We start from the raw sequence: 288,358 nt of genomic DNA, 5'->3' as shown, positions 1-288,358 counted from the left end.
AAGCTGGAACAGAACCGGAACAGGAAGAAGACTGGAACACCATCCGATAAAGGGTCTGTAACACAAAGGAATCGAACTCCAATGCATGACGAGGATCTTGAGGAAATGGCTGCTTATAAGCAGTTCCAAGCTGCAGAATGCCCCAGGTGGACTCACATGACTGGGCTGCACAGGAGAGGTCTCAGGTGTGTGTAGTTTCAGATACTCGCAAGTCCTGTAGGAGAGGATCCGGTGAAAAGGAGCAACTGGACTTCTCCCATAGAAAAGAATGGGAAACAGAATCCAGGCTTTCCTGACTACCAGGCTCTGCATTATGGGATTTGCAGTCCCAGGAAGCAAATGTAATACTAGAAAAGCATACCATGACAAAAAGAGAAACAAAGGGGAGTCAGCAAGGGACTGTCGATAAGTTTTCAAGGTGATTCCCAGGCTTCCGACAGTCCCCTTACAGCACCCCCTAGAAATGGGACGACAGAGTCCTAACAATACAGCCAAGATAATTACAAAGGGGGGCTTTTCTGCAGAAGGCATGAGGGCTGACAGAACTAAGCAACACCAATTTAGATCTTCAGGGGCTGTTCCACCCACAACTTGTCCGTATCCCTTCCATAGATATGCTTCAGCCCTGCACCATGCATCAAGGGTTAAATAAATACATTTCACACATCACAACAGTGAAATGCATTGACATGCAAACAGAGCTCCTCTCGGCCTTTCATACTGCTAGAGGTGCTTAGCATAGTTGTGTGTATTTATTGCCAACACAAATTGTTAATCTGCTGCTGCAGAACACCCAGGTACAGACAATGGTCAAGGAAAGGTGACGTGGCTGTGGTTTGACCAGTGTCTTGTTGAAATCATATGGATGACCCTGAGTGTTAGAAATTGGGTCTGTAGTTGGCAGAGGTATACACTCTGTCCAAGGAGGGACCACAATTCTAGTCAGGATAAGTCAAATACACTCCCTAACTTAACCTGTGTTCACCCTCTGATAGCTTGGCACAAAGCAATCAGGCATAATTTAAAAGGCAATGTGTAAAGTTTTTGTGCAACACTTAATAACAGTAACACAGTGAAAGGCCCACAAACATACTCCACGCCAGTTTAGAAAAATAGGTATGGGTTATCTAATAAAAGTAAGACCAAAACAACAAAAATCCAATTGGTTTTTCACAAGTTATTCACTTTTTGATGTTTCCCAAAAACAGTGCTTTTGAGCGTTGCTCCTTTCAGAGCCTTTACGGTAACTTACAAGTTCTCTACTGTGGCCAGCTCAGCCTCAGAAGTCCGAAATGTAGCAGAGGAATCTCCTGTGACGTTATGGGTGTCAGGAACAGGCCGCACAGAGTCTGGCAGACACCATACCTGGACTTGCAAACAGCCGCTCCGGATCTCTGCGGCCTCACACATGGGGTTTGAGTTACAGCAAGGTACGGCGCACCATGAAATAAGAATCCTGCCTGCTCCAAGAAAAAATTACACATCCCAGTGTGTCATGTTGTAAACAAGTCCAGCGCATCTGCTGCACCAAGGACCAGCTTAAGAGGGTGAAAAATTAGGATGCATCACCACCTCCTCCTAATACAGAAGACGCACAGAGATAACCCAACAATACCAAACTGCAGAAATTCAGATAGTCACTGACCTAATTTGGCCCCCTCTTAAGCTGGTCCTCGGTTCTTCTATCCTCCATGCATATCAGTATTTAGCACATAGTCGCACATATTGTTGGTGTTGAAGCCACATGAGATAGCTGATAGACCTGTGGGACATCACTGTGTGGCAGTAAGTATTGTCCAGTACCCAAAATGATTAATTGTAGAGATGACATGTATGTGCCCAAGTGAATAGAATGCAGTTGAAGGGTGTGTGACCCTATGCAGAATCTCTAATGTACCAATTATTAACTTGGATGACTGTCAGTGCTACTAAATGTAAAAGTGTGATATCCACCATAGTCTAATATTTTGCACATAGTGCCTATTGTTAACAATGATGGTGCCAAAGATGACTGCAAGTCACATACATTTTGTGACAAAAATAGGTACAACAAGTGATGTACATACTCACACTCATTTCTGCAGTATAACACTTAACTAATGTGTGTAGGCTTGTTCAAGATAAGTGTAAGAATTGCAAACCATGTACACATGAATACTTGATGTGCATGGGAGCCAGCACAACAAGGGGGTGTCTCATACTGTACAGTGTAAAACTCAAATTGGTGTAACCTAACAACATCATGCTCAGAGCCACATAAAAGGCACAGGAGCAGTGGGATGAATACTGTCACAAGGAATGTAGCCAACCTGGGGAATAGGTGGAATAAGAAAAGTAATGGGGCTACCATGTCAAAACAAAAACACTATAGGCATCACATAAACCAAAGCAAATCACTGTGATGGATGTGGACAAGCAGACGTAATATATGTCCAGGAATGGTAGGCCTAGTGACCTGTGTAACAAATATGCAAAGTGTTACATGAGCATAAAAGTCTGTCTGGTCATACACTGGTTGTAGTGAGAATTCAGACGTAGGGCATGATTCACAAAGGTAAGTTTAGAGCAAAAGTGTAAACTTAGACCAAAAGTCGAACTTTACTTGTAGTAAAGATAGACTTTAGGTCTCAACTTACACGTTTTATTCTAAACTTAGACTTTTGGTCTAAGTTTACCTTTGTGAATGGGGCCCAATCTGTCATGATAAACCCAATAACAGTGTAACTTGCACTCAAAAACTCTGTGTAATGTACATCCTGGAAAAAAAATGTTCTATATGAAGTCAAATAATACCAAGGCAGACAATGAAACAGTTTAGCCATGCTGACATCTCACAAAAGATACCCTTAACATTGCTCTCTCTCATTGCAGAGGATGTACCCACACCTCCTAAACAGCTGCCTGTCCGGGATGATGAGCTGGCTGAGAAAGACAACTTGCCCACCCTTGATCAGGACATACTTCAGGAAATACTGAGAAACCTTGGCACACCTCCTCAGTCACAGGAAGAGCCAACAGCATTCCTGAGTCTCTAGAATATCCACACAGCACACGACAACCACAATATACTACAGCAGTCCCAGCCCTGGACTCTGAGGGCTCCCAAGTAGTGTTTCAATGTAGGGCAGTAGGAGTTCCACAGGAGATGCTAAATGTGGTGCAGGCGGCTATGGAGACCATGGTAGGCACCCTAGAGGCAGCCCACAAGTGCCTCAGTCCAAATAAGCACACCTCAGATGCAATATGAGGCCCCCATACTCCACTCTGTGGACTACAGCAGTCCCTGGCTGATATCGCTGGTGTCATGAGGCATGAAAAACTGCCCAGCCAAAGTGGCACCAGTGAGGTAGCCAGAGAGCTGGGGGCTATTTGTAACATCCTGCAGTCCATGGAGCAGAACCAGGACAAATACATCGTCACTATGGGTGCCTACTACTGTGACATTGGAACTCTGTTGGCAAAACAGCAGGATATTTTCATTGCATTGCTACCTCAACGCTTGGCAGAGAGAAATGCTGCTGCAGGCTGTGGAGCCTCATGTGTCTGTGCCTCCCTTGCCGTCACTTCTGGCACCTACAACACCACGCTTCCGGGAAGCAACACACAGATCAAAGGATGAAGATATGGGCTTCACCACTTTTAAACGTAAAAGTTCCTGATAGCAGTTTCCTATGTCAAAACGCAACTTTTTCTGTTGCCCTATGCTTAGAACTATGCCAGGAAACACCACAATTGGTGAACATCCTTAGTTTCTGTCCCATCTGTGGACTTCAACCATGTCAGGACTGTCATTTTGGTCTTCCCTGATGGCAATTTGTGAATTCTTCTCATCACTGAGACACTCCTCTACTCCCCATGCCACATGCAGAGGTTAAGGCATGGACCCTATCTGGACATTCAAATGCAAAAGAATAGCTTGGGTGAGTCTTTGCAGCAACTGTCCCCGTCAGTGAAACAATGCTGCACATGTAAATAAATGAACAGAATCAAATCTGTGTGTTGTATGTCTGTTGGAGTATGTATTCAAGAGAACACAGGGTATTGTCTGAGTAAATTTCCAAATAACTGTCCAAAGGGATAGAGGTGAAATGGTGCCATGGATAAAGCACCACCATCTAAGGGAATTAGGTAATGTGATCCCTTTTTGCTGTAGATTAATTTGGTTTGTAGGCTCCCAAGCAGTAACTGAAACATATAACATCACATCAAGGTAGAGGGTGAAATAAGTCAAAATCCTGCTAAGGACCCTCTCCACGGGCACTAGGCTACAAACTACACTGCTGTGACGATCAAATAAGGGAAGCATCAGGGAGTAATGTCCTGTCTAAAGGTGTGCGAGCATGGAGTGCCCAGGTTTTTGAAAATGGTGCACAATCAAGTTACCCACAATGTATGGGGCCTGAGACAAAAACATATAGAGAAATGTAGTAACAAATCCTGATTTGGCCTATCTCCCCTTTCACATTAAGACTGTCACTGACATAGCACAAAGTCATCTGCAATCACAAGGTAATTCCATGACAACCCTGACATATTCATCACCACATGCATCTTACCAAGTCATACATGTCTAAAAAACAATGGGAACAAATCCTAAAGGCATGTAGTAACATTTACATAGGCACATGCAATGACACCTACACAGGAAACATGAGCTATACTCGTAGCTATACTTGTATGTTTTAGAGACATTTTCTGTTAATTCAAACATATCCTATAAAAAAACCTACGTACCCCACCCTAACTTACTTAAAACACATCATACCTATCCTAAACCAAGCTATCTAACCTACACTAACTTATCCTAAAAACATCTAAAGTTTACTTATCTTAGCTTACCTAATACATATAACACAACAGGCTAAACATCAACCCTCATTCACCTTACAACACATCTACATACCGAAACAACATTCACTACACCTATACAAACACTACCTACACATACAAGCCTAAACAATTATATATTTTTTTGTTTTTTGATACATTTTTTTTTCTTATTATAAAAACATTTAAAACACATCTGCCCCAACGCACCCATACCCATTAAATGTGTGCCCACCCAAAATAATTAACTATAAACTACTAACACCTACACTACATCTACTCTAACTAACCCTACACTAAGCTCTAAACACTTACAAGGTAAAACAAACTATGTAGATGGGGAAGGGCACAATAGTTCATTGTGGCCATTCACAGTGGTTAAGGTTTAGTCTAGACTTCTTTATGTCCTGTAGGAGTTGGATCACAGTGCCCATCTTAAATTCCAACCCCTCCACCCTGTATTTCAGGTTGGATCCATCCCTGCGCATCATTGTCTCAAAAGGGGTCAGTTGACCCTGACTTACAGCTGCCAGCACTGCTGAACCACTTAGCTGGCTCTGTGGCTGGCCATGGGTTCCATGGATCCACCCTGGTCTGCACTGTTCTTCTTCCCTTTTGCATTTGTATCCATTTTAGAGGGAGCATCAGGTGTGATCTTACATTTCTCTGAGGGAACCTCCTTTGCATGACGCTTCTTCAAAGCTTGAAGTCTTTGCCTACCAGCTGGATGTGGCTGAAGCATTCAACCCCGATATAGTCTTGGTGTTTCTGCTCTGAGGTCATGTTGTGTGTGGAAGTCAAAGGAGAAACGGTCAGTCCAAGGGTCAGTAGGCACTAGGTTGATGTATATCTGAACAATTGTGTGACACAAACAATACATGCAGCATTACAGATTACCAAAAATCACCCCAAAATGTATACTGAGCAGACATCCACATAATTGTTCCCTCTGAACGATCACATAGGTTCAGATCGTGTTGCCATAATAAAGTGTGTAAAATGTCAGTGCATCATCCTAGCATATCTAGTTATGAGGGCATGAGTACAGAGTAGGCCTTAAAGCAACGCTGTAGTGTAACCATGGCATGGAATGCACATCCTAATCACTGATCACCAGTCTCCCTTCTGCATCTTGCAATGGCATGTATTCCATTGGCAGCAGCCAATGTGAGCTGAGCAATGTCTGCAAACTGCATATATAGTGTGACAACATCAGGTACCTGACATTGCAGATACACATGTCTGGATCCATGGCTACTTTGCACTAACATGTGTTAGGTATGAGTCCTCAGAATGTAGGGAGGAGATATAACTCTCTGTAAACAGAACAATCAGATACCTACACAATATCAAGTAGTCATATCACATAGTGAGTATGTCATGGCTCATTACATTAAGGCAGTGTACCTCTGAGTCTCCCACTATACAGCCCAGTGTCTTTCCCTACATGTCAGATGCACAGGTCATTTTGCTGCACATCAGCAGTCAGCACATCCATGTGATGGATGTGAAAATACATGCTATGCATCTCATCTCCCCAGGTATCCCATGGGTACATTAGCTGTTGATCACCAAAGTGTGACACTGATTGATGTAAATGCTGAGGATTATCCTGGGCACAACATTCTGAGCGTTCACTGGACCATTGTATGGGGGATTACTATGCTGTGCATACATGGCTTAGATCACATTCACTTTATCACTGGAATCAGAAGACGGGTAAAGTCTGTCCAGGTGCCCACCAAGGAGCATGCTACATCACACAACATGATGGTGAGCCTCCTAATGGTTTACTATGTGTGGACTGTTCACACCTGGGTTTGATACACCTAGGGACTGAATGTCAAGTCCCTCTGCCACCCCAGTACCTAAAATGTGTTGAGGGCCTGTGGCACACACAGCAGTGCCAATTTTGAGAGCACACATTAAGCCACCCTTCCTCCATATCTATGTTCTGCTACAGTTAGGCCATGTAATTCCAGTCCTCAATGTTGTGTCAGTCGTCCCTCCAGGTGCGGACTTCCTACACAAGCTGGCCAGAGAATGCAATGTCATCAACTATGTTATTACCAGGATATTCTCTATGACAATTGTTAGATGCAACTGCACAAACAAAAAGCATTTGTAGCATCCAGATTTGACCTTCATATGATACATGCCTATGGTGGCCCATATGTCTGAAGATGTTGTGCTGGACCTTACTGCTATCCATCATGCAGTGCTGCCCTGTGGCACTACTAAAGGGCAGGAATGGGGGGCGTGACCACACAAGTTAAGATGGCGGACATGTAGTCCGAGAGCTCCAGGGGGGCCTTCTAGTTATACGGTGAATAGAGCCCCACCCCGGGGCCATCGGCGAAGGAGACCCATGCAGACCCAGTCGGGGGAGATGGTGACGCGCGCTCGCTGTCTGCTGGGCCCCGGCGCAAGTGAGACCAGTGTAGCGGGGTGGTGCCGCTGTGCCTGAGGCCCTGGTTACGAACCGGGGACTCAAGTGACCGAGGCATCCCGAACACGACCCCGGGGACGTGGCGGTGAAAGGACCCGGTCTTCGCTTTTGGAAACCCCCGGGTCTGGGAAGAAGGACCGCGATCGCTGGGCGCCGGGAGGCGAGGGACCCGGAACCGTCCCGGCGGAGCGGCAGAGGAGGCAGGCGGAAGCTCACCCTGCGAAGGGAGTCAGGTAAGCGGAGTTCCTGGCTGGGGCCCTATGGGAGTGGGCAACCCCGGACTCCCTTCGGCATAAAGAGCAGTGCCGGCTGGGGAATAAGAGGGCATTAAGGAACCCCCTTAACCATACAACACTGAAGAAAGCCTTGAGATCGCCGGGCCGTCGGCCGGCCTGGGCCCATTGAGAACCGACGGTGGGCCCCTGGCAAAACCTCATTGGGGTGCTGGAAGTGACGAAGTAACCCCTGGGGGGCCGGAACTGCCAACGGGTGCTCCGGGGGGGCCCCGGGAGATGAGGGAGGCCTAACGAGTCCTGGGATACTAGATGGACTCCACCGGGGTGCGGGGGAGGGGACTGCACCGGCCCCTGGTGGAGTGATTGAGTGAGAGGGCCTTGGTGGTCCTGGTGGAGGCCCATTTGGGGCGAACGGGGGGAGCAGCCACCCCAGTGAAGAGAGCAACTGCTGACCAGGACACTGGTGAGTCATCGTAAAATTATAAGGCGGGCCCACGTTGTCGGGACCAGGGGGCCCAAGCGACATCTGGGTACAGGTAGCCGGCCACAATAGGAGGCCGGATACCCGGTCCCTCAGAGCTGATGACCACAAGAAAACGACGCGGAGGGAAGAAAATGGACCGCCCAACACCTAACGAACGCAAAGGGGAGGACATGCGAGACCTTATGCAGTCCAAAGTGCAGGACACTATAGACAAAATTCTGGGCGCAATTGAGGACACAAAAGCTCCCCTACAGCACAACATCAATCAGGTCGCAGTGGAGGTGGGCCTCCTCCGGGCAGACCACCCAAAATTGTCAGACAGGGTCCAGGAAACGGAGGTCACGCTAACAGATATTGTGCCGAGACAAAAGGACCTGGAGACCACAGTGCTGCATCTAACGGAGAGAATAACACGACTGGAGCAAAGGGCGGAGGATGATGAGGGGAGAAACCGAAGGAACAATGTACGAGTGGTGGGCCTTCCGGAGGGGTCGGAAGGCACAAACATGGTGGAATTTCTGGAGGAATGGATGCGTACGACTGTGGCCCCAGGGCAACTGACACCGTTCTTTACTCTGGAGAGAGCGCACCGGGTTCCCGCAAGGCCCCCAGAAGACCACCCCAAGTGGTGATTGGACGACTGCTACACTACAAAGACAGAGACATCCTGCTTCAGAGGGCCAGGGTAGCAAGACCTTATAGAGTGGCAAATGGAGAAGTGACCCTCTTTCTGGATTTTACTATCGAGGTTCAAATAAGGAGATCTTCCTTTCTTGCGGTGAAGAGAGTGATGAGGGAAGAAGGAATCCAATACTCGCTCCTCTTCCCAGCCAGATTGAAGGTGATGGAAGAGGGCAAGACCACTTTCTTTCAAAATCCCGAGGAAGCATGGGAATGGTTAGAGGCCCGTGGAGGACAGAGAAAGCGACGCGGGGGACCGGGTGGGACCACTCCCCGGACCCCCGGGGGCCTTGGGAGGGTGGTGGCGCTGGGCCCGCCCCTGGACGAACCGTCGCAATCCCAAAAAGAACTGAACAAGAAGGAGGCCCTGAGGGCAGCGGCATCAGGGAGAGAGACTCAGACGGCACTACAGCTTCGTCAGTAGAGGGCTCTGGCTGCACGGGGCGGCCGCCGAGGGTGACCCCGCAGACGGCAGATGAATTGGGATGACTACAGGTGCGGACAGGCTCTGGGGTGGGGCACACTGAATGGATGGTCGGCCCCAATGGAAATTGAACCACCCCGACCGGTTTCTCGTCCAATCAGTTAGAATGGCGAGAACTATGTTTATTTGTTGGACTACGTTGCTTGGTTGCACGGTTCACTTGGGCAGCCTACAGTTAGGGAGGTGCCCTGTGGTGGGGGAGTTGGGGTTTTTCAAGTTTGAATTTCGATGGTGCCTAGAGAGAGTAGGTTAAACACAGGAGGTTCATGGGAACACACAAAGGGGCTGGGGTGGCAACGAGAGGTGGTGGGGCCCGCATATTTCCTTGATGCAAACGGATGGCAGACTATAATCTCTTAACATGGAACATACGTGGGATGGGTTCACCAGCAAAAAGACACAGAATATTGTCCCATCTGAAGAGGAGTGGCATACATGTAGCGATGCTCCAGGCAACCAACTTGACAACGAGCGAGGTGGAGAAACTATGTTATAGATGGAGAGGGCAGGTGTTCGCTACTAAGTACTCTGCCTACTCTAGGGGAGCGCTAATCTGGATTCGTGCTGGAGTACCCTTTGAAGCGATATCCATAGACCTAGATCAGGGGGGCAGGTTTGTGGTGGTAGAGGGGAAACTCCATGGGGTTCCAATAATATTAGGAAGCATTTATGCCCCCAACCAGGACCAGGCCCCCTCCTTGCAGCGCCTCTCGAGCCACCTCACCTGCCAGCAACATGGGGAACTATTAGGAGTAGACTTTAATAGCATTCTGGACGTCGACCTAGACCGCTCCTCACCACCGCTGTTGGGCGCAGTGACGCATAAAATAGCCAAGAAATTAAGCGAGTGGGTACAGGCCTGGGGGCTGGTAGACATCTGGCACGAACAGCACCCACATGATAAAGACTATTCTTATTACTCAGCCCTACATCAGATACATACTAGGATAGATAGGGTGGTGTGAACACCCGGACTAGCGAGAGGTGTGACTCACACTGAGTACCTGGGGCAAACCATATTGGATCATAACACATTACTATTAACATGGAGAGCAGCTGAGGATAGGCCCTCCATACCACTGTGGAAGATGTCGCCGACAGCATTGGAGGACCAGGCATTCAGAGGGGCACTCCGCTCTTACTTAAATGACCATATTAACATAAACAAGGGGTCAGCCTCCTCCAGCCATATGGAATGGGAAGCACTTAAGGTGGGGACGAGAGGTTGTAGTATAGGCCATACAGCCGGGATAAGGCGCACATTAGAGCGAGAACTGATTATGCTAGAGGTCTATACATGAGTGGGAAAAAAATGGACTTAGAGGAACACAGGGGCAGGAGGAGTACGAACAGGCGAGTAAATCCCACTCACAGGTGGAAGAACAACTCCGCTGCCATTGCTACCAGAGACATTTAGCCTCAGTACAGGCTGAGGAGGGTAGATCGGGTAGGATGCTGGCATGGCTGGTGAGACCAGGAGGGGGGGGCGCCCATAGTGGGCGTACGTGATATGAAAGGTGGCCACAGATTTAAACCAGGGCCCATAAATGATGCCTTAAAAGAATATTATACCTTCCTGTACAGGGAACCAGACGATCTTGAAAAGGATCGCCTGGAGGGTTTCTTACGGCTGCTTCCGCTGCCGACCCTAACCAGTGAAGATGGCGAGGGGCTAGGAGGACCGGTGACAACGGAGGAAATACTGGAGGCCATCTCGCAGCTGGCCTCAGGGAAAACACCTGGCACTGACGGTCTGCCAATGAACCTTTATAAGAAGTACTCCAAGTTACTGGCCCCACAGCTGGTGGACCTTTACGCGGAAACATTACACCGTGGCCTGCTCCCAGACACGCTCAGAGAAGCACTAGTGATCCCCCTACCCAAGTTGAAATGGGTGATGCGTCTGTCACCAATTTCCGACCACTCTCAATGCTGAACAGCGACTTTAAAATTCTTAGGAAAATACTGGCCAACCGCCTGCTTCAGCATGTACCCACACTAGTGCACGCGGATCAAAATTGGTTTGTCCCGAACCGTAGCACATCGCTAAATCTTAGACGCCTCTTCGCTATTCTACAAATGCCAAGTGCAGAGAGACCCCAGACATACAGGCTGACACTTACCAGTAACAGTTGGGGCCTTGAAGCTTTCAATCTCTCCCACTGTATATGGTTCGGGTCCACCTAGGAAACAAAACATGAAACATGGCATTGTGATTATTGAACAGAAACACTGTGGGCAAGTTGAGCACAGCACATATGAAAATCAATTTACAGTGTAAGTGCCTCATCACCGAGGACCCAGCGTCACACTATGCCACTGGAGAGCTATGTAATATGCTGCTCCAGTGGTGCAGTGTGCCAGTCCACATGTGCAAGGCCAGGCAAAGACACCTTGTGCGGCTTGTCATAGCCCTCTATACATAAACCACTTTCACACATGACGCTGTGTGCATAGTGTGTCACATGGGTGTTGCTTGGGGTGTACACATGCAACACCTATGGATTTTGACGCATTTCCAGATTTACAAGATTTTGTAAACCTTGGAATGTGGCAAAACCCTATGCCACCCCATGGGTGATATAGACGTGATGCAACAGGGAGAAATAGCTGTATTATTCCCCATTTTCCTCTCTCTGTGTGTGCTGCATTTGGCATCACACATAGAAAGAGGAAAACTCCTCTTTGGATTGTGTTTGTGCTGGAATGTGTCCCTTACTGCACAAAAACAATCATCCCTGCAACGCAGGCACCCTTGCACCATGGGGCAAGGGTACCTATGTTTGCACATGGCAGAAATTTGTGTGCCATCACAGGGGAAAAGGACAGGAATGCACCATATCTTGTAGATTCCTGCCCTTTAATTTTGGCGCAGCAAGAGGCTTGTGTCACTGTCCTGCATCAATAATTTGTGATTATGTCCTTTTACGTATGTACCCAATACATTTATTTGGAAAACACACACAGAAAAGTCAGCACCAAATATGTGTACTTACCAAGTTCTCCACCAACTTCAGTTGTGAGTTAGAGTAGCAGGTCATGTACATGGCTCACACCATCAGCTCAGCAATGATTCAGTTGGTGTAACAACCGCCCACAATGGAACACCCACTGCATGTGTTATATGGACCTTGATCCACCATGCCTTTTGTCCAGTGTGGGGTATCCCTGAATGACCCTACCACCACTTGCTAACATATTTGGGAGGTAATGGGTGAGTAGCCATAAGAAACCTTTAAACTCCTGCACATTCATATTCCTGGCCTTCCTTTGCCAGACATTGCCCTCCCTGACACTATTCTGAAATCTAAAATAACTACCTACTCCAACAAACTCCCCAACCACCCCTAATTACAACTAAACCCCAGTTGACAGACACCCAACATTACAAAATGCAGCACACGATGCAAGAGGAGCAAATGTTGAACAAATAAAGACTTTTCTTCCTGTTGTGTCACTCCTACACCACCCGTGAGGTGGCATAGGAATGTGACACATTCCTGACTTATGAATCTGGGAATGCATCAGATCCCTTCGGGTTCCATGGGTGTTGCGTGAGTACGCCCAAGGCAACACCCACAGAACACACCTTTCACGCAGTGTTATGCAGGCAAGGGCTCCATATTTCCAAGGCTATGAAAGCCACACAAGGTGGCTTAAATATGGACTGCCACACTGCATGACACTCTGGTGGCACAGTGTGCCTCTATTTCACCATCCATGATATCCTTATTCCTAGATGTGTGTGCCAAGACAATGCTGATGCCCCATGTGTGTTGCACGTGAACACCCCCCAGTGTACATGGTACACCTCCCTTGCACACAGGGATGTTGGGTATACTTCCTGGCTGCCATGCATGGCTGTGTGCCTTTACAGCATGCAACATGTGCATAACTGATTTGTGATGTCTTCACCTGTATGTCAGGGTGATTTGCTTTGCATATGTGAAGTGAAGCATGGTGCATGTACGTGTAACAAACCTCATCCTGTAGTCCCTATCTGTGCCGCAGACGTTTATCTGTATATTGTGTCCCCATAGCTGTTTGTTATTGTGTTTGTTAAGTACTTGCTGTTAGCTTACCTACAAGTAGGCCATTTCCATATTGTCTGTCATGGAATAGCTGGTTGATGATGTACTGCTGCAACATTAAGGCTTTATGTACAGTGGCAGGGTATTTGACCTTTACATTTGGGATTCAACCCATGATGGTCAACGTTGGCCTGTATGTTCATGGCGTGCATAGGTTTCCTGTTCTGACATCAGAGAACTGTTGCAGCAGGAGGAACGAGTTGCAGGAGTGCAGTCCATGGCACCCAACACATGCATAAAGGCAGCAATGCTGTAGAAGCCCTGTCTGATATACTGCTGCAGTTGGTGGGTGTTAGTGAAGAGGATGTGATGGGGTGTGAGGCAGATGATGGCATCCCGGACAGAGGGGAGGAGTGCTAAGAAGGATGGCTGCAACACTGCTGCCACTGTGCTCCATTGGTTTGGAAGGACACCAAAGTCAGCATGTATAGCACGGCCAGGAGCTTGGCCAGTGGTGTTATATTGGTAACCCTGTCAACCGTTGCCTGTAATCTGGCCTCAGTGAGGGGGAGCAGCTGGACAATGGACTCCCTGCGCAGACAGTAATAGGTGATGACCTCTTCATCCGAGGGAAATCTTTGAGTTCAGCTGCCAATATATGGGTTTCCTTCCCCTGCTCTGCCTCTGTGGTTTGGAGGGTGGGGATTGTAGTGGTGATAGTGGAGGTGGTAGTGATATTGGGGTTGTAGTGGTCTTCTTGCTGGTATTACATGATTTAGGGGTAGATCCATGTTGTCATAGAAATTGTTGGAGTGTTTTTGGTCTGTTCTCCTGATGTACATGTGCCAGTCCATGAGGTTCACAGCTGGTCTGACTAGGCAATACTTTTTGAGGCATTGCAGACCTTGTGCAACTAATCCTAAGGATGCATCCATCAATTTTAAAATAGTTTGGAAATATGGTTGCATGGATCCTGCCTCAATTTGAAAGGGGGCATGCCTACCTTGCATATCATTGTCGGTTTCTGACACAGATTCGAGGCTGAGCATAATTGACGTAATCATTGTACAAGTTATGCTAGAGGCCTCTAGCGTCACATTATACATATGGGGTTATTGTTGCGCAATTGCTGTGTTAGGAAAAAGATCCATTGGTGACACATTCTCCTCCGTAAATTAGGCTCTTTGTGTTGTTCATTATCACACACAACATGTTGTCAGGGGAGATGGCCAATTTATTAAATCTGTGTGCAACACAGTAACATTGTATGTGACAGCCATGCTTGGTCCATCTACATTATCGAATGGTTGGGCTGATATTGCACCATTGGCAGTATATAGTGGTTCTTGTCCTGCCATGTTTTTCTGTTTATAAGTCATTTGTATATTGTGATATTTCAGATGTCTTACATATTTCCCTACACACATTGTTAAAGCATATGTGGACTGCATTGCTTCAACTGTGTTACCATGCACACTGTGATGCCCATATTTCCAAGTGCCTTAGTGCATCAGAAACATCACTCTTTGTGATAGTCTGGTGCCATACATTGGTGGCCCATAGATACAGGGCCAAGTACTCTCACCGTGCATGCCTTTACTTGCCCTTGTAGAAATGTACTGCATCAATGCAGCATTAGTCCCTGCTCTGGCTCACTCTGCAATGGGGGGCATACTATAGATTTCATGGTTGGTGTTCCTACCAGGCTCATGGCATATGGCACTTTTCCATATGTCAGTGTTATTGTTTACCAAAAAATATGTTTACATCTTTTGCCTCCCCTGGTGAGGTGTTAGACAGGCGCAAATATACTCCGAGGCATACATTTACTTCTCCATGTTTGGTCATATTTCTATGTCTGTTGCATTCTGCAGCACACATGGGAATTGGAATATGACTCTCATGAATGTATACATGCAGGAAGGTGTCCCTCCTGCCCATACACAGGTATCCCCACAAAACTAGCACCTTTGCAGCCCATTGAGCACCACAACAGGGGACAAGGCAAATAATGCATTGTTCCTGATAGATGGAGGGAGTGTGGTCATGCCCTGCATAAGCAGTCTGTGGTTATGGTCCTAAGTGACTCAACTGACACCCATCAGACTATGAGTTCACTCTACTATCTGTACCAAGTATGTGGCAGTAACAGTGGGTGGTTGAACACCATACACATTGTATTGGGAGATTGATTACATTTATTCCACTGTTTGATCGGAATGTGTTGTCTGGCATTATTTGCAATGCCACACAACGCAATCTGTAGGGCAGTTCTGACTTGGACACATACAAGAGCATTTTTACGTCATGTATTTTTATTTGGTACATCTCTACAGTTTGTTCTCACATGATGTAATCCAGCCCCGTTTGTTACACACTGCTATATACCTTTGTGGCGTGCCAATAAGTCTGACATCAGATTGTCAATTTCTAAGCATTGCAGTAACTTTACTTTAGGAATGCTTGCAGTTTGCAAATTGTGAGTTTGTAACTTTCATTGACCTATACTATGCTTCACAAAATATTTATTTTAGGCTTGATATTTCTCAGGCCTCTGTGAAGAAATTATTAACAATATGCTCTCTTCGGCGTGAACCAGCACTTGAGGCCACATTTGTATGATGGTCTGCTTCTTGCCTTTCTTCATCATCTGAGTCTTCCTGCTCCACAATTTCATCCTCCTAGAGCACATTGGTCTCCACACATATGTTGTGCAGAATGCTACAGACCATGATGATTTTGCAGACTATTGGGGGAGAGTATAGCAATCTTCCTCCCGACAAATAGAGACACTGCAAACGAGGTTTTGGGATGCCAAATGTGCTCTCAACAATGGATCGGGTCCTGCTGAGGGCATTGTTGTAGTTGAGCTGTGCTAGATTTAGGGGATGTGCATGAGGGGTCATGATCCATGTCTGCAGCCCGTTTCCTTGGTCAACTATGAAGATAGGAGGGGTACAATTAGTTGATGTCCATAAAGTGTGCTACGCCCACAATCATTCACATACTTCTTTAGTTCATGATGGACTCGTCAACTTTTCATCCAGTAATGGAGGTGTTGTTACATTGTCATGCAAGCACTTTTACACTTCATAGGACTGACACTGTATGACACATGCCTTTGTTGTGGTATGAGTGTTACATTTACAAATTTTTTCAATTGTGTGTGCCATTGGCAACTCTACATTCTCATGTATGTCAATTTGGCAATGGAGCATACACTTCTCTCGCACTTCAAGTTGATTCTTCCTATTAAAGCACTTCCTATTGAAACTTGGGGATCCAAACTTTTAAAAAAAGATAAAGTTGAAGGTGCTACAAGATCTGGCTAAGGTCTGGTATAAGTTAAGACAAGCAATGAAGGCAGACTACTATAGTCAATGTGCCCCATTTGGGAATCCCCAGGTATCCCTGAGTGTCTAGATGATGTTCTAGCCATGCCGATCAGGATGGCAGGCATAAAGTATTGGGGAGATATCTTTAGAGGTGGATCCCTGCTTCCCTGGGAAGAACTATCAGGAGGGAATCTTGCTAGACTGAAGTATATTCAGTTGAAAGGTTGGTCGCACGGGATCCATGTGAACCTGGGATCAACAGACCATCTGGAGGATAAACTAATTAGAAATCCCCCAAAGACCAAGGAAGTATCGGTCTGGTATTGGAAGATCTTAGATATACTGGATGTAGAATTTAAACTGCTAGAGTTCCTTTGGGGAGAAAGCATGCTTTGAGAGCACCTACAAGAATGGTGGCAGGCCTCGATGCAACCTCTGTTTGACATAGTGAAATCTGCTCATTAAGGAGGAATCATCTTTTTTCTTTACATAGAGCCTATCTGTCTCCTCACAGGCTCTCAAAAATGAGGAAAGTGGGAATGGTTAAATGTGCTAAATGTAGTATGCAGAATGCAACTGACGTATACATGTTTATGGAATGCCCAGAAGTCTAACAGTTCTGGGAGCAGGTTTGGAGCATGCTGAGGCAAGACACTGTGGTAAGTCTCCCCTTAATTATTTTTGGGTTATCTCAGGAGTCTGGTGAGAAGAGCAGGATGGTGAAGAACTTCCTCTTGTACTCTATTTTATTGGACAGAAGGGAAATCTGCCAAAAATGGGTGGTACTTCCCAAAAAATAAAAAGATTCTGGTCACCGTTGATGGAGTGGATGGCAAGTCAGTGACAAGCTGTGATTAGGTTAGGTTCTCCATTCTGTTCAATGGTTACACATCAGTTCTACTCTCCAGCCTGATGGTCATTCAGTTTACCTTAGAGGGCTAAGTGAGAGAGACTCTCCCTTCCTGGTATTGGCCACCTTCATATAAGAAAGGGATTGATAGGTTCAATCTCAGAAATGGCCTGAGTCTGAGGTGAATGAGGACATAAAAAAATACAGCCATTAGCTCAGACTGCAGAGGGATGTTGGTACACCTCTGAGATGTTCTCTGCACTCTTGGTGCTATCTGAGGCAGGAGCCAAACAATAAACTCCTACTTGAGCCTGTAGTATTTTATGACCTCATCCTCCCTCAGGTCAATTAGCGTAGTCCTTTGCCAGTAAATATGCTCCATTCGCAAGCGTTGCCTCTGTGGTGGTGGAGGTGGTGCTGTCCGTCTTTGACTTAGTGCTCCCAGCTGTATTAGTAGTTTTGGCTCCATGGTGTGATTGAGCTTGCAGGAGTGATTTTGTGCATGTTCTACTTATATACTGGCACCAATGCATAGTTTTTACGCCTGCGTTTCCGATATGCAGGAATTTTGATACACTTTAGAGTCTATGCATCATTTCCTTACAATGCATCACTTTCCCAAAATCTTGTAAATATGGATGCATCAGTTCTGTGATGGTTTTTGAGGGGGAATGCCTAGATTGCATCTTATTAGCTTAACCTAATGCAACCAGTTGTTGTGCAAGATCAAAATGACGCATGAGGTAGAAAAGTAACGCATTCAAGGGAATGCATCACTTTATAAATATAAAGCCATGACTGCACCGTCGCTGCGTCTTACAAATGATGCAGCGACTGCACAAGCTCCTTGTAATTATGGGCCTTGCAATTTAAAATACGACCTCACCATGAGTTGTGATTTGTTTAAATTGTGAGTCCAGAGAGACCAAACTCCAGATTTCCATCTGCTCCCAACTGGGAACTACACTTAGAAGATGTTTTAAGGCAATTCCAGTGTTAACCTATGGGAGAGATAGGCCTTGTAATAGTGGAAAAGGATTTTAAGAGTTTTCCACTACCTGGACATGATAAACTAAAAAGTACATGTCCTACATGTTTAAATGCACTGCACTCTGCCATCGGGGCCAACCAGGGCCTACCTTATAGGCGATTTATATGTAATAAAACGGAAGGTTTGGGCCTGGCAAGTATGTGCACTTGCTAGCTCAAAATGGCAGTTTACAACTGCATACACACGCTAGGCAGTGCAAGGCTTGAAATGTGTTTGAAGACTAGTGTAGTGGATGGCACAATCAGTTCTGCAGGTCCACTATTAGTATTTATTTTACAGGCATTGGGCACACCTAGTGCACCTTATTATGGACTTACAGATAAATTAAATATGCCAATTGTGGAAAACCAAATGTTGCCATGTTTTAGTGCACCGAAAACCTGCACTTTAGCACTGGTCAGTAGTGGTAAAGAGCACAGAAACCTAAGAGCTAGCAAAAATGAGTCATAAAAACAGGTGGTCAGAGGGCAAAAAGTTAGAGGAAACCACAACAAAGATGCTAGACCTATCACTGGGTAACTCAGTACAATTATTCATACCCCAGTTATACAATATTTTTAGCTAGTGCCATGCATTTTTTGTTTTAATAGTCAATATACGTGAAGCATACTGAACTTGATGTTTGTGTCCAAAACTTGTTTTTTGAAGGATGACATTCCTAAGCCAAACAAGTTCAAACTAGCAATTGTTGGCCCACATATGTGATAATAATAGATGTAATGGTGGTACTGCACATAAATGTTCTGCATGGATGAGACACTGGCCAAAATAAATTTACTGTAGTTCTGTTAAGAGTCAGAGCAAGGAAGGCAAATGCAATGAGGGCAGAACTAGAGAAAGGACAATAGTGAGAAAGGAGTGCGGAAAAGAGATGATGGGATGGGGAGAAACAGTTACAAGGGGAGCAAAGTTATAGGGCAGTGGGGAGAGAAAGATGAGGGAGTGGGTGAGTGGTCCAAAGGAAGGGGAGAAGGGAAGGAAGGGTGAAAAGGGTACAGATGAAATTTGAAGAGGGAGTGAAAAGGGGAGTATGAGTGGAGAGATGGAGACATAGAGGGAGGAAGAAGAGACAAAAGGAGGAATGAGACAGGCAAGGGAGAACAGACAAAAACACAGCATGACAGATTGATGCAATGGAACAACAAGCAAACATAGAAGAGAGTAAAGAGAGAAAACAGTGACAGGACAGATGGGGAGTCTATAGGATGAAGAGTACAGACGAAAGTGGCAAAAAGGAGAGCTAGCACATGAAGGATATGGAAGAACAGAGACAGATGAAGAGGGAGAGAGGAAACATATGATGAGAAAAAGATGCAGAAAGGATGGTGAAGAAAGGAAACAGAGAATGAGAGAAAAGGTGAATAAAAAATCGGTGCGAGAGTGAAGGGAGGAAGGAGGGGACAACAGAAATGAGAGGCATGAATGGTAAAATGAAAGATGGTGAGAGGGAAGAGAATGTTAAGAGTTTTCTGGTGTGTAACAAGGAAAGGATGGACAGAGCCTCACATTAATTATTTTACTAATTATTTACATAGGGTTCATAATGCACTGAGACATCACCTTGGTGACTTCAGAGTGTATTCTTCAGAGTGTAATCTTAGTCGTTTTGTGGTCCACAACTCTAGGACAAGGTATAGAACTGGGTGATCATGGAGAATCCTGTAATTCCTGAAGGAAGTCCTAACTCTATAGAAGAATCCACATGTGTAATTTCGCTCACCACAGAGACAGTTTGGTAGTGGAAATACCACTTACGAATGCTATGTCAGGCCAGAGACAAGGAATATGCATCTTCCATCTTCACCTTTTTCACACAGCAGTTGTTGCCAAATTTTCTCGAACAATAAAAATACTACACTTTCTAAAATCTAAGGGAAATCTATAACAAGGGGGCATGGCTTACGCAGCTAACATGGGGACAGCGTTTTCATAATGCTCCACATCGTCTGCCCGGATATCCGTCTTTTATCATGTTCTCCAGCGCAATGCGACTGCTATAAGGCACTGATGCAAGTGCATTGACGGCGGCGACCTGGATGGGAGGTTTACAATCTACAACTAGTGGGTCTGTGGCCGAATCAAGGAATTTGAGCTTGAGATGCAGTACGGTAGCGCTGTGTGATCAAAGAGCTGCTGCGGGGTCTGCCTTTCCCTGGACGCTGTATGAACCGCCTGGTACGCCACTTTATGCGAGATGAGAGGCCGCCTGCTGATTTCTCTACGTGGTAGACCGGTGGCCTTTGCTGGCCCAGAGGGGGCCAAAGTAGCCCGTCTTGACTGCCTCCCAGATTGGCCTGTGCCTGGCATCCAGTTGTGCAGGCCTCTGTTGGCAGCATACTCTTGCCACTCTCCCCTTGCTTTCCTGCCTGGGGTGCAGCCAACGGGATCACACTGGCACAGGATGCGTGACCTCCTACGGGGCTGCTGCTCTCTGCTGTGGAGTGCTATGCAGCCTTCTCTCTTTGGCGGCTCCTGGCGAGTGGTGACACTTCTGCAATGCTATGAATCAGATGCCCTGGGACCATGTCACACCATTGCGGCCTTCCACATGCGTGGCCCATGAGCACTGTGGTTGGGGCACACCGCATGAATGGGCACACACTATGCGTAATCTCCTCACTCTCATCCACGCGAGGGGCTGCATACTTTGCTTCCTTACTGACTCGCCTGGCCCTGGCACCCACCATACCTACTAGCGCTGTCCCTTGCCGTAATCATGCTACGCCTTTAGGAACTGGGTACTCAACCTGCCTGTTAACCTGAGCTGTGGCCCTTAGCACCTCTGCGGCGTCTGCTGACTATCACGTCCCTGTTAAAACTGACGGTGCTGGGGGATTAATGATATGGGTAAAGATTGATTTGAAATGTAAAATTTGTCAACTTAACATCAATTTACCAGATATTGGCCCTCATTATGACATTGGCGGTAAGTACTGCTTACCACCATGCCAACTGCCGCCAACATACTGTTGCTGTGGCGGATAACCGCCAACCATATTATAACACACACATAGCAATCCATCACTATACAGCCACACACACAGGTCTGCCAGCCCAAGGTGGGTGATAAACTGGTGGTATCCAAACCCACACCGTTACGCCAACAGAACTACGCCCACAACATTATGACCCACGAATCACTGCAGGGGACATTTAGGGGCACTAAACCATTGGCTGCACATACCGCCACGCTCAAAATACACACACACATAAAAAACACCACCACATTGGACAATTCAAACTACACACATACACCCACGACACCCACACACCCACACCACTATAAAACACACACACACACACACGTTATCCCACAACTCTTTACAACTAAAAACAATTGCCACAAGAGAGATAGCAAGACCACAGACAAGACCACAGCCACGCACCACCATCACCTATACACCATCCACGCACCTTACATCACGCACCCCAACACATCACCCCACTCACCCACACCACTCATACTACACCCATGGCACCACAACAACACTCCAGGTTTTCAGAGGAGGAACTAAGGGTCATGGTGGAGGAAACCATTCGGGTAGAGCCACAGCTATTCCGATCACAGGTGCAGCAGACATCCATTGCTAAGAAGATGGAGCTATTGCAGAGAATCATGGACAGGGTCAACGCTGTGGGACAGCACCCCAGAACAAGGAATGACATAGGGGAAGGTGCGTTCCGTGGCAGCAAGACACCAAATAGCTGTACAGAGGACTGGAGGTGGTCTTCCACCTCCTCCCCCACAACTTAACAACATGGGAGGTGCAAGACTTGGCAATCATGCATCCTGAGGGCCTGGCAGGAGTAGGAGGAGGACTGGACTCTGATAAGTCAACTCTTTACTACTTTCAGCCCCCCTACCTACATGCCAGCACAAACCCCCACCCTTACCCTCACTCCCATCACTCCACCAACTCCGACACACCCCACCATCACAACCTACCCATCCCAATTCCAAGCCCTGCATGCAACACCAATGCATGGACACCTATCACAGACCTGCATGGACAACTATCACAACTGCATGCACACTAGAGAGAATCACCTAGCCCACCAAATAACTCGCATAAAGGCCAATCTGCCAGGGCAACAAAAACCATAGAGGGCAACACACCCATCCACAATATGTCACATGGAGAAACAATAACATTACATTTATATCCCCACAGGTCCCCCAGCCAACGTCACCATAGAGGAGGTGCCAGCAACATCCAGCCCTCCCCCCCAGAAGAAGCCCACAGTGATGACAGCAGCTCTGGATGCCTGGATCTGGATGACCAACCTGGCCCATCAGGGATCTCCGGACAGTCGGTTACCCAGGCACAGTTATGCACCACCACAGAGCCTCCCCCTCAGGAAACACCACCACAGCACCCACCCATAGGGCCCATATCTCTGTCCCCAGGACACGTCAATCAGCAGTGTTTCCACCACTGCAGGGACCCCAGGGTACCCCACAAACACAGGACGATCAGGGACCTAGGGTCAGTGGCAGTGGGCACACGGTTCAGGGGACAGAGGCACAGGACAACAGGGAAGCTGGGAGGACTGCTGTGCGACAGGGGGAGGACAGGCCCAGGGAACCGACCCTCCAGGAGGCACTCGCCGTGATCCTGGGAGCATACCAACATTCCCAGGATATGCTGGGCCAGATACTGGACAAGATGCAGGAGAAGAGGCGGCTGCAGGAGGGACAGTACATGGGGATCAGGGAGGAATTGAAGGATATCAACACCATCATTGTCACCGTTGCAGGGGTACTGGCAGATATGGCCAACACTATGAGGGAGGCAGTGGCACACCACCGGGTCCCTACTAGTAGCCAAACCGATGAACAGCCCTCCACCTCCACTGCCGCTAGTGGGCCGGAGGCCCCGCCACAGGACCAACAGGCCACCAGCACCCCTCCCCTGCGGAAGGAGAACCACTCCACAAATGTTCCCTGTGATCCAGGCAGAAGCCAGAGACTATTACCAAGACCCCCACCAGGAAATAAGACTCTCCTGAATGTCACCCTTGTGTCCCACCCTGTCACCCTGTCCACCTTGAACTGCCATTGCTCCCATTCCTATGCCCCCTTGGACAATGCACCTGTGATACAAATAGACTGGACTCTAACCTGGACTTTCCTCCATCAGCACCCCAGCTCATTGCACATCCCCTTCTACTTCTTAGCACTTAAATAAACACCCTTTGAAAAAATACAAGTATGGTGTATGTCAAATGAGTTAAGCATGTATTCATCTAACAAGGTTTAAAAATTGCAATTCAACTGTACAGTAATGTATACATAGGAATGACCTGTAGTTGGCTGCAGTCAACACACCAGGAGCGATAGTGGGCACAAATATCCGCAAATAGAGATGCCAAAGGATACAGTGAGTGGCCATAGAAGTGGGAAAATCAGTCTGCAAGTGACAATGTAAAATACAAAACTGTCAATTAAATGTGAATTTACACTGTCTTACCTATGTGTCATTGGAAGTATTGACAAATTATTGCACTTCTGTTGTCCTCATCCTCATCCTCTGCCTCCTCATCTTCACTGTCCACAGGGTCTGCTGCTGCCACACGGCCATCTCCAGCCTCATCCTCCTGCAGAAAAGGCACCTGGCGATGTAAGGCAAGGTTGTGTAACATACAGCATGCCACAATGATCTGGCAGACCTTCTTGGGTGAGTAGCACAGGGAACCACCTATTAGATGGAGGCAACGAAACCTGGCCTTCAGGAGGCCGAATGTCCTCTCTATAATTCTTCTTGTTCACCCATGTGCCTCATTGTAACGTTCCTCTGCCCTTGTGCTGGGATTCCTCACAGGTGTCAGTAGCCATGATAGGTTGGGGTAACCAGAGTCACCTGCAAATATCGAGCGACAACTGTTAGCCACACACTAACCCTTAGGGTCCACACCATACCCATACACCAACATCCACTGGGTGGGAACCAGGGCTCACCTATTAGCCACACCCTGTGCCTCTGGAGTTGAGCCATCACATATGGGATGCTTCTATTCCTCAGGATAAAGGCATTGTGCACAGACACAGGATACTTTGCATTGACATGGTGTAGGAAAGTACCATCTTCCTTGGCATGTTACCCCCATTTTTACCTGTATGTCAGTATGTTTTTGCCTGTCTCACTGGGATCCTGGCGTTCAGGACCCCAGTGCTCATAGTTTATGGCCTAATGTGTGTGTCTGTATAGTGCTTGACTGTGTCACTGAGGCTCTGCTAATCAGAATCTCAGTGCTTATGCTCTCGCTGCTTTTGAATTTGTCACTGTAGGCTAGTGACTTCATTTACCAATTTCAATTGGCACACTGGACCCCCCCTTATACATCCCTAGTATATGGTACCTAGGGCATTGGGGTTCCAGGAGACCCATATGGGCTGCAGCATTTCTTTTGCCACCCATAGGTAGCTCATAAAAACCCTTGCACAGACCTGCCATTGCAGCCTGCGTGAAATAACGCACACGTTATTTCACAGCCATTTTCACTGCACTTAAGTAACTTATAAGTCACCTATATGTCTAATCTTCACTTGCTGAAGGTTAGGTACAAAGTTACTAAGTATGAGGGCACCCTTGCACTAGCAAAGGTGCCCCCACATAGTTCAGGGCCATTTAACAGGACTTTGTGAGCCATTACACGTGTGCACTATATATAGGTCAATACCTATATGTAGCTTTACAATGGTAACTCCGAATATGGCCATGTTACATGTCTAAGATCATGGAATTGTCCCCCCATTCCAAATATGGTATTGGGGAGCCAATTCCATGCATCCTGGGGGCTCCACTATGGACCCCCAGTACTGCCAAACCAGCTCTCTGAGGCTTGCACTGCAGCTACAGCTGCTGCCACCTCACAGACAAGGTGGTTCTCAGTCCCAGGAAGGCACAACAAAGCATTTCCTTTGAGAGCAGGGTGTTACACCCTCTCCCTTTGGAAATAGGTGTTACAGGCTGGGGAGGGGTAGCCTCCCTCAGCCTCTGAAAATTCTTTGAAGGGCACAGATGGTGCCCTCCTTGCATAAGCCAGTCTACACCGGTTCAGGGACCCCTTGTCCCCGGCTCTGGCGTGAAACTGGACAAAGGAAAGGGGACTGACCACTCCCCTGTCCATCACCATCCTAGGGGTGGTGCCCAGAGCTCCTCCAGTGCGTCCCAGACTTCTACCATCTTGCTTTGCAAGGTGTGAGGGCACTCTAGAGGGCTCTGAGTGGCCAATGCCAGCAGGTGATGTCAGAGACCCCTCATGATAGGTCTCTACCTGATAAGGTAACCAATCCTCCTCTCAGGGCTATTTAGGGTCTCTCCTATGGGTTCCGTGGGTGGACGGAGTCACTCCACTGCTCACGCGGGCACCTTCCAAGACGACAACCAGTACCCTTGGACTCCTCTCACAGTGACAAGCATGCTCCTAAGGACACAGAGGGTGGACTCCATCGACATAGACTGTCCTGAGGTCCTGCTGATGCAGTTTGGAGGAGGTAAGACCTTGCCTTCCCAGAGAGCGACAGTACCCCTGTATACTGCGTCTTCTTCACCTCCTGAGGCCTCTGTGCACTATTTGTGAAATTCCTTTGTGCACAGCCTGGCCCAGGTCCCCAGCACTCCATCCTGTGACACTCAACTCGCTGAGTTGTTCTTCGGTGGTGTGGGACCTTCCTTTAGTGTGCTGCACCAACCGCGTTTTGCACCTCCTTTGTTCCCTTGTCCTGGGATTCTCGTGGGTGCTGTCTGGTATCCTGAGGGCTCTCTAAAGTGCTGAGAGCCCCTTCTTCCTCTTTGAGACCCCCAGGTCCCTCCTGTGTCCAGCCAGCCCCATTTTGATGCAAAACGTACTTTTGTCGTAACCAAGGCTTGTTAGCGACTTCCAACACAAAATCACATCTCACATAGTGGGACATCCTTTGCATCACGCAGGAACCCACTGGCATCTTCCTAGGGTACATTCCTGCAGTCTTCGTTTAACTGGGGACTCTTTTGCACCCTCTTCTGGGTTGGCAGGGGCTCCTGCCCTTCCTGGAACTTCTTTCGACTTCTGGACTTTGTCCCCTTCTTTTGCAGGTCTTCAGGTCCAGGAATCCAGCAGTTGTTGTTTGCAGACTTAGTTGGTTACTGTAAAATCCCAATCACGAGGTGTAGTGTCTCCTAAGGAAACTTACAATAATTTACTCCTGCTTTTCTGGGCTCTGGGGTGGGGTAATGTACTTACATTTACTGTATTCTTACTCTCCCAGCGATTCTGCACACACACTTGTCTAGGAGGGAATTTATGATTCGCATTCCACTTTCTTAGTATATGGTTTGTGTTGCCCCAGACCTATTTTCTCCCATGGCATTCTATAGCATTTTCTAATGTTTGCACTATCCTATGTCTAATTACTTACCTTATTATGGTGTCCAGTGTATATATTGTGTACTATACTTACCTCCAGAAGGAGTATTGCCTCTAAGATATTTTTGGTACTATGTCACCCAAATAAACTACCTTTATTTTTGGTAACACTGAGTATTGTCTTTACTTGTGTATAAGTACTGTGTAACTATAAGTGATATTGCGTGAGCTTTGCATGTCTCCTAGCTCAGCCTAAGCTGCTCTGCTATAGCTACCTCTATGAGCCTAAGCTGCTAGAACACTACTACTTCACTAATAAGGGATAACTGGACCTGGTATAAGGTGTAAGTACCCAAGGTACCCACTACAAACCAGGTCAGCCTCCTACACATGGGAGATGTACTGGTCCTCAAGGCACAATATCTGCACATTCATGGAGTGAAAGCTCTTTAAATTTCTTAACACCTGTTCATTTTGCCGGGGGGTGGGGGGGGGGGACAAATGCAATATGTGTACCATCAATTTCCCCAATAATGTTGGGGATATGTCCCATTGCATAAAAATCAACTTTCACTGTGGCCAAATCCTCCACCTAGGGGAAAACGAGGTAGCTGCGCATGTGTTTTATCAGGGCAGACAACACTCTGATCAGCACTATTGAGAACATTGGCTGAGACATTCCTGCTGCCAAGCCCACTGTCACTTGGAAAGAACCAGTTGCCAGGAAATGGAGCACAGATAGGACTTGCACAAGAGGGGGGATCCTGGTGGGGTGACGGATATCAGAGATTAGGTCAGGCTCCAATTGGGCACACAGCTCTGCGATTGTGGCTCTGTCCAGTCTATAGGTGAAGATAATGTGCCTGTCCTCCATTGTTGCCAAGTCCACGAGGGGTCTGTACATGGGGGGATGCCTCCATCTCCTACTCATCCACAGCGGTTGCAATCTATGGGGCAAAAGAGTGGGTAGTTGGTCATTATGTGTACATTCTAACCACTACAGTGCAATGCATTTTGTGATTGTAACAGTATATTGTTGGACAGGTCCAAATGGTGCATATGTGTACTGTGACGCAGTTGAGTGCCATGGCCTGCTTCCCCCCCTGACATGGCACCCGCCTGTCCTGTATGGAGGGACATGTGGAAATGAGGTAATTCCGCTGATGTTGTGCGCCGTTGTGGGAGGTGGTCGAGAACCGCCGTGCACCTCCTTATTGGTTTTCATTGGGCCCTATGGAGTACAGTGGTCAATGGTGATGTACGCCGACAGTATGCACCGCCGCAGACGTGACCGCCATTTTCTATCTGTTCATTCACTTGCTACCTGACCTTCAACAGGAGAGGACCTACACTGCATGTGCTGCTGTGATCTGTGTCTGGAACTGACCATGGCTCGTGTGACTGGGAAAAGGGTCCCTGCCTTCACCTCGGTGGGGTTGGAGCGCTTGGTGGATGGGGTCCTACCCCAGTACCGACTGCTGTATGGGCCTCCAGACCAACAGGTGAGTACACTGTGAGCACGACGCATGGGGCATGAGGGTCGGCATCTCCTTCTCCCCAGGCACCTCAGGCCCTGGCCCAGGAAGCCCTGCTGCCCTGAGTAAGGGGCTATTGACCTCCTGCGATCCATCTCTGTTGAGCAGTCAACCATTGTGAATGCCATCCAGGGGCTAGCAGTCCAAATGCAACAGACAAATGCATTCCTGGAGGGCATTCACACTGGCTTGGTGGCCCAAGAGAGATCAATCCCGGCTCTGGCCTCCTCTCTTATGGCAGCCATTGTCCCTGTTTCTAGCCTCTCCCCTCCAACTTCCACTACCCAATCCCATTCACCTCAACCCTAACCTATCCCAAGCACACATTCAGAAGAGCATGCACCCAGGACAACCACAAGAGTGGACATGGTAAACACAAGCACCACACATCATCCCACAGACACTCACACAAACACCATCCAGAATCAGACATACCAACATCCACTGCCTCCACTGTCCCCCCTCCTCCTCGTCCTCCACCTACCTTCCAGTTTCGTCTCGACTCACATACTTGCATGCGCTACATCCTCATCCACTATCACCATCACCAGCACGCCTATCACTAGACACCTCTCACTGGCAGTCACCACCCCCACATCTATGTACACGTCCCCTGTGTCCTCTCCCACTGTGTCTGTGCCCCCTCTCCCAAAGTACACAAATGCAAGCACTCAGACACCCAACAGCCATCCACCTCACAACAGCATCTAGCCCATGCACCTGCACCCAAACACAGCAGACAGACACCTCCTACAACCACTTCCTCTGCCTCCACTCCCATACCTTCTCCCTCTTCCTGCCCCAATGTCCCAAAGAAGCTTTTCATCTCCACCGTTGACCTCTTCCCTATCCCTCCCCCCAGTCCTTAACGTCAGGCCAGGGTGGTCAGAACCCAGGCAAGCACCTCAGCAATCCAGTCCACGGGCACAGTAGTGTCCACAGCTACTCCAGGTGGGAGAGGACACCGGGCACCAGGCAGCCACACTGAAAGGGTGCCTGCACCAGGTGCTAAAAGGAGGCACCCCCAGCTGCTGCAGGGAAGGGCAAGGAGGCACCCCCAGCTGCTACAAGGAAGGGCAAGGAGGCACCCCCAGTTGCTACAAGGAAGGGCAAGGAGGCACCCCCAGCTGCTACAGGGAAGGGCAAGGAGCAATCCTTGGCTGCTGACAGGAAGGGCAAGGGGCCTGCACCAGCAGGCAGGAAGGACAAGAGGCCTGGTGCTGGGACACAATCAGAGCCCCCACCACCAACCATGGTGGTTCAGCCGTCCGAGGCTGCAAGGGAAGGGCTGGAGCCTCCCCCCACCACTGCCAGAACAGCCACCAGCACCATTGCCAGCAGCAGCCCAGGGGGCAGCTGTCCGAGGCTGCAAGGGATGTGCTGGAGCCTCACCCACCACTGCCAGCTCCACCACTGCCACCACTGAGCAGCTGTCACCGCTGGCGGACAGTGTATAGTCCTGCATCCAGGGGCTGTTGTGTGGCCTGGCACCACATATCCTGTGGGTGTGTCACCCAGGTGAGAAACTGTGACCTTGCACTCCCCAAGATCTGGATCACTGGGTACAATGCCCCCTCCAGAACCAGTGGAAGAAGCCATCCACTCACCCCATCCTTCCCAGGATGAAGCTCACTGGGCACAATGCTCCCTCCAGAACCAGTGGAGAAGCCATCCACTCACCCCATCCTTCCCATGATGAAGCTCACTGGGCACAATGCCCCCTACAGAACCAGTGGAAGAAGACATCCACTCACCCCATCCTTCTGAGGATGAAGCTCACTGGGCACAATGCCCCCTCCAGAAGCCTCCTTATCAGGATGAAGCTCACTGGGCACAAACAATGCCCCCTCCAGAACCAGTGGAGAAGCCATCCAATTGAGAGACTGTGGCTTTGCACTCCCCAGGACCAAGCAGTGGGCAAACCACCAACTTGAGAGACTGTGGCCTTGCACTCCCCAGGACAGCGCACAGGGCATGTAGACCCCTCCAGGACCAGTGGCGTTGTATCATCTTCCGGCTGAGGTGCCCCCCCATTCCCAGTCCCCCTGAGGTGCCTAGCTATTTTCGACCTGATGCCCCTGCAGTGTTCTCTCCATGTTGTTACAGGAATGAGGTGGGGCCTTGGCCTATGTGTTGTGGCCCTGTGGCCCACTGACATTGAGACTGGGCAGTGTCCCTACATTTGTAAATATGTATATATGTTTGAATTTGGATGCACTCATTTATACTATTTTATGTTATTACACTCACTTTCTTCAAATCATTTTGTCCTTACATTATTCCTGAGGGGTACGGGGTAAATATGTTATGTTGCTGCATCTGCTTGTGTGTATGGTGTTGGGGGTGCGAGGTATTACGTGTTGCGCGTGTGTGTCACTCTCTTTTTCCTCCCCCCCTCACTTGTGTGCTAGGTGGAAGTACTCACCGTGGTCGTCTTCGCCGGCGTTGGTGTTCGTAATGGAGCAGAAGGTAGATGAGCATGGGGAAGACATGCAGTTCGGGCCCCATGGCGTCATGGTTGTTCCCTGAGTCTCCAGAGGTGAGTCGTTTCCCTTCTGTGCAGTGCTTCCATCAGGCTTTTGATGTTGTTGGTACCGCCCCGGAAAAGGTGGTGGATTGGCCGGTCAAAATACAGTGGGGGGAACACTGTCTTCCGCCTGGCTGTTCGCAGTTACCGGCATGGTGCTTGTTGATTCCGCCCTGGCGGTCGGGTTGTTAAAGTGTCTGTCTGTCTGAGCGGTTTCAGCTGTGGTCATATTTCCATTTTTGTTACCACCTGCCTGTTGGCGGTATTACCACTGCTTTATTACCGACCGCCAGGGTTGTAATGAGGGCCATAGTGGGTATTAGTATTTCATCTGAAAAGACACCCATGGTAGATGTTTTTAACATTTACACTAGAGTTACTAACGGAGGTCAGTCTTCAAAAACTATTACAACTTTAAAAGAGTATTCAGTTAAAAGTCCAGAACAAGCCTGTCTCATTCTTGCTGGAGACTTTAATACAGCTTTTGAGCCTCTAGTTTAAAAAAGACTTTCGGATAACGGAAGAGGAGGATGAAAGGTGGGCTATTACTCAGTTGACTTAACTCGTATTAAGTGGTGGACTCAAGCGGCCGCGCAATTGAGGGCTCTTTCCATAGAATTGGGAGCTAGGGCAGCTAATGGACGGACTCAATCAGATGTCAGAGGAGTCCACACTTTTAACAGACCCAACCGCACAAGTGGCATAGATTATATTTTAGTGGATCATAGATGATGGTCATTCATGAAGGATATGGTTATTGAGGGACGTCTAGAGAGTGAACATAATCCTCTTTGTTGTACTATGATAGCATTTTGTAGTACCATATTGATGATATGTATATGCCTTCCTCTACTAGGGATGTTGTTGCTACTAACAACGTACGTCATCTTAAGTGGGACCAGGTAGTTGATAAACCAGAATTATTAGCAGCAATAAATGTTGATCTTCAGCCCACATTAATAGAGATGAATCATCATCCCCAATCACATACCGTCTTCAGATTGGTCTCTTTATTTTTCATCCTTGTATTTGTGTGACAACTTAGTGTCCCCAGTAACATCTCCCTTGTTCAAGCGTCTTTTCTATCAGAGTCCTCTCTTTGATCTTCATTATGCGCTAGCTGCGCTGGATGCTACCACTAGAGGCAGAGCCCAAGGCCTGATGCCATACCTGCCAATTTATTTCTTACCGATAAATCAAGTTGGTCCAATTATGTTGTAACTCTTGCTAATACCATTGTCAGGGGAACGCCAACCCCTGATTCTTGGAAAGGTGCAACCATCACCCTGATCTTTAAACAAGGTGATCATGGCTATCCATCAAACTATAGAACAATCAGTCTGTTAGATTGTATTAAAAAATATTTTCAAGAATGCTGTTAAATAAAATTGAGCTCTGGATCGAGAATGAGGACATTTTTGCTTCTTACCAAGTGGGGTTTCTTAATAAATTGCCATGATAGACCAGGTGTTTCAATTAATGGCCATATACTGGAAAACAGTATTGATCAGCAAAGGCAGCTTGTATATTGCCTTTGTCGATCTTAAATCAGCCTTCGATCTTTTTCCACATAATAAGCTCTGGTAAGTTTTTGGTGAAGTGGGGATGCCTTCTGTTCTTTTAACATTGCTTATTCGATTGCACAAGGCCAACTATGAAAGAGTCAGAATGGGAGCACAAAACCAGCTCACTGACGGAATCCCAGTAGTTAATGGAGTCCGGCAGGGCTGTATCCTTGCCCTGACCCTTGAATATATGTATATTAATGGGCATGAATCTTACAAGAGAAGGCTGTTACTATGTGGTATGCACCTAGAGACAGTAGGGGCCAGATGTATCAAAGGGTTTTACCCATTCTGTGTCAATGGGAAAATGCTTTGGTACATATGGCCCTAGATTCTTTCGACTATGTGGGAGTGCGGGTGTCTTCTTTTATGTCATGGAAGTATCATCTTGAAAAAATGACCATCAAGCACAAGCAGCTTACTGGTGTTATTCAGAAGGAGCATAGGGCCTCTTATACCAAACCTGTTGCACCAGTTTTGGAGATCGATGAGACCGCCTTGTACGGTGCAGAATTATGGGGTTTCTTTAATTGTTTAAGCTTAGGGAGGAATGAAAATATACTTTTAAAGAGGATTGTTAATTAACCATCATCCACACCATCGCTTCCGCTACCCTTTGATATGGGTAGAAAACCTATTGAAAGGAAAGCTAGATAGCGTCCTCTGTTATACTGGAGAAGACTGTGGCCGACTTCAGAGCTTTCCCAGTATGTTTTAGCCTTGCAGGATGTCATTAAATCTGACAACACTAATAAAGTTTTATGGCTTGTTAATATTTAAAAAAATTGCTAATTGTTTTGGGCTGGTTGGATCTGTGGACATCCCATTTTACTGCTTTGTTTCCCACAAAGAAACACTACTGGGCTTGGTCCTTCCAGAATATTTTCTGTGAAACTCAGAGCGCTACACTATCTGGTGAGTTTTTATTTTAAATGTGAAAGTGCTATTGAATCTTTTTGGGATACTATTACAGTACCATTGGACAGGAAACTGTATTTCCATTTTAGAATTGGTACCCTTCCTCTACATGCATTTACAGGCAAATGGAAGAATACTGATTCATTGTTATGCCCAGCCTGTAAATTCATGAATGAGACGGTACTGCATGTGTTGTTTGCCTGTTGAACATATGTGAAATTAAGACAGCGTGTCAACAATTGGCAATACAAAATTATCTAGCTGCTTTCAGAATTCTAAGAACCGATACACAGCCTTTTATTGCTGATTTGTTGGACAATTTTCGGGTATATGTGGATAAGGAGGAGTAGACCAACCATGTACATATTGTAAATTTGATTGTTTACCAGGTTTGAAGACATGATGTATCCCTAAATTAATTGTTTATACCAATGTGTCAGTTTGGTTTTCCTTATGTTTTGAATAGGTATTTGTACAATCGTACAATTGTATATTTTATATTATTTGTTTTAATACTTAGTGAATTGTATTATTTACACTTTTGTGGCATTTGCCAAAATAAAGGTATTTGAACTGAATTGACTGACGGTACGGCCTCAGTGGGTCCTCTTTGCTTTTTTCCCAATGACTAATAACTCCCTGTTCTGTTGTACACGCCTACTGCGCCACCAAGATGTTAACCTACTGAGCTCCCTGGGAGATTCTGCAAAGCCCTTGGACGGGACCTGCGGGGCTGCTCGTGCTGCACCTCCGCCCCAGACACTGGAGGTGCATGCAGGCCGTGACCTTAATCGATGCCTCCTCATCACCGTATGGGAGACGTCCACACTGAAGCCTACTCTGCACTGTACGACTTATAGTGCACGTTCCGCTGCTGTGCACTGGAGCTGCAGACTGGTCTGCTTGTGCTACGTTGTCCTCCTTTGTCTGCCTGACTTACATAAGCAGGCCCCGCATTTTGGAAGAGTCTGGATTTCCATCATTACTTGCACAGCTCGCTATTTGTCATGGGTCGTCTTCGTTCTGGCACCCAAAATACCCCTGCCCCTCCAGAGGGCCCCCTTGCTGATCAATGTGTGCTCTGCCCTGCAAAACCGAATCTGCATCCATAGACAGCAAACTAGGGGCCATATTTATACTCTGTTTGCGCCGGATTTGCGTCGTTTTTTTTGACGCAAATTCGACACAAAACAAACTCCATATTTATACTTTGGCGTTAGACGTGTCTAGCGCCAAAGTTCATGGAGTTTGCGTAGTTTTTTAGCGTGGACACCTACCTTGCGTTAATGATATGCAAGGCAGGCGTTCCCGTCTAAAAAATGACTCCCATGCCTGTGCGCCTTATTTACACTCCCGTGCAAAAATGAAGCACGGGAGTGGGCGGGTCAAAAAAAATGACGTCTAGCCGCGTTAGCGTCATTTTTTAACGCCTGCTCAGGGCAGGGGTTAAGGGACCTGTGGGCTCGGAAGGAGCCCAGAGGTGCCCTCCCATGCCCCCAGGGACACCCCCTGCCACCCTTGCCCACCCCAGGAGGACACCCAAGGATGGAGGGACCCACCCCTGGGACATTAAGGTAAGTGCTGGTAAGTATATATATATTTTTTTTGTGTGGCATAGGGGGGCCTGATTTGTGCCCCCCTACATGCCACTATGCCCAATGACCATGCCCAGGGGAGAAAAGTGCCCTGGGCATGGCCATTGGGCAAGGGGGCATGACTCCTGTCTTTGCTAAGACAGGAGTCATGTTAATGGCGTCAAAAAAAAATGGCGCAAATCGGGTTGAGGCGATAATTTTGCCTCAGCCTGACTTGCCCCATTTTTTGACGCCCAAGCTCCATTTTCCCCTACGCCGGCGCTGCCTGGTGTGTGTCATTTTTTTTGATGCTCACCACTCCGCAGCGCCGACTAACGCCGGCTAACATCATTGAATAAATATGGCGCCCGCATGGCACTTCCGAATGGCGTTAGCCGGCGTTAAATGTTTTGACGCACAACTGCGTTGGCGCAGTTGTGCGTCGAAAAGTATAAATATGGCCCTAGATGCGGTCTTGGCAGCTACTGAAAACTCTCACACTTCTGGAACAAAGGATAGAACGGTAGCAGCAGACCTAACCTTGCTACGTGCAGACAACCATAATGTAGCTAACAGAGTCCGAAATGCTGAGGTCACCATGTTCACAACACATCCTCAGGTGCGAGGATTGAGAAAGGATTACATGCTCTGCGTGAACAAGTCCGCATGCTAGAAGAAAGAATTGAAGATGCGACACGGCGTTCCTATAGGAATAACATTCGCATTTTTGGCATACCCAAAAAAGAAGGGGCCTGAACCTAGTCTCCTATGTGGAGGACTGGTTCACAATACTCTTTTCACAGCTGCTCCTTGATCCCCCTTTTTTCTCCATGGAATGGGCCCATATGGTCCGTACACATTGACCGCCCCCTGGAGGGAACCCCTTGCCCATGGTGACCCATCTGCTTCTCTATTGCAACCACACCACAATCATGCAGGAAGCCCGCAAACTACCAGACCTGACAGTGGAGAATTCACAGATCATGATATTCCTGATTACACCCTGACAGTGCAGCAGCAACAATCCTCCTTCCTTTTAGTTAAGAGGCGCCTTCATGCACTGTGGAGTGAAATATTCCCTTCTATTCCTGGTGAGACTCCGGGTGATAAACGATGACCAGGCATCCTTCTTCACGGACCTTAAGGATTCATGGGACTGGATTGAAAGGTCCAGACATGCCCCCTCAGCTCATTGTGGAACTGCACCCATGCCTGCCCCTGCTGAGGGGGGTCACAGATGCCGGTGCTGCCGACAGGACCACTCCCCAAGGCCACATAACACCTCAGACCTGAAGCAGATGATCCATGAACGACGTATGGTCCTCCATGCCACTGCCATGATCTGGGACCCAACGTCCTTATCAGACCTAGATGAAGAACTGCCCAATTCCTCTAACGAAGACAGCTCTTTGCGACATGGCCTCCCAAGATGGGCTCTGTCATGTCTCCCCAGGTGATGCCTCAAACTGCTGAATATCTTGGTTAAACATTGTTGTGCACTGAATAGTATCCTTTCCATTTTGCTATGATGCATAGCCAATAACCATAGTGTAATTGAAACTGATGGAGTTGAACAATCCCGCTCTTTTTTTTTCCTCCCACTCTTCACCTCCTCTCCCCCTTTCACCCTCCCCTCCCACCAACCCTCACCTTCCATGCACTGCCCTCGTCCCTCAATGGCAACCTGGAATGGGGTGCACACATGAGCTGTGACTGTGGAATATTATCATGAGTACATTGTCTTGCATTACAGTTTATATTACTTCATGTAGAGTGCAGTGGTTGATTGCACTGTGATTAACCTGTACGAGGGGTTTCTTCACCTTTCATTTGTTGCTTGGGAAGCACACCTCCCATGGGACACTTGTCCACCACTAACACCTGAGTTCACAGGTTTGGGCGGAAATATGTTGTCCCTCTGATCTTATGGTATTATCTGTTTGCTGTTTCCCTGTTGCATTGGTTTTGATTCTCGTTACCTCCACTGTCTACGCCTCTTCCTATCTCCCACCTTCGAGTGGCTAATATGTCCCTGTTGGACTTTTTTGGCTTATGCAGGGTCATCCCCAATCTTTTTCCCTTCTGCCTCCTATTTTTTCTGACCTGTTGCTGTTGGCTTTTGAACTCTGAGCACTTTACCACTGCTAACCCGTTCTAAAGTGCATATGCTCTCTGTGTAAATTGTATGTAATTGGTTTATCCATGATTGGCATATTTGATTTACTGGTAAGTCCCTAGTAAAGTGCACTAGAGGTGCCAGGGCCTGTAAATCAAATGCTACTAGTGGGCCTGCAGCACTGGTTTTGCCACCCACATAAGTAGCTCTGTAATCATGTCTCAGACCTGCCATTGCAGTGTCTGTGTGTGCAGTTTTAACTGTAAATTCGACTTGGCAAGTGTACCTACTTGCCAGGCCTTAACCTTCCCTTTTCTAACATGTAAGGCACCCCTAAGGTAGGCCCTAGGGTGCAGTGTATGGTTAAGGTAGGACATATAGTAATGTGTTTTATATGTCCTGACAGTAAAATATTGCTAAATTAGTTTTTCACTGTTGCAAGGCCTGTCCCTCTCATAGGTTAACATGGGGGCTACCTTTAAATATGATTAAAGTGTAGATTCCCTTTGGGAGCGGATGGACATGTGGAGTTTGGGGTCTCTGATCTCACAATTTAAAAATACATCTTTTAGTAAAGTTGATTTTAAGATTGTGTGTTTCAAAATGCCACTTTTAGAAAGTGAGCATTTTCTTGCTTATACCATTTCTGTGACTCTGCCTGTTTGTGGATTCCCTGTCTGGGTCAGTTTGACAGTTGGGCTGGTTGCACCTCACACTAGACAGTGACACAAAGGGAGCTGGGGTGTAGTCTCTGCCAGCACCTGGAGTACTCTGGAGAGACTCCTGCTCTGACAAGTGGTGCCCTATCCAGTCCCTGGGCCCTTGAAAGGGAAGCTGGTGGAAATCCAAGGAAATCGACTTCGGACGACTTCGGACTGACGCCGCTGCTGAATCCGGTGACACCGCCTGGACTCGACTACGTGATCTTCGCTGGAACGCGATGACCTTCGCAGGCCCGACGCCACTGCAGCCCCGCTGAAGTCCGCGACTCCGTGGAAGTCGCCGCACCACGTCGAGACCGACGCCGCTCGAAGTGCGCAGATTCAACATTTCGCACAGACGCCGCGATCCCCGACTTCGCGCATCGACTTGTTTTCACTCTTCACCAAAGGTACTGTACTTGGGGGTCTACGTGACTTTTTTTAAAGCAGAGTCACTGGATGGTTGGGTGAAGGGTACTTTGGTTAATTCATGCGAGGGGCTGAGTGATGTAATTACTGAAGAGCAAATGTCTAGTCCTTATTTTCCAGAGGTATGCCAAAACTAGGTGGAGTGTGAGTTCTCTGACCCCAGGGAGCTTACAATGGAGGCAGACTTCTGGGTGAGTACCAGAAAGTCTGAAGAGGCATTTGGGGGTGCTCCTGAGAGGAGTGGTCTAGGTACTTCCGAGCCAGGTGAGGTAGGGAAGGATTGTAGTGTCCCAGGTAGGTCCCAGTGTGGTGGGATGGGTGAGGGACCCCATGTCTAGTCTGAGAGGAGAGGGAATGGGGATGGGTTGAGGCCCAAGGTGCTGGAGATCTGGTCCCATGTCCTGGAGGGTTCCATGAGGGAACGCCAGGAGGGAAGCCTAGCCTGTACCGTAGTGCCATCTGTTGAGGGAGACCCCACAGTGTAAGGAGAACTTGGGGGAGTGGCTGTAGCCAGCGTCCCAACAGTTCTGGTGTCTGGCAGTACCACTCCTAGTGAGGGGGTGCAGAAGTCCAGACAGAGGGTTGAGAGGGGGTTGCGGACCCTAGTGGAGAACCTGGAGGATCATGGGTTAGCTCTGAGAGCAGAGCCCCCCAGGAATGTCATTGGTGAGACCATTTCTGGGTTGGGGGAATCCAGACTCTGTCAGATGGGCAGAGGTCAGGAGACCTGCACCAGCCAGACTCTTGTGTGGCCCTTGGGGACAGTGTGTCCCTTAAGGGGGGGTAAGTGTGCCCCCCTAGAGAAGTCCGCGACTCCGTGGAAGTCGCCGCACCACGTCGAGACCGACTCCGCTCGAAGTGCGCAGATTCAACGTTTCGCACAGACGCCGCGATCCCCGACTTCGCGCATCGACTTGTTTTCACTCTTCACCAAGGTACTGTACACTTAGGGGTGTACGTGACTCTGTGTCCGGCCCCACTGGTGTCGGCTTGTTGGGAACGACGATTCGTCACGACACCGTGTTAACACCTCATTGAAGCATTTTGTGTTTCTAAGCGTTATTTTTTAGTTTAATCTTTAAAAATTAATAACTTGACTTGTGTATGTCAGATTTTTGTCGTTTTGGTCTTGTTTTGTTTAGATAAATATTTCCTATTTTTCTAAACTGATGTTGTTTCATTTTGTAGTGTTTTCATTAAGTTACTGTGTGTGTTGGTACAAATACATTACACCTAGCACTCTGAAGTTAAGCCTACTGCCCTGCCAAGCTACCAAGGGGTAAGCAGGGGTTGGCTGAGGGTGATTCTCATAATTTTGCGATGACTCACCAGTGTCCTGGTCAGCAGTTGCTCTCTTCACTGGGGTGGCTGCTCCCCCCGTTCGCCCCGAATGGGCCTCCACCAGGACCACCAAGGCCCTCTCACTCAATCACTCCACCAGGAGCCGGTGCAGTCCACTCCCCCGCGCCCCGGTGGAGTCCATCTAGTATCCCAGGACTCGTTAGGCCTTCCTCATCTCCCGGGGCCCCCCCGGAGCACCCGTTGGCAGTTCCGGCCCCCCAGGGGTTACTTACTCTGGGGTGGGGCACACTGAATGGATGGTCGGCCCCAATGGAAATTGAACCACCCCGACCGGTTTCTCGTCCAATCAGTTAGAATGGCGAGAACTATGTTTATTTGTTGGACTACGTTGCTTGGTTGCACGGTTCACTTGGGCAGCCTACAGTTAGGGAGGTGCCTGTGGTGGGGGAGTTGGGGTTTTTCAAGTTTGAATTTCGATGGTGCCTAGAGAGAGTAGGTTATACACAGGAGGTTCATGGGAACACACAAAGGGGCTGGGGTGGCAACGAGAGGTGGTGGGGCCCGCATATTTCCTTGATGCAACCGGATGGCAGACTATAATCTCTTAACATGGAACATACGTGGGATGGGTTCACCAGCAAAAAGACACAGAATATTGTCCCATCTGAAGAGGAGGGGCATACATGTAGCGATGCTCCAGGAAACCCACTTGACAACGAGCGAGGTGGAGAAACTATGTCATAGATGGAGAGGGCAGGTGTTCGCTACTAAGTACTCTGCCTACTCTAGGGGAGCGCTAATCTGGATTCGTGCTGGAGTACCCTTTGAAGCGATATCCATAGACATAGATCAGGGGGCAGGTTTGTGGTGGTAGAGGGGAAACTCCATGGGGTTCCAATAATATTAGGAAGCATTTATGCCCCCAACCAGGACCAGGCCCCCTCCTTGCAGCGCCTCTCGAGCTACCTCACCTGCCAGCAACATGGGGAACTATTAGGAGGAGACTTTAATAGCATTCTGGATGTCGACCTAGACCACTCCTCACCACCGCTGTTGGGCGCAGTGACGCATAAAATAGCCAAGAAATTAAGCGAGTGGGTACAGGCCTGGGGGCTGGTAGACATCTGGCACGGACAGCACCCACATGATAAAGACTATTCTTATTACTCAGCCCTACATCAGATACATACTAGGATAGATAGGGTGGTGTGCACACCCGGACTAGCGAGAGGTGTGACTCACACTGAGTACCTGGGGCAAACCATATTGGATCATAACACATTACTATTAACATGGAGAGCAGCTGAGGATAGGCCCTCCATACCACTGTGGAAGATGTCGCCGACAGCATTGGAGGACCAGGCATTCAGAGGGGCACTCCGCTCTTACTTAATGACCATATTAACATAAACAAGGGGTCAGCCTCCTCCAGACATATGGAATGGGAAGCACTTAAGGTGGGGACGAGAGGTTGTAGTATAGGCCATACAGCCGGGATAAGGCGCACATTAGAGCGAGAAATGATTATGCTAGAGGTCTATACATGAGTGGGAAAAAAATGGACTTAGAGGAACACAGGGGCAGGAGGAGTACGAACAGGCGAGTAAATCCCACTCACAGGTGGAAGAACAACTCCGCTGCCATTGCTACCAGAGACATTTAGCCTCAGTACAGGCTGAGGAGGGTAGATCGGGTAGGATGCTGGCATGGCTGGTGAGACCAGGAAGGGGGGGCGCCCATAGTGGGCGTCCGTGATATGAAAGGTGGCCACAGATTTAAACCAGGGCCCATAAATGATGCCTTTAAAGAATATTATACCTTCCTGTACAGGGAACCAGACGATCTTGAGAAGGATCGCCTGGAGGGTTTCTTACGGCCGCTTCCGCTGCCGACCCTAACCAGTGAAGATGGCGAGGGGCTAGGAGGACCGGTGACAACAGAGGAAATACTGGAGGCCATCTCGCAGCTGGCCTCATGGAAAACACCCGGCACTGACGGTCTGCCAATGAACCTTTATAAGAAGTACTCCAAGTTACTGGCCCCACAGCTGGTGGACTTTTACGCGGAAGCATTACACCGTGGCCTGCTCCCAGACACGCTCAGAGAAGCACTAGTGATCCCCCTACCCAAGTTGAAATAGGGTGATGCGTCTGTCACCAATTTCCGACCACTCTCAATGCTGAACAGCGACTTTAAAATTCTTAGTAAAATACTGGCCAACCGCCTGCTTCAGCATGTACCCACACTAGTACACGCGGATCAAAATGGGTTTGTCACGAACCGTAGCACATCGCTAAATCTTAGACGCCTCTTCGCTATTCTACAAATGCCAAGTGCAGAGAGACCCCCAGAGGGGATGCTATTATCAATAGACTTCGAGAAAGCCTTTGATTTGATCCGTTGGGACTACCTGAGGACGGTGATGTTAAGGGTGGGCCTGGGTGCCCGGTGGGTTAAGTGGGTGGATCTTCTCTACGCATCCCCGCAAGCGAGAGTGAAGACGGGAAAAACAATCTCAAACCCCTACCCCATACACAGGGGCAGTAGATAGGGATGTCCTCTGTTGCCGCTATTATTTGCCCTAGCCATTGAGCCATTGGCGGCACACCTGCGGATGGAGGGTATGGGCAGGGGAGTGATGTGGGGGTGGACCGAACACATCATCTCACTCTATGCTGACGATATCCTAATCTACCTCAGAAATGGGGAATCAAGGCGAACTTGGGCCTTACCGGCTCTAGATCACTTTGGAGGTCTCTCGGGCTTACAACTCAATAGAGGCAAGACCTTCGTCTTCCTAATGACAGCGGGCTGCGACCAACCTCCTGTGTTCCCGGAGGCCGTGGTATGGGCACCTAATACATTTAAGTACCTGGGTATACAGGTATTTCACGAACTGAGGGACTTACGAGATGGGAACATCGTAGAGCGCTCGGCTCTCTTAGAGCCTCCGTTGGGTTCTGGAGGTCACTGAAACTATCAATAATGGCCAGGATATCACTGTCCAAAATGATCATGTTACCTCGTCTCCTTTATTATTTCACTAATTTACCGGTACAGATCCCCACAACATGGTTCAGAGAGCTGAACTCCTTACTCTGAGATCTGGTATGGGACGGAGGCCGACGCCGTACAGCACTCTCGATTTTATGTAGACCGCCCACTGAGGGAGGACTCAGCGTCCCAGACTTCGAAATCTATTATTTAGCATGCCAATTACAGTGGACCTCTAGATGGTTCACAGGCGGGGGCCGCATAGATAGGTGTACCGCGAAAAGAGAAACAAGAGCGGAGGAGATTATATCAGACATGGTGGCCCGGGAGGTGAAGCCTCAGGAAAAGAGCACGTTGACGAGGGTGGCCTTAGCCTGCTGGAAGAAGTGCTCACAGCGAGTGGGGGTGGGGAAGGCCTACTCCCTTGCATTACCACTATCCATGCTCAGGATGGAGACGATAGCGGGGAACCGGGTGGACACTGGACTGGAGGCTTGGACGAAGACTGGGGTGAAGACGATCGGAGACCTGTTCTGTGGGGGGGTGTTGAGATCCTTCACTGAACTAGTGGACAATAGTGGGGTCCCCAAGGGACAGTTCCTCGTGTACCAGAGGCTAACTTATATCTTAAGAGACCACTGGGAAACAATTAATGCAGAGCCTGCCACACACCGGGTACTGCACCTTCTACTGACGTCGGGCGAAGATACCCACCTAATCACTAAACTGTACAGAACTCAAATCGAAGACACATTAGATCAGCTACGACCTCTGAGAGGTAAATGGGAAGGGACTCTGGCTCGGGAGCTGTCAGACACAGAGTGGAGGAAGATGTTGCCATATCCGAAGGTAGTCTCAAGGAGCACGCGTTTGAGATATATTCAGTTCAACTACACACACAGAACATATCTCACCCCACTTCGCTTAACCCGCATATATGGAGGTGCTCGTAAGGTATGCCCCAAATGTGACAACGCGGACGCAAACCTTGATCATATGATCTGGCACTGCCCAGAGGTTCTGACGGGATGGGAGACGGTGACGAGAGACCTGAAGAGGCTGTTGGGAGTGACAATACCTCAAACCCCGGCAGTGTGCCTAGTAGGCCTGAAAACAGGATTAATAATTGGGAAGGTACAGGAGTGCTTCTTGGATATTGCACTAGTATTATTTAGGAGACTAATTGCCATGGGCTGAAAGTCATCCAGGGGCCCTATCATGACTGAGTGGAGGCGAGACGTACTGAGATGGGCTGGGGCCAAGCTACAGGTTCTGAAGGGGGAAGAGGCGAGAGGCCTACGCCAGACACCAACTGCCCCGGTCTGGGAGGAGGTGCTGACGGAGTGGAGAAATGTAGTGATGGGGGAAGGTAGTGACACAGGGGAAATGAATTGACAGATTAGTCAGACAGTTGAGACAGAGGGAGAACGGACCTACTGCCATATTACATAAAACTGAGGAAGAACAGCTGAAACATGAGGTCACTAAGATGCAGACGGGAAGCGCAGATCAAAGGAAGGACATATAGGGCCTCATTGTGACCCTGGCGGGCGACGGAGGCCGCCCGCCAGGATGCCGCCCTCCAAAATACCGCGCCGCGGTCAAAAGACCGCGGCGGGTATTACAAGTTTTCCCCTGGGCTGGCGGGCGGTTGCTGAAAAACCGCCCGCCAGCCCAGGGGAAAACGACCTTCCCACGAGGATGCCGGCTCGTAATCGAGCCGGCGGAGTGGGAAGGTGCGACGGGTGCAGTGGCACCCGTCGCGTATTTCAGTGTCTGTAACGCAGACACTGAAATACTTTGCGGGGCCCTCTTACGGGGGCCCCTGCCGTGCCCATGCCCTTGGCATGGGCACGGCAGGGGCCCCCAGGGGCCCCGCGACCGCCCCTACCGCCATCCTGTTCATGGTGGCTTTCCCGCCATGAACAGGATGGCGGTAGGGGGGGTCGGAATCCTCATGGCTGCGGAGCGCGCTCCGCAGCCATGGAGGATTCACACGAGCAGCAGAAAGTCAGCGGGAGACCGCTGACATTCCGCTTCTGACCGCGGCTGAACCGCCGCGGTCAGAATGCTCGTTGGAGCACCGCCAGCCTGTTGGCGGTGCTCCCGTGGTCGGTTAGCCGCCAGGGTCAGAATGACCCTCATAGTGGGGAGCTGGAGAATAGCAGGATGATAATTAGGTGACCCAACATACATGGAAGGATTGTCGGGGACCGGGTAATGGCCAGACCACCACAGCGGCACTGTTGCATCACGTCACTCCTCAACAGATAGATTTGTAAGGAACTGTGGCACCATCATGTTCATGTTCATGTTAATGTTAATGCTGCTTGATATCAGTTTAAGACCGTTATGTAGGGAAATGACAGTAAAGGTATGTGTCAGACGCCATCATGTTAGATCATACTTATGTTTGAGGCAGATGGAGACAGCAAAGTGCTCTAATGTTATCAAGACACAGTAAATTAAATATCAGCCTTAAGAATATGTAAAAGGGGAACGATTACTAACACCCATGAATACAGTAAAAGCTTGTCAATGCCTTAAATAACCTAATTTGTACAACAGCAAAATGTTAATAATTTTTTTTTTTTAAATACCAAAGGGCAGGGATGTACCATATCTACAAAATAATGTGCATTCCAGTCCTTGTTCCTTGCGCTTACGCACAATTTGCTGCCATGCTCCAACGCCATGGTGCAAGGGTGCCTGCGTTGCGTTGCAGAGATCATTGTTTTTGTAAAGGAAGGGGCACCCTCCTTCACAAAAACAATTCCAAGAGGAGTTTTCCTCTTCCTATGTGTACTGCAAAATGCAGCACATATAAGAAGAGGAAAAAAGCAGAGATGAAATAAATAATATTTATCCCTGTTGAGTCACCCTTACGCCACCACTGGGGTGGTGTGGGGTTTTGATGCATTCCCAGGTTTACAAAACCTTGTAAGTCTAGGAATGCTTCAATATCCATTAGTGTTCTATGGGAACACCCACACAAAATCCATGGAAATGCTTCCCAGATGCAAAATGATGCAAAACACACTGATGCGCGCAGCGTTGCCTCACTCCATATCTACCACCCTACGTGACACCAAACAAACTGACAGTGCATGGTCTTGTAGTTATGCCTTAGAAGCCTTCACCACCAGTGCATCACAAACAGATATGCACCAGTGGCGAAGGCCACTCGTCAAGTAGGCCCTTTGAGGAGGGTACACATTGAACCTGGCATTGCACACAGCATCAGACATCACACACAATTCTTGCACTACAAAATTAACATACAGGCTGACACTTACCAGTAACAGTTGGGGCCTTGAAGCTTTCAATCTCTCCCACTGTATATGGTTCGGGTCCACCTAGGAAACAAAACATGAAACATGGCATTGTGATTATTGAACAGAAACACTGTGGGCAAGTTGAGCACAGCACATATGAAAATCAATTTACAGTGTAAGTGCCTCATCACCGAGGACCCAGCGTCACACTATGCCACTGGAGAGCTATGTAATATGCTGCTCCAGTGGTGCAGTGTGCCAGTCCACATGTGCAAGGCCAGGCAAAGACACCTTGTGCGGCTTGTCATAGCCCTCTATACATAAACCACTTTCACACATGACGCTGTGTGCATAGTGTGTCACATGGGTGTTGCTTGGGGTGTACACATGCAACACCTATGGATTTTGACGCATTTCCAGATTTACAAGATTTTGTAAACCTTGGAATGTGGCAAAACCCTATGCCACCCCATGGGTGATATAGACGTGATGCAACAGGGAGAAATAGCTGTATTATTCCCCATTTTCCTCTCTCTATGTGTGCTGCATTTGGCATCACACATAGAAAGAGGAAAACTCCTCTTTGGATTGTGTTTGTGCTGGAATGTGTCCCTTACTGCACAAAAACAATCATCCCTGCAACGCAGGCACCCTTGCACCATGGGGCAAGGGTACCTATGTTTGCACATGGCAGAAATTTGTGTGCCATCACAGGGGAAAAGGACAGGAATGCACCATATCTTGTAGATTCCTGCCCTTTAAGTTTGGCGCAGCAAGAGGCTTGTGTCACTGTCCTGCATCAATAATTTGTGATTATGTCCTTTTACGTATGTACCCAATACATTTATTTGGAAAACACACACAGAAAAGTCAGCACCAAATATGTGTACTTACCAAGTTCTCCACCAACTTCAGTTGTGAGTTAGAGTAGCAGGTCATGTACATGGCTCACACCATCAGCTCAGCAATGATTCAGTTGGTGTAACAACCGCCCACAATGGAACACCCACTGCATGTGTTATATGGACCTTGATCCACCATGCCTTTTGTCCAGTGTGGGGTATCCCTGAATGACCCTACCACCACTTGCTAACATATTTGGGAGGTAATGGGTGAGTAGCCATAAGAAACCTTTAAACTCCTGCACATTCATATTCCTGGCCTTCCCTTGCCAGACATTGCCCTCCCTGACACTATTCTGAAATCTAAAATAACTACCTACTCCAACAAACTCCCCAACCACCCCTAATTACAACTAAACCCCAGTTGACAGACACCCAACATTACAAAATGCAGCACACGATGCAAGAGGAGCAAATGTTGAACAAATAAAGACTTTTCTTCCTGTTGTGTCACTCCTACACCACCCCTGAGGTGGCATAGGAATGTGACACATTCCTGACTTATGAATCTGGGAATGCATCAGATCCCTTCGGGTTCCATGGGTGTTGCGTGAGTACACCCAAGGCAACACCCACAGAACACACCTTTCACGCAGTGTTATGCAGGCAAGAGTTCCATATTTCCAAGGCTATGAAAGCCACACAAGGTGGCTTAAATATGGACTGCCACACTGCATGACACTCTGGTGGCACAGTGTGCCGCTATTTCATCATCCATGAGATCCTTATTCCTAGATGTGTGTGCCAAGACAATGCTGATGCCCCATATGTGTGGCACGTGAACACCCCCCAGTGTACATGGTACACCTCCCTTGCACACAGGGATGTTGGGTATACTTCCTGGCTGCCATGCATGGCTGTGTGCCTTTACAGCATGCAACATGTGCATAACTGATTTGTGATGTCTTCACCTGTATGTCAGGGTGATTTGCTTTGCATATGTGAAGTGAAGCATGGTGCATGTACGTGTAACAAACCTCATCCTGTAGTCCCTATCTGTGCCGCAGACGTTTATCTGTATATTGTGTCCCCATAGCTGTTTGTTATTGTGTTTGTTAAGTACTTGCTGTTAGCTTACCTACAAGTAGGCCATTTCCATATTGTCTGTCATGGAATAGCTGGTTGATGATGTACTGCTGCAACATTAAGGCTTCATGTACAGTGGCAGGGTATTTGACCTTTACATTTGGGATTCAACCCATGATGGTCAACGTTGGCCTGTATGTTCATGGCGTGCATAGGTTTCATGTTCTGACATCAGAGAACTGTTGCAGCAGGAGGAACGAGTTGCAGGAGTGCAGTCCATGGCACCCAACACATGCATAAAGGCAGCAATGCTGTAGAAGCCCTGTCTGATATACTGCTGCAGTTGCTGGGTGTTAGTGAAGAGGATGTGATGGGGTGTGAGGCAGATGATGGCATCCCGGACAGAGGGGAGGAGTGCTAAGAAGGATGGCTGCAACACTGCTGCCACTGTGCTCCATTGGTCTGGAAGGACCCCAAAGTCAGCATGTATAGCACGGCCAGGAGCTTGGCCAGTGGTGTTATATTGGTAACCCTGTCAACCGTTGCCTGTAATCTGGCCTCAGTGAGGGGGAGCAGCTGGACAATGGACTCCCTGCGCAGACAGTAATAGGTGATGACCTCTTCATCCCTGAGGGAAATCTTTGAGTTCAGCTGCCAATATATGGGTTTCCTTCCCCTGCTCTGCCACTGTGGTTTGGAGGGTGGGGATTGTAGTGGTGATAGTGGAGGTGGTAGTGATATTGGGGTTGTAGTGGTCTTCTTGCTGGTATTACATGATTTAGGTGTAGATCCATGTTGTCATAGAAATTGTTGGAGTGTTTTTGGTCTGTTTTCCTGATGTACATGTGCCAGTCCATGAGGTTCACAGCTGGTCTGACTAGGCAATACTTTTTGAGGCATTGCAGACCTTGTGCAACTAATCCTAAGGATGCATCCATCAATTTTAAAATAGTTTGGAAATATGGTTGCATGGATCCTGCCTCAATTTGAAAGGGGGAATGCCTACCTTGCATATCATTGTCGGTTTCTGACACAGATTCGAGGCTGAGCATAATTGACGTAGTCATTGTACAAGTTATGCTAGAGCCCTCTAGCGTCACATTATACATATGGGGTTATTGTTGCGCAATTGCTGTGTTAGGAAAAAGATCCATTGGTGACACATTCTCCTCCGTAAATTAGGCTCTTTGTGTTGTTCATTATCACACACAACATGTTGTCAGGGGAGATGGCCAATTTATTAAATCTGTGTGCAACACAGTAACATTGTATGTGACAGCCATGCTTGGTCCATCTACATTATCGAATGGTTGGGCTGATATTGCACCATTGGCAGTATATAGTGGTTCTTGTCCTGCCATGTTTTTCTGTTTATAAGTCATTTGTATATTGTGATATTTCAGATGTCTTACATATTTCCCTACACACATTGTTGAAGCATATGTGGACTGCATTGCTTCAACTGTGTTACCATGCACACTGTGATGCCCATATTTCCAAGTGCCTTAGTGCATCAGAAACATCACTCTTTGTGATAGTCTGGTGCCATACATTGGTGGCCCATAGATACAGGGCCAAGTACTCTCACTGTGCATGCCTTTACTTGCCCTTGTAGAAATGTACTGCATCAATGCAGCATTAGTCCCTGCTCTGGCTCACTCTGCAATGGGGGGCATACTATAGATTTCATGGTTGGTGTTCCTACCAGGCTCATGGCATATGGCACTTTTCCATATGTCAGTGTTATTGTTTACCCAAAAATATGTTTACATCTTTTGCCTCCCCTGGTGAGGTGTTAGACAGGCGCAAATATACTCCGAGGCATACATTTACTTCTCCATGTTTGGTCATATTTCTATGTCTGTTGCATTCTGCAGCACACATGGGAATTGGAATATGACTCTCAGGAATGTATACATGCAGGAAGGTGTCCCTCCTGCCCATGCACAGGTATCCCCACACAACTAGCACCATTGCAGCCCATTGAGCACCACAACAGGGGACAAGGCAAATAATGCATTGTTCCTGATAGATGGAGGGAGTGTGGTCATGCCCTGCATAAGCAGTCTGTGGTTATGGTCCTAAGTGACTCAACTGACACCCATCAGACTATGAGTTCACTCTACTATCTGTACCAAGTATGTGGCAGTAACAGTGGGTGGTTGAACACCATACACATTGTATTGGGAGATTGATTACATTTATTCCACTGTTTGATCGGAATGTGTTGTCTGGCATTATTTGCAATGCCACACAACGCAATCTGTAGGGCAGTTCTGACTTGGACACATACAAGAGCATTTTTACGTCCTGTATTTTTATTTGGTACATCTATACAGTTTGTTCTCACATGATGTAATCCAGCCCCGTTTGTTACACATTGCTATATACCTTTGTGGCGTGCCAATAAGTCTGACATCAGATTGTCAATTTCTAAGCATTGCAGTAACTTTACTTTAGGAATGCTTGCAGTTTGCAAATTGTGAGTTTGTAACTTTCATTGACCTATACTATGCTTCACAAAATAATTATTTTAGGCTTGATATTTCTCAGGCCTCTGTGAAGAAATTATTAACAATATGCTCTCTTCGGCGTGAACCAGCACTTGAGGCCACATTTGTATGATGGTCTGCTTCTTGCCTTTCTTCATCATCTGAGTCTTCCTGCTCCACAATTTCATCCTCCTAGAGCACATTGGTCTGCACACATATGTTGTGCAGAATGCTACAGACCATGATGATTTTGCAGACTGTTGGGGGAGAGTATAGCAATCTTCCTCCCGACAAATAGAGACACTGCAAACGAGGTTTTGGGATGCCAAATGTGCTCTCAACAATAGATCGGGTCCTGCTGAGGGCATTGCTGTAGTTGAGCTGTGCTAGATTTAGGGGATGTGCATGAGGGGTCATGATCCATGTCTGCAGCCCGTTTCCTTGGTCAACTATGAAGATAGGAGGGGTACAATTAGTTGATGTCCATAAAGTGTGCTACGCCCACAATCATTCACATACTTCTTTAGTTCATGATGGACTCGTCAACTTTTCATCCAGTAATGGAGGTGTTGTTACATTGTCATGCAAGCACTTTTACACTTCATAGGACTGACACTGTATGACACATGCGTTTGTTGTGGTATGGGTGTTACATTTACACATTTTTTCAATTGTGTGTGCCATTGGCAACTCTACATTCTCATGTATGTCAATTTGGCAATGGAGCATACACTTCTCTCGCACTTCAAGTTGATTCTTCCTATTAAAGCACTTCCTATTGAAACTTGGGGATCCAAACTTTTTAAAAAAGATAAAATTGAAGGTGCTACAAGATCTGGCTAAGGTCTGGTATAAGTTAAGACAAGCAATGAAGGCAGACTACTATAGTCAATGTGCCCCATTTGGGAATCCCCAGGTACCCCTGAGTGTCTAGATGATGTTCTAGCCATGCCGATCAGGATGGCAGGCATAAAGTATTGGGGATATATCTTTAGAGGTGGATCCCTGCTTCCCTGGGAAGCACTATCAGGAGGGAATCTTGCTAGACTGAAGTATATTCAGTTGAAAGGTTGGTCGCACAGGATCCATGTGAACCTGGGATCAACAGACCATCTGGAGGATAAACTAATTAGAAATCCCCCAAAGACCAAGGAAGTATCGTTCTGGTATTGGAAGATCTTAGATATACTGGATGGAGAATTTAAACTGCTAGAGTTCCTTTGGGGAGAAAGCATGCTTTGAGAGCACCTACAAGAATGGTGGCAGGCCTCGATGCAACCTCTGTTTGACATAGTGAAATCTGCTCATTAAGGAGGAATCATCTTTTTTCTTTACATAGAGCCTATCTGTCTCCTCACAGGCTCTCAAAAATGAGGAAAGTGGGAGTGGTTAAATGTGCTAAATGTAGTATGCAGAATGCAACTGACGTATACATGTTTATGGAATGCCAGAAGTCTATCAGTTCCGGGAGCAGGTTTGGAGCATGCTGAGGCAAGACACTGTGGTAAGTCTCCCCTTAATTATTTTCGGGTTATCTCAGGAGTCTGGTGAGAAGAGCAGGATGGTGAAGAACTTCCTCTTGTACTCTATTTTATTGGACAGAAGGGAAATCTGCCAAAAATGGGTGGGAGTGCCACCCCCCATGCACAACGACTGGCTTAACGCCCTCCTTCACATCTCGAAAATAGATATGGCAGTGGGGACTTCCCAAAAAATAAAAAGATTCTGGTCACCGTTGATGGAGTGGATGGCAAGTCAGTGACAAGCTGTGATTAGGTTAGGTTCTCTATTCTGTTCAATGGTTACACATCAGTTCTACTCTCCAGCCTGATGGTCATTCAGTTTACCTTAGAGGGCTAAGTGAGAGAGACTCTTCCTTCCTGGTATTGGCCACCTTCATATAAGAAAGGGATTGAAAGGATCAATCTCAGAAATGGCCTGAGTCTGAGGTGAATGAGGACATAAAAAAATACAGCCATTAGCTCAGACTGCAGAGGGATGTTGGTACACCTCTGAGATGTTCTCTGCACTCTTGGTGCTATCTGAGGCAGGAGCCAAACAATAAACTCCTTCTTGAGCCTGTAGTATTTTATGACCTCATCCTCCCTCAGGTCAATTAGCGTAGTCCTTTGCCAGTAAATATGCTCCATTCGCAAGCGTTGCCTCTGTGGTGGTGGAGGTGGTGCTGTCCGTCTTTGACTTAGTGCTCCCAGCTGTATTAGTAGTTTTGGCTCCATGGTGTGATTGAGCTTGCAAGAGTGATTTTGTGCATGTTCTACTTATATACTGGCACCAATGCATAGTTTTTACGCCTGCGTTTCCGATATGCAGGAAATTTGATACACTTTAGAGTCTATGCATCATTTCCTTACAATGCATCACTTTCCCAAAATCTTGTAAATATGGATGCATCAGTGCTGTGATGGTTTTTGAGGGGGAATGCCTAGATTGCATCTTATTAGCTTAACCTGATGCAACCAGTTGTTGTGCAAGATCAAAATGACGCATGAGGTAGAAAAGTAACGCATTCAAGGGAATGCATCACTTTATAAATATAAAGCCATGACTGCACCGTCGCTGCGTCTTACAAATGATGCAGCGACTGCACAAGCTCCTTGTAATTATGGGCCTTGCAATTTAAAATACGACCTCACCATGAGTTGTGATTTGTTTAAATTGTGAGTCCAGAGAGACCAAACTCCAGATTCCTATCTGCTCCCAACTGGGAACTACACTTAGAAGATGTTTTAAGGCAATTCCAGTGTTAACCTATGGGAGAGATAGGCCTTGTAGTAGTGGAAAAGGATTTTAAGAGTTTTCCACTACCTGGATATGATAAACTAAAAAGTACATGTCCTACATGTTTAAATGCACTGCACTCTGCCATCGGGGCCAACCAGGGCCTACCTTATAGGCGATTTATATGTAATAAAACGGAAGGTTTGGGCCTGGCAAGTATGTGCACTTGCTAGCTCAAAATGGCAGTTTACAACTGCATACACACGCTAGGCAGTGCAAGGCTTGAAATGTGTTTGAAGACTAGTGTAGTGGATGGCACAATCAGTTCTGCAGGTCCACTATTAGTATTTAATTTACAGGCATTGGGCACACCTAGTGCACCTTATTATGGACTTACAGATAAATTAAATATGCCAATTGTGGAAAACCAAATGTTGCCATGTTTTAGTGCACCGAAAACCTGCACTTTAGCACTGGTCAGCAGTGGTAAAGAGCACAGAAACCTAAGAGCTAGCAAAAATGAGTCATAAAAACAGGTGGTCAGAGGGCAAAAAGTTAGAGGAAACCACAACAAAGATGCTAGACCTATCACTGGGTAACTCAGTACAATTATTCATATCCCAGTTATACAATATTTTTAGCTAGTGCCATGCATTTTTTGATTTAATAGTCAATATACGTGAAGCATACTGAACTTGATGTTTGTGTCCAAAACTTGTTTTTTGAAGGATGACATTCCTAAGCCAAACAAGTTCAAACTGGCAATTGTTGGCCCACATATGTGATAATAATAGATGTAATGGTGGTACTGCACATAAATGTTCTGCATGGATGAGACACTGGCCAAAATAAATTTACTGTAGTTCTGTTAAGAGTCAGAGCAAGGAAGGCAAATGCAATGAGGGCAGAACTAGAGAAAGGACAATAGTGAGAAAGGAGTGCGGAAAAGAGATGATGGGATGGGGAGAAACAGTTACAAGGGGAGCAAAGTTATAGGGGAGTGGGGAGAGAAAGATGAGGGAGTGGGTGAGTGGTCGAAAGGAACGGGAGAAGGGAAGGAAGGGTGAAAAGGGTACAGATGAAATTTGAAGAGGGAGTGAAAAGGGGAGTATGAGTGGATACTCTTGCCACTCTCCCCTTGCTTTCCTGCCTGGGGTGCAGCCAACGGGATCACACTGGCACAGGATGCGTGACCTCCTACGGGGCTGCTGCTCTCTGCTGTGGAGTGCTATGCAGCCTTCTCTCTTTGGCGGCTCCTGGCGAGTGGTGACACTTCTGCAATGCTATGAATCAGATGCCCTGGGACCATGTCACACCATTGCGGCCTTCCACATGCGTGGCCAATGAGCACTGTGGTTGGGGCACACCGCATGAATGGGCACACACTATGCGTAAGCTCCTCACTCTCATCCACGCGAGGGGCTGCATACTTTGCTTCCTTACTGACTCGCCTGGCCCTGGCACCCACCATACCTACTAGCGCTGTCCCTTGCCGTAATCATGCTACGCCTTTAGGAACTGGGTACTCAACCTGCCTGTTAACCTGAGCTGTGGCCCTTAGCACCTCTGCGGCGTCTGCTGACTATCACGTCCCTGATAAGACTGACGGTGCTGGGGGATTAATGATATGGGTAAAGATTGATTTGAAATGTAAAATTTGTCAACTTAACATCAATTTACCAGATATTGGCCCTCATTATGACATTGACGGTAAGTACTGCTTACCACCATGCCAACTGCCGCCAACATACTGCTGCTGTGGCGGATAACCGCCAACCATATTATAACACACACATAGCAATCCATCACTATACAGCCACACACACAGGTCTGCCAGCCCAAGGTGGGTGATAAACTGGTGGTATCCAAACCCACACCGTTACGCCAACAGAACTACGCCCACAACATTATGACCCACGAATCACTGCAGGGGACATTTAGGGGCACTAAACCATTGGCTGCACATACCGCCACGCTCAAAATACACACACACATAAAAAACGACACCACATTGGACAATTCAAACTACACACATACACCCACGACACCCACACACCCACACCACTATAAAACACACACACACACACACATTACCCACAACTCTTTACAACTAAAAACAATTGCCACAAGAGAAATAGCAAGACCACAGACAAGACCACAGCCACACACCACCATCACCTATACACCATCCACGCACCTTACATCACGCACCCCAACACATCACCCCACTCACCCACACCACTCACACTACACCCATGGCACCACAAATACACTCCAGGTTCTCAGAGGAGGAACTAAGGGTCATGGTGGAGGAAACCATCCGGGTAGAGCCACAGCTATTCCGATCACAGGTGCAGCAGACATCCATTGCTAAGAAGATGGAGCTATTGCAGAGAATCATGGACAGGGTCAACGCTGTGGGACAGCACCCCAGAACAAGGGATGACATAGGGGAAGGTGCGTTCCGTGGCAGCAAGACACCAAATAGCTGTACAGAGGACTGGAGGTGGTCCTCCACCTCCTCCCCCACAACTTAACAACATGGGAGGTGCAAGACTTGGCAATCATGCATCCTGAGGGCCTGGCAGGAGTAGGAGGAGGACTGGACTCTGATAAGTCAATTCTTTACTACTTTCAGCCCCCCTACCTACATGCCAGCACAAACCCCCACCCTTACCCTCACTCCCATCACTCCACCAACTCCGACACACCCCACTATCACAACCTACCCATCCCAATTCCAAGCCCTGCATGCAACACCAATGCATGGACACCTATCACAGACCTGCATGGACAACTATCACAACTGCATGCACACTAGAGAGAATCACCTACTCCACCAAATAACAACTCGCACAAAGGCCAATCTGCCAGGGCAACAAAAACCATAGAGGGCAACACACCCATCCACAATATGTCACATGGAGAAACAATAACATTACATTTATATCCCCACAGGTCCCCCAGCCAACGTCACCATAGAGGAGGTGCCAGCAACATCCAGCCCTACCCCCGAGAAGAAGCCCACAGTGAAGACAGCAGCTCTGGATGCCTGGATCTGGATGACCAACCTGGCCCATCAGGGATCTCCGGACAGTCGGTTACCCAGGCACAGTTATGCACCACCACAGAGCCTCCCCCTCAGGAAACACCACCACAGCACCCACCCATAGGGCCCATATCTCTGTCCCCAGGACACGTCAATCAGCAGTGTTTCCACCACTGCAGGGACCCCAGGGTACCCCACAAACACAGGACGATCAGGGACCTAGGGTCAGTGGCAGTGGGCACACGGTTCAGGGGACAGAGGCACAGGACAACAGGGAAGCTGGGAGGACTGCTGTGCGACAGGGGGAGGACAGGCCCAGGGAACCGACCCTCCAGGAGGCACTCGCAGTGATCCTGGGAGCATACCAACATTCCCAGGATATGCTGGGCCAGATACAGGACAAGATGCAGGAGAAGAGGCGGCTGCAGGAGGGACAGTACATGGGGATCAGGGAGGAATTGAAGGATATCAACACCACCCTTGTCACAGTTGCAGGGGTACTGGCAGATATGGCCAACACTATGAGGGAGGCAGTGGCACACCACCGGGTCCCTACTAGTAGCCAAACCGATGAACAGCCCTCCACCTCCACTGCCGCTAGTGCGCCGGAGGCCCCGCCACAGGACCAACAGGCCACCAGCACCCCTCCCCTGCGGAAGGAGAACCACTCCACAAATGTTCCCTGTGATCCAGGCAGAAGCCAGAGACTATTACCAAGACCCCCACCAGGAAATAAGACTCTCCTGAATGTCACCCTTGTGTCCCACCCTGTCACCCTGTCCACCTTGAACTGCCATTGCTCCCATTCCTATGCCCCCTTGGACAATGCACCTGTGATACAAATAGACTGGACTCTAACCTGGACTTTCCTCCATCAGCACCCCAGCTCATTGCACATCCCCTTCTACTTCTTAGCACTTAAATAAACACCCTTTGAAAAAATACAAGTATGGTGTATGTCAAATAAGTTAAGTATGTATTCATCTAACAAGGTTTAAAAATTGCAATTCAACTGTACAGTAATGTATACATAGGAATGACCTGTAGTTGGCTGCAGTCAACACACCAGGAGCGATAGTGGGCACAAATATCTGCAAATAGAGATGCCAAAGGATACAGTGAGTGGCCATAGAAGTGGGAAAATCAGTCTGCAAGTGACAATGTAAAATACAAAACTGTCAATTAAATGTGAATTTACACTGTCTTACCTATGTGTCATTGGAAGTATTGACAAATTATTGCACTTCTGTTGTACTCATCCTCATCCTCTGCCTCCTCATCTTCACTGTCCACAGGGTCCGCTGCTGCCACACGGCCATCTCCAGCCTCATCCTCCTGCAGAAAAGGCACCTGGCGATGTAAGGCAAGGTTGTGTAACATACAGCATGCCACGATGATCTGGCAGACCTTCTTGGGTGAGTAGCACAGGGAACCACCTATTAGATGGAGGCAACGAAACCTGGCCTTCAGGAGGCCGCATGTCCTCTCTATAATTCTTCTTGTTCACCCATGTGCCTCATTGTAACGTTCCTCTGCCCTTGTGCTGGGATTCCTCACAGGTGTCAGTAGCCATGATAGGTTGGGGTAACCAGAGTCACCTGCAAATATCGAGCGACAACTGTTAGCCACACACTAACCCTTAGGGTCCACACCATACCCATACACCAACATCCACTGGGTGGGAACCAGGGCTCACCTATTAGCCACACCCTGTGCCTCTGGAGTTGAGCCATCACATATGGGATGCTTCTATTCCTCAGGATAAAGGCATTGTGTACAGACACAGGATACTTTGCATTGACATGGTGTAGGAAAGTACCATCTTCCTTGGCATGTTACCCCCATGTTTACCTGTATGTCAGTATGTTTTTGCCTGTCTCACTGGGATCCTGGCGGTCAGGACCCCAGTGCTCATAGTTTATGGCCTAATGTGTGTGTCTGTATAGTGCTTGACTGTGTCACTGAGGCTCTGCTAATCAGAATCTCAGTGCTTATGCTCTCGCTGCTTTTGAATTTGTCACTGTAGGCTAGTGACTTCATTTACCAATTTCAATTGGCACACTGGACCCCCCCTTATACATCCCTAGTATATGGTACCTAGGGCATAGGGGTTCCAGGAGACCCATATGGGCTGCAGCATTTCTTTTGCCACCCATAGGTAGCTCATAAAAACCCTTGCACAGACCTGCCATTGCAGCCTGCGTGAAATAACGCACACGTTATTTCACAGCCATTTTCACTGCACTTAAGTAACTTATAAGTCACCTATATGTCTAATCTTCACTTGCTGAAGGTTAGGTACAAAGTTACTAAGTGTGAGGGCACCCTTGCACTAGCAAAGGTGCCCCCACATAGTTCAGGGCCATTTAACAGGACTTTGTGAGCCATTACACGCGTGCACTATATATAGGTCAATACCTATATGTAGCTTTACAATGGTAACTCCGAATATGGCCATGTTACATGTCTAAGATCATGGAATTGTCCCCCCATTCCAAATATGGTATTGGGGAGCCAATTCCATGCATCCTGGGGGCTCCACTATGGACCCCCAGTACTGCCAAACCAGCTCTCTGAGGCTTGCACTGCAGCTACAGCTGCTGCCACCTCACAGACAAGGTGGTTCTCAGTCCCAGGAAGGCACAACAAAGCATTTCCTTTGAGAGCAGGGTGTTACACCCTCTCCCTTTGGAAATAGGTGTTACAGGCTGGGGAGGGGTAGCCTCCCTCAGCCTCTGGAAATTCTTTGAAGGGCACAGATCGTGCCCTCCTTGCATAAGCCAGTCTATACCGGTTCAGGGACCCCTTGTCCCCGGCTCTGGCGTGAAACTGGACAAAGGAAAGGGGACTGACCACTCCCCTGTCCATCACCATCCTAGGGGTGGTGCCCAGAGCTCCTCCAGTGCATCCCAGACTTCTGCCATCTTGCTTTGCAAGGTGTGAGGGCACTCTAGAGGGCTCTGAGTGGCCAATGCCAGCAGGTGATGTCAGAGACCCCTCATGATAGGTCTCTACCTGATAAGGTAACCAATCCTCCTCTCAGGGCTATTTAGGGTCTCTCCTATGGGTTCCGTGGGTGGACGGAATCACTCCCCTGCTCACGCTGGCACCTTCCAAGACGACAACCAGTACCCTTGGACTCCTCTCACAGTGACAAGCATGCTCCTAAGGACACAGAGGGTGGACTCCATCGACATAGACTGTCCTGAGGTCCTGCTGATGCAGTTTGGAGGAGGTAAGACCTTGCCTTCCCAGAGAGCGACAGTACCCCTGTATACTGCGTCTTCTTCACCTCCTGAGGCCTCTGTGCACTATTTGTGAAATTCCTTGGTGCACAGCCTGGCCCAGGTCCCCAGCACTCCATCCTGTGACGCTCAACTCGCTGAGTTGTTCTTCAGTGGTGTGGGACCTTCCTTTGTTGTGCTGCACCAACCACGTTTTGCACCTCCTTTGTTCCCTTGTCCTGGGATCCTCGTGGGTGCTGTCTGGTATCCTGAGGGCTCTCTAAAGTGCTGAGAGCCCCTTCTTCCTCTTTGAGACCCCCAGGTCCCTCCTGTGTCCAGCCAGCCCCATTTTGATGCAAAACGCACTTTTGTCGTAACCAAGGCTTGTTAGCGACTTCCAACACAAAATCACATCTCACATAGTGGGACATCCTTTGCATCACGCAGGAACCCACTGGCATCTTCCTAGGGTACATTCCTGCAGTCTTCGTCTAACTGGGGACTCTTTTGCACCCTCTTCTGGGTTGGCAGGGGCTCCTGCCCTTCCTGGAACTTCTTTCGACTTCTGGACTTTGTCCCCTTCTTTTGCAGGTCTTCAGGTCCAGGAATCCAGCAGTTGTTGTTTGCAGACTTAGTTGGTTACTGTAAAATCCCAATCACGAGGTGTAGTGTCTCCTAAGGAAACTTGCAATAATTTACTCCTGCTTTTCTGGGCTCTGGGGTGGGGTAATGTACTTACATTTACTGTATTCTTACTCTCCCAGCGATTCTGCACACACACTTGTCTAGGAGGGAATTTATGATTCGCATTCCACTTTCTTAGTATATGGTTTGTGTTGCCCCAGACCTATTTTCCCCCATGGCATTCTATAGCATTTTCTATTGTTTGCACTATCCTATGTCTAATTACTTACCTTATTATGGTGTCCAGTGTATATATTGTGTACTATACTTACCTCCAGAAGGAGTATTGCCTCTAAGATATTTTTGGTACTATGTCACCCAAATAAACTACCTTTATTTTTGGTAACACTGAGTATTGTCTTTACTTGTGTATAAGTACTGTGTAACTATAAGTGATATTGCATGAGCTTTGCATGTCTCCTAGCTCAGCCTAAGCTGCTCTGCTATAGCTACCTCTATGAGCCTAAGCTGCTAGAACACTACTACGTCACTAATAAGGGATAACTGGACCTGGTATAAGGTGTAAGTACCCAAGGTACCCACTACAAACCAGGTCAGCCTCCTACGCATGGGAGATGTACTGGTCCTCAAGGCACAATATCTGCACATTCATGGAGTGAAAGCTCTTTAAATTTCTTAACACCTGTTCATTTTGCCAGGGGGGGGGCAGACAAATGCAATATGTGTACCATCAATTTCCCCAATAATGTTGGGGATATGTCCCATTGCATAAAAATCAGCTTTCACTGTGGCCAAATCCTCCACCTAGGGGAAAACGAGGTAGCTGCGCATGTGTTTTATCAGGGCAGACAACACTCTGATCAGCACTATTGAGAACATTGGCTGAGACATTCCTGCTGCCAAGCCCACTGTCACTTGGAAAGAACCAGTTGCCAGGAAATGGAGCACAGATAGGACTTGCACAAGAGGGGGGATCCTGGTGGGGTGACGGATAGCAGAGATTAGGTCAGGCTCCAATTGGGCACACAGCTCTGAAATTGTGGCTCTGTCCAGTCTATAGGTGAAGATAATGTGCCTGTCATCCATTGTTGCCAAGTCCACGTGGGGTCTGTACATGGGGGGATGTCTCCATCTCCTACTCATCCGCAGCGGTTGCAATCTATGGGGCAAAAGAGTGGGTAGTTGGTCATTATGTGTACATTCTAACCACTACAGTGCAATGCATTTTGTGATTGTAACAGTATATTGTTGGAGAGGTCCAAATGGTGCATATGTGTACTGTGACGCAGTTGTGTGCCATGGCCTGCATCCCCCCCTGACATGGCACCCGCCTGTCCTGTATGGAGGGACATGTGGAAATGAGGTAATTCCGCTGATGTTGTGCGCCGTTGTGGGAGGTGGTCGAGAACCGCCGTGCACCTCCTTATTGGTTTTCATTGGGCCCTATGGAGTACAGTGGTCAATGGTGATGTACGCCGACAGTATGCACCGCCGCGGACGTGACCGCCATTTTCTATCTGTTCATTCACTTGCTACCTGACCTTCAACAGGAGAGGACCTACACTGCATGTGCTGCTCTGATCTGTGTCTGGAACTGACCATGGCTCGTGTGACTGGGAAAAGGGTCCCTGCCTATACCTCGGTGGAGTTGGAGCGCCTGGTGGATGGGGTCCTACCCCAGTACCGACTGCTGTATGGGCCTCCAGACCAACAGGTGAGTACACTGTGAGCACGACGCATGGGGCATGATTGCATGGAGTGGTGTGTGTGAAGGCCTTGTGTAGGGGGAGGTTGGATGGATGTTCCCCGGGCAGTGTGCATCATGTATGCTGGGCCATGTCGGTGCGTAAGGGGATGGGAAGGGCTATAGTGGGCCATGAGTGTAACAGGCAGGACGGTCGGACTAATTCCTTTCCCCGTTTCCATTTCCCTGCAGGTCACGCCCATCAGAAAAGGGGTATATGGCGTGCCATCGCAAGGACGTACGGACCCTGGGGGTCTACGGCAGGTGAAGCACCCACTGTCGAAAACAGTGGGAGGACCTGAGACGCTGGGCATGGAAGACGGCAGAGGCCCACCTGGGTATGGCCTGCCAACGAGAAACGGGTTCCCGTCGAACCCTGACTCCCATGATGGCCTGCATACTGGCGGTGGCCTGTACGGAGCTGGATGGGCGCTTGGGGGCATCCCAGCAGCCACTAGTGCCCCAATATACAACTTGTGTATGGTGGGTTGGTATCCGGGTGGGAGATGTGGGCCTGTGGGTGACCCTAGACGAGGCCTGACATTGCAGGGTGGGTCCCATGTTGGGCAGGGTTCTGATGTAAAATTCCTGCAAACCAAGCTAGTAGGCATCCACTACTGGCCAGGGGTCTGGGGGTCTCAGACATGCTGCAATTGGCGTTAGGTGTCCCTGTCCATGGGCTGGTAACTAGCATTGTGACGGGTAGTGCATTGTTTAGTGCGTAGGACTGTTCCCTGTGTGTTGTGTACGCCAACGGTGGTGTTGTTGCCACCACTAACCAAGTGTAACCTTTGTCTCTTCCCCCCCATTTTGTTTTGTCACCCTGTCCTTCTGTGCATTAGCATCATCTGGCGGAGGAGCAGAGGCACTGTTGATGGAGGGAGCTGCATCCCACAGGACCCAGGATGCCGAATTCACCGATGGTGAGGGCACCAGTGGGACGGAGGGCGAGGGGAGCACCACGGCGGAGTCTGGAGGGGACAGTTCTGACAGTGATACCTCCTCCGATGGAAGCTTCCTGGTGGTTGCAGACACCTCTGTGCCCACCCCAACTAAAGGTACATCCACCACCCCCGTACCAGCACCACCCTCCCAGCAGCCTCTCAGCGTGTTTCCCGTGCCCGCTCACGCAGGAAGGTGGGCATCTCCTTCTCCCCAGGCACCTCAGGCCCTGGCCCAGGAAGCCCTGCTGCCCTGAGTGAGGGGCTATTGACCTCCTGCGATCCATCTCTGTTGAGCAGTCAACCATTGTGAATGCCATCCAGGGGCTAGCAGTCCAAATGCAACAGACAAATGCATTCCTGGAGGGCATTCACACTGGCTTGGTGGCCCAAGAGAGATCAATCCCGGCTCTGGCCTCCTCTCTTATGGCAGCCATTGTCCCTGTTTCTAGCCTCTCCCCTCCAACTTCCACTACCCAATCCCATTCACCTCAACCCTAACATATCCCAAGCACACATTCAGAAGAGCATGCACCCAGGACAACACTCAAGAGTGGACGTGGCAAACACAAGCACCACACATCATCCCACAGACACTCACACAAACACCATCCAGAATCAGACATACCAACATCCACTGCCTCCACTGTCCCCCCCTCCTCCTCGTCCTCCACCTACCTTCCAGTTTCGTCTCGACTCACATACTTGCATGCGCTACATCCTCATCCACTATCACCATCACCAGCACGCCTATCACTACACACCCCTCACTGGCAGTCACCACCCCCACATCTATGTACACGTCCCCTGTGTCCTCTCCCACTGTGTCTGTGCCCCCTCTCCCAAAGTACACAAATGCAAGCACTCAGACACCCAACAGCCATCCACCTCACAACAGCATCTAGCCCATGCACCTGCACCCAAACACAGCAGACAGACACCTCCTACAACCACTTCCTCTGCCTCCACTCCCATACCTTCTCCCTCTTCCTGCCCCAATGTCCCTAAGAAGCTTTTCCTCTCCACCGTTGACCTCTTCCCTATCCCTCCCCCCAGTCCTTAACGTCAGGCCAGGGTGGTCAGAACCCAGGCAAGCACCTCAGCAATCCAGTCCACGGGCACAGTAGTGTCCACAGCTACTCCAGGTGGGAGAGGACACCGGGCACCAGGCAGCCACACTGAAAGGGTGCCTGCACCAGGTGCTAAAAGGAGGCACCCCCAGCTGCTGCTGGGAAGGGCAAGGAGGCACCCCCAGCTGCTATAAGGAAGGGCAAGGAGGCACCCCCAGTTGCTACAAGGAAGGGCAAGGAGGCACCCCCAGCTGCTACAGGGAAGGGCAAGGAGCAATCCTTGGCTGCTGACAGGAAGGGCAAGGGGCCTGCACCAGCAGGCAGGAAGGACAAGAGGCCTGGTGCTGGGACTCAATCAGAGCCCCCACCACCAACCATGGTGGTTCAGCCGTCCGAGGCTGCAAGGGAAGGGCTGGAGCCTCCCCCCACCACTGCCAGCACAGCCACCAGCACCACTGCCAGCAGCAGCCCTAGTGGGCAGCCGTCCGAGGCTGCAAGGGATGTGCTGGAGCCTCCCCCACCACTGCCAGCTCCACCACTGCCACCACTGAGCAGCTGTCACCGCTGGCGGACAGTGTATAGTCCTGCATCCAGGGGCTGTTGTGTGGCCTGGCACCAGCATATCCTGTGGGTGTGTCACCCAGGTGAGAAACTGTGACCTTGCACTCCCCAAGATCTGGATCACTGGGTACAATGCCCCCTCCAGAACCAGTGGAAGAAGCCATCCACTCACCCCATCCTTCCCAGGATGAAGCTCACTGGGCACAATGCTCCCTCCAGAACCAGTGGAGAAGACATCCACTCACCCCATCCTTCCCATGATGAAGCTCACTGGGCACAATGCCCCCTACAGAACCAGTGGAAGAAGACATCCACTCACCCCATCCTTCCCAGGATGAAGCTCACTGGGCACAATGCCCCCTCCAGAAGCCTCCTTCTCAGGATGAAGCTCACTGGGCACAAACAATGCCCCCTCCAGAACCAGTGGAGAAGCCATCAACTTGAGAGACTGTGGCTTTGCACTCCCCAGGACCAAGCAGTGGGCAAACCACCAACTTGAGAGACTGTGGCCTTGCACTCCCCAGGACAGCGCACAGGGCATGTAGACCCCTCCAGGACCAGTGGCGTTGTATCATCTTCCGGCTGAGGTGCCCCCCCATTCCCAGTCCCCCTGAGGTGCCTAGCTATTTTCGACCTAATGCCCCTGCAGTGTTCTCTCCATGTTGTTGCAGGAATGAGGTGGGGCCTTGGCCTATGTGTTGTGGCCCTGTGGCCCACTGACATTGAGACTGGGCAGTGTCCCTACATTTGTAAATATGTATATATGTTTGAATTTGGATGCACTCATTTATACTATTTTATGTTATTACACTCACTTTCTTCAAATCATTTTGTCCTTGCATTATTCCTGAGGGGTACGGGGTAAATATGTTATGTTGCTGCATCTGCTTGTGTGTATGGTGTTGGGGGTGCGAGGTATTACGTGTTGCGCGTGTGTGTCACTCTCTTTTTCCTCCCCCCCCTCACTTGTGTGCTAGGTGGAAGTACTCAACGTGGTCGTCTTCGCCGGCGTTGGTGTTCGTAATGGAGCAGAAGGTAGATGAGCATGGGGAAGACATGCAGTTCGGGCCCCATGGCGTCATGGTTGTTCCCTGAGTCTCCAGAGGTGAGTCGTTTCCCTTCTGTGCAGTGCTTCCATCAGGCTTTTGATGTTGTTGGTACCGCCCCGGAAAAGGTGGTGGATTGGCCGGTCAAAATACAGTGGGGGGAACACTGTCTTCCGCCTGGCTGTTGGCAGTTACCGGCATGGTGCTTGTTGATTCCGCCCTTGCGGTCGGGTTGTTAAAGTGGCTGTCTGTCTGAGCGGTTTCCGCTGTGGTCATATTTCCATTTTTGTTACCACCTGCCTGTTGGCGGTATTACCACTGCTTTATTACCGACCGCCAGGGTTGTAATGAGGGCCATAGTGGGTATTAGTATTTCATCTGAAAAGACACCCATGGTAGATGTTTTTAACATTTACACTAGAGTTACTAACGGAGGTCAGTCTTCAAAAACTATTACAACTTTAAAAGAGTATTCAGTTAAAAGTCCAGAACAAGCCTGTCTCATTCTTGCTGGAGACTTTAATACAGCTTTTGAGCCTCTAGTTTATAAAGACTTTCGGATAACGGAAGAGGAGGATGAAAGGTGGGCTATTACTCAGTTGACTTAACTCGTATTAAGTGGTGGACTCAAGCGGCCGCGCAATTGAGGGCTCTTTCCATAGAATTGGGAGCTAGGGCAGCTAATGGACGGACTCAATCAGATGTCAGAGGAGTCCACACTTTTAACAGACCCAACCGCACAAGTGGCATAGATTATATTTTAGTGGATCATAGATGATGGTCATTCATGAAGGATATGGTTATTGAGGGACGTCTAGAGAGTGAACATAATCCTCTTTGTTGTACTATGATAGCATTTTGTAGTACCATATTGATGATATGTATATGCCTTCCTCTACTAGGGATGTTGTTGCTACTAACAACGTACGTCATCTTAAGTGGGACCAGGTAGTTGATAAACCAGAATTATTAGCAGCAATAAATGTTGATCTTCAGCCCACATTAATAGAGATGAATCATCATCCCCAATCACATACCGTCTTCAGATTGGTCTCTTTATTTTTCATCCTTGTATTTGTGTGACAACTTAGTGTCCCCAGTAACATCTCCCTTGTTCAAGCGTCTTTTCTATCAGAGTCCTCTCTTTGATCTTCATTATGCGCTAGCTGCGCTGGATGCTACCACTAGAGGCAGAGCCCAAGGCCTGATGCCATACCTGCCAATTTATTTCTTACCGATAAATCAAGTTGGTCCAATTATGTTGTAACTCTTGCTAATACCATTGTCAGGGGAACGCCAACCCCTGATTCTTGGAAAGGTGCAACCATCACCCTGATCTTTAAACAAGGTGATCATGGCTATCCATCAAACTATAGAACAATCAGTCTGTTAGATTGTATTAAAAAATATTTTCAAGAATGCTGTTAAATAAAATTGAGCTCTGGATCGAGAATGAGGACATTTTTGCTTCTTACCAAGTGGGGTTTCTTAATAAATTGCCATGATAGACCAGGTGTTTCAATTAATGGCCATATACTGGAAAACAGTATTGATCAGCAAAGGCAGCTTGTATATTGCCTTTGTCGATCTTAAATCAGCCTTCGATCTTTTTCCACATAATAAGCTCTGGTAAATTTTTGGTGAAGTGGGGATGCCTTCTGTTCTTTTAACATTGCTTATTCGATTGCACAAGGCCAACTATGAAAGAGTCAGAATGGGAGCACAAAACCAGCTCACTGACGGAATCCCAGTAGTTAATGGAGTCCGGCAGGGCTGTATCCTTGCCCTGACCCTTGAATATATGTATATTAATGGGCATGAATCTTACAAGAGAAGGCTGTTACTATGTGGTATGCACCTAGAGACAGTAGGGGCCAGATGTATCAAAGGGTTTTACCCATTCTGTGTCAATGGGAAAATGCTTTGGTACATATGGCCCTAGATTCTTTCGACTATGTGGGAGTGCGGGTGTCTTCTTTTATGTCATGGAAGTATCATCTTGAAAAAATGACCATCAAGCACAAGCAGCTTACTGGTGTTATTCAGAAGGAGCATAGGGCCTCTTATACCAAACCTGTTGCACCAGTTTTGGAGATCGATGAGACCGCCTTGTACGGTGCAGAATTATGGGGTTTCTTTAATTGTTTAAGCTTAGGGAGGAATGAAAATATACTTTTAAAGAGGATTGTTAATTAACCATCATCCACACCATCGCTTCCGCTACCCTTTGATATGGGTAGAAAACCTATTGAAAGGAAAGCTAGATAGCGTCCTCTGTTATACTGGAGAAGACTGTGGCCGACTTCAGAGCTTTCCCAGTATGTTTTAGCCTTGCAGGATGTCATTAAATCTGACAACACTAATAAAGTTTTATGGCTTGTTAATATTTAAAAAAAACTGCTAATTGTTTTGGGCTGGTTGGATCTGTGGACATCCCATTTTACTGCTTTGTTTCCCACAAAGAAACACTACTGGGCTTGGTCCTTCCAGAATATTTTCTGTGAAACTCAGAGCGCTACACTATCTGGTGAGTTTTTATTTTAAATGTGAAAGTGCTATTGAATCTTTTTGGGATACTATTACAGTACCATTGGATAGGAAACTGTATTTCCATTTTAGAATTGGTACCCTTCCTCTACATGCATTTACAGGCAAATGGAAGAATACTGATTCATTGTTATGCCCAGCCTGTAAATGCATGAATGAGACGGTACTGCATGTGTTGTTTGCCTGTTGAACATATGTGAAATTAAGACAGCGTGTCAACAATTGGCAATACAAAATTATCTAGCTGCTTTCAGAATTCTAAGAACCGATACACAGCCTTTTATTGCTGATTTGTTGGACAATTTTCGGGTATATGTGGATAAGAAGGAGTAGACCAACCATGTACATATTGTAAATTTGATTGTTTACCAGGTTTGAAGACATGATGTATCCCTAAATTAATTGTTTATACCAATGTGTCAGTTTGGTTTTCCTTATGTTTTGAATAGGTATTTGTACAATCGTACAATTGTATATTTTATATTATTTGTTTTAATACTTAGTGAATTGTATTATTTACACTTTTGTGGCATTTGCCAAAATAAAGGTATTTGAACTGAATTGACTGACGGTACGGCCTCAGTGGGTCCTCTTTGCTTTTTTCCCAATGACTAATAACTCCCTGTTCTGTTGTACACGCCTACTGCGCCACCAAGATGTTAACCTACTGAGCTCCCTGGGAGATTCTGCAAAGCCCTTGGACGGGACCTGCGGGGCTGCTCGTGCTGCACCTCCGCCCCAGACACTGGAGGTGCATGCAGGCCGTGACCTTTATCGATGCCTCCTCATCACCGTATGGCGGACGTCCACACTGAAGCCTACTCTGCACTGTACGACTTATAGTGCACGTTCCGCTGCTGTGCACTGGAGCTGCAGACTGGTCTGCTTGTGCTACGTTGTCCTCCTTTGTCTGCCTGACTTACATAAGCAGGCCCCGCATTTTGGAAGAGTCTGGATTCCATCATTACTTGCACAGCTCGCTATTTGTCGTGGGTCGTCTGCGTTCTGGCACCCAAAATACCCCTGCCCCTCCAGAGGGCCCCCTTGCTGATCAATGTGTGCTCTGCCCTGCAAAACCGAATCTGCATCCATAGACAGCAAACTAGGGGCCATATTTATACTCTGTTTGCGCCGGATTTGCGTCGTTTTTTTTAACGCAAATTCTACGCAAAACAAACTCTATATTTATACTTTGGCGTTAGACGCGTCTAGCGCCAAAGTTCATGGAGTTTGCATCTTTTTTTGGCGTGGACACCTACCTTGCGTTAATGATATGCAAGGTAGGCGTTTCCGTCTAAAAAATGACTCCCAGGCCTGTGCGCCTTATTTACACTCCCGTGCAAAAATGAAGCACGGGAGTGGGCGGGTCAAAAAAAATGACGTCTAGCCGCGTTAGCGTAATTTTTTAACACCTGCTCAGGGCAGGGGTTAAGGGACCTGTGGGCTCGGAAGGAGCCCAGAGGTGCCCTCCCATGCCCCCAGGGACACCCCCTGCCACCCTTGCCCACCCCAGGAGGACGCCCAAGGATGGAGGGACCCACCCCTGGGACATTAAGGAAAGTGCTGGTAAGTATATATATTTTTTTTTTTGTGGCATAGGGGGGCCTGATTTGTGCCCCCCTACATGCCACTATGCCCAATGACCATGCCCAGGGGAGAAAAGTGCCCTGGGCATGGCCATTGGGCAAGGGGGCATGACTCCTGTCTTTGCTAAGACAGGAGTCATGTTAATGGCGTAAAAAAAAAATGGCGCAAATCGGGTTGAGGCGATAATTTTGCCTCAGCCTGACTTGCCCCATTTTTTGACGCCCAAGCTCCATTTTAGCCGGCTAACGTCATTGAATAAATATGGCGCCCGCATGGCACTTCCGAATGGCGTTAGCCGGCGTTAAATGTTTTGACGCACAACTGCGTTGGCGCAGTTGTGCGTCGAAAAGTATAAATATGGCCCTAGATGCGGTCTTGGCAGCTACTGAAAACTCTCACACTTCTGGAACAAAGGATAGAACGGTAGCAGCAGACCTAACCTTGCTACGTGCAGACAACCATAATCTAGCTAACAGAGTCCGAAATGCTGAGGTCACCATGTTCACAACACATCCTCAGGTGCGAGGATTCAGAAAGGATTACATGCTTTGCGTGAACAAGTCCGCATGCTAGAAGAAAGAATTGAAGATGCGACACGGCGTTCCTATAGGAATAACATTTGCATTTTTGGCATACCCAAAAAAGAAGGGGCCTGAACCTAGTCTCCTATGTGGAGGACTGGTTCACAATACTCTTTTCACAGCTGCTCCTTGATCCCCCTTTTTTCTCCATGGAATGGGCCCATATGGTCCGTACACATTGACCGCCCCCTGGAGGGAACCCCTTGCCCATGGTGACCCATCTGCTTCTCTATTGCAACCACACCACAATCATGCAGGAAGCCCGCAAACTACCAGACCTGACAGTGGAGAATTCACAGATCATGATATTCCTGATTACACCCTGACAGTGCAGCAGCAACAATCCTCCTTCCTTTTAGTTAAGAGGCGCCTTCATGCACTGTGGAGTGAAATATTCCCTTCTATTCCTGGTGAGACTCCGGGTGATAAACGATGACCAGGCATCCTTCTTCACGGACCTTAAGGATTCATGGGACTGGATTGAAAGGTCCAGACATGCCCCCTCAGCTCATTGTGGAACTGCACCCATGCCTGCCCCTGCTGAGGGGGGTCACAGATGCCGGTGCTGCCGACAGGACCACTCCCCAAGGCCACATAACACCTCAGACCTGAAGCAGATGATCCATGAACGACGTATGGTCCTCCATGCCACTGCCATGATCTGGGACCCAACGTCCTTATCAGACCTAGATGAAGAACTGCCCAATTCCTCTAACGAAGACAGCTCTTTGCGACATGGCCTCCCAAGATGGGCTCTGTCATGTCTCCCCAGGTGATGCCTCAAACTGCTGAATATCTTGGTTAAACATTGTTGTGCACTGAATAGTATCCTTTCCATTTTGCTATGATGCATAGCCAATAACCATAGTGTAATTGAAACTGATGGAGTTGAACAATCCCGCTCTTTTTTTTTTCCTCCCACTCTTCACCTCCTCTCCCCCTTTCACCCTCCCCTCCCACCAACCCTCACCTTCCATGCACTGCCCTCGTCCCTCAATGGCAACCTGGAATGGGGTGCACACATGAGCTGTGACTGTGGAATATTATCATGAGTACATTGTCTTGCATTACAGTTTATATTACTTCATGTAGAGTGCAGTGGTTGATTGCACTGTGATTAACCTGTACGAGGGGTTTCTTCACCTTTCATTTGTTGCTTGGGAAGCACACCTCCCATGGGACACTTGTCCACCACTAACACCTGAGTTCACAGGTTTGGGCGGAAATATGTTGTCCCTCTGATCTTATGGTATTATATGTTTGCTGTTTCCCTGTTGCATTGGTTTTGATTCTTGTTACCTTCACTGTCTACGCCTCTTCCTATCTCCCACCTTCGAGTGGCTAATATGTTCCTGTTGGACTTTTTTGCTTATGCAGGGTCATCCCCAATCTTTTTCCCTTCTGCCTCCTATTTTTTCTGACCTGTTGCTGTTGGCTTTTGAACTCTGAGCACTTTACCACTGCTAACCCGTTCTAAAGTGCATATGCTCTCTGTGTAAATTGTATGTAATTGGTTTATCCATGATTGGCATATTTGATTTACTGGTAAGTCCCTAGTAAAGTGCACTAGAGGTGCCAGGGCCTGTAAATCAAATGCTACTAGTGGGCCTGCAGCACTGGTTTTGCCACCCACATAAGTAGCTCTGTAATCATGTCTCAGACCTGCCATTGCAGTGTCTGTGTGTGCAGTTTTAACTGTAAATTCGACTTGGCAAGTGTACCCACTTGCCAGGCCTTAACCTTCCCTTTTCTTACATGTAAGGCACCCCTAAGGTAGGCCCTAGGGTGCAGTGTATGGTTAAGGTAGGACATATAGTAATGTGTTTTATATGTCCTGACAGTAAAATATTGCTAAATTCGTTTTTCACTGTTGCAAGGCCTGTCCCTCTCATAGGTTAACATGGGGGCTACCTTTAAATATGATTAAAGTGTAGATTCCCTTTGGGAGCGGATGGACATGTGGAGTTTGGGGTCTCTGATCTCACAATTTAAAAATACATCTTTTAGTAAAGTTGATTTTAAGATTGTGTGTTTCAAAATGCCACTTTTAGAAAGTGAGCATTTTCTTGCTTATACCATTTCTGTGACTCTGCCTGTTTGTGGATTCCCTGTCTGGGTCAGTTTGACAGTTGGGCTGGTTGCACCTCACACTAGACAGTGACACAAAGGGAGCTGGGGTGTAGTCTCTGCCAGCACCTGGAGTCCTCTGGAGAGACTCCTGCTCTGACAAGTGGTGCCCTATCCAGTCCCTGGGCCCTTGAAAGGGAAGCTGGTGGAAATCCAAGGAAATCGACTTCGGACGACTTCGGACTGACGCCGCTGCTGAATCCGGTGACACCGCCTGCACTCGACTACGTGATCTTCGCTGGAACGCGATGACCTTCGCAGGCCCGACGCCACTGCAGCCCCGCTGAAGTCCGCGACTCCGTGGAAGTCGCTGCACCACGTCGAGACCGACGCCGCTCGAAGTGCGCAGATTCAACATTTCGCACAGACGCCGCGATACCCGACTTCGCGCATCGACTTGTTTTCACTCTTCACCAAAGGTACTGTACTTGGGGGTCTACGTGACTTTTTTTAAAGCAGAGTCACTGGATGGTTGGGTGAAGGGTACTTTGGTTAATTCATGCGAGGGGCTGAGTGATGTAATTACTGAAGAGCAAATGTCTAGTCCTTATTTTCCAGAGGTATGCCAAAAATAGGTGGAGTGTGAGTTCTCTGACCCCATGGAGCTTACAATGGAGGCAGACTTCTGGGTGAGTACCAGAAAGTCTGAAGAGGCATTTGGGGGTGCTCCTAAGAGGAGTGGTCTAGGTACTTCCCAGCCAGGTGAGGTAGGGAAGGATTGTAGTGTCCCAGGTATGTCCCAGTGTGGTGGGATGGGTGAGGGACCCCATGTCTAGTCTGAGAGGAGAGGGAATGGGGATGGGTTGAGGCCCAAGGTGCTGGAGATCTGGTCCCATGTCCTGGAGGGTTCCATGAGGGAACTCCAGGAGGGAAGCCTAGCCTGTACCGTAGTGCCATCTGTTGAGGGAGACCCCACAGTGTAAGGAGAACTTGGGGGAGTGGCTGTAGCCAGCGTCCCAACAGTTCTGGTGTCTGGCAGTACCACTCCTAGTGAGGGGGTGCAGAAGTCCAGACAGAGGGTTGAGAGGGGGTTGCGGACCTGTCAAAGCCCAGCTCACCTGAGTCCTTGTTCAGTTCTGATGGAGGTTGAAGACAATCCGACCCCACCCTGAAACTGCTTGTTCCAGCACACTAGTTTTTAAAACAGTGCACTAAGAACAGAAGCTCAAGGGAAGGGGGGAAGTGGATAAAATAAAATAAAGAGACAACAGCATTCTTGCGTTTCCATTGTTGAAGTGCTGCACAAATCTGCGGCCCTCTCTGACTTCGGTAGAAACTGGTGCCTAATGAAACATAAACAAAGAACAGATAAGTACATCCTATTCCTAACTGGGTTCCTGACTATCCCTTTATTTATTAGAAATTGTCTTCTAAAAGTACCTCTTGGATCCTGGTCTCTAGTTTCCAGGTTTGGAATGTGTTACTGCTCTGGGATGTGCTTTCTATTACTCTAAAGCTTCTAAAACATTAAACAAATACCGTTATCAGAATTATCAATATCAAACATTCATCTTAACATAACTAAAGCCTAAATTGCCAATAGCAGACTCACTTTTCCCATATTTCCAGAATCTTTTATAAAACAAATACTGTACTTTTACGTCAAAATACAGCATGTAATTTGTGCAAGTCCTTGATTTACTGTTTGCCTTGCTGTTAATGGTTTCCACGGTTCGATTCTTAAAAGTTCCATAAAAAATGTTTGCTTCACAAAGTTCCGCAAAGTATTGTTGTAACAAAGAGTTTGAATCACAATGTTCGTGGAAGGTATCTTGTTTCAAATTGTCTATACACGAATCCAGAAATTGTTGTCAAAGTTCTTTCAGGTAATAAAAGTTTTGCACTTACTTGTTGCTGGCAAGAGATACTGATCAGTCTAACCTTGTCTTCTTTCTCTTTTGCAGGTTGCTTGTAGGAGAGAGGCTGAGGCAAGGAGGAACCAGAAACCGGAAGAAGGAAGAGCCAGCAGCTGCGCCCATTGAAGCCAATGAAAGTCTGTAGAGAGCAGGAGTGCCAGCGCCGAGGGATCTGTCCTCAGGTAAGCGGGAGGTAGACGAGCACAAGCACTGGGCGAGGCTCGAGGGCTGCCTTTTATAGACAGGGCTGGGTGTGGTCCTCACATGCTGCACATGTTCTTGAAATGTGTGCAGAGCTGGGTGTGGTTTGAAGAGCTGGGTGTGGTCCTCACATGCTGCACATGTTCTTGAAAGGTGTGCAGAGTTTCAGTTATTATGCAAATGAGTTAAATTAACACATGGCCTAGAGAGGAGTGTTTTAAAGAAGCCTTGGTAAAAGCAAGGCCCAATGTGTAAACAAAACAGCACATTAAACAACATACACAGAAGCCTAGGGGGGGAGGGGGGGAAGGTGAGATAACAAGAAAGGCTTTCAATAGTAATTTTAAAAGGGAGCTATTACAGAACCCACTAGTGCAGTGAGAGGGGACATGCTCTTTGCTGTGCACAAACCCTAACAGTTGCCCCCCTCAAAGGCCCTCCTACAGGACGGGGTTTTCCTGGATTTTTTAAATAAAACCGTCTAATCAGCTGTGGGGCATGTACATATGATGCTGGCTCCCATGAATTCTCAGATTCATCATATCCTTTCCATTCTACTAAATAAAACAGACGTCCCCTAATTCTTTTTGAGTCTTTTATGCTTTTCACTTCATATTCTAGATTTCCCTTAATTGGTATGGGTGGAGGTGGTGGTTCAGGTCGGGTTTTTGGATTGTACGGCTTAAGCAAGGACACATGGAATGTAGTATGTACTGGATATTCTTTTGGTAAATCAAATTTTACTGTTACCGGGTTTACTATGGCAGTTATACTAAAGGGTCCAATGAAACGTGGTTGCAGCTTTCGGGATCCCTCTATGTTTAGGTTCTTTGTGGAGAGCCATACCTTGTCACCGATTTTATACATTGGGGCCTCAGATCTGTGTTTGTCTGCTTGTCTTTTCATGCTTTCCTTGTACTTTAATAAATGTTTCCTGGCTTTGTCTTGTATGTCACCTAACCTTGTTAGTCTATCCGTTACTGTAGGTAACAGAGAATCTTCTAACAAAATGGGTATAGCTCTTGGATGATACCCCTGCAAGAAATAGAATGGTGAGCAAAGTAGAGCTGAATGCTCAGTATTATTATAAACAAACTCCGCTACAGGGAGAGCTTCCAACCATTCACTAGAATAATCAGCCAATAAACAACGTAGCGTTTGAAGTAAGGTTTGGTTCAGTCGTTCAGTCTGTCCATCTGTCTCTGGGTGGAAAGCAGTGGATAATGCCACATCTATTTTCAGTTTTTTACATAATTTTTTCCAAAATTTAGAGTTGAACTGGCTCCCTCGGTCTGACACCACTTTGCTTGGCAAACCATGTAAACGCACAATTTCCCTTATAAAAATATCGGCAAATTCTGCTGCCGTGGGTAATTTCCGTAATGGTACAAAATGTGCCATTTTAGATAAAAAATCCACTATAACCAACACTGTTGTGAAAGATTTTACAGGTGGTAAACCTACAATAAAGTCCACGCTCACAGTGTGCCAAGGTTGCTTGGGTGTTGGCATTGGTATTAACAAACCGTCAGGGGCCTTATGAGAAGATTTATGTCTTGCACAAATTGGACAGGTAGTGACAAATTGCTTAATGTCCTTTCTTATAGTGTCCCACCAAAAGTGTTTTTGCACATTTTCCAGGGTTTTTACCCAACCAGGATGACCTGCCAACGGTGAGGCGTGATGCCAAATTATCACCTGTGTTTGTAATTCAGAGGTGGGCACTAACAGCATGTTGTCATGATACAATAAACCTCGTTGTATTGTGTTATGGGAATCTTTTAACCAATCCTGAGGTGCTATTTGCATGTGTGCATTATATAGATCTGTGATGAAATCCTTCTGTTGTACTGGTGCCAAAAACTTTTGGGGAGGAATAATGGGTTCTCCTATTTTATCTTGTTTCATGTCTGAAGTATGTCCGTATCTAGATAACACATCAGATTGAATTTGTTGTGCACCTGGTCTATAGGTTATTACAAAGTCAAATGTGCTAAAAAAAAAATAACCAGCGCATCTGACGTGGTGTTAGTGCTTTAAGGGATCCAAAAAACTGTAGGTTCCTATGGTCAGAAAAGATTGTAACTGGGTACTTGGCTCCCATTAAATGGTGCCTCCATTCTGAAAAGGCTATTTTGATAGCTAGTAGTTCCCTTTCAGCCACAGTGTAATTTTGTTCAGCTGGTAATAACTTTTTGGAATAGAAGGCTATAGGATGTAACTGGCCATCTACTGCATCTCGTTGAGAGAGAACTCCTCCTAAAGCTACTTGTGAAGCATCCGCTTCAACAAAAAAAGGCAAGTCAGGATCAGGATGTTTCAGAATTGGGGCTGAAGTGAACTTTTGTTTTAGGAGTTGAAAGGCGTGTGCCGCCTCATCAGTCCAAAGAAATCGTTGCCCTTTCCGCAACAAGGTAGTTATTGGGGCCGCAATGTCTGCAAAATGTGCAATAAACCTCCTATAAAAATTGGCGAAACCCAGAAATTTCTGAATATCTTTTACAGAGGATGGTTCTGGCCAATCAGCAATAGCACTGATTTTCTTTACATCCATAGTTATTCCTTGAGGTGACAGGCAGTATCCTAAAAAGTCCACCTTGCTGACATTAAAAGTACACTTTTCTAACTTAGCAAAGAGATGATTTTCTTTTAACTTTGATAATACTGCACGAACATGTTGGGTATGTTCTTCTGAGTTCTTAGAGTAAATGAGGATGTCGTCTATGTATACTATGACACAAACGTCCAGGAATTCGTGTAGGACCTCATTTATAAAGAACTGAAAGGCCGCAGGGGCATTACATAACCCAAAGGGCATTACTGTGTACTCAAATAAACCAAACTTTGTCTTGAAAGCTGTCTTCCACTCATCCCCCTCTTTTACTCGGACCAGGTGGTAAGCTCCCCGCAGATCTAGTTTAGTGTATACAGTAGAATGTCTTAACTGATCCAACAACACAGGTATTAGAGGAAGAGGATATTTATTCTTTATTGTAGCCTTATTTAGTCCTCTATAATCGATACACTCGTGCAGGGATTTATCCGGCTTCGGGATAAAAAAGAGTGGAGATGACACCGGAGATGTGGAATGACGGATGAACCCAGACTGTAGTAGGTCATCTAGGTAGGTTCTTAAGTATTTGGTTTCTTCGTCAGTCAAAGCATTTACTATGTTATTAGGTAAAGGGGCCCCTGGGATAAGATCTATACGACAGTCATAAGACCTATGTGGGGGCAGCACACTAGCCTTTACTGGATCAAAGACGTCTTTAAAGTCAGAATATTCAGGAGGGAGACTTGGTTCATCTTGTATAACACTAGCACAGTGTAATACTGTGCTCTGTTCTGTACCTGCTTCTTGATAGCAATTGGTTCTACAGAAAGAGGAATCCAAAGTAACATTTCTATTCACCCAATCAATTTTTGGGTTATGAGTTGTTAACCAGGGTACCCCGAGAATCAAACCAAAATTAGGAGTATCTATCAGATCAAAGCTAATCACCTCTGTGTGCCCGTTCTGACAGACCATAACAAGTGGACTTGTTTGTTTTGTGATTAATCCAGAGGTCAATTCTGACCCATCCACTGCACATACTGCTTCTGGACAAGGCTTTAGGCACATAGGAAGTCTTAAGTTTTCAGCTAACTTATTATCCACAAAATTTCCTGTCGCGCCTGAGTCCAGTAGGACAGGGAGAGAATGCCTCACTTGGGTAGTAACAATTAAAACGACCTGAATTATGAAATGTCTAGGTATGTGCGGTACCATGAAGGCTGCAACATTAGAGGTTTGATTAAGATGTTTTCTCGAACAAGTAACCTCTCCCCTTGTCGAGCTTAATCGTTTCCCGATTCAGTTGAGGAGGTGGAGGAAACAGCACCCTTTTGTGGATTTTTAGGCTTTACTGGACATTCTCTGGCAAAGTAACCTGCCCTTCCACAATATAAACATAATTGAAGTTTTCTCCTTCTTTCTTTTTCCTCTGATGTGAGTGAACCTCTGAGTGTCCCTATTTGCATAGGCTCAGGTTCAGGGAGTTTATTATCTGGGTCTTTCTTCTCGTGTCTAATACAAGTTAACCGTGATTCCAGTTTGTATTTATCTCCCTTTCTTTCTCCTAGTCTATGTTCTAATTTCACAACTAAATCTACAAAGTCCGAATAGTCTTCTGGCAAATCAACGATATGAGCCAGCGCGTCTTTTAACTCGTCTCTCAAACCTTTATAGAAAAGGGAGACACGCTTTTCTTCTGGCCAGTGTGTCTCGGTGAGTAAACGATTAAAACTAGTGAGATAGGTCAATAAATACTTGTTACCTTGTTTACGATTTAAAAGCTCATTATCACTTGCCTGCATGAAAGTGTGTTTTGCAAAAAGGCTGGTCATGGTACGTTTAAATTGATTCCAATTATGGAGGATGGGATCATCTCTCTCCACGAAAGGAATTGACCAATTGGCTGCTGTGCCACCCAAATAAGACAAGACGAATGCCACTTTCGTAGCATCAGTAGGGAACTGTTGTGGCTTACAAACGAAGTGTAATTGACATTGATTGATAAAAACATGGAATTTGTTACTATCTCCATGAAAACGTTCAGGTGCTGCTAAGGGCACGGCATTAGGAACATTAACAGTGACCTCAACTGGGGGAGGCAAAGTTGTATGTTTTGATGGCGCCCCTGTCTCTGAGGAGGTTTTAAACAAAGGCGTAAAAGCTGTGTTCCACTGAGATACCCTAAATTTATACCTGCTTAAATCCTGTTTTAAAGAGGTATTCTCCATCTTTAATCTCTCTATTTCCTCTTGCATATGTTGCAAGATGCCAGACACTGATTCATTATGAGCCAAGTCCTCATTTAGGGCCTGCGCCATTTCCGTGACGTCAATGCCCTCTATTTCTTCCCCGATATTCATCGTCCACCAGAACTAAAAAAAAAAAATTTTTTTAAGGCTTGTGCTTCTGTCAAAGCCCAGCTCACCTGAGTCCTTGTTCAGTTCTGATGGAGGTTGAAGACAATCCGACCCCACCCTGAAACTGCTTGTTCCAGCACACTAGTTTTTAAAACAGTGCACTAAGAACAGAAGCTCAAGGGAAGGGGGGAAGTGGATAAAATAAAATAAAGAGACAACAGCGTTCTTGCGTTTCCACTGTTGAAGTGCTGCACAAATCTGCGGCCCTCTCTGACTTCGGTAGAAACTGGTGCCTAATGAAACATAAACAAAGAACAGATAAGTACATCCTATTCCTAACTGGGTTCCTGACTATCCCTTTATTTATTAGAAATTTTCTTCTAAAAGTACCTCTTGGATCCTGGTCTCTAGTTTCCAGGTTTGGAATGTGTTACTGCTCTGGGATGTGCTTTCTATTACTCTAAAGCTTCTAAAACATTAAACAAATACCGTTATCAGAATTATCAATATCAAACATTCATCTTAACATAACTAAAGCCTAAATTTCCAATAGCAGACTCACTTTTCCCATATTTCCAGAATCTTTTATAAAACAAATACTGTACTTTTACGTCAAAATACAGCATGTAATTTGTGCAAGTCCTTGATTTACTGTTTGCCTTGCTGTTAATGGTTTCCACGGTTCGATTCTTAAAAGTTCCATAAAAAAATGTTTGCTTCACAAAGTTCCGCAAAGTATTGTTGTAACAAAGAGTTTGAATCACAATGTTCGTGGAAGGTATCTTGTTTCAAATTGTCTATACACGAATCCAGAAATTGTTGTCAAAGTTCTTTCAGGTAATAAAAGTTTTGCACTTACTTGTTGCTGGCAAGAGATACTGATCAGTCTAACCTTGTCTTCTTTCTCTTTTGCAGGTTGTTTGTAGGAGAGAGGCTGAGGCAAGGAGGAACCGGAAACCGGAAGAAGGAAGAGCCAGCAGCTGCGCCCATTGAAGCCAATGAAAGTCTGTAGAGAGCAGGAGTGCCAGCGCCGAGGGATCTGTCCTCAGGTAAGCGGGAGGTAGACGAGCACAAGCACTGGGCGAGGCTCGAGGGCTGCCTTTTATAAACAGGGCTGGGTGTGGTCCTCACATGCTGCACATGTTCTTGAAAGGTGTGCAGAGCTGGGTGTGGTTTGAAGAGCTGGGTGTGGTCCTCACATGCTGCACATGTTCTTGAAAGGTGTGCAGAGTTTCAGTTATTATGCAAATGAGTTAAATTAACACATGGCCTAGAGAGGAGTGTTTTAAAGAAGCCTTGGTAAAAGCAAGGCCCAATGTGTAAACAAAACAGCACATTAAACAACATACACAGAAGCCTGGGGGGGGGTGGGGGGGGGAAGGTGAGATAACAAGAAAGGCTTTCAATAGTAATTTTAAAAGGGAGCTATTACAGAACCCACTAGTGCAGTGAGAGGGGACATGCTCTTTGCTGTGCACAAACCCTAACAGGACCCTAGTGGAGAACCTGGAGGATCATGGGTTAGCTCTGAGAGCAGAGCCCCCCAGGAATGTCATTGGTGAGACCATTTCTGGGTTGGGGAAATCCAGACTCTGTCAGATGGGCAGAGGTCAGGAGACCTGCACCAGCCAGACTCTTGTGTGGCCCTTGGGCACAGTGTGTCCCTTAAGGGGGGGTAAGTGTGCCCCCCTAGAAGTCCTGGTGTGCCAGGCAATGGTTCAACCGCAGGGTGGTGACTCTGGGTTGAATGATCAGGTTCAGGGGGTAAACTCTGACCTGATGGGGGGGGTAGGTGTGCTCCCAAGGAAGTCCTGGTGTGCCAGGCAATGGTTCAACCGCAGGGTGGTGACTCTGGGTTGGAGGACCAGGTTCAGAGGGTAAACTCTGACCTGGTGGGGGGTAGGTATGCCCCCCAGAAAGCCCTGGGTGGCCAGGCGGTGGTCCAGTCTGTGGGTACAGACCCTGGATTGGAGGATCAGGTCCAGGGTGTCCCCCCTGACCTGGAGGAAGGGGCTACTGCTAACGGTGCCCCTACCATGTTGTCTTCTGGGGGGGCCACTCCTTGTTGGGGACATGCATGACCCCAGAAGGGAGGGCACGGGGAGGGAAGCCTCACCCCTGGTCCTACCTAAAGGTACAGACCCCAGGTTGGAGGACCAGTTGCAGGTTTACATCCCTGTACTGGTGGAAGAATTGTGCAGGACTGTTTTTACAAGCACCCTGACAATTTTGGACTCTGGGGGTGCCGCTCCTGCAGGGAGGGTACAGAGCCCCAGAGGGGAGGACCTGCGTCAAGTTGTCATCCCTGACCTGGTGGAAGAGAGAGTGGACAAAGGGAGCCAGGCACCTGGGGCTACCGCCCCCCACTCTCCGCAGTCACATTGGTTGGAGAGGCCTGAGGTCGGACTCTCATCCCTGCCAGTTGTCCGGGGCCACTGTGGCTTGCTGTCCTGGTGGACAGAGTTGCCCATGGGGGGGGGGGAAATGAGAGTCACACCCCGGGGTGGAGTGGGCAACACCACTGTGTTGGCCCTGGTGGTGCTATCTGCCTATTGGGATACATCTGTGAGCAAAGTAAAGTTAGGTGCTGCACAGATGGTAACTGCAGATGTGGAGAAGGGTTCCCCGTGGGTTAGCTTAGTGGGTCCTGAGAGTATGGACAGAGGGATCCGACTACAGTCAGGATGGCGTAGAACTGGAACATGCCCCTACTGTTGTGGGCCTGGGTCCTTGTTCTATCGCCCCAATCAGGGAAGTACATCAAGGTATTGATTGTTCTTCCCTGGCTTTAGGCTGGTAGGGGGTTGTGTTGGACTTTTTTGCTTATGCAGGGTCATCCCCAATCTTTTTGCCTCCTGTCTCCTATTTTTTCTGACCTGTTGCTGTTGGCTTTTGAACTCTGAGCATATGCTCTCTGTGTAAATTGTATGTAATTTGTTTATCCATGATTGGCATATTTGATTTACTAGTAAGTCCCTAGTAAAGTGCACTAGAGGTGCCAGGGCCTGTAAATCAAATGCTACTAGTCGGCCTGCAGCACTGGTTGTGCCACCCACATAAGTAGCTCTGTAATCATGTCTCTGACCTGCCATCGCAGTGTCTGTGTGTGCAGTTCTAACTGTAAATTCAACTTGGCAAGTGTACCCACTTGCCAGGCCTAAACCTTCGCTTTTCTTACATGTAAGGCACCCCTAAGGTAGGCCCTAGGGTGCAGTGTATGGTTAAGGTAGGCCATATAGTAATGTGTTTTATATGTCCTGACAGTGAAATCTTGCTAAATTTGTTTTTCACTGTTGCAAGGCCTGTCCCTCTCATAGGTTAACATGGAGGGTACCTTTAAATATGATTAAAGGTGTAGATTCCCTTTGGGAGCGGATGGACATGTGGAGATTGGGGTCTCTGGGTTCACAATTTAAAAATACATCTTTTAGTAAAGTTGATTTTAAGATTGTGCGTTTGAAAATGCCACTTTTAGAAAGTGAGCATTTTCTTGCTTATACCGTTTCTGTGACTCTGCCTGTTTATGGATTCCCTGTCTGGGTCAGTTTGACAGTTGGGCTGGTTGCACCTCACACTAGACAGTGACACAAAGGGAGCTGGGAGTGTAGTGGTCACTTACACCTGAAAGGGCTGTGCCTTTCCTCACACAATGCCATCTCCGACCCTCTGGTAATTGTCTGGGGCCTGGCCTGGCCTGGGCAAGGCAGTATTCCACATTCAAAAAGACTTTACTTTGAAGTAGGCCTACTTCAAAGGAGAAATTGGGTATAAGAAGGGCACCCAAAACCACAAACTTTAGATCACTTCTGGACATCAAGAGGAGCCTCTGCCTGGAGAAGAGCTAAAAAGGTGAAGAGAAGTGCTGCCCTGCCTGTGACTGTGCTTTGTGGAGCTATCCTGCAGTTGCTGCTTCTGCCAGAGTAAGAGGGCAAAGACTGGACTTTGTGTACCTTCCATCTTGTGAAGAAATCTCCAAGGGCTTGATTTAGAGCTTGCCTCCTGTTGTTTGAAGACTCAGGAACAGCAAAGACTTCTCTCTGCCAGCACCTGGAGTCTCTGGAGAGACTCCTGCTCTGACAAGTGGTGCCCTATTGTTAGGGTTTGTACACAGCAAAGAGCATGTCCCCTCTCACTGCACTAGTGGGTTCTGTAATAGCTCCCTTTTAAACTCACTATTGAAAGCCTTTCTTGTTATCTCACCTCCCCCCCCCCTAGGCTTCTGTGTATGTTGTTTAATGTGCTGTTTTGTTTACACATTGGGCCTTGCTTTTACCAAGGCTTCTTTAAAATACTCCTCCCTAGGCCATGTGTTAATCCAATTCATTTGTATAATAACTGAAACTCTGCACACCTTTCAAGAACATGTGCAGCATGTGAGGACCACACCCAGCTCTTCAAACCACACCCAGCTCTGCACACCTTCCAAGAACATGTGCAGCATGTGAGGACCACACCCAGCTCTTCAAACCACACCCAGCCCTGTCTATAAAAGGCATCCCCGAGCCTCACCCAGTGCTTGTGCTCGTCTACCTCCCGCTTACCTGAGAACAGATCCCTCGGCGCTGGCACTCCTGCTCTTTACAGACTTTCATTGACTTCAATGGGCGCAGCTTCTGGCTGTTCCTTCTTCCGGTTTCCGGTTCCTCCTTGCTTCAGCCTCTCTCCTATGAGTAACCTGCAAAAGAGAAAGAAGACAAGGTTAGACTGATCAGTATCTCTTGCCAGCAACAAGTAAGTGCAAAACCTTTTATTACCTGAAAGAACTTTGACAACAATTTCTGGATTCGTGTATAGACAATTTGAAACGAAACACCTTCCACGAACATTGTGATTCAAACTCTTTGTTACAAGAATATTTTGCAGAACTTTGTGAAGCAAACATTGTTTTTTCTCATGGAACTTTTAAGAATCGAACAGTGGAAACCATTAACAGCAAGGCAAACAGTAAATCAAGGACTTGCACAAATTACATGCTGTATTTTGATGTAAAAGTATTTGTTTTATAAAAGATTCTGGAAATATGGGAAAAGTGAGTCTGCTATTGGGAATTTAGGCTTTAGTTATATTATGATGAATGTTTGATATTGGTAATTCTGATAACGGTATTTGTTTAATGTTTTAGAAGCTTTACAGTAATAGAAAACACATCCCAGAGCAGTAACACATTCCAAACCTGGAAACTAGAGACCAGGATCCAAGAGGTACTTTTAGAAGATCATTTCTAATAAATAAAGGGATAGTCAGGAACCCATTTAGGAATAGGTTGCACTTATCTGTTCTTTGTTTATGTTTCATTAGGTACCAGTTTCTACAGAAGTCAGAAAGGGCCGCAGATTTGTGCAGCACTTCAACAGTGGAAACGCAAGAACGGTGTTGTCTCTCTTTTTTATTTTATCCACTTCCCCCCTTCCCTTGAGCTTCTGTTCTTAGTGCACTGTTTTAAAAACTAGTGTGCTGGAACAAGCAGTTTCAGGGTGGGGTCGGATTGTCTTCAACCTCCATCAGAACTGAACAAGAACTCAGGTGAGCTGGGCTTTGACAGAAGCACAAGCCTTAAAAAATTTCAGTTCTGGTGGACGATGAATACCGGGGAAGAAATAGAGGGCATTGACGTCACGGATATGGCGCAGGCCCTAAATGAGGACTTGGCTCATAATGAATCAGTGTCTGGCATCTTGCAACATATGCAAGAGGAAATAGAGAGATTAAAGATGGAGAATACCTCTTTAAAACAGGGTTTAAGCAGGTATAAATTTAGGGGATCTCAGTGGAACACAGCTTCTACGCCTTTGTTTAAAACCTCCTCAGAGACAGGGGTGCCATCAAAACATACAACTTTGCCTTCCCCAGTTGAGGTTACTGTTAATGTTCCTAATGTTGTGCCCTTAGCAGCACCTGAACGTTTTCATGGAGATAGTAACAAATTCCATGTTTTTATCAATCAATGTCAATTACACTTCATTTGTAAGCCACAACAGTTCCCTACTGATGATACGAAAGTGGCATTCGTCTTGTCTTATTTGGGTGGCACAGCAGCCAATTGGTCAATTCCTTTCGTGGATAGAGATGATCCCATCCTCCATAATTGGAATCAATTTAAACGTACCATGACCAGCCTTTTTGCAAAACACACTTTCATGCAGGCAAGTGATAATGAGCTTTTAAATCTTAAACAAGGTAACAAGGATTTATTGACCTATCTCACTAGTTTTAATCGTTTACTCACCGAGACACAGTGGCCAGAAGAAAAGCGTGTCTCCCTTTTTTATAAAGGTTTGAGAGACGAGTTAAAAGACGCGCTGGCTCATATCGTTGATTTGCCAAAAGACTATTCGGACTTTGTAGATTTAGTTGTGAAATTAGAACATAGACTAGGAGAAAGAAAGGGAGATAAATACAAACTGGAATCACGGTTAACTTTTATTAGACACGAGAAGAAAGACACAGATAATAAACTCCCTGAACCAGAGCCTATGCAAATAGGGACACTCAGAGGTCCACTCACATCAGAGGAAAAAGAAAGAAGGAGAACATTTCAATTATGTGTATATTGTGGCAGGGCAGGTCACTTTGCCAGAGAATGTCCAGTAAAGCCTAAAACTCCACGAAAGGGTGCTGTTTCCTCCACCTCCTCAACTGAATCGGGAAACGATTAAGCTCGACAAGGGGAGAGGTTACTTGTTCGAGAAAACATCTTAATCAAACCTCTAATGCTGCAGCCTTCAGGGTTCCGCACATACCTAGACATTTCATAATTCAGGTTGTTTTAATTGTTACTGCCCAAGTGAGGCATTCTCTCCCTGTCCTACTGGACTCAGGCGCGACAGGAAATTTTGTGGATAATAAGTTAGCTGAAATCTTAGGACTTCCTATGTGCCTAAAGCCTTGTCCAGAAGCAGTATGTGCAGTGGATGGGTCAGAATTGACCTCTGGATTAATCACAAAACAAACAAGTCCACTTGTTATGGTCTGTCAGAACGGGCACACAGAGGTGATTAGCTTTGATCTGATAGATACTCCTAATTTTGGTTTGATTCTCGGGGTACCCTGGTTAACAACTCATAACCCAAAAATTGATTGGGTGAATAGAACTGTTACTTTGGATTCCTCTTTCTGTAGAACCAATTGCTATCAAGAAGCAGGTACAGAACAGAGCACAGTATTACACTGTGCTAAAGTTACACAAGATGAACCAAGTCTCCCTCCTGAATATTCTGACTTTAAAGACGTCTTTGATCCAGTAAAGGCTAGTGTGCTGCCCCCACATCGGTCTTATGACTGCCGTATAGATCTTATCCCAGGGGCCCCTTTACCTAATAACAGAGTATATGCTTTGACTGACGAAGAAACCAAATACTTAAGAACCTACCTAGATGACCTACTACAGTCTGGGTTCATCCGTCATTCCACATCTCCGGTGTCATCTCCACTCTTTTTTATCCCGAAGCCGGATAAATCCCTGCGCGCGTGTATCGATTATAGAGGACTAAATAAGGCTACAATAAAGAATAAATATCCTCTTCCTCTAATACCTGTGTTGTTGGATCAATTAAGACATTCTACTGTATACACTAAACTAGATCTGCGGGGAGCTTACCACCTGGTCCGAGTAAAAGAGGGGGATGAGTGGAAGACAGCTTTCAAGACAAAGTTTGGTTTATTTGAGTACACAGTAATGCCCTTTGGGTTATGTAATGCCCCTACGGCCTTTCAGTTCTTTATAAATGAGGTCCTACACGAATTCCTGGACGTTTGTGTCATAGTATACATAGACGACATCCTCATTTACTCTAAGAACTCAGAAGAACATACCCAACATGTTCGTGCAGTATTATCAAAGTTAAAAGAAAATCATCTTTTTGCTAAGTTAGAAAAGTGTACTTTTAATGTCAACAAGGTGGACTTTTTAGGATACTGCCTGTCACCTCAAGGAATAACTATGGATGTAAAGCAAATCAGTGCTATTGCTGATTGGCCAGAACCATCCTCTGTAAAAGATATTCAGAAATTTCTGGGTTTCGCCAATTTTTATAGGAGGTTTATTGCACATTTTGCAGACATTGTGGCCCCAATAACTACCTTGTTGCGGAAAGGGCAACGATTTCTTTGGACTGATGAGGCGGCACACGCCTTTCAACTCCTAAAACAAAAGTTCACTTCAGCCCCAATTCTGAAACATCCTGATCCTGACTTGCCTTTTTTTGTTGAAGCGGATGCTTCACAAGTAGCTTTAGGAGGAGTTCTCTCTCAACGAGATGCAGTAGATGGCCAGTTACATCCTATAGCCTTCTATTCTAAAAAGTTATTACCAGCTGAACAAAATTACACTGTGGCTGAAAGGGAACTACTAGCTATCAAAGTAGCCTTTTCAGAATGGAGGCACCATTTAATGGGAGCCAAGTACCCAGTTACAATCTTTTCTGACCATAAGAACCTACAGTTTTTTGGATCACTTAAAGCACTAACACCACGTCAGATGCGCTGGTTAAATGTTTTTAGCACATTTGACTTTGTTATAACCTATAGACCAGGTGCACAACAAATTCAATCTGATGTGTTATCTAGATACGGACATACCTCAGACATGAAACAAGATAAAATAGGAGAACCCATTATTCCTCCCCAAAAGTTGTTGGCACCAGTACAACAGAAGGATTTCATCACAGATCTATATAATGCACACATGCAAATAGCACCTCGGGATTGGTTAAAGGATTCCCATAACACAATACAACGAGGTTTATTGTATCACGACAACATGCTGTTAGTGCCCACCTCTGAATTACAAACACAGGTGATAATTTGGCATCACGCCTCACCGTTGGCAGGTCATCCTGGTTGGGTAAAAACCCTGGAAAATGTGCAAAAACACTTTTGGTGGGACACTATAAGAAAGGACATTAAGCAATTTGTCACTACCTGTCCAATTTGTGCAAGACATAAATCTTCTCATAAGGCTCCTGACGGCTTGTTAATACCAATGCCAACACCCAAACAACCTTGGCACACTGTGAGCGTAGACTTTATTGTAGGTTTACCACCTGTAAAATCCTTCACAACAGTGTTGGTTATAGTGGATTTTTTATCTAAAATGGCACATTTTGTACCATTACGGAAATTACCCACGGCGGCAGAATTTGCCGATATTTTTATAAGGGAAATTGTGCGTTTACATGGTTTGCCAAGCAAAGTGGTGTCAGACCGAGGGAGCCAGTTCAACTCCAGATTTTGGAAAAAATTATGTGAAAAACTGAAAATAGATGTGGCCTTATCCACTGCTTTCCACCCAGAGACAGATGGACAGACTGAACGACTGAACCAAACCTTACTTCAAACGCTACGTTGTTTATTGGCTGATTATTCTAGTGAATGGTTGGAAGCTCTCCCTGTAGCAGAGTTTGTTTATAATAATACTGAGCATTCAGCTCTACTTTGCTCACCATTCTATTTCTTGCAGGGGTATCATCCAAGAGCTATACCCATTTTGTTAGAAGATTCCCTGTTGCCTACAGTAACGGATAGACTAACGAGGTTAGGTGACATACAAGACAAAGCCACTAAACATTTATTAAAGTACAAGGAAAGCATGAAAAGACCAGCAGACAAACACAGGTCTGAGGCCCCAATGTATAAAATTGGTGACAAAGTATGGCTCTCCACAAAGAACCTAAACATAGAGGGATCCCGAAAGCTGCAACCACGTTTCATTGGACCCTTTAGTATAACTGCCATAGTAAACCCGGTAACAGTAAAATTAGATTTACCAAAAGAATATCCCGTACATACTACATTCCATGTGTCCTTGCTTAAGCCTTACAACTCAAAAACCCGACCTGAACCACCACCTCCACCCATACCAATTAAGGGAAATCTGGAATATGAAGTGAAAAGCATAAAAGACTCAAAAAGAATTAGTGGACGTCTGTTTTATTTAGTAGAATGGAAAGGATATGATGAATCTGAGAATTCATGGGAACCAGCATCATATGTACATGCCCCACAGCTGATTAGACGGTTTTATTTAAAAAATCCAGGAAAACCCCGTCCTGTAGGAGGGCCTTTGAGGGGGGCAACTGTTAGGGTTTGTACACAGCAAAGAGCATGTCCCCTCTCACTGCACTAGTGGGTTCTGTAATAGCTCCCTTTTAAACTCACTATTGAAAGCCTTTCTTGTTATCTCACCTTCCCCCCCCCTAGGCTTCTGTGTATGTTGTTTAATGTGCTGTTTTGTTTACACATTGGGCCTTGCTTTTACCAAGGCTTCTTTAAAATACTCCTCCCTAGGCCATGTGTTAATCCAATTCATTTGTATAATAACTGAAACTCTGCACACCTTTCAAGAACATGTGCAGCATGTGAGGACCACACCCAGCTCTTCAAACCACACCCAGCTCTGCACACCTTCCAAGAACATGTGCAGCATGTGAGGACCACACCCAGCTCTTCAAACCACACCCAGCCCTGTCTATAAAAGGCATCCCCGAGCCTCACCCAGTGCTTGTGCTCGTCTACCTCCCGCTTACCTGAGAACAGATCCCTCGGCGCTGGCACTCCTGCTCTTTACAGACTTTCATTGACTTCAATGGGCGCAGCTTCTGGCTGTTCCTTCTTCCGGTTTCCGGTTCCTCCTTGCTTCAGCCTCTCTCCTATGAGTAACCTGCAAAAGAGAAAGAAGACAAGGTTAGACTGATCAGTATCTCTTGCCAGCAACAAGTAAGTGCAAAACCTTTTATTACCTGAAAGAACTTTGACAACAATTTCTGGATTCGTGTATAGACAATTTGAAACGAAACACCTTCCACGAACATTGTGATTCAAACTCTTTGTTACAAGAATATTTTGCAGAACTTTGTGAAGCAAACATTGTTTTTTCTCATGGAACTTTTAAGAATCGAACAGTGGAAACCATTAACAGCAAGGCAAACAGTAAATCAAGGACTTGCACAAATTACATCCTGTATTTTGATGTAAAAGTACAGTATTTGTTTTATAAAAGATTCTGGAAATATGGGAAAAGTGAGTCTGCTATTGGGAATTTAGGCTTTAGTTATATTATGATGAATGTTTGATATTGGTAATTCTGATAACGGTATTTGTTTAATGTTTTAGAAGCTTTACAGTAATAGAAAACACATCCCAGAGCAGTAATACATTCCAAACCTGGAAACTAGAGACCAGGATCCAAGAGGTACTTTTAGAAGATAATTTCTAATAAATAAAGGGATAGTCAGGAACCCATTTAGGAATAGGTTGCACTTATCTGTTCTTTGTTTATGTTTCATTAGGTACCAGTTTCTACAGAAGTCAGAAAGGGCCGCAGATTTGTGCAGCACTTCAACAGTGGAAACGCAAGAACGGTGTTGTCTCTCTTTTTTATTTTATCCACTTCCCCCCTTCCCTTTAGCTTCTGTTCTTAGTGCACTGTTTTAAAAACTAGTGTGCTGGAACAAGCAGTTTCAGGGTGGGGTCGGATTGTCTTCAACCTCCATCAGAACTGAACAAGAACTCAGGTGAGCTGGGCTTTGACACCTATCCAGTCCCTGGGCCCTTGAAAGGAAATCTGGTGGAAATTCAAGGAAATCGACTTCGGACTGATGCCGCTGCTGAATCTGGTGACACCGCCTGCACCCGACTCCATGATCTTCGCTGGAACGCGACAACCTTCGCAGGCCCGACGCCGCTGCTGCGCCGCTGAAGTCCGGGACTCCGTGGAACTCGCCGCACCACGTCGAGACCGACTCCGCTCGAAGTGCGCAGATTCAACGTTTCGCACAGACGCCGCAATCCCCGACTTCGCGCATCGACTTGTTTTCACTCTTCACCAAAGGTACTGTACACTTAGGGGTGTACGCGACTCTGTGTCCGGCACCACTGGTGTCGGCTTGTTGGGAACGACGATTCGTCACGACACCGTGTTAACACCTCATTGAAGCATTTTGTGTTTCTAAGCGCTATTTTTTAGTGTAATCTTTAAAAATTCATAACTTGACTTGTGTATGTCATATTTTTGTCGTTTTGGTCTTGTTTTGTTTAGATAAATATTTCCTATTTTTCTAAACTGATGTTGTTTCATTTTGTAGTGTTTTCATTAAGTTACTGTGTGTGTTGGTACAAATACATTACACCTAGCACTCTGAAGTTAAGCCTACTGCCCTGCCAAGCTACCAAGGGGTAAGCAGGGGTTGGCTGAGGGTGATTCTCATAATTTTGCGATGACTCACCAGTGTCCTGGTCAGCAGTTGCTCTCTTCACTGGGGTGGCTGCTCCCCCCGTTCGCCCCGAATGGGCCTCCACCAGGACCACCAAGGCCCTCTCACTCAATCACTCCACCAGGGGCCGGTGCAGTCCCCTCCCCCGCGCCCCGGTGGAGTCCATCTAGTATCCCAGGACTCGTTAGGCCTTCCTCATCTCCCGGGGCCCCCCCGGAGCACCCGTTGGCAGTTCCGGCCCCCCAGGGGTTACTTACTCTGGGGTGGGGCACACTGAATGGATGGTCGGCCCCAATGGAAATTGAACCACCCCGACCGGTTTCTCGTCCAATCAGTTAGAATGGCGAGAACTATGTTTATTTGTTGGACTACGTTGCTTGGTTGCACGGTTCACTTGGGCAGCCTACAGTTAGGGAGGTGCCCTGTGGTGGGGGAGTTGGGGTTTTTCAAGTTTGAATTTCGATGGTGCCTAGAGAGAGTAGGTTATACACAGGAGGTTCATGGGAACACACAAAGGGGCTGGGGTGGCAACGAGAGGTGGTGGGGCCCGCATATTTCCTTGATGCAACCGGATGGCAGACTATAATCTCTTAACATGGAACATACGTGGGATGGGTTCACCAGCAAAAAGACACAGAATATTGTCCCATCTGAAGAGGAGGGGCATACATGTAGCGATGCTCCAGGAAACCCACTTGACAACGAGCGAGGTGGAGAAACTATGTCATAGATGGAGAGGGCAGGTGTTCGCTACTAAGTACTCTGCCTACTCTAGGGGAGCGCTAATCTGGATTCGTGCTGGAGTACCCTTTGAAGCGATATCCATAGACATAGATCAGGGGGGCAGGTTTGTGGTGGAAGAGGGGAAACTCCATGGGGTTCCAATAATATTAGGAAGCATTTATGCCCCCAACCAGGACCAGGCCCCCTCCTTGCAGCGCCTCTCGAGCTACCTCACCTGCCAGCAACATGGGGAACTATTAGGAGGAGACTTTAATAGCATTCTGGACGTCGACCTAGACCGCTCCTCACCACCGCTGTTGGGCGCAGTGACGCATAAAATAGCCAAGAAATTAAGCGAGTGGGTACAGGCCTGGGGGCTGGTAGACATCTGGCACGAACAGCACCCACATGATAAAGACTATTCTTATTACTCAGCCCTACATCAGATACATACTAGGATAGATAGGGTGGTGTGCACACCCGGACTAGGGAGAGGTGTGACTCACACTGAGTACCTGGGGCAAACCATATTGGATCATAACACATTACTATTAACATGGAGAGCAGCTGAGGATAGGCCCTCCATACCACTGTGGAAGATGTCGCCGACAGCATTGGAGGACCAGGCATTCAGAGGGGCACTCCGCTCTTACTTAAATGACCATATTAACATAAACAAGGGGTCAGCCTCCTCCAGACATATGGAATGGGAAGCACTTAAGGTGGGGACGAGAGGTTGTAGTATAGGCCATACAGCCGGGATAAGGCGCACATTAGAGCGAGAACTGATTATGCTAGAGGTCTATACATGAGTGGGAAAAAAATGGACTTAGAGGAACACAGGGGCAGGAGGAGTACGAACAGGCGAGTAAATCCCACTCACATGTTGAAGAACAACTCCGCTGCCATTGCTACCAGAGACATTTAGCCTCAGTACAGGCTGAGGAGGGTAGATCGGGTAGGATGCTGGCATGGCTGGTGAGACCAGGAAGGGGGGGGCGCCCATAGTGGGCGTCCGTGATATGAAAGGTGGCCACAGATTTAAACCAGGGCCCATAAATGATGCCTTTAAAGAATATTATACCTTCCTGTACAGGGAACCAGACGATCTTGAGAAGGATCGCCTGGAGGGTTTCTTACGGCCGCTTCCGCTGCCGACCCTAACCAGTGAAGATGGCGAGGGGCTAGGAGGACCGGTGACAACAGAGGAAATACTGGAGGCCATCTCGCAGCTGGCCTCAGGGAAAACACCCGGCACTGACGGTCTGCCAATGAACCTTTATAAGAAGTACTCCAAGTTACTGGCCCCACAGCTGGTGGACCTTTATGCGGAAGCATTACACCGTGGCCTGCTCCCAGACACGCTCAGAGAAGCACTAGTGATCCCCCTACCCAAGTTGAAATGGGTGATGCGTCTGTCACCAATTTCCAACCACTCTCAATGCTGAACAGCGACTTTAAAATTCTTAGTAAAATACTGGCCAACCGCCTGCTTCAGCATGTACCCACACTAGTACACGCGGATCAAAATGGGTTTGTCCCGAACCGAAGCACATCGCTAAATCTTAGACGCCTCTTCGCTATTCTACAAATGCCTAGTGCAGAGAGACCCCCAGAGGGGATGCTATTATCAATAGACTTCGAGAAAGCCTTTGATTCGATCCGTTGGGACTACCTGAGGACGGTGATGTTAAGGGTGGGCCTGGGTGCCCGGTGGGTTAAGTGGGTGGATCTTCTCTACGCATCCCCGCAAGCGAGAGTGAAGACGGGAAAAACAATCTCAAACCCCTACCCCATACACAGGGGCAGTAGATAGGGATGTCCTCTGTTGCCGCTATTATTTGCCCTAGCCATTGAGCCATTGGCGGCACACCTGCGGATGGAGGGTATGGGCAGGGGAGTGATGTGGGGGTGGACCGAACACATCATCTCACTCTATGCTGACGATATCCTAATCTACCTCAGAAATGGGGAATCAGGGCGAACTTGGGCCTTACAGGCTCTATATCACTTTGGAGGTCTCTCGGGCTTACAACTCAATAGAGGCAAGACCTTCGTCTTCCTAATGACAGCGGGCTGCGACCAACCTCCTGTGTTCCCGGAGGCCGTGGTATGGGCACCTAATACATTTAAGTACCTGGGTATACAGGTATTTCACGAACTGAGGGACTTACGAGATGGGAACATCGTAGAGCGCTCGGCTCTCTTAGAGCCTCCATTGGGTTCTGGAGGTCACTGAAACTATCAATAATGGCCAGGATATCACTGTCCAAAATGATCATGTTACCTCGTCTCCTTTATTATTTCACTAATTTACCGGTACAGATCCCCACGACATGGTTCAGAGAGCTGAACTCCTTACTCTGAGATCTAGTATGGGACGGAGGCCGACGCCGTACAGCACTCTCGATTTTATGTAGACCGCCCACTGAGGGAGGACTCGGCGTCCCAGACTTCGAAATCTATTATTTAGCATGCCAATTACAGTGGACCTCTAGATGGTTCACAGGCGGGGGCCGCATAGATAGGTGTACCGCGAAAAGAGAAACAAGAGCGGAGGAAGAGTATATCAGACATGGTGGGCCGGGAGGTGAAGCCTCAGGAAAAGAGCACGTTGACGAGGGTGGCCTTAGCCTGCTGGAAGAAGTGCTCACAGCGAGTGGGGGTGGGGAAGGCCTACTCCCTTGCATTACCACTATCCATGCTCAGGATGGAGACGATAGCGGGGAACCGGGTGGACACTGGACTGGAGGCTGGGGTGAAGACGATCGGAGACCTGTTCTGTGGGGGGGTGTTGAGATCCTTCACTGAACTAGTGGACAATAGTGGGGTCCCCAAGGGACAGTTCCTCGTGTACCAGAGGCTAACTTATATCTTAAGAGACCACTGGGAAACAATTAATGCAGAGCCTGCCACACACCGGGTACTGCACCTTCTACTGACGTCGGGCGAAGATACCCACCTAATCACTAAACTGTACAGAACTCAAATCGAAGACACATTAGATCAGCTACGACCTCTGAGAGGTAAATGGGAAGGGACTCTGGCTCGGGAGCTGTCAGACACAGAGTGGAGGAAGATGTTGCCATATCCGAAGGTAGTCTCAAGGAGCACGCGTTTGAGATATATTCAGTTCAACTACACACACAGAACATATCTCACCCCACTTCGCTTAACCCGCATATATGGAGGTGCTCCTAAGGTATGCCCCAAATGTGACAACGCGGACGCAAACCTTGATCATATGATCTGGCACTGCCCAGAGGTTCTGACGGGATGGGAGACGGTGACGAGAGACCTGAAGAGGCTGTTGGGAGTGACAATACCTCAAACCCCGGCAGTGTGCCTAGTAGGCCTGAAAACAGGATTAATAATTGGGAAGGTACAGGAGTGCTTCTTGGATATTGCACTAGTATTATTTAGGAGACTAATTGCCATGGGCTGAAAGTCATCCAGGGGCCCTATCATGACTGAGTGGAGGCGAGACGTACTGAGATGGGCTGGGGCCGAGCTACAGGTTCTGAAGGGGGAAGAGGCGAGAGGCCTACGCCAGACACCAACTGCCCCGGTCTGGGAGGAGGTGCTGACGGAGTGGAGAAATGTAGTGATGGGGGAAGGTAGTGACACAGGTGAAATGAATTGACAGATTAGTCAGACAGTTGAGACAGTGGGAGAAGGGACCTACTGCCATATTACATAACACGGAGGAAGAACAGCGGAAACATGAGGTCACTAAGATGCAGACGGGAAGCGCAGATCAAAGGAAGGACATATAGTGGGGAGCTGGAGAATAGCAGGATGATAATTAGGTGACCCAACATACATGGAAGGATTGTCGGGGACCGGGTAAGGGCCAGACCACCACAGCGGCACTGTTGCATCACGTCACTCCTCAACAGATAGATTTGTAAGGAACTGTGGCACCATCATGTTCATGTTAATGTTAATGCTGCTTGATATCAGTTTAAGACCGTTATGTAGGGAAATGACAGTAAAGGTATGTGTCAGACGCCATCATGTTAGATCATACTTATGTTTGAGGCAGATGGAGACAGCAAAGTGCTCTAATGTTATCAAGACACAGTAAATTAAATATCAGCCTTAAGAATATGTAAAAGGGGAACGATTACTAACACCCATGAATACAGTAAAAGCTTGTCAATGCCTTAAATAACCTAATTTGTACAACAGCAAAATGTTAATAATTTTTTTTTTTTAAATACCAAAGGGCAGGGATGTACCATATCTACAAAATAATGTGCATTCCAGTCCTTGTTCCTTGCGCTTACGCACAATTTGCTGCCATGCTCCAACGCCATGGTGCAAGGGTGCCTGCATTGCGTTGCAGAGATCATTGTTTTTGTAAAGGAAGGGGCACCCTCCTTCACAAAAACAATTCCTAGAGGAGTTTTCCTCTTCCTATGTGTACTGCAAAATGCAGCACATATAAGAAGAGGAAAAAAGCAGAGATGAAATAAAAAATATTTATCCCTGTTGAGTCACCCTTACGCCACCACTGGGGTGGTGTGGGGTTTTGATGCATTCCCAGGTTTACAAAACCTTGTAAGTCTAGGAATGCTTCAATATCCATTAGTGTTCTATGGGAACACCCACACAAAATCCATGGAAATGCTTCCCAGATGCAAAATGATGCAAAACACACTGATGCGCGCAGCGTTGCCTCACTCCATATCTACCACCCTACGTGACACCAAACAAACTGACAGTGCATGGTCTTGTAGTTATGCCTTAGAAGCCTTCACCACCAGTGCATCACAAACAGATATACACCAGTGGCGAAGGCCACTCGTCAAGTAGGCCCTTTGAGTAGGGTACACATTGAACCTGGCATTGCACACAGCATCAGACATCACACACAATTCTTGCACTACAAAATTAACATACAGGCTGACACTTACCAGTAACAGTTGGGGCCTTGAAGCTTTCAATCTCTCCCACTGTATATGGTTCGGGTCCACCTAGGAAACAAAACATGAAACATGGCATTGTGATTATTGAACAGAAACACTGTGGGCAAGTTGAGCACAGCACATATGAAAATCAATTTACAGTGTAAGTGCCTCATCACCGAGGACCCAGCATCACACTATGCCACTGGAGAGCTATGTAATATGCTGCTCCAGTGGTGCAGTGTGCCAGTCCACATGTGCAAGGCCAGGCAAAGACACCTTGTGCGGCTTGTCATAGCCCTCTATACATAAACCACTTTCACACATGAAGCTGTGTGCATAGTGTGTCACATGGGTGTTGCTTGGGGTGTACATATGCAACACCTATGGATTTTGACGCATTTCCAGATTTACAAGATTTTGTAAACCTTGGAATGTGGCAAAACCCTATGCCACCCCATGGGTGATATAGACGTGATGCAACAGGGAGAAATAGCTGTATTATTCCCCATTTTCCTCTCTCTATGTGTGCTGCATTTGGCATCACACATAGAAAGAGGAAAACTCCTCTTTGGATTGTGTTTGTGCTGGAATGTGTCCCTTACTGCACAAAAACAATCATCCCTGCAACGCAGGCACCCTTGCACCATGGGGCAAGGGTACCTATGTTTGCACATGGCAGAAATTTGTGTGCCATCACAGGGGAAAAGGACAGGAATGCACCATATCTTGTAGATTCCTGCCCTTTAATTTTGGCGCAGCAAGAGGCTTGTGTCACTGTCCTGCATCAATAATTTGTGATTATGTCCTTTTACGTATGTACCCAATACATTTATTTGGAAAACACACACAGAAAAGTCAGCACCAAATATGTGTACTTACCAAGTTCTCCACCAACTTCAGTTGTGAGTTAGAGTAGCAGGTCATGTACATGGCTCACACCATCAGCTCAGCAATGATTCAGTTGGTGTAACAACCGCCCACAATGGAACACCCACTGCATGTGTTATATGGACCTTGATCCACCATGCCTTTTGTCCAGTGTGGGGTATCCCTGAATGACCCTACCACCACTTGCTAACATATTTGGGAGGTAATGGGTGAGTAGCCATAAGAAACCTTTAAACTCCTGCACATTCATATTCCTGGCCTTCCCTTGCCAGACATTGCCCTCCCTGACACTATTCTGAAATCTAAAATAACTACCTACTCCAACAAACTCCCCAACCACCCCTAATTACAACTAAACCCCAGTTGACAGACACCCAACATTACAAAATGCAGCACACGATGCAAGAGGAGCAAATGTTGAACAAATAAAGACTTTTCTTCCTGTTGTGTCACTCCTACACCACCCCTGAGGTGGCATAGGAATGTGACACATTCCTGACTTATGAATCTGGGAATGCATCAGATCCCTTCGGGTTCCATGGGTGTTGCGTGAGTACACCCAAGGCAACACCCACAGAACACACCTTTCACGCAGTGTTATGCAGGCAAGAGTTCCATATTTCCAAGGCTATGAAAGCCACACAAGGCGGCTTAAATATGGACTGCCACACTGCATGACACTCTGGTGGCACAGTGCGCCACTATTTCATCATCCATGAGATCCTTATTCCTAGATGTGTGTGCCAAGACAATGCTGATGCCCCATGTGTGTTGCACGTGAACACCCCCCAGTGTACATGGTACACCTCCCTTGCACACAGGGATGTTGGGTATACTTCCTGGCTGCCATGCATGGCTGTGTGCCTTTACAGCATGCAACATGTGCATAACTGATTTGTGATGTCTTCACCTGTATGTCAGGGTGATTTGCTTTGCATATGTGAAGTGAAGCATGGTGCATGTACGTGTAACAAACCTCATCCTGTAGTCCCTATCTGTGCCGTAGACGTTTATCTGTATATTGTGTCCCCATAGCTGTTTGTTATTGTGTTTGTTAAGTACTTGCTGTTAGCTTACCTACAAGTAGGCCATTTCCATATTGTCTGTCATGGAATAGCTGGTTGATGATGTACTGCTGCAACATTAAGGCTTCATGTACAGTGGCAGGGTATTTGACCTTTACATTTGGGATTCAACCCATGATGGTCAACGTTAGCCTGTATGTTCATGGCGTGCATAGGTTTCCTGTTCTGACATCAGAGAACTGTTGCAGCAGGAGGAACGAGTTGCAGGAGTGCAGTCCATGGCACCCAACACATGCATAAAGGCAGCAATGCTGTAGAAGCCCTGTCTGACATACTGCTGCAGTTGCTGGGTGTTAGTGAAGAGGATGTGATGGGGTGTGAGGCAGATGATGGCATCCCGGACAGAGGGGAGGAGTGCTAAGAAGGATGGCTGCAACACTGCTGCCACTGTGCTCCATTGGTCTGGAAGGACCCCAAAGTCAGCATGTATAGCACGGCAAGGAGCTTGGCCAGTGGTGTTATATTGGTAACCCTGTCAACCGTTGCCTGTAATCTGGCCTCAGTGAGGGGGAGCAGCTGGACAATGGACTCCCTGCGCAGACAGTAATAGGTGATGACCTCTTCATCCCTGAGGGAAATCTTTGAGTTCAGCTGCCAATATATGGGTTTCCTTCCCCTGCTCTGCCACTGTGGTTTGGAGGGTGGGGATTGTAGTGGTGATAGTGGAGGTGGTAGTGATATTGGGGTTGTAGTGGTCTTCTTGCTGGTATTACATGATTTAGGTGTAGATCCATGTTGTCATAGAAATTGTTGGAGTGTTTTTGGTCTGTTTTCCTGATGTACATGTGCCAGTCCATGAGGTTCACAGCTGGTCTGACTAGGCAATACTTTTTGAGGCATTGCAGACCTTGTGCAACTAATCCTAAGGATGCATCCATCAATTTTAAAATAGTTTGGAAATATGGTTGCATGGATCCTGCCTCAATTTGAAAGGGGGAATGCCTACCTTGCATATCATTGTCGGTTTCTGACACAGATTCGAGGCTGAGCATAATTGACGTAGTCATTGTACAAGTTATGCTAGAGGCCTCTAGCGTCACATTATACATATGGGGTTATTGTTGCGCAATTGCTGTGTTAGGAAAAAGATCCATTGGTGACACATTCTCCTCCGTAAATTAGGCTCTTTGTGTTGTTCATTATCACACACAACATGTTGTCAGGGGAGATGGCCAATTTATTAAATCTGTGTGCAACACAGTAACATTGTATGTGACAGCCATGCTTGGTCCATCTACATTATCGAATGGTTGGGCTGATATTGCACCATTGGCAGTATATAGTGGTTCTTGTCCTGCCATGTTTTTCTGTTTATAAGTCATTTGTATATTGTGATATTTCAGATGTCTTACATATTTCCCTACACACATTGTTGAAGCATATGTGGACTGCATTGCTTCAACTGTGTTACCATGCACACTGTGATGCCCATATTTCCAAGTGCCTTAGTGCATCAGAAACATCACTCTTTGTGATAGTCTGGTGCCATACATTGGTGGCCCATAGATACAGGGCCAAGTACTCTCACCGTGCATGCCTTTACTTGCCCTTGTAGAAATGTACTGCATCAATGCAGCATTAGTCCCTGCTCTGGCTCACTCTGCAATGGGGGGCATACTATAGATTTCATGGTTGGTGTTCCTACCAGGCTCATGGCATATGGCACTTTTCCATATGTCAGTGTTATTGTTTACCCAAAAATATGTTTACATCTTTTGCCTCCCCTGGTGAGGTGTTAGACAGGCACAAATATACTCCGAGGCATACATTTACTTCTCCATGTTTGGTCATATTTCTATGTCTGTTGCATTCTGCAGCACACATGGGAATTGGAATATGACTCTCAGGAATGTATACATGCTGGAAGGTGTCCCTCCTGCCCATACACAGGTATCCCCACAAAACTAGCACCATTGCAGCCCATTGAGCACCACAACAGGGGACAAGGCAAATAATGCATTGTTCCTGATAGATGGAGGGAGTGTGGTCATGCCCTGCATAAGCAGTCTGTGGTTATGGTCCTAAGTGACTCAACTGACACCCATCAGACTATGAGTTCACTCTACTATCTGTACCAAGTATGTGGCAGTAACAGTGGGTGGTTGAACACCATACACATTGTATTGGGAGATTGATTACATTTATTCCACTGTTTGATCGGAATGTGTTGTCTGGCATTATTTGCAATGCCACACAACGCAATCTGTAGGGCAGTTCTGACTTGGACACATACAAGAGCATTTTTACGTCCTGTATTTTTATTTGGTACATCTCTACAGTTTGTTCTCACATGATGTAATCCAGCCCCGTTTGTTACACCTTGCTATATACCTTTGTGGCGTGCCAATAAGTCTGACATCAGATTGTCAATTTCTAAGCATTGCAGTAACTTTACTTTAGGAATGCTTGCAGTTTGCAAATTGTGAGTTTGTAACTTTCATTGACCTATACTATGCTTCACAAAATAATTATTTTAGGCTTGATATTTCTCAGGCCTCTGTCAAGAAATTATTAACAATATGCTCTCTTCGGCGTGAACCACCACTTGAGGCCACATTTGTATGATGGTCTGCTTCTTGCCATTCTTCATCATCTGAGTCTTCCTGCTCCACAATTTCATCCTCCTAGAGCACATTGGTCTGCACACATATGTTGTGCAGAATGCTACAGACCATGATGATTTTGCAGACTACTGGGGGAGAGTATAGCAATCTTCCTCCCGACAAATAGAGACACTGCAAACTAGGTTTTGGGATGCCAAATGTGCTCTCAACAATGGATCGGGTCCTGCTGAGGGCATTGTAGTTGAGCTGTGCTAGATTTAGGGGATGTGCATGAGGGGTCATGATCCATGTCTGCAGCCCGTTTCCTTGGTCAACTATGAAGATAGGAGGGGCACAATTAGTTGATGTCCATAAAGTGTGCTACGCCCACAATCATTCACATACTTCTTTAGTTCATGATGGACTCGTCAACTTTTCATCCAGTAATGGAGGTGTTGTTACATTGTCATGCAAGCACTTTTACACTTCATAGGACTGACACTGTATGACACATGCGTTTGTTGTGGTATGGGTGTTACATTTACAAATTTTTTCAATTGTGTGTGCCATTGGCAACTCTACATTCTCATGTATGTCAATTTGGCAATGGAGCATACACTTCTCTCGCACTTCAAGTTGATTCTTCCTATTAAAGCACTTCCTATTGAAACTTGGGGATCCAAACTTTTAAAAAAAGATAAAATTGAAGGTGCTACAAGATCTGGCTAAGGTCTGGTATAAGTTAAGACAAGCAATGAAGGCAGACTACTATAGTCAATGTGCCCCATTTGGGAATCCCCAGGTACCCCTGAGTGTCTAGATGATGTTCTAGCCATGCCGATCAGGATGGCAGGCATAAAGTATTGGGGAGATATCTTTAGAGGTGGATCCCTGCTTCCCTGGGAAGCACTATCAGGAGGGAATCTTGCTAGACTGAAGTATATTCAGTTGAAAGGTTGGTCGCACGGGATCCATGTGAACCTGGGATCAACAGACCATCTGGAGGATAAACTAATTAGAAATCCCCCAAAGACCAAGGAAGTATCGGTCTGGTATTGGAAGATCTTAGATATACTGGATGGAGAATTTAAACTGCTAGAGTTCCTTTGGGGAGAAAGCATGCTTTGAGAGCACCTACAAGAATGGTGGCAGGCCTCGATGCAACCTCTGTTTGACATAGTGAAATCTGCTCATTAAGGAGGAATCATCTTTTTTCTTTACATAGAGCCTATCTGTCTCCTCACAGGCTCTCAAAAATGAGGAAAGTGGGAGTGGTTAAATGTGCTAAATGTAGTATGCAGAATGCAACTGACGTATACATGTTTATGGAATGCCCAGAAGTCTATCAGTTCCGGGAGCAGGTTTGGAGCATGCTGAGGCAAGACACTGTGGTAAGTCTCCCCTTAATTATTTTCGGGTTATCTCAGGAGTCTGGTGAGAAGAGCAGGATGGTGAAGAACTTCCTCTTGTACTCTATTTTATTGGACAGAAGGGAAATCTGCCAAAAATGGGTGGGAGTGCCACCCCCCATGCACAACGACTGGCTTAACGCCCTCCTTCACACCTCGAAAATAGATATGGCAGTGGGGACTTCCCAAAAAATAAAAAGATTCTGGTCACCGTTGATGGAGTGGATGGCAAGTCAGTGACAAGCTGTGATTAGGTTAGGTTCTCCATTCTGTTCAATGGTTACACATCAGTTCTACTCTCCAGCCTGATGGTCATTCAGTTTACCTTAGAGGGCTAAGTGAGAGAGACTCTTCCTTCCTGGTATTGGCCACCTTCATATAAGAAAGGGATTGAAAGGATCAATCTCAGAAATGGCCTGAGTCTGAGGTGAATGAGGACATAAAAAAATACAGCCATTAGCTCAGACTGCAGAGGGATGTTGGTACACCTCTGAGATGTTCTCTGCACTCTTGGTGCTATCTGAGGCAGGAGCCAAACAATAAACTCCTTCTTGAGCCTGTAGTATTTTATGACCTCATCCTCCCTCAGGTCAATTAGCGTAGTCCTTTGCCAGTAAATATGCTCCATTCGCAAGCGTTGCCTCTGTGGTGGTGGAGGTGGTGCTGTCCGTCTTTGACTTAGTGCTCCCAGCTGTATTAGTAGTTTTGGCTCCATGGTGTGATTGAGCTTGCAAGAGTGATTTTGTGCATGTTCTACTTATATACTGGCACCAATGCATAGTTTTTACGCCTGCGTTTCCGATATGCAGGAAATTTGATACACTTTAGAGTCTATGCATCATTTCCTTACAATGCATCACTTTCCCAAAATCTTGTAAATATGGATGCATCAGTGCTGTGATGGTTTTTGAGGGGGAATGCCTAGATTGCATCTTATTAGCTTAACCTGATGCAACCAGTTGTTGTGCAAGATCAAAATGACGCATGAGGTAGAAAAGTAACGCATTCAAGGGAATGCATCACTTTATAAATATAAAGCCATGACTGCCCCGTCGCTGCGTCTTACAAATGATGCAGCGACTGCACAAGCTCCTTGTAATTATGGGCCTTTCAATTTAAAATACGACCTCACCATGAGTTGTGATTTGTTTAAATTGTGAGTCCAGAGAGACCAAACTCCAGATTTCTATCTGCTCCCAACTGGGAACTACACTTAGAAGATGTTTTAAGGCAATTCCAGTGTTAACCTATGGGAGAGATAGGCCTTGTAGTAGTGGAAAAGGATTTTAAGAGTTTTCCACTACCTGGATATGATAAACTAAAAAGTACATGTCCTACATGTTTAAATGCACTGCACTCTGCCATCGGGCCAACCAGGGCCTACCTTATAGGCGATTTATATGTAATAAAACGGAAGGTTTGGGCCTGGCAAGTATGTGCACTTGCTAGCTCAAAATGGCAGTTTACAACTGCATACACACGCTAGGCAGTGCAAGGCTTGAAATGTGTTTGAAGACTAGTGTAGTGGATGGCACAATCAGTTCTGCAGGTCCACTATTAGTATTTAATTTACAGGCATTGGGCACACCTAGTGCACCTTATTATGGACTTACAGATACATTAAATATGCCAATTGTGGAAAACCAAATGTTGCCATGTTTTAGTGCACCGAAAACCTGCACTTTAGCACTGGTCAGCAGTGGTAAAGAGCACAGAAACCTAAGAGCTAGCAAAAATGAGTCATAAAAACAGGTGGTCAGAGGGCAAAAAGTTAGAGGAAACCACAACAAAGATGCTAGACTGATCACTGGGTAACTCAGTACAATTATTCATATCCCAGTTATACAATATTTTTAGCTAGTGCCATGCATTTTTTGTTTTAATAGTCAATATACGTGAAGCATACTGAACTTGATGTTTGTGTCCAAAACTTGTTTTTTGAAGGATGACATTCCTAAGCCAAACAAGTTCAAACTGGCAATTGTTGGCCCACATATGTGATAATAATAGATGTAATGGTGGTACTGCACATAAATGTTCTGCATGGATGAGACACTGGCCAAAATAAATTTACTGTAGTTCTGTTAAGAGTCAGAGCAAGGAAGGCAAATGCAATGAGGGCAGAACTAGAGAAAGGACAATAGTGAGAAAGGAGTGCGGAAAAGAGATGATGGGATGGGGAGAAACAGTTACAAGGGAAGCAAAGTTATAGGGGAGTGGGGAGAGAAAGATGAGGGAGTGGGTGAGTGGTCCAAAGGAAGGGGAGAAGGGAAGGAAGGGTGAAAAGGGTACAGATGAAATTTGAAGAGGGAGTGAAAAGGGGAGTATGAGTGGATACTCTTGCCACTCTCCCCTTGCTTTCCTGCCTGTGGTGCAGCCAACTGGATCACACTGGCACAGGATGCGTGACCTCCTACGGGGCTGCTGCTCTCTGCTGTGGAGTGCTATGCAGCCTTCTCTCTTTGGCGGCTCCTGGCGAGTGGTGACACTTCTGCAATGCTATGAATCAGATGCCCTGGGACCATGTCACACCATTGCGGCCTTCCACATGCGTGGCCCATGAGCACTGTGGTTGGGGCACACCGCATGAATGGGCACACACTATGCGTAAGCTCCTCACTCTCATCCACGCGAGGGGCTGCATACTTTGCTTCCTTACTGACTCGCCTGGCCCTGGCACCCACCATACCTACTAGCACTGTCCCTTGCCGTAATCATGCTACGCCTTTAGGAACTGGGTACTCAACCTGCCTGTTAACCTGAGCTGTGGCCCTTAGCACCTCTGCGGCGTCTGCTGACTATCACGTCCCTGTTAAGACTGACGGTGCTGGGGGATTAATGATATGGGTAAAGATTGATTTGAAATGTAAAATTTGTCAACTTAACATCAATTTACCAGATATTGGCCCTCATTATGACATTGGCAGTAAGTACTGCTTACCACCATGCCAACTGCCGCCAACATACTGCTGCTGTGGCAGATAACCGCCAACCATATTATAACACACACATAGCAATCCATCACTATACAGCCACACACACAGGTCTGCCAGCCCAAGGTGGGTGATAAACTGGTGGTATCCAAACCCACACCGTTACGCCAACAGAACTACGCCCACAACATTATGACCCACGAATCACTGCAGGGGACATTTAGGGGCACTAAACCATTGGCTGCACATACCGCCACGCTCAAAATACACACACACATAAAAAACGACACCACATTGGACAATTCAAACTACACACATACACCCACGACACCCACACACCCACACCACTATAAAACACACACACACACACACACACATTACCCACAACTCTTTACAACTAAAAACAATTGCCACAAGAGAGATAGCAAGACCACAGACAAGACCACAGCCACACACCACCATCACCTATACACCATCCACGCACCTTACATCACTCACCCCAACACATCACCCCACTCACCCACACCACTCACACTACACCCATGGCACCACAACAACACTCCAGGTTTTCAGAGGAGGAACTAAGGGTCATGGTGGAGGAAACCATCCGGGTAGAGCCACAGCTATTCCGATCACAGGTGCAGCAGACATCCATTGCTAAGAAGATGGAGCTATTGCGGAGAATCATGGACAGGGTCAACGCTGTGGGACAGCACCCCAGAACAAGGGATGACATAGGGGAAGGTGCGTTCCGTGGCAGCAATACACCAAATAGCTGTACAGAGGACTGGAGGTGGTCCTCCACCTCCTCCCCCACAACTTAACAACATGGGAGGTGCAAGACTTGGCAATCATGCATCCTGAGGGCCTGGCAGGAGTAGGAGGAGGACTGGACTCTGATAAGTCAATTCTTTACTACTTTCAGCCCCCCTACCTACATGCCAGCACAAACCCCCACCCTTACCCTCACTCCCATCACTCCACCAACTCCGACACACCCCACTATCACAACCTACCCATCCCAATTCCAAGCCCTGCATGCAACACCAATGCATGGACACCTATCACAGACCTGCATGGACAACTATCACAACTGCATGCACACTAGAGAGAATCACCTAGCCCACCAAATAACAACTCGCACAAAGGCCAATCTGCCAGGGCAACAAAAACCATAGAGGGCAACACACCCATCCACAATATGTCACATGGAGAAACAATAACATTACATTTATATCCCCACAGGTCCCCCAGCCAACGTCACCATAGAGGAGGTGCCAGCAACATACAGCCCTCCCCCCGAGAAGAAGCCCACAGTGAAGACAGCAGCTCTGGATGCCTGGATCTGGATGACCAACCTGGCCCATCAGGGATCTCCGGACAGTCGGTTACCCAGGCACAGTTATGCAACACCACAGAGCCTCCCCCTCAGGAAACACCACCACAGCACCCACCCATAGGGCCCATATCTCTGTCCCCAGGACACGTCAATCAGCAGTGTTTCCACCACTGCAGGGACCCCAGGGTACCCCACAAACACAGGACATCAGGGACCTAGGGTCAGTGGCAGTGGGCACACGGTTCAGGGGACAGAGGCACAGGACAACAGGGAAGCTGGGAGGACTGCTGTGCGACAGGGGGAGGACAGGCCCAGGGAACCGACCCTCCAGGAGGCACTCGCAGTGATCCTGGGAGCATACCAACATTCCCAGGATATGCTGGGCCAGATACTGGACAAGATGCAGGAGATGAGGCGGCTGCAGGAGGGACAGTACATGGGGATCAGGGAGGAATTGAAGGATATCAACACCACCCTTGTCACCGTTGCAGGGGTACTGGCAGATATGGCCAACACTATGAGGGAGGCAGTGGCACACCACATGGTCCCTACTAGTAGCCAAACCGATGAACAGCCCTCCACCTCCACTGCCGCTAGTGCGCCGGAGGCCCCGCCACAGGACCAACAGGCCACCAGCACCCCTCCCCTGCGGAAGGAGAACCACTCCACAAATGTTCCCTGTGATCCAGGCAGAAGCCTGAAACTATTACCAAGACCCCCACCAGGAAATAAGACTCTCCTGAATGTCACCCTTGTGTCCCACCCTGTCACCCTGTCCACCTTGAACTGCCATTGCTCCCATTCCTATGCCCCCTTGGACAATGCACCTGTGATACAAATAGACTGGACTCTAACCTGGACTTTCCTTAGCACTTAAATAAACACCCTTTGAAAAAATACAAGTATGGTGTATGTCAAATAAGTTAAGTATGTATTCATCTAACAAGGTTTAAAAATTGCAATTCAACTGTACAGTAATGTATACATAGGAATGACCTGTAGTTGGCTGCAGTCAACACACCAGGAGCGATAGTGGGCACAAATATCTGCAAATAGAGATGCCAAAGGATACAGTGAGTGGCCATAGAAGTGGGAAAATCAGTCTGCAAGTGACAATGTAAAATACAAAACTGTCAATTAAATGTGAATTTACACTGTCTTACCTATGTGTCATTGGAAGTATTGACAAATTATTGCACTTCTGTTGTACTCATCCTCATCCTCTGCCTCCTCATCTTCACTGTCCACAGGGTCCGCTGCTGCCACACGGCCATCTCCAGCCTCATCCTCCTGCAGAAAAGGCACCTGGCGATGTAAGGCAAGGTTGTGTAACATACAGCATGCCACGATGATCTGGCAGACCTTCTTGGGTGAGTAGCACACGGAACCACCTGTAACACCCTCTCTCAGAGGAAGTCCTTTGTTCTGCCATTCTGGGACAAGCCTGGCTTGACCCCAGGGGGGCAGAAACCTGTCTGAGGGGTTGGCAGCAGCAGCAGCTGCAGTGAAACCCCAGGAAAGGCAGTTTGGCAGTACCAGGGTCTGTGCTACAGACCACTGGGATCATGGGAGTGTGCCAACTATGCCAGGATGGCATAGAGGGGGCAATTCCATGATCATAGACATGTTACATGGCCATATTCGGAGTTACCATTGTGAAGCTACATATAGGTAGTGACCTATATGTAGTGCACGCGTGTAATGGTGTCCCCGCACTCACAAAGTCCGGGTAATTTGCCCTGAACAATGTGGGGGCACCTTGGCTAGTGCCAGGGTGCCCTTACACTAAGTAACTTTGCACCTAACCTTTACCAGGTAAAGGTTAGACATATAGGTGACTTATAAGTTACTTAAGTGCAGTGTAAAATGGCTGTGAAATAACGTGGACGTTATTTCACTCAGGCTGCAGTGGCAGGCCTGTGTAAGAATTGTCAGAGCTCCCTATGGGTGGCAAAAGAAATGCTGCAGCCCATAGGGATCTCCTGGAACCCCAATACCCTGGGTACCTCAGTACCATATACTAGGGAATTATAAGGGTGTTCCAGTAAGCCAATGTAAATTGGTAAAATTGGTCACTAGCCTGTTAGTGACAATTTGAAAGAAATGAGAGAGCATAACCACTGAGGTTCTGGTTAGCAGAGCCTCAGTGAGACAGTTAGGCACCACACAGGGAACACATATATAGGCCACAAACTTATGAGCACTGGGGTCCTGGCTAGCAGGGTCCCAGTGACACATAACAAACATACTGAAAACATAGGGTTTTCACTATGAGCACTGGGCCCTGGCTGGCAGGATCCCAGTGAGACAGTGAAAACACCCTGACATACACTCACAAACAGGCCAAAAGTGGGGGTAATAAGGCTAGAAAGAGGCTACTTTCTCACAGGGGGTGGCACGCACCCCCTCCATTTTCATGCAGGGGGCCCCTCCTGGGGAAACTGCAGTCTTCTGCCTGCCCCGGGGCCACAACCGGCCCTCCTGGGGAGAAGCTCAGCAACAAAGTAAGGGGCCAAGAGGCACGGGGACCTCTGATGAGGTTTCCTCCCTACCCACAACCTCCAAAAGCAGATAAGGGGCCCGGTGTGGCCGGGAGCCTCAGTTGAGGCTTACTTCCCCACCTGTCCTCAGGAAATAACAGAAGGGCCCTATGGGGCATGGAGCCTCCGATGAGGCCTCCTCCCTGCCCATCTTGCCCCCACTAGCTGTCTCGCCCATACCCGACCTGGTACACGAGTCCAACGCAGCCCACAGCGGTGATCCGGCAACAGTTGGGGCCGGTTGGTAACCATTGGGCACTCCTCGGAGCATGCTTCTCCCCGGGTGCACTACTAGTACCGCGCTCACTCCAGTCTTCACTCGGTGATGCCCTGAGGGCATGGGACAAAGTGCGCTTTTGACGAGCTCGTGTTTTGTGAACGCCCGGGTTGCGACGGTGATTCTTTCACCCCAGCATGCGGCAAGCACTTACAAAGCACGAAACGAATAAAAAGAAAGCACTCCCCAGGCGCTTTAACAGTTAAAGTGAGCAACTCTCCAGGTGCCCATACAGCAGGCTGAGCACTTCTCCAGCGATACATGCCTAGAAGAAAGTGCTTCTTAAGGTGCTATGCACTAAACATAGAGTGCTCCTCATGTGCTATGGTAGGTGCTGGGAGGGGTCAGGGGCCACAGCACCCAGCCCCTGGGGACACAAAATATGGAGTACAGGGTGGTAGGGACCAGTAACAGGCCAGCACAAAGGGTTGCAGTCAGTGGCAGTTCCTCCAAGTGACCCAGCTAGTCACAGGTCAGCACAGCAGCAGCAGTCCAAGGCAGTTCCTTGTGAGTCCCTCCAGCAGCATTCTGCGTCCATCTACAAGTATGTTTCTTATGTCAAAAGTGTCTCCAAAGTGTGGGGAAAACTCCCCTGTACTTATACTCAGTTTTGCAAAGGTTTAACAAAGAGGGGAAGATGAGGTTCTAACCATTTACAACAGTTTCCAGGAGTGTCCCCTCTCTCCTCCAGCACAGGCTCCAGACATCAGTTGGGGGTAAATGAGCCCTTTGTGTGAGGTTAGGGCACAGCCTTTACAACTGTGGGTGTGCCCCTCCTCCCCTTCTCTCAGCCCAGGCAGACCATTCAATATGCAGATGCACCTCTGTGACACCTCCATCCTCCCCTGTGTACAGGCTGTCTGAAAAGTATGCCCAAAGATCAACTGTCACTATGCCCAGACCTGGATTGGAGCCAAGCTGCAAAACACCAGAGTCATAAGCACAGAGAAATGCTCACTTTCTAGAAGTGGCATTTCTGTAATGATAATAAAAATCCACCTACTCCAGTAAGCAGAATTTCTAACTACCATTACAACCATGCAAAATATGCCTACGCTACCCCTAATAAATCAGACAATACCCCCTAGACATAAGCCAGGGCATTTCCAATGCAATCCTTTGAGAAGGCAGCACTCACAACAGTGAGAAACCAAACAAGCTGTCACTACCAGGACAGGCCACACAACCAGGCACATTTCCTGCCTTCTACATACATAGCACCCTGTCTGTAGGGCTAGATAGGGCCTACTTTAGGGCTGACTTACATGTAGTAAAAGGGGAGTTCTGGGCCTGGCAAGTAAATTTAGATGCCAGGTCCCTGTGGCAGTAAACTGCGCATGCAGGACCTGTGCTAGCAGGCCTGAGACAGGTTTGAAAGGCTACTTCAGTGGGTGGTGCAAGCAGTAGCATGTAATTTACAGGCCCTAGGTTTAGGGATACCACTGTACAAGGAACTTACAGGTAAATTAAATGTGCCAATTAGGTGTAAGCCAATCATACCAACTATAGAAGGGATAGCACTTCAGTACTGATCAGCAGTGATAAAGTGCTCAGAGTCCTAGAGCCAACAGCAAGAGGTCAGAAGAAATAGGAAGACGGAGGCAAAAAGTCTGGGGATGAAGCTGCAAAAAGGGCCAGGTCAAACATGCTGCATTCTGCAGCACACACAGAAGAAGCAACATGCCATGGACAGATATTTACATGCAGGAAGGTGTCCTTTCCTGCACATAAACAATCATTCAAAATGACGCTTTGGTACTTCTATCTGTGCTGCATTTTGCGGCACACATAGAAGTACCAAATCATCATTGTAGATTGTTTATGTATAGGAATGGACGCCTTCTCGCACATAAACAATCTATTCCCTCAACGCAGACACCATTGCACTATGGTGCATGGATGCCTGCGTTAGGCAGCTTAATTCAGCACCAGCCCAGGGAGAAGCGCATAGCGCTATAGTCCTCTAAATACGGCGCACCCCTGTGTTTCAAAAGTGGTGCAGAACCATGCTGCGCCACTTTAGCATAAATCTGGCCCAATGTTTGAAAAGCATTGCTGTAAAATCAGCATAACATTTAAACATTGTGCATCTGGAAAAATACTAAAATGTAGGCCTTTTCACTAATACCAATACTTGAAGAATAAAACATTTCTAATATTTTCAAACCATTAGTTCTTATTACAATAATATTATTTATGTTTTGTCAGTACATGTATTTATAATAAATCAAAATACATTTTCACAGTTATATGTTATTTCAGATTGAACTCGAGGTTTCTGACACCATGTCAACCACGTTTAAAGTTGCACGTTTATTTTTCTAACACATGTTGTCAGTTAGGCCTTTTAATACACATGAAACATTTCATTTTAGTTACACATTTTTATTAATAATATTTGCTCTCTAATAACGGTGCAGGGTAGTGAATCAAGATGGCCACGGAGGAGAACTTCATGCTGGAGGAATGCTTTATTTATAAACTATCCATTTTTGATGACGTAAATTGGCATCAGAAGCTTCAGGGAGAAGTGTGGTTAGTTTATAGACATATTTATAGTCTGTACATAGCTTTTTTCAGTTCTCAACCTACTGCTCCCATCACAGCTCCGTCACAGCCACCATTTTAGGTGCTCTTGACACACATATTGTTTCCTTACCATTGCCTATTGTGTCTACTACCGAGACATTTATAACCAATTGCTGAGAATGTAATCTTCTATATCTCCAGTGCTGTTTTCCTCCCCATTATGGAAAAGCCTATATTTATGTTCCTCATGGGTCTCAGTAGGTGGCGTCTCTCTGATGATGCCTCATATGCTTAGGTCACTTTTCCTCACTTCCCCCACTATTCTTACATAGCACTTTTATGCTTGGACTAAACACCACTAATCTCTTCTATTTTCACATTTTAATTCTTCACCATTTTATTCAGTATTAACCTTGAACACAGGAAGCTTCTTTAAGTCTTCTGATATTTGTTGGATATTTTCATGGACTTTTTATTCAAGTCCTTGTTGGGGCTAATCCAGACACTTGGTAATCATAATGGATGTTTCACAATTTTCAATCGCCCTAACTTCATCTGCTTCCAACATCAATGGCTGCATAGAAGTGGGCGAAAACAACAAGAGTCAAGAAAGGCCCAATTTCCCCCACTAAATCACCTCTACCTTTAATGTTAGATGACATAATGGACAAACATAAGCTAATGAAACCATTTGTGGTAGAGACAAATGCGGTTCTGCAAAGAATTGAAGACAGGTGGTCTCATCTTGATTCTAGAATCACTGAGTTTAACAATGTGTCAGCGATGCTCAGAAAAGTTAAAACTTTGACTAGAGAAGTCAGTCTGCTACAAAAAACAAACTGAAGATTTAGAAAACCGTAACAGGCAAAACAACCTTCACATTTATGGCATTCATGAAGGATCTGAAAGGCAAGTTATGATTAAGTTCCTTAAAATCTATATTCCCAAAATTGTTGGCTTAGATGACTTGACTGACTTCAACATTCAAGGGGGACACTGTGTCGGTTCATCACAAGCTTTTACATCTGCCAGACCAAGAGAGATTATTTCTCTTTTCCTACAGTATTCTGACCTAATGAAAATCCTGTCAGCAGCTCAACAATCTAAACAAATGCTATGGTCTGGCCACTAGATCTTCTTTAGTCAAGATGTCTCCAGGGGGACAGCAACTCAAAGGAAATAATTTTTGGACCCGCAACTAGCCTAACGATCTATGAGTGTTCAATATGGTCTTATTACCCATGTTTCTGTAAGGGCACATATAAAGACAAAACAACTACATCTGTTAACCAAACTGATTTGAAGCAGTTCAGATATATCCACAAAGGAGAATCCATGGAACGTAGTAGAACTTGACTTGATTTGGATTCTTTGAGTCCCTTAACATTCACCTTGTTTTATTTTTTTTGCAGGTCCCAAGCTCTCCCTGAGGTTCTGGATCCTGATGTTGTGTCTTCCAGTGTCTTCCTGTTCTCATGTTCATGTTCTATTAAAGTTTCACTGTTTATTTTCTTGTTGGTAAGTCCAAATAAGAAATGTTAGTTTTTGGTTATTTATATTCATTTTCCAATGTGTTTCCTCCCTCAAGTTTAGTATTACCTTTTCATCCTTGGGTTTTTTGTTCCTGGTTGACCACTACTTCTCACTCCACCCCCTCCCTTATCAAAAATTACCTATTTCTTCATTGACGTCCATGACTAAAGTTGTTTGGCTTTAGTCATCCTATTCTTCCTCCTATCATTGGGGAGCCTTTTTTTCTCTACTCCATTTTTATCTTTCTTTCTCTTTTCTATATGTAGTTCATTTTCCAATATGCAAACTTGTCTTATTATAGATCAGTCTTCATCCCATTAATTCCCTTAAATTTTACTTTGTTTACAGCATAGGTTTTATTTGCTTCCTGTTGTCTATTTGTTCAGAAAATCTCTTGAATGAATAGTTTATGTATAGTCTACTTGAATGTGAAAGGACGACGCAATCCGGTTACAAAACAGAAAGTACTTACTCATCTCCCAGAATTGAATTGCAAAATTGCTCTTTTGCAGGAAACTCACCTTAAAAAATAAGACATTGATTGTTTATTCATCATTGGGTGGGACAAGTGTTGTGTTCTCCTCCGGTTAATAACAAAAATGGTGTATTAATTTTGTTTTATAAAGCCTTACATATTTAGATTATAGGTGAAGTTAAAGATGAAGCAGGCAGATGAATTACACTGGCCATGAAGAGTAATGATACCCAACTCTCTATTGGTGATGTTTACAGTCCTAGAGGAGTAGGCCCACATTTTCGGAAATGTTTCTCCTCTACACTCTCACTATGGGGGTCATTCCTACCCTGGCGGTCATAGACCGCCAGGGTAGGTGACGGAGGAAGCACCGCCAACAGGCTGGCGGTGCTTCCGGGGGCATTCTGACCGCGGCGGTAAAGCAGCGGTCAGAAACGGGAAATCCCCAGGGAATCCCGGCAAGCAGCGCCGCCATGGGGATTCTGACCCCCTCACCGCCAGGAACAGGATGGCGGTAACGGGTGTCATGGGGCCCCTGGGGGCCCCTGCAGTGCCCATGCCACTGGCATGGGCACTGCAGGGGCCCCCTAACAGGGCCCCACATTGATTTTCAGTGTCTGCTTGGCAGGTTCTGAAAATTGCGACGGGTTCAACTGCACCCGTCGCACCCCTTCCACTCCGCCGGCTCCATTCGGAGCCGGCATCCTCGTGGAAGGGGGTTTCCCGCTGGGCGGGCGGGCGGCCTTCTGGCGGTCGCCCGCCAGCCCAGCGGTAAACTCAGAATGACCGCCGCGGTCTTTTGACCGCGGTACGGTCTTCTGGCAGTTCCCGCTTGGCGGGCGGCTCCCGCCGCCCGCCAAACTTGGAATCAGCCCCTATATCTGTTAGGCAACCTCATAGTAGGAGGCAATTGTAATTAATAAATGAAATCTTTTTGGGATTGTCGTTCTCAGACCAGATACATTCCCAACAGAATGAAGAAAGCATTTAAAAAATTGATAAATTCCAGTGGTTTACTAGAGCCTGGAGATTTTCACATCGTGATGTTTTGGAATTAACTTTTTATTTCACTGTTCACCACTCATATTACCAGACCAGATTACTTATTCCTCACCCAGAATGTCCTCCATCTTATGTTGCATGCAAAGATAGTATCTATCCTTACATCTGACCATGCACCTGCTATAGTGGATTTAGACATTCCAAATGGCACACCTCCCTCAAGGAGATGGAGATTCAATAATGCCCTGTGAAATGATCAATTATTTATTGAACGATGTACAGTTTTTGTTAATTAATTTTTTTCCATTATTTTACCCTCAGCTACATGGATGTCTTTTATATGGGACACCTTTAAAGCTGAAGCTTGGGGCTTCATCATAGACTCTGTCACAATCAAAATGAAAAGAGCCCTGAAAGACTCTTCACAATTGCTCAAACAGATCAAAATTCTTGAACATGAATACTTTTCACCCACTAAAATGAACACCCTATCCATATTAATTCAGGCTAAATTACAATATAATAAACAATCCTGGGACAGTGCATGCTTTACTCATCTCAAGTTGAATGCAAAATGTTATGGAGGCAGAAATAAAGTCGGCAAACTATTGGCAAAATACCTGAAATTAAAAAAAAAAAACATCTGCAATTACTGTCATTACTGATAGAGATGGGTCAGACACACAAGTGATTCAGAAATGTTGGAGTGCTTTATAGATTAGTGTCCTAAATTATTTACCCCGGAGACTTCTCCTACTGCAGGAGATATAGATTTATTTTTACTCTATTCCTAAATCAGCTGATCAAAATGTAGATCTTTCTCTTTTGGATTCCACAATATCCGAGACAGAGATCAAAATGGCCAACTCCAAACTTCCCAAAGACAGGGCTCTTGGTCCTAATGGGTTTTCAGTTGAGTTTCATTCAAAATTTGCACATTTTTTAATTCCAAAATTATTAATTTTAATTCTATTTTTTCTAGCTTAATGCCAAGTGTTAGGTACATTTCTGAAGCTATGTCATGCTTACTTCCAAAGAAAGGCAAGGATTTATTCATATATGGTCACTATAGACAAAATTTCCCTCATAAATACAGACTGCAAGATTTTTGCAAAAGTACTTGCTTTACCTCTTAACCAAGTTATACCTGACCTAATCTGTAATCAACAGTCGGGCTTTGTGAGGGGAAGGTATGTCCTGGATAATTCTATAACTTTCCTTAATATCCTACACATGGCTTCGAAGTCCACTATCCTTATAGCAGCTGTAACTTTGGATGCAGAAAAAGCCTTCAACAGTGTTAATAGTGATTTCATGATCGGAGCATTGAAATGGCATGGATGTAGTCCCCATATTCTCAACTACATTCATTTATTATACTTTGCTCCTTCTGCCTCTCTTTTAGTTAATGGCAAGCAGTCTCAGCACTTTCCCTTGGAAAGAGCTACTGGGCATGGTTGCCCATTACCCGCCCTTTTATTTTTATTATCCATAGAAACCTTTTTGGAAAAAAATTGTAGGTCTCCTTTGTTTTCCAGCTTTACACATAAAGACATAGAGATTAAATTCAAAGCATATGCAGATGACATTTTTTCTTTTGTTTCAGACCATCAGAACACAACACCTGGATTCTTTCATTGATTAAATGAATATTCAATGGTATCAGGATATAAACGCAATATAGACAAATCAGAAGTTGTGCCCTTGAACAAATATTGTTTTCATGAGTTATTTAAAGATACTGGCTTCACTTGGAATTCCAAAGCTTTAAAAGTCTAGGTATTTTTTACTCCAACTCCATGAAGGATACAATTAAAACAAATCTTAATGAGGTAAAAACTAAACTCTATATTATGTCCGATAGTTGGGCTCCTCTTCATCTGTCATGGTGGGAAAGAGTAGCCACCATCAAAATGATGATGTTGACCATTATAAATTTCAATTTGTCTGTGCTCCATTTTACACTCCCTCTTGCTTTTTTTTAGAATCTATTAACAGGTTGCTTATGTGATTTATATGGAGAAAACAAAAATTGTGTATCTCTGTAGCCAAACTTCAACAATGCAGAGACAATGGAGGGATCAGTTTCCCAAATTTTAGGAAATATCATAGCACATTTAGTTTCAAACAAATTTGGACTTTTTTCCCTCCCACCAATTGAGATCAACCTACCCTATGGGGCCAACTGGAACATTCACAAATTTCACCTTTTCCAAATCCATGACATAGTTTACATCTCACAACCTCCAAAATCCTTCCTTTCACCAATACTTACTCATTCTATTTTCTGTCTCTCCACTTTTCCTCACCCAATTTACATCTTCCATAGACATTGTTGAGCATACTCCTATTTGGTACAATAAAAACAAAAAATGGAATAACAGAGTTCTCTTGTGGAAAGAATGGATACACAAACAGATAATAACCATCAGCCATATACCTTTTGATGGAGCTATTTTTGAATTTCAATATATTCAACAAAAGTTTGGTATCTCGCGTAAACACCTTAAAATCATACTCCTTCATCTTTGCTCCCAACTCTCATGCTTACACTCAGTACACAATCCTCTTCTCCCTCTTATGATTTTTTCTCACAGGTAAAAGCATCCTCTATCTACAAGGTTCCTCTAATGACAGAGTTAAATGTCAGGTGGAACTACAATGGGAAATGGACTTACATAAGGCTTTCTCTTTATAAACTTGGGGATACAATCTGGTCTAAGGTACATACTACATCTCGCTCAGCTAGCAAATCTCAAACACTATGTTATTTTACAACAGGCTTTTTTTTACCCCCAAATATCTCTACTGGCTTAAATTGACAAAAGGTACCAAATACTAGTTTTGCCCTCATGAAAATAGTGATCTCAAACACGTGTCCCTTGAATGTCCGTGTGTTAAAACTTTTTTGTGACAAATCTGGAAAAAAATAAACAATATTTTGTCTACCGCTTCTCTTCTCTGTGGCAGTCTCTAGTTATGGTTGCCAAATTTGTTGACTTACTTATCACAGTTGCATTACAAATTATCACCTTGAATTAGAAAGCTACCATTAAAATTCGATTCATAGGTTGATGGAATTTACTTTGAAATAATCACAGATTAGATAGTACTAATGCCAACACGACTCCAATGATGATCAGAAGAGATCTTTTATGGTTGCCTCTCGAATCTTTCTTACATAGACGAAATGCTACCCTTTTAAGTACCAGTACCACTTTTGAACCCCAATGATTCTCATTACCAATTATGTGGTTGCTATAAGTATTACTTTCTGATTGTATAGTTCTGCATTTTGGAGTACTAAATCGATTTTTCTTTTCTTTTTCTTCTCGTCTTTTTCCTTCTTTTTCTCTTTCTCTCTACTATCAAACGTGGTTTAAAAATGCTATCAAATTTATAGTACATTGCCTCAGCTTTCTATAGTATACATTGTATTATGCATTTATGTGTTTAATATGACCATATTTCTACTTGTTTACCTCATGCAACTAAAGTACTTTGAACATGTATTTTACAATGTACCTCTATTTGTTATTTAATTTTGTTTTTCAATAAAGCATTCTAAGCTTACAAGGTATAACTGAGACATCTTTTTATCCTGAATACAAGGCCAGAGATTGAAATTATATTTTGAAAAGGGGTAACAGTTTAAGGCTGTTAGCTGCCCACAGTGATTCTTATGATTTAACACCAATTGACATTGAAGCAGTTGAATTGAAACACCTCCATAAGCTGCGGAGCTGAATGAAACAACAGTCATCACCTGGGCCTCCACTGAAACAGCCCATTTAATTTTATGAAAGCAGCGGTTGCTCTCACTACTGTTACCTGTCAGCCTGGTGCCAGATACCCAATGGTGTTATTACCTGAATTAAGTATTTGCATGAGATGACTCACACAACCAAGTATGGGTACAATCTTAACAGCAAGAGCAAGAATCAGTAAGTCTTTAGGGATTATATCAATCATCTGGAAAGAGATCAGAAGTTTACAAATGGAAACACTGTTGATCAAGCGTCATGGGCAGCTTACATGAATGAACTATTTAAAGGGTGTAGCATTAGACTGGCCTTGTGGGGACCGCTCACTAAGCTAAGTAACCTATTCCCGACAAGACATTTTAGGAGGAATTACTAAATGTCATGGTGATGCAGTCTCTGGCCCGAAAAGTCCGACCCTGCTTAGTGCTTTCGAGATTGGGCACATTCAGGCCAGGGCAGGCGGCACTCTGCCGCATGTGGAACTCCGTGGAATTCCACTGAGTTGTTTACCAGCTCTGCAGAATTCCGCTAAATAGAGCTTTGCGAGCTCCATCCACACCCCCTAGTCCTCATAGGCTTTTAAATGTTTTTAATGAATATTAGAAAACTATGGGCCTGATTTAGGTCTGGGCAGATGGAAAACTCAGGCATTAACATGACAGCTATACAGTCCGCTGTATTACGTTCACTATAGGATATAACAGGATATTAATACGGGAGACTAGATCTCCATGATCTTTGTGACGGAGTATTCCCCTCTACCAAGATCTCATCAGGCCCTATATATCAGTCTATTTTGACAAGAAAAAATGGTATAAAGGTGAACCAGAAAGGAGCCAGGCATGTGGGCTAGATACTGATTAAAAGGAGCCATAGTTACAAATACTGGGAGTGTGGTTGCAGGATCCCGGTTTTCATCTTTTACAGCTGAATGTATGAGGAGCAGAAAGCGCCAATCTATGTTTTCCAGGTTATTTTCCTTAAATTATCGAGCCCCTTGCTAATTCTGCTCTTAGGAGTTATCAAGGCAAAGTTAACCCTAGCGTCATTCTCTTTAGTATTCCCCAAAAATAAGGCACTTTTGAAATCTTTCCCAAAGTAAAGTGTATTGTCTTCTATTTTATCTCCCAACAATGCATCACAACCGTTGGTGAGGCTTGAATTTGGCCTTATGGAACAACAGACAGACCCGAAGGCCTGATTGATTAAGTACTCATTTCATGTGAGTACGTTAAATGCCTACATTTTGAAGGGCAACAGATAGGTGCGTCACAAAATGCAGGGAGGTCAAAGTTGAATTGCCCTCAAAGATCTTCAGGCTGAAAGCCTATGGAATAAACCTGCCATACCGTAGCTTTAAATTAGCATTGAATAAGCAATTAAATTGGCTTTCTTTTATGAGAGATGAGAAAAAAAGTAGGCAAAGAAAACACAGCTGGATGTTAATTAATTCCAATAAGCGACTGCAGACCCAAAGCTATCTAGCTGAAAACTATAGATGCTATTTTATATTAACCACGCTTTGGGTCATTTTCCTCCTTAGTTCTTCTTCCAAAATTGGTGTTTTCAACACCTCATAACACATGTAGACTGTGTTTACTTCATCAATACATTTTTCTGCACTACCTTTGTATTTGCCCCAGTCTGTTATCTGAACGGAGATATCAGTCACAACTGTTATTTCTACAATTCTGCATCAGATCTTGCCGACAAACAATAATTTTCTGCTTGAATGGTGACTTTCCTATGGTGACAGTTGGTTTTATTACATTTATGGACAAAACGAAGCGTCTTTTAGCTGATAACAGTTCACCTCCAGCAGTACAGGAGATTTAGCTGGGTAAGCTCAGCAAACCCTTGAAATCCAATACAGAGCTGGCTAGGCTACTTTGCACCCTCGTTGTTATGTCCATATGTTATAGCACATTTTAGTCTGTTACATGCATGAAAGTTAGTGTTGAACTTAGGGCCTGATTTAAGAGGCCCTAACGCCACCTTAGCGCCGCCATAACGTCATTTTTACATGCGCCATATTTACAACGTGACTCAATGCATGCATTGCGCCACTTTGTAAGCCCTTGCGCCACAGTATGCCTGCGCCAGGCACAACGTATGGAATGGTGGCGTTCCCCATTAGGGGTGCCGAAAAAATGGTGCAAGGAAATCTAAGAGATTTCCTCGCACCATTTTTTTGGGAACTTTTAATGCCTGCTCAGAGTAGGCGTTAAAAGAAGGCATGCCATTGAATAAAACTTTGGCGCTACTCCTGCAGAGTACATCAATAGCATCAGGAATTCTGATGCGATTCTCCCCTACCCTGCGCCACAGAGCACCGTATTTTAAATAAGGAGCACACATAGTGGCGGTAGGGGGATGCTAAGAGGCGCAAGGAAAGTGGCGCTGCTCTGGGTGCATTGCCACTTTTCTTAAATCAGCTCCCTAGAATTTTAGCAATTTGTCTCTGTAAGGAAATGGCTCCCGTTGCCATTATTTACCAATATTTACCATTAACACAAGCTTTATTCGATCAATGGATCATCAAAGCAAATACACAATAAATAATAAAATCAAAGATATAAAATATAGTTCCAATTTAAAACCATATTAACAATAAAAGGAAAAGAACAGCACCCCCACTGCACTATTTAAAAGAATCTCATCCAATCATGGTTAAAACACATTGCTGATAAAAGAGTTACGTATACGCCATGCTGCCAGTAAATACTTGCTAACAGCATATATTAGAACTTTAGAACAATGGCTTCTCAGGGCAAAGGCACATTCCCTTATTCCCATTTCCCGGCAAATGTTACGGATCCACTTGAACCTGGGAGAAGAGTATGCGGGACAGAAAAATATGAAATGTTCAACTGTTTCAGAAGTTATACCACACGCTGCACATATATCAGTTGTTGTATTTGCACCCCATCTACACATCAAAGTCTTTAGCTGCAGGGTCCCAAAGTGGAGTCTAGCATATAAGCTTTTGCCTAAAATATCAGGTATAATGTCTAGATATAATTCAAACTGGGGGTACCATTTGAAGTCGATAAAAAGATTTGTTAGGCAACCATGAGATCTGCGACTAATGTAGTCTTTCCATACATGGGACCAGTATACACGTTTCAACACTTTGGTGTGGGTTTTCTCAAGATTGTGGGGTTTCTCCCAAAAGTCTCCTAGGCCCAAGTTGCTAAACCAACTAGATACGTGTTTCCCCAGTGGATAGAGGCTGAATTGGGACACTTTAACAGATCTAAAAGTGAGGTCTTGTAAACATCCAGTTCGGGGACAGCCCATAGCCTTACCCAATATAGAAGTGGTCTTAAAAAAATTAGGTTGGCTATCCGTCTCAGGCCCAGATCTAAAAACAATGGAATCACCAGAGTGCTGGGAGGGCAAGCACATAGAGCCCTCGTAAAGCTATTCTCTCCAATAGTTAGCCTGTTGCTGTCGGAAAAGCCCCAGACCTCCGCACCATAGACAGCAGCTCCCTAGCAACATAGATCTTAATTGCTGGGTGTAGGAGGCTGGACTGGCTTGTAGTGGGTACCAAGGGGTACTTACACCTTGCACCAGGCCCAGGTATCCCTTATTAGTGTAGAGGAGTGTCTAGCAGCTTAGGCTGATAGAAAAGGTAGCTTAGCAGAGCAGCTTAGGCTGAACTAGGAGACGAGTGAAACTCCTACAGTACCACTGGTGTCGTATGCACAATATCATAAGAAAACACAATACACAGATATACTAAAAATAAAGGTACTTTATTTTTATGACAATATGCCAAAAGTATCTCAGTGAGTACCCTCAGTATGAGCATAGCAAAAATACACAAGATATATGTACACAATACCAAAATATGCAGTAATAGCAATAGAAAACAGTGCAAACAATGTATAGTCACAATAGAATGCAATGGGGGCACATAGGGATAGGGGCAACACAAACCATATACTCTAGAAGTGGAATGCGAACCACAAATGGACCCCAAACCTATGTGACCTTGTAGAGGGTCGCTGGGACTGTAAGAAAACAGTGAGGGTTAGAAAAATAGCCCACCCCAAGACCCTGAAAAGTGGGTGCAAAGTGCACCTAAGTTCCCCAGAGAGCACAGAAGTAGTGATAGGGGAATTCTGCAAGGAAGACCAACACCAGCAATGCAACAACAATGGATTTCCTAATGAGGGTACCTGTGGAACAAGGGGACCAAGTCCAAGAGTCACGATCAAGTCGGGAGTGGGCAGATGCCCAGAAAATGACAACTGTTGGTGCAAAGAAGCTGCCACTGGATGGTAGAAGCTGTGGATTCTGCAAGAACGACAAAGGCTAGAAACTTCCCCTTTGGAGGATGGATGTCCCACGTCGTATAGAAGCTTGTAGAGGTGTTTCCGTACAGAAAGACCACAAACAAGCCTTGCTAGCTGCAAGGGTTGTGGGTAGGGTTTTTGGATGCTGCTGTGGCCCAGGAGGGACCAGGATGTCGCCAATTGCCTGAGGAGACAGAGGGGGAATCCAGCAAGACAAAGAGCCCACTCAGAACAAGCAGCACCTGCAGAAGTGCCAGAACAGGCACTACGAAGTGGAGTGAAATGGGGCTCACCCGAAGTCACAAAGGAAGGTCCCACGACGCCGGAGGACAACTCAGGAGGTCGTGCACTGCAGGTTAGAGTGCTGGGGACCCAGGCTTGGCTGTGCACAAAGGAAATCCTGGAAGAGTGCACAGGAGCCAGAACAGCTGCAAATCACGCAGTACCCAGCAATGCAGTCTAGAGTGGGGAGGCAAGGACTTACCTCCACCAAACTTGGACTGAAGAGTCACTGGACTGTGGGAGTCACTTGGACAGAGTTGCTGAGTTCAAGGGACCTCGCTCGTTGTGCTGAGAGGAGACCCAGAGGACCAGTGATGCAGTTCTTTGGTGCCTGCGGTTGCAGGGGGAAGATTCCGTCGATCCACGGGAGATTTCTTCGGAGCTTCTAGTGCAGAGAGGAGGCAGACTACCCCCACAGCATACACCACCAGGAAAACAGTCGAGAAGGCGGCCGGATCAGCGTTACTAGGTCGCAGTAGTCGTCTTTGCTACTTTGTTGCAGTTTTGCAGGCTTCCAGAGCAGTCAGCGGTCAATTCCTTGGCAGAAGGTGAAGAGAGAGATGCAGAGGAACTCTGAGGAGCTCTTGCATTCGTTATCTAAAGAATTCCCCAAAGCAGAGACCCTAAATAGACAGAAAAGGAGGTTTGGCTACGTAGGAGAGAGGATAGGCTAGCAACACCTGGAGGAGCCTATCAGAAGGAGTCTCTGACGTCACCTGCTGGCACTGGCCACTCAGAGCAGTCCAGTGTGCCAGCAGCACCTCTGTTTCCAAGATGGCAGAGGTCTGGAGCACACTGGAGGAGCTCTGGACACCTCCCAGGGGAGGTGCAGGTCAGGGGAGTGGTCACTCCCCTTTCCTTTGTCCAGTTTCGCGCCAGAGCAGGGCTGGTGGATCCCTGAACTGGTGTAGACTGGCTTATGTAGAAATGGGCACCATCTGTTCCCATGAAAGCATTTCCAGAGGCATTTCCAGAGGCTGGGGGAGCCCAAGCCCTAACACCTTTTTCCAAAGGGAGAGGGTGTAACACCCTCTCTCTGAGGAAGTCCTTTGTTCTGCCTTCCTGGGCCAAGCCTGGCTGGACCCCAGGAGGGCAGAAACCTGTCTGAGGGGTTGGCAGCAACAGCAGCTGCAGTGAAACCTCGGGAAAGGCAGTTTGGCAATACCCGGGTCTGTGCTAGAGACTCGGGGGATGATGGAATTGTCTCCCCAATGCCAGAATGGCATTGGGGTGACAATTCCATGATCTTAGACATGTTACATGGCCATGTTCGGAGTTACCATTGTGACGCTATACATATGTCGTGACATATGTATAGTGCACACGTGTAATGGTGTCCCCGCACTCTCAAAGTCTGGGGAATTTGCCATGAACGATGTGGAAGCACTTTGGCTAGTGCCAGGGTGCCCACACACTAAGTAACTTAGCACCCAATCTTTACCAGGTAAAGGTTACACATATAGGTGACTTATAAGTTACTTAAGTGCAGTGGTAAATGGCTGTGAAATAACGTGGACGTTATTTCACTCAGGCTGCAGTGGCAGGCCTGTGTAAGAATTATCAGAGCTCCCTATGGGTGGCAAAAGAAATGCTGCAGCCCATAGGGATCTCCTGGAACCCCAATACCCTGGGTACCTCTGGCATACTGGAACACCCTTATAATTCCCTAGGATATTGTACTGAGGTACATTGGTGAAATTGGTCACTAGCCTGTTAGTGACAATTGGAAAGAAATGAGAGAGCATAACCACTGAGGTTCTGGATAGCAGAGCCTCAGTGAGACAGTTAGTCATAACACAGTAACACATACAGGGCACACTTATGAGCACTGGGGCCCTGGCTGGCAGGGTCCCAGTGACACATATAACTAAAACAACATATATACAGTGAAATATGGGGGTAACATGCCAGGCAAGATGGTACTTTCCTACACAACCCCCCCCCCCCCAAACGAAGGACAATAAGACTAACCATGACCTGATGAGTCTTCATTGTCTAAGTGGAAATATCTGGAGAGTCCATCTGCATTGGAGTGGGTACTCCCAGGTCTATGTTCCACTGTATAGTCCATTCCCTGTAGGGATGTGGACCACCTCAACAATTCAGGATTTTCACCTTTCATTTTTTTTAGCCAAAGTAGAGGTTTGTGGTCTGTCTGAACAATGAAGTGAGTGCCAAACTGGTATGGCCTCAACGTCTTCAGTGCCCAGACCACAGCAAAGGCCTCCCTCTCTATGGCAGACCAATGCTTTTCTCTAGGGGTCAACCTCCTGCTGATAAAAGCAACAGGTTAATCCTGGCCCTCAGAATTAAGTTGTGATAAGACTGCCCCTACCCCTAATTCAGATGCATCAGTTTGGACAATGAAGTTTTTGGAGTAACAGGGGCTTTTCAGGACAGGTGCAGAGCACATGGCCTGCTTCAGCTCCTCAAAAGCTTTCTGACAGTTTGCTGTCCATAATACCTTTTTTGGCATTTTCCTAGATGTGAGGTCATTAAGAGGGGCTGCAATGGAGCCATAGTTCTTTATGAAACTCCTGTAGTACCCAGTGAGGCCTAAAAAGGCTCTCACCTGAGTCTGAGTTGTAGGGGGAACCCAATCTATAATAGTTTGGATTTTCCCCTGAAGTGGTGCAATCTGTTCTCCACCTACCAGGTGTCCCAGGTAAACCACTTTCCACTGCCCTATCTGGCACTTTGAAGCCTTGATAGTGAGGCCTGCCTTTTGCAGGGCCTCCAAAACTTTCCACAGGTGGACCAGGTGATCATCCCAGGTGGAGCTAAAGACAGCTATATCATCTAGATATGCTGCACTAAAAGCCTCCAACCCTTGCAGGACTGTATTCACCAACCTCTGAAAAGTGGAAGGTGCATTTTTCAACCCAAAAGGCATTACTGTGAATTGGTAGTGCCCTCCAATGGCTGAAAATGCAGTTTTTGCTTTAGCATCCTCTGATAACTTGATCTGCCAATACCCTGCAGTCAAATCAAAGGTGCTCAGATACTTGGCAGATGCCAGTGTATCTATTAGCTCATCTGCCCTGGGTATAGGGTGAGCATCAGTTTTAGTTACTTGGTTGAGACCTCTGTAATCTACACAAAATCTCATTTCCTTCTTTCCATCTTTGGAATGAGGTTTTGGTACAAGTACCACAGGAGAGGCCCACGGACTTTCAGAGTGCTCAACCACTCCCAGTTCAAGCATTTTCTGAACCTCTTGTTTTATGCAGTCTCTGACATGGTCAGGCTGCCTATAGATCTTACTTTTGACAGGCAAGCTGTCTCCAGTATCTATAGTGTGCTCACACCAAGAAGTGGTGCCTGGCACAGTAGAAAAGAGTTCAGAAAACTGGCCCAGGAGATTTATGCAGTGGTCTTTCCGCTCAGCAGTAAGACAATCTGCCAAAACTACACCTTCCACTAGAGCATCTTGTTCTGTGGAAGAGAAGAGATCAGGGAGAGGGTCACTCTCTTCTTCCTGTCCTTCATCTGTTGCCATGAGCAGGGTGAGATCAGCCCTGTCATAGTAGGGTTTCAGGCGATTGACATGAAGCACCCTAAGGGGACTCCTGGCAGTGCCTAAGTTAACTAAGTAGGTGACTTCACCCTTTTTCTCAACAATAATGTGGGGTCCACTCCATTTGTCTTGGAGTGCTCCTGGGGCCACAGGCTCCAAGGCCCACACTTTCTGCCCTGGTTGGTACTGAATCAGAACAGCCTTCTGGTTATGCCATTGCTTTTGGAGCTCTTGGCTGGCCTGAAGGTTTTTACTGGCCTTTTTCATGTACTCAGCCATCCTAGATCTTAGGCCAAGTACATAGTCCACTATGTCTTGCTTTGGAGCTCTTAAAGGTTGTTCCCAACCCTCCTTCACAAGTGTTAGAGGACCTCTTACAGGGTGTCCAAATAGGAATTCAAAGGGGCTGAAGCCCACTCCTTCCTGGGGAACCTCCCTGTAAGCAAAAAGGAGGCAAGGTAACAGGACATCCCATCTCCTGCAGAGTTTTTTAGGGAGTCCCATTATCATTCCTTTGAGAGTTTTATTAAACCTCTCAACCAGTCCATTTGTTTGTGGATGATAGGGTGTGGTGAACTTGTATGTCACACCACATTCCTTCCACATGGCCTTTAAGTAAGCAGACATGAAATTGCTTCCCCTGTCTGATACCACCTCTTTTGGGAAGCCCACCCTGGAAAAGATTCCCAGGAGGGCCTTTGCCACTGTAGGAGCTGTAGTGGTCCTTAGAGGAATTGCTTCAGGATATCTGGTGGCATGGTCCACTACCACCAAGATAAACCTATTGCCTGAAGCAGTAGGAGGGTCAAGGGGGCCAACTATGTCAACCCCTACCCTTTCAAAGGGAACCCCAACCACAGGTAGTGGAATAAGGGGTGCCTTTGGGGTGCCACCTGTTTTGCCACTGGCTTGACAGGTTTCACAGGACTTACAAAATTCCTTTGTGTCCTCTGACATTCTAGGCCAATGAAACAAGGGAACAAGCCTGTCCCAAGTTTTCATTTGTCCCAAATGTCCAGCTAAGGGAATGTCGTGGGCTAGAATTAGGAGGAACTCTCTGTATTGCTGAGGAATCACCAATCTCCTGGCAGCTCCAGGTTTTGGGTCCCTTGCTTCAGTATACAAGAGATTGTCCTCCCAGTAAACTCTGTGAGAGTCACTGACATCCCCATTTGCTTGTTTGACAGCTTGCTGTCTTAGACTCTCTAGTGTGGGACAGGTCTGCTGTGCCACACTCAGCTCCTCCCTGGCAGGCCCCCCTCCACCCAAAAGCTCAGCAGTGTCTGCCTCCAGCTCCTCTGGTGTAGGTTCTGCACAGGGTGGAAATTCTTCTTCCTCAGAAGTAGAATCCACTATAGAGGGAGGGATAGTAGGTAGTGTTTTACCTTTACTAACCCTAGCTTTAGGGAGCACTTGGTCCATTCTTCCAGGATCCAAGTCACCCTGTCCTTTTTGCTTTTTGGCCTGAGCCCTTGTCAAAGCAAAAATATGCCCTGGAATGCCCAGCATTGCTGCATGAGCCTCCAACTCCACTTCTGCCCAAGCTGATGTCTCTAAATCGTTCCCTAGTAGACAGTCTACAGGTAAATCTGAGGCAACCACAACTTTCTTTGGACCAGTAACCCCTGCCACCCCCACCCCCCGTTGAGATTCACAAGAGCCATGGGGTGGCTAAGAGTGTTGTTATGAGCATCAGTCATTTGGTACTGGTGACCAAGTAGGTGTTGTTCAGGGTGGACCAGTTTCTCTATTACCATTGTAACACTGGCACCTGTGTCCCTGTAGGCCTGAACCTCAACACCATTTATTAGGGGAAGTTGCTTGTACTTATCCATATTAAGGGGACAAGCAACCAAGGTGGCCAAATCAATGCCCCCCTCTGAGACTAACACAGCCTCTGTGGTCTCCCTAACAAGACCAACCCCAACTAAATTCCCAAAAGTGATCCCAGCTACTCCCTTGGATTGGCTATTAGTAGGTTTGCTCCCACCACTACTGCTATTACTAGGGGCACTAGGTGTAGCACCAGGGGTTGTAGTGGTAGGAGGCTTGGTGCTTTTCTTTGGGCAACTGGGAATCAGTTGTCCAATGGCCTTTTATTTTACATAAATAGCACCATGGTTTATTTTCTTTATTTTGATTTGAAGAGGATTTGGGCCCACCACCCCCACTAGAGTGTTTTTGTGGGCCTGATGAAGACTTATTTTTAGATTTGTCTCCACCCTTGTCAGAAGACTTACCATCCTTCTTCTTGCCATCCTTGTCACCCCCGTATGAACTTTTCTGTTCACCCTTGTTCTGACCCATTTGTCTGCCTTCTTTCCTAATTCTTGGGGAGAGGTCAGATCAGAGTCTACCAGGTACTGGTGTAACAAATCAGACACACAATTATTAAGAATATGCTCTCTCAGGATTAAGTTATACAGGCTTTCATAGTCAGAAACTTTACTGCCATGTAACCACCCCTCCAAGGCCTTCACTGAATGGTCAACAAAGTCTACCCAGTCTTGTGAAGACTCCTTTTTGGTTTCTCTAAACTTGATCCTGTACTGTTCAGTGGTTAAGCCATAACCATCAAGGAGTGCATTCTTAAGAACTTTAAAATCATTGGCATCACTTTCCTTCACAGTAAGGAGCCTATTCCCACCCTTTCCACTGAAAGATAGCCATAGGATAGCAGCCCACAGCCTTTGAGGGACCCCCTGTACATTACAGGCCCTTTCAAGTGCAGCAAACCACTTGTTAATGTCATCCCCCTCCTTGTAAGGGGGAACTATCTTATGCAGATTCCTAGAATCATGCTCTTTTACAGGATTACTATCTGTAATACTGCTGCTGCCACCATGGGGTCCAAACCCCAACCTCTGTCTTTCTTTTTCTAAGTCAAATGCTTGCCTATCTAAATCCAGCTGTTGCTTCTTGAGCTTCAGCCTGGATTATTCCACTCTCCATCTATTGAGCTCCCTTTCTAACACTCTGTCATCAGGGTGGGTGGGTTGGGCATGCCTTGACACAGAAGAATGGTGAGAATGAAAAGAGGGAGACCTGTCCCTAACAGCTGGCACTCTAACAACCTGGCCTAAAGGAGCTATCTCTATACTACGATGAGAACTCACCTCAGTACCAGCCCTGCTAGGTGGTCTGCTAATGGGCAGGTTGGGAAGGTTCCCTTCTAACTCTTTTACTAGGGGTGCCCCAGAATCAGAGTGGGAACCATCAGCTAATCTCTCACCAGAAGTGCCAACTAAGGTCTTATCTTGTCAAATGAGCATATTAACTAACAGTTCTCTTGAGGGATTCTTCCCTACCCCTAAACCTCTTTCAATGCAGAGACTCCTTGCTCCTTTCCAGCTAAGGTGATCATAAGCAAGTTTGGTCAGATCAACAGTTTGACCTGTACCAGACATTATAGAAAAGGTTTAAGGGACAGAAAAAGAAAGAAAAAGTTTCAGAACTTTTTAAAGAACAGAAAAAAAACTTTTAAAACTTTTTAAGAACTTTTTGAAAGTTTTAGAGGTACTTTTCAGCACTTAGAAAAAGAGTAAGAGAAGCTTTTTGGTTAGGTGTACATACACTGAACTTGTTTTGTATATTTTTCTCTTATGAAAAGTACAAAATGACAAAGTGGTAAGTAGTTGCAAGTACTTATCCCATCGCTGCACAACCAATGTAGGAGGCTGGACTGGCTTGTAGTGGGTACCAAGGGGTACTTACACCTTGCACCGGGCCCAGGTACCCCTTATTAGTGTAGAGGGGTGTCTAGCACCTTAGTCTGATAGAAAAGATAGCTTAGCAGAGCAGCTTAGGCTGAACTAGGAGACGAGTGAAACTCCTACAGTACCACTGGTGTCATATGCACAATATCATAAGAAAACACAGTACACAGATATACTAAAAATAAAGGTACTTTATTTTTATGACAATATGCCAAAAGTATCTCAGTGAGTACCCTCAGTATGAGGATAGCAAATATACACAAGATATATGCACACAATACCAAAATATGCAGTAATAGCAATAGAAAACAGTGCAAACAATGTATAGTCACAATAGAATGCAATGGGGGCACATAGGGATAGGGGCAACACAAACCATATACTCTAGAAGTGGAATGCGAACCACAAATGGACCCCAAACCTATGTGAACTTGTAGAGGGTCGCTGGGACTGTAAGACAACAGTGAGGGTTAGAAAAATAGCCCACCCCAAGACCCTGAAAAGTGGGTGCAAAGTGCACCTTAGTTCCCCAGAGAGCACAGAAGTAGTGATAGGGGAATTCTGCAAGGAAGACCGACACCAGCAATGCAACAACAATGGACTTCCTGACGAGGGTACCTGTGGAACAAGGGGACCAAGTCCAAGAGTCACGATCAAGTCGGGAGTGGGCAGATGCCCAGAAAATGCCAACTGTTGGTGCAAAGACGCTGTCCCCGGATGGTAGAAGCTGTGGATTCTGCAAGAACGACAAGGGCTAAAAACTTCCCCTTTGGAGGATGGGTGTACCACGTCATGTAGAAGCTTGCAGAGGTGTTTCCGTACAGAAAGACCACAAACAAGCCTTGCTAACTGCAAGGGTTGCGGTTAGGGTTTTTGGATGCTGCTGTGGCCCAGGAGGGACCAGGATGTTGCCAATTGCGTGAGGAGACAGAGGGGGCGTCCAGCAAGACAAAGAGCCCACTCAGAAGCAAGCAGCACCCGCAGAAGTGCCGGAACAGGCCCTACGAAGTGGAGTGAACCGGAGCTCACCCGAAGTCACAAAGGAAGGTCCCACGACGCTGGAGGACAATTCAGGAGGTCGTGCAATGCAAGTTAGAGTGCCGGGGACCTAGGCTTGGGTGTGCACAAAGGAAATCCTGGAAGAGTGCACAGGAGCCGGAGCTGCTGAAAATCATGCGGTACCCAGCAATGCAGTCTAGCGTGGGGAGGCAAGGACTTACCTCCACCAAACTTGGACTGAAGAGTCACTGGACTGTGGGAGTCACTTGGACAGAGTTGCTGATTTCAAGGGACCTCGCTCGTCGTGCTGAGAGGAGACCCAGAGGACTGGTGATGCAGTTCTTTGGTGCCTGCAGTTGCAGGGGGAAGATTCCGTCGACCCACGGGAGATTTCTTAGGAGCTTCTACTGCAGAGAGGAGGCAGACTACCCCCACAGCATGCACCAACTGTCGAGAAGGCAGCCGGATCAGCGTTACAAGGTCGCAGTAGTCATCTTTGCTACTTTGTTGCAGTTTTGCATGCTTCCAGAGCAGTCAGCTGTCGATTCCTTGGCAGAAGGTGAAGAGAGAGATGCAGAGGAACTCTGATGAGCTCTTGCATTCGTTATCTAAAGAATTCCCCTAAGCAGAGACCCTAAATAGCCAGAAAAGGAGGTTTGGCTACTTAGGAGAGAGGATAGGCTAGCAACACCTGGAGGAGCCTATCAGAAGGAGTCTCTGACGGCATCTGTTTCCAAGATGGCAGAGGTCTGGAGCACACTGGAGGAGCTCTGGGTACCTCCCAGGGGAGGTGCAGGTCAGGGGAGTGGTCACTCCCCTTTCCTTTGTCCAGTTTCGTGCCAGAGCAGGGCTGGGGGGGATCCCTGAACCGGTGTAGACTGGCTTATGCAGAAATGGGCACCATCTGTGCCCATGAAAGCATTTCCAGAGGCTGGGGGAGGCTACTCCTCCCCAGCCCTAACACCTTTTTCCAAAGGGAGAGGGTGTAACACCCTCTCTCTGAGGAAGTCCTTTGTTCTGCCTTCCTGGGCCAAGCCTGGCTGGACCCCAGGAGGGCAGAAACCTGTCTGAGGGGTTGGCAGCAGCAGCATCTGCAGTGAAACCCCGGGAAAGGTAGTTTGGTAGTACCCGGGTCTGAGCTAGAGACTCGGGGGACCATGGAATTGTCTCCCCAATGCCAGAATGGCATTGGGGTGACAATTCCATGATCTTAGACATGTTACATGGCCATGTTCGGAGTTACCATTGTGACGCTATACATATGTCGTGACATATGTATAGTGCACGCGTGTAATGGTGTCCCCGCACTCACAAAGTCCGGGGAATTTGCCCTGAACAATGTGGGGGCACCTTGGCTAGTGCCAGGGTGCCCACACACTAAGTAACTTAGCACCCAACCTTTACCAGGTAAAGGTTAGACATATAGGTGACTTATAAGTTACTTAAGTGCAGTGGTAAATGGCTGTGAAATAACGTGGACGTTATTTCACTCAGGCTGCAAGGGCAGGCCTGTGTAAGAATTATCAGAGCTCCCTATGGGTGGCAAAAGAAATGCTGCAGCCCATAGGGATCTCCTGGAACCCCAATAGCCTGGGTACCTCAGTACCATATACTAGGGAATTATAAGCGTGTTCCAGTATGCCTATGTAAATTGGTGAAAGTGGTCACTAGCCTGTTAGTGACAATTTGGAAAGAAATGAGAGAGCATAACCACTGAGGTTCTGGATAGCAGAGCCTCAGTGAGACAGTTAGTCATAACACAGGTAACACATACAGGGCACACTTATGAGCACTGGGGCCCTGGCTGGCAGGGTCCCAGTGACACATATAACTGAAACAACATATATACAGTGAAATATGGGGGTAACATGCCAGGCAAGATGGTACTTTCCTACACTGGGGAGACAGTTTTTGCTGCCGTACCCCTATAAAAGTGCAGGGTAGATGCTGCACTATGCTGCAAAAGACCAGCACTTTTGTTAACCTGCTCTACCCAGTGCAAATTATCAGTGAGCCTTACACCCAAATAGTCAATGGAGCTGACCTTATCCAAGGGATCACCATCTAAGCGGATGGTGCATTTCTTCCGCACTCCAAAGCGAAGTGCCATTAGCTTAGTTTTCTTGTGATTCAACTGCTGGCTATAATCCCGGCAAAATAGATTGAATCTGTCTATGAGAATTTGTAGGGCCATAGGGAATTTGGAGATTGTAGGAAGATGGCTCTGTATGCACTATTTCAAAGTAAGGAATAGTATGCCCAGGGTCCAAGGGTTCCCCTTAGAGGTAAGATAGTGGCAAAAAGAGATAATTCTAATGCTCTATTTTGTGGTAGTGTGGTCGAACAGTAGGCTTATCAGAGGAGTAGTGTGAAGCATTTGTTGTACACACACAGGCAATAAATGAGGAACACACACTCAGAGACAATTCCAGGCCAATAGGTTTTTGTATAGAAAAATATATTTTCTTAGTTTATTTTAAGAACCACGGGTTCAAGATTTACCAGTAATACTTCAAATGAAAGGTATTTCACTTAGCAACTTTAGGAACTTTGAATTAGCAAAATAGCATATACAGCATATAATGACATATAGCTATTTTAAAAGTAGACAGTGCAATTTTCAACAGTTCCTGGGGGAGGTAAGTGTTTGTTAGTTTTTGCAGGTAAGTAAACCACCTACGGGGTTCATGTTTGGGTCCAAGGTAGCCCACCGTTGGGGATTCAGAGTAACCCCAAAGTTACCACACCAGCAGATCAGGGCCGGTCAGGTGCAGAGGTCAAAGTGGTGCCCAAAACACATAGGCTTCAATGGAGAAGGGGGTGCCCCGGTTCCAGTCTGCCAGCAGGTAAGTACCCGCGTATTCGGAGGGCAGGCCAGGGGGGTTTTGTAGGGCACCGGGGGGGACGCAAGTCCACACAAAAACTACACCCACAGCGGCACGGGGGCGGCCGGGTGCAGTGTGCAAACAAGCGTCAGGTTCGCAATAGATTTCAATGGGAGACCAAGGGGTCTCTTCAGCGATGCAGGCAGGCAAGGGGGAGGGCTCCTCGGGGTAGCCACTACCTGGGCAAGGGAGAGGGCCGCCTGGGGGTCGCTCCTGCACTGGAGGTCGGATCCTTCAGGTCCTGGGGGCTGCGGGTGCAGAGTCTTTACCATGCGTCGGGTCTTTGAAGCAGGCAGTCGCAGTCAGGGGGAGCCTCGAGATTCCCTCTGCAGGCGTTGCTGTGGGGGCTCAGGGGGGTCAACTCTGGCTACTCACGGTCTCGTAGTCACCGGGGAATCCTCCCTGTGGTGTTTGTTCTCCACAAGTCGAGCTGGGGGCGTCGGGTGCAGAGTGCAAAGTCTCACGCTTCCGGCGGGAAACGTGTGTTCTTTCAAAGTTGCAGTCTTTGGGGAACAGAGCCACTGTCCTCGGAGTTCTTGGTCCTTCTAGATGCAGGGTAGTCCTCTGAGGCTTCAGAGGTTGCTGGACCCTGTGGAACGTGTCGCTGGAGCAGTGTCTTTAGAAGTGGGGAGACAGGCCGGTAGAGCTGGGGCCAAAGCAGTTGGTGTCTCCGTCTTCTCTGCAGGTTTTTCAGCTCAGCAGTCCTTCTTCGTCTTAGGTTGCAGGAATCTGAGTTCCTAGGTTCTGGGGAGCCTCTAAATACTGAATTTAGGGGGGTGTTTAGGTCTGGGGGGTTGGTAGGCTACACCCTCTTTGCGCCTCCTCCCTGAGGGGAGGGGGGCACATTCCTATCCCTATTGGGGGAATCCTCCATCTGCAAGATGGAGGATTTCTAAAAGTCAGATTCACCTCAGCTCAGGACACCTTAGGGGCTGTCCTGCTGGCCAGTGACTCCTCCTTGTTTTTCTCATTATCTCCTCCGGCCTTGCTGCCAAAAGTGGGGCTGTGGCCGGAGGGGGCAGGCAACTCCACTAGCTGGAGTGCCCTGGGGTGCTGTAACAAAGGGGATGAGCCTTTGAGGCTCACCACCAGGTGTTACAGTTCCTGCAGAGGGAGGTGAGAAGTACCTCCACCCAGTACAGGTGTTACAATAAAATGTACACTGGCATCAGTGTGCATTTATTGTGCTGAGAAGTTTGATACCAAACTTCACAGTTTTCAGTGTAGCCAATATGGTGCTGTGGAGTTCGTGCATGACAAACTCCTAGACCATATACTCTTATGGCTACCCTGCACTTACAATGTCTAAGGTTTTGCTTAGACACTGTAGGGGCATAGTGCTCATGCACTTATGCCCTCACGTATGGTATAGTGCACCCTGCCTTAGGGCTGTAAGGCCTGCTAGAGGGGTGACTTATCTACACCTATAGGCAGTGTGAAGTTGGCATGGCACCCTGAGGGGAGTGCCTTGTCGACTTAGTCGTTTTATCCCCACTAACACACACAAGCTGGCAAGCAGTGTGTCTGTGCTGAGTGAGGGTTCCCCAGGGTGGCATAAGACATGCTGCAGCCCTTAGAGACCTTCCCTGGCATCAGGGCCCTTGGTACCAGGGGTACCAGTTACAAGGATGCCAGGGTGTGCCAATTGTTGAAACAAAGGTACAGGTTAGGGAAAGAACACTAGTGCTGGGGCCTGGTTAGCAGTCCTCAGCACACTTTCAAATCATAACTTGGCATCAGCAAAGGCAAAAAGTCAGGGGATAACCATGCCAAGGAGGCATTTGCTTACTACACCCCCCACCCCCAAACGAAAGAGGATGAGACTAACCTTTCCCAAGAGAGTCTTCATTTTCTAAGTGGGAGAACCTGGAAAGGCCATCTGCATTGGCATGGGCAGTCCCAGGTCTGTGTTCCACTATAAAGTCCATTCCCTGTAGGGAGATGGACCACCTCAACAGTTTTGGATTTTCACCTTTCATTTGCATTAGCCATCTAAGAGGTCTGTGGTCAGTCTGAACTACAAAGTGAGTACCAAAGAGGTATGGTCTCCGCTTCTTCAGGGACCAAACCACAGCAAAGGCCTCCCTCTCAATGGCACTCCAACGCTGCTCCCTGGGGAGTAACCTCCTGCTAATGAAAGCAACAGGCTGGTCAAGGCCATCATCATTTCTTTGGGACAAAACTGCCCCTATCCCATGTTCAGAGGTATCAGTCTGCACAATGAACTGCTTGGAGTAATCTGGAGCTTTGAGAACTGGTGCTGTGCACATTGCTTGCTTCAGGGTGTCAAAGGCCTGTTGGCATTCTACAGTCCAGTTTACCTTCTTGGGCATTTTCTTGGAGGTAAGTTTTGTGAGGGCTGTCACTATAGATCCATATCCCTTCACAAACCTCCTGTAGTAACCAGTCAAACCAAGGAATGCCCTGACTTGAGTCTGGGGTTTTGGAGCTGCCCAGTCCAGAATAGTCTGGATCTTAGGCTGGAGTGGCTGAACTTGGCCTCCACCTACAAGGTGACCCAAATATACCACAGTTACCTGCCCTATATGGCATTTGGATGCCTTGATTGAAAGGCCTGCTGCTTGCAGAGCCTTCAAAACCTTCTTCAGGTGGACCAGGTGATCCTGCCAGCTGGAGCTAAAGACAGCAATATCGTCAAGATAGGCTGCACTAAAGGACTCCAAGCCAGCAAGGACTTGATTCACCAACCTTTGGAAGGTGGCAGGGGCATTCTTTAAACCAAAGGGCATAACAGTAAACTGATAATGCCCATCAGGTGTGGAGAATGCTGTCTTTTCTTTTGCTCCTGGTGCCATTTTGATTTGCCAGTACCCTGCTGTCAAGTCAAAGGTACTTAAGTGTTTGGCAGCACCTAATTTATCAATTAATTCATCTGCCCTTGGAATGGGATGGGCATCTGTCTTGGTGACAGAATTAAGTCCTCTGTAGTCCACACAAAACCTCATCTCTCTCTTTCCATCTTTGGTGTGAGGTGTGGGGACTAAGACCACTGGGCTAGCCCAGGGGCTGTCAGAGTTCTCAATGACTCCCAATTCCAGCATCTTGTGGACTTCCACTTTGATGATTTCCTTAACTTGGTCAGACTGTCTGAATATTTTGTTTTTGACAGGCATGCTGTCTCCTGTGTCCACATCATGGGTACACAGGTGGGTATGACCAGGGGTTAGGGAAAAGAGCTCAGCAAACTGTTGCAGGACCTTCCTGCAGTCAGATTGCTGTTGACCAGAGAGGGTGTCTGAATAGATCGCTCCATCAACTGAACCATCTTTAGGGTCTGTGGAGAGGAGATTAGGGAGAGGTTCACTCTCAGCTTCCTGGTCCTCATCTGTTACCATCAACAGATTCACATCTGCCCTGTCATGGAAGAGTTTGAGGCGGTTCACATGGATCATCCTTTTGGGGGTCCTGCTAGTGCCTAGGTGTACCAGGTAGGTGACCTGACTCTTCTTTTCTAGCACTGGGTAAGGGCCACTCCATCTGTCCTGAAGTGCCCTGGGAGCCACAGGCTCCAGAACCCAGACTTTCTGCCCTGGCTGAAATTCAACCATAGCAGCCTTTTGGTCATACCAAAACTTCTGGAGCTGTTGGCTGGCCTCAAGGTTTTTACTTGCCTTTTCCATATACTCTGCCATCCTTGAACGTAGGCCCAGTACATAGTCCACTATATCTTGCTTAGGCTCATGAAGAGGTCTCTCCCAGCCTTCTTTCACAAGATCTAGTGGTCCCCTTACAGGATGGCCAAACAGAAGTTCAAAGGGGGAAAACCCTACTCCCTTCTGAGGCACCTCTCTATAGGCGAAAAGCAGACATGGCAAGAGGACATCCCATCTCCTTTTGAGTTTTTCAGGGAGCCCCATGATCATGCCTTTCAATGTCTTGTTAAATCTTTCAACAAGACCATTGGTTTGTGGATGGTATGGTGTGGTGAATTTGTAAGTCACCCCACACTCATTACACATGTGTTTCAGGTATGCTGACATAAAGTTGGTACCTCTGTCAGACACCACCTCCTTAGGAAAACCCACTCCAGTAAAAATACCAATGAGTCCTTTGGCTACTGCAGGGGCAGTAGTCGACCTAAGGGGAATTGCTTCAGGGTATCTAGTAGCATGATCCACTACTACTAGTATGTATTGGTTCCCTGAGGCTGTGGGAGGTTCAAGTGGACCCACAATGTCCACACCCACTCTTTCAAAGGGGACCCCCACCACTGGAAGTGGAATGAGTGGGGCCTTTGGGTGTACACCTGTCTTACCACTGGCTTGACAGGTGACACAGGAGACACAAAACTCCTTGACCTTCTGGGACATGTTGGGCCAATAGAAGTGGTTGACTAGTCTCTCCCACGTCTTGGTCTGTCCCAAATGCCCAGCAAGAGGAATATCATGAGCTAAGGTCAGAATGAACTCCCTAAACTCCTGAGATACTACCACTCTCCTAGTGGCACCAGGTTTGGGATCTCTTGCCTCAGTGTAAAGGAGTCCATCTTCCCAGTAGACTCTATGGTGGTCATTGCAACCCTGGCGGACGGTCTTAAAGATGCGGTAATACCGCAAACAGTCAGACGGACAAAAAAAGGGAATTATGACCCTGGCGGAAACCGCCAACAAAGACAGCCACTTTAACACACCGCCCGCCACGGCGGTACAGACAAGCAGCGCGGCGGTCACCGCCAACAAAGAGGCGGGAGACAATGTACCGCCCACAGTATCACAACAGGCCAATCCGCCACCTTTTCCGGGGCGGATTCACGTGGATAAAAACACGGTGGAAACAGCTTTTGCTATGGGAAAACGCTCACCTTCTACACATCCCACGAGGAACGACGACTCCATGGAGCCGGAACTCCAAATACTACCTGCCCTTGTCTTTCTGCTCCTTCATGACCAACAGCGACGTAGGCGCAGAAGATACCGGTGAGTACTGCACCTACGACACGGGGAGGGGGGAGGCAAAAGTTAGGGGGACACCCACCAAACACCCCCACCCTCGCATAGTACAACATACACACCAATGCAGTCACAAAAAGAACAGTAAGAACCCACAATCCCCCCGGAAGAATGAAAAGACAATGCGAATTTCGGGCAAACATTATAATGTGCCAATATACATGTCATACAAAAATATGCAAATATATGTATTCCAAAATCACTCATATTTACATAAATAATTCGATAAGTATTGCAGATATGTACACAACAATGTCCTTGCACAAACAGTCCAAAAATGCATGGGCGAGGCCCACAATAGATACCTGACCAAAATCCGAGAGAACACTGCCGGGGCATCAGATAGAAACACTACAGGCACCTCAGGGGAAAGGGAAGTGGGGGCACCTTAGCCAGATGAATGCAAAGCCAGATCCACGACGGGGCTCCATGCCCATTGATGTATCCTGGGGAGTGCAAAGCCACAGTCTCTCAAGTCTCTACAGTGGGTGGCTTGCCCACTGTTCAATCCTGGGGAGTGCAAAGCCACAGTCTCTCAAGTCTCTACAGTGGGTGGCTTGCCCACTGTTCAATCCTGGGGAGTGCAAAGCCAGTCTCTCAAGTCTCTACAGTGGGTGACTTGCCCACTGTTCAATCCTGGGGAGTGCAAAGCCACAGTCTCTCAAGTCTCTACAGTGGGTGGCTTGCCCACTCTACCATCCTGGGGAGTGCAAAGCCACAGTCTCTCAAGTCTCTACAGTGGGTGGCTTGCCCCCTGTTCAATCCTGGGGAGTGCAAAGCCACAGTCTCTCAAGTCTCTACAGTGGGTGGGTTGCCCACTGTGCCATCCTGGGGAGTGCAAAGCCACAGTCTCTCAAGTCTCTACAGTGGGTGGCTTGCCCACTGTTCAATCCTGGGGAGTGCAAAGCCACAGTCTCTCAAGTCTCTACAGTGGGTGGGTTGCCCACTGTGCCATCCTGGGGAGTGCAAAGCCACAGTCTCTCAAGTCTCTACTGTGGGTGGGTTGCCCACTGTTACATCCTGGGGAGTGCAAAGCCACAGTCTCTCAAGTCGATGCAGGTCCATACTGGTACTGGGGGTGACTGGTGCCTAGACTGGATGAGTCTCCCCGTGAAAGGTAGTGTCCTGTCACTGTCCCAGCTGCACATGGGATAAGGATGTCTGATGTGGTGGGCCATTCATTCCTACCCGGTGCATTGCCCTGTTCAGCGGTGCTTTGACATGGCAGTCTTTGCCCTGTTCAGCGGTGCTTTGACATGGCGGTCTCTGGACTGTTCAGCTGTGCTTTGCCATGGCGGTCTTTGCCCTGTTCAGCTGTGCTTTGACATGGCGATCTCTGGACTGTTCAGCGGTGCTTTGCCATGGCGGTTCTGGACTGTTCAGCGGTGCTTTGCCATGGCGGTTCAGGACTGTTCAGCGGTGCTTTGCCATGGCGGTCTCTGGACTGTTCAGCGGTGCTTTGCCATAGCGGTCTTTGCCCTGTTCAGCGGTGCTTTGACATGGCGGTCTCTGGACTGTTCAGCGGTGCTTTGCCATGGCGGTCTCTGGACTGTTCAGCGGTGCTTTGCCATGGCGGTTCTGGACTGTTCAGCGGTGCTTTGCCATGGCGGTTCTGGACTGTTCAGCGGTGCTTTGCCATGGTGGTCTCTGGACTGTTCAGCGGTTCTTTGCCATGGCGGTCTTTGCCCTGTTCAGCGGTGCTTTGACATGGCGGTCTTTGCCCTGTTCAGTGGTGCTTTGACATGGCGGTCTCTGGACTGTTCAGCGGTGCTTTGCCATGGCGGTCTTTGCCCTGTTCAGCGGTGCTTTGACATGGCGGTCTCTGGACTGTTCAGCGGTGCTTTGCCATGGCGGTTCTGGACTGTTCAGCGGTGCTTTGCCATGGTGGTTCTGGACTGTTCAGCGGTGCTTTGCCATGGCAGTCTCTGGACTGTTCAGCGGTGCTTTGCCTTGGCGGTCTTTGCCCTGTTCAGCGGTGCTTTGACATGGCGGTCTTTGCCCTGTTCAGCGGTGCTTTGACATGGCGGTCTCTGGACTGTTCAGCAGTGCTTTGCCATGGCAGTTCTGGACTGTTCAGCGGTGCTTTGCCATGGCGGTCTCTGGACTGTTCAGCTGTGCTTTGACATGGCGGTTCTGATGCGGACATTGGTGTGTGGCATGACGATCTCCACGCTGGACATTGGTGTGTGGCATGACGATCTCCATACTGGACATTGGTGTGTGGCATGACGATCTCAACACTGGACATTGTGTGGCATGACGATCTCCATACTGGACATTGGTGTGTGGTATGACGAACTCCACACTGGACATTGGTGTGTGGTATGACGATCTCCATACTGGACATTGGTGTGTGGCATGACGATCTCCACACTGGACATTGGTGTGTGGCATGACGAACTCCACACTGGACATTGGTATGTGTGGCATGACGAACTCCACACTGGACATTGGTGTGTGGCATGACGAACTCCACACTGGACATTGGTGTGTGGCATGACGATCTCCACACTGGACATTGGTGTGTGGCATGACGTTCCATCATTGCCCAGCGGGGCTGTGGCATCCTGGCCCCGCCTGGGCTGTGTCTTGTGCGGTGGTCTCAGGACCAGTGACAATACTTGGGCCCTCCTGGGCTGTGTCTTGTGCGGTGGTCTCAGGACCAGTGACGATACTTGGGCCCTCCTGGGCTGTGTCTTGTGCGGTGGTCTCTGGACCAGTGACGATACTTGGGCCCTCCTGGGCTGTTTCTTGTGCGGTGGTCTCTGGACCAGTGACGATACTTGGGCCCTCCTGGGCACTGACTCTGGCGGTGGGCTCTGGACCCGTTACGATACTTGGGCCCTCCTGGGCACTGACTCTGGCGGTGGGCTCTGGACCCGTAACGATACTTGGGCCCTCCTGGGCACTGACTCTAGCACTGACTCTGGCACTGACTCTGGCAGTGGGCTCTGGACCAGTGACGACGGTGCTGGCGGTTGTGTCTGGACCACCGGAAATAATGGCGCACTTCTCCGCCGTGACACTCACAACAGGCTGGGAAGACTTCCTCTGGACCTTCCCCACTTTTTTTGGAGTTACAGCTGACTCACCAATCGCCTTCGATCCCATTTCACTTGTTGTCCCACCAGGACTCTTGACATGGTCCCGTCGTCCACTCTCCAATTTCGGAGCCTTTACAGGGGATGGGCTGCCAGTGCCTTGGCTCCGGGTCCTACTGCCTGCCCTGGTGGACGGTGCACTCCAAAAACCTGGAACACGCACCACTGGTGGCTTTTTGGCTGAGGTGCTACGACTGGACTGATGAATTGGAGGGGGGGGGCAAAAAGGTCAATTTGACAGAGGGACAGTTTCTGACGAACACTGGGATGGGTAGCTGGAGGGGGTCTGGGAGTGGAGGAAGAGGAGGTGGTTGTAGGAGGTGTCACTTTAGCTGTTTTGGGTGCAGGTGCAGGTACTGGAGGCTGTCGTGAGGTGGATGGATGTTGGGTGAGCGATTGCCGGCGTTTGGGTACTTTGGGAGGGGGCGTCACAGACACACTGGGAGAGGACACAGGGGACGTGTAAATGGCAGTGGAGGTGATGAGTGCAGGTGAGCGACGTGTGGTGCTGGGTGTCATGGTGCGAGTCCTAGTGCCTGTAGATGTGGTGCATGCAGGTGTGTGTGTAGACGAGACGGGGAGGGAGGAGGGAGAAGAGGAGGAGGGGGACACAGTGGAGACAGTGGGTGTTGCTGTGTCTGTATGGGTGTGATACTTGTGTGATTCCCTTTGGGATGTGTGGTGCCTATGTTTGCCGGAGCTACTTTTGTGTGTTGACTTGTGTGCATGCTGGTCTGTAGGTGTGCTTGGGATGGGCTGGGGTACAGGGGATTGGGTCTGGGTGGAGGAAGTTGGAGGGGGGAGGCTGGACACACGGACAATTGCTGCCATCAGTGCTAAGGCCAGAGACTGCAGGGTTCGCTGAAGGACAGCCTGACCAGAATGAATGCCCTCCAGGAATGCATTACCGTGTTGAAACGCCCTTTCTACACCCTGGATGGCATTCACAATGGTAGACTGCCCAACAGTGAGTGACCGGAGGAGGTCAATGGCCTCCTCACTGAGGGCAGCAGGGGTGACTGGGGCAGGGCCTGAGGTGCCTGGGGCGAAGGTGATGCCCACCCTCCTGGGTAAGCGGGCACGGGGCGAACGCTGAGGGGCTGCTGGGAGGGCGGTGCTGGTAGGGGGGGTGGCGGCTGTACCTGTAGAAGTGGGGCGCACAGATGGTGCCGCCACCACAGGGGTGCTCACATCAGCGGAAGAGTCTGTGTCGCTGGTTGGTGATCCGGTGGCCGACGTGAAGCTACCCTCACCCTCCGTCCCACTGGTGTATTCAGAGTCTGTGGTGTGGCCCTCCATGGCCATGTGGGATGCAGCTCCCTCGTGCTCTGGTGCCACTGTACCTCCGCCTGTTGATGCTGATGTACAAAAGGACAGGGAGAGCAGGAAAAGGGGGGATAGACAGAACAAATAGAGTTTTAGTGCGTGGCATACCGCTATCGTTGGCGGACAAGACAGACGCAGCAGCCCCATGCACAACGCCGCGCTCCTGCCCTCTGCACATGCAATTTCTGGGATATGGCCTACATGGCATTGGTGGAAATCTGCGCACATGGATGCCACAGGGGCAACTATACCTCAAGTTGATAATTTACTGAGGTGGGGTAGCGTACCACATGGCCTACATTACGGAGGGGCGCTGCCTACCTAACTCGCCCTGGCCTAGGGACACCCAGAGCCCACCTCCCCCACCCAGACACCTCCACTGCATGCAAAGTCCGCAGAATGAGGTTGTACTCACCCCCTTGTGTCTGCTGTGATGTCCTTAAGCACCCATCCAACTCCGGGTAGGCTACCGCCAGGATCCGGAACATCAGGGGGGTCATGGTACGACAGGCACCCCTCCCATGTTGGGAGGCCATCCCCAGCTGAGCCTCCGCCGTCTTCTTGCTGCAGCGGCGAATGTCCTCCCATCTCTTCCGGCAGTGGGTGCCCCGTCTCTGGTGGGCCCCCAGGGTCCGGACCTCCTTGGCGATGGCACGCCAAATGTCCCTCTTCTGGTGGGCGCTGACCTACATGACATGCACAAGGAAAGAGGAACAGTCATTACCAACTGCACCATCAATGTGAGTGGCCCCCTCCCTACTCTGACCATGTGGCCCATTTATTCCCATGCTTTACCTTAGTATGACTTCTGCCCCCTTCCCTCTTCCACCCAGCAATGTCCACCCAGGCCTAGCCCCTACAACCTGCTCCCTGTGTACTAACCTGTTGGTCTGGAGGACCGTAGAGTAGCATGTACTTGGGGAGGACCCCATCCACAAGTTTCTCCAACTCTTGTGCAGTGAAGGCAGGGGCCCTTTCCCCAGATGCAGCAGCCATCGTCGCTTCCAGAGCGAGGTCACAGAAGCACTAGCAGTGTAGGTCCTCTCCTGTCGAAGGTCAGGTATCTAGTGATTGAACAGATAGAAAATGGTGGTGACGTCTGCGACGGTGACGTCCACGGCGGGGCACATCATCACCGCCGGCGCACCTGTTCATTGGCTCCTGGGACCCATAGGGTCCAATGTTAACCAATGCAGCATTGCGCCGCGGTCTACGACCGCCTACCGCGACGGTGTGCAACGCCAGCGCTGTTACCCCACAATCCCATTGTCACAGTTTAGAGGTCAGGCAGCCGCCATTTTAGGGGCCCAAATGGATTAATTTTCAACTGCGTCACACATACTGAGGCCTACACTCAACACACATACAGGAAGGGTTTTGTGTCTGCTGTAGTCTTGTGTGTAACTGTGGGTACATACCTGGAGGAATAGTGACTGGTTCTTCGCTGTTGTCCTTCTTAGGCACCGTCAGCTGGGACATATGAGAAGATGTCGGAATCCTCCGGTGTACCGACCGCTGGTGGACCTGTTGACAATGGAAGAGAGACATTTAATCGTGACCTACCGGTTTGACCGTGCTACAATCCAGGAAATATGTACCCAGTTGGAGCCAGACCTGATGTCACCAATCAGCCATCCGACTGGAATCCCCCCTGACGTGCAGGTGCTGTCAGTGCTCCATTTCCTTGCAAGTGGGTCATTTCAAACAACAGTGGCCATGGCATCAGGGATGTCCCAGCCTATGTTTTCCAACGTGTTGTCCAGAGTCTTGTCTGCCCTGCTGAAACACGTAAGGAGATACATCATATTCCCTGAGGTGGAGGATTTGCCTACAGTGAAAGGTGACTTCTATGCCCTTGGACATATCCCCAACGTCATAGGTGCCATTGATGGGACCCATGTAGCTCTGGTCCCCCCCGCAGGACTGAACAGGTGTACAGGAAGAGTTATCATTCAATGAATGTCCAGATGGTCTGTTTGTCAGACCAGTACATCTCGCAGGTAAATGCTATGTACCCTGGCTCAGTGCATGACGCCTACATCCTACGGAATAGCAGCATCCCTGATATGATGGGTGAACACCAGAGGCACAGTGTATGGCTATTGGGGGACTCTGGTTACCCCAACCTTTCCTGGCTATTGACCCCAGTGAGGAATCCCAGGATCAGGGCAGAGGAACAGTACAATGAGGCCCATGGGCAGACTAGGAGGGTTATCGAACGCACCTTCGGCCTCCTTAAGGCCAGGTTCCGGTGCCTCCATATGACAGGTGGGTCCCTATTCTACTCACCGAAGAAGGTGTGCAACATCATCATCGCCTGCTCCATGCTCCATAACTTGGCATTGCGACGCCAGGTGCCTTTTCTGTAGGAGGATGATCCAGATGACGGTGTTGTGGCAGCTGTGGAGCCTGTGGACAGTGATGAGGATGAAGCTGAGGAAGACGAAAACGACAACAGGGAGTCAGTGATACAGCAATAATTCCAGTGAGACACAGGTGAGAACATTTTCATTTTTACCATTACATTAACTTTCACACATCTGCCTCTATCCTGTACCGACATTTCACTCACTATTTGTTAACTGAGTTGTCCCCTTCCATTTCAGTTTCACAAATGTGGTAACCTATGTGTCAACTGTTTGCATCCTTGAAGGGCTTGTGATGTGTGACATAGGTATGTTAGCCTTCCAATGGGTAACCCATTATGAAACTGTAATTGATAATACAGATTTACAAATCATAGACTGACTCCATTTGTTTTTAGTGTTTCAAGGGTGTTTATTTAAGTGCTCAAAAAATGATGGGGGGGTTGTAAACTGGTGATGGGTGATGGTGGAGGAATGTCAATGGCAGAGTCCAGTCTATTAGTCTCACAGGTACATTGCACATCTGGGCATTGGAAGTGGAGCTAGGTCAGTTCCGATTTGGACAGGGTAACAAAGTGGGACAGTGGGGGGACAATCAGGGTGGTCTTATTTCCTGGCGGGGGTCTTGCCATCTTGCTCTGTCCTGTTCCTGGATCTCAGGGCTCGCTTGCGTGGTGGTTGTCCATCTGCAGGGGATGGGGTGCTGGTGTGTTGGTCCTGTGGCGGGGCGTCCTGTCCACTAGCGCCGGCGGAGGTGGTGGGCATTTCATCCTCCTGGCTAGTGTCAGGGGCCCCTTGGAGTGCCACAGTGTCCCTCAAGGTCTTTTGAATGTCCGTCAGCACCCCTACGATGGTGCCAAGGGCGGAGCCAATGGTCCTGAGCTCCTCCCTGAACCCCAAATATTGTTCCTCCTGCAGACGCAGGGTCTCCTGCAACTTGTCCAGGACCGTGGCCATCGTCTCCTGGGAGTGATGGTATGCTCCCATGATGGAGGAGAGGGCCTCGTTGAGAGTTGGTTCCCTTGGCCTGTCCTCCCTCTGTCACACAGCAGTTGTTGGGGTGGTGGGTTCGCCTGGGTGCCCTGTAGTGGTGGACACACCGCTGATTGACCTGTCCTGGGTAGGGAGGTTTGGGCCCGCTGGGTGGGCGCTGTGCTGGTGTTACCAGAGGGTGTAAGCTCGGTGTTGGGCTGTGGCTGGGCAAGGGGAACCGACTGTCCTGAGGCCCACGATGGTCCGGCCTGGTCATCAAGATCCAGTGGGGCAGAGCTGCTGTCGTCACTGTGGGCCTCTTCTGGGGGTGGAGTGGTGTTGTCTGGACCCTCTGGTGTGGTGACATTCCTTCGGGTTCCTGCGGGGGTATAAGTACATGATTATTGCATGTGTGTGTTTCATGGAGTGCAATGGTTGGGTGTTCATGAACCCCAGTGCAGGCATTCCTGTGTGGGGGCTTGTGTGCTGATGGTTGGCGGGTGTTGTGCGTCTGTGCAGTGGGCATGCTTTGGTGATGGGTGTCCATGCTTAGTTATGTCATGCAGGTCTTGGGGTTGGGATGGGTGGTTGGTGTCATGGGTAGATAGGTGAGGATTTGGGGTGATAGGGGAGGGTGTGATGGTGGGGGTGTGATATCATGCAGGTAGGGTGGGGGGTATGATGGTTAAGATTAGACTTACCAGTGTCCGTTCCTCCAACGACTCCTCCGAGGCCCTCAGGATGCAAGATGGACAAGACTTGCTCCTCCCATGTTGTTAGTTGTGGGGGAGGAGGTGGGGGTCCGCTGCCAGTCTGCTGTACCGCGATGTGGTGCCTGGATACCGTGGAACGCACCTTCCCCCGTAGGTCGTTCCACCTCTTCCTGATGTCCTCCCTATTTCTTGGATGCTGTCCCACAGCGTTGACGCTGTCCACTATTCTTTGCCATAGCTCCATCTTCCTGGCTATGGATGTGTGCTGTACCTGTGAGCCAAATAGCTGTGGCTCTACCTGGATGATTTCCTCCACCATGACCCTGAGCTCCTCCTCGGAGAAGCGGGGGTGTCTTTGGCGTGACATGGGGTGGTTTAGGTGATGTGTGGGGTGGTGTATGTGTTGATGAGTGTGGTGAGTGTAGTGGTATGTGGTGTTTTGTGCTTGGATGTTGCGTGGATGATGGTGTTGTGTGCCTCTGTGTGATGGGGTTGTCTGTTCTGTGCTGTCTCTCTGGCCTTCTCTCTGAATTTCTGGTAGTAGGGGTTTGTGGGTGTGTGTTTTATATAGTATTGGGTGTGTGGGAGTGGTGTGTGTGTGTGTCAGGTGTGTGTATTTCAAATTGTCCAATGTGGCGGTGTTTTGGAGATGTGTGTGTATTTTGAGCGCGGCGGTGTGTACCGCCAATGGAATACAGCGGTTGAAAGACCGCCCAGTGGATTCGTGGGTCGTAATGGCATGGGCGTGTTTCTGTTGGCGTGGAGGTGGAGGATGTGTTTCCGCCAGTTTCTCGCTGACCTTTGGTGTGGCGGTATTGTGTGGGTGTCTGAATTTCGGCAGATTCCATGATGTGTGTCATAATAGCTGTGGCGGTCTGCCGCGGCGGTGTATTGGCGGTCTTCTGCACATCGGTAAGCGCATTATACCACCAATGCTGTAATGACCCCCTATGTGTTCCTGTTATTTTTCCATTGGACTCTTCAGCAGATTGCTGCCTAAGGCTTTCAAGAGAGGGGCAGGTTTCTTGCCCCTTACACAACTGTTCCCTTGAGGGTCCCCCTGGGCCTAGGAGCTCAACCTGATAAGGTTCTAACTCCAGGGGCTCAGTTCCCTCAGAGGGCAGAACTTCTTCCTGGGAAGAGAGGTTCTCTTTTTCTTGTTGTGTGGAAGCTTGTTACCCAGTCTTCTTTCCTTTTCTCCTGGTGGGTTGGGCCCTTTTTCCAGGCTCCAACACCACTTTTTCACCCTGAGCCTTGCACTGTGCCCTTGTCTTGACACACACCAGTTCAGGGATACCCAGTATGGCTGCATGGGTTTTGAGTTCTACCTCAGCCCATGCTGAGGACTCCAGGTAATTTCCAAGTAAACAGTCTACAGGGATATTTGAGGAGACCACCACCTGTTTCAGGCCATTGACCCCTCCCCACTCTAAAGTTACCATTGCCATGGGATGTACTTTAGTCTGATTGTCAGCGTTGGTGACTGGATAAGTTTGTCCAGACACCTATTGACCAGGGGAAACCAGTTTCTCTGTCACCATGGTGACACTGGCACCTGTATTCCTCAGGCCTTTTACACTTGTCCCATTAATTAAGAGCTGCTGCCAGTATTTCTGCATATTAGGGGGCCATGCAGTCAGTGACTAATGTAGCTTCAGTGTGACCCCTGATTTGCTCTGGGCACACTGTTGATCCCACTTGGAGACTGGCCATTCCAGTGTTAGCTGGAGTAGAGTTAGAAGTGGAACCTTTCTTGGGACAGGCCTTGTCTCCAGTTTGGTGTCCTGGCTGATTACAGCTACGACACCAGGCCTTTTTGGGATCAAAGTTTTTACCCTTGTACCCAAAATTGGATTGTGAAGAGGCTCTGGGCCCACCCTCCTGAGCAGGTTTTTGGGGCCCTGTAGAAGACTCTTTACTATTTTTCCCTTTGGATGTCTCAACACTCTTCCCCTGGGGAGTCTTTGTGACCCCTTTCTTTTGGTCACCCCCTGTGGAAGTCTTGGTCACCCTAGTCTTGACCCAATGGTCCACCTTCTTTCCCAATTCTTGGGGAGAAATTGGTCCTAGGTCTACCAGATGCTGATGCAGTTTATCATTGAAAGAATTACTTAACAGGTGTTCTTTCACAAATAAATTGTACAGCCCATCATAATCATTTACACAACTGCCTTGAATCCAACCATCCAGTGTTTTCACTGAGTAGTCAACAAAATCAACCCAGGTCTGGCTCGAGGATTTTTGAGCCCCCTGAACCTAATTCTATACTCCTCAGTGGCGAATCCAAAGCCCTCAATCAGGGTAGCCTTCATGAGGTCATAGGATTCTGCATCTTTTCCAGAGAGTGTGAGGAGTCTATCCCTACACTTTCCAGTGAACATTTCCCAAAGGAGAGCACCCCAGTGAGATCTGTTTACTTTTCTGGTTGCACAAGCCCTCTCAAAAGCTGTGAACCATTTGGTGATGTCATCACCCTCTTCATATTTAGTTACAATCCCTTTTGGGATTTTCAACATGTCAGGAGAATCTCTGACCCTATTTATGTTGCTGCCACCATGGATGGGACCAAAACCCATCTCTTGTCTGTCCCTTTCTATGGCTAGGAGCTGTCTCTCTAAAGCCAATCTTTTGACCATCCTGGCTAACAGTAGGTCATCTTCACTGAAACTGGACTCTCCTGTGAGTGAAGCAGCATCTCTGACTATCACATTTGGAGTCAGGGTTTGAGGAGACCTGACTTCCCTAACTAGGACTGGAGGTGGGATTTCCTCCACATCACTAGTTTGCTCCTCTGTGAGGTCATCCTCAGAGGGGTTGTTCTTGGCAAACTCTGCCAAAAGCTCTTGGAGCTGTATTTTGGTTGGGTTTGAACCAGTTCTAATCTTTTTTTATTTCGCAGAGAGACCTTAACTCTTTCATCCTAAGATTCAGATAAGGGGTGATGTCGAGTTCCAGCACATTCTGTTCTGCATTAGACATTATGGGGGTTATTACCACTTTGGAGGCGGTGTTAATCCGTCCCAAAAGTGACGGATATACCACCAGCCGTATTACGAGTTCCATAGGATATAATGGACTCGTAATACGGCTGGTGGTATATCCGTCACTTTACCGTCACTTTTGGGACGGATTAACACCTCCTCCAAAGTTGTAATAACCCCCTATGTTTCTAAAAGTTGGAATACTTTTTAAGAATCTAAAAGTATCTCTAGAACGTAATTCAAACTTTTACAAAACTTTTAAACTCTAAAAGAAATGCTAACAGGGACTAACACAAGGCCATAGCAGGACTTTTAAACATTTAGAAAAATAGCTCAAATTTCAAAAATCAGTTTCCAAATGACAATTTGTGGAATTTAGTCGTGTGATCAGGTATTGGCTGAGTAGTCCAGCAAATGCAAAGTCTTGTACCCCACCGCAGATCCACCAATGTAGGAAGATGGCTCTGTATGCACTATTTCAAAGTAAGGAATAGTATGCACAGGGTCCAAGGGTTCCCCTTAGAGATAAGATAGTGGCAAAAAGAGATCATTCTAATGCTCTATTTTGTGGTAGTGTGGTCGAGCAGTAGGCTTATCAGAGGAGTAGTGTTAAGCAATTGTTGTACACACACAGGCAATAAATGAGGAACACACACTCAGAGACAATTCCAGGCCTATAGGTTTTTGTATAGAAAAATATATTTTTTTAGTTTATTTTAAGAACCACAGGTTCAAGATTTACAAGTAATACTTCAAATGAAAGGTATTTCACTTAGCAACTTTAGGAACTTTGAATTAACAAAATAGCATATACAGTTTTCACATAAATGACATATAGCTATTTTAAAACTAGACAGTGCAATTTTCAACAGTTCCTGGGGGAGGTAGGAGTTTGTTAGTTTTTGCAGGTAAGTAAACCACCTACGGGGTTCAAGTTTGGGTCCAAGGTAGCCCACCGTTGGGGGTTCAGAGCAACCCCAAAGTTACCACACCAGCAGCTCAGGGCCGGTCAGGTGCAGAGGTCAAAGTGGTGCCCAAAACGTATAGGCTTCAATGGAGAAGGGGGTGCCCCGGTTCCAGTCTGCCAGCAGGTAAGTACCCGCGTCTTCGGAGGGCAGGCCAGGGGAGTTTTGTAGGGCACCGGGGGGACACAAGTCCACACAAAAAGTACACCCTCAGCGGCACGGGGGCGGCCGGGTGCAGTGTGCAAACAAGCATCGGGTTCGCAATAGATTTCAATGGGTGACCAAGGGGTCTCTTCAGCGATGCACTCAGGCAAGGAGGGGGGGGGCTCCTCGGGGTAGCCACCACCTGGGCAAGGGAATGTGCCACCTGGGGGTCGCTCCTGCACTGGAGGTCGGATCCTTCAGGTCCTGGGGCTGTGGGTGCAGAGTCTTTAACATGCATCGGGTCTTTGAAGCAGGTAGTCACATTCAGGGGGAGCCTCAGGATTCCATCTGCAGGCTTCGCTGTGGGGGCTCAAGGGGGTCAACTTTGGCTACTCACTGTCTCGTAGTCGCCGGGGAGTCCTCCCTGTGGTGTTTGTTCTCCACAAGTCGAGCCGAGGGTATCGGGTGCAGAGTGCAAAGTCTCACGCTTCCTGCGGGAAACGTGTGTTGTTTCAAAGTTGCTTCTTTGTTGCAAAGTTGCAGTCTTTGGGGAGCAGAGCCGCTATCCTCTGGAGTTCTTGGTCATTCTAGATGCAGGGTAGTCCTCTGAGGCTTCAGAGGTTGCTGGACCCTGTGGAACGAGTCGCTGGAGCAGTGTCTTTAGAAGTGGGGAGACAGGCCGGTAGAGCTGGGGCCAAAGCAGTTGGTGTCTCCGTCTTCTCTGCAGGTTTTTCAGCTCAGCAGTCCTTCTTCGTCTTAGGTTGCAGGAATCTGAGTTCCTAGGTTCTGGGGAGCCCCTAAATACTGAATTTAGGGGTGTGTTTAGGTCTGGGGGGTTAGTAGCCAATGGCTACTAGCCCTGAGGGTGGGTACACCCTCTTTGTGCCTCCTCCCTGAGGGGAGTGGGGCACATTCCTATCCCTATTGGGGGAATCCTCCATCTGCAAGATGGAGGATTTCTAAAAGTCAGAGTCACCTCAGCTCAGGACACCTTAGGGGCTGTCTTGACTGGCCAGTGACTCGTCCTTGTTTTTCTCATTATCTCCTCCGGCCTTGCCGCCAAACGTGGGGCCGTGGCCGGAGGGGGCGGGCAACTCCACTAGCTGGAGTGCCCTGGGGTGGTGTAACAAAGGGGGTGAGCCTTTGAGGCTCACCGCCAGGTGTTACAGTGCCTGCAGGGGGAGGTGAGAAGCACCTCCACCCAGTACAGGCTTTGTTACTAGCCACAGAGTGACAAAGGCACTCTCCCCATGTGGCCAGCAACATGTCTGGTGTGTGGCAGGCTGCTAAAACTAGTCAGCCCACACTGGTAGTCGGTTAAGGTTTCAGGGGGCACCTCTAAGGTGCCCTCTGGGGTGTATGTTACAATAAAATGTACACTGGCATCAGTGTGCATTTATTGTGCTGAGAAGTTTGATACCAAACTTCACTGTTTTCAGTGTAGCCATTATGGTGCTGCGGAGTTCGTGCATGACAGACTCCCAGACCATATACTCTTATGGCTACCCTGCACTTACAATGTCTAAGGTTTTGCTTAGACACTGTCGGGGCATAGTGCTCATGCACTTATGCCCTCACCTATGGTATAGTGCATCCTGCCTTAGGGCTGTAAGGCCTGCTAGAGGCATGACTTATCTACACCTATAGGCAGTGTGAAGTTGGCATGGCACCCTAGGGGAGTGCCTTGTCGACTTAGTCGTTTTATCCCCACTAACACACACAAGCTGGCAAGCAGTGTGTCTGTGCTGAGTGAGGGGTCCCCAGGGTGGCATAAGACATGCTGCAACCCTTAGAGACCTTCCCTGGCATCAGGGCCCTTGGTACCAGGGGTACCGGTTACAAGAGACTTACCTGGATGCCAGGGTGTGCCAATTGTGGAAACAAAGGTACAGGTTAGGGAAAGAACACTGGTGCTGGGGCCTGATTAGCAGGCCTCAGCACACTTTCAAATCATAACTTGGCATCAGCAAAGGCGCAAAGTCAGGGGGTAACCATGCCAAGGAGGCATTTCCTTACAGAGATAAGAAGGGAATCGTCTGCAAAAAGAAGGATTGGGATTTTCTGAGTGCACAGGGTGGGAGCATCGTTCTGGCATGCCATCAGAACCTGCACCACCTGATTGATAAAGATAGAAAATAAAAACGGTACCAGCACACATCCCTGGCGAACACCCCTATTTATGGGGATTTTGTCTGTTAGTTTGCCTTGTTTGCCCCATCTCACTTGCGCGTATGTATCTTCATGCAGTCGCTTCAGGAGTTGAATTATGTCAGCTGGAGTCCCTAGTCTATGTAGCACCTAGCTTTTCTCTTGGAACCAGGTCAAAGGCTGATCTCAAATCAACAAAAGTAACATATAAAGGTTGTTTTGCAAGAGCTGTATATTTCCAGTACAGCACGGCCAGCCTAAAGACCTGATCCACTGTACTGATTCTAGATCGAAACCCTGCCTGGAGGGGAGAAAGGATCTGCTGCTCCGTGGCCCAGCTCATTAATCTGCCTAGGAGTTGCTTTGCATAAATTGTTTGCATATTATCTATAAGACTGACCGGCCTATAATTTGCTGGGAGGTTTACATTACCCTTTTTATAGATAGGAATAATTTCAGCACCCTTCAATGTCATGGGGACCTGCCCCCCTTCAGAAATTTGATTAGAGAGTGTATTAATGTACCAGGTCCATATTTCTGGCTCGGATCTATAAAGATCCCCTGGTATCTTGTCTGGACCTGGTGCTTTCCGGGTTTTAACGAGCGGATTGCCTCAGCAGTTTCTTCAATAGAGAAACAGATATGGCCCTCGGGATCCTGTGGGCCCCCTCCTATAGAAACAAGGGCAGAAACTGCATCTGGGAAAGGGGGAGGGTCTTGCCCCACATCCTGATTGACGGGGGTCACAGGGATGTCAATTTTATCATAAAGACATGAAAAGTGTTCCACCCATCTTTCAGGTTGTATGTGGTTCCTTAGGCTGGTCCTACCCTCTTTCTCTCGCTTGTACAACAATTCCCAGAACAACTTCTGTTCCGTAGCATCCAACAGCTCCAGCAAATTGTTTCTTTCCGAGATCTTTTTGCTTGTGTAATGGACTCCTTATATGTGCGTCTGGCTTGTTGTATTTCCCTGGGGATCCCTTTCATAATGGCGTTTTTTAGCCCTGTCTTGGCCCTATTACGTGATTCGTCAAACCATGAGTTGTTTGCCGAAGTCCCTCCTTGCTCTCTTGCTCCAACCTTCCTGTAAAAGATACTTTGCAATTTGACAACCATGTTTTCGTGTATATGAAGAAATTGAATATCCTTGAAATCATGGTCTTGGTATGGAGCCAAGTTATCTATAAAAAAATAGGTAAATCTTGCGTAACAGGTAGGGGTTCGACACCAACTTCGGCCACCTAACCTTCATGGATAGATTAGTCAAAATGGGGGTGGGAACCATAGTAAATTGGTTATTGTAGGTTCTACCAAAAACATCCCCAGAGATGGAGAGTAACAAGGCATAATGATCCCTTTCACATCTAACATCCACCTTCATATCTCTCAGCAGGGGCCACAGTCTTACGTCAACTAAAAAGTAGTTGATTATGCTTGTAATTGTGCCTCGTTTGAATGTAGGTGCAGTGTCCAAGTTAGAGGACATACGACCATTGCAGGCCCTAAGGCCATGCTTCAAGCAAAGGGAAGCCAACTGGGCCGCTGCACGGGAACAAGGACAAAAACAATCACAATTCAGCTGTGCAATCCCCCATATTTGATCTTCTTCCTCTGTTAGACCACTAAGTAACACAGAAGGTTCAAAGGTGCTTTTTATGTCACCAGCTATTATCAGATAGGATGTTGGTTGTAGGGTATCTAAAAAATCAAGTAGCTGGGTTAAAATCTGAGATTCTTCTCCATGTGGTACAGATCGGGCATAGACATTGATTAAAAATTACATGAAAACTCTGTTGAAACGAAATTTGTAACCCCATCAAATCAGCACGGTCAAATTTTTAAATCTTATATTCACATTGCACTCTTTTGTTTAGTACCATCAGCAGCCCCCCTTTTGCATGACCTGTCGCCTTTTCAGGTGGTTGGGCAGCTATATTAAAAGAAAGAAACCCATGTATGTTAATCCTCTCCTCAGCCCATGTTTCTTGAAAGAGACATATGTCTTGAGTATTTATATATGAACACCAGTCAATATCATCTAATTTCCTCCCAAGGCCAGCTAGATTCCACGTCATTATTGATAGACCATTTCTGTCAGACGCAGCACTATGTGTCTGGAAACTACTGTTCTCTGGAATTAACTTATTAGTAGTAGGGCCGTCAAGATTGATCAAAAGTGGTTCCTCTAAGCTACCCCCAGAAATAGCTTCCTGAACTGTGGACAGTCATACAGAATTAATCTGAATAGGCTCACTACACCCTAATTGATCCCATACAGTATTGCGGCACGAATGACTATTAGCTGAAGCCTGGCCTACTTCGTCTATTTCTGTCTCTAGGGTAATACCTCCCTTGATTTGCCCCCTGAGAAGGCGAGTACGTTCATCAAATGCAATAAGGCACTCAACCAAGGTTTTCTCATAGAACTCAATTGAGATTACATCATAGTTCAACCCGAGGGGCTCCACCGTTTGGCTTTGGAAATGTCTGTACGTATGACCGATAAGCAATTCCTTTGATGTCGTAGCCAGTGGGTGACCTTGTTGACCCTGGACTCATGGTCCTCAGTGAGCCCCAGGAGCAACTTCGGGACGTTGTTCAAGAAGAGAGTGTTGGACCCAGGCTTAGTGCCTTGATCTTTTGTCAGCATAACTGGAGCACTGGGGGCTCTCTGGGGGGAACATCACAAATAGGATCATAGGTAGGGAGAGGTGCAAGTGGCCTACTGGCATTAAAAAAAAAGCGGTCCCCCATGCATGAGGAATTGTTAATCACTTTACACCTCCTAGTTGACAAACAATTTGAGAGGTCAGGAGGGCGACCAATAGGGGCAACATGATTTGTCGTAGCGGCCCCCTCAGTAGAGGTATATTTGTTGCCTAGCTGCTCATATATTAAATTATCTGCAGGGCATGTAAATTCACATCTGAGCCGTCCCTGTATGCCTTTTTCCTTTGATGGTGAATAGCTTGACCCCCATGTACAGTCGAGGTAGATGTAATCGAGTCGGTCGTTATAAATCCACCCTTCACCTCTTGAATGGCATTTGCATCCACACGGATGTACTGTCCTTTCCTGCAGAATTTTGGCTGGGTGGACAAATGGTATCCTCTTTATTGAGCTCGACTGCAAGGTATTCGTAAGCCCTAAGTGGATCACCCTCCTCAGCTAGGGCCTTGAACCGATTTCTGCAGGGTATGTTTGGGATCAGCTTTATCACGGGTCTTAGTGGAACAGCTGGAATAGATATACTTCCTTCCTCTTCTGTTTGGGGTGGCCCTCGTCTAAATAAAAGATCAGTAGCAGCAATGGTTGATCCTTGGGGTGAGGGGGGGTAGTATTAAATGTGTTAGATACAGCCCCTCCTCTATTAGACAAAATAACAGGATCTGAGACTTGATCCTTCATCTTTATTTTGTTAAAAAACTCTTGGATCCTCCTAGGATGAGCTAAAGCCTTCTTTGGAGACAGGGCTCCGTTATTACCCGCTGTGCAATTTAAAATGGCCTCCACTTCTTCAAATAACTGATCTATCTCTTCAAATGGTTTATGGGCACTTCCTTTGGTCTTAATAACTGGTTTTCTAGAACGCTTTTTTCTGCTTTTTGAAGTCAATCAGGGGATCCATCGGATGTACAGCTTTCCTCTTCCCCATATGGCCGGTAAAAAGTGACAACAACACAGTAAAAAGTTAAAGTACTTTAGGTCTTACGTGTTAGATGAATCAGCAATAAAAGAGATTTGGCCCGGCCCGGCCTTAGTCGGTCGAAGATGGGTGTAGACGGGCCTGTCTTGGCCCGGTCTTCGCCCGGGCACGTCACGCGCACGTCCCGCATCCAGTGAGGGGCGCGCCTTATTTGTAGAGCTGAGGGCGGGCCGGGGGAAGAGTCCGTAACATGGCAACCAGGAGAAGCAGCAACTGCGTCCCGCGAGGGGCGCGCCTTATTTGTAGAGCTGAGGGCGGGCCGGGGGAAGAGTCTGTAACCCGGCAACCAGGAGAAGCAGCAACTGCATCCCGCGAGGGGCGCGCCTTATTTGTAGAGCTGAGGGCGGGCCGGGGGAAGAGTCCGTAACCTGGCAACCAGGAGAAGCAGCTCCTTGTTGCAATGACCCCCCACTTTTTGCCTGATACTGATGCTGACTTGACTGAGAAGTGTGCTGGGACCCTGCTAACCAGGCCCCAGCACCAGTGTTCTTTCACCTGAAATGTAAAAAAAATTCCACAATTCGCACACCCCTGGCACACAGATAAGTCCCTTGTAAAAGGTACCAGTGGTAGCAAGGGCCCTGTGGCCAGGGAAGGTCCCCAAGGGCAGCAGCATATGTTGTGCCACCCTAAGGGACCCCTCACCTAACACATGCACACTGCCATTGCAGATTGTCTTTTTCTCTCCACCAACACACACAAAGTCAACATGGCATCCCCCTCAGGATGCCATGCATACAAAATGCTGCCTGTGGCATCGGTAAATCACCCCTCTAGCAGGCCTTACAGCCCTAAGGCAGGGTGCACTATACCACAGGTGAGGGCATTGACACTGTAGGGGCATATGCCCCTACAGTGTCTAAGTCCATTCTTATACATTGTAAGTACAGTTGTGGCCATATTAAGTATATGGTCTGGGAGTTTGTCAAAAACAAAATCCACAGCTCCATAATGGCTACACTGAATACTGGGAAGTTTGGTATCAAACTTCTCAGAATAATAAATCCACACTGATGCCAGTGTTCGATTTATTAAAAAATGCACACAGAGGGCATCTTAGAGATTCCCCCTGTATTTTACCCAATTGTTCAGTGCCGGACTGACTGGTCTGTGCCAGCCCGCTGCAGAGAGATGGTTTTCTGGCCCCATGTGGTGAGGGCCTTTGTGCTCTCTGAGGACAGAAACAAAAGCCTGCTCTGGGTGGAGGTGCTTCACACTTCCCACCTGCAGGAAATGTAACACATAGCAGTGAGCCTGAAAGGCTCAGGCTTTGTGTTACAATGCCCCAGGGCACTCCAGCTAGTGGAGATGCCTGCCCCCTGGACACAGCCCCCACTTTTGGTGGAAAGTCCAGGGGAGATAATGAGAAAAACAAGGAAGAGTCACCCACCAGTCAGGACAAGTCCCTAAGGTGTCCTGAGCTGAGGTGACCCCTGCCTTTAGAAATCCTCCATCTTGGTTTTGAAGGATTCCCCCAATAGGATTAGGGATGTGCCCCCCTCCCCACAGGGCGGAGGCACAAAGAGGGTGTAGCCACCCTCAAGGACAGTAGCCATTGGCTACTGCCCTACTAGACCTAAACACACCCCTAAAATTCAGTATTTAGGGTCTCCTCAGAACCTAGGAAACTAGATTCCTGCAACCTGAAGACTAAGAAGGACTGCTGACCTGAAGCCCTGCAGAGAAGACGGAGACACCAACTGATTTGGCCCCAGCCCTAACGGCCTGTCTCCCCACTTCAAGAAAAACTGCAACAGCGACTCGTCCCCCAGGGTCTAGCGACCTCTGAACCCTCAGAGGACTACCCTGCATCTAAAAGGTCCAAGAAGCTCCCAAGGACAGCGGCCCTGTTCAACAAAACTGCAACTGTGCAACAAAGAAGCAACTTTTAGAGACCACATGTTTCCCGCCGGAAGCGTGAGACTTTCCACTCTGCACCCGATGCCCCCGGCTCGACCTGCAGAAAACTAACACCACAGGGAGGATTCCCTGGCGACTGCAAGCCCGTGAGTAACCAGAGTTGACCTCCCTGATCCCCCACAGCGACGCCTGCAGAAGGAATCCAGAGGCTCCCCCTGACCGCGACTGCCTGCTTCAAGGAACCTGTTGCCTGGAAAAGACACTGCACCAGCAGCCCCCAGGACGTGAAGGAACTGAACTCCAGTGCAGGAACGACCCCAAGGCAGCCCTCTTCCTAGCCCAGGTGGTGGCTACCCCGAGGACCCCACACCCCCTTTCCTGCCTGCATCGTTGGAGAGGCCCCCGGGTCTCCCCATTGAATCCTATTGCAAACCTGACACCTGTTTGCACTCTGCACTCGGCCGCCCCTGTGCTGCTGAGGGTGTACTTTCTGTGCTGCTTGTGTCCTCCCCGGTGCCCTACAAAACCCCCCTGGTCTGCCCTCCGAAGTCACGGGTACTTACCTGCTGGCAGACTGGAACCGGGGCACCCCTATTTCCATTGAAGCCTATGTGTTTTGGGCACCACTTTGACCTCTGCACCTGACCTGCCCTGAGCTGCTGGTGTGGTAACTTTGGGGTTGCCTTGAACCCCCAATGGTGGGCTACCTTGGACCCAACTTTGAACCCTGTAAGTGTTTTACTTACCTGTGAACTTAACATTTACTTACCTCCCCCAGGAACTGTTGATTTTTGCAGTGTCCACTTTTACAATAGCTTATTGCCATTTGTGCCAAAACTGTACATATTATTGTGATTATTCACAGTTCCTAAGATACCTGAGTGAAATACCTTTCATTTAAAGTATTGTTTGTAAATCTTGAACCTGTGGTTCTTAAAATAAAGTAAGAAAATATATTTTTCTATATAAAAACCTATTATCCTGGAATTGTCTTTGAGTGTGTGTTCCTCATTTATTGCCTGTGTGTGTACAACAAATGCTTAACACTACCCTCTGATAAGCCTACTGCTCGACCACACTACCACAAAATAGAGCATTAGAATTATCTCTTTATGCCACTATCTTACATCTAAGGGGAACCCTTGGACTCTGTGCATGCAATTTCTTACTTTGCAATAGTACAAACAGAGCCAACTTCCTACAGTCTCTAAACTGCTTTATCATCTGCAAATGTTGCTGACAAAATAGGTTTTATAGGAAAAACATCCTAGATATGAGAGTACTATATTGTGGCTGGGGTACTAACCAATTGCCTATCTGTACCATGTTTCATTTATGTTTTAGTTCCTATTATAACAAGTGTGGCTGATTTGCAGTATTTTAGCTTTGTGGATCAACTTAACAAGGTGGTTTTAAGGGTTGTATTGATACTAAGAACTTTAGTATTATATGCTGAAAATGACTTTTGCCGTTTGGCACTGTAGTGATGTTGGTTTAAACTGTTGCACTTTGGCACTGGTACTTTAAGATTTAAGAGTTTTGAAAAATGCATGTTTGTGGGCACGTCCTACCTTAGATTTGTTTTGATAATTTATTTTATGAGGGGACACGCAAGGGTCATCAATCATCTATCCTCATGAGGTTGAATGAACCTTTGGACTCAGATAGGTGTGAGTGGCTCTGAACAAAACAAAGTCAACAATAAACAAAATCAAAGAATATCATCATTAAGCAACATTAGAGTCAGTAATTTATATGCACCAAGACCTATTTGACCATGAATCACCACATCAGTTTAATAAAGTTCAAACATTTATTGCCCTATAGATTAACAATGCTCAGGTCACGTAAACCAAGCACAAATCCAAATTATAAAGATACATGAATAACACAGGTTGACCAAACCTTCTAAAGATGCACAGTTGAGATGGAATACATTGAGTTAACACAGATGTATTATTCATAATCAGTTATTTGCACAACCAAATTCAGAATGTGACATTCTAACTATTACCCTAATTGGATTAAGCATGTTGCACTTCATGCAAAAAGAAAAGAAGACAAAACCTAATTTGGAAAACATCTATCTATGGCGCTACCAAAAACAGCGGTTGGGTTTCCAAAAGAGAAAGAATTGAAAACCTACAAGAAAGACAAATGTGCACACTATGTTATACCTCTCCTTAATGGGTTCAGCAGGCAGTGAAGTCTTCTTCAGTGGAGCATCTTCATGGTCAGCTTCAGTGGACAGTGACATATGGGGAAACAGTTCAGTAAAGTTTGGCCTTAATGCATCTGAATTGTCAGTGGCGCAAAGCACATTATTTCACTAGCAGAAATAAAAGCACATCTGAACACAGCACAGAGAGTAACTGCAGCAAGAGAGAATCTTGAATCAGTCTGAGCTTGAGCAAGAAAGAATAAGGCTGAACTGACATCACCTAAACTTTGCTATGTTAAAGTCCCAGACAATAAGTAGCTACTCTACCATTGGTCAGACCTTGGTCAGACTATGGAGTGGTTAGGAAAGAACCAATTAAAACTAAAGCACATTTCTTCATGTTGCATTTATTGTGTTCTTTTTCTCTCATTGGTTCAGCTTCTTTCAGTGCCATCACCAGATTCCGTTTGCAGAAAACTACTGAAAGCCATTGTTTTTTGTGGAACTAATAAATGTATCAAAACATACAGCACAAGAACATTTCTCTCCGACATTAGATCATCACACAGGATGTTTCAGAAAGAACAGAAAACTTTCCACTGCCATCAGCATTTTCTAAGCATCACATTTATTTCATTCTGAATTAGCTTGACATAGGCCTGCTTAAGAACACAGTAAAATGTGCAGCGTACAACATCTCATAAAACTCAAACTATTTATTTCCTGAACATGTAATTATTATTTTTCCATTACTCTCAGTTAGTAAAACATAAAATACATTTAATTACACATTAATTTATTTTCATTTTCGAAAGATCTGTCTCAATTATCAGTGTAGGCCTCATTTTTATTTCAGCCTTGCACTTTTAAACGCATGTTATTCTTTCAGTTAATCGCGCAATTTTATTAGTAATTTTCACACTCTAACAATCACTCCTTTAATGACCATATATATATGTCATCACAATACTAAATTAATTAATTTATTAATTCATTTATGTTAGCCCAAATCTTAGGGCCTCATTATGATAATGGTGGTAAATTCCGCCTACCGCCATGGCCAAGGCCACAAAAAGACCGTCACCATGGCTAGCTACCATCCACCATATTATGACCGTGGCCGAATTTCCGCCAGAAGGATGGTGGAATTCCAGCTGCAGTCACGGCGGTGGACGGCGGCAAGGTAGAGCTGCTGACAGCAGCAGCGCCACGCCAAAAGAACGCTGCCGACCATGATACGGCTTGGGGGTGTTCCGCTGGCGGACGCTGCTGCTGGCAGCAGTGCTGCGTCCCGTGTCCTGCCAGAGGACCCCCCTGCAATCAGTGCTCCGACAGGAGAAAGGGGGTGTTGTGTGAGTTTGTGGGGGTGTGTGTGTTTGTGTCTCTGTGCGTGATTGCGGGTGTGGGGCGGGTGTGCGTGTATGTTGTGATGTGTGAATGCATGTGTGCTTGTATGGATGTCAGTGTGTGTGGGTGTGTGTGTGTGTGTGCGTGCATGGATGTATGCATGGATGTATGCATGTGTAGGTGAATGTGGGTATGCGTGTGTTTTGCCATGTGTGTATGTATTTTTATGTTGAGGGGCGGAATGGGGAGGGAGGGGGAGGACTCTGGGAAGGGGGCAGGGGAGACCCCTATCAGTCCCTGGGAAGGAATTCCCTGGCACTGATATTGCCTACAACCATGGTTTTAATGGTGGTACAAAAGCCACGGAAACTATGGTCGGTGGGTGGGGTCATACAGCCGTGGGGGGCCTAGTGATGGCCCCCGGGCTGGAGACTGTAGTCTCCAGCCTGGCGGTCGTTACTGCCATGGCTGTCGGTGTGTTAGATTGGCAGTTTGGCTTTTGCCAAACCGCCAATGTCATAATATGCAGTATGTACCGCCAGCCTGTTGCCGGTACTACCGCCACTATTGCACCGACCGTCAAGGTCCTAATGAGGGCCTTAGTCTCTCTAATGCATCTATTCTTTTTTGTATTTCTCCAATTTTCAGTTTGTCCTAATTCATAACATTGTTTGCTTCTCAGTTTCTCAAGGCTCAATTCTTCCCTTCTATGATAATTTTTTATTCGATTTCTCTTAATCAGTTTATACAGTTTGTAAAATCCGATAGTACAAATGACACGAGTAATTACGCTCAACAATGGTCTTAGAATTTTTCCCACAATTCCCAAACCAAGATTACGCAGCCAATTTCTCACACTTGTCACACTTTTGCCAGCATTTTCCCTTAACCAAGATCTTTTAAGTCTGAATTTGAATCTGTCAGGTTCTTAATAAAAGTTCTAATTCCTTTACTATTTTCGGAAATGTACGCACAACAATGTTTTGATTTCAGTATCCGCCAGACTCAGCCTTCTTTTGCTAAAATGATTTCTAATGCAAGATGGTTCTGAAGAACCATTGAACGGACCGCAGCCATTTCAGTATTGATTAAAATTACACCTCCAGAAAAATCAGTTAGCATGTTATCCACAATAGTAGACAACTTTCTAATTTTCAGAGCATTCAGAGCAATTCCTGTAGAAGGAATAATTGCTCCAAATATATCTCATGTTAGAAATGGTGTCTTTGGTTGGCAGTCAGGTTACACTCTGTCCAAGCAAGGACCCTCACTCTAGTCAGGGTAAAGGAGAATCAAAGTCAGTTAACTGCTGCTCACCCCCTTGGTAGCTTGGAACGAGCAGGCAGGCTTAACTTCAGAGACAATGTGTTAAGTATTTGTACAAACACACACAGTAAGACAGTGAACCACTACAAAATGACACAACACAGGTTTAGAAAAAAATAGTTATTATTTTTCTTAATAAACAAGACCAAATACGATAAAAATCCACAACATACGGTTAAAAGTATGAATTTAGCAGTAAAAAGCATGAAAACAGTGCCTTGAGGCACAAATACTGAAAGTTGGTAACAAGCGGCGTTGTGATGGAGTTGTTCCTACAATGCGATGCCGATGGCGTTGTTTACGGAGTCTTTTGACCCCCAGGTACAGTACCTTTGTAAACAAGTAGAAAACAGGCCGGGGCACGGAGTCGGGGAGAGCGGTGTCACTGGGTTCGATGCGGCGTCGGTTCCGGTGACACAGGGCAGAAGAGCAGAGGCGTCGCACAGCGGCATCAGGTCCTTATTGCAGGGCGGTGGAGATGAAGCGGCTTCAGATGCGAAGTCGGTCCCCTGGTTCCGGCAGATGCGAGGTCCAGCAGAGTCACGATGCTGTGGATCAACCTCACGGGGCTGCGATGATGTCACAGGGCCACAGGTGCTGCAATGGTGTTGGCTCGTCACGGACGTCGGTCTTACGACACTCCGATGTCAGCGAAGTCGGGCGGGATTAGCGGCTGCAGCGATAAGAGACCTCCAGGGTCGTCGGACTTCTTTGAGGTCCACGGCCTTGGGCAGGCAGTGTTCTGGTTCCGGAGTAGTGGCGTCGGCCTGCAGGGTCATCGGATTTGTCGCACTCAGACAGGTTCACGGCCTCGGGGCAGGAGGTGGCGCGGTTCTGGGCAGCGGCGTCCTTTGCGAAGTTGCACAGTGTCGTTAGGCTGTTTTTTCTCCAGGAATTCACTTCCAGGGGTCGCAAAACTGGAATGTCACCCTCTGGCAAGCTAGAGTTCACAGCAAGTAGACTTGGGTCTGGATGGTGAAGCCTTTGCTGTCCCTGAGGCTTCAAAATAGGCGGCAAGCTCTACTCCCAGCCCTTGGAGTTACTTCTCAAGCAGGAATGTAACAAAGTCCAGTCTCTGTCCCCTTGCACAGGCAGAAGCAGCAACTGCAGGATAGCCCAACACAGCACAAGCCAGGGCAGCACTTCTCCTCAGCTGTTCAGCTCTTCTCCAGGCAGAGGTTGCTCTTGAATCCTTGAAGTAATCTGATTTTCAGTGGGTTTGGGCCCAATACTTATACCCCTTTCTGCCTTTGAAGTTGGCAAACTTCAAAGGAAAGTCTCTGTTGTTCACAAGATCCTGCCTTGCCCAGGCCAGGCTCCAGACTCAGACGAGGGGGTTGGAGACTGCATTATGTGAGGGTAGGGAGAGCCCATTTAGGTGTAATTGCCCACTCCTCCCTCCTCTCTAGCTCAGATGGCCCATCAGGATATGCAGGCTACTTCCCATCTCCCTTTGTCTCACTTTCTAGAGGGAATTCACACCAAAACATGGGAAGCAGCGGCAAAAAAGACAGGAAAGACCACACCAAGGATGCCACGTTTAACACCCCAAATATTTCAGAATAGGTTTCCCTTTTTTGTCTTAGGCCCATATTTATATTTTTTGTGTGCCGCATTTGTATCACTTTTTGACCCAGAAGCGGTTCAAACTTACAAAATACAAGGTGTACCTAGATCTTCACCAGTTTGCATAGTCTCTGTTTCTGTTTCCACAGTCTCTCTTCTTGCTTCTTGAGACAGTTCATTTTCATCTTCTAGTGGATAGGGCAATTTCCTTGTGTGGCTGACCACTACCCAGTCGCCAGCCCACAGACTGTGACCCTGGTCCTGGGATGGTTGCACACTTATCGCTTCCACCTGATGAGAGAAAAAACCGACCCACATCACCGAACAGCCTGCATCTTCATTGGATTTCATGGGGTGACAGTCCTGTCTTCCTATCAGATGTGTTTCATGCTCATCAAACCAAAGGCAATGCATCTGGACATTTAAGATTCGTAGATGCACACATCTTTGCAAGTCGTACTTTCAGTATACCATTCATTTGCTCTAACAATCCAGATGCTTCAGGTCGATAACTACAGTGCAACTTCTGCTCACTGTTTAAGGCTCAACATAGTAACTTTATCACTTCGTTATTGAAGTGGCTTCCGCTATCTGATTCTAAAGAGGCTGGAAATCTGAGCCTTGGTATCAATTCTCCAAGCAAAAGCTTTGCTACTGTGAGACTACCATTTCTACGTGTAGTGTAAGCTTCAATCCAGCGACTGAAAATACAATCACCAACATGTATCTCAAACCACCACACACAGGCATTTCAATGAAATCCATTTGCATTCTGTTAAATAGCCCTCCTACTCTTCCAATGTGACTCAGATTGACAACTGTTCTTTTTCCCACTATTGTTCTGCTGGCAGGTGATGCATCTGTGACAAATTGCTTCTGCAACCAGTCTAAACTTTAGATTAAACCTGAACTTTTTCAAATACTGGGTTTTAGTCCTTGTAAGAAGGACTTCAACATAGTGAGGGACCAAAACAATGAAAGGATGTCCCATCACAATAGCTTCACATTGTCATATAGAAGTACCAACCGCTGCCACAGGTCGTAAACAGCCAGGTAAAGCTGTGGCTACTGGATCAAAAATAGCAGAAAAATATGCTACAGGTCGTGTGCAAATCGCCCTGTATACCTGTATAAGGGCAGAAAAAGCACAGAAATTTCTTTCATGACAAAACAATATAAATGTTTTTTTTTTGTCAGGTGTTCCCAAAGCTGGTGCTCTGCACAAACTCTCTTTCAACTCAGTAAAATCTTTCATATGAGGTTCATCAAAAGGAACGAACATCCCAACATCTCTTTGTGTCACTGAAGGATTCATTTGCAAATTACGGTTACATGGACTGTTCTGCACTTCTTTTAGAACTCCTTGCTTCACAAAATCTTCAATAACAGGAATTACTCTTTTGGTCACATCTGGTGCCATGTGATATTGCGGTATCTGTGGAAAAACTACATTAGGTTTGACTGTGACTTTAACTGGTTCAACTCGTTTGATCACACCAATATCTTTTCCAGATAAATCTCAAACTTTTAAATTAACTGTATCCTGTATATCAGTTGGCAGGTCTTTTACTCTGAAAGCAAAATAGAAACTAATCAGTGGAAACCCTTCATTCACTGAATCACATTCAGCTTGCATAGATGAATCACCATCATCATCACTATTTGCCTGAATAGCAGCCCATCATTTGAACAGGTAATAAAACATTTTGTTTTGAACAATAGATCTCTTCCTAACAAGGAAACTGGACTTGAGTCGCAAACTACAAATTTGTGTAGTCCTTCAAAGTTTCCAGTAATCGGGTTTATCAGAAACTGATTTCAACTTCTACAATCTGGATTGTTTTCCCAGAAGGTGGCACATTAGACACTTCTGCTGTTCTCACTGTAGAATGTGTAGCCCCTGAATCAACTAGGAATGATACACCATGACTCATAACCTTTCCATTTACATAAGGACCCTTTTGATCCACTTCTAACAAAGCTGGTAACACACATTCTTCTTCAAATGAACTGTCACTCTCCCTATCATTCCATCACTCATCAATTCATAATTCGATTCATCCTCACTGTGAAGTGTGAACTGTTGAACTGAATGATTACTGTATATAACTTTTGACCTGTGTTCTGTTGAGGAAGCATCATCTGCTGCTGCACCAGTGGAGCTTGAGGTATTTGAATTTGTTGCTTTGGTAGCATTTGTGCACGAGGCTGAATGAACTGTGACTGTGCAACCTGAAAATGTGGCATTTGTATTTCTGCATTGGTTGAGAACTTTGCATTTGATGAGGAATCTGCATTTGAATATTTTGAACATTTAAATTGGGACCCCTCATTCTCGGACCTCTCAAATTTGGAAACTGATTGTTTTCATTCATCTGCGTAACCATGCCTTCTTGTACCAACATTGGACACTCGCGATTCCAATGCCCCAAAAACACAACTATGACAAGGTAACATCTTTTTCATTGCCTGCATATCACCTGAATTGACCATCACTTTTGAATCAACATGATTACCAATTCCATTTTCACCACAACCTCTACCTCTTGCTTGATTCAGAAACAACATGTTTCCGTGTTGCTGAGGAGAGATTCCCTGCTCCTGTGGATAATTTCCCTGCATCCCTGATTGTGCTGCTTTAATCTGCATCATCATTGTTTTTTCCTTCAGTTTCTTCTGCTTTATTCCAGTCTCTTCACTACAGTATTTCGCAAACTGTAACACTTCATCTATCAGTTTTGCTTGTCAACAATTCACATGACTCTTAAGCATCTGTCCAAATTCAGGTCTCAAACCTTCAACAAATCTAAAAGAAAAATGAATCATGTCCTTCGGCTCAATTGTTTCTTTACCACTGTAATTTTTAAACGCTTGCAGCAGTCTCGTAGTATGTATGTATTGACTCTGTGGCTTCCTATACTGCCCTATCAATACTCTGCCAATCAATACTTTTAGGTGAAATTCTCATTTTCCAAAATTCGAACACTTTGTAATAGTACTACATTACATCAGGTGATGGTGCACCTGTAACTGGATCTCATGGAGGCTCTCTTGTTGGCTACTCCATACTCCTCTTGCATTCAACCCATAAATCAGCTGGAACCACTATTTCTAATAGGCAATTCAAGTCATCCCACAGGCATTTTGTAAGCTTCACAAAGCGATCTGTTTGCTGGTACCATTCCATTCTCAATCTCAGGTAGTCATTTGTAAATGACAAAATATCACTTCTTCTCCAAGGGACATGTACAAAATTCCCTCCTGGAATTTCTCACATTGGAAATACTTTTACAGTATTATCAGTCTGCTGTGCATTAGTATTAAAATGTGAAGACTCCTTTTTCTTCTGATCTTCTTTCTTCACCCATCTGCCTTTCCATTTATCTAATGTTCCCCATTATTGGATATTCTTAATTATTTCTTTAATATGAATCTTCATTCCTGAAAGGACTGCTAATTTCTGGTGTACCAGTCCTACTCTGTGTGTAACAATTTTACTTGTGAAGCGTAACTCATCCTCATTATACGAATCTATTTTATTTACATTAATTGTTCCCTCCATCATTTCATTTATTTCTAATTTAAGGGTTGCCGGGTTCAAAGAATTTTCCCTCTCAGTATTTGCTTTTGTCTTCGTTCCACTCATCTTCTCTAGCCAGTCTGTTGACTGCTGAGCTGTCAAACCTTGTAATGAAACATTATCATTACTTACATTAGGTACTTTATTATTTACATTTGCCATGCCCTGAGGAGTGATATATCGAGTCTCTGGAATCCGTGAAGTTCTGGAATAACTCAAATCAATTAGTGGACCTGTCTTGTCAAAAGTCTGGTTCACTGGAGACATGACTCCCGTATGAACATTTAATCTCTCCATTTCTGCATTTGAATTGAAAACATTCTGTCCATTATTCTCATTATTTCCCTGGATAAACAATGGTACAACAGGCCCAAAAGTAACAGGTATTGTCAATGCTTCTGGACCTGTCGGAACATTCTGATTTCTTGAATATATTACTCCTGAATTCTGACCAGTTAAAATTGAGGAACACGTCTGTGAACTTACAAACAGGTGTGTACCCCTTAATATTCTGAACCCGTATTGGAGTCACTAAACTAGGTGTAGACTCCATCTGGACCATCACTGGTTTCTTGTACGCCTGTGATATCTGTGATGACTGTTCAATAGGCCCTGTTATAATTGGTGCAGAACTCACAACAGGAACAGTAGGGTAGGCTACAGGTGGGACAGTCGTAATCATAGGTGTCTGAGTAACAGTAATAGCAGGAACATTAGTTGAGACCTGTATTAACTCTGTGTTACTACAACTGAAACTGGAGGACTTGGATCAGTACTAGTACTTGGACTTATCTCTTGTGCCGCAAATGGTGTAACTGCATTATAAATTCCTCATCATCTGATTCATCCTCATAAGTCAATGATTTTCTAGCCTCAACTGACTTCGACACATCTTCTTTGGAAGAGTCCTTATTTTTCCTTTTAGTCTTTTGTTTGACACATCCATCTTTCTCGTGTATAATTGCAGGAAACATTTTAATTCCCTGTAAAGTCTCAGTTCTCCAAACTTTGAACTCATTGTTCCATCTAACTTCTGCTAATGTCTTCTCCGCTTTTCTCATTCTTCTCTCAAATTTTAATTTCTCTTGTTGTCTGGCCACTAATTCCCAAGTAGCTAAAGCTTCAAATTGTGCTGATCTAGGAGGAGGTTTTAAATCATACAACACTTTTCTAAAATTTTGTAAAATTCTCATATTAACAGTTCCATGGACAGGAAATGCTAAATTACTGTCCTTCTCTGTAATTTTTCACCAATGTTTTAACCAAAGACATGTTCCTGTACCTTTTTCCTCAATTACTATATATGCTGGCATAGCTTCAGGATGGCAAATCTCTCCTACTCTAGCTTGAATATATTAATCTTCCCTTAGTGCACTCTTTAACACTTTGAAAAATGTCATTATTACTCAAATTTGACACAAAACTACAATTTAAATTCAAAACAGGAAGTAATTAAATCCCAAAATCCTTTGCGCTTGCCTCTCTCGACCAATAGCCCGTCACGGTTGTCCACCAATCCCTTCACAAGCTCCCTTTCACCAGTCGACCTATCCCACAGCGGACCTACGCGACGTCACTGTTGGAAAATGGGATGTTGGTAAGGGCAGGTAGGTACCTACACTTAGCAACAGGCCACTAACCTCCACTTAGGTCTCAGTAAATTAAACCCAGCTCAACCCTTTGTAGCTTGGCAACGAGCGACAAGGCTTAACTTAGGAGACAGAGTGTAAAGCATTCAAATATCACAAAACAGTAATTAAATAAAACACAGGAAACAGTTTGAAAATCCAAAACCAATTTATAAAAATTTATTATATTTTTATCTTTAAAATGTCACAAAAACAAATAAAATCCGATAAGGGGAACCGGAGATATGAATTTCTAAAGAATTATTGTTTTTTTTAGCACCTAGAAACAAAAAGCACCAATCGGGTCATCTAGTTGCACCTCGACCGAGGCAAAGTCAAAGTTTAAGGCCGACCGCGATGGAGCCCGGCTCGGCTACAGCCCGCGTGAGGCCTCGGTCAAAAGTTTACCTTCGCACTTAGTCATTTTTCTGAAGATTTCCTTCAGCGGGACGAACCTGCCAGTCCAATCCGACCTCCTGGAACTCTTCTCCGGAAATGCGTCACGGGAGCCCTCGGTGGAGATTTTTACCTTCGGACTTAGTCTGGTTTTTTTTAGGTGAAAATCCTAACCATCAGGGCAAACTTGGATCTTGATCTGACGTCCTCGGAGCCCTCCTCGGATACGCTGGCTGGGAGGTCCCAGTCAACTTTTTACCTTCGGACTTACCTTGAACCAATTGAAGCCAGGCAAAGTCCTTCTTGTGGTGAAGCCCTAGTGTGCAGCTGTTGCAGTCCTTCTGAGTGCAGGTTCCAGGTGCAGGCCAGGGGTCCAGCTGGGTAGTCCTTCTTCTCCTTTGGTTCTTCCTTGTTAGAATCTGATGGGGATCTGAGGTGTGGGTGCAGGTCTGCCAGTTTTATCCTTGCTCCTGGGTGATAAACAGGGGGAGTCCTGATTCTCAAATCAGGTGCAGGGTCCTTTCCCCTGTGATGACCACTTCCTGAGAAGTGTGGCAAAAATCAATCCCAGGAGGCAACATTCTTCAAAAATCCATCATGGCTAAAAACTATTTTTGGAGGATACATCTGCTGAGCCCACCCACTGGTGTGGCTAAAAATCATAAACACACCCCTTTCCTGCCCTCTCCTAATCTAATCAAGGGGGCACCTAGTTGTCTGGGGTTGCAGGATGTGGGGGTGTTGCTGGGTTGCTCCAAATGTCATTCTCTGCCTTTGAAGACCAGTTTGGCAGCCCTCCCCCTTCCTGTCTCACCATCTGCTGAGGGGAAATTCCCTCCCACAGGCACATCTCTTTGTGTGAAGCCAGGCCACTTCACACCTCATCAAGGCAGCCTGGCCAGGCTGCCAGAGGCTGGCCAATGAGGGCACTGCAGCAAAAACAATGCTGAAATTGGCAACTTTTCAGGTAAAGTTTATAACTCTTTACCTGAACAAGTTCTATTAAATCCCACAACTGGAAGTTGTGGGATTTATTATAACAATTAATTTGATACCAAACTCTTTGTTTCTGTCATTTACGGGGTCTTTAAAAATTAAAATAAAGTCTCCCCATTCTAGCCTCTGAAGGCCATTTACTACAATGAGGGAAAAACAAATTTGGCTATTTTTACCTCACCAGGGCTTATAAAACTACTTTTATAAGGTCCCTGCTTATAGTCACATGGCACCCAGCCCCAGGGGCACATAGGGCACACCTTAGGGGTGACTTATATGTAAAAATAAGGTAGTTTAAGACTTTGGAACTACTTTTAATTCCAAAGTCGAATTTGCACATAACTTTAATTTAAAAGCAGCCATCAAGGCGGGCCTGCCTTTAAAATGACACTTGGCACCTCAGCAATGCACCTATGGGTGCACTACCCATGCTGTGGTCCCTAAACCTACATGCCCTACCATATACTAGGGACTTATGGGTAGGTTAACCTAGCCAATTATTATTAGTCTAATTTGAATATCCACTTTACACAGAGCACTGGCCCTGGGACTGGTAAGCAGTACCCAGGGCACAGCCAAGTGTCAGTAACCACCAGTACCTGTCCAAAAAGTGTGGGGGTGACCAGGGCAAAAAGGAAGACTTTCCTACAGTAACTCTTACACACACAAGCTCACAAAGTCTCACTGCTTGTCCTCCCAAAACTCAAATCTCACAAAACTAATGCAAAATATTGTGAGTACTAATAAAAATCAACACCAACTTGTCTGTTTGCTACAGGTAGAGAACACAAAGACTTCAGAAGCCTCACAGAATTTTGGATTGCAACATTTAGTTCTGACAACTATTCATTCAACTTCAGCTTTCTCTGACTTGCAAGTAAAATTAAATCAGCAAATTGTACCTTGAGGAATACTAGATCCTTCCTGTGCACTAAGGAATCACCACTATTGGCCAAACTAACAATCCCCTTTAACACGCACTCTAGGAATTTTGTCAATCACACTCTATCGACCTGCTAAAACAGACAAGTTACAACAAAAACCCAAATATCTCATATACTTGTATCAATACTCCTGAGTCTTAGACCACACAGGGTCGGTACATCAAGAACCACATGGGCATTTTTTTAGCACAAAGCACCACACACAATTGAAATTCGAGGACTTCCATACATGCACCCTTTGGAGTATGCACACTCCCTAACAAACTACATTGGAGTACGCCAACCCCCTAATTCTCACAAACATCACAATTCACCTGTGATTTGCTTAAGCAGTGCGAGCGCAAAACCCGAACTCAATCACAAATCACACTAGAAACGCTGAGAACATCTTCAAACAAGCATTGGCAAAATCAACTTCCATCCAAACAAGCAATGGGAAAACCAAATTTCAAAAATTTCGAATTTTCAAACAAACATAGGTAAAATCAAATCTCCACATTTTTCTAAATTACATATAAATAATCAGTCTGAACTGATATCACCTAACCATTGCTATATTAAAGTCCCAGAAAATAACTAGCTACTCTACCATTGGTCAGACTATGGAGTGGGTAGGACAGAACCAATTAAAACTAAAGCACATTTCTTCATGTTGCATTTCTTGTATTCTTCTTCTCCCTCATTGGTTCAGCTTCTTTCAGTGCCATCACCACTTTCCGCTTGCAGAAGTAAAATGTTTCAAACTACATAAAACTACTGAAAGCCATTGTTTTCTGTGGAACATTATCTAACAGGGACTAATAAATGTATCAAAATACATAGGATATTTCAGAAAGAACAGGACACTTTCCACTGCCATTAGCATTTTCTAAGCATCACATTTATTTCATTAGGAATTAGCTTAACATAGGCCTGTTTAAAAAAGCAGTCAAATGTGCAGTGTGCAACATTTCATAAAACTCAAACTATTTATTTTCTGAACATGTAACTATTATTTTTCCATTATTCTCAGTTAGTAAAACATAAAATACATTTAATTATCTGAGTCAATTATCAGTGTAGGCCTCATTTTCATCTCAGCCTTGCACTTTTAAACACACGTTTTTCTTTCAGTTAATCATGCAATTTTATTAGTAATTTTCACACTCTAACAGGTTTAAAAGAATTTAACTGACTTTCAGCATGTGATGAGTTGCCACAGAGCGGGTGCAGATTCTTACTGATACATCACTGATGCCTATGACTAAAAATGTGTCATTGGGTGGGGTGAAAATGCTATCTTAGTCTACATCATACCCTTGGCTTCCAGGGAGACACGTTTTGTACAGTGATGAATGTAGATCCCTGTATTCTATCATATTTTAATATTTACGGTTTTTATTAGCTGTAATAAAAATGTACCTATTTGCTACTTGGACAGCTCATGAAACAAAGTGAATTGCCTAAGGGTACACATTTGACAGGTGGTATAACAACCTACAAATATATTTTTGTTATTTTTTATGTTACAAGGCATAGTGTTTGTTTAGTTGTTTCTACATGCTGTGACCAATAAGTGCAACTAATATCAATGATGAAAGGCCAGGCCAGCCCTACAGCAATGTGAACTTCCAAACAAACGTTTGTTGCCAGGATTTAAATCATCAAGAAACCTTGCCACAGTAATTATGCTGAATGGTACTCATTTTATGCAAGTTAAACATTTAAAAGTCGGTCCCAATGCATGGAGAGGTCGACCTTTAAGCTGCATGATGCACCTTGATGACTGCAGCATGGTCTTAAAACCTTCTGCCTCATAGCTTGCTTGTTCACATTACAAATCAAACTGATGCTTGACTACATTAACATCAATCATTTTTCACCAATTTAGAAATTTAAAGAAATGGACGGTGGTCTCGATCAGTTTGCACTTTTATTATGCTTTAGAGAAAAGTTCTCAAACACACAATTTGTGAACAGCAAAATGAACAAACTGCTATCTGCTGGGAGGGAGACACTGAAACAATTAAAAATGTAATGCAGGTGAACACTTTGCATTATGAAAAGATACATCTTTTCTCAAACCACATTTACTATTCATCACTCTTTGTGGGTTGAAAGGTCCGCTTATTATTAGGGGTGCACACAATTCACGCATTTTAGTTTGGCATAATAGCTTGAAATTTCTGAAATATAATGAGAAATTAAGAGAAATGCAGATCTCGCATTCAGCACTGTATTTCAGAGCAACAAACAAAAGTGCAGAAAGCAACAGTTTTTCTCATTCTGTTCGTTCACATTGTTCCTTTCTCCCATGATAACATTTTTACTGGAATAGACTTGAAATTAGGCAATGTGTCATAATGGTCTAACTTTGGAAAACGTGCATAACCTCTGTTAAGTGACATGTCAGAAACAAGGTGAAATTATCCCAGCATAATAGCATTATTCCTTCGGCCTACCTTCATGATGTGATGGTGTGGTGTTCTCTATCCAGGTGTGAGGGAGCATGATTCTGTATCCAAGTTATGATGTAGAACCCTATTTATCATGCTGTGATGTAACTTGTTTAGAATGCATGATTGTTACCATGGGAGGCTGAGAGGCAGTTGATCCCTTCGGTTTGTCTCAAATACATGTGTTTGGTTGGGTTGGGTTAAAGAATTCCCTGAGGTGTTTTGTAACAAATTTGGCTGTCTAAATGATTACATAAATTTCATAAAACCCAAACATGATGCATCACCTAAAGTGGCAAAGGTTAGGAATGTTCCTATTTTGGTGAAGAAAAGCATGAAAGAAGAATTGAATAAACTCTTTCAAAATGGTATCCTACAGGAGGTGGAGGCAAATGAATGGTTGTCTCTAGTTGTTATGGCTCGAAAGGCCAATGGAGAGGCCAGACTTTGTATTGAATCAAGAGAACTCAACAAAGCAGTTGTGGTTGACCGCTATCCTCTTCCCAACATTAGTGAATTACTGAGTTCTCTTGATGGAACGAAGCATTTTTCTTCTCTGGATCTATCTTTGGCCTACTATCAGGTAAAATTGCACCCTATGTCCCAAGATCTAACAGTTTTTATCACTCCTTTTGGCACGTTCAGATTTTTAAGAACACCCTTTGGCTTAATTTCTGCAGCCTCAGTATTTCAGAGGGGGGTGGAAAGAATTTTGAGGGGTGCAGGAGGAGTCGGAGTGTATCAGGATGATGTGCTTATACTTAGAAAGGATCCTGAGGAAGATGAAACTAGGTTCAGGGAAGTGTTGTCAAGATTACAAACTGCTGGTCTTATCCTTAGAGCAGATAAATGCAAATTTGATGTGCAAGAAATTGAATACTTGGGCCATTTGGTATCAGCAACAGGAATCAAACTGAAAAAGGATCTGGTAGAAACAATACGTAAATTACGAGCACCTCAAAACAAAGAGGAACTCATGAAATTGCTTGGTAAGGCTGAATTATCCAAAACTTTGCAGAAAAAACATACCACATGGGAGGATTACTAAGAAAGGAAAGGAATTTAAGGTGCATGTTTGTGAAGATGAATGTGATGTGGTTAAGAAATGTTTGTCTAAAGCACCAAATCTAAGGAGTTTTGATCTGGAATGAGAATCCTTCATAAAAACGGATATAAGTTCAAGAGGTTTGGGAGCTGTCCTTATTTAGAGGATTGATCGAGAAGAAATAACTATATTGTTTATTTCCAAATCTCTAAGGGGATCTGAAAACTATTACTCAGTTATTGAGAAGGAAGAACCAGGAGTTCTTTGGGCGGTACGCAAACGGAGAACATTTTTGTGGGGAAGGAAATTTGAGATTCAAACTGATCATAAACCTCTCAACAAAGAATTCATTAAAAAGGGCATGGACTTTGTTGCTCACAGAATACGACAATAGGTGGTTGCATTGCAAGAATTTGACTTCACAGTTTCCTAGTTACTGGGTGTCAAGATTATTATTGCTGACTGTGTATCCAGACTAGGTAATGCTGAACGTGAAAATAAGGAAGGTGGTGAATGGTTTGCTGGAGAACAATTTGATGAAGAAATCAAAGTATGTGTGATTACAGAAGGATTAGTATCTGAGGAGGAATGGAGAGAGAATTTGAGAAATTACAGTATTTTACAAAACGTTTGTACAAGGGTTAATGAGAGTTAGAGTGGAAAGAAGGTTTGCGAAGAACAAATAAAAGGATATTGGCAAGTTAGAGATGAGTTAGTTGGGGTGGATGAATTATTGATGTGTGGCAGCAAGCTGATTCCCCCTTGCGAGCTAAGAGAGAGATTAATAAGTAATGCCCATGCGAGTCACATGGGAATTGCAAAAACAAAGGAAAGATTGAGAGAAGCATATGGGTGGCCTGCAATGGATGTGGACATTGAAAGAAAAGTTAGAAATTGTGTAGAATGTTCATGCAGTGGCAGAGTTCTGAAATGTAGGGCTCAACCAGTGGTAGTGAGGTAGCAAGCCAGTGGTCAGTTGTCGGATGTTGCCATAGACATTTAGGGTGCTGTCAGAGTGAGATCTCAGGATCAATACATCCTAGTATGTCTAGATATGTATTCTATATGGCCTGAAATTAAAGGTGTGAATTTGATAGAAGCGAGAATTGTCATAGACCCTTTGGTGGAACATTTTGAGAGAGAAGAATTTCCTATGACATTACTCACAGAAAATGGGGTACAATTTACTTTTAGAGGGGTAGAGGAATTTCTGAAGACTAGAGGTATAAAACATAAAAAAGCAGCATTGTATCACCCTGAGAGCAATGGAGTCGTTGAGAGATTTGTGGAGGTTTTGAAAGAGACCTTACAACAAGCTCTAGTGTCTGGTTTGGATTGGGAAATTACGATATAAAAGAAGGTTCATTAATATCGGTTTACCCCACACTCCTCAACAGGAGTAAATCAGTTTTGGCTCTTCAAAGGAAGAGATGCTAATACTGGAGTGATTCCCATGGGGTTGACTGAGAAAAGGAGAAGTGTAAATGACAGTGTTGCCAGAATAGAAGGTTGGGAAGAGAAGGAAAAGGAGAAAATGAAAAATTGCATGATTTGAGAAAAGCAGTTAAGAAGACAGTGGTACATGTTGGAGATTGGATAAAACATAAGGGGCATATTTATACTCTGTTTGCGCAGGATTTGCGTAATTTTTCTATGCAAATTCGGTACAAATCTAACACCATATTTATACTTTGACGCTAGACCCAGCTAATGTGCGTCATTTTCTGGATGTGTGGAACCCCCTTGCATTAATGAGATGCAAGGTAGGAGTTCCCGTCCAAAAAATGACTTAAACACCTGTGCGCCATATTTATTCAATGGCGCAAAAATGGCCCACGGCTAGGAGAAAGAGTTGAAAAATGGCGCACATCCTGATTCGCACCAAAAATTAACGCCTGCGTCAGGGCAGGTATTAAAATGGGGCAAACACACCAGTACTTAAGGAAAACACACAGAAGCAACATCAGAGTTCCAAAAGGAAGACATGGAGGTGCTATTCATCCGGCATGCACGAAGACGCAGAGCACAGGACCTACAGCAGCAGCTTCCACCACACCAGCAGGGACCCCAAAGGCTATCAGAAGGCCGGAGAGGATATTCCAGACCAGGACAACCCTTCAGGGCCTCAGGGAATATGACATCATCCAGAGGTACAGACTAAACTGGCAGGCCATACATCAGCTGCTGCGCCACATTGAGCCACAGTTGGCATCCAGCTTGCAGACACCCCACATCATTCCACCAGAGACCAAGCTTCTAGCTGTCCTCCACATGTTGACAAGTGGCTCTTTTCAAACCACTGGTGCCATGGTTACCAGGATCTCACAGTCCTCATTCTCTGCCTTCCTAGCCAAGGTACTGGACGCCATCATCTTCCTCACACCCCGCCACATCAGCTTCCCAAACACACAGCTGAAGCAGCAGGAGACCAAACAGGGCTTCTACCAAATCAATGGCTTCCCACACGTGCTTGGTGCCATTGACTGCACACATGTACGGATTGTGCCACCTGCTGCAACCGAGCATCAACACCGCAACAGGAAGCACACACACTCCATCAATGTGCAGGCCATTGTGGATCACCGGGGATTGATCACCAACATCGTGGCAAAGTATCCTGGAAGTGTACATGATTCATTCATCTTCCACCACAGCACCATCAATCAACACTTATATACAATATGTAAATGGCCTACTTGTTGGTAAGTACAGAACCCTAGTCATATACACACAGCACAGCAGCCCTGTAGGACACACCACACATACACCACTACATTGACACGTGGCCAGGAAGACACTGAGGTTGTGACACTGGTAGTCATGTTTGATATCCTGATCCAATGGGATACACACCTATGGACAAATGACAGAAGCAAATAACAACAGATGCCACTCCAGAGCCACAGGGGACCAATTGAAAACCACACAGTGACAATGACATGGCCTTAACTGGCAGTACAACTTGGAAGATTAATCTTACAATATCACATCAATAACACTCAATCCCACACTCTTCCAAGCAATACGTACTGTGTAAGGGTTGTGTAATGTGTTTCGTTGCAGGTCAAACACCATGTGACACATATCATGATGATGATGACTCAAATGAAGGTGACATGGAATCATTGAGGCTGTACCAACAACTCACATCACTCCTGGGGTGACATTGCCCCCTAGCAATAAGGACGTGAACTGTGCTAAGAACACATATTGATGTGACACTAATTCAAAGTGCACACTGCTACACATACGGATTGAGACAATTCCCCATATACATAACAGATGTATAGGCACTTGGACCTTCTGACACTTAAACCTTCACCCCCACAACCAAGTTAGCAGCATACCTGGAGCAGGTTAATTAGTGTAGGTACACGTTTGCAGTTGAGCCAACTCGGTGAGGGCACAAAAATAGGTTTGCATAGAACGTGTCACACATGGGATATTTGTGCATTGTCAATTGTGGACACTTCAGTGCTGCCAACTTAAGGAGATGTGTTGTACATTGTCACATGACCAAATCGAAGGGACTCACTGTTGTTTTTCACATGCTATTACATATGTTGAATTGGATGGGATCTTCAGGCCACATAGTGCAACCGTCTTACCACCACAGTGGAATCGATTCTGTGTGTGGAAGTATCAACGCACCTCCAGTGAAGGCACATGGACACTTCTTTCACATGACATAATGCATGGAGGATACACAATGAACTGCAAGTTTACAAATATACTGCTGATATCCGGTCAATCAGCCAAACTTCAGTTTAGATAAATAAACAACCCAATGCTGAAAGAACATCCTAGAAGCCTAGGATCCCATACAATAACACAAACACAGATGAGTCACAGACGACACAAGATAACAATTGCCATGCAAAGTGATAATCAAGGTGAAAGCAACATCCAAATATTTACACTCATTTTCTCTTTCAGCTGATCCGGTTTATGGGGTCCAACCATGGATCATGACCCCATTTCCAAACCCAAGCACAGCAGCAGAGCGTGCCTATAATGAGGCACTTCGGAGGACACGCACCATAGTAGAGAGGACTTCTGGCATCCTGAAGTCAAGATTCAGGTGCCTCGACATCACCGGAGGCAGCCTCCTATATTCACCTGAAATGGTCTGCAAGATCATTTTGACCTGTGCCATCCTGCACAACATTTGTGTAAGGAGAAGCATTCCCCTCTATGAACCAGACCCACAAATGTCTGAAGAGGAGGAAGAGGAGGATGCTGTTCGTCAACATGAGGGGGACCATCCAAACTCTGCAGCAGGATTGCATTGGAGACAACACATTGTACAAAACGTCTTTTAACTCTAGTCACCATCACTACTTTCTTACCATATGTTATTAAACACCTCACTTCATCACTCAATCATGGTCTGGGTGATTATTTCTGCATCAAATGATCCTTAGGAATCAGAATCAGAGTTTAGCCTCATGGAGCATTGAAGAGATACAGATTAGGATACTGAAAAAGCCACATCACATTTGATGGGCAATGAATGTACAGCCAACATCACACACAGTGGAAATGTGGTGTTCTGTCTATTTCACACGTGAAGGGCAAAATCAGAGGACCACAGCTATGACACACATCCATGTTGCCAACATGGTTCATTGCAGCACATGACAGGCAACTAAGACACCATCAATCATAAGGTAAAAAAGTGTTTCATACATGAGGCAGTGAATGTGCTATTGTATTGGTAACAGGAATGTATGACCTGACCCTTGACAGCAGTAAGTGTGACATCAGCTATCTTTGCAAGGAGCATGTGTGGCAATGAGTCCAACTATGCTGAAAATGGATACCACGAGTGCCCCAGGTATGACAAGCATTGCTCACAAGACATGCCCTGCGCAGTCCATCCCAGGTAATAAGTCCTGCCACTGCCATGTTTTAAGTCTCACTCCACCCTTCTCTAGGGGGTCCTGTAACAGTACTATCTGTACCTTGATATCCTTCATCTACACACACCCAGACACCCAATCTGACTCCTGTGTGCTTCTCTCTTCAGTATGGCATGCCATAGTCATAGGTCATCAGTCTGCATGGACTTCATGTCCAATAATGCACTGCCTGGTAGTCGGTAGGACCTGTAATCAGTTGTCCATTGCTTCCCATGTGAAAGGTCCAGTTGGCCTTTTGAACTTGATTCTCAACTACAGGACTTGTGAGAGAATGAAGGTGCACACACCTGTGATCACTTCCATGCAGACCAGCCATTTGAACCTGCACTACCATTGCTGCTGTCTGGAACTGCTTAGAAGCTGACATTTTCTGACTATCCTTGTTGTGCATTGCCGTATAAATCACTTGTGTAACAGAGCCCTTGGTGGATTGTGTAACGTTGCAGCCCACTGCACAAATACAGTTTTTAGTTCCCACAGTGTTGTTCCAGCTTTTCCCAGTCAGAGTCTGCTCACTGTTTATTTGCCTTGTTCATGTTTGTTCCTGACAGAACCTGCATCCTCTTAACCTGACTGGCTCCTGTCTTTGTGTTAACCATAGAGGTTCCCTGTGGCTACATTTGTCTCATAGTTGCTTTCCATACCCTCTCTTTCCTCCTGGGGTATTGTCTCTGGTAGGTCTACAATGAATCCTCAAATGTATAGTATAGTTTAATCAGTTTACTTATCGTATTATGATCTGGGACATGTATTCAAATTGCCTAATCCAGCCTCCATCCCTTGTCTGGGTTTCATGTAGTCATGAGTGCCAAACAGTGACAGTGTACTATGGCTGTATGCATGGATTTGGTATGGTGCCTCCAGCACAACAAACAAGGTTTGCTAATGTGTATGAAAGGACAAAACATGTTTGTGCCCTGACGGATCACACGCAGAATCACATGTTTAGTGTAACATTGTCATCAAGTAACACACAGGAGCCCTGCCATCATGGTGTCATAGGGGTCATCTACAGCTCTGGGTACACTGGCAATGTGGCATATGTAATCTACAGACAACACAGCCCCACATATAATGGACCATAGAAAGCATAATACTTCATGAGCTAAACTCAACCCACATGAGCATCACACAGTAACTGATTGTCCCTTGATGCACAAGCCACAATACCTGAGTAACTTGTATTGCAGTGCACCAGGAATGTGGCTTTGCATGTCTCTAATAACAACAAATGAAGAAATTGAGTACCCTCTACAAATAATTCTACACCCAGTTGAGTAATCATGTTTGGCACCACATGATTGTTAGGGCCAGTGCATGTGTGCATATGTGTCTCTATCACTCACTGGAGTGACGGGGTCAATATATGTTTGCAGTGGTATGTCTGTTGGGGTGTCTACATGCCTGAGGATGCTGGTCTATCATATAAAATGTCACACACAGTGAGTTTTTGTTCCAAGTGTTTTACAGTGAGCAGACATTGAGCACATTTCACCCTTCCATGTTTTACAGGTGGACCAGCCCCCTACACAATTGGAGAAGTGGCTCGATTTGCGGACCCAGACATATCCAGTAAGTGTTGATATGTTAGTTCTGTGTTGTGTTTGCAGCTCTTGTGTGATTGACTCCTGTGTGTCGGACGTATGATGTGCTGGCACAAAATCTGGTATGTGACTTTATTGGAATTTGACATTTTGTTCCATTTTTGAGTTGGACAATCAGTGGTGGAGAGTCATATTTTGGGAATCTAGTGCTGCGCTGTAGGCATGGGCAGGTGAACCGGGTGATATTTGTTGCTACATTTATGCCAATGAAATGTTTGGAGATAGCCATTTTCATGATTTAGTCAGCAAGTCATACCCTGATTCACACAGACCAGTGATGCCGAAGTATTACCCACAGACTTGAGCCTCCCTGTTAACTAATGAACATGTAGGACTCTATGTTTGACTTTCTAGCAGCATCTAGCTCCACATGTTGTGCTGCGTTTATGTGGCACTTGAGTAGCATGTCATAGCTGTGCATGCAGCTCAAGCCCAGATGGGTGCTTGCATCTAAGTGCTTGTTTTTGGAAAGGTATTAGTGAGATAAAATGATGTTGACAATTGTACGCAATTAGGAACATAAATGTGGATGTGATTGTCCAATGTTTGTGTCTATCCTAGTTGGCAGCCCTCCTTAACTGTGGTGGACTGACTAAACCCATGGACAACTGTCCAAAGCTTCCTGGCTGTCCTTGATGTTTGAAAGTATGTGTTGCATGTCCATCACCCCCTGGGGCACAGGGTTAGGTTTATGAAATATGTGTACCTAGGTGTGAGGATCCCAGTGTAGAAGACAGACATGTAATTCCAACTTTCATTTGTTCCAACCTAGGATACCCCCTCATGATTAGCAACTGCATACCGTCCTGGCAATTCCATTTACAAATCGCAGATCTTGTGGCCCTTGACTGTCATCTAGAAAATAGTCATTAACAGGGAGGACTTGCAGCATTTGTTATGTTACTAATGGCAGAACAATGATGCATAGATCATTTAAGTCGATACTCACCTTTTTGAGTATTGCTGTGTTGTTAGGCAGGAGATGTGTAGGCTCTGTTGGCATGTCATTCCTCATGGACAATCTATGATCTGTACTGTGATTTGGAATGTTTAAGCTAATTTTGAGGAAGTGTTAGAATATCATCAGTAGATGTATCACACAATGATGTAACTAATGTTTGGCTTTCTCTATTTTTACAGCTGCCAACATGGATGCCAATCAGATCAGGGAATTCCAGAGGAGGGTGATGCGTTACCACCACATTCTGGATGTGGAGTCTGGGTTCCGCAACATGGCACGGCGTTATCGGCATGAGAGAGCCACAGGGGTCTGGAGGGCATTTGCCCCAGTGGGGCCATCCTTGCCCACAACAGGCACCAGCACCACCACTCTGACTACTGTCGCACCAAGGATGACAGCCACTGTTGCAGGTCCCTCTACATCATCAGCTCCAGGCCCACGGACTGCAGCTCCTGCATCTCCCCCTCCAAGCACGGCACCAGCACCACCATCCACTAGTGGCACACAGACAACCCCTGCTGCCGTCATAGACAATGCCGAATTTATGAACATGAGACGTGACATGCAACAGATGTTGCGCAGGATGGACAGGCTGCAGCAGGAGGTATCCCGCAATAGCAGGAGACTGCGTGGGATAAAGAAGATCCTGGGGAGGGCAAACTTGTGTGACCCTCAGCCATGATTCCCTCCCCTTCCTCCTCTTTCCTGGTTCTTATATTTAGTATTTTTAGGGGGATTAGTGTTAGGTTAGCATAGGCTGTTAGTTAAGTTAGTATAAGTGGGTTGGGGGTGGAGGGGATTATATGTTCACATGTGTTTTTTTGTGGGTGGGTGGGGGATGATGTTGGGGTTTATGTGTATAAAATATTTTTTTTATTATTAAAAAATATATACAAATATATATATATATATATATATATATATATATATATATATATATATATATATATATATATATATATATATATATATGTGTTTGGGATAAGATAGTATGTGTTTAGGTTAGTATAGGTTGTCCTACATGTGTCCCGTCATATAAGGGGGGTGGGGGGGGTTGATGTTTAGAGTGTTAAGTTAAATGTGATAAGTAATTTTAGATTAGCGTAGTTAGGGCCAATTGTGGGTGATGTGTAGTTAGGATAGGTTAGGTTAGTTAAGGTGTTTCCCCTAGTTTTAGTATCTTTTTTACTGTTAAATAAAAATGTAGGTACTCCTTTACAGTATGTGTCATATGCTTGGGGATCAGGGCCTTGGCACGGGTGAACAGTGTTGTAAGGAAATGCCTCCTTGGCATGGTTACCCCCTGACTTTTTGCCTTTGCTGATGCCAAGTTATGATTTGAAAGTGTGCTGAGGCCTGCTAACCAGGCCCCAGCACCAGTGTTCTTTCCCTAACCTGTACCTTTGTCTCCACAATTGGCACACCCTGGCATCCAGATAAGTCCCTTGTAACTGGTACCCCTGGTACCAAGGGCCCTGATGCCAGGGAAGGTCTCTAAGGGCTGCAGCATGTCTTATGCCACCCTGGGGACCCCTCACTCAGCACAGACACACTGCTTGCCAGCATGTGTGTGCTGGTGGGGAGAAAACGACTACGTTGACATAGCACTCCCCTCAGGGTGCCATGCCAACCTCACACTGCCTATGGCATAGATAAGTCACCCCTCTAGCAGGCCTTACAGCCCTAAGGCAGGGTGCACTATACCATAGGTGAGGGCATAGGTGCATGAGCACTATGCCCCTGTAGTGTCTAAGCAAAACCTTAGACATTGTAAGTGCAGGGTAACCATAAGAGTATATGGTCTAGGAGTCTGTCAAACATGAATTCCACAGCACCATAATGGCTACACTGAAAACTGGGAAGTTTGGTGTCAAACTTCTCAGCACAATAAATGCACACTGATGCCAGTGTACATCTTATAGTGAAATACACCCAGAGGGCATCTTAGAGATGCCCCCTGAAAACATACCCGACTTCCAGTGTGGGCTGACTAGTTTTACCAGCCTGCCACACACCAGACATGTTGCTGGCCACATGGGGAGAGTGTCTTTGTCACTCTGTCTGTGGCCAGGAACAAAGCCTCTACTGGGTGGAGATGCTTCTCACCTCCCCCTGCAGGAACTGTAACACCTGGCAGTGAGCCTCAAAGGCTTTGTTACAGCGCCACAGGGCATCCCAGCTAGTGGAGATGCCCACACCCTCCGGCCACTGCCCCACTTTTGGAGGCAAGGCCAGAGGAGATAATGAGAAAAACAAGGAGGAGTCACTGGCCAGTCAGGACAGCCCCTAAGGTGTCCTGAGCTGAGGTGACTCTGACTTTTAGAAATCCTCCATCTTGCAGATGGAAGATTCCCCCAATAGGATTAGGGATGTGCCCCCCTCCCCTCAGGGAGGAGGCACAAAGAAGGTGTAGCCACACTCAGGGCTAGTAGCCATTGGCTACTAACCCCCAGACCTAAACACCCCCCTAAATTGAGTATTAAGGGGCCCCCAGAACCTAGCAAGATAGATTCCTGCAACCTGAAGACGAAGAAGGACTGCTGATCTGAAAGCCTTGCAGAGAAGACGGAGACACCAACTGCTTTGGCCCCAGCCCTACCGGCCTGTCTCCCCACTTCAAGAAAAACTGAAACAGCGACGCGTTCCCCAGGGTCCAGCGACCTCTGAAGCCTCAGAGGACTACCCTACATCTAAAAGGACCAAGAACTCCTGAGGACAGCGGCTCTGCTCCAAAGAAGAAACAACTTTGCAACAAAGAAACAACTTTAAAAGGACTCCATGTTTCCCGCCGGAAGCGTGACACTTTGCACTCTGCACCCGACGCCCCCGGCTCGACCTGCGGAGAAACAACACTACAGGGAGGACTCCCAGGTGACTGTGACCCTGTGAGTAGCCAGAGTTGACCCCCCTGAGCCCCCCCAGCGACGTCTGCAGAAGGAATCCAGAGGCTCACCCTGACCACGACTGCCTGTTTCTAAGAATCCGACGTCTGGTAAAGACACTACACCCGCAGCCCCCAGGACCTGAAGGACCCGACCTCCAGTGCAGAAGCGACCCCCAGGTGGCCCTCTCTCTTGCCCAGGTGGTGGCTACCCAGAGGAGCCCCCCCCCCTTGCTTGCCTGCTACGCTGAAGAGACCCCTGGGTCTCCCATTGAACTCCATTGCAAACCCGACACCTGTTTGCACTCTGCACCCGTCCGCCCCCGTGCCGCTGAGGGTGTACTTTTTGTGCTGATTTGTGTCCCCCCCGGTGCCCTACAAAACCCCTCTGGTCTGCCCTCAGAAGTCCCAGTACCTACCTGCTGGCAGACTGGAACCGGGGCAACCCCTTGTCCTTTGAAGCCTATGTGTTTTGGGCACCACTTTGACCTCTGCACCTGACCGGCCCTGAGATGCTGGTGTGGTAACTTTGGGGTTGTCCTGAACCCCCAACGGTGGGCTACCTTGGACCCAACTTTGAACCTTGTAGGTGGTTTACTTACCTGCAAAACTAACAAACACTTACCTCCCCCAGGAACTGTTGAAAATTGCAGTGTCTAGTTTTAAAATAGCTTATTCCCATTTTTGTGAAAACTGTACATTCTATTTTGCTGATTCAAAGTTCCTAAGTTACCTAAGTGAACTACCTTTCATTTAAAGTATTACTTGTAAATCTCGAAACTGTGGTTCTTAAAATAAACTAAGAAAGTATATTTTTCTATATAAAAACCTATTGGCCTGGAATTGTCTTTAAATGTGTGTTCCTCATTTATTGCCTGTGTGTGTACAACAAATGCTTAACACTACCCTCTGATAAGCCTACTGCTCGACCACACTACCACAAAATAGAGCATTAGAATTATCTCTTTTTGCCACTATCGTACCTCTAAGGGGAACCATTGGACTATGTGCATGCTATTTCTCACTTTGAAATAGCGCATACAGAGCCAACTTCCTACATTGGTGGATAAGCGGTGGGGTTCAAAACTTTGCATTTGCTGGACTACTCAGCCAATACCTGATCACACGACTAAATTCCCAAAATTGTCATTAGAAACTGATTTTTGAAATTTTAGCTATTTTTCAAAAATGTTAAAAGTCCTGCTAGGGCCTTGAGTTAGTCACTGTTAGCATTTCTTTTAGAGTTTAAAAGTGTTGTAAAAGTTTGAACTAAGTTCTAGAGATAGTTTTAGATTCTTAAAAAGTATTTCAACTTTTAGAAACATAGAGGGTCATTCTGACCCTGGCGGCCGGTGGCCGCCAGGGCCACCGACCACGGGAGCACCGCCGACAGGCTGGCGGTGCTCCAATGAGCATTCTGACCGCGGCGGTTCAGCCGCGGTCAGAAGCGGAAAGTCAGCGGTCTCCCGCTGACTTTCCGCTGCTCATTGGAATCCTCCATGGCTGCGGAGCGCGCTCCGCAGCCATGAGGATTCTGACCCCCCCTACCGCCATCCAGTTCATGGCGGGAAAGCCGCCATGAACAGGATGGCGGTAGGGGGGGTCGCGGGGCCCCTGGGGGCCCCTGCCGTGCCCATGCCAATGGCATGGGCACGGCAGGGGCCCCCGTAAGAGGGCCCCAAAATGTATTTCACTGTCTGCCTTGCAGACAGTGAAATACGCGACGGGTGCAGTAGCACCCGTCGCACCTTCCCACTCCGCCGGCTCGATTACGAGCCGGCATCCTCGTGGGAAGGTCGTTTTCCCCTGGGCTGGCGGGCGGTTTAACTGGAACCGCCCGCCAGCCCAGGGGAAAACTCGTAATACCCGCCGCGGTCTTTTGACCGCGGCGCGGTAATTTGGAGGGCGGGATCCTGGTGGGCGGCCTCCGCCGCCCGCCAGGGTCATAATGAGGCCCATAATGTCTGCTACAGAAGAGATAGTGATGGAACTCAACCTCACCCCTTACCTGCATCTTAGGATGTCAGAGTTAAGGTCTCTCTGCAAAATCAAAAAGAGAAAGACTGGTTCAGACCCTACCAAAGTACAGCTCCAGGAGCTCTTGGCAGAGTTTGCTAAAAATAACTCCTCTGAGGATACCTTCCCAGAGGGGGAAGCTAGTGATATGGAGGATTTCCCACCTCCAGTCCTAGATAAGGAGCCCAGGGTTTCTCAAACCCTGTCTCCACAAGTGATAGTCAGAGATGTTGCTTCTCTCACAGGAGAGTCCAACAGCTCTGCAAACATTGAGGGCAGCCTCAATGAAGATGACCTCCTGCTAGCCATGTTGGCCAAAAGATTGGCTATGGAAAGACAGATCCTAGCCATAGAAAGGGAAAGACAAGAGATGGGCCTAGGTCCCATCAATGGTGGCAGCAACATAAATAGGGTCAGATTTTCTCCTGACATGTTGAAAATCCCTAAAGGGATTGTAACTAAATATGAAGATGGTGATGACATCACCAAATGGTTCACAGCTTTTGAGAGGGCTTGTGCAACCAGAAAAGTAAACAGATCTCACTGGGGTTCTCTCCTTTGGGAAATGTTCACTGGAAAGTCTAGGGATAGACTCCTCACAGTCTCTGGAAAAGATGCAGAATCCTATGACCTCATGAAGGCTACCCTGTTTGAGGGCTTTGGATTCTCAACTGAGGAGTACAGGATTAGGTTCAGGGGGCTCAAAAACCCTCAAGCCAGACCTGGGTTGATTTTGTTGACTACTCAGTTAAAACACTGGATGGCCGGATTCATGGCAGTGGTGTAAATGATTATGATGGGCTGTGCAATTTATTTGTGAAAGAACACCTGTTAAGTAATTGTTTCAATGATAAACTGCATCAGCATCTGGTAGACGTAGGACCAATTTATCCCCAAGAATGGGGAAAGAAGGCAGACCATTGGGTCAAGACTAGGGTGACCAAGACTTCCACAGGGGGTGACCAAAAGAAAGGGGTCACAAAGACTCCCCAGGGGAAGAGTGTTGAGACATCCAAGGGAAAAAGTAAAGAGTCTTCTACAGGGCCCCAAAAACCTGCTCAGGAGGGAGGGTCCAAAGCCTCTTCACAATGCAATTTTGGGTACAAGGGTAAAAACTTTGATCCCAAAAAGTCCTGGTGTCGTAGCTGTAATCAGCAGGGACACCAAACTTGCGACAAGGCCTGTCCCAAGAAAGGTTCCACTTCAAATTCTACTCCAGCTAACACTGGAATAGCCAGTCTCCAGGTGGGATCAACAGTGTGCCCAGAGCAAATCAGGGTTCACACTGAAGCTACATTAGTCTCTGAGGGTGGGGTGGACTTAGCCACACTGGATGCCTGGCCCCCTAATATTCAAAAATACAGGCAGCAACTCTTAATTAATGGGACAAGTGTAGAAGGCCTGAGGGATACAGGTGCCAGTGTCACCATGGTGACAGAGAAACTGGTTTCCCCTGGTCAATACCTGGCTGGACAAACTTATCCAGTCACCAATGCTGACAATCAGACTAAAGTACATCCCATGGCTATGGTAACTTTAGAGTGGGGAGGGGTCAATGGCCTGAAACAGGGGGTGGTCTCCTCAAATATCCCTGTAGACTGTTTGCTTGGAAATGACCTGGAGTCCTCAGCATGGGCTGAGGTAGAACTCAAAACCCATGCAGCCATGCTGGGTATCCCTGAACTGGTGTGTGTCAAGACAAGGGCATAGTGCAAGGCTCAGGGTGAAAAAGTAGTTTTGGAGCCTGGAAAAAGGGCCCAACCCTCCAAGAGAAAAGGAAAGAAGACTGGGGAATCAGCTTCCACACAACAAGAGAAAGAGAACCTCTCTTCCCAGGAAGAAGTTCTGCCCTCTGAGGGAACTGAGCCCATGGAGTTTGAACCTTATCAGGTTGAACTCCTAGGCCCAGGGGGATCCACAAGGGAACAGTTGTGTAAGGGGCAAGAAACCTGTCCCTCTCTTGAAGGCCTTAGGCAGCAAGCTGCTGAAGAGACAAAAGGAAAGATTATTGGAACACATAGAGTCTATTGGGAAGACGGACTCCTCTACACTGAGGCAAGAGATCCCAAACCTGGTGTCACTAGGAGAGTGGTAGTGCCTCAGGAGTTTAGGGAGTTCATTCTAACCTTAGCTCATGATATTCCACTCGCTGGGCATTTGGGACAAACCAAGACTTGGGAAACGTTAGTTAACCATTTCTATTGGCCTAACATGTCCCAGAAAGTAAAGGAGTTTTGTGTCTCCTGTGCTACCTGTCAAGCCAGTGGTAAGACAGGTGGACACCCAAAGGCCCCCCTCATTCCACTTCCAGTGGTTGGGGTCCCCTTTGAAAGAGTGGGTGTGGACATAGTGGGTCCACTTGAACCTCCCACAGCCTCAGGGAACCAGTATATCCTAATGGTAGTGGATCATGCCACTAGGTACCCTGAAGCAATTCCCCTTAGGTCCACTACTGCCCCTGCAGTAATTAAAGCACTCATTGGTATCTTTACCAGAGTGGGATTTCCTAAGGAGGTGGTGTCTGACAGGGGTACCAACTTCATGTCAGCACACCTGAAACATATGTGGAATGAGTGTGGGGTGACTTACAAATTCACCACACCATACCATCCACAAACCAATGGTATTGTAGAAAGGTTCAACAAGACATTGAAAGGCATGAATATGGGGCTCCCTGAAAAGCTCAAAAGGAGATGGAATGTCCTCTTGCCATGTCTGCTTTTCACCTACAGAGAGGTGCCTCAGAAGGGAGTAGGGTTTTCCCCCTCTGAACTTCTGTTTGGCCATCCTGTAAGGGGACCACTAGCTCTTGTAAAATAAGGCTGGGAGAGACCTCTTCATGAGCCTAAACAAGATATAGTGGACTATGTACCAGGCCTACGTTCCAGGATGGCAGAGTACATGGAAAAGGCAAGCAAAAACCTTGAGGCCAGCCAACAACTCCAGAAGATGTTGTAAGACCAACAGGCTACTATGGTTGAATTTCTGCCAGGGCAGAAAGTCTGGGTTCTGGAGCCTGTGGCTCCCAGGGCACTTCAGGACAGATGGAGTGGCCCTTACCCAGTGCTGAGAGAAAGAGTCAGGTCACCTACCTGGTAGACCTAGGCACTAGCAGAACCCTCAAAAGGGTGATCCATGTGAACCGCCTCAAACTCTTTCATGACAGGGCAGATGTGAATCTGTTGATGGTAACAGATGAGGACCAGGAAGTTGAGAGTGAACTTCTCCCTGATCTCCTCTCCACAGACCCTAAAGATGGCTCAGTTGATGGAGTGATCTATTCAGACACCCTCTCTGGCCAACAGCAATCTGACTGTAGGAAGGTCTTACAACAGTTTGCTGAGCTCTTTTCCCTAACCCCTGGTCAGACACACCTGTGTACCCATGATGTGGACACAGGAGACAGCATGCCTGTCAAAAACAAAATTTTCAAACAGTCTGACCAAGTTAAGGAAAGCATCAAAGTGGAAGTCCACAAGATGCTGGAATTGGGAGTCATTGAGCACTCTGACAGCCCCTGGGCTAGCCCAGTGGTCTTAGTCCCCACACCTCACACCAAAGATGGAAAGAGAGAGATAAGGTTTTGTGTGGACTACAGAGGACTTAATTCTGTCACCAAGACAGATGCTCATCCCATTCCAAGGGCAGATGAATTAATTGACAAACCAAGTGCTGCCAGATACTTAAGTACCTTTGACTTGTCAGCAGGGTACTGGCAAATCAAAATGGCACCTGGAGCAAAAGAAAATACAGCATTCTCCACACCTGATGGACACTATCAGTTCACTGTTATGCCCTTTGGTTTAAATAATGCACCTGTCACCTTCCAGAGGTTGGTGAATCAAGTCCTTGCTGGCTTGGAGTCCTTTAGTGCAGCTTATCTTGATGATATTGCTGTGTTCAGCTCCAGCTGGCAGGATCACCTGGTCCACCTGAAGAAGGTTTTGAAGGCCCTGCAAGCAGCAGGCCTCTCTATCAAGGCATCCAAATGTCAGATAGGGCAGGGAACTGTGGTTTACTTGGGATACCTTGTAGGTGGAGGCGAAGTTCAGCCACTCCAGCCCAAGATCCAGACTATTCTGGACTGGGCAGCTCCAAAAACCCAGACTCAAGTCAGGGCATTCCTTGGCTTGACTGGGTACTACAGGAGGTTTGTGAAGGGATATGGATCAATAATGACACCCCTCACAGAACTTACCTCCAAGAAAATGCCCAAGAAGGTAAACTGGACTGTAGAATGCCAACAGGCCTTTGACACCCTGAAGCAAGCTTTGTGCACAGCACCAGTTCTAAAAGCTCCAGATTACTCCAAGCAGTTCATTGGGCAGACTGATGCCTCTGAACATGGGATAGGGGCAGTTTTGTCCCAAAGAAATGATGATGGCCTTGACCAGCCTGTTGCTTTCATTAGCAGGAGGTTACTCCCCAGGGAGCAGCGTTGGAGTGCCATTGAGAGGGAGGCCTTTGCTGTGGTTTGGTCCCTGAAGAAGCTGAGACCATACCTCTTTGGTACTCACTTTGTGGTTCAAACTGACCACAGGCCTCTTAGATGGCTAATGCAAATGAAAGGTGAAAATTCAAAACTGTTGCGGTGGTCCATCTCCCTACAGGAAATGGACTTTATAGTGGAACACAGACCTGGGACTGCCCATACCAATGCAGATGGCCTTTCCAGGGTCTTCCACTTAGAAAATGAAGACTCTTTTGGGAAAGGTTAGTCTTATCCTCTTTCATTTGGGGGGGGGGGGTTGTGTAAGGAAATGCCTCTTTGGCATGGTTACCCCCTGACTTTTTGCCTTTGCTGATGCCAAGTTATGATTTGAAAGTGTGCTGAGACCTGCTAACCAGGCCCCAGCACCAGTGTTCTTTTGCTAACCTGAACTTTTGTTTCCACAATTGGCACACCCTGGCATCCAGGTAAGTCCGTTGTAAATGGTACCCCTGGTGCCAAGGGCACTGATGCCAGGGAAGGCCTCTAAGGGTTGCCGCATGTCTTATGCCACCCTGGGGACCCCTCACTAAGCACAGACACACTGCTTGCCAGCTTGTGTGAGCTGGTGGGGAGAAAATGACTAAGTCGATATGGCACTACCCTCAGGGTGCCATGCCAACCTCACACTGCCTATGGCATAGATAAGTCACCCCTCTAGCAGGCCTTACAGCCCTAAGGCAGGGTGCACTATAGCATAGGTGAGGGCATAGGTGCATGAGCACTATGCCTCTACAGTGTCTAAGCAAAACCTTAGACATTGTAAGTGCAGGATAGCCATAAGAGTATATTGTCTGGGAGTCTGTCACACACGAACTCCACAGCACCATAATGGCTACACTGAAAACTGGGAAGTTTGGTATCAAACTTCTCAGCACAATAAATGCACACTGATGCCAGTGTACATTTTATTGTGAAATACACCCCAGAGGCGTCTTAGAGATGCCCCCTGAAAACATATCCGACTTCCAGTTTGGGCTGACTAGTTTTAGCAGCCTGCCACACACCAGACATGTTGCTGGCCACATGGGGAGAGTGCCTTTGTCACTCTTTGGCTAGTAACAAAGCCTGTACTGGGTGGAGGTGCTTCTCACCTCCCCCTGCAGGAACTGTAACACCTGGCGGTGAGCCTCAAAGGCTCACCCCCTTTGTTACAGCACCCCAGGGCACTCCAGCTAGTGGAGATGCCCGCCCCTCCGGCCACGGCCCCACTTTTGGCGGCAAGGCCGGAGGAAATAATGAGAAAAACAAGGAGGAGTCACTGGCCAGTCAGGACAGCCCCTAAGGTGTCCTGAGCTGAGGTGACTCTGACTTTTAGAAATCCTCCATCTTGCAGATGGAAGATTCCCCCAATAGAATTAGGGATGTGCCCCACTCCCCTCAGGGAGGAGGCACAAAGAGGGTGTAGCCACCCTCAGGGCTAGTAGCCATTGGCTACTAACCCCCCAGACCTAAACACACCCCTAAATTGAGTATTTAGGGACCCCCAGAACCTAGCAAGATAGATTCCTGCAACCTGAAGACGAAGAAGGACTGCTGACCTGAAAGCCCTGCAGAGAAGACGGAGACACCAACTGCTTTGGCCCCAGCCCTACCGGCCTGTCTCCCCACTTCAAGAAAAACTGCAACAGCGACGCGTTCCCCAGGGTCCAGCGACCTCTGAAGCCTCACAGGACTACCCTGCATCTTAAAGGACCAAGAACTCCCGAGGACAGCGGCTCTGCTCCAAAGAAGAAACAACTTTGCAACAAAGAAACAACTTTAAAAGGACTCCACGTTTCCCGCCGGAAGCGTGAGACTTTGCACTCTGCACCCGACGCCCCCGGCTCGACCTGTGGAGAAACAACACTACAGGGAGGACTCCCCGGCGACTGCGACCCTGTGAGTAGCCAGAGTTGACCCCACTGAGCCCCCCCAGCGACGCCTGCAGAGGGAATCCAGAGGCTCCCCCTGACCGTGACTGCCTGCTTCTAAGAACCCCACGCCTGGTAAAGACACTGCACCCGCAGCCCCCAGGACCTGAAGGATCCGACCTCCAGTGCAGAAGCGACCCCCAGGTGGCCCTCTCCCTTGCCCAGGTGGTGGCTATCCCGAGGAGCCCCCCCCTTGCCTGCCTCCTTCGCTGAAGAGACCCCTGTGTCTCCCATTGAACTCCATTGCAAACCTGACGCCTGTTTGCACTCTGCACCCGCCCCCGTGCCGCTGAGGGTGTACTTTTTGTGCTGACTTGTGTCCCCCCCAGTGCCCTCTAAAAACCCCCCTGGTCTGCCCTCCGAAGACGCGGGTAACTACCTGCTGGCAGACTGGAACCGGGGCACCCCCTTCTCCATTGAAGCCTATGTGTTTTGGGCACCACCTTGACCTCTGCACCTGACCGGCCCTGAGCTGCTGGTGTGGTAACTTTGGGGTTGCCTTGAACCCCCAATGGTGGGCTACCTTGGACCCAACTTTGAACCCTGTAGGTGGTCTACTTACCTGCAAAACTAACAAACACTTACCTCCCCCAGGAACTGGTGAAAATTGCAGTGTCTAGTTTTAAAATAGCTTATTTCCATTTTTGTGAAAACTGTACATGCTATTTTGCTGATTCAAAGTTCCTAAGTTACCTAAGTGAAATACCTTTCATTTAAAGTATTACTTGTAAATCTTGAACCTGTGGTTCTTAAAATAAACTAAGAAAATATATTTTTCTATACCAAAACCTATTGGCCTGGAATTGTCTTTGAGTGTGTGTTCCTCATTTATTGCCTGTGTGTGTACAACAAATGCTTCACACTACCCTCTGATAAGCCTACTGCTCGACCACACTACCACAAAATAGAGCATTAGAATTATCTATTTTTGCCACCATCTTATCTCTAATGGGAACCCTTGGACTCTGTCCATGCTATTTCTCACTTTGAAATAGCGCATACAGAGCCAACTTCCTACAGTATGTCTTCAGACCGACATTCTTGGAACTCTTTTTGATTACGCAAGACCGCCCTTTCCTGCTTGCGAAAGAACCGGTTTTGGATTTTTATTGTGTTTTATGTTTTACTTATTTACTGTTTTAAGATTTTAAATGCTCTACACACTAATCTCCTAATTTAATCCTTGTTGCTCGTTGCCAAGCTACCAAGGGTTGACCTGGGTTTAATTTATTGAGACCTAACTGGACCTAAGTGGAGATTAGTAGCCTATTGCTAAGTGTAGGTACTTACCTGCCCTTAGCAATAATCCATTTTCCAACACAGACTTTCCAATACCTCCTTTGCATACTCCAACAAACTATTCTGCTGTGCATCCCAACCGTAGTGGCACATCTGTGCAGACGGACAAACTGGAAAAGGCCATCTTGTATGCAGTAAACCTCTATAGAGAAATATATCTATAAAGGAACCATAAATACATATAATTTGAGTAACATCAAAAGATCTTGGCTAATGCTTGGCCAGACTTAAAACTTAGGGCCTCTTTCTGAGTTTGGCGGTTTTATGGCAAGACTGTTGTGGTGACGACGGCCAAAAGACCGCCATGTTGGCAGTCAGACAGACCACCATATTACAATTTATACAGGCACGACCTGGCCAAAGTTCCAACACCGCTGGGACTCTGGAGGGCAGGAAATAGGCAGTTCCACCACCAGCACCGCCAGCCTGCCAAAAATCCTTCGAACCTATTCCATGGCAGAAAACCAATGGCGGTGCAAACCTCGTCGGTCTTCTGTCAACACAGTAATACACTGCACCACAATCGATAGTTTGAAATCAACACACCTGACACTCATTAACACACTCCTGACACACCTACAAACTGCATTATAAAAAATACACCTTCACACCCCACAATCCTTTGCAACAAAAATGACACACATAGAAGCCAGTGCTGAAAACAGAGAAACAAAGTACCATAGATTAGGCACCCCACCACATTTCACATAGCACTCATCCCACACCTGCACATCATACACAACACACAAATTAGTACCCTACACATCAGACACCAGCCAACAGCCCCTCACAACACAGCACCCACACCTTATAACCCTTTTTTTTTAACCTTTTCATATCGTCCACCACTACCATGTCCCCACATAAATATCCCCACTTCACAGACGATGAGTTGAGGGTCATCATGGACGAAATCATCAAAGTAGAGCCATACCTATTTTGAGCCCAAGTCCAGCAAACTTCTGTAGCCTGGAAAATGGAGATGTGGCAAAGAATAGTTGGCAGGGTGAATTCTGTAGGCAGCTGTCCAAGCACAAGGGAGGACATCAAGAAGAGGTGGCGCAACTCAGGGGGAAGGTCCGTTCCATGGCTGCCTGGCACCAGCTGGCGGTCCTCAAGACTGGCGGTGGCCCCCACCTCTTCCTCCAACATCTTTCACCTCATGGGAGAAGAAGGTGTGGGACATCTTGCATCCCTGAGGGTTTGACAGGAATACCTGGGGGAGTGGAGTCAGGTACGTCACTACACCAATAATGTCACCCTAAAGCTCAGTTTTGCATGCTCACTGATCACCTTGTGGCACCTTAACAGCCAACCCACTCACCTCCCCTGTGTCCAGTTATCCAAATACCCCTGTCTGACATATCACATGTAAATTAAGCTCACCTGGGGGCACAGTGTCTGTGTATGGCATGGGTAGTGGCTGCACTACAACTCCCAGGAGGCACTGTTCTACCATTAAGAAAACCAGAACAGTGTACCATAATGAAAATAGACTTGCATGTCAATTAAACAATTGACTATTCCCCATCTGTATGCTCCACAATTGTACAGTCTAGGGCAATGATAGCAATGTTATGGGCATCTGCCAGTACAATACCACCAACACACAGCTACATCTGTCCCCTCGGCTAAAATGGCCCTTCTACCCCATCACCTATTGAACTATACTCCCCTGGGGAGAACTCACATACATGAAGTGTGCTGTACTTGGAGTAAACTGACACATATGGCCAGGTAGAATGCTGACTCCTAATCTGATGAACAGGTCAGTTTCCACTGTACATTGTGCAGCTCTCTGTTGACTCAATACTGAACTACTGCTAACTGGGAGGTAACATAAACAATCTGAAGCTACACAGCACACAAGATATGCGTTTATCAACAGACATCCAACTACCAAGATACTCTGACATCCTGTAGCAAGGTGTGTGATATAGGAATTGTCTGCATCCCATATAGCTGTTCCCTAGAATTGAAAGCAGTTGTCACTGTGAGGAAATTCGATTTTTAATACGATCGTATCGACCCGCCATTTTGTGGCCCGCCGCCATTTTATGTTGCCTTCACTCAGGCAGCACAGCGAACGAAGTCCATTCTGCCTTTTCTGCTTATTCTGCAACATGGTGTTCAAAACAGCCTTCTGCCTCTATCTTTACAAGGCTGGTATTAAGGTCTGACCGAGTACACTAATCCCTGTCTGGTTTTCTAATCCTTGTTTCAACTATCTGTAGGCTCACACTATTCTCCGCCGATCTTATCTTATCGTCTGGCCTTCGCTGTCCTTTGCTAGTATTCTCTCATTTCACAACTGTCCTCCAAACGCACACAAACTTATCACACCACATGCAACTTCGTTGTGGATCGGTTAATGAATTAGTTCAAGGGAGGGGTGACAAACACAGCTGGAGGGGAGGCAACCTTAAGTCACTTGATACTTTGTTTTCCAATTCCTTCTATTGGTGCTGTCTTGTTTTCCGACATTTCTATTGGCTCTGTTCTATCTTTACATTATTCTTACTGGCTCCTTTCTATGTGTTCTGGGAGTGTATGTAGTTAATAAATGGTTTTTATACGGTATATAAGATTGTGCGCCACAAAGTAAAGTGGCAGTCTCCTGAGAACATACCTTGTGTACTTCTTGGACAACTGTACTAGCTGCAGCTAATAAAATCTGATCTTTTACGCCTGACAGAGTGTCCCGTGTCTCTGTTAGTTGAGGCAGGTGAATCCAAGGAGATTTCAGGCGTACCCTGCGCCGCCAGGCCCATAAGGTTCTGGTTCTTCAACTGTCATATCAGAGAATCAAGCAAAGCTTTCTGTTCTTTGGCTGAAAGCATGTCTACCTGTCAAAGTTTGATACCACATGTTGCATTACAATCTGTAACTGTCTGTTTCACCTCTTCAACAGATCACCTATCCATTGAGACCATAGAGAGAAAGCCTTAGACAGCCACTTCCTTCCTGGATGAAGCCCTCAGTGAGCAGAACAGCCCTGGATGAGAGGACATTGAGGATGACTCTGCCCCATCTGGGTCACCTGGTCAGTCTACAACTGCCGGCCTCACCCTGCCTACATTGATTCCTCCATACCCTGTTGCTTCTACATCCCAGGCAACCATTCACCCCCAAACCTGTGTTCCAAGGACAGTTACAATCATGTGCCCCCAGTACAGGTACCAGAGTCACCCCTAGAAAACCCTGACAATGAGGGACCTGGCACCAGTAGGAGTGGGAAAAATGTGTCAAGGGTACAAGCATGTGGGGGTAAGGTGCGTGGGAGGGATGGTGTGGGCCACCGGATTGAGGCTCCTAGGGATACAACTGGCCAGGACACCATCTCCCAAGTCTTGAGAGCTTACCAACAGACCCAAGACGTGATGGTCCATGTATTTGCCATGATATGGGAGATAAGTCAGCTGGATAGGGACAACCACCAGGAAGTAATGTAAAAGTGGGAGGCCCACACTGCCTACATGGACTCCCTAACAGGGTGGTATTAATGTCTCTCAGCATTCCGGAGTAGGTTATGTCCACAACAGCAGACCCCTTCCATTGGCCATTTAACATCAGCTCCTTCTACATCTGTGGCAGTGAGTGAAATGGAGGACCGGTCAGGGGAAGGACATGCCTCAGACACCCCGGCCTCTGTAGCTGAAGAAGGTGGATATCCACCAAAACATCCAGGAGGAGCAGATGCCAAAACTTCAACCACTGCCAGGAAGTGATCCTCTACTGATTGGTTTCCTTTGTGTGTCACAAATATAATATACCCTGTGTGCTGTTTTACAACCACTCTCCATTTTCCAATGGCACAAGGACAGTGGACTTGAGACTCCAAATGTGGTAGCAGTTACCTTGATGAATACATCCACTATGAACTGAACCCTTTACTATTTGCACTTTTTGATTTGATCCCATTCCTTTTATTTTCCTGTGCACATGTAAATAAACACAACTAAACCACCTATCATGTTTGAGAGTCAAATTTCATCTATATTGAACAGTTAACTGTGAAATGTGTTGCTTATACATGATATTCACAAACGTACCAACTCTGTTAAGCCCCATCTCACATGGACTGTACAATCTGGGTTCAATTTGTGTACAATGATACAAATGAACAAACTTCTATTCCCATTTATTACACTTTTCTGCACATAGGTTGACAAGACGCCAATTATCACAAAGTGAAGTACAGCTTCGCAATTTAGTGCTTCAGCATAGGTGTAATTAACTAGCACCCCACAGATTACTGAATTTAAGGACGTCAGTCTTTGTATATCCAAATAGGCAAACAGATTGGTTCAATGTGTCATCAGCTAAATCCTTATCACATACCCATACCAAACTTACCAAATGTCCATACCCCATAATACAGACAGAGGGCAGTACAAAAGTCCACAGTTATGGAATCTTCCACTTACCACGGTTAGTTATCTTTAGGCATGCTACTCACCTCTGTCAGTCTAGAGACAAATGCACAGGGACCTGCAATGAGGAAACACAGTTACAGCTACATACAAGTAAGACAGTACCATAATCAAACCAATGAGAAGGTTGAGGTTATAGACTGCACAGGATGGCATGTGTCAGAGACACAAGACCACACACACATGACACCATTGGACCCTGACTACATGACAAACACATCTATTTTGTGGAACAGAAAACTACCATGCCACTGTCCTGACAGTTTGGGCATGGAACCCCACCAATATAATGCCACATAGGACCTGGATATATACATGTTCACTTCATATGTCAGACCTGCAAATCCTACCTGCCTGTGACACAATTCAAAAATCAACACATGAGGATGACCTTGTGAAGTAATCTGCAAACTAAAAATGTAATACAAAAGGTATAGGCAGGTAATGGTAATAAAAACCGATGAAGACATGTCCCAAATACAATGGTAACTCTGATTGTGTATTGTGACAAACATTAACAAAGGAGATCATCACGATTGTCCCAACTTCATGTACTATTTTGCATGCACAACTGAGCTATGTACTGCTATGCAAATAACAACCTGTCTGATGGTCATACAAAGACCCTTCTCGAACATCTCTAATCCCACCAATAACCCACTGAGTTATATATTTTACAGAACAACACATATCTACACTCCATTGAAGTACTGAATGATGAGATCTGCCTGGATGTCTCCACCTTCATCCTCAACACAGTGATCCTCACTTTGCACTTCTGCATTCTCACCTGGTGGAACTGCTGGTTCCCCCTCATCTGTGCTGTATGGGATCTGACATCTCAGGGCTAGGTTGTGGAGCATGCAGCAGACCACAATGATTTGACACACTTTGGCAGGTGAATAGAGGAGGGCTCCACCAGACTTATCAATGCAATGGAATCTTGCCTTCAGGAGCCAAAATGTCTGCTCCAAGACAAGCCTTGTCCTTCTGTGGGCCTCACTGAAGCAAACTTCTCCTGGTGTTGTTGGGTACCTCACTAGTGTCAACAACCAGGGATGGTTTCGGTAGCCAGAATCCCCTGGAAGGAATCGTTAAATGTGTGTAAACATAAACCTTGGACAACCTTACATTTGGCAGCAGACATAAGATACTGACACACATCAAATATATGACTTATCTACCAGCCAGGCCCTCTCAGTGTACTGTCATGTCATCAGCATTGGGATATTGCTGTTCCGCATGATGAAGCCATCATGGACTGAACCGGAGTACCTTGCACATACTTGGGTAATGTAGAGGTCTACCAAACAGACTACTTGGACATTTACGGAGTGGAAGTTCTTCCTGTTCCGATACACCTGTTCATTGCCATTTGGGGGAACCAAGGCTACATGGGTACCATCAATGGATCCCACCAGATGTGGGATGTGTTCCAAAGCATAAAAGGAGGCCTTCACATGGGCCAAATCTTCACATTGTAGAAATCTGATGTAGCTGTCCAGGTGTTTCAACGGTGCTGAGAGGACATCCTTCAACACCAAACTGAACCTAGGCTGGGACATCCCAGCGGACAGGTCCATGGTACTTTGAAAGGACCCTGTGGCCAGGAAGTGCAGCACTGACATGACTTGTACAGTGGGTGGGCTGCTATTGAGATGACGAATGGCAGGCATCAGATCTCGCTCCAACTGACAACAGAGATCCATGATTGTCTGCCTACCCAGGGTGTAGATCTTGGATGGTATGGTGATCCTCCATGGTCTGCAGGTCTGCCTGTGGATGGTACACTGGAGGTTGTCTGAACTTCTCATTCCAGGGTAACTGTGTGACAGAAAACAAGAAGATATGCCTATCAGTCATTGTGTCCATTGTAAGTGTGAAAATAAATATGTCACATATAACGGGCAGACATGCCATACAAAATAGTTCAAGCAAGTTACACAGCACATACCTAGGGAAATAATGGATTATTGCTGCAATGTCATCCCCTTGTCTCTATTATGACTTGGAAATGGATAAGCATGTCATTAAAATTCTCTGTGATATTTACATTCTTACCATGTTTCACAATTAAAGGGCACACAATCTACCTATCCAATTGCCATGAGGGTGCTGACTATGCCACTAATGATATATTACTTTTATCTCATCAATATTACAACATGTCTATTAATTCTGCATATTCATACATGACTGCTCAAAGCCAGCACTGAAAACTATGGTGTAGATATGTTTCTGACCTTGTAACGCATCGTTAAATTATCTTTTTCAACTATCTAAGGACCTAAGAATGGCAGTTGCCGGACCTACTGTACTGGACAGTAGGAAATGGCCTATGTCCATTGGGGGAAGACGTCATGTCAGTAGGTGGATACTACAGTGGTAGATATTGCCATTGGAACACATTGCTGCCTTTGGTGTTCTTGGAACAATGGTGATGTCTGCCAGTGATGACGATCTCTTGCGTGGCGATCGTGACCACCATCTCATACTTCATCTCTCACTTGACTCCTGACACTGCTGCCAGCAAGACCTCCATGATCTGAGCTGCTGTGTGCTGCCTCTGGGAACAAGCATGCCACCTCCTTCAGGTGATAGGGCCCCTGCCTTCTCACCTGAGGAGCAGGAGAAGCTGGTGGAGGAGGTCCTACCCCTGTGTGGACAGCTCTATGGTGCACCAGAGGAGCAGGTAAGTGCACCATGTGCACATATGCTTATTCAGCTCATCTATTCTTTGTTATACTAAGCAAAGGTTCATGGGCAATGTGGCAATGCTGGTCACTTGATCCGGATGTTTCCTGTCCGTCCTTCCAGACCTTCGGAAACTCCAGCTCCCGCCCCCTGTGAGGAGGAAGGGAACGGGAGGAGTAGACTTACCTTCAATATGTTCCTCCATAGAGAATACTTCAGCTCTGTTTATACTGTCCGTTATAGTACAGTAATCCCAAAGTCAAGAAGATCTGGTTTTTGCATTGTTGGATTGTGGAGCCAGCGGTATTTGTATGACACTTGGGCCAAAGAAAGAGGTATACCACGAGTTCCTGAAAAAATGCCGGAACAAGTCCACACAGTAGATGGGTCCCCTTTAACCTCAGGACCAGTGCTGAATACTACACCCACTCTCTGTCTGCGTTTCGTGAGACATAAGGAACACAATACCTTTGATCTAATATCTTCTCCAAATCATACCATGATATTAGGAATTCCCAGGCTCACTCGGCATAACCCATATATCAATTGGGAAACAAGAACAATATCTTTATCATCACAGTTTTGCTAACAGAACTACCAAGGTGTTTACCAAATTGGATCTGAGGGGTGCCTATCATCTCTTACGTGTCAAGGAAGGAGATGAATGGAAAACAGCCTTTTGGCCATTATGAATACCGGGTCATGCCTTTTGGTTTAACAAACGCACCCTCCATATTTCAACAATTCATGGACTCCGTGTTTTCTGACTTATTGAATCACAGTGTGGTGATTTATCTGGATGACATCCTAGTATATTCTTGTATACCTGAATAGCACACTGAGCATGTACTTCAGGTTTTGGAAAGACTCAGACAGAATCAGTTATACTGTAAACCTGAAAAATGTGAATTTAACAAGACAGAAGTATAGTATCTTGGGTTCTGCATCAATCAGACTGGAAAAGCTAAGGATCCAGAGAAGGTACAAGCCATTTTGGATTGTCCCTCTCCCTCTTCTGTTAAGGAAACCCAATACTTCCTCGATCTCTCCAACTTCTATTGGTAATTCATACAAGACTTTGCCATCAACAAAGTTTGACCACTCAGACCATCAAAGGAGAAAATCTGAAGAAGGGATTTGTTTGTACTGACAGTCCTTTACCCAAGCTCCTATCTTACGACACCCAGAAACTACTAAAAAGTTTATAGTCGTCACTGACACCTCTGAGGGAGCCATTGGTGCACTCTTACTGCAGAGGCAAGAAGACAATGGCTTAGAACACCATGGGCCAGATGTATCAAAGCTTTTGCATTCGCAAACGGTGCAAATGCCCGTTTACGAATGCAAAAAGCCATTTCAGAATGTATCAAAGGCATTCTGAATGCAATTTTAAGGAATCGCTAAAATAGCGATTCCTTCAAATTGCGACCCTGTTTAGAGAGTCACAAATTGTGACTCTCTAAATAAGAAATCACAAATAAGGATTCCATATTTGTTATTTCTAATGCGAATAGGGCATTAAGGAATCGCTATTTACCACCAAGTTGAACTTGGTGGTAACCATGTGCAAATTTTAAAAATGCATTTAAAATGCATTTTTTAAATGTACATGTAAAGCACACATGCCCTTTTGGCACGTATGCACCTTACATGTCCTAAAAAGCCTTTTGGGGTGCAGCAGAGGGGTCTTTAGGCCCCCAGCACCCTGGGGTTTTGCATTTCCAAAATTGTGATTTCCAGTTAAGAAATCGCAATTTTGGAAATGCAAAACATTCGCAAATATGGGCCTACAGGCCCATAGGTGCGAATGGGGCCGGTATCGCAATTTGCGATTCGGTAATAGCATTTGCGATTTTTAAGAAATCGCTATTATCGAATCGCAAATGTGATACATTGCATTTTGCGAATCGGAAATAGCGATTTCTTAAAAATGGCTATTTCTGACTCGCAAAAGGCATTCTTGATACATCTGGCCCCATATCTTTTACTTATCCCACATACTGACAGAAGTCGAACGCAATTGTTCTGTATTAGAACAGGAATTATTTGCTCTCAAGGCTGCCTGTAAAGAATGGAGACATTTCTTAATGAGTACCAAAGAACCATTTGAAGCAAGAACTAATCACCGTAATCTACAATGTCTCCGAAATGTCCATTGTCGAAATAGCCGGCAGGCAAGATGGGCTTTCTTTTTCAGCCAATATGACTTTGTTGTGACCTACATTCCCGGATCTCAGAACTTAGTAGCTGATGCATTATCTAGAAAGTGCTAACACTTCCTCTCCAAAAATAATAGAACCCAGTTGAATCATCTGGGTTTCCCAGTTCTTTCTTAATCATGTTAAGTCAGAATACCAGTATCTTCCACTTGAAGAATGGAATATTTTGAGTCCTCAATTACAAAAGAATCAGGACTACTTCTATTATCAAAACTCGCTATTTTTGCCGACTAAGAAAGTACAGACCGGGGCTTTGCAGATGTGCCATGATTCTCCTGTAGCTGGACATCGTGGAATTAAAAAGACCCAGGAGTTGCTCCTAAGTTCTTTTTGGTGGCCTACACTTAGGACTGATGCTGAATCCTACGTAACATCATGACCTGTATGTGCCCAAACCAAGACCCCACGGACCAAGCCAGCAGGATAATTGATGCCCCTGGCTGTTGCCTCTGCTCCATGGCTCCCCCTGTCAATAGATTTCATATGTTCTTTACTGTCTTCTTCAGGGAATCATGTCATTATGGTAACAGTTGATTCATTTACCAAAATGGCACATTTCACAGCCTTAAAGAAATTGCCTACAGGCAAAGAAATGAGTCATATATTCATGCAAGATATCTTTCCCCTACATTGCCTTCCACAAGTAATCATTTCAGATCGGGACCTCAACATGTGTCACGTTTTTGGAAGGCTTTTTGTACCTCATTACATATTGATGTCTCCCTTTCATTGGGATTTCATCCACAAACTAATGGTCAAACTGAACGCTTGAATCAGGAATTCCAACAGTATTTACATTGGTTCTGTAATGCCACTCAAAGTAAATGGTCAGATTTACTTTCTTTAGATGAGTTTTCATTTAATAATATGGTGCATAGTGAAAAAGGATCAACACCTTTTTTTGCACCTATGGCTTCCACCCCAAGACTTTCCCCACTGTACCTTGTGTGCTGCCTCCTGTCCCCGCGGTTACATCATTTGCAGGACTGCTCGGCCATATTCAGGACCTGATCCATACCACTCTTCCGGCTTCTAAACAAACTATGAAAAGAAAGACTGATATCGATGTCGGGTGGTACCATCTTACCAACCGGGAGACAAAAAGTGGCTTTCTTCTAAATTTCTACTTTTTTGGTTTTCTCAAAACAAATTCAAACCCTGCTTTTATGCACCTTTTCAAATACTTCAGTTATTGAATCCTGTCGCTGTTCAGCTACATTTACCCCAGACTTGGAAAGTTCATCCAGTTTTTCATGTCTCGCAGCTCAAGCCTTTTGATCCTGATCCTTACCATAGGCGTTTTTAATGTCCTTCTCCTCCTTCTGTGGATGGCCATCCTGAATATGAGGTACAGGAGATCTGTGATTCACATATCTTTCGGAACAAGCTACAATTCCTGATTCACTGGAAAGGTTATCCCCTCAGTGACTGTTCATGGGAAGATGCTTCCTCAGTTCACGCACCCCGTTTGGTTCTCTCTTTTTCCTGACAAGCCTGGGGCCTCGGGAAGGGGGCCTACTGTGACGCCGCGTACTACTGTGGCATCCCTCTTTCGGACCGCGTTCGGGCCGGCAGTCCGCATTTCAGGACGCCGGAACCCGACGGACCGTTTTTCTGTACTCGTTTTGCTGCGGTGTGGCCCAGAAAGCACATTTCGTGCTCTGGGTCACTCCGCAGCCCCTGACAGCCTCCCTGATTTTCCTTTTACTTACCTCCTTGGATCTTTCATCTTCTTTGTCCCTTTTTATTTTTATTTTTCTTCTGTCTTCATTTCTTCTTTCGTCTTGGTCTTCTATATTGTCTTCTTCCTTGGTGTTCTTCTTCCCAGCATGCCTTTTTCCCTTTTCCTTTTCTACTTGGTTTTTCTCTCATTCATTTCTTTGTGGTCTTTCCCAATCCAAGATGGTGTCGTACTTTTTTCCTTTTGTGTCACTTCCTGTTTTATGGCATATAAGCACTGCAATTCCTTTATTCCTTGCGTTGCAAACACTTCCGTCTTGGTGGTGATCCTTGCTCATGTTTCTATTTTGTCCGTGCTTCTGCTTCTTCCTGCAGATTTATATTCAATTTTTTCCCTTTTTTTATTGTTTTTTTTTTCCTCTTTTTCAGGAGTTCCTGTGATAGAGATTTTTTCCCATTTTTGTTTTCTTGGACTCCTTCTGGAGGGTGGCGTCTTTTCCAGTCAGCAGCTAGGTGGCTACTAGAAAGGGTCACCCCTACCTTGGCCAGTCCAAAACCAGTAAGCAACCGGGCGTTCCTCCAAGTTCTTCAGCCTACGGTGGTAAGAGACGTGCAAACTGTGACATGCCTACCCTGGTGGTTGGTAAGTCCCACCAACAGGTCAATTCTCCCTATGTCATAATGGTAAGATGTATAGGTCCTTCCTCTCTGTCCTCTGCAATGTCTGAAGATTCATGCCTTTGTGCAACATGCAGCCAGACATATTCAAGTCATCTCTAGTTTTCTAGTGTTTCTGAAGTGACAGCATCATGTGAAGCTGTGATGTCCATTTGACATGTCACATGACGTACAAGGTTAACATCTTCACACCAGTTACAAGGTAATCCCCATTGGTAAATTCGGGATGTACATAGGCTTTTGTGATGTCTCATCAGAATAGACAATATGCATGTTGGATACCATTGAGGTATTGCAACATTTCTTTAGGCACACATATATTGGTATCAGAAGTAGGAATGTAACTGCCATGCTAATGTTCTGTTTATCGAAAGTGGTTACACAGCATTGTCCTACATACTGCTGTAGGCATCATACATAGGTAATGGTAGCCTATTCACGGTTACATTCTTGATAGATATTTGTCAACATCATGTGTCAATTGAAAGGTTCACCCATGAATCAACATTGGAAATAGTTATATCTACTTCCTGTTGCAATGAAGGATATGTAAATCGAGTCATGGTTGTTTGGGAACCTAATGTTTGCAGTGACACTTACGTGGTGCAGGTGTGGTAGTTCACAAACACATGTGAGAAGTATTGTAAGTATATCTAGGCTTTTGGCTTGCGTAATGGTTGGTGTATCTGTCATGTTCGCATGTGTCTCTGAGATTCCACCACAGACAGATGTAAGGCTTGCCATGTCTGATGTGTGGGTATTCATGTTGCCACTCAGTCAGTGGCCTATTGATGGCCTGGTTTCATGATTAGGTAGGTCTGATTGTTACCTTCCTGCACAGTACCGTGGTCTATTTGTAAGGTACACCTTTTTAACAACTTATGCTTGGGTGTGGGACATAGGTCTGAGCTTAGTTGGCCCTTACATGACTGATAAAGTTTGTTTTCAGAAGAACAATGACCTAGATGACTTTGTCCACACTGTATTTTCAATCCTTGATACATCACTATTGGTGCATGTGTGTGCGACATGTGTTCTGACTCCTTGACCTTAAAACGTAATGTATGACAATTTGAGGCGTTACATGTTTGCATGTGTCCATTGTGTATGGTAGTACCTATGAGAAATTAAAAAGGTATGGCTTGTCTGAACATGGCTTGCTTACCTTTACTTTACATCATTGTCTGGTACATGACATCAGGGTAAAATATTTTGTATGTTTTGAGTATGTGTATTTGATTAGTGGAAAGCAATGATTGGTGCTTTACTATGTTGTTGTGGATAGGGATATAAAAACCAAAAGAATGCACAGTTCCAAGAGAAAGAATGTTCCTCCCTATCAATTTTGGAAGGAGTCACTAGCTCTCTGTACTATGAGCAAGGGCCCTCACTCTCCATCAGGTGACATGCTTCATCCTTGGGTCATGCTCCTCGTCAGGCCGGTATGATCTTCAAAGATCGACCAGCAGCCATTCAGACTGGGGTTACCAACTTAAGGAACCCCTCCACCTTCATGCAACCCCCCAATAGTTATCTATTGAGGTATTTACCTTTGAAAAGGCAATATTGTGAATGATATCCATATATTGTGACCTAGACAAACATTCTGGAATCTGTCAGGGGCCGAGAAGAAGGCAATTCACTCTCTAGCTCTTGATACAGAGATCACTATAAAACCTGCTGACAAAGGAGGAGCTATTGTGGTTTTGGACACCACAGTCTATAGACAAGAGTGCTTGAGATTATTTGGAGGTACCTCCTATTATGAATACATTACTGTGGACCCCACTTAACAATTACAATGGATGATCTGGATTATGACAGAAAAGGCAGAGGCAGCCGGATTGATTACCCACCAAGAGGTGGTATTCCTAGACATGAAGGAACCACTAATTCCTTATTTTTACTGCCTACCAAGATACATAAGGCGACTACCCCCATCCAGGACGTCCAATAGTGTCAGATATAGTATCTGTACTAGAACCCTTGTCCAAGTGTTGTGACTTTTTCCTGCAACCCATAGTGCAGCAGACCTCCACCTTTCTAAAAGATACTAAGGATGTTTTGGTCCTTTTGAATCAGATTAACTCATGTAGCTCCACCGACATGTTGATTTGTCTTGATTTTGAGTCCTTGTACACTAATATACCCCAGGATGCCACCCTTGAAGTGGTAGAAGACATACTTTCTTCAATCACATGGGATTATAGTACTCCAATGCGATTTATATTGGAATGTGACACATTGGTTTTGAAATTTAAAAAAAATCAGTTTGAAGAAAGATTATACCACCAGATACAGGGGACATCTGTGGGTAGTACATTTGCTCCAAGTCCGGCCTGTCTATATATGTATTCATTTGAAAAGCGCCATATCTTGGAGTCCCCGCATCCTTTCACTTCCAATATCCAACTTGCGAAAATACATGGATGATATCCTAGTGTTTTTGAAAGGGAGCAAGGAACAGGCAATACAATTTGTTAACTGGGTTAACACCATGGACCAGCATCTACACTTCACTGCTACTATTTCAAACCAGGAGGTGTCTTTTTTAGACCTCTGCATCATATTGAGAGAAGGATTCTTAAATTTGGCAGTTTATCACAAACACACGGATGGGAACAGCTTACTTTTATTTGAAAGCCATCACCCGAGAGCCTTACGGATTAATCTGCCATATGGACAGTTCTTAAAGCTTAGGCGGAACTGTTGTGACACTGTCGACGTCAATGTACATGCTGATTCCCTGAGAAAAAAGTTGTATAACCGAGACTATCCTGCCAATGTGATTTTACAAGCTAGGAAGACAGTCCGCAGTACACAGAGAGATGTATTACTGACTGATTTTTCAAAACCTCAACACAAGAGATTAACCTGTGTTATGACTTACATATCCCTCTCTAATCAGGTAAAGAAGATCATCAGTAAGAGATGGCGCATTTTAATGAGTGCAGGTGATCAACCTCTTTTTGAGACTTGGTCATACACAGTAGACCTAGACGCACCTTTGCTACGATTACCACAACATCTCAGACTTGGCTTCCTGTCAAGGGACACCATGTCATGGTTCCAGGCGGTTCTGTCAGGACTCGGGGCGGAGCACCCCTTGAGGTCACAGAATATATCCCAATGGAAGTAGTGTACTGAAGCAAAAGGGAAGATGAAGGCATACACTGGGAAGGGACAGCTAAAGTAAGGCACAGAAACAGGATAGTGAAGGCAGAGCAACCTTAGTGTGATTAAACAGGGAATGAATTAGTAATGGTCAACCACACTGGAGTTACCACTAAAGTTGTACACAGTTAAGGATCAGAACTTCCCACAGCAACAGGAATATCAATGCCTCTGTGCAGATTACTCTTACAGATAGTCACCCGTAAGCCCCATAGAAAGGAGGCAGCAGAAGTGATTCTGTCTCTGGACCCTTAGGGCACAAACAAGGATTGTACTTACATACACAAGACAAGCCCTTGTGGGTCCAGCTGGAAACACAGTGGCAATTCCTGGAAAAACAACAATAGCACACTGTCACTGTTAGGCACTTAAGACTACATACAACACCAGGCAAAGGATAGGGCAGGAATTGCCTCCTGGAAACCAGGCGCCAACTCCAGAACAAAGGAGAACACTTATACACAGGTGAGGACTGACAGTACATTTACCAGACTCAGACACAATAACCCAAGAGGATACAGAAACAGAAGGAACAAACTAGGAGGCAAAAGCAGGAACAGGGAACAGGCTCAGGCTGAAGCAAAGCAGGAACAGGACTGAGAAACAGGGAGCAGGCTCTGGCTGAAACAAGCAGAAACATGACTGGGAAACAGAGAGCAGGCTCTGACTGAAGTAAGCAGGAACAAGGCTGAGAACCAGGGAGCAGGCTCTGGCTGAAACAAGCAGTACACAGGGCTGGGAAACAGAAAGCAGGTTTAGGCTGAAGCAAAGCAGGAACAGAACTGGAACACAGGGAGCTGGAACAAGAAGCAACAGGGCTGAGAAACAGAGAGCAGGTTCATGCTGAAGCAAAGCAGGAACAAGGCTGGAATACAATGGGCAGCACAAGATTGATCACAGGTGTGTACAGTTCCAGTCTCACAGAAGTCCTGGAGGAGAGAATCCAGTAAAAAGGAACAACAGGACTATTTCCATTGGAAACAATGGCTAGTGGAATCCAGGTCTTATGGGACCTGAAGTCCATGGAAGCAAATGTAATTCTACAATAGCATACCATATCGACATGGGAAGCAAACAGGGGTCAGAAAGGGACTCTGGATGAGTATTAATGGTGAATCCCAGGCTGCAGACAGCGCCCCCTAGAGATGGGATGACAGAGTCGTAATATACCATCCTTGTGGCAACTGCAGCATTTGCCCCTTATCAATGACTGCTACAGAGGTGGATTTAGGAATTGCTAGGGTCTGGCATTTATATAAACATACCAATTGTTGCACTAAGAACTGTAATTATATGATTCAGTGTCCATACGACCTTCGCTATATAAGTATGACCACCAGGATGAAAAAGATTCGGATTAACATACATCAGAGCACCATGTCAACGGGCTTCTACCAAACTGACCAACCACTTTATAACACAGGACACACACCCAATGACCTAAAATGGGTGATATTGGATGCTATAGTAGACTGTGTTGATATCACTAAGAGGCTATTCTTGAAAGAACAACAATGGGTTTTTAAACTGCAGACCAGTGCCTAATTTGTAATTAAAAAGGTGCCGGTGCCCAAAGTCCTCCTCTTAAACACGCTGCAATCAAACGGGTGAACACCTTCAGCTCGCTGTTGCAGCTTTCTAATTAAACCCTTTGTGATGCTTTTTCGTTTTTCTCTTCCTCCGTCTTTCCCATATGTGTCTTTTGCTCGCAGCAAATGTTTGAGGCAGAAGAATAAGCCCCTGCCCTCAAAAATAAGTGCTGGTGCTCAGCATTGGAAACAACAAGCACAAATTAAGCACTGCTGCAGACCCACATAACCCGGTTGAATGACGAAATCCTGTGAACGGAGTTTACATGAGGAGGACACCTGGCCCACTACATTTGGCACCTTGATGTAACACAATCTATGAACAGAATGAACATCATAAGCCTGTAGAAGGTGCCCAAATGGGGGTATGACCTCCTTTTTTCAGCTATCTCCCCAATTAGAATTATTGTCTGTGTGTCAGTCCCTTTCATAATAATCACTAAAATCTGAAGTTGTGGTTTTCTTCCTTTCTTGTTCAACCACCGTGTCTTGTAGACTCTACATTCACTCTAAAGATGGTCACTACATTTTTGACCATAGCACCCTGTTTTTCATGCCTCCCTTGCTTTCAACCTAACTCTTCTCAAGATGCTGACATATTTTTGGATTCTAGCTCCGAGTCCTTTTTTCTGACTCACTTTAAGATGGCTGCCACTTTTCTGGACCATACCTTGGTGTCCTTTTTCAGTTTTTACGCTCCCTCTCTACCAGAAAACCTCATTCCAAGATGGCTGCCACTGTTCTGGACTTGAGTTCTGAGACAGTTTTCAGTTCCTCTGGTGTCACCTCTTACATTTAAAACACCGTCCCTCTGAACAGACTTCATTCCAGGAAGCATGGAACAGGGGTAGGTGTCCCTGACAGTTGCGTTCACACTACAAGTAAGTGTATCCATTTTCGGCTCTCCCCTGTAGGAGTCTTGGAGCGCCATTTATTTACGATGTGAGATGTGTGTGGACCAGCATGCTTGACTTGGCGATTGGGTAACTTTTTTTGCCACTACTCTGCTGAGTCTGTCCTTTCTCTTGACAGCGTCTTAACATATACGCTAACTCGTAAGTTGTGGGTTCTGCTTTATCCCCGGGCGGGATCTGTCAAACTTCGGGGTCAGCATAATTAGTCACCATGACACAAGAATCACTAAGAAGCACACCATTTTTCATTACTATGCACTTTTGAGTGGGAGCTGTCAGTATTGAGGACTGCTTAATTAATAATGGCCATGTTGCTGAGTGCTTTTTCGTGGTGATCATACAAATATGCCAATGCTTCATTTGGGCATTAGTAAGTTGTTTTATTCTCGACCATACTTCGGTGATTGTATAACAATTTATGGCCATGCGATGTTACTCTTAGAAGAAGGACCTTTCTCCATGACATCTAATCTCTAGGCGGGAGCTGTCAAGTTTGAGGACTGCTTGAAGTAAGCAAGGCTACCCTTCACACTTTGTGAGCACAAGGGGTTTAGGTGGACCCTCATGCTATGATTGCAACATAACAGAGTGTCTAACTTTGGGTAAACTTATGATTTGGGCTCTGGAGTACTGTACATCTAGGGTGATTTGCAACCTGAGCTGTCCTCTCACTGGCCTTGGATAGAGGTGTACTAATTAAGCAGTTTCTACATGAGTTCACCCCATACAGAGAACTATTAATAATTAGGGAGCCTCTTAGGGTATGATCGACCAATTATTTTGAGAGGCAATTTTTTAATTGGTGACATGCATACAATATTGATTACCTTTCTTGTTCCACTGTCTGTTTAGACTAATAAATTTTTTGAATGATCAGCGCCCAATGCTACCCCCAAGGGACCTACTCTCCTGACTCTAGAAGGGTAACAGTTAATCTATTAGGTATTGGGAACATGTTCCATGACACATGGCTGTTCTCACCTCCCACGTTCTTTGAGCACCAGTAGTGTTTTTGGTGGTTTCCACTTAGATGTGAGACACTAATTGGCACAGGATGAAATGTAACCGTTGCTCTCAGAATGAAATATTGGTAAACAGATCTTTGTACCTTTTTTTCAACAGGCCCTTCCTTATGTTGCAAAAACTATAGTAAGGTTTATGGTATGTGTCTACTTGACAGTGAATACTGTTACTCTCTTAGTGAGGATTAGGATTTTTTGTAGGTCCTGACGATTCGCCAACAAATATTTAGACTATCAGAGCGAGAAACATGTTGACCAGATATTTAGGGTATGTAGTGTAGCAAATACCCACACAACCTCTCTTTTTTCTAGTACCTAGAATAGGGATACAGGACGCAAGATAGACTAACTTGGAGGGGAACTGGATCATTCTGTCCAGCTTCCCCCACCTTTTTCTTCTGTTTTTAAACTTGACAGGGGCTCCATTTAGTAATCAAGATTTGTCCTTTGGATTGATCTAGTCAATTTTAACATTCTTTTTGGTTCCAATCCCACAATCTTGCATACATCTCTGGTAAATATATTGAAAAGATCTCTGGCAAAGAGGCCGCTATGGGGCCAATAAGGCATTGCAGTGCTGGCCTGACAAAGAGCATGGCCCAGTGATGAAGCATGTCACCAGACAGTGAGTCTGGACTTGTTCCTTGTACAGAGTACTTGCAGAGACCTAGTGACTCCTTCCCAAATTGATAGGGAGGATCCTTCCTTCTCATGGAAGTGTGAATTCTTTTGGTTTTTATACAATTAGGGAGAATGATGCACAGGACCATATAAATCTCCCAGATTATTTGCCAGCTTTTGTCTTTTATTTTGTTGTGGATAGAGAACCTGTAACATGTGGCAAAGTCACCTTGTCATGGTATGGTCAGTGTGATTGGTAAACTTAAATAATGGTATTATGGTGTGAGTTAGCTAGCTTAGCTGGTGTGTAGTAATGTTTTTATTGAGGGAGATACATTGTGTCTTGTTGTGACATGTTGTTGGTACTTTACTGGTAGTACCTTAAGGTGTTGGTTAACATGATGCAATGGGAGATGTGTAATTTATGACGGAAGTGGTATCTGGTGAATGTGATGACCGTACCTCACTTTCTGTTGTTCAGCCTCAACACCGGCAGGTGAAGGAGACAGGGCACAGCCGAGAGGGGAAGCTTCTGGCCATGGGACCTCCAGTCACGACACCAGTGACACAGAGGGACCCAGTGGCCCAGAGGGTGAGGGGATTGCCACGGGAAAGACTGGATCTGTTACATCGTCATCTTAGCCGTCCTCCAGTGCCCACTCCCCAGTGGTGGCAGATCCATCTGGGACCACCCTATTACCATCTCTTTCCACCACCCCCTTTCTATCACCGTCCTCCCTATAGCTCCCCACCCAGTTGGCCGTGCCAACCCATCCAAGAGGGTGGGAGTCTCCTTTGCCGCAGGCACCTCTGCACCAGCCCCCTGATCACTGCTGTCCTCAGTGAGGAGGCTATTGACCTCCTGAGAACCATTTCTGTGGGTCATTCGACCATCGTGAATGACATTCAGGGGCTGTTCACTCAAATCCAACAGAGCAATGCCTTCCTGGAGGGCATTTAGGGTACACTGGCTGGACAACAGAGATCTTTTCAGGTTCTGGCCTCCATACTAACGGCAGTCAGTCACTGTAAGGAAATGCCTCCTTGGCATTGTTACCCCCTGACTTTTTGCCTTTGCTGATGCCAAGTTATGATTTGAAAGTGTGCTGAGGCCTGCTAACCAGGACCCAGCACCATTGTTCTTTCCATAACCTGTACTTTTATTTCCACAATTGGCACACCCTGGCATCCAGGTAAGTCCCTTGTAACTGCTACCCCTGGTACCAAGGGCCCTGATGCCAGGGAAGGTCTCTAAGGGCTGCAGCATGTCTTATGCCACCCTGGGGGCCCCTCACTCATCACAGACACACTGCTTGCCAGATTGTGTGTGCTGGTGGGGATAAAATTACTAAGTCGACATGGCACTCCCCTCAGGGTGCCATGCCAACCTCACACTGCCTATAGGTATAGATAAGTCACCCCTCTAGCAGGCCTTACAACCCTAAGGCAGGGTGCACTATACCATAGGTGAGGGCATAAGTGCATGAGCACTATGCCCTACAGTGTCTAAGCAAAACCTTCGACATTGTAAGTGCAGGGTAGCCATAAGAGTATATGGTCTGGGAGTCTGTCATGCAGGAACTCCATAGCACCATAATGGCTACACTGAAAACTGTGAAGTTTGGTATCAAACTTCTCAGCACAATAAATGCACACTGATGCCAGTGTACATTTTATTGTAAAATACACCCCAGAGGGCATCTTAGAGATGCCCCCTGAAACCTCAACCGACTACCAGTGTGGGCTGACTAGTGTTAGCAGCCTGCCACACACCAGACATGTTGCTGGTCACATGGGGAGAGTGCCTTTGTCACTCTGTGGCTAGTAACAAAGCCTGTACTGGGTGGAGGTGCTTCTCACCTCCCCCTGCAGGAACTGTAACACCTGGCGGTGAGCCTCAAAGGCTCACCCCCTTTGTTACAGCACCCCAGGGCACTCCAGCTAGTGGAGTTGGCCGCCTTGTCCGGCCACGGCCCCACTTTTGGCGGCAAGGCCGGAGGAGATAATGAGAAAAACAAGGAGGAGTCACTGGCCAGTCAGGACAGACCCTAAGCTGACTTTTAGAAATCCTCCATCTTGCAGATGGAGGATTCCCCCAGTAGGGATAGGGATGTGCATCCCTCCCCTCAGGGAGGAGGCACAAAGAGGGTGTAACCACCCTCAGGGCTACTAGCCATTGGCTACTAACCCCCCAGACCTAAACACACCCCTAAATCGAGTATTTAGGGGCTCCCAGAACACAGCAAGATAGATTCCTGCAACCTAAGATGAAGAAGGATTGCTGAGCTGAAAACCTGCAGAGAAGATGGAGACACCAACTGCTTTGGCCCCAGCTCTACCGGCCTGTCTCCCCACTTCTAAAGACACTGCTCCAGCGACGCATTCCACAGGGTCCAGCGACCTCTGAAGCCTCAGAGGACTACCCTGCATCTAGAAGGACCAAGAACTCACAACACACGTTTCCCGCCGGAAGCGTGAGACTTTGAATTCTGCACCCGACGCCCCCGGCTCGACTTGTGGAGAACAAACACTACAGGGAGGACTCCCCGGCGACTACGAGACCGTGAGTAGCCAGAGTTGACCCCCCTGAGCCCCCACAGCAATGCCTGCAGAGGGAATCCCAAGGCTCCCCCTGACCGCAAGTGCCTGCTTCAAAGACCCGACGCCTGGTAAAGACACTGCACCCGCAGCCCCCAGGACCTGAAGGATCCGACCTCCAGTGCAGGAGCGACCCCCAGGTGGCCCTCTCCTGTGCCCAGGTGGTGGCTACCCTGAGGAGCCCCCCTTCCCGCCAGCGCTAAAACCCGCCAGGAACAGGATGGCGGGAACGGGTGTTGTGGGGCCCCCTAACAGGGCCCCACCATGATTTTCACTGTCTGCTATGCAGACAGTGAAAATCGCGACGGGTGCTACTGCACCTGTCGCACCCCTGCAACTCCGCCGGCTCCATTCGGAGCCGGCTTCCTCGTTGCAGGGGCTTTCCCGCTGGGCCGGCGGGCGATCTTCTGGTGTCCCTATCTCGGTAATAGCCTTATGAGATCACTGACTTATTCATATTAAGTTAAGACAATCCGTCTCTAAACCGTTCAATGCCCTTAATGATGGACTTATCCATGAACTTTCTGGTTCTTGGACCTAACAGCGATAATTTCTCCCTCCTTCATCACGATTTTAAGTCTCATTTAACCAAGACATACTATCTGTTATCACAAACCTCGATCCTGACGTTGTATCACTTCGTAATATTTTAATCATGACCCATGACGTAAGAAATATATCTATTGTTTACGTGTTCCCTCTCTACCTCCTTACGTTACCAGAGACAACTCGATGCTGGCCTACCACTTGGAGCCCCTCGAGTCCGTTTTTAGTTTCATTCAACTACGACATACTATCTGTTATTATAATCCTCGATGCCGACGTCATATCATTTTGTAATATTTCAATCAAGATCCATGACGTAGGAAATATATCTATCGTTCATGCGTTCCCTTTTTTCCTTACTTTACTAGAGACGAGCCTTTTCAACCTCCCCCAAGATGGCCGCCATACTAGCAGAGTAAAACTTGATGCTGGCCTAACATCTGGAGTCCCTCGAGTCTGTTTTTCCTTTCGTTGAAGCCAGCGTCTAGGCAACGCGGAAGCAATTAGCTCCCGCGTTGGGGTTTAAATACTCTGATCTAACCTCGGCACATTGTCTCCGGGGTGAGCACGCCGCGGGTAAGTGACTCAAATCGAGGACGCCTATTTAAAAGTAAGTGTTTTGGAGCTCTGTCATGAGGATTTGTACTGTAGAGACTATCCCTTCATTCGCACTGCGATGAGCATGTTCGTATCGAGTGGGGTTTTTTCTCCATCTAAATTACGGCCGAATGTATGCACTGAATCATGAATTCAAACTATTTTGGTGGTACAGCTAATTCAACAGATATTTACTGTAGATAAGGAGGGACTTATACACAGAGTAACCTTTTAATATTTACAGTCATGGCACCAACTTAGTAATTTTGCCAGCATAATGTTATTTAACACTGCACTGTATGTTGATGTTTGTCAGCACTAATACCATCTGCTATCCCACTGAATACAAAAGATACATATATATATTTTCTACTGTGCCAATAACGTCTAACCCCTGCTAGAAGCAATAGGCTGGATCGTGCTACTCCCCAAGGGGCCCCCCACACGAAGAGGGCGGGTAAGCAGATGTTTTTTCCTTTGTTTGATATCACTTTATGCACAGATCCACATTGGGTGTGAATGGTCATTTAACCGTGCTTTTAGACTTGTCTGTATTTCTATTTTCTATTTTTCTATGGCGACCTTTTTTTGTTTGAGACTCTTGACGGGACAGTTTACTCAAAATGTAAGTGACTGGTACCTATTTCTCACACACATAATTGGTTAGTGTCATCTTTTATATATAGCCAGGAGAAGTCTAGTTTGATGTAGGTCCTGATGAAGCGTTAGAGGATCTTTCACGACCACAATTACGCGAAACATGTTGACCAGACCCTAGGGGTCAGGTGACAATTTCCCAGTACTCCAGGCTTTTAAAGTGGTTGAGCATTATTCTCATTTTCCACTTAATTATGTTTTTAATCTTGATCGTGCCCCCTTTGGATTGCCAGTAAACAGATTAGTTTAGGGGTCTCTAATCAATCTTAAATTCTTCCACTCTCCTGCCATACTGAGTGCCTGACCTTCTTGATTCAACGGCAGCCACCATATATAAAAAGATCTCCGGCAAAGAGCCCCCGAAAGGGGAGCCCGTCAGATATTGCACCAGCCGGTCTGACGAGGAGCTTCCCGATGATGAAGCATGACACCCTTTCGGGTGTGTGAGGGCTCTAGCTCCTAAACTTTAATTGTTCACCCTAGTGTTAGGAACAGTGTACTTTTTGTATTGTATAAATATAACAGCCTTGAACAAAGCACATAACGAAATGCATTCAAGGGACAGATAAATATTGAATACAACATTTTCTGAAATAGGCAGATGATAAAATATAAAAGCAACAAGCTGAAAAGTAAGCTGTGACAAAATATAAGATGAATAGAAGTGAATAAAATGCGTGCATGCCTGCAGGGCATGGGCTATGGGCCTAAAGGCTAAAATGTGGGGGCCCAATCCAGGCACTAAAAAGGAACCCACAAGTGTGCCCCAAGGTTGAAGGTGGAATTATTAGAGGATGTATAGACACTTCACATGTGAATCAGTACCAGCAAAATTAAGTGATATATTTGAGCAAAGAAATCATGAGGCGTGCAGCTGACACGACAAATTATCTGAATTGGCAAGAAAATGTGAAGTGGACCTCAGTAAGAGTGTTCCAATGCAGAGAAGTTTCAGAGCAGAATTAAATGATGAAGTGATGAAGCTATTGTGACAATGTGATCTTCAGGAATGAGATTACACATTGTGGAATTGGTAAAGTGCATCCACAAATGGAGTGATTTTAAAGCTTAGAGAGTGAATGGGTAAAGAAACAGTAAAAGAAAAAGAGACAATCAGATGCTGCAAAAGCCAATACTAGGCCAGTGCCAGCACCTCCAGATGAAGATGAGGTTTTCACTTTTCTTATGAGGAAAATACCAGGTGGAGGGTATGTTTAGGTACCGTGGAGTAGAGGTGATCTTGCAACATTTATGAACAATTTTCCAAAACTGAGAGAGAATGCTGCACAGTGGCATACACAGGTTAACAGATTTGTGAAGATGTCAAAGGTTTTGTGGATAGATTTTAATATTTTCTTTGATATTGTAGTAACAAGTGACTTTTGGGCTAAATGTAAGACAGCTGTGCAGTGGCCACATTTTGAACATCCAAGAGATACACGTACTCGTGCACCAGCACCTATTGTAATGACTAACTATGATGAAGTGATTATCTTCCTAAAGAGAAAGGTTCCAGCAAGAGATATTGATTGGTCAAAGATCAATTAAACTACTTAAGAAGCAAAAGAATCAGTGCATGTGTATTACAAGTGATTGTTGCAGGTGTTAATACACTGTGGGCAAGTAAATCCAGAGAGGAGTGTGATGGGGACCTTTGTGTCACAGCTCATTCTTGGGTTGTGACCAGATATCAGTATACACACTCAGCAGAATGTGATTTGCTGGTAAACAAAAGCTTTAGATGAGATTCTGAGGTATGCAAAATACTGTAGTGATAAACAAGAAATGAAGCAGAGGAGACTCAAGAAGAAATGTAGCCCTGTACCGACAAAGGTGGCTCAATTTTTGTTTCAGAATCAGTAATTTGGAGGGAATGCTAGTGGAATGGAAGGTGTTGCTTTGCAAGCTGGCGCTCAAGGTACTTAAGGAGGTGTTGGTATTCACAGGGTAGAGCTTAAGGTTTTCCAGTTGATCTGAACTCTAGCATAGATATTGCAACGTTGAAGAAATTGACTCCTTGTCATTATTGTAATAAGCTTGGGCATTGAAGGAGAGATTGTAGTCAGAATCCTAACAGATTCAGTGGTGATGGGCAAATGCAATGAGGGAATCAAATGCAAATGCAAAATGTTCCAGTTCAGGTATCTGTTCAGTCACTGCAAACGCCAATGCGGTCACAAGTTTCAATGGCAGAGGTAGTACCAGCTACAATGGCCCCACAGAATATTGAAAGCCCTATGTTTAATATGAATCAAATACCAAGAGCAAAGAGCCCCCCTTGAGGGGCCTGTGAGACATTGCAGCACCAGCCCGAAGCGGAGCAGACCCTATGATGAAGCATGGTGCATGAGGGCTCTGTCTTCTACTCTTAAGAGTTTGTTCCCAGCTTGCTTTCTTCCGTGTGGAACAGTGTACCTTATTCAATTTGACTTATATGTACAGATAGTCAATATGGCTTTGGTGTGGTCTATGACTTGGATAGTTAAGATCTTAGAGGGGATTTATGACATCATATAGTTCACCAATTAGAAATGATGAAAATGAGAAAAAGGTACTAGATGCTTTACAGTTGCTCCAAGATAATCCATTGTTGAAATATGCAACTCATAGAAGTGGCAATGATTAAGTCACAGTTGGAAATCCATATGCCGATGAATTTGCACAATATTGTGCACTTGTGTCCTGCACATTTAACAGAGCATATACAAATGAATCTGATGAGAACACACTGCTTTTTCTATGTTGTTGTCAGTGGCTGACAAAGTGATTAAGAGTTTGCAGGAGGAGGTTTCCAAAGCAGAACAGCAAGGTTGGATCAGAATAGAATGTGTTAAAATGCAAATTACATTTGGGTTTCAGCTAATGGGAGACCAGTGTGCCAGACAGCTTGTTGTTTTCCGTGACACAACATATCCATGGAATCACACACATTGGAAGGGATGCAATGGTTAGACTGTTGAGGCAAAATTAGTTCAATCCCTTGATTCAGAGTTCTGTGAGAAGAATTATGTTTAGATGAATGTAGAAAGGAAAACACCAGTAACTATGAGTTGCATAGGAAGATCAGGTGGACCTTTTAAATATGATGCATTTGGACTTTATCTAGATGTCTGTTTGCGACGGTATGTCCTGGTTATAGTATGAATTTTCTCTTGATGCGGGAAAACCTACCAACCATGGAAAAATGGCAGTCTCACTGCAGCTAAACAGCTACTGCATGAATGCTTATCTGGGTTCGGATTCATGTTTTTTCTGGAGTTAGACCAAGGGACCCACTTTAATAATGATGTCCTTAGAATGCTGTGTATGGCTCTTCAAGTGGAACAGACATTGCACTTTAGCTATCGTCCCAAGGCTTTGGGGATCATGGAGCAGCTGAATGGTACAATAAAATCTTGATTTGCAAATGTTTGTACATTCACTTCACTGAAATGGCCAGATGCTTTAACATTGGTCTAATGAATCTTTGAAGCACCCCTGGCAGCCCTGACAGCAGAACAGGACTGTCACTGCATGACATCTTCAAGGGTCGTGGAGTGAGACTGAATGCACTTGTGAACATCATAGTTGACATGATACTCGATTTTTACAAAGCATTAGCAGGTGTGATGAGTTCTGTTTCTCACCAGGTTGGAGCTGCCATTGTCAACCCACATCAGGAACAGTGCCATCACCTTAGTCCCAGTGACTGGGTGCTGGTGAAGAAACGTGTGAACGTCATGCCAGGAACCATAGGGGAAAAGTCATTTTCAGGTCATCCTGATTACCTAAACTGCTGTTAAATGTGCTGGGATACCTAAATGGGTTCACGCATCACACATCCAGATAATGAGGTGTCCATATGAATAAATAGTATTCTTTAAGCCTAATCCGAGAGCACTTTTGACAGCACATCCAGAAGAAGCAGAGAGGGGTAAAGAACAGCAAAATCTCACACCAGTACAAGTTCCTGAAATCTCTCAAAGTGGTGTGGAAGCACCCATTGAAGAAGAAGAAAAGAGAGCTCAAGATACAGGAACCGTTGAAGTATCACAAGAGCAATTAAATGGTCCAGGTGAAGAAACGAGCATGAGAAGAGAAAGACCTACAAGGAGATCAGAATGGCTGAGTTGTAGGAGGCACCTGAGATAGTGTGTTTCGGTTGAGTGTATACCACAAAACATAATTGAAGAGGCAATCTAGAAACAACAGAAGATCAACAGACACCAAGAAAATCAAAGAGAGCAAGAGTACCCTTTCAGAGATATTCTGCACTTGAATGGGCTTACTACTCAGATAATGTGCCAAATGTATTGAGGCAGAAATCCATTCAACTGATATCAGAGGCATTTGAACCTCCATGACATGCTACACTGAGACACAGCATTGATTAAATAACTTTTCTGAGGAAAGACATTTTTAGGTCGAAGAACTGATAAGCAATATTTAGTGAAATTCCAAAACTGATGCTATTGAAACGGTAATTGATGGACTGTATTTAAACTATGAAATAAAAGAATAAAAGACTGAAATAAACAGGACTAGGAAAAAATCAATTAACCATGATAAATAATAAGAATTGAGAAGAAGTCCCTAGGGACAAGGGTGCAGTAGAAGAGTAGGAATAACACATTTGGAGCAAGATGGAAAAGGTCAAGGATGATTGCAAATAAACTGAATGAAATAATTGCAATAGAATTTTAATGGTTTTGCATGTTTGCACAAGTAGAAGTTAAAGCAGGTTCTTGGATCTGCCTGCTGCTATATTCTACTCAAGGTCTGAATGCAGACAAACTTGTTTCCTTACCAAAGCTAGGAGTAGGATCATTAATAGGTGTTACATAGATAGTTGTAGTATTAGCTATCATAAGATTATTAGTTGGAATTCGTTTCATACCAGACAGAGTGACACTTATATCTACACTTGCTCCTAAAACGTCTGCACACACAATAGATGACACAAAATTAAAAGCTTTATTTAAAGATTATCTGACATTTTTTTGACAAATGTTTATTCTAGAATAGTTCAAGAATACACTCAGATGCTAAGGATTTATACATATGAAAGCATTACCGTTCTTCAGCTGCACAAGAAGTGACATATTACCATATCTCAGTGCCCTATGCGACTACATGTAGCATTTTGCTTAGCTTATTTTATAGACATGAACATTTTGAATATTATTTTTTCAAATATAACATGATTCTTTCTAAAGCTCCTCCTCAGAAGAGAATGAATCCCCAACCACAGGCAAAAGATATGGAAATTGTTGGCATTTCTTTAAATCACTTTAGGTACAGACACTGTTAAGGCATACAAAAATAATTTAACCTGTTAAATGAGACCTTTAGAGAAAAAGTTCATTTTACCATTAAAAGAAAGAAAAACAACAAAGTAAGGGGAAGATGATGTTCAATAATGTGTGGAAGAATTAAGAAGATTACTACAAAAAGAAAATGGGGTATCCAAAATTGAAATCAGAGAAACAACTGAAAGGGAAATTGTGTGTTTACAAAAGAAGAAACCAATTTAGAAAAATACATATTGGGATTAGCAATTGTGTACATATATTTCAAGTTTTGGGAGGTCCAATTCAAATTTTAATAGGAGAAAGGGCAGACATTCCAGGTGTTTATTTTGTTTGTGAACAAGATGCTTATTTTCAGTTGCTTGCAATTGGGAAGGTGTTTGTTATTTGACTTTGCTGTTCCCCAAAATATATCAGGTAAATAGCATAGTTGCTTTAACAATGACACAGTCCCCTAGACACCTAAGTAGAACTAATGATGGTACACAATTAGTGGGAGACATCTTTGAAGCCATCATACCACCCATAAGAGTTGTTCTGAATGACGAGAAAATTAAAATGATTTAAAAAGTAGTGGATAAATTAACGACTAATACATATGGTGCTTTGCCAGCTGCCAGAATTAGTGGCTATTAGATAAATGGTTTTGCAAGATTAATCAACTTTAGATATTTTGCTCATGGAGAAAGGCAGAGTCTGCAACATGTTGAAGGCTCAACATTGTTTATATACTTGATAAATGTAAGAAGATAGAAGAGTTTGCAAATAATATTTCTGACCTGAAACCTGAACTGAAATCTTTAGAAACCACTAGTGTGTTAGTAAGGACCTTATGCTACTGGTAACTGGCTTGCAACAGTAGGAGAAGGACTTTTTAGAGTCACATTGAAACCTATAATAATTATTTGTGTTTGCTTAATAATTTTATCTGCTTAATATATAAAGGGTGTAGATGGTACTTGACAAGGAGAAAGAAAAGAGAGAGAAACAGGCAGATTAGAAGTGAATTGGAAATGGAAGAGAGAAAAATAATAGAGAGTACAAGAAGCTGAAAGGATCTGAAACCTTAGAAAAGAAAAAGGGTGACACAACAGAAGGTCAGAGTGTACTTTAAAGATTCATTTGTGAAGACATTGTAATGGTTTATCAACCATCAGAGTGGAGAACTTATGAAGTGAATTTTAGATATACATATGAATATGCTTTAAAATAAAATAATTTACGAAGGCTACCTTATTGTTAAATGTCTGTTAAGTGCAAAAATGTGCAGTAGGTAACCATACTGAAATGTGCTAAGCCTATGAAATGAAGGATAATATTAACATTATAGTAGCTTAACCAACAATGCTATGTTGTAAGGAAATGCCTCCTTGGCATGGTTACCCCCTGACTTTTTGCCTTTGCTGATGCCAAGTTATGATTTGAAAGTGTGCTGAGGCCTGCTAACCAGGCCCCAGCACCATTGTTCTTTCCCTAACCTGTACTTTTGTTTCCACAATTGGCACACCCTGGCATCCAGGTAAGTCCCTTGTAACTGGTACCCCTGGTACCAAGGGCCCTGATGCCAGGGAAGGTCTCTAAGGACTGCAGAATGTATTATGCCACCCTGGGGACCCCTCACTCAGCACAGACACACTGCTTGCCAGATTGTGTGTGCTGGTCGGGATAAAATGACTAAGTCGACATGGCACTCCCCTCAGGGTGCCATGCCAACCTCACACTGCCTATAGATATAGATAAGTCACCCCTCTAGCAGGCCTTACAGCCCTAAGGCAGGGTGCACTATACCATAGGTGAGGGCATAAATGCATGAGCACTATGCCCCTACAGTGTCTAAACAAAACCTTAGCCATTGTAAGTGCAAGGTAGCCATAAGAGTATATGGTCTGGGAGTCTGTCATGCACGAACTCCACAGCACCATAATGGCTACACTGAAAACTGTGAAGTTTGATATCAAACTTCTCAGCACAATAAATGCACACTGATGCCAGTGTAAATTTCATTGTAAAATACACCCCAGAGGGCATCTTAGAGATGCCCCCTGAAACCTTAACCGACTACCAGTGTGGGCTGACTAGTTTTAGCAGCCTGCCACACACCAGGCATGTTACTGGCCACATGGGGAGAGTGCCTTTGTCACTCTGTGGGTAGTAACAAAGCCTGTACTGGGTGGAGGTGATTCTCAACTCCCCCTGCAGGAACTGTAACACCTGGCGGTGAGACTCAAAGGCTCACCCCCTTTGTTACAGCACCCCAGGGCACTCCAGCTAGTGGAGTTGCCCACCCCCTCCGGCCACAGCCCCACTTTTGGCGGCAAGGCCAGAGGAGATAATGAGAAAAACGAGGAGGAGTCACTGGCCAGTCAGGACAGCCACTAAGGTGTCCTGAGGTGACTCTGACTTTTAGAAATCCTCCATCTTGCAGATGGAGGATTCCCCCAATAGGGATAGGGATGTGCCCCCCTCCCCTCAGGGAGGAGGCACAAAGAGGGTGGAGCCACCCTCAGGGCTAGTAGCCATTGGCTACTAACCCCCCAGACCTAAACACACCCCTAAATTGAGTATTTAGGGGCTCCCAGAACACAGCAAGATAAATTCCTGCAACCTAAGATGAAGAAGGACTGCTGAGCTGAAAAACCTGCAGAGAAGACGGAGACACCAACTGCTTTGTCCCCAGCTCTACCGGCCTGTCTCCCCACTTCTAAAGACACTGCTCCAGCGACGCGTTCCACAGGGTGCAGCGACCTCTGAACCCTCAGAGGACTACCCTGCATCTAGAAGGACCAAGAACTCCCGAGGACAGCGCCTCTGCTCCACAAAGACTGCAACTTTGCAACAAAGAAGCAACTTTGAAACAACAGACGTTTCCCGCCGGAAGCGTGAGACTTTGCACTCTGCACCCGACACCCCCGGCTCGACTTGTGGAGATCAGACACTACACGGAGGACTCCCCGGCGACTGCAAGACCGTGAGTAGCCAGAGTTGACCCCCCTGAGCCCCCACAGCGACACCTGCAGAGGGAATCCCGATGCTCCCCCTGACCGCGACTGCCTGCTTCAAAGACCCGACGCCTGGTAAAGACACTGCACCCGCAGCCCCCAGGACCTGAAGGATCCGACCTCCAGTGCGGGAGCGACCCCCAGGTGGCCCTCTCCCTTGCCCAGGTGGTGGCTACCCCGAGGAGCCCCCCCCCTTGCCTGCCTGCATCGCTGAAGAGACCCCTTGGTCTCCCATTGAAACCTATTGCGAACCCGACCCCTGTTTGCACACTGCACCCGGCCGCCCCCGTGCCGCTGAGGGTGTACTTATTGTGTTGACTTGTGTGTCCCCCGGTGCCCTACAAAACCCCCCTGGTCTGCCCTCCGAAGACGCGGGTACTTACCTGCTGGCAGACTGGAACCGGGGCACCCCCTTCTCCATTGAAGCCTATGAGTTTTGGGCACCACTTTGACCTCTGCATCTGACCGGCCCTGAGCTGCTGGTGTGGTAACTTTGGGGTTGCCCTGAACCCCCAACGGTGGGCTACCCTGGACCCAACTTTGAACCCTGTAGGTGGTTTACTTACCTGCAAAACTAACAAACACCTGCCTCCCCCAGGAACTGTTGAAAATTGCACTGTGTCCAGTTTTAAAATAGCTTATTGCTATTTGTGTGAAAACTGCATATGCTATTTTGCTAATTCAAAGTTCCTAAAGTTCCTAAGTGAAATACCTTTCATTTAAAGTATAGTTTGTAAATCTTGAACCTGTGGTTCTTAAAATAAACTAAGAAAATATATTTTTCTATACAAAAACCTATTGGCCTGGAATTATCTTTGAGTGTGTGTTCCTCATTTATTGCCTGTGTGTGTACAACAAATGCTTAACACTACCCTCTGATAAGCCTACTGCTCAACCACACTACCACAAAATAGAGCATTGGAATTATTTATTTTTGCCACTATCTTACCTCTAAGGGGAACCCTTGGACTCTGTGCATGCTATTTCTTACTTTGAAATAGTACATACAGAGCTAACTTCCTACATATGTTAACTAAGAAATACTGAAATAATTCTGAAAGGCCTGTTTTTGCATTGAATAGTTGTTTGCACAAGGTGTGTTTCTACTCTTTGCTGCAGATGTTACAACTTCTGAAGTCTATTCTTAGCTAGTAAATAGACATGAGTTTATATCACACGACTCATAGTGAGGTTCATACAAGGACGTGACAAAACCACAGTAAGATGAATCATGCGAAAGGGCACTGGACTGTGGCATGATAAAAATGTTTCAAAGCAAGGAATAATGTCTGAAAGACTATTGTGCTCCTGTGAGAAGATGAGATGTGAACCTATTCCCATGAGTGTACTGAAATCCTATTGGTCAACAAGGCGAAGAAAGAAATAATGTTTCAACATGGAATTTGTGTGTTTATAGTAGTGTGTGTTCCTAGAGTAGGAGGCACCAGATTTTAGATTCTGGCAGAGAACAGACTCAGACAGAAGTACTGAGGCAGGACTCTTATTCTACATTCTTTGACAAGAGACTCTATGCTGAGTTGCTTGCACTTCTCTTAAAGAGGGGTTACCTACATTGATTTCTGAAGGTCTGCTGATTTTAAGCTGAGGATACTTTCTGGCTTATGATGCAAAAGCTTTATGCTGATGTTTTGATTGCTCTTGTATCAGATCTCTTCATTGGTATCTGAACTGATACCTTTTTTTCTCACAGAATAGGCACTTTCCCTTCTGGAGCACATTGTTGTAATATTACTATTTTGACTGGTATTCTAACATATATATTGGTTTCATTTATACTCAAACATCAATTGATGGATTACATTAACTTCAAATGATTTAAAGCTAAAAAGATTTATGCTTTATGGAATAAAAGATGGAAAACTAAAAGATTTGAGAATAAAATTCTTTAACTCTCACGTAATCTATTTATTAACTAAATTAGAGAGAATTAGTATCTGTGATGAATGTGCATTGATAAACAGCTCCTGATTAATCTCTGCAAATTGCAAAGATCCATCAGCCTTGTAAGCAGGAGTTCTGTTTGATGGTGATTACCGTAAACCAAGTTATTGAAATTCCCGCTCCAGCACTGTTATACATACATTCACCGAACAGCTTGAAAGTGGTATTAATTTCTGATTGGGCATGTGCTCGGACTCCCTGTGCTGAGTTGATTGAGAGTATTGGAGTGCCCCTTTTCTTACAAAACTTTATTGTATATGTTTTAGTAACCTAGCATTTCAGTCTTTCATAGGAATTCTCTATTTTCACCTCCTTTTCTAATAAGTATCTGCCTGTCAGGATCAAGTATTTTGTCTCTCTCTATCTCTCTTTCTCTCAATTATTCACACATTCTCGTCCTGTTGGTCCATCTCCCCATTGAGTGTGCATTGCACGCACACTGTATTTTGTACGCATTGACATCTGGTTATTACTTTTAGTGCTTTCCATGCTGCCAATAAAGGTGAAAGTGAACCTCTATTCTCAGTCTAATAGGTTTGAATAACCTACCTCACCTGTTGTGGAAATACTGGGTTGTCCAGAACATCTGTCTGTAATTTCCTTGTGGGGTTGGGTACTTGTGCTCTCTGACACTGTATCGTCAATAGTAGATGGTTGTCATCTGAAAAGGTCCTGCAAAGATACTTGATAGCAAGGATCAGTGAACACATGCTTGGGGTGCAAAGAAACACATCTAGTCAACATGAAGATCATGTACTGGAGAGTATTAGGAATAATCTCAGGCCAATGGCTTATGCAAGCACCAGCAGTCCACTGGAGACCAGTGTGGCTGCCATGTGGCTGTATCATTTGCAGTCTTCACTGCTGGACATTGGGAAAGTGGGGATGAGAGTGATTTGTAACACAGTTAAAATCTCTTCCTATGATGCAGGAACAGAACATCTTTTTTTTTAGCAGGAGGGAGAAGGAATCAAAGAATTTCCCTTGATCTCAATCTGGTGAGTAAACATTCAAGAGGGGTACGCCCATACAACCTAAATGGTTTCTCAGCAACACATACCTCCCTTCAATTGTCATCGAGTTAACCGTGAACACTACCTCAGGTCTAATCCACAACAGCGCAACCCTGGGACATGTCAAATAATGTATGGAAAACAACTTGTTTCCTCCATCGTTTATGTAATGCTTTACTCTATGCCTGTTTAAGATGCGTTTCTTGAAGGAAGGCTATGTGAATGCCTCTTCTCTTAAGATATGGATTTTGTGTTGCTTGCCCATATTATTCAGCCCCCTCACATTCCATGTAATACATTTCCCTTATTCCATTGTGCTCTGAGTCATGCTATTGATGATGCAAACTCCAATGGGTTCCTTATCTCCAAGGAGAGTATCAAGCTTATCACTATCTCAAGTCCTACTGCCATTTTACTTCTCAACTGCCTGCCTAAAGTAGATTTCATATCTCTTTCCTTTCCTATCTCCCCTTCCCAAGAATGGGGACCAGTCCACCTGCTGATAAAATTAAACAAACACAAGATGCAGCTAAACATGAAACATCGCTAGAGTGGAAGTGGAGATTGGAACTGGTTGCCCATGTTTCAATATTGCAATTGGTGATCCAGCCCCCATGCCTGATCCCTAACACATCAGCATAGAGTATTTCTCACCAGTCCTACTAGCAAAGGTTCTGCTAAAATATCAAAGAACTCCATGCAAAAGAGTACTTCTAAGCAATCAGACCTGGAGGCATGCCCACCATTCATTACAGATCATCAGCAGTCTGGGAGGTCACACCTGCAACAGCGACCCAGACTCAGAGCCCAGGGACTGGCCCTATTCACATTCTGTATATGCATCAGTCATGTCAGCAGCATCCACTTGCCTCCAACGTCCACTGATTCTCGTTGCTGCTGTCACTGCATTAGTTTGACCCTGCTGGATCTGAAGTCCCAATTATCTAGGGGTTCTGGTCATCCTGCGCTTGTTCCTTGAGTTTCTGCACTTCCTCAGCAGTGCCTGCTACTTCCCTCCATCATTATTTGCAGTTTCAATCCATTATTAATCATTTTGAGGATCAGTAAATTGTGGGTTTTATTTTCTACTATAGCTTTCAGATTGTCATGAAATAGGACCATATAATGAATGTTCCTACAACACAGTTGTCTTTTAATTTCTGTGAATGACTCTTTGTTGCTGCACAGCTGCCATATAATCTGGAAGTATCAACATGTTGGATTTGGCTACCTTGGCATCTCCCTTCTCTCTGACATTTTGGATAATAGTGTCCCGAGCTTTAAAGTGAGGCACCCTAGGACACTTTATAGTCTCTCTCCAAAGTAAAAACATGGGGAAATGTTCCTGCACAACATTTTTTTGCACCCAGCTCTCCAAATAAGCCACCATATCTATGCTCTCACCCTTCTCTGGTAGCCCAACTATGCATATGCTGTTTCTACATTAACATCCCTCAGCATCATGCACCCTATTCTCTAGCTGTGTTACTTGTTCTGTGAAACCTTGTAATTGCGGACTGTGGGCTGTGGAGGGGGGCTGTAGCTCAGAGAGTGTTACTTCCATGTTAATCACTATTTCTGCCATTTACTTGTGATCTTCTCTCAATATATTTATATCTACTACAAGGAAATCTATCTTCTCTTTAATCACAGTCAATATCAAGGCAAGTTTTGCAAAAAGACCATGTTGTGGAGAATCCTCCCAGCTACCATTCCGGTGCTGCTATTGTGATGTAAGTTCTTTTTGCTCTCCCTTGTTTCCAGCTCCTTTTGGTCCTGTGAGTCTACCCATTTTGACCAAGTACGCACTAGTCATAATAAAAAGCATGCAGTACTATAATTATTGACAATCCTTTCTTTTTCCTCCATTGTCCTTTGCACCAGGAGCTCGAGTGTTGTCTAATGCAATTCTCAGCTGAGCAGATAGGCAATAACTAGCAAACTGCAAGGTTCAGTTCACACAGTGCCAGCAGTAGTTTATTTCTGCACTCTTCAGTAGTCTTGTGGTAAGGACCAGTACAGCTGCATCAATTATGTCCAAATTAGGGAGAAAGGCAGTCTTTCAATGCATTCCACAGTCTCCAATGGGGGTCAATAGACTTTCAAAGGAATCAAAGGGTAATTTCTAATGCAACCTGTGTCTGCAATTGAGTTCTACAACTAGCCCTTGAGGAGCCAAAGAATGCACCTCCACTGCCAAAACCCCATTTGCCCACTCTCTAAAAGCCAACAAAATCTCAATATAATCCATGCTTATGTATATTAAAGCGGCCACTCTTAGCTGACTGAATGTTTTTCTTAATTACACCTGTGCTCAGCCTAGAATATCTTATCCAGAATACAACCACTCCAACAAGAGTATTATGAGAGAATCTAGACAGGTAAAAGTTCACAAACATTAATTATCCTTACCTTATTTTTTTTTTGATGCTGTACAAGCTGATTGACCAAAATGCCATGGGCAGTGGAAGTGTCATGACATAACCTTTGACTTTAATGATATTACAGGGTGTGATAATGACCCTTGACCCTAATTCTTTACAGGGAGGCTTGGCACATTATCCTAACATCACGCTCACTCTCTCTTACCCACTTATACTAATTAAGTTTCACTCGCTCAAGTTCTCTCCTAATCTCACACATACTCAGTCATACTTACTGACACTCAAGGTCAGTTTTACTATTTGCTCTGTGTTTGTGTCACCGACGTGATGCAAACCCAACACAAAGTGCTAGGGTGGGATTTACAATGCAAGCCCTGATTTGCATTGCATAGTATCCCAAAGTACCACACAAATGCGCTCTTTACTGCTTCATGTTATTTTGCATCAAGTGGGAGTTGCATATGTGGTTCTTGGGTGTTCAATTGCAACCGCCCATGTTTTTGTTTATAACCAATATTATTTGTTTTTCTGTTACAAACTTGCACACCAATACATGTTTGAGCACCTGCCTAATGCACCAAGAGATTCACAATCAAGCAGCAAATCAAAGAGGATTCAGACCATAATTGTCCCACCATTTCCCCCAAATCTGTTCATTTTTGCCAGGACAGCCACTTGTTATGTAATTGGGTTCCTCCAGGTTCGCACACCAATTCATTGAGCTTCCCTTTCAGACATCATGGGCAGGCCCACTGTCTTCCATCTCCAGGTGATGCCCCTTTCGGCTATTGTTGTCGCCATCCCATTGAAATACATTTTCATCATTGCGTACCCCATATCATCCAGCATCCCCAAAAGAGCAACTTTCAGCATTAGGTCAATTGGTAACACAATGAACCCATGTCAGGGAAGTTGCTATATGTTTACAATAGTGAGAGATTGGAGGGCATAACCATCAGATATTGAAAAAATCAGGATCCATACTGGGGCACTGGAAGCAAGTTGATAAGAATAACTTCATTGTGTGCCACAGCTTCTGGGAAGTGAGATGTAGTGGAGGTAATTCAGTTGGATTGTTGTCACACGATATGGCTATTTTGCAGGAGTCCATGAGGAGGCGAACCACCATTCCAAGTCTTCTATGGGATCAATCCAGCTCTCCTACTTCTGTCATTTGAAAAGACGTAATGTGCTTCCCTTATCAAATGTCTCCCAAGTTTGTAATTCACATTTTTTTCCAGGCTTAGAGGCGCTAGAAGCTAGAAGTGGGATGGAGGCAACGGCCCCTGCACAGTGAGTGGTGTCTGTTGTGATAGTGTTGTGTGCCAGGCCATGAAGCACAACGCCACTTGCAAGTTAGGAAAATGACTATGATCACTGCGGGAAGTCACTTTGGGAGAGGGTCTTTGTACAGCAGTCCCATTACTTTATGGCTGGACAGAAGGGATAAGTCATCCTGGTAGGCATGGTTGCCCCACCCACCGTTCATTTAGTCATTGACCACCAGTAATTATGCAGCCAGATAAATGTCCTACCTAACAAAGGGGGGCCCTGAAAAGCATAATATAGAGTAGAGCAGGGAAAACAGCTGCAAAACTGTACAAATCTGCCAACTCAACAGCTTAGTGTTCATATAACGCATCAATTATTAACCCAACTCAATATAATTTCAAGCCAAAATATACAAAGCAAAACTGTTTACTTACTGATTTTTTCTATTTTGGTTATGTATTGCATATATGACATAATTTTATACAACATAATTTAGAATATTGTATAGATAATCAAAAATTGATTCAACTTAATCTATATATACTGTGCTATTTATAGAAGAAAGAATTATCATTACACAATGTCACCCAACAACACAATTGCAATAAAACATCACATGCATACTTACTATCATACTTCAATCATTCCTACTCACTAAAAACTAAAAAAAAAACATGGACCATATCACACTGAATGTGTTTGCGATATGCATCTTAGTATCTAAGGACATAGCCCCATCCTATCATGCAATGGTTACATATAATACATACAGATGTAATTAACATTTCTTATATCATCTTCTCCTATGTATTGATCACATGGTCCTCTGGTTCACATTCCTTTTCCAATGGCGCTGACGCGCATTTCGATGGGAACCCAAATGCATAACACCTTCTTCAGAGCGCTACGCTACAGAATGGGAAAACGAGACAACTGGAGTGCGAAGGCTGGGGTCTCGCTAAGGAGAAAATAATATCTTAAATAAAAAAGGCTCCAATTAACAACGAAAACTATGAAAAAAACAACACTCGTACTCAGAAGAGGACATGTACTCTGACAACACGCACCCTGTGCTGACACAACCAGAGACCTGCCACAAAGTTGTGCAATCACGTGTATCTGATGTACCAAAAGTGAATGAAAACCACAGATTATTTCGGCTCAGACCAATAAATGGAAAAAAACGAACAACAAGTTTCACCTATAACATTCATAAACAAATAATTGCTTCCACAACAAGATGGGCCAGGTATTACCCCAAAATGTTAATACTAGTACTAATCTATTGGTACTACCACATCAGATGCTCATATAATACAACCAAATGGGATTGTCAAATATCCTACAGCTGAGCCACCAGATGGTCGAAGGAAATGTGGACAGACCGGAAGGCCCACTGCAGGTGGAAGTACCACTGGGCTAAAAATAATCTAAAAGTTTAGGGTGTGGAAAAAACATGGTCTAGAGAGAGAAATGACAATGTCCATTGTGACTTACCTCATAAGGTGAGACGGACCCAAGTACTAAATGGAGTTTTCCAATGGTGGGGCTAGCAATCAACCCAAAGACAGAAAGTGCTTCCAAATAGTATCCTCAAAGAAAATGTCAGAGGGTCTGTACAACACGTGCCGACCTATGACTCACTTAATATGTTGCATCCGCACTATAAAGAGTACTACCTAAGAAATAAAAAATAAAAGATAACATTTAAAATACGTGAATGTTCCTCGACCTTTACAGTAGACAAGGCACCACTATAAGGTAACGCTAATCACAAACTAGCACAACCATAACAGAATAGAGCCCAAGGAACACAAGGAGAACAAGGAACACTATCTCCACTCGTACATGGAACCCAATAATTCATCACAGGGAGCCTAAGAGGACTGGTGCCCTACTAATCTATTACAGGGTGCGTGAGATGACTGGTGTCCCAGTAACTCATTATAGGGTGCGTGAGAGTACTGGTGCCCCACTAACTCATTACAGGGGTGTGAGAGGACTGGTGGCCCACTAATTCATTACAGGGTGCGTGAGATGACTGGTGCCCTATTAACTCATTACAAGGTGCGTGAGATGACTGGTGTCCTACTAAGCCGTTACAGGGTGCATTAGAGGACTGGTTTGACTCCTGCTTGGAGATAGCAAACCATAATATTGCTCTTCCACGTAAAAGTAAGTGTCCATGTAAAGGGCATATTGTGCTGAGAACAGATCTGCTTCTCAGGACAAAACTCATACAGGTAAAATCAATGTCAATTCACCTAAATGCAAGGGGCAGCAGAAGTGACATCACTTGTCATTTAGCCTTTTCTTTCATTCACACGTGCATGCATGCTTACACATGCACACATTCACCCAGACACACACTTTCTCTCACTTCAACACTCTCTCACCCACACTCACTCACACAACATTTATTTAAAAAGCATTTTTTGCTCACCTTAGCCGCCAGGGAAGGACATATTCCAGCTAACTGTAATCCATTCTTTGTTACAGTAATAATGAATAGTCAACTATTATTCACTATTACTGTAATAATATATTGACAGAAAACAGGAAAATTGAGCCACATCCAATGTCCATAGGGACGAGTTGCCCTTGCATCCCTGGCACTGAATTTGCCACTTCTGAGGTCAGAGATCGCAAACGCAGTGCTAGGGGCCGCAAGCACAAGCCAGGGGTCGCAGCTGCGACCCCTGGCAGCCCCTAAATGATATCCATCACAGGTAACCCAGAGACTGAGGGCCAGATTTACAATGGTTTGGTGCAGGGTGGTGCCGCAAGCCATCTTGCTGCGCTGCCCTGCATCAAAACAAAAGGGCAGGAATGCCCCCTTTCTATGAGATATGGCGCTTTCCTGTCCTTTTCCCTGTGCTGACGCACAAATTGCTGTTGTGCGCCAATGCAAGTAACCTTGCACCATGGTGCAAGAGTGCCTGCATTGCAGGGATGAGTGTTTTTGTGCAGGAAGGGGCACCATCATGCATAAAAACAATCACAAGAGAAGAAGAGCAAAATGCAGCACACATAGCTAGCGGACAAAACAGGGAGAAATAAAAATATTTCTCCCCATTGCGCCACTTCTACGCCATCCTTGGTGTGGTGTAGCGTTTTGACGTATCACCAGAATTACAAAACCTTGTAAATCTGGGAATGCTTCAAAATCTATGGGTATTGCATGGGAGCATCCACATAGCACCTATGAAAATGCCTCCCCGACGTGAAGTAAAGCAATGCGACTTGCACTGCATTGCCTTACTCCATATCTACAAGGCCATGTAAAGCCTGCACTGCAAATGCGTACAAGAGAGAGACGCATCAGCGGCACAGCCCGTTTGTAAATCTGGGCCTAAATTTGCCATCAAGGTATGTAACTTCTCCATAAGGACCAAGTGGCACACAGAATTCCTCCCCCCACCTCAAGGTATCGACAGATGGAAACACTGCATCAGATATATCAAAAAGAATAAAGAATAAAAAGTTTGGCGTATAGCCAATAGAGCCTCATGTATCTAACGACAAAGTTCCGAGCCCGGTGCCATGTGGCCAGCTAACAACCAGCCCTGACCTCTCCTTACCTGTAGATTGACTGTTGTCTTTCACGCGAATACAGCTCATGGTCTGATTTATTGTATTGAATTTCTTTTAATGATTTTTGGGTTTGAGTGACTAGGATTGATTGAAGTATGATAGATAGTGAGTGAGTATGCATGTATTGTTGTAGTGGAAGTGGGTTGTCAACTGGCATTGCATTTAGAGTTTGGTGGTGGGATACTCTGTCACACATGCGCCAGATGCAGGTTTGCTAGAACTAAGTGCATGGGGGGGTGTTGCAGCACACCCACAGTAACCTTGCAGGAGTTCTAAAGGAGAACAATCAATAGGAAGGCCTTTCCAGCTTGTTTTTAGGTCGAGCATAGTGTTTGACATGTTGTATACTTTTTAAGTATACTTGTACTGGGGTTCCAGTGATTTCATTTGTTGGTTCCACTGTCATTCAAAAATCCTTGCTTGCTAGTGGTCAGTTCTGCCTCTTTGTCCTGCCTTTTTCTCTTTGGGAGCACTTCAAACTAGTGTATAATTACGCTATGTCCTGTTTATCTCTTCTGAAGGGGACTTTTTCTTTCAGTATTGGCCTGTTTGTCTTACACTGTGGGTGTATAATCAGCCCCTCCTCCCAACCAGCTCCCTCTGTAAACATAAACCAACAGCAGTGGGGGGCTTTTCCAGGGCCAGCTCGCTCTCGCTCTCTTCCTCTTGTTATTTTTAGTCTGTGTGGCAAGAAAAGTCCAGTCAGTAATTTACAAAGCTAAGAGCTCTAACTCGAGAAAACACAAGACTATTGCATTCCAAATGCTTGTTTTCTTCCTTGCCTACTTGTGTTCAGCAAACCTTCAGTTTACATTTGCTTAGCTTCAAACAAGGCTGTAAATCAGGCTGTCACATTTTCTCTTCCTTATGCTGAGTGTGCCTACATGCAGTCCCTGGTGGTGGGAGGGAGGGAAGATGCCCAATTGTTTATTTAATTACTTGATTTTTTTAGTATTACTAAGGCCCTAAGGTAGCGTGGAGCCAGAAGGGAATCCTGGTGTCTAAAAAACCTAAGGATTCGTGAGTACAACTATCCTTTTACACATTTACAAGCATGGGGACTAGGCATTATGGCTCTGTGAACTAATGCATCCACTGCAGGCATCTGTTGACCCTCAGCCTCCCGTCCATTCTTACGAGGGACACAAAATGAGTGCTGTTCTGTAACAATAACCACTGGTTCTCTCTCGATAGTGCCCAAAGGCCTCGTTAAGGGGAAAGTAAGCTCTAGAATATCCCTGGTATGTCTGTTTTCTACCCAAAGCCTTCTAAATTCCATAGAGGTTGTAACGCGACTTATAAACTCACGTAATTTAAAGAGAAAATAACATTTATTTCTCTTGTTTGTTTTCCAGGTTCTCAAGTATATTTGCTGAAAACAACTTACCTTGTATTTTCAGCCTGCTTAGCTGACCTTCAGAATTGTTGCATTAACATGAAGTGGGGCTGGATTTATACACGCTCCCTATTTACCATGTTGCCGTTTGTGTGCTCTTCATCAGGTACGACTACTGTATTTTTGAATTAATGAAGAGAAATAATATTTTCATGTTCGGGTTTAAACTTATACATAGACGGAATGATATTTGCATGTTCTGATATCTTATAATAATTGCCTGTATGTGTGTATCTCAGACTGCAGAGAAGGAAAATGAACAATTCTGGGATAGACAGAATTAATGTTGTGATGACCCACACACCGTGATCTAATCACCAGGGCACTTTAGCTGAAAGTGATCAGCTTTATTTAGTAAATGCTCCAAGTAGCTGTTTATCTCACTTTATTTAGCGGGTATTGGTGTTTGTCAACGTCATTTCATATCTTAACAAAAAATCACAACTTGTGGATCTCGTGTGTGGGTGTGCGTATGCTGAGAATCACATGACTGCTTCATCCAATTTGGTGGGAGCCGCCTGACTTTCTAACCTCCCTCTTGCTGATGGTAGTGAGTGCAGTAGGTCATTCGAGTTGATTGACAGATGCATGCTGGATGCCCCCTTTCTCCGTCTGAAACACTCCAAATGGCGGATTGCCCCCTCTCAGCGCAGCAGGACACGAGGAACGCACACACAGTTGTTGGTCAGGTGTAGCGTGAACCATTTCTCAAGCCTATATTATTTTCTGCCCCCAAATGAGACTTACCATATCACACACATTAAATCCCAGTCAACGTTCCGCCTTGTCCATTTGTGCTTTATTTCCTCAACTGGAAGGTTCATGTTAAAGCGTTGGCCGATCACATTAATCTTGTTGCCAGACCTCAGGCTTAACCAGTTTCATTTCATTAGTCTCACTCTATACTTTAGTTCGATTATGTGTGTTGTGTCTGCGTTTGTGACTGCGATGTTTAAAAACACAAAGAATCAAGCAGCTCAAGTGTTTTCGTTCCTCGGTACGCAGTTTCCTTTCAGTGGAGTGTTTTTATTCTGATTGTACAGTTCTTGTTGTAGATTGTTTTCATTTCACTCCCATTTCAGAGGATGAGAGATAAAGCTCCGTACATGCAGGGCTCCTTGCAGCTTCTGCTGCTGCAAAGGGTCAGCCTGCAAATTAAACACTGGCACAACCTGAAAGGTGCAGGGGGTCTGTCCGAACCTCCTAATGCAGTCCGGCACAGGAACCTCAATAAACAGCTCTATTCGGTTGTGCCTCAATAAACAACTCTATTCGGTTGTCCCTCTTGGAGCAGTATCTGGGGAGCTGAACTGGTCTGAAGCTGCCGCTGTGATGAAATGCCAGAATATCCCATCAAAGGCCGCGCCACAAAGCGCTCATCCATGCCATAATCTCTCTTTGGGCTTCAAACTACGCCCATGTCACGTCAGTCACTTTCATTGGTTTGTGGGCTTGCCTTTTAAAATCAGCTTGCTTTCATTTGTGAAAGGCATGAATACATCATGCCTTTTCTGGTGTTTAGCCCACCTACACAGCACCGGTAAACTACTAAAAACATACGAGGCTCGATGTTTTCAGCCTGGGGCCTGGACTACTTTATCTTTTTATTTTCCACAGAGCGCGAATGCGCTGCATTTTACATACGATCGCGCTGTGTTTTTTTTCTTTACAACGCTAATAGCTCTAACTCGAGGTAATGCCAGACCCCTTGCATTGAAAATGCTTGTCATCTTATACAATTTTACTGTACATTCAAAGACAAAGGTCAAATGCCATGCAATGATGTCTAATACATTTATCCTTTTTTAAACACTAATTTGATGTTTACTCTTCCTTTATCTTACTGCAGAGTACATGCATGTTACAATCAATTGACAATCGTCGTGGGGGATAAAGTGTGAAAGTGCATTATACCAAATGTTTTCTACCCCCACAGCAAAACTGAAAATTAACCCCATCTGTGCCGCAGACGTAATGGTTACATCCCATGGCACAGTGCTCCTGTGCCCATGACGTAACCATTACGTCCTCTGCCCGGAGCCCTGAGGGAGCGCTAGCGCTCCCTCCGTGGGTCTTCCCCCACCCCCCAAGGCAGGGATGGAAGGGGAAGCCGTTCCCCTTCCACCCCGCCCTCCCAACCCCCTCCACCCCGCCCTCCCAACCCCCCGTAATGACGTCATTACACAGTGCCGGTCGCACTGGAAGCCATTTGCTTGCAGGTGAGTTTCTCCTCCGGCGGGTGGGCGGGTGGGGGGTTGTAAAATAAGAGGCACAGGGGGAAAGAAAAGGTTTTTCCTTTCCCCCGGTGTCTCTTTGAGCATTCCTGCTGCCCGATCGCATTGCATTCGGGCAGCAGGAATGCTCACTAGACGCCAGGGATTTTTTTGTTTTGTTATGGTGCAAATGTTTTCATGTTTGGGAGCGGCCCCTTGGGCAAGGGACGCTCCCATTTGGGAGGCATGTTTGTTGTTGCCTTTTCTTCCCCCCCTTGGGGGCAGATCGGCCTAATATTTTTAGGCTGATGGGGGCAGAAACCACTAGACCATTCTTCTTCTTTATTTCTGCTGTGTTTTGTGTTGGGGAGCGGCCCCTTGGGCAAGGGTCACTCCCATGTGAGGGGCATGTTTGTTGTGGCCATTTCTGCCCCCCTTGGGGGTAGATCGGCCTATTATTTTTAGACTGATCTGCCCCCAAGGGGGGCAGAAACCACTAGAACGCCAGGGATTTTTTTATATGTTTATTTTTGTGGGAGGGGCATCCTCTTGGGCAAGGGGCGGCCCGCCCAAGGGGGGCATTGAACTGTTGGCCATTTCTGCCCCCCTTGGGTGCCGATGGGCTTAGTTATTTTAGGCCCATCTGCCCCCAAAGGGGGCAGAAGCCACTTAGACACCAGGGATAGTGTGCATGTTAGTGGAGGGGGGGCGGACCCTTGGGCAAGGGTCGCCCCCCTTTGGGGGCACGTGTACCAAGGCCACATCTGCCCCCCTTGGGGACAGATCGGCCTATTATTTTTAGTCTGATCTGCACCCAAGGGGGGCAGAAACCACTAGAACGCTAGGGATTTTTTAATATGTTTATTTATGTGGGAAGGGGGTGTCCCCTTGGGCAAGGGGCGCCCCCCAAGGGGGGCATTGAACTGTTGGCCATTTCTGCCCCCCTAGGGGGCAGATGGGCCTTTTTTTTTAAACCACTAGAATGCCAGGGAGTTTTTTAAATATGTTTATTTATGTGGGGGGGTGTCCACTTGGGCAAGGGGCGCCGCCCAAGGGGTGCATTGAACGGTTGGCCATTTCTGCCCCCCTTGGGGGCAGATGGGCCTGTTTTTTTTGGCCCATCTGCCCCAAGGGGGGCAGAAGCCACTTAGACACCAGGGATAGTGTGTGTGTGTGTGTGTGTGTGTGTGTTAGTGGAGGGGGGCAGCCCCTTGGGCAAGGGTCACCCCCCCCTGCTTTGGGGGCACATGTACCATGGCCATTTCTGCCCCCCTTGGGGACAGATCAGCCTATTGTTTTTAGGCTGATCTGCCCCCAAGGGGGGCAGAAACCACTAGAACGCAAGGGATTTTAAAAAATATGTTTATTTATGAGGAGGGCGTCTCCTTGGGCAAGGGGCGCCCCCCGAAGGGGGGCATTGAACTGTTGGCCATTTCTGCCCCTCTTGGGGGCAGATGGGCCTATTGTTTTTGGGCCCATCTGCTCCCAAGAGGGGCAGAAGCCACGTAGGCACCAGGGATCGTGTGTGTGAGTGTGTGTTTTTTTTTTGTTCGGGGGGTGGGCCCTTGGGCAAGGGTCACTCCCCGTGGGAACACACTACTAAAGGTATTTTCTGCCCTCCTTGGAGCAGATAGGCCTATTTTTTAGTAGGCCCATCTGCCCCATGGCAGAATCCACTTAGGCACCAATTTCTAAATGCTTGATGGTGGGATGTTTGTCAACTGACGGAGTATTTGCATTTGTGATAATTTTTTTCTTCCTTTTTGTTCTAGTTCAAAGCTTTTGCTTTCTTTGCTGTTGCTCCTTGCGGTTTTGTCGATGTTTGACCTGCGGTTTGCATAGTTGCATGTTTTAGGTAAGTAAAAAGAATTTACTCCAAAGGAGTATTGTTGTCATGCACGAATGACATGTTTGTAGGTGGTGTACTAAATGCAGGCTTGTGTGAAATTGTCCTTAGATTTGTGCACAATGATATTTGTGTTGTCTTATTTCTAATTTGCTTTTCTTTCTTTCTTTTTAGTGGGATATCATTGGTGATTACTGTGTCTGTGCAGAGTAGTTGCTGGTGATTCAAGCTTTTTCAGGCAAGTGAGCGGTATTTTTTTTTTAGTTTATAACTCTTACAACTAAAGCTACACTTTATTACTTATCTTACACAGTGCTGGTTGTTGGTGGTGAATTTGTCCAGTTAATTTTCGTAGGAAAGATCATAGCTAGCCGCAGGATGACCGCTCAGTAGGTGGTTGGTATGCTTTTTGAGTCATTGTCTGATCATGATTATGAGATGGACTCTGCATCTGAGGCAGAGGAGGAAGTGAGAGATTCTAGCAGTGAAGTTTCTGTCGGAGAGGAATCTTCTGATGAAGAAGGCACACTCAGTGCAGATGAAGGGCCTGTATCAGAGGAGGACACTGATGTGCCATTAGTGCAGCAACCTGGGGCTGAAAGGTTTCCATTAGAAGACCTGAACTCTGGGTTGCCCCAAACATGGAGCAGCCAGAGTTGCCTGCCTTTACTGGTCTCCTGGGGTGTTGAGTCAATACAGAGAACTTTTTGCCTGTCAATTTCTTTGAGTTATTTGTGGATGACGTGTTTTTGGAAGAGATTGTTGAGCAGACTAATTTGTATGTGGAGCAGTATTTGAGGGACAACGCTGCTAGACTTAGGCCACACTCTAGAGCTACCCAGTGGATTCCCACAAATTTGGAGGAGATTAAAAGGTTTTTGGGTTTGACTCTTTTGATGAGGTTGATAAGGAAGCCGTCACTGGCTTCTTATTGGTCTACTAGTCCCTTGATGGCAACAGCTATATTTCCTGCAACCATGAGTCGTAATCGGTATTTGCTTCTTCTTAGGATGCTGCATTTTATTGACAATGCATTAGCCTCGCCACGAGATCACCCTGATTCTGACCATCTTTTTAAGATTAGGCCTGTCCTTGATCATTTTGTAGATCGGTTTTCAGAGGTCTATGTTCCAGGCAAAGAAATAGCTGTGGACGAGTCTTTGGTCCTCTTCAAGGGTCGTTTGGTTTTCAGGCAGTACATTCTAAGCAAAGGGCACAAGATGGAATTAAATTGTATATGCTGTCTGAAAGTAGTACAGGATATGTGTGTACTTTCCGTGTCTACACTGGTAGGGATTCCAGTATTGACCCCCCTGGTTGTCTGCCCACTTTTGGAGTTATTGAGAAAATTGTGTGGGAACTTGGTAGACGACTGTTCAACAAAGGTCACCATTTGTATGTAGATAACATTTACAATGGAGTGCAGTTGTTCAAGAAATTGTTTAGAGTGGACACTGTTGCTTGCGGCACAATTCATGGTAACCGGAAAGACTATCCAAGGGAGCTTGTCTGTAAAAAACTTGAGAGGGGACAGTGCAGTGCCTTGCGGAATGATGAGGTGCTAGCTTTGAACTTTGCAGACAGGAGGGATATCTTCATGCTAAGTACCATCCATGATGAGAGTACTTCCCCCGTCACTGTTTGGGGCCAGGTTGCTGAAGTGCGCAAACCTGTGTGCATTTTAGATTATAATAAGCACATGGGAGGTGTAGATAGAGTTGATCAAAGATTGGAACCTTATACTGCTATTCGTAAGTCTTACGTTTGGTATAAGAAGTTAGCAATTCACCTCTTCCACTTAGCAACTTTTAATGCTTTTATTGTGTTGAAGGATAGGTCTCCAGAGTCAAAGATGACATTTGTGAAATTTCAGGAGTCAGTGATAGAGAGCCTTATTGTGGTGGAACAGGCCAGAGTTCCTAGAGAAGCAGTGGTGGAGGATGTGGCTAGATTGAGGAATGTGCTCAGCAAAGTGGCGATATTTCAAACACCCAAAAAAGACTTTCTAGCTAAAAAATGTAGAGTGTGTTTTTGAAGAAGTATCCGGAGGGAGACTCGAATGTACTGCCCAGATTGTCCTTCAAAGCCTGGGCTGTGTGTGGGTGGTTGTTTTAAGAATTACCACACCCAGAAGAATTACTGGGAACAACCATGAGTGTAAACTGCCTGTTTTGTATTTTCATGTGTTCAGTTTCATGGTTGGCATTTCTGTCATGTACTTAGTTAGAGCTTTTGTGTTTGTAGTTTTATAATTATTTCTAATTAGTTAGTGTTTTTTTTGTTTGCCAAATGATGCCATTGAGTGTGGAGTGGCGCTTGGCTGAGGGTGTAAATAGTGTACATATTGACTTGCTGTTGGGTACTGCAACACACCGCCAGCCAAACACCAGTCCACACACTCCCATCAGCTGGTGTGAATGCTGTATCAGGCATGTGGGCGTATGTACGTGATGGGATCTTGAGTGGCGCTGTCTGTCGATGCGAGTGTTGTAATGTGTTGGGCCCGTGGCTGGCGGCATGAATGGTCTTGTGCGTGTCATGTATGAAAGGTGTGTGATTGGACTGTAAAGCGGTTGGTGCCTTGCCGTGGCTTTACAGCTCACGAGCTGTGAGTCAATGGTTCAGTTTTTTGGCCTTTCAGTTATTAACAGTGCTTTTCATTTTTGTGAAATCTCTTGTTAATAAAATTTGATCCACTGAACCATCACTCACCCTTGTGCCAAATCCAACCAGTATGTGTGGTAAAAATGACAAAACCTGCTCCGCTGTAATCAGGCATCGCAGCACACCTGTAACACGCTAGGTGCCTCGGGTGGGACCCCGATGATGAAGCATGCCACCAACTTAGTTGGTGGGTGAGGGGTCTTTTTAACATACCCTAAGTGCATTTCTTTTCACAATTTTAGTGTTTAGAACATCACATAAGTATGTGGACACACCAAAATGATCTATTGCAAAACTACCTGTGTTGGGGGGTGTGGGGGGCACCTATGGTTTTGGTCCTGGGTGCGGCCTCCATCTAGGGAAACCTACCAAACCCAGATATGTTTTAAAAATAGACACCCCAAGGAGTCCAAGAAGGTGTGGCTTGCCTAGATCCCCCATCATTTTCTTACCCAGACTCCTCAGCAAACCTCAAAATTTACATAAAAAATCATATTTTCCTCACTTTTCTTTGTAGGATCACCAATGCGGCACGAATTTCCTACCACCCAGCGTTCCCCTCAGTCCCCCAAGTAAAATGATACCTCACTGGCATGAGACCCCAAAGCAGAGTCAGCCTAAAATATGTATAAAAGAGAAATATGTGCTTATCAACTCGCTGTGCTATCCCCTCAATCTCTACAAGTTTTTGGCCTTTTTCTGTTGCAGGCACCTGGCCCACCCCCACAAGTGAGTACCATTTTTATTGGGAGACTTGGGGTCACGCTGGGTGGAAGGAAATTTGTGCCTCCTCTCAGATTCCAGAACTTTCTGTCACCGAAATGAGAGGAACAAGTGTTTTTTTGGTCAAATTTTGAGGTTTGCAAAGGATTCTGGGTAACAGAACCTGGTCAGAGTCCCACAAGTCACCCCATCTTGGATTCCCCTGGGTGTCTAGTTTTCAAAAATGCGCTGGTTTACTAGGTTTCCCCAGGTGCCGGCTGAGCTAGAGGCCAAAGTCCACAAGTAGGCACTTTGTAAAAATCACCTCACTTTTCTGTGAAAAAATGTGATGTGTCCACGTTGTGTTTTGGGCCATTTCCTTTCGTGGGCCCTAGGCCTACCCACACGAGTGAGGTACAATTTTTATCGGGAGACTTGGGGGAACGCTGGGTAGAAAGAAATTTGTGACTCCTCTCAGATTCCAGAACTTTCTGTCACCGAAATGAGAGGAAAAAGTGTTTTTTTGGCCAAATTTTGAGGTTTGCAAAGGATTCTGGGTAACAGAACCTGGTCAGAGCCCCACAAGTCACCCCATCTTGGATTCCCCTAGGTGTCTAGTTTTCAAAAATGCACTGTTTTTCTAGGTTTCCCCATGTGCCGGCTGAGCTAGAGGCCAAAATCCACAGGTAGGCACTTTGTAAAAAACACCTCTGTTTTCTGTGAAAAAATGTGATGTGTCCATGTTGTGTTTTGGGCCATTTCCTTTTGTGGGTGTTAGGCCTACCCACACAAGTGAGGTACCATTTTTATCGGGAGACGTGGGGGAACACAGAATAGCAAAACAAGTGTTATTGCCCCTTGTCTTTCTCTACATTTGTTCCTTCCAAATGTAAGGCAGTGTGTAAACAAGACGTCTACTTGAGAAATGCCCTGTAATTCACATGCTAGTATGGGCACCCCGGAATTCAGAGATGTGCAAATAACCATTGCTTCTCAACACCTTATCTTGTGGCAGTTTTGGAAATACAAAGGTTTTCTTGATACCTATTTTTCACTTTTTATATTTCAGCAAATGAATTGCTGTATACCCGGTATAGAATAAAAAGCCATTGCAAGGTGCAGCTCATTTCTTGGCTCTGGGTACCTAGAGTTCTTGATGAACCTACAAGCCCCATATTATCCCACAACCAGAAGAGTCCAGCTGACGTAACGGTATATTGCTTTAAAAAATCTGACATTGCAGGGAAAAGTTACAGAGTAAAGCGTGGAGAAAAATTGCAGTTTTTTTCACCTAAATTTCAATATTTGTTTATTTCAGCTGTTATTTTCTGTAGGAAACACTTGTAGGATCTACACAAATGACCCCTTGCTGAATTCAGAATTTTGTCTACTTTTCAGAAATGTTTAGCTTCCTGGGATCTAGCATTGGTTTCTCACTCATTTTGGTCACTAACTGGAAGGAGGCTGAAAGCACAAAAAATTGTACAAATGGGGAATGTCCCAGTAAAATGTCAAAATTGTATTACAAAATGGGGTTTTCCAATTCAAGTCTGCCTGTTCCTGAAAGCTGGGAAGATGGTGATCTTGCCACCGCAAACCCTTTGTTGATGGCATTTTCAGGGAAAAAAACACGAGCTGCCTTCTGTAGCCCTTTTTTTCCATTTTCACAGTATTTTGGCTAATTTCTTGGTCTTCTTCAGGGGAACCCACAAAGTCTGGGTACCTCTAGAATACGTAGGATGTTGGAAAAAAAGGATGCAAATTTGGCATGGGTAGCTTATGTGAACAAAAGGTTATGAGGGCCTAAGCGCAAACTGCCCCAAATAGCTAAAAAAAGGCTCAGCACAGGAGGGGAAAAGGCCTGGCAGCGAAGGGGTTAAATACATGTAAATGAACTTTACAAATATTTTGAAATACATCAGCACTAAATAAGGGTCAAATAAGGCATAGTGGGCCATATGTACGAAGCAAAAAATTTGCGAGTCAGAAATATCGACTCCATGCGAATCGCAATTTCCGACTCACAAAACGGAATATGGGAAAAGATAGAAATCAATTTTGCGATTCGGTGCCAAGGGGCATCCCAATTTGCAAAATCGCAAATTGTGATTTCCTAAATTGCACATGGGGGTTTAACCGAATCTCAAATTGCGACTGAGTCACAATTAGCAAACAGGTGCAAATGAAAAGAGAAATTACACTTCTTGGTGCTGGATGATGACCTCAGAACCAGGAAGTACCTCCCATGGAAGTGGGATAAGTCTAACCAGGACAGACAGCAGAAACACACCCAGCTGAGAGGAGAAACTGTAGCCATGGCAAGCCAAACTAAGGAGGCAAACACTGCAAGGAGGAAGAGAAAGCTGAAATTGTCTGACAAAGAGTTGGAGGTCCTCACTGAGGAGTGCTGCCTACACCATGAGATCCTGTTTGGAAAGACAGCAATGAGTGTCCCTGACACACAAAAAAGAAGATATGGCTAGACATACAAAGCAAGATAAATGCCATTGGAGTTAGTCACTGCTCCATCGAGGAGGTGCGCAAAAGATGGTATAACCTCAGGTCAAAAACCAAGGAAAGGGTTGCGGAGCGGTTGAAGGAGGTGCATGGAACAGGTGGGGGACCATCCACACTACCACCACCCACAGCAATAGAGACCATGGTGGAGACCACTCTGGAGCCAGAGGCTGTTGTTGGAATTGGGGACCTGGACAGTTCAGCACCTGGATCCTCCTAAAGTAAGTAGCAGATCTCACTCATTTACACTATTCAAGGCACCATGCTCACAACCACAGTTCGCAAAAGCATGCATCATCCAAATTGTTCCATGCCGATGTGCCCACCTCAAGTTCAGTGCATTATGGGTAATGTAGTACAGTAGTCCAAGTTTTGAGGACTATTTATTTTGATAAGCCACACATCTGACAGGCACTGACAGTGTATCCCCTGTGTCCCACAGGTTTCCCTCAAGTATCCACTAATGACCCTAGTGTCGAGGGAGATGACAATGCCACCATGACAGCAGACGAGGCAGTCAGCATTTCTGCAGGGGAGTGCAGCACCACACCAATTGTTCCCCATGCACATGAGACAACAGAGGAGACAGATGCCGACAATGAGGCAGTAAACCTGACACCAGGGCCACAGCTGGGTGAGAGTCAGCCACTGCGAACAGCAGGGTCTGGGTGTAGAAGGCATCGTCTGACACATGATACAGGTGTGGAGGATGTCACAACACAACAATTCCTTGGACTGGAGGTGTTGCGTAGGCTCTCATTATTCGAATGAGACTACTGGATTTTGAGCAGCAGAATCATCCACGGTGTGAGAGACTGAGTGCAACCCACTGCGGGTGACACCTGTCGCTCTAAATCCGGGTTTTGCTCCAGCTAACTAGCAGTGCCTCATCTCTACCAGAGGATAGTGATGATTGGGCAGCAGAGCGCATGACATACTAGGCTTCTCAGGGAAGTCATGGTCACTCAGGTCGCATCCGGTCCTCTCATTTACAATATAGTCTCATTTATAAACGACAAACAGAGGCACTATATGTTTTAATAATGAGTTTAATAAAACGACTGCATGTTAGATAGCAAAGCGTGAGCTGCAATAACCAGGACGACAAAACATGACAGTATTAAAATGGTAGAAGAGTGAAGCATAAAAACAGCGCAATCATATTGTCACTATGATCGATGGACTATTTCCTATCTAAGTTATAATTTGAGCACAGCATGTTAAGCTCTAATTCTGGCTTTCAGGTTCCCCCGGGAAGATATCAATCCTCATACCTGAGCAAAGGCCTGTGGTCTGCGTTAGCATCTGTACCGAAGCATTCAGCAATCAGCTGGCTGGAATCTCCCTCTGATGTGTAAGGGACAGGGAAGTGTTTATATAACAACACAGCTGATGTTCAGAGAAAATGTCCCTACGTAAGGATGTGTGTTTTCTATGAATGTTGGAGACTAAACTTCTAGCACGTTCACTGGCAATGTACCGAACTGTAGCCTTGAATGAAGCACAGAATGATCAAGAATGTCTTGTTTGAGAACAGAGTGCTGGGCTAGGCAAACACAGTTAGATAGATGAAAATAAAACAAGACCGTAAAAATGGTTATTGTAATAATAACAATGCGAAGCAGAATAAAATATATCTAGGTTAAAGTGCACAGCGGCCTAGTGTGTCAAAGTAACGTGCATGGAGCTATAACTAAAATGGCTACACAGCAGAGGCATCCCTACTCAGCAGTTACTGTCTGCAAAACAAACACATGCGGATGATGAATCGGAACCTGCACCAAATGCAACAGACCCTCACACAGGTATTTGGGAGTGTTGAAAACTAATTATCCACCATGAATACCAACATGGTCAACCTCACCACTACCTTCAATGACCCATGGAGGGAAATGGTGGCAGATCAGGCCCATGCAAGGCACAAAGAGCGCAACACATCTGCACGTTTGGACCGGCTCAGTCAGTCCATTGGCCGCCAAGCCACCACAACTACCTGCCTGTCAAGACGCACTGTCACACTCCAGGTCTCCCTAGGTTTAGTCTAAGGCACATGAGTGGAATGTGTTAGGTTTTGTTACATAAGACTTGTTTACTGCTGGCTATACACCACCATTTACATTATGCACCCCTGACATTAAAGGATATTTTTGTTTTGCACAACCTGGCTATGTGTGTCTTACATTTGTGAGTGCTGTTACAGTTGGCACTTACAAGCCAAAGTAATGGGTTGCAATGTGGTCACGTCTCCGTCTGCCCTCCATTGCGATGCTACCATCCTGAGGCTGTCGTTGTGGTGGCTCCTGCTCCTCATCCTCAGAATTTGTGTCATCTAGGGTGAGACTTAGCCCACGTATGGTTGCTTTGTTGTGTAGGATGTCACATGTCAGCAAAATCTTGCATGCAGTCTCTGGGGCATACTGGCGTGCACCTCCACTTTTGTGCAGGCATCTACAGTAAAGCGTGACTTCAACATGCCAAAGGTCCTCTCAATGACGGTTCTGGTGCGCTGATGTCCAATGTTGCAGTGCCTCTCATTCTGATTAGCAGGTTTTAGGTATGGGGTGAGTATCCATGGCCTCAAAGCATATGCACTGTCACCTGTTTCCCAAAACAGCAGATATAAGCATAGCTTAACATGGTTATGCATTGACATGTATTTCTGACATTGATGTGTACTGCACAGTACCTAATAAGTATCCATCATCAAACTCCCCACATTCTAGGTTGGTGTATCCCACTGTGCCTGAATATGTATGCATCATGTGTGTTCCTTGGAAATGTTGCCACTATATCAGTTATGGCATTATGTGCATCACATACCACCTGGATGTTGAGTAAGTGAGTAAATTTCCTATTGCGGAACACATATTCCATATTTGCAGGAGGACATATAGGTATATGTGTCCCGTCCACACACCCTATTACATGGGGAAAGTTTGCAATTCTGTAGAAGTCCAATTTGGTGTCATGTATTTCCTCCGCATTCCAGGGAAGGTAAATGTATGGCATCTAAGAACCATCTAAAGAATTGTGACAGGGCACTTTGGGACACCCCACCAGCAACAGCAATCACCCCCTGGTAGCTACCTGAGGCCAAGAGGTGCAGTGAGCACAGCACTTGCACATGAGTGGGGATGGAGCAGCTGCGCATGGTTGGGCTTTCTAGCTGAGGTTCCAGCAGTTCAATGATCTCTAAGATGACTGTGTTGCTCAGTCTATATTTCTCATCTATTTCTTCCTCGGTCTGTTGAAATATGGTCTGCCTGGTTCTGTACATCCTCTCCTGTCTCCGGCTCCTCCTCCTCTGCTGAGCAGCCTGAACTCACCTCCTCCATGCAATCACATAGAGTGCAGCCATTTTGAAACACCCAGATGCCTTCTGGGTCTGCTTTTATATTTTGGTTCTGATTACCATCTGTTTGGAATCAGTGCTAATCTGGGTGTGCAAAATGGCCTATTTGCGACTAATCGCAATTTGCGACTGCCTTGTACATTCGGTTTGCGCATCGCAAATTGTGAATTCTTATTTGCGAGTCACAAACTCAAGTCACAAATGTTTGCGATTCAGTAATTGGACACATCGCTATTTGGGACTCCGAAATGGCATTTGTACATACCATTTTGCATTTTGCATAGTCACAAATAGCTCTGTGACTGATTTGCGAGTCACAAAACGTACGTACACGTGGCCCATTGTTTTTTTCTAATTCTGAATTCTGATGAACACAAACCAAGAAACTTTACTTGTATGAAAACCCGACACAGAAACCAAAATCTCTACAAATTATTGGTTGTGCGCTATATAGGTTTAGCAGTGATGCTGCTTGCCTGATGCAAATATAGTGGTTATTTTAATGGAAGATGCACTCTTGTTACATGGTTTCACCCTACCACTTCACACGTTACTCATCTATTTGAGACAACATGCTTCACAGTGCACCACAGGACACACACTACAACCTTCCCATGCTCCGACTGAAATGACGTATCTCATTTTCTACATTTGTGCAGTGCTTATCTTGAGCGGGTGGTTGAAGGAGAGGCCCACCAGATCTCATTATTGGAGACGGAACCTATATTACACATTGATCCACAACAAGAGAGAGAAGAACACAAAACTGGAAATGGAGGAAGAGAAAGAAGGAGAAATGGTGACAGAGAAAAAAAGCATAAACATAAAGAGCAAGATAAAGGGGCACAGAAAGTCTGAGGGTGGAACGAAAGAGGCATGAGGTAGATTCTGGACTTTGCTACCTCTTTACTCAGCATCCCCAACATTTGATAGCATATAATGTGGGTTTATACGCAAATCTTTTGGTCCCACACTTACTCTTTTCCAAATTAAGCATTGCACTTCTCCTTTATGTAGTGCTTTGAGTTTTAACAAACCTCATGAAATTACATTGATGGCGGCACCCCACTCTGAAAATAGTTCCAGCACCACGGGGTAGATAGCCTGTTTACCATATTACAAGTGCATTATAGAATATGGCGCTTGTACACTGGAGAGGATAGCCATCACATTTTGACAGGGTATCCCATTTGTCAAACTCTAAATAAGGCTCAAAAGCTTGGGGATTACGTAAAGAAGGGGGACATATTATTTGTCTTAGTGACTGAAACACTTCTCTCTACAAGAAAAGTTTGCTAACTGGTTAAGAGATGGACATGGGAGATGTTTACCTCAGAGGCAACGTACGCCAAAAAGGTTGCAGTCAGGATTGCAAAGAGAGAGGTTCCCTTGTGATATAAAAGGACACTCTGAGCCAGTGGGGTGCAGGAATAATCACGCCAGGTGAATGATATAGATGGGTGGTATATTAACTCATATTATCCTAAAGTAGATTATCAGATTTTTTCCTGATAATATGAAGAGATGTGCTGAAACAAGGATCTTAGATGGCAGTGTTTTGGTGACACCAGCTGCACCTTGGCACAGACTTAAACAGACCCTCAGGGACAAGCATTAAAGAGGTAGAGGGATTTTTATGTCTCAGTGCTGGAATAACCGGGGTTTCAGCAGCACAGTGTGCTTTAGTATATATGAATGGATCACTGACTCAATACTGTGGTCAACAATATAGCTGACAAAAATACTGTGTTAAAAAATCATTTACATCAATATCTTGCTCCTGTGCTCATAAGGGTATTGCCAACATCTCAGGAAAAAAAACATTGGCCCTAGTATCCTCCAAAACTATACAAAAATATTGATTGTTTAACATAAATATAGGGTTTAAAGTAGTAAAGCTCAAATATTTTGATATACAAATTTAAATATATAAATTCCACTGATATTTAATATTATATATAAATTTACTATATATAATTATAAAATGATATAAACCCACAAACACACATATATATGTTTGTATTTATATAAATATAGATATAAATATGTGTGTGTATATCCAGCTAATTATCTATCTATCTATCTATCTATCTATCTATCTATCTATCTATCTATCTATCTATCTATCTATCTATCTATCTATCTATCTATCTATCTATCTATCTATCTATCTGTCTAGCTATCTATCTATCCATCTATTTTTTGTCAATGAAAAAACAAAGGTTACAGGGATGATATAGTTAGCTTCTGAATTTACTCGTACAAAACCATAGAAATTCAGCATTTATAGTTAGAGCTATTTCAAGTAACAATCATGCCCTAAGGTAACTATAACTCGCACCCTCGCCATGCACAGTTTTCTCATCAATAATTTTATTGCAAATGTTACATTGAAAATATCAAAGATGTCATAGAAGGTGTCATCAATGATATAATATGTGGGGTAATTAGCTGTGCATGCGAAAGGCACGAGTTACAGCTAGAATTTATATGGTTTTGTACGAGTAAATTCTGAACATCACTATAACATCCCAAGAACCTTTGTTTTTTTCAGCGAATTTCGATGGTTTTCAAAGTAAAGTAATTTCAATTACTATTAGTTAATCCAACCAGCGGCCATGTACAGAGGGGGCTAGCTGCAGGGTCTGAGCTGCAGCCAAGCCCTTATAGCCACCCAATGCAGCGCTGCACATTGCCTTTGGCTGTGTGCAGTGGAGCTTGGCCACAGGGCCTGTCTCTGTCAGCAGATCTGTGAGTAGGAGCGTGAATTTCTGAGTGGGTCTGAAAGTGGGTATGCGAGTCTATGAGTCAGTTTGAGTGGGTACATGAGTGTCTGAGGGTGTGTGTGAGTGGGTTAATAAGTCCCTGGGGGCATGTATGAGTGAATGAATTAATGTATGAATGAGTCTATGAATGTTGTTTAAAAAAAGTTTCACCATACGCGATATTTGTAAATTATTCACAAATATTCTCAAATATTGTGAAAGAATTTGTGAATATCGTGCATGGTGAAAAAATCATTTTAAATCCATAATTTAACCCTCAAATACCTCTATATCACACCCCTGGTGTCAGGGGCCCTTCACCGCCACTCATTATGCTACTTTTCAATTTGTTTTTCAGCCCTGGAGACCATGTCCCGGGACATTAAAATGGCAGCTGCAACTTTCTGTTCAGGTTGTAGCCAATCAATTACAGCCCTTCTATTCGCACGCACATTTGCAAATTATTTGTGAATACTTCATGCCTCTAGATATCTATATTTCTTTGTCTTTTACTGTGTCAAAAAACTACTGGACCAAAAGTTACCTTTCTGTCAAATTTGGTGTCATTCCATTTAGCAGCTCGTGCTGCAGTTTTGTTCAAAATCCCTATGGGAATTAACATGGAAAATACAACTTTTGTAGCCCCCCCTATTTCTCAGCCCCCACTCAACAAATCACCCCGAAACATACCATGCACAACAAGATTCTCTGGAACACTTTATTTTGGAAAATGTTGTGAAGATTCATGAAACGGAGCCAAAGATATAGGCAAGTCAGAAAATGCTTTTTCCATGTAAACACAGTCCTAACTGTAACTACCTATTGGCAACTGCCAGTAGGTTTTATATATCTGGGTCTGTGAGTGGGTGTGCAAGTGTGTGAATCGGTCTGTAAGTGGTTGTGTGAATGTGTGGATAGGTCTGTCAGTGGGTGTGTAAGTGTGTGAATGGGTGTGTTAGTGGCTGTAATAGTGGGGTTTTTGGGTCTGTAAGTGGGTGTGGTAGTGGTGTTGTCGGTGTGTGAGTTTGTGAATGGGTGAGGTGCTGTGTGGGTCTGTCACTGAGTGTGTGATAGTGGTTTGTGGGTCTGTGAGCATCTGAATTGGTGTGTTAGTAAGTGTGTGAGTTTGTAAATGGGTATGTGAGTGCATGTGTGTGCATGAATGGGTGTGTGAGTGGGTGTGTGAGTGTGTGAATGGGTGTGTGAGCTTGTGTGTGTAGGAAGTTGGCTCTGTATGTACTATTTCAAACTAAGAAATAGCATACACAGTGTCCAAGGGTTCCCCTTAGAGATAAGATAGTGGCAAAAAGAGATAATTCTAATGCTCTATTTTGTGGTAGTGTGGTCGAGCAGTAGGCTTATCAGAGGGTAGTGTTAAGCATTTGTTGTACACATACAGGCAATAAATGAGGAATACACACTCAAAGACAATTCCAGGCCAATAGGTTTTTATATAGAAAAATATATTTTCTTAGTTTATTTTAAGAACCACAAGTTCAAGATTTACAATCAATACTTCAAATGAAAGGTACTTCACTTAGGTATCATAGGAACTTTGAATCAGCAAAATAGCATGTACAGTTTTGGCAAAAATGGCAATAAGCTATTTTAAAACTAGACACAGTGCAAATGTCAACAGTTCCTGGGGGAGGTAAGTATTTGTTAGTTTTGCAGGTAAGTAAACCACCTACAGGGTTTAAAGTTGGGTCCAAGGTAACCCACGGTTGGGGGTTCAGGGCAACCCCAAAGTTACCACACCAGCAGCTCTCGGCCGGTTAGGTGCAGAGGTCAAAGTGGTGCCCAAAGCACATAGGCTTCAATGGAGAAGGGGGTGCCCCGGTTCCAGTCTGCCAGCAGGTAAGTACCCGCGACTTCGGAAGGCAGACCAGGGGGGTTTTGTAGGGCACAGGGGGGGGACACAAGTCAGCACAAAAAGTACACCCTCAGCGGCACAGGGAAGGCTGGGTGCAGAGTGCAAACAGGCCTCAGGTTTTCTATAGGTTTTAATGGGAGACCCAGGGGTCTCTTCAGTGAATCAGACAGGCAAGGGGGGGGGGCTCCTCGGGGTAGCCACCACTTGGGCAAGGGAGAGGGCCACCTGGGGGTCGCTTCTGCACTGGAGGTCGGATCCTTCAGGTCCTGGGGGCTGCGGGTGCAGTGTCTTTACCAGGCGTCGGGTTCTTGGAAGCAGGCAGTCGCGGTCAGGGGGAGCCTCTGTATTCCCCCTGCAGGCGTCGCTGGGGGGGCTCAGGGGGGTCAACTCACAGGGTCACAGTCGCCGGGGAGTCCTCCCTGTATTGTTGGTTCTCTGCAGGTCGAGCCGGGGGCGTCGGGTGCAGAGTGGAAAGTCTCAGGCTTCCGGCGGGAAACGTGCAATCCTTTAAAAGTTGTTTCTTTGTTGCAAAGTTGTAGCTTCTTTCAAACAGAGCCACTGTCCTTGGGAGTTCTTGGTCCTTTTAGATGCAGGGTAGTCCTCTGAGGCTTCAGGGGTCGCTGGACCCTGGGGGACGCGTCGCTGTTGTAGTTTTTCTTGAAGTGGGGAGACAGGCCGGTAGGGCTGGGGCCAAAGCAGTTGGTGTCTCCATCTTCTCTGCAGGGCTTTCAGGTCAGCAGTCCTTCTTCGTCTTCAGGTTGCAGGAATCTGTTTTCCTAGGTTCTGGGAGCCCCTAAATACTCAATTTAGGGGTGTGTTTAGGTCTGGGGGGTTAGTAGCCAATGGCTACTAGCCCTGAGGGTGGCTACACCCTCTTTGTGCCGCCTCCCTGAGGGGAGGGGGGCACATCCCTAATCCTATTGGGGGAATCCTCCATCTGCAAGATGGAGGATTTCTAAAAGTCAGAGTCACCTCAGCTCAGGACACCTTAGGGGTTGTCCTGACTGGCCAGTGACTCCTCCTTGTTTTTCTCATTATCTCCTCTGGCCTTGCCGCCAAAAGTGGGGCCGTGGCCGGAGGGGGCGGGCATCTCCACTAGCTGGAGTGCCTTTTGGCGCTGTAACAAAGGGGGTGAGCCTTTGAGGCTCACCGCCAGGTGTTACAGTTCCTGCAGGGGGAGGTTAGAAGCACCTCCACCCAGTACAGGCTTTGTTACTAGCCACAGAGTGACAAAGGCACTCTCCCCATGTGGCCAGCAACATGTCTGGTGTGTGGCAGGCTGGCAAAACTAGTCAGCCCACACTGGAAGTTGGGTATGTTTTCAATGTTTTTAGGGGGCATCTCTAAGATGCCCTCTGGGTTGTATTTCACAATAAAATGTACACTGGCATCAGTGTGCATTTATTGTGCTGAGAAGTTTGATACCAAACTTCCCAGTTTTCAGTGTAGCCATTATGGTGCTGTGGAATTCGTGTTTGACAGACTCCCAGACCATATACTCTTATGGCTACCCTGCACTTACAATGTCTAAGGTTTTGCTTAGACACTGTAGGGGCATAGTGCTCATGCACCTATGCCCTCACCTATGGTATAGTGCACCCTGCCTTATGGCTGTAAGGCCTGCTAGAGGGGTGACTTATCTATGCCATAGGCAGTGTGAGGTTGGCATGGCACCCTAAGGGGAGTGCCATGTCGACTTAGTCGTTTTATCCCCACCAGCACACACAAGCTGGCAAGCAGTGTGTCTGTGCTGAGTGAGGGGTCCCCAGGGTGGCATAAGACATGCTGCAGCCCTTAGAGACCTTCCCTGGCATCAGGGCCCTTGGTACCAGGGGTACCAGTTACAAGAGACTTACCTAGATGCCAGGGTGTGCCAATTGTGGAAACAAAGGTACAGTTTTAGGGAAAGAAAACTGGTGCTGGTGCCTGGTTAGCAGGCCTCAGTACACTTTCAAATCATAACTTGGCATCAGCAAAGGCAAAAAGTCAGGGGGTAACCATGCCAAGGAAGCATTTCCTTACAATGAGTCATAATGATGGATTCAGTTATATGGCATTCATTAAAAAAATTGTTCAAAAATGGTAATAAAGTAATGAGCACTACCTATGCGTAAACAATCTTCTCTCATGTTCACTGTAAACATCAAAACACTTGCTTTCACCTAGTAGTTACGACGCCATAACAAAGAAAGGTAACAATGTGTAACAAACACCACACTACAATATCATATGTATACATGTCAACTACATGTGCCAAATGCATGTGCATTGGGAAACTATACACCAAACAAACATAGCAATTTGGCACATTGTCATGTCAATTTTATTGTTTATTTAATAAGGGCCAAAACAGAGATTTTTGCAAATCATTATAAATGATGCATATTCAAAAATGACCAACTAGAGCTGTTTCTAAAACCACAAAGGGCACCACAAGACCCAAAGAATTAATTTGGAATAGTACAAACATTTAAAATACTAATACCTTTAAGAAAAGATCAAATCCGAGGACTGGGTGGTTAAAGTGCAAGTATAGCAGCTACTAATTTCTGCCTTATTAAACAGTGCTGCGTTCAGTAGGTGACCCCTATACCACGCAAATTAATATTTCTGTGTTTCTGGATGCCATAATCAGTTATAAGCTTTTGGGTGTAGTTGATGGGATTTGGGTCCCTAGTGCAAGGTTGGAGGTGGGCTCTGAGTTCTTTGAAGTATTTGGCACACCTTGATAAGGATATTACATTGGTTTGTGAGAAACAGATTGAAGGAACCTCCTTCCAAGTGTGTGCCGCCTTCATCTGCAGTATTGCTTTCAGTAAAGACCTCCTGACAGCATCAGGGGAGGAGCAGCAGTACAGAAGATGCAGCCATGATTCTTGTTTAAAGTTTGCAGTCTGCATGCCCCCTTTTTGCCAGAGGTGACCCATGCTGAGTTAAAGTCTGCTATTGGTAGTACCAAGCTCCAAGCGTAGAGTTGGAAGGATTGCCTTTATGACTTTAAGTATTGAGGTGGCAGACAGGCTTGTTAATTTCTTGTTAAGGCAGTCTAGACTGTATGTGATGGCTACAGGTTTCTTTTTAAGGGTGCCAACATGGGTCGAAGGTTTGGAGAAGTCTGTGAGCTAGACCACCAAATAATTATATTTCAACCCCGTTTTAATGATCCTTGGCCCCATGCACCAGGTGAGAGACTTCTTGTTCTTTTGATGCCCAAAGATTACTACTTTGGTCTTAACCTGATTTCCTGCTAGGTAATTCTTTTTGTTATATGCATGGAGGCTACTCAGTGCTTGCTGCATGCCAATTTTGGTGTGGTCCATTATTACAATGTTGTCTGAGTATTGAAGAATATGAAGTCAAGTGGCCTATTCATGGAGGAAAGGGCAGGCAGCTGTTCGCTTAAGCTTTGTTCAAATCTGCTGTGTAAAGGGTGAAGAGCAGAGGTGCAAGAAAGAACGCCTTGCTTTAGACCTCCTTTGGTGGTGTTTTTAGAGGTTAAGGTGTATGGCCCAGTTTTTACGCAAACCCATGTGTTCGAGTAAAAAGAGATTATAGCCCCTAGGAGGTTTGAGGGAATGCCCCACATGGTTAGCTTTCTCCATAATGTACGGTGGTTTACTTTGTCGAAGGCTGCACTATCAATAAAGCAGAAGAAAAGTGGTAGTTGTGTAACTAGGGATGCTTTGTGGCTGAGGACAGCAAGTGTGATAATGATGTCTATGGTTGACACTGCTGCACGGAAGCCTGTCTGAAAAATTGAAGAATATCATTGTCCTGTACCCAGGCCTCTAGTTAGTAGAGTAATAAATCAAGCGTATGCTTTAGTCTCAAGATCTAATAGGGCAATCAGACAATAGTTAAATGGTTTTGTTGGGTTCCCTTTCTTAAAAATGGGGCACAGAATTGAGCCCCTCCATGTGGCTGGAATTTGAGAATGTGTGCTGTTGCAGTGTACTGACCGTCAGACAACCTACCACTATTCCAAGGGAGTGTAAAGATAAACAGTGTCCAATGACTCATTCTTGTGGAGGACAGTATAGTGAACCTATAGTCTGATGACTGTAAACAGAGGCACATAGGATATGTATGGCCACACAATGCCACCCATACAGTCTACATATGCTACATGAATGTCTGCAAGCACATAGTAAATTCATTGTGGCATCTCACATAACACATATAAACTGTAGATTTCTCATCTGTGCCAGTGCAGGATTGGCTACCTAGGTCCAATGCTGCCACACTGTCCCCACTAGGCAAGGATGCAACTTGGTGCAATTTGGTGCGTCTCGATCAGATACAAACAATAAGGACACTCCAACAGCTCCATCTGTATGTGTTAGTAAAAACAGGATACAAAGAGTTAGAACATAAAACAGTTGCTTCGAAGCAATCACTATATGCAAGATAACTACTGCCAAACTACCATCCACTGATGTATTCCAGTATATGGCAGAATGTGTCAGTAAATGCCCAGATAAACATCTTGTGTTAATGTCTACTCACATCCTAAGCTCACTGAACCCCTCATTATGGCAAAATATTGTGATACATGCCAATTATAAATATATACCTCCTTGGAAGTAATCAAACTTGTTTTGCTTACCCAAGCTGGGCTCATGATCACCACAATATAGGCCAATAACTTAGGCAAACGATGTGCAGTGGTACTGTGCATGTGTCACACATCGTTCCAGAACCAAGGCCAGACAGCAGATGTGTGTGTACCACAACATGGCATGGTGGTTGTTGGGTATTTCTGTATGGTAAATGTTGTTTTATACATATCAATATGTGCCATATAGGCCTGGCCAAGTACATTACATATCTTGACAGTCAATCTGTCCCCAGATGCAACATACACGGTAGACTGCTGAACCAGCCAGTGTATGTCATTCCCTAAGTGGATAAGACATCCTAGGTTAGCAATGGAGTCAGATAGGGGCCTATTTACCATCAGTTGGTTCCACCCGTGCCTCACTACTTTTGTACCTTGCTTGCAGGGGTATGGAATTCCTATAGCCTGGCGCCCAGGACATATTGCTGGGAGTCAAGGACAACAAGTTTTCATGTTTATTTTGTCCTTGAGACAAGCAGGCCCAACCCCCTGCAGCACAAGCCATTTGGCTGCCAGTTTACAGTACCACATTATGGAGCAGGGAAGGGAATGGTCTGTGGTTGAGGCAATATTTGCGTCCATATACTAATGCTGTTCAAGCTTGTAGTTATGGTTTGTTAATGCATAGCCTTTATTGTTAAATTTAGTGCTGTAAATACATGTTGTAAGCTCGGACTGCAGTACTGACAGTGGTTTCGGCAAAAAATGTGTACACACGTTTGCAAAGTTTAACAATATGATGCTACATCAGGCCTTGAAGAATAATACAAATTTTACTTTTTCTTCATCCTCACATATAAGTGAACCCTCAAATATTGAGCTCAGCATTTCTGATGTACATAAAAACTTTTTTTGTTTGATTTAATACACTTAACCTTTGCTCGATGTATAAAAAGAATCTAGTCCACTTACAGGGAACATATAATCCATGACTTGCCTCTTAGTTTACTAATAGCATTGCCATCATGGCAGGAGTGTTTCTCAATTTATGTTTAAACACTCACTTTTTAATAAATATATTACTAAAGCATGACATGGTAGCACACTGTTATTTACAGACAGTAAATTTCCAAGAAATACCCAAAAACCTTTCCACTAACTTGCAGCTTTACTGATGCAACTATATAGGCCCTCATTACAACCCTGGCGGTTGGGGATAAAGTGGTGGTAATACCGCCAACAGGCCAGAATTATGACCAAGGCGGAAACCGCTCAGACAGACAGCTACTTTAACACACCTACCGCCACGGCAGTATTAAGAAGCTCCTCGGCGGTAATCGCTAACAGCTCGGCAGAAGACAATGTACCGCCCACACTATTATGACAGGCCTCCCCGCCACCTTTCTCGGGGCGGTACCAATGGCATCAAAAGCATGGCGGAAACAGAACACAGAAGTCAAAGGACTCACCTGTGGTGACTCAGGGAACAACCACAACACTATGGAGCCCGAGCTGCACATATTTACAATGCTTGTCTACCTTTTTCTGCATTATGAACATCAGTGCCGGCGAAGACGACCACAGTGAGTAGTGCTGCCTAGCACACAAGGGAGGGGGGAGAAAAAAGAGAGTGACACACACACACGCAACAACCAACACCCCCACCCCCAGCCCCAACACCATACATACAATCAGATGTACAAACATTACATATTCACCCCGTACCCCTCAGGAAAAATGCAAGGGCAAAACGATTTGAAGAAAGTGAGTGTAATACGATAAAATAAAATGAATAGGTGCATCAAAATATAAACACATATACATATTTACAGATGTAGGGACACTGCCCAGTCCTCAATGCCCGTGGGCCACAGGGCCATAACACATAGGCCAAGGCCCCACCTCACTCCTTCAAAAACACGGAGAGAACACTGCAGGGGCATCAGGTCGAAAATAGACAGGCACCTCAGGGGGACTGAGAATGTGGGGGCGCCTCAGCCTGAAGATGGTACAACACCACTGGTCCTGGAGGGGGCAACATGCCCTGTGCGATGTCCTAGGGAGTGCAAGGCTTCAGTCTCTCGAGTGCGTGTTTTGACCACTGCTTGGTCCTGGGGAGTGCAAGGCCACAGTCTCTCTAGTGGGTGGTTTGCCCACTGCTTGGTCCTGGGGAGTGCAAGGCCACAGTCTCTTTAGTGGATGGCTTCTCCACTGGTTCTGGAGGGGGCCTTGTGCCCAGTTTGCTTCATCCTGGGAAGTATGGGGTGAGTGGATGGCTTCTCCACTGGTTTTGGAGGGGGCCTTGTGCCTAATGTGCTTCAATCTGGGAAGGATGGGGTGAGTGGATGGCATCTCCACTGGTTCTGGAGGGGTGCTTGTGCCCAGTGAGCTTCATCCTGTGGAGGATGGGGTGAGTGAATGGCTTCGCCACTGGTTGTGGAGGGGGCCTTTTGCCCAGTGTGCTTCATCCTGGGAAGGATGGGGTGAGTGGATGGCTTCTCCACTGGTTGTGGAGGGGGGCTTGTGCCCAGTGTGCTTCATCCTGGGAAGGATGGGGTGAGTGGATGGCTTCTCCACTGGTTCTGGAGGGGGGCTTGTGCCCAGTGAGCTTCATCCTATGGAGGATGGGGTGAGTGGATGGCTTCTATACTGGTTCTGGAGGGGGCCTTGTGCCCAGTGTGCTTCATCCTGGGAAGAATGGGGTGAGTGGATGGCTTCTCCACTGGTTCTGAAGGGGGCCTTGTGCCCAGTGAGCTTCATCCTGTGGAGGATGGGGTGAGTGGATGGCTTCTCCACTGGTTCCGGAGGGGGCATTGTGCCCTGTGATGCAGTTCTTGGTGAGTGAAAGGTCACAGTCTCTCACCTGGGTTTCAGACCCACAGGATTTGCAGGGTCCAGGATGCACAACAGCCTAGGTAGGCAGGACTACAGAATGTCCGCCGATGGTAACAGCTGCTCAGTGGTGGCAGTGGCGGGGCTGGTGTCGGTGCTGGCAGTGGTGGGGGGAGGCTGCAGCCCATCCCCTGCAGCCTTGGATGGCTGCCCACTAGGGCTGCTGCTGCTGGCAGTAGTGCTGGTGGCGGTGCTGGCAGTGGTGGGGGGAGGCTCCAGCTCTTCCCCTGCCGCCTCAGATGGCTGAACCACCATGGTTGGTGGTGGGGGCTCCGAATGAGTCCAAGCACCAGGCCTCCTGTCCTTCCTGCCTGCTGGTGCAGGCCCCTTGCCCTTCCTGCCAGAAGCCGGGGATTGCTCCTTGCCCTTCCCTCCTGCAGCTGGTGGTGTGTCCTTGACCTTCCTAGGCGCTGCTCGTGGTGCCTCCTTGTCCTTCCCTGTCGCAGCTGGTAGTGCCTCCTGCCCTTCCCTGTTGCAGCTGGTGGTGCCTCCTTGCCCTTCCTTGATGCACCTGGTGCAGGCACCCTTTCAGTGTTGCTGCCTGGTGCCCGGGATACTCTCCTACCTGCGGTAGCTGTGGACACTTCTGTGGCCGTGGACTGGGTGGCTGAGGTGCTCGTCTGGGTTATGACCACCCCGGCCTGACGTGAAGGACGGGGGGGGAGTGGTAGGGAAGAGGTCAATGGTGGAGAGGAAAAGCTTCTTAGGGACATTGGGGTGGGAAGAGGGTGAAGGTTTGGGAGTGGAGGAAGAGGAAGAGGTTATAGGAGGTGTCTGTTTTACGGGCTGGATGCTGTTGTGAGGTGGATGGCTGTTGGGTGTCTGAGTGCTTGCGTTTGTTTACTTTGGGAGGAGGGGGCACAGACACAGTGGGAGAGGACACAGGGGACGTGTGCATGGATGTGGGGGTGGTGACTACCATTGAGGGGTGTGTAGTGATAGGCATGATGGTGGTAGTGGATGAGGATGTAGTACATGCTGGTGTAAGTGTAGATGCTACTGGGAGGGAGGTGGAAGAGGAGGAGGAGCAGGAAACAGTGGAGGCAGTGGATGTTGGTATGTCTGCATCTGGATGGTGTTTATGTGTGAGTGCCTGTGGGATGATGTGTGGTACTTGTGTTTGCCTCAACCACTCCTGTGTGTTGTCCTAGGTGCATGCTAGTCTGCCTGTGTGCTTGGGATAGGTTGGGGTTGAGGGGAATGGGATTGGGTTGGGCAGAGGAGGCTGGAGGGGGGAGGCTAGAAACAGGGACAATGGCTGCCCTCAGGGAGGAAGCCAGAGCCTGGATTGATCTCTGTTGGGCCGCCATGCCAGAGTGAATGCCCTCCAGGAATGCATTTGTTTGTTGCAAATGGGCTGCCAGCCCCTGGATGGCATTCACAATGGTTGACTGCCCAACAAAGATGGATCGCAGGAGGTCAATAGCCTCCTCAATCAGGTCAGCAGGGCTAACTGAGGTAGGGCCTGAGTTGCCTGGGGCAAAGTAGATGCCCACCCTCCTGGGTGAGGGGGCACGGGAAACATGCTGAGGGGCTACTGGGAGGGCGGTGCTGGCACAGGGGTGGCAGCTGTACCTCTAGTTGGGGTGGGCACAGAGGTGTCCACCACCACCAGGGAGCTTCCATCGGTTTGGAGGTATCACTGTTAGAACTGTCCCCTCCGGTCTCAGCCATGGTGCTCCCCTCACCCTCCGATCCACTGGTGCCCTCACTGTCGGTGGATTCGGCCTCCTGGGCCCTGTGGGATGCAGCTCTCCCAGTCACCGGTGCCTCTGCTCCTCTGCCAGATGATGCTAATGCACATAAAGACAGGGTGACCAAACGAAAAGGAGGGGGAGAGACAAAGGATACCCTTGGTTAATGGTGGCAACAACACCACTGTTGGCGTACACGACACACACACACAGCCCTACGCACTAGGCAATGCACTAACAGTCACAATGCTAGTCACCGGCCCATGGACAGGGATACCTAATGCCAATTGCAGCATACCTGAGACCCACAGACACCTGCCCAGTAGTGGATACCTACTAGCTTGGTTGGAGGAGGTTTACATCTGACCCTTATCAACATGGGCCCTACCCTGCAATGTCCGGCCTGGCCTAGGGGCACCCACAGGCCCACATCCCCCACCTGGTTGCCACCCCACCACACGCAAGTAGTATATTGGGGCACTGTACTCACCCCCTTGTGGCTGCTGTGATTCCCCCAAGCACCCATCCAGCTTCCTATAGGCCACCGCCAGTATGCGGGCCATCAGGGGGGTTAGGGTTCGACGGGCACCCCTTCCTTGTTGGGAGGCCATCCCCAGTTGGGCCTCCGCCATCTTCCATGCCCAGCGTCTCAGGTCCTCCCACCGTTTGCAACAGTGGGTGCTCCGCCTGCCATAAACACCCAGGATCCGCACATCCTTGGCGATGGCTCCCATATACCCTTTTGTTGATGGGCGTTGTCCTGCAGAAAAATACACATAGGAAAAGGTATCAGTCAGACCGTCCTGCCTGTTACACTTATGGCCCACCATAGCCCTCACATCCCCTTACGCACAGACATTGCCCACCATACATGCAGCATGCTGCCCAGGGCCCTTCCACCAAACCCCCCCCACACGAGGCCCTCAAACACAGCACTCCATGCATTCATGCCCCATGCATCGTACTCCCAGTAGACTCACCTGTTGGTCTGGAGGCCCATACAGCATTTGATACTGGGGTAGGACCCCATCCACCAGTCTCTCCAACTCTGCAGCGGTGAAGGCAGGGGCCCTTTCCCCAGTGACACGAGCCGTGGTCGGTTTCAGACGCAGGTCACAGCAGCACTTGCTGTGTAGGTCCTCTCCTGTTAAAGGTCAGGTAGCAAGTGACTGAACAGATAGAAAATGGTGGTCACGTCCACGGCGACGCGTACCGTCACCGCCGGCGTACATCACCATTGACCACTGTAACCCAAAGGGCCCAATGGTATCCAATGAGGAGTTGCACAGCGGTTGTCGACCGCCTCCCACAAAGGCACACAACGTCAGCAGAATGACCTCATTTCCACATGTCCCTCCATACAGGACAGGTGGACGCCATTTCAGATGGGGAAGGCCATGGCACCTAACTGCGTCACAGTACACATAAGCACTGCTTGGGCCTATCCAACAATATACTGTTACAGTCACAACATGCATTGCAGTGCAGTGTTTGGAAATATGGAATACTAACCAGCTGCTCACCGTATGCCCCCTAGATTACAACCGCTGCAGATGAATAGGAGATGGAGACATCCCGTGTACAGGCCCCTGGTGGACTTGGCAACAATGGAGGACAGGCACATTATCCTCACCTATAGACTGGACAGGGCTACAATCACAGAGCTGTGTGCCCAATTGGAACATGACCTGATTTTGCTTTACGTCAGCCCACCGGGATCCCCCCTCTTGTGGAAGTCCTATATGTGCTCTATTTCCTGGCAACTGGCTCCTTCCAAAGTGACAGTGGGCTTGGCAGCAGGAATGTCTCAGCCAATGTTCTCAATAGTGCTGAACAGAGTGTTGTCTGCCCTGATCAAACACATTTGCAGCTACATTGTTTTCCCCCAGGTGGAGGATTTGGCCACAGTGAAAGCTGTTTTCTATGCAATGGGACATATTCCCAAACTTATTGGGGCTATTGATGGTACACATATTTCATTTGTCCTCCCCCCAGAGAAATAAACAGGTGTACAGAAATCGAAAGAGCTTTCACTCCATGAATATGCAGATAGTGTGCCTGGCAGAGTAGTACTTCTCCCATGTCAATGTAAAGTATCCTGGCTCTGTGAATGATACATTTATCCTGAGGAATAGCAGCATCTCATATGTGATGGCTCAACAACAGAAGCACCAGGTGTGGCCAGTAGGTGAGCCCTAGTTCCCACCCAGTAGGTGTTGATGTATGGGTATGTTGTGGGCCCTAAGGGTTAGTATGTGTTTAACAGTTGTCCCTCGATATTTGCAGGTGACTCTGGTTACCCCCAACGTCTCATGGCTACTGACCCCTGTGAGGAATCCCAGGGCAAGAGCAGAGGAACGTTGCAATGAGGCACATAGGTGAACAAGAAGAATCATAGAAAGTACATTCGGCCTCCTGAAGGCCAGGTTTCATTGCCTCCATCTAACAGGTGGATCCCTGTACTGCTCACCCAAGAAGGTGTGCCAGATCATCGTGGCATGCTTTGTGTTGCACAACCTTTCCTTATGTGGCCAGGTGACTTTTCTGCAGGAGGATGAGGCTGGAGATGGGCGTGTGGCAGCAGTGGACCCTATGGACAGTGAAGATCAGGAGGCAGAGGATGAGGATGAGGACAACAGAAGTGCAATAATAAGGCAATACTTCCAATGACACACAGGTAAGACACTGTAAATTCACTTTACATTGACAGTTTTGTGTTTGACATTGTCACTGGCAGGCTGATTTTCCCACTTCTATGGCCACTTACTGTACCCTTATGCATCTCAATTTTCAGATATTTGTGCCCCACTATCGCTCCTGGTGTGTTGACTGCAGCCAACTACAGGTCATCCCTATGTATACATTACTGTACATTTGTATTGCAGTGTTTAAAGTTTGTGAAACAAATACATAGTTCAATCATTTGACAGACTCCATACTTGTATTTATTCCAATGGTGTTTATTTAATTTCTAATAAGTAGAGGGAGATGTGCAATGGCCTGGGGTGATGGTGGAGGAATGTCCAGGATAGAGTACAGTCTATTTGTATCACATGTGCATTGTCCAAGGGGGCATAGGAAGTGGAGCAATGGCAGTTCAAGGTGGACAGGGTGACAGAGTGGGACACGAGAGTCACAATCAGGAGAGTCTTATTTCCTGGCGGGGTCTTGGCAATAGTCTTTGGCCTCTGCCTGGATTGCAGGAACTAGCGGGGGGTTCTCCTTCTGAAGGGAGTGGGGTGCTGGTGGCCTGTTGTTCCTGTGGTGGGGCCTCCTGTCCACTAGCGGCAGCGGAGGTGGAAGGCTGTTCATCGGTTTGGCTAATGTCAGGGGCCCGCTGGTGTGCCACTGCCTCCCTCATGGTGTTGGCCATGTCTGCCAGTACCCCTGCAATTGTGACCAGGGTGGTGTTGATGTCCTTCAAGTCCTCCCTGATCCCCAGGTACTGACACTCCTGCAGCCATTGGGTCTCCTGCAACTTGTCCAGTATCTGGCCCATCATCTCCTGGGAATGGTGGTATGCTCCCAGGATATTGGTGAGTGCCTCCTGGAGAGTCGGTTCCCTGGGCCTGTTCTCCCCCGTCACATAGCAGTCCTCCCAGCTTCCCTGTTGTCCTGTGCCTCTGTCCCCTGAACCGTGTGCCCACTGACCTCAGGTCCCTGATTGTCCTGTGTTTGTGGTGTGCACTGTGGTCCCTGTAGTGGTGGACATGCTGCTGATTGATGTGTCCTGGGGACAGAGGCATGGGCCCGCTGGCTGGGTATTGTGCTGGTGTTTCCTGAGTGGGGAGGCTCTGTAGTGGTATGAGACTGTGCCTGGGTAACCAACTGTCCGGAGATCCCTGATGGGCCAGGTTGGTCATTCAAATCCAAGCGTCCAGAGCTGCTGTCATCACTGTGGGTCTCTTTGGGGGGTGGACTGGATGTTGCTGGCAACTCCTCTCTGGTGACGTTGGGTGGGGGACCTGTGGGGATGTAAATGCAGTGTTATTGTTTCTGTGTGTGACATCTCATGCATGGGTGTGTTGCCCTCGATGATTGTTATTGCCCGCCAGCTTTGCCTTGTGTGAGTAGTTATTTGGTGGGATAGGTGATTCTCTCTAGTGTGCATGCTTTAGTGATGGGTGTCCATGAAGGTCTGTGATGGGTATCCGTGCATTGGTGTTACATGCAGGGCTTGGTATTGGGAGGGGTGGGTTGTGATGGGGTGTGTGTGAGGTGGTGGAGTGATGGGAGTGAGGGTGAAGGTGGGGGCTTGTGATGGCATGCAGGTAGGGGTGGTAATAGTAAAAGAGATTTGACTTACCAGATTCCAGTCCTCCTCCTACTCCATCCAGGCCTTCAGGATGATGATTTCCAAGACTTGCTCCTCCCATGTTGTTAGTTGTGGGGGAGGAGGTGGGGATCCACCGCCAGTCCTCCGTACAGCTATTTGGTGTCTTGCTACTGTGGAACGCACCTTCCCCCCCTAGGTCGTTCTACCTCTTCCTGATGTCGTCCCTTGTTCTGGGGTGCTGTCCCACGGCGTTGACCCTGTCCACGATTCTCCGCCGTAGCTCCATCTTCCTAGCAATGGATGTCTGCTGCACCTGCGATCTAAATAGCTGTGGCTCTACCCAGATGATTTCCTCCACCATGACCCTTAGCTCCTCCTCTGAGAACCTGAGGTGTCGTTGTGGTGCCATAGGTGTAGTGTGAGTGGTGTGGGTGAGGGTGTGTGGGGTGATGTGTAGGGGTGTGTGATGTAAGGTGTGTGGATGGTATGTTGGTGGCAATCAGCATGGCGGTAAGCGGTACGTACCACCAATGTTATAATGAGGGCCTTAGTGTTTTAACAATCTGTGAAAACTAGGTTTCAACAAGCATTTTTATCCTTTGCAGATCACCAAGTAAAGTGTTCTGATTTGTTTTTATCCTACTAAAATATTTCTTTCATCATACAGAGTTCAAAAGTGGGCTTTCACAACTACTGAAATATATAATTAAATCTTTGTTCAGTTGACAGTTATTCAAATATTGTGTGCTAGGAAAACTTGACACACAACAGCCTTTCATTTCATGCCCTTTGTACAGCAGGTCAGACAGTTCACCTTATAAAATCCTGGTACTCCACAGTCAGAAGGAAAATTAATATTAAGAAGACAATTTTACTTCTGACCTATGTCTCTGAACACAGAGCAAATGTCACAAGATAAGAACAATATTTAAAGGTGTTTTTATTGCCCCTTCACTTCCTGACTGGACAGAACACCTGTTCTTTGTCAACTGCCAGACGAGGGGAGTTGGTCCTAAAAATAGTTCTACCTGATAAAATATGAATCGCCATAGCAAGCAGGTGAGAGGCCTGTATATGTAATGCTCCCAGAATGCTTACTGATTAGATGCAGATATCTGCAGAAGCTTGAAATCAATACTGGTGTTTTTTTGCTTTCAAAATAGATTGTTCACAAAAAATGAAACTAGTTAAAAAGTTTTGCTAAATTACTGTGAAATTTTAGGTATCATTTCTTCGAAGCATATTCAGTAAAATGTTTTGATTTGATACATGCTAGCATTTCCAAAAATATTCATAATGGTGAGTCAGTCAAGCCAGTTTCAACAAGATTATGGCAAACATGTAAAAAACAAGCATTACCTAAGCCAGTAGACCCAAAAATTGCCTTTTGGTTTCATCGATACATGTCTTATTATTTACTTTGTAAAACATTGTAGTTGTGAGAGCTGTCAGGCCCTCACCATTGTAAGAAACACTGGCAAAAAGCAAAAATTTGTTTTGGTCTCTAAAAAGCACACATTCCCTCAGTAGTTTCTGGCACAGAACAAAGCTACTTCATGTGCCTATACACTTCTTGTGAAAGAGCAGATTGCATTAGCTCATGCATTCACTCACAGTGAAGCCAGCCTATAGATGGATAGAGAGAGAGATAACATTTTAATAAAAACAAAAGATCTTGGTTAACACCAGACTCAATTGGGGGCCCGTTGTTAAAGAAAGTCACAAATGTGCATCCATGGCATGCCTTTGCATTAGTGAAGATTTACATATTTTATAAACTCACAAGAATTTTCATAAGTAGACCAGGAAATCGTACTCCTAGAAAATATTTGTGAACTGTATTTTAGCATGAGCTTTGCTCTGCCTTGCCTTATTCCATATCTGTGAGGCTATGTGAAGCAACGCAGGGTGGCTTTGCGTTGCTTCATAAATATGATTGAGAGTCCTGCGCCACCAAGAGTCTAAAAAAGTGACGCTCCTGTGGCACATGACTCTTGTAAATGAGCCCCCTAATGTAAACCTCTAAAGATCACACAATGTGACACACAATTTCATATCAATACATTGCCTGCCCCAGTTTTCACACCATTAATGCAATCAGTCACACATATGTGCACTGTCAGCATACACATGCAACACATTTCAAGTCAACAACCACGTCACCTCAGAAATTGACAGACAAAACACTGACCCCTAGAATTGTTTCCATGCATTGCACAGTACACTACACTACACTATAAAGCACACATTTGGCCCCTTGCATCAACTTAAACAAAGGCATTAGCCTAATGTGTGATGCAATGCACCCGTTGTGTCATTCAGAAAACACACATCCATGCATCAAAAAAACAGTATTGTGCTTTTACATGCAGTGGGCAAAAATCATGTATTGCTTGTTTTGCCAAGGATGCGTCTTAAAAAACGACGCATTTGATAAAAACGTGCTGCATCCGCATAGGAAATGATGCGATGACTCTGGGATGCTGCAGACTAGGGAGTGTGAATTTACTTTCAATTTCCCTCACAGTCTTTTTGGGACAGATGTATCAAAAAAGCCTATTGCGATTCGGTAATAGCGATTTTTAAGAAATCGCTAAATGCTATGTATCATATTTGCAATTCGATAATAGCAATTTCTTAAAAATCGCAAATGCTATTACCGAATCGCAAATTGCGATACAGCCCCCATTTGCACCAATGGGCCTATATGCCCATATTTACAAATTTTTTGCATTTCCCAAATTGAGAATTCCTAAGGCCCCCTCTGCTGCACCCCAAGAACTTTTTTAAGGACATGTAAGGCACACACATGCCAAAGGGGCATGTGTGTGTTACATGTAAATTTTAAAAATGCATTTTTAATGCATTTTTAAAATTTGCACATGGTTACCTCCAAGTTCAACTTGGTGGTAATAGTGATTCCTTAATGCTCAATTTGCATTAAGGGATTGCTTGTTACATGTGGTTTAGAAATCGCAAATAAGGATTCCTTATTTGCGATTTCTTATTTAGAGAATCACAATTTGCGATTCTCTAAATGAGGAATTGTTCTTTTAGCGATTTCTTAAATTTGCGTTGCGAATGCCTTTCCTAAATATTGAAAGACATTCTTGCATTCACAAATGGCCATTCGCACCGTTTGCAAAAGCAAAAATGGATGATACATCTGGCCCTTTGTCTATGCTAGCTGGTGGGACAGCTTGTTGGTTGCTTAAGAATGTGGAGCAGTTTACTGGTCTTGTCAGTGTCTGTGCTGTCCCCATTGTGTCCCAAAAGATTGTTTTGTACCTTGTGTTTGTAATATGTATTGTCTTGTTCACTGTACTGTCGTGTGTTTCTCTTTTAAGGGGTTTGTATTGTTAGGTAGATTTATCGTTATTTAAGGGTGTTTTATTTTTTGGGGGGAGGGGTAGACCGATAAATATGTGAGATTAAGAGTTGGTGGCTTTCTATGGCTCATTACTCACTACCTGCCCAACATGATTTCTACATGGGGTTGTGTGATCCAGAGATTCCCAACAACAGAAAAAGGAAGGAGCACTGGGAGAAGGTGTGGCAGCACAATGTTCAGCTCTTCAAAGCTGACAGGACACGTCATCAGCTGAAGCATTGATGGGCAGATGTGATCAGGCAGTTGTCTGATCTAATTGATCATCCAGGCATTTATGTGGCAGAAGCTGTTGGTAGGTACATAGATGCCGGAAGCTTGTAACTGAGTCACCTTTGCCAATAAATGATATTGCTGAAGTTACTCTAAGGGTCACATATCTTTTATGGTTAGAATGCCATGCTATTGCCTAACTCTGTTAAGTAAAAGAAGCATGCCACAGAAGCATGTTAACACTGGACTGGCACTAGCCTACACAGATCATGCTGTGCATTACAGTCTCAGAGGTGATTGTGGACCCACCCGCACTGTGCAGGTAGTGTTATCACGAGGTATTCCAGGTCAATACTGACTCAAAAATGTGTGTGCCAAATGCCATGCATCTTTCAGGGGGTTGGGGGGTGGGGGCTGGGGGGCAATCACATGTACTTATAACAAAGGTTTGCCAGGCTGTTTGGGGTACATTTAACCATTTCTCACACATGTTGTCCAGATGTTCCCAAGTCCTTAGTATGACAATGTCTATTTCCTGTGCTGTATTAACATGCACTGGAGCTTCGTGGAGGCAAGGAACAAGCATGACTACTGCCTGATGTGTGGAGCACTGTCATGGAAATGTATAGATATGAAAAAGGGAGAGCTAAAGTGAGACCTTGTAGAGAGTGGTATGTCGAATCATTTTCTTCATGTACCCATAAAAAGCAAGTACCCTTGCACCCTTTAGCAATGATGTATTTGTACTTGGTCTGCACTCTGTGCACCGGAATTCTGATTTGGCACATATTGTTTGTGAACACTTCAACGTGCATTACTTATGTGTATAATGAAGCCATGTCAACTGTGCCATATGCTACATGTTCAATGTGCAGACTTACATAGAAGAATTGTGAATTCAATGTACTGTGCTTCTCATGTCCACAGTGTATGTGTTCTTCATTCACAATGCAATGTACCATGTTATGTCTTGTAGGTGGATCTGAATCCTCCACTACATCTGAGGTGGACAGATTCAAAGATCCGGATGCTACCAGTGAGTGCCACTTGAATGTTTTCCATGTTGTGTAAGGATTGTGTGTTATGTTGGATAATGATTGTAATGACATGCTCAAGGGGCATCCTCATTCAACTGTAAAATGTTCCTCCATATATAGCACCTCACGAATGAAAGCCATGATCAAAATGTTGCAGTCTGTTAAAGTATAACAGAGAGGAACTATTAATGAACATGGCTTTGGATAGTTCGACTTCAAATTGCCTGCCAGATGCACATTGCTGATGTAGTTGTTGTCATTGTATTCTATGTACATTTTGTATGGCAAGTCCAGTCAGGATCTTAGGATTCACACCTCAGTGCAGACAGAATAGGTAAGGATGGGTGGGCCATATGTCAGCATTCCACACATAGTATTGCAGTTAAAGGCCTCACTCATGCCATCTTTTTCCATATTTGATAAATAGGCATACCGTTGTGCTGTGTTGCTACCAGCAATACCAAAGGATGTTGGACCAAAGGCATGTCTGCATGGTGTTGTCAGCATACAGTCTATTACTAGTGGCTAGCCGCCCTCCAATCATGTTTGAAATTCCTGGGACATAGAAAGTCTATATAGCAATGCGTATAGAGTTTTGTTCTTGCCATATCAGGTACACAGTGCTGAGGCATAATACCTGTACCTGCAAGACATTACCATTTTTACAGGTTAATGGAATCGACCCGTTACATATTGCATAAGGAACCCCAATGATTAGCTAATAGGGGCATGTATACTATATCATGTGTACACAATAGCATAGTTCCTAATCGGTTTCAGTATTAACATAGTTCTACCTAGATTTGAGCAGACAATGTAATTTCAATCGGCAATACCTGGATTCTTTGCCTTTGTTACATTAGGAGGATATTGTTTATTTTTGATGGGTGATCAATTAAAAATAAAATGCTATTTATGGATACTAGAGATGTCACATGTGATGTTTCAAATGAGATTAAGCATAATAATGATTGACACAGTTCCTATTTCAGCTTTTTCTGATACATACTTCCTTCCACTCCAGTAGGCAACATGACACCTGAGCAGCTGAAGGCCCACTTCACTCGACTAGAACGTTACCACCACATCTGGAACATAGCTAAGGCCTAATGGGGAAAGGCCTGGCAATTCATTGAGGAGAGGGTAGCCAGCACGTGGATGAAAACACCCCAGGGCCCACAAACCCATGATCAGCCCGGCACCAGACAGGAAGTTGCTGCATACCAGGGAGATGCATTGGTTGCTGTTCCAGGAACGTCAACCAGTCAGCCAGCAGGACCACCACGGCCCCTATCACAACCTACTGGATAGTGTAGTCAGACTGAAATTCTGGCCATGAAAGATCTCTCTGACCTAAAGCTCTGTGTTGCTGGTTTGGAGCATAAAGTTGACACTTTAATCTGGTTAACCTTGCAGCAGTCCGTGGACCGCATAGCGGGTCAGATTTAGTCAGAGATAACACTTGATGCCCCTCCCCAGTTTTTATATCTGTTATTTTTGGAGTGTTTTATAGCATAGTTTAGGATTGTTTTTAGTGTAGACATAGGTAAGTTTAGTTCTAGTAATTTTAACATTTTATTTGGGTTTGTTCTTAGGTGGGTAGATTATTTAGTGGATGGGGGTTGATGTGTAGAATATGTGTTTTGAAATGTATACATAAAATACAAAAATATATACGTATATGTGTTTAGCTTACTATGTTTAGTTAGTTTGTGTGTAGGTGTAGTTTATGTTGTTATAAACCACACCTCTACACATAATTGGGTATCATCCTGGTCACAAAAGCACCAACAATAAAGAAACAACAACCAGTGAATAAGACAGGGACGTCCTTCTCCAGTATTAGTCGAGACAGCAATCATTGTCAACAAATATTCCCAAAGGGTTGCGGGGTATCTCTGGGGTGGGAAGCGGCATGCTGCAGGGAGACATAAAGTTCATAGTTGGTATCACAGTATGATAAATCCGTAAGCCAGGCTGACACAGTAGGAACAGTCCAGGTTCCCCCGTGGAGCGAGATCTGTCTTTTTGCAAAAAGCAGGGTAATAGTGGTATAGCGGTGTAAACCACGGGGAAGAGGCTTAAACATACCCCAACAATGCCATAAGGGGATCAGGTGTTTATGCGCAGTCAAGCATTTGAGTTAATGTCACATAGATGCTCTCCCAATAGGTGGATATAGTCCTGCATCTCCAGGAGAGGTGGGAAAAGTCAGCCTGATGTTCATGACATTTAGGACAGAAATGTGTTCTAGTAGGGGGTATCTTGGCTATTGCTCGTAAGATGCTTATAGTGTAGCAGTTTATGCTGATGATTACCCGAAACCAGCTTAGTTTGTATGCAACAATAGCACCAAAGTTTGTCAGGTAGTGCAACACCCAAGTCCCATTCCCAAGCCGGCCTAGCCCTCTCCAGACCAGTCAGTCACAGTTGCAAATCAAGTATGGTACAACCGTGAAATAATTTTAAAGATTAAATTACCAGTGAAAGTGGGGCAAAGTCCAGGGGCTCTTGTGGAAAGTCAGGTAGGACCTAACGCAACCTACTACATAACCAGTGCAACACGAACCTATTCATAGGATTAGGTTCCTCATGTCCTATTACCTCTGTGGAGGATCAAATCACTCCATTAATAAACAGGTCTCCAATAACTTGCAAGCCAAGTGCCTGCAAAATTCACCAAATCAGGCTCTGCTGTGTGAGGGGAAGACATGGGTTATAGCAATGGGGGTAGGGGGGAAGAAAGAGATTTGTCCCCCAGGTATGGCAGTAGTCTAAACCAGGCCTAACTAGTAGTGGCCAGTGTTTGTATTTCAAGTGGGTTGCATTGGAGCCGTGCGGCAAAATGTCAGTCAGGGAAGTGTCAGGGTACTGCACCCACTCAGGCTTAAGAAAGGGGAGTCTAGCACTGGGGTGGTTCCAGTGATAGGCATAATGGGCCTGCACTACATAACAGTAGAGTTGGAGATCAGTACCCCAAACTCACCCTTCTCATACAGGAGTGAGTTAGTGTCCCACTAAACACGCGCTCTCATCCCCATCCACACAAGTCGTATAAGCAAGCCTCATAGCGTGGCAAAGAAGCTGCCAGTAAGTACTATGGGGATATTTAGGAATCAATACAAAAATGAGGGTAGAACAACCATTTTACTAATAGCTATTCACTCAACCATCCCTAGTGGGAGTTTAATCCAACGCTCTCCTTTAGCATTAGTCTATAAATGGCTGGTACATAGGTGAGCCAGATAAGTTCTGTACTGTCTCTATGAAGAGTGATACACAAATAGTTTGCAGAATCTGTGCACCATCGTAGGGGGAACTCAAGGTCACACTGCAGCGTCTGTGGGGGAAATATTTCAGACTTGTTCCAGTTAATGAATAAACCAGAATTCATTCCAAATCGTTGAATTTCTCAGGTAAAAGGGGGAAGGTTGACAGGGGGTGTCTTTTACAAATAATAAAATGTCATCTCCATATAATGATGCCAGTAATGTCCCGTGCAGGAATGTGGGGCCTCTCTGGAGATGACGTTCCTGTAGGTGTCGGACCAGCAGGTCCATCGTAATGACGAACAATAAGGGGAAGAGTGGGCATCCCTGTTGAGTGCCGCTCACCAGGGGGAAGGACTCTGTGAAAGTACCATTTAGCCATATCCGGGCCAGAGGGTCCTTGTATAAGAGGCAGATCAGGGCCCAAAAGCCATTAGGCATGCCCAGTTTCTTAAGTGTGGCATGTAGGAACTCCCACTCAAGGGAGTCAAATGCTTTTTCCATGTCCCACATCTCCACAGCAGCTGGGACAGTTGGTACAATCTGATTAAACACGGCAAAAATAGTACACAGGTGAATAGAGGTGGCACGATGGGGAATAAAGCCGGATTGCATGACAAATATTATTCGATCTAAAAGTAGAGAAAGGTGGGTCATTAGTACTTTGCCCAATATCTTATATTCATGGTTGATGAGTGATAGTGGATGGTATGATGTGCATTGATGGGGGGCTTATTAGGCTTGAGTAACAATGTGGTCACTGCTTCGCGGAGTGAATGGGGGAAGTTGCCTCGTTCGAGAGATTCGGCATATACCTCTATGAGATGGGGGACCAGGAGAGGCTTATAAGCTCTTAAAAAAATCTCCAGAGAGCCCTTTTAGTCCAGGAGCTTTGCAACCACTAAGTGCATCTATTGCTTGAGAGGCTTCTTCACTCGTAACAGAAGCAGCCAAGAACTGCTCCTGTCCCGGTTCCAACCACACCACTGCTGTTAGAAATGGGGTCACAGGTTGGCAGACAGTTTGCACTCTGTCCAAGCAGGGACCATCACTCTAGTCAGGGCAGTGGAGATACACACTTGGCAGCTTGGCACAAGCAGTCAAGCTGATCTCATAGGCAATGTGCAAAGTATTTGTACCAACACACATAGTAATACAGTGAAAACACTGCAAAATGGACACCACACCAGTTTAGGCAAATAGGCAATATTTATCTAAGACCAAAACAACGAAAATCCAACATACACCAGTCAAGTTATGAATTTTTAAAGTGAAAGAGTGTTACTCCGTAGAAAATAATGGAAACATTGTTGTTACACAAAGTACCTGGTTTGCGTAAAAAATAAAGTTGCACGGGTGAGCGTGCGTCAGAACAGTCAGCAATGCGTCAATTCCTTACTCACAAGTGAGGCCGTGCTTCTTTCTTCTCCGGTCGTGTAGGCGATGAGTCATTTTTCTCTCCCGCAAGAGAGCCATGCATCGATTTCCGGACGGGGCACCTCGGATCCGTGCAGGCTCACTATGATTTTGATGCCCAGCGACAATGCATGTGAAATCCGGCACACAGTGATGGAAAAATTGCTCTGCAATGGGTTTGCGTCATTTTCAGCATTCGCAAGTGGATGCTGCGCCATTTCTCCAGCCGCAGTTCAGGTGATGCGTCAATTTCTCAGATGCAATGCAGATGGTGCATCGATTTCAGCTGCGTGGTGGGTGGCACGTCATTTCGACAGCTGCGTTGCAGGTGGAGCATCAAAATTTTCCCCGCCAGGCTTCCTGTGTGCGGATTTCAGGCCTTTTTCTACCAGCTTCACCTTTCAAGGGCCCAGGGGCTGGAAAGGTCACCACTTGGCAGGACAGGAGTTTCACCAGAGAGTCCAGATGTTGGCAAAGGATGTCTTTGATGGCCCTGCGACTTCAAAACAGGAGGCAAGCTCAATCCAAGCCCTTGGAGATTCTTCCTAAGCAGGAGTATACCACAAAGTCCAGTTTTTGTCTGCTTTCAGGCAGAAGCAACAGCCCAGCAAAGCACAGTCAAAGTCAAAGGGGCAGTACTCCTCCTCCAGCTCTTCAGCTCTTCTCCTTGGCAGAGGAGAAGTAATCTGAAAATCTGGGACTTTGGGCCCACTACTTATACCCCTTTCTCGCTTTGAAGTAGGCAAACTTCAAAGGGAAGTCTCTGTTGTTGACAAGATCTTGCCTTGCCCAGGCCTGGCTCCAGACTCAAGGCTAGCTTGAATCCATTGGCATGGGAAGCACGGGACCCACGTCTGGGCATACCCTTCCCACTTAGGGCGACAAAGCAAAAACAACAAGTGATGGACGGAATGCTGAACATTGTCAAACACTCACCCCCAGTCATAGATCTGGGTTTAATCCATCGTTCTTTTGCTCACCATGCCACCCCAGTTTGGACCCAGCCATATGCAAATCAGTCTTGACCCTGTTCCTCATGGGAACAGTCCAGACCGAACTGCCAAGCCAGGTCCTCACTGGACCGGAAACAAGCATCCTGGGACCGGTTTCGGGGTTTCACCCCTCATCAGCCAGGCTAGCTTGAATCCAGTGGCATGGGAAGCACGGGACCCACGTCTGGGCATACCCTTCCCACTTAGGGCGACAAAGCAAAAACAACAAGTGATGGACGGAATGCTGAACATTGTCAAACACTCACCCCCAGTCATAGATCTGGGTTTAATCCATCGTTCTTTTGCTCACCATGCCACCCCAGTTTGGACCCAGCCATATGCAAATCAGTCTTGACCCTGTTCCTCATGGGAACAGTCCAGACCGAACTGCCAAGCCAGGTCCTCACTGGACCGGAAACAAGCATCCTGGGACCGGTTTCGGGGTTTCACCCCTCATCAGCCAGGCTAGCTTGAATCCAGTGGCATGGGAAGCACGGGACCCACGTCTGGGCATACCCTTCCCACTTAGGGCGACAAAGCAAAAACAACAAGTGATGGACGGAATGCTGAACATTGTCAAACACTCACCCCCAGTCATAGATCTGGGTTTAATCCATCGTTCTTTTGCTCACCATGCCACCCCAGTTTGGACCCAGCCATATGCAAATCAGTGTTGACCCTGTTCCTCATGGGAACAGTCCAGACCGAACTGCCAAGCCAGGTCCTCACTGGACCGGAAACAAGCATCCTGGGACCGGTTTCAGGGTTTCACCCCTCATCAGCCAGGCTAGCTTGAATCCAGTGGCATGGGAAGCACGGGACCCACGTCTGGGCATACCCTTCCCACTTAGGGCGACAAAGCAAAAACAACAAGTGATGGACGGAATGCTGAACATTGTCAAACACTCACCCCCAGTCATAGATCTGGGTTTAATCCATCGTTCTTTTGCTCACCATGCCACCCCAGTTTGGACCCAGCCATATGCAAATCAGTCTTGACCCTGTTCCTCATGGGAACAGTCCAGACCGAACTGCCAAGCCAGGTCCTCACTGGACCGGAAACAAGCATCCTGGGACCGGTTTCGGGGTTTCCCCCCTCATCAGCCAGGCTAGCTTGAATCCAGTGGCATGGGAAGCACGGGACCCACGTCTGGGCATACCCTTCCCACTTAGGGCGACAAAGCAAAAACAACAAGTGATGGACGGAATGCTGAACATTGTCAAACACTCACCCCCAGTCATAGATCTGGGTTTAATCCATCGTTCTTTTGCTCACCATGCCACCCCAGTTTGGACCCAGCCATATGCAAATCAGTCTTGACCCTGTTCCACATGGGAACAGTCCAGACCGAACTGCCAAGCCAGGTCCTCACTGGACCGGAAACAAGCATCCTGGGACCGGTTTTGGGGTTTCACCCCTCATCAGCCAGGCTAGCTTGAATCCAGTGGCATGGGAAGCACGGGACCCACGTCTGGGCATACCCTTCCCACTTAGGGCGACAAAGCAAAAACAACAAGTGATGGACGGAATGCTGAACATTGTCAAACACTCACCCCCAGTCATAGATCTGGGTTTAATCCATCGTTCTTTTGCTCACCATGCCACCCCAGTTTGGACCCAGCCATATGCAAATCAGTCTTGACCCTGTTCCTCATGGGAACAGTCCAGACCGAACTGCCAAGCCAGGTCCTCACTGGACCGGAAACAAGCATCCTGGGACCGGTTTCGGGGTTTCACCCCTCATCAGCCAGGCTAGCTTGAATCCAGTGGCATGGGAAGCACGGGACCCACGTCTGGGCATACCCTTCCCACTTAGGGCGACAAAGCAAAAACAACAAGTGATGGACGGAATGCTGAACATTGTCATCAGCCCCTTTATCATACACTGCTCCCTTCCAATGGGGCTACCCAGGGCCTTTCTTAGGGTTGCCTTACATGTATAAAAAAGGAAGATTTGCAGTGGAATTGGCAGTTTGAAACTGCACAAACATAGACACTGCAGTAGCAGGTCTGAGCAATTTCTACAGGGTTACTCATGAGGGTGGCACAATCAGTGCTGCAGGCCCACTAGTAGCACTTGATTTACAGGCACTGGGCACTTCTAGTGCACTTTACTAGGGACTTACTAGTAAATCAAATACGCCAATCGTGGAAGAGCCAATCACACATATAATTTACACAGGGAGCACTTGCACTTTAGCACTGGTCAGCAGTGATTATGTGCCCAGAGTAACGAAAACAGCAAAAACAGAGTTCACCACACAGTCAAAACATAGGAAGCAGAGGCAAAAAAGACAGGGGAGACCATTTCAAGGATGCTAGGTCTAACAATGGCTATTTCTGAAAGGTAATCAATAGGTGAGGATGAAGCAGTAGTCGTCTGAGATGTAAACAGAGACTTGTAGTAAGTCAAGAACTTCTGTGACGTCTGCCCTCATTAATCGAGTGACGTAGGTAGCCTTATAGAGTAGTCATAACAAGTGTGCCAGAGTGCAACCTTTGTGCTTACCCTTCCCATAGTGGCGAGCAGTAGCATATTTCCCAAGGTACACAACCTCTTGGTGTGCAAGCTTCTGGAATTCACGGAGAAAGGTTGTTCTATCATGTGTGGTGGTAAGACATGTGGAAACCTTGGCTGCCAAGATGAGGGTGCACAATTTGTCTTCCATTTTTGGAAGATCATTTCATATAGATCCAAGAACTCAGGCATGCTTGGCGATGCAGATACCCCTAACATAGAAATTAAAGGCCTCCCATAGGGTATCTGTAATGCTATCTGTCTTTAACCATGAATTCCATCTTGACCGCTGACTCCATTTTGTGCTTAGCTTAGCTTCAAATGGCGTCACATCAGTGGCTCAGGTATTTTTCCATGCACAGCTTGTTCTTTACATTGAACATGTTGTCTACATTGAATGTGTTTTCATTTTTCTCACCAGGGAAGAGGACATAGCATGGGGGATGCAACGATGATGAGAGTGTACAAGAATGAGAATGTTTATAGTAGAGAACGGTACAGCTCTGTCTTGGAAATACACATTGGGATCTGGCCAATCCTTTTGTGTGTTTTCAACACTGACCAAGTACAGCCAGCGCTTTAATTTCAAAACTTACTCCAAGGGAGGGGCGAGGTTACCAGCACCTTCCTCTTGAGTTTGTTTAAGGTATGTAAGGTAGGGAACCTTTTTTTGTTTTTTGTTTTTAGTCTTCATTCTGTTAGTCCCATGGTCTGAAACATCTAAAAATGCCTGTATAGTTTATCGCATAGGACTTCCAGACCTGGTAAGAGTCCATCTCTGGGCTGGGTAACCCTCTGGAACGCAGAGTAACTCGTTCCTAGGGCTTCTAAGTGTGTAATCATAGGACCAACTTGCTACTTGAAAACCAGTTAATTAAAGGCTCCCAAAATCCAGAACTTTTATCCCATCTTTCTCCCCCTTTAGTATCACATACTATATTATACATTAATGAGTCTTTCCATTCTACAAATGGGGGCACCGGGCTAATCCATTTCCTGCATATCTCTCTTCTAGCCAACAAAATCATATAAATGAGTAACTTAGCACTGTCTTTCTTTATCCTATTCTCTCCCTGCATACAGCCAAAGACAATCAGATAGGTCCTTATCTTACACTTCGTGGGCAGAATCTGATTAATACAGCCACCCACCTCTGTCCAAAACCGATGGACAGTCTAGCAACATATGCAAATCCCCTACAGATTTGGCACCACATTTCCGGCAGCAAATCTTATTGCCCAAATTCAATCTTGACAGTTTTTCAGGGGTCTAAAATACCCTGTAAATTGTTAATAAATGGTTCCTTCTTAAACAAGCCGGTTTGACTGCAGAATACAACATAGCTATAGGTACTTGCCACATCTCTGTTGTCTGTACTCCTGGAAGATGTTCTTTCCAAATGTCTTCCGGCAAAGAAGATTCACTATCTATCGTATCCAGGAGAGTCCAATACCATTGTGATAGTTCCTTTTTACTGATTTCTCCCTTCTGTAATAACTCCTCCACTGGATTTGTGCCGCCCACTCCTCCTTTGATTTGATTCACCCAGCTCCTTATTAGCCAATATTTGAATTTGGATACATTTCCTGCTGTGTCCCTTAGGAGATCACTATAGGAAATCAAACCTTTTCAGTACACAGCTGTCCCCATTGCCACAACCCGGACTCCCACAACGGAACAGCTAGAGCGTCTTTTGTCCCTTCAGGCAATCCTGGTAAGATCCATATGGGGGCCCATTTGCTATATTAAGGCAGGTTAGTACCCCTTCTCATCTCATACCAGATTTTTGGCGAATCAGACAATATTTTAAGTCTCACTTTCTAAAAAACTTTTGGGTCTCCAAATTTATACAAAAAACCCTCCCCTACGACCTTCTCAGATTTCTTCATTACCTTTAGGAATGACCCCAGTTCAGAGGTTGAAGCACCACCGCAAGCTCTCCTCATATTTTTTATAAAAGTTGCCCACGTATACAGTTGTAGATCTGGAAATGCTAACCCACCTTTCTCTTTCCTCTGCCTCAACTTTTTCCATGCTATATGAGCACTCTTATTACCCCATATAAAGCTTCTAATCTTGCCTTGAAATTTGTTTATCCATTCTTTATCAAATCTCAGAGGTAGTGCATTAAAAATAAATAGCATTCTCGGCAAAAGCATCATTTTAACCAGATTGACACTACCTAGGATCGTGAGAGGCAGTTTAATCCACTTCTTCATCTGCTTACAGACCTCAGTCATAACTCTCACAAAGTTTCTTTCGGCAAGCACCCCCAAGTCATTTGTTATCATAATGCCCAAATATTTCAACTCTCTATTTATCTTATGCCCAGACCCCAGGAGGGCAGAATCCTGTCTGAGGGTTGGCAGCAGCAGCTGCTGCTGCAGAGAAAACCCCAGAAAGCTAGTTTGGCAGTCCATGCTGGAGCCCAAGGGATGCATGGAATTGTCCCCCCAATACCAGAATGGTATTAGGGTGACAGTTCCATGATCCTAGACATGTTACAAGGCCATGTTTGGAGTTACCATTGTGAAACTACACATAGGTATTGACCTATATGTAGTTCACGCGTGTAATGGTGTCCCTGCACTCACAAAGCCCGGGGATTTTGCAGTGGCAGTCCTGTGTAAGAATTGTCTGAGCTCCCTATGGGTGGCAAAAGAAATGCTGCAGCCCATAGGGAGCTCCTGGAACCCCAATACCCTGGGTACCTAGGTACCATATACTAGGGGATTATAAGGGTGTTCCAGTGTGCCAATCAGAATTGGTAAAATTAGTCACTAGCCTGCAGTGACAATTTTAAAAGCAGAGAGAGCATAAACACTGAGGTTCTGGTTAGCAGAGCCTCAGTGATACAGTTAGGCACCACACAGGGAACACATACAGGGCACACTTTATGAGCACTGGGGTCCTGGCTAGCAGGATCCCAGTGACACAGGCAAAAACAAACATACATATAAGTAAACAATGGGGGGGGCAACATGCCAGTCAAGATGGTACTTTCCTACACAAGCATGTTTTGATATTCTTGGAGTACCTTAGCTAGTTGTTCCTTTTCTTTTTCCTGACCCTCCTTACCTATTAACTCTGTTTCTACTGACTGTATATGTTCTTCCAAAACAGTAATCTTGTTTTTATATACTTTCTTTTTAAAGGAGGCTGCTCTCATCAGTCTACCTCTCAAAAAAGCCTTATACTCATCCCAAACCACCTCTGGTGATGATGAGCCGACATTTAACTTGAAATACTCTT

Source organism: Pleurodeles waltl, chromosome 7 (genome assembly GCF_031143425.1).
Source record: "Pleurodeles waltl isolate 20211129_DDA chromosome 7, aPleWal1.hap1.20221129, whole genome shotgun sequence".
Classification (NCBI taxonomy): Eukaryota; Metazoa; Chordata; class Amphibia; order Caudata; family Salamandridae; genus Pleurodeles; species Pleurodeles waltl.
The sequence above is the reverse complement of the archived record's forward strand: the minus strand, read 5'-3'. Positions refer to the sequence as shown.